Genomic DNA, 243,793 nt, shown 5'->3' with positions numbered 1-243,793 from the left:
GTCTTTAAAGTCTGCCACAGAGCCGTGACAAAAGCCTCCTAATCTCAGTGTTGTCTTTCAGCCCCTTTTTCTGCCTTCACATCCTGCCAAGTTTGTGTCTGCATGTGTGTTCGTGGAGAGTAAAAAGGGAAGAAACTAACAGTTAGGGCACTAGCGTGCATGTGTGTGTATTTTTAAAAGAGCAGTCAAATGGCAAAGCAAGATAGTGCGTGCTGGTGTGAAAATTTGTGTCTGAGTCCGTGTTTGTGTGTACGACAGGAAAGGAATCTTTCCATAGTTGTGCTGACATCACTTAAACATACATAGAGCAGTTGAAGGAGGCCCCTTTCCAAAGGCAACAGCCGACTTCACATGTGGGATGCCTGCGTGCATGTGTATGTTGAAGAATATATGAGTGGACTCGGTCACCAGTCCTCACCTGTTTCTCACTCCCTCATAAGCCCCCCATTCAGTTCTCTTCCGCCAAAATGCCACAGGAGTTCCTGTGGGTGTGTGTTTGTATGTGTATGTGCAACAGTTCCTCAATCTCATCCCCTTTAACCTCTACAAAAGAAGCAGTTGTGAATAGATGTATGTGCATGTGAGTGTGTGTATGTGTGTGCGTGCATACTTGAATTAATCATGTTTTGGGGGCATAAAACCATTTATACAGTCACACTGAAGGGGCTAATATCCCTTTATAACATATATCATTAGTGTAGGGCAGGTTGTGGTTTGGGTATGTCCTGAGGAAATGCACATAAGTCAGTGTAATGCCGTCTAAACTGATGGAAGCACGGTCGCATTCGTGTGTGTTTGCATGGTTGTGTGAGTATTTGTGTGCAAGTGACCTCTTGAGCGTCCCTTCCTCATCCTGCAGATCCCTATCTGTGGCAGCTGTGGTCCACAGACCTTCACACTCAGCAAAGGAATGCATAGCGGAGCCATCAAGCTATATAAAAGGCAGCGGTGGACTATAGCCCCATCTAAAGGCAGATCAATTTAATGTCAAGCCCACTGTTTACTAAATGAAATTCAGCTCTGCAGGTTGTTGGAAGAAATCTTTGCATTCAACTATGTTGATTATTCAACAACCTGCTCCACATTCTATGCAGTGAACTACAGTATAGAACAAATGACTCACACCATTATTTTCTGACTTTTTCAACTTGATGTGTCAAGCTAGGCAACAGCATTGCTAAAATGGTGGCTGTGAATCAAAAAAGATGTCGTATACATGAAAATAGATTAGATGATTCAAATAAAAAAAGTGAAGATGTAAAATGTATCTGCCTTAAACCCTCGATACTTTAGTACTTAAAGTGATGGCAATTTGCAACAAGTGAGATATGTCACTTGTGCTGCCGTATATGAATTATGCATATTAAGGATGGTGCTCTGTAATTGTCAGAAGTCTGAGGAAGAAGCTTGGGCTCAATATGTCAAACAGTAAACCCATCAAGGTGGTCAGTTGCAATTTACCTATTAAACATTATGTTACATTTAAAAGCATATCTCATCTTTATCACATGACGAAACAGCTGGAGGGAAGAACTCCCTTTTTAATTGGAAGAAACCTTCAGGGTGGTTCAGGGCCGAGGGAGGAGCAGCCATCTGTATGACTGTATGACTGGCTGGAGGATGCAGGGGGACAAATACAGCCATAGACAAAAGCTAATGATATGCAGTAACAGCATGTAAACACAAGGAAGTGAAGAAACGTTCAGTGTATCATGGGGAGTCCCCCAGCATCCTAAACCTTAAGCAACTAGGGGTGGTTCAGGGTCACTTGATCCAACTATAAGCTAAATAGGCTATCTGTCTCCTAAATGCAAACTGGTTGCTTCTACAGGAGAGGGGCCGAAAAGCTGAAGGCTCTCCTTCCTATTCTACTTTTAGAAAATCTAGGAACTACAAGTAAGCTTGCAGTCTGAAAGTGAAATGCTGTGTTGGTTTGATATCCTAAGATATGATAAGGCATAATCATTCAGGACTTTGTATGTGAGGAGGAGGAGTTTAAATTAAATTCTGTATTTAAGACAGAGCCAATAAAGAGAAGTGAATAAGTAAGATATTTGATCTTCAGTTCTAGTTTCTGTTAGGAGTTCTACTTCAGCAGTTTGTATTAGCTGAATGCCTTTTAGGGAGCTTTTAGAGCAGCCACGTAATAAGGAAATATAATAGTTGAGCCTAGAATAAGTTGCATGAACTAATTTTTCTGCATCACTCTGAGATATGATATTTTTTCCAATTTTAGACATATTGTGCAGATAAAGGAAAGCAGTACTACATATTTGTTTAATGTGTTCATTCAATGACATAGCTTGCTTGAAAATGACTCCAATATTCCTCATAGTGCTACTGGAGGCCAAGAGAAAGCTTTATGGGCCGAGTACAATATGTTTTTTCTGAATCTAGAAGTAACAGATCATCCAGGCTTAATACCTTTGTAACATGCCTGTAGTATTGATTAACTTGTGTCATCTGACGTCACATAAGTATTTGCATAACAATGAAAATGTATGCAGGGTTTTCTACTAATACTGCATAAAGGAAATATAAAAACATGAAACATATTGGTCCCAGCACCAAACCTAGTGGAACTCCGTGACTGTGCAAGGAAAGACAAGAAAGTGCAAAAAACCCCACTTTGTTTACATTTCAAAAAGTTGATTCTGTATACTTTTTGGGATTTTCTTACCTGGATGACTGAGTATGCATGAAAAAATTACAAGCTAACAAATAAATACAGTTTCAACCGGTGTAGCATATCCAAAAGTGTGTCCTCATCTCTGTAGTCAAATATTGTGATCAACAGTATGGAAAGCACTGCACTGAGGTGGAACATGATAAGCACAGATGAAACCACAGTGGGGGTTGCACTGCTCTAAAACAGTAAACTGTATATGAGGTAAATCAATTATGATCTATAAAAGTAAATGCAAAATTTGAATGATAAAACTTTGTCAATACTTGTTCACTTAAACACTTTCATTACATTTCTTTGGTTTTCAAATTACATCTTCAACACTAAAGGTGATTAGACTTTATATAGAAGCAAGTTCTCTGCACCTCACTAAGACAAATAATTCAAATGTGAAATCATTTAGCTCATGTCTTGTCTTGCCTACAGGGGATTACACTTACCACACCAAAGTTATAAGACTGAAATACTGAGTGACAAAGTGTGAAGTCTGGATCAGATTAAGTAAGAAGCTTCTCTTTTTCCCTCTCTCTCTCTCTCTCTCTCTCTCTCTCTCTCTCTCACACACACACACACACACAAACACACAAACACTCTATCCACACACACACAAACAGGAGAGTGAAGATAGAAAGACTGAGAGAGGGAGGGGTGGACAAGCTGTGGGAACATGCTGCTGAATAATTACCACTGACATCAGAATAGTTTTCTTTAGCTCTCTGAAGTGGCACAGCTCATTTGTACAGCCTGGAGCCATGTAGAGGTGTGTGTGAGTGCAACAGAGAAAGTCAAAGAGAGAGCAACTGAGAGAGAGAGAAAAAAAAGATTATACAAAACTTATAATAAACTGACACACATTAAACAGTATAACACTTATTGAAGTTTCTTTAGATTAATAGCACAAGAGTTCACCTGGTTTCTGTGTGTGTTTATTTGTGTGCGCCCATAAGGTAGTGATTATTTTGATTTAGTCTTCTAGCTGTCAATGTGTGACACCAAGACAGCTGAGCATGCCCTGGGGAGCCATTTCCCTCTAAGTGGACCTTAAAAAACAGGAAACGTCTTCAAATCCCACTGAAGCGAAGAAGAGGATCAGGGCTACTAACTCTATACAATTCTCTTACTTTACAAATGAGCACACACCCAAATGCAAGTGCCTGAACATAGCGTGCACAGACCCAGAACACACACACACACACACACACAGTCCCACCTGAGCCCTCCTGAATAGACACCATTCTCCACCCTGACAGCCGGGAACAATAGAGGTGAAAACGCAGCTTTTCAAAGACAGAATTGACCTGTCTGAACACATCAAGCGTCCTCGCCACCCGCTTCACTGCGTAAGCTTTTCCGTGCTGAGATGACTTCAGGTGATATCGTGTTTCTATACGGCTACACTTTTCTTCGCCTTCACTTGCATTTGCTTTGTAACAGATATAAGGTTTGTGTTTCCAATGTTACATCCAGCGGGCCAAGAAAGTGCTAAGAAACAACTGGAGAGAAGGGTCAATGTCCTGCCTAGTCTCGTGTAATTCAGTAAACCGAGGTATTCCTTCGTTAACAACATAATCCTTTTTTTATCTTTATAAAGTCAACAGGTGTTGGCACGGCAACAAAACGTCATGTCAGATTGTGCCTTTAGCTAAAAGCTTGTAAGACTTGGTGGGCTGAGGCCTTTCTCCACTGGATTACTCAGAGTTGTCATGAATATTCTGACCTTTGACTACAAACAAGTCATTAACATAAAAGTGTATCAGATTTCACCAGAACGCCAAAGTTTGGTGTGAGCTGAAACTCTGTCAAAAATAGAAAACAAAGAAACCATTTCAATCAGCAACAAGCCGCAGTGTTATTTTATCATCTGTTTATTGAATTTGTAGATTGAACACAATTTACCAAACTTAAATTTAGGGTTTGGTAATCGATGTACATAAGAACAAATCTTGGTTGTAAGCTAAATACATTTAATTTTGTCTGTGAATTCACAGGTGTGTGGGTAAAACCAACATATAAACAGGGTGGTGACTCATTTTAGCTAGGCGTACTTCATCTAGAGACCTCATGACAGTTTTCGTGTGTGTGTTTATTAAGGAGGTGGGTAGACCAGTGAGGACATAGAGTGCCTGGAGGAGGACGGTGGTCTAAAGATTGGAGACTTCCATCCAGAACTCTGGCCGAACGACGCGTCTGGGGTAAAAGGTCCTCCTTGAAAACGGCTGGGAGACAATAAGAGAGGCAAACTATTAACCTACTGCAACAACAACGAGGCATAATTAGATACGCTACAAGTTATTAAATGTAACCTTCTCTTTTTTTACGCTCTCATTGATGCAGTTTTCTTGTTGTGTTTTATGTGGGGCAGAATCAACACAAATTTCACAGTAGTGTGATTTCTACATGTCATGTTCCCTGGGTTTTGAGTTAATGTTTCTTCTGGATGCCCCATGTTTGAGTTGGTTTCAGCTGTGTGCTCACCTGTTACCGCTCCCCTCGTTATCTGGTGTGTCTATATATATTGTCTCTGTCTCCCTCCCTCTGTTTATTCATTATCCCTCATAGCTGTGTGTAGCTCTGCACAGTACCTCGGCACTCTGAGTTTGACAGTGACGCTGTATCTCCTAGTGATCCTTAGAGTTGTTCATTGGCTTGCTTATCTGTTTGTTCCTGTGTATTTTTAGACTATGAGAATTAAATGCTCATTTTGAGTTTACTCCTGCCTTTTTGTGTGTTCTGAAGTTGTGTCCACAAATAAACAGCTCACACAGTCATGACACTGCATGTTTTTCTTGAAACAAATGAACTGTTCAACAAAATGAAAAAAATCATACAAGTACGCAAATGATCAGTACCAGCAATAAACTTAGGAAAACCTGAGACATTTTGAAGTGTTTTTTAAACTAGCAGAAGATTATCAGACTTTTATTTCCCAAACTAATACACAAAAAACAAAACTAAACATCAGAAAGGCTCACATGATATAAAATCTACACAGAACAGTGGCCCCAGCTACGCAGGAGATTCAAACCACGAGCCTTCTTGCTGTGAGATAACAATGCTAATCACTGCATCACCATGCTGCCTATGATATTGTTTTGATGTATTTAATGAATTAAACTTGTTACCTCACTGTGGCTGAGCACGCGGCGTGACTGGCTGACATGTTTGGGTTGGACGATCTGCGAGGCATGGTGCCTGCACGTTACACAAGATAAAACCATAGTTAATCCTTAACACAAGTCGTGCAGATAAAAATGGCTCACAATGATTAAAAAAATTCCTAGGTCATTATAGGCTTATGTGTCTCTTGTTCCACCTCACGAGCTTACTGCATGTTTCATTTGGAAAACCATCAGAGATGGCAAGATAAACAGGTGAGTCATCTTCCACAGTAATTTGCATCAAACTTGCACAGATGTTGCTACCAACAAACCAGGCAAAACACCTAAAACTTGTGCACACGCCTCTGCTGCCGTTAGGTCTATAATTAATGACACAGCTCATCCTTATCTTGCAGTAACCATCAATCAAATCTTCTGTAAAAAATATTTTTAATAGCATAATCAATCCACTGATGGTTACAAAATGATCCTCTTGTATATTAGCATATTTCCTGAATTAAACTGCTATGTAGGTATAGTAGATATCTACAATGTCTAAAGTGATAAAGGAAGAGCAACTAAAGGACTGTCATCTTATTTATCTGCATTGGTTTATTTACTATAGGTGGTCAAATCATCAGTTTGCAATAAACATAAGTGCACAATGACAGCATTTCTAGCAAATGGAAATATCTGACACAGATGACACCTCTTCCATTAGTTAAAACCAAAACCAGTAGCTGCATAACAGGCAGTAGAAAGCACATACCAGTCCATCCATCTTGTGAAGCTCTGATAAATGAGCCAGAGTTAGGCTGAAAGACAGATTCACAGAGAAACAGCACAAATCATGATGTTTTATTTCCTTAATACTTTCAGTCATAATATACCAAAGCCTTAAAGTCAGTGTCAGGATGCTGTGTAATCTCGACAGAATCTCATTCATAACAATGATAGACAGCGAGCGAAGTAACTGGCACTTACTTTCCAGAACAGACTCCTTTGATCCACCTCCATGTTTTCAGTGCTGCCAGACAGGAAGGCACACTTCATTAGTTCTGTTGGCTTCAGCGTTTCTAACAGTGCACCGATACCTGAATGCTTTCGATTTTTCTTTAATAGGACAACATTTAAAGTTGTATTAGTATTTATTTTTTCAATAGTAAAACACGGACACATCCTTAGTGAGCAATGGACTTTGTAGATTAAAAAAAAACCATTCATGTACAAATGGAGCACTAATGAATACGAGAAAACGTGGTATAATGTAGTGAAATAAATCTGACCTTCTACGTTCTATCCGTATTTTAAGCAGTTTTTGATAATTTATTAAATACTTTATTAATTCTACACTAAACTGTAGAAGAAAAACTGTAAATGAGCTTCAAAAATTAGATTATTCACATTTTATTTTTACCAAAATCATGACTCTTATGTGTAGTTTACTGTACTTGTGATAGAAAACATAGATTATTTGAGTTGCGGGGATTTTCAAAATATAAATCATTCACTCTGTGATACTTTAAGCAAGATCAAAATAATTTGAGACCAAATTTATATTATAATGGCACCACTTCACCCGCGTTGCCACCCAGCAAAGCAGAAAGACATCTATCAGTGACTAAAGTGCCAGCGGCTGAATTGACCCTGCAGGAAATGACATTTATATCCGCTCTCCATCTTCTAAAGCCAATGTCTCAGTGGATAAAATAACAATAATACTATTAAATTCTGACACTCAATCAATCCTGTGTCAGTACTGTGTAGGAAACCCAGTACGTTTTCCTGATTAAACCCAAGCAAAGATCAGCTTATTCAGGTGTGTGGATAGCCGCAGGGCAGGGCAAAGCTCACGGCAACGAAAGCTAACATAAGACATCAGTAGTGAAGCCAGGATATAACTTGTTTGCGGTGTGAACTACCTCCTACTTTCTCTCTCTCTGAAGCCTGAGGTATAGTAAGAGAATAATATAGGCCAAAGAAGAAAAATTTGCAGCATGAGATAGAATGAAGAGAGTATTAATCAAAAATGAACAGAAGGAGAAGGTCAGCGCTATTAAGGAAAATTGTGAAATTGTAGACAGAGACTATACTCACACATTAGTAGCTGAAGAGTGTCGTGAGAGGGACACAGAGGAGTTATATGGTATCTGTAGGACTTAGATGAAAAAGAAGGAGCAAAATTTAAAGCGACTTAAAACATGCTGTATGCTATTAGTGACAGACAGTTATTTAGTTATTCATAAAATGAACTACTTAGATGGTTGTTTTACAGTCTAAAAGTAATAAGGTTACAAAAGTTTCTGGTCTTTGTGCAGGATCTTTTTGCAACTTGTAACTCATAGATTTAAACAAATATAATCTTTTATTATAATTAATTATAATAAAAGATGTTTTATCTGCTTCATTGATTGTAGCAATAACAAAGTGTATAAAATAAACAAACCACGTTTAGTGTAATAACTAAAAAAGTCACTTTGTTAGGTACACCATGCTGTTAATGATTGGACCCTCTTTTGCCTTCAGAACTGCCTTAATTCTTCATAACACACATTCAACAGGATGCTGGAAACATTCCTAAGAGATTTTGATTCACAATGAATATGACGACATCACACAGTTGTTGTAGATTTGTTAGCTGCAGATCCATGAGTTCCCACACTGTAAATATATAACACTATTTTTTCCCCCCTATTTGTATGTTTGTACAGTTCTTACTTGTGGATACTGTTCATATGTACATAGTGCTACAGAACTGTGTACCTCACCCCCCTTTCTTTTCCCACGTGTCTGCTCTGAATAGAAGACACGCTGTATCTCACTGTACATGTATATAGTGGCAATAAAAGGCATTGTAGTCTATTCAAATTGTCCCAAGAAATCCCCCCCGGACCATTACACCACCGCCAGCCTGAACTGTTGACACATGGAAGGGTAGATCCCTGCTTATGAGAAATTCTGACCCCTACCACTATTATTGTCCAGTTTTGGTGAGCCCATGGGAACTGTAAACTCACATTCCTATTCGTAACTGACAGGAGTGGAGTGTGGTGTTTAAGGTCAAATGTGTTATCCATTCAGAGATGTTCTTTTGCCGCCTTCCTATCAGCTCACAGCAGTCTGGCATTATCCTCTGACCTCAGATATCAGCAATAGAGGACTCCCACTCACTGTTTATTTTCTTTAACCATCTGACACCAACAACCACACCATGTTCAAAGTGATTTAAATCAATTTTCTTCCACATTCTGATGCTCACTTTGAACATCAGGTTGTCCCGTCCATGTGTACATGGCTAAATGCACTGAATTGCCGCCACATGACTAGCTGAGTAGATATTTATGTTAACAAGCACTTGAACAGGTGTATCTGTGAAGTTGACAGTGAGTGTACATATACAATTCTTGCATAGGACAGAATTAGTAATAAAAATTGTTAATGGTACACAGTATGTCTGGATATTTTTTCAGGTGCCACCGACAAACAGATCATTACAGCTGCCAATACAATTAGAGATAGTTTACCTGGTTTATGTCCATGTGGGGTTTGGGAACTATGGCTCATGTGGTGCCCAGATGACGCTTTGGTACTGAGTAACAGGAGTAATAAATAATGTTAATCGCTTACACAAAGCACACCTGCTGGACTGAAACCTACACTAAGATAGCTGGTAATTGCGTTTCTGCATGAAATCAGTCAAGTGGATTAAGACATAAGAGATGAATGTAACTGTAATATTTTTATAGATTATTCTATACAGACGTATATGTCGGTATTTTTATTGCTGAATTCATTTCAACATGCCCATTTAAACACTAAAGCATTACTATAGTTAAATCATAAATGTGCCAGGAGTGACACCTAGTGAACGGTGAGGTAGAACAACCAGTTGGCTGTAAAAGTCTTTAATCACTGATAGAAAACTAAACTGGCTTTTAACTGCCTCCACTAATCATTACTTACTATTTTTTAAATTTTATTTTACCTTCATATCATTACTATTGATGCAAAACCCTAAAATAAATGTATACCCCAATGTATAGCACAGGGAATTTTGCCAGACATTTGTTAATCAAAAGAAAACATAAAATAAGAATTAGGAGAGCAATAACTGGCTTTAGTAAGCAGAAACTGACAATTACACATTGGGTTAACTATCTATTCAGTGTTGTACCTCTGAAGCTTTAGTGCATTTTCCAGCTTAGCAATGTAGGCACTCTGTTCATTCAGCTTCCTGTTAATTGGGAAAAAAATAATAAGAAACCCTTCCAACTTTTCACAAACTGCAGCTTATTTCAAATCTAATTTAACTTACTTTGTCATCTGCTGCATTTCTTGCTTCATCCTCACTACTGCCTCCTCTAGCTTTTCATTCTGTAAGTGATTAATTGATAAGTTTGGTACACTAGGTGGCATAAGCATGTATCTGTTTCAGTTGCTGCTGTGGTCAGAGCTAGACAGCCAGTGTGGTTGATGAGTTAAATGTTGCAGAATGCTGGCTTCTTTTAGATAGAAAAGTACAATTTTAAGGCAAAGAAATAAAAAAAAAAAGAAAAAAAATCCTCTCACCTTTTGCTCGTAGTGAGTGAAGAGCCTCTTTTGATGTTTTTCCTGGTACTTTATAACCTGGGAAAACGCAGAATAAGTGCTGTTTGTGCAAGTTCTGCATTACACTATTGCATTTAAACCTCCATACATTTTTTGGACATATTTAAATGCTATACAGCGCAATTGTTTACAGGTCACTGGTGATATACAATCAGATTATAGGTGTTTATATGAAGCAAGAAAATGACTGAACTTGGCTGATTTCCGTTAAGTGCTTGGCTGCCACCACCTTGATGTTTGAGAAAAGGGCCTTCACACCAGGGCTGCTCTGAAACAAGCACATTTAACATAACTCTAATGACAGCAGAATATTAAACTTTTAATGGTCTGATTATTAATTTGGCTATCCCACCCCAACACCCACAGTTACCTGGGGATTTAATGAGAAAAGAGTGCTTACTTTGTCAGACAGTGGTGACAGTTGGCATTTAGCATTGCAGATTAAACAGCTGCCTGGTTGGCCTGAAAGAAAGATTATATTTAAACCAAAATTACAAAGTCAAGAATATAATGCTGGCTTGCAAGGATTGGAAGACATGGAAGGACTGAAAATTGACTTCGAGGGTTTCTGTTCGTGAAACAAAATCAGTTAAATGGCTTTGTCTAACCATGGGAGACAGACAAAGTCAGAGAAAGTCTGATTAAGGTGAGACCAATCATGAACAACTCCAGGGCTAATGAATAGTGGTTAAAGGACCTCCAGGAGTACCATCCATTGGTGAATGGTGTAATTTCGCTCTGAATTTTTGAATGAAACATATAATCACAGAGCATCACTGGTTTTCTTTATAATATAACAATCTCTAACACTGATATTTAATATATCTTAAACATGGATCTCTAGGGAGATCCTTTCCTTTAGAGACAACTTAGAAACATGCAACACTCAGTGAAAAGCTAAATAATCAGCTCTGCAATATCACTTAGAGCCCAACAGATGTCCCTGTCTAATCATGCTTTCATTTGCCTGGGGAGTAGGAAGGCTGTAGTGTAGACTTGATGCTTAAATATATGCATGTATTCCAAACAGTGTTTGTTTTGACTGTGTTTGCAACAAAAGTGTTTATTTACCTCTCTGATAACCTCTCTGATAACAGTCACTACAGATGACATGGCCACAGCTTGTGACCGCCAGTTTGCGGTCAGCACTTTGAGGAAGAAAGCAGGAATTGCAGCAAACCCAGGAAGCCATTTCAAAACCTGCAGGAAAACAAGATTAGGTGAGGAGGAGTTAATGAGCTAATTTAGCTAACTTTCTTTGCTAACTCAAGTTTATGAATTAGCAGATTTAGCTAAAGGTCTTCTAACTCTTATTTACACGTGTATTAAGATTGTTACTGATTATCTTCTACATATAGTTCGTTTTTACAGCCATATTTCATTAAGGTTTATTAGATAACTATATTTATTTGAAAACCTTGTGACTGCTAGTGAAGCTAAAGGCTAATTTAGCTTATGTTAGCTCTGTCCTACTCCTAGAGTCATTAATGGTTAATATATGTCCTCACTGCTTATAATAAAGGTAACTTTACCTTTTCGCTGATGGTCAGTTGTTGTTGAAGCTGTCTGTCCAACTTCTAACTTAAATTGCTGGAAACCTGTAAATAACTATTTAAGATTATGCCTGTTGGACATTTGAACACCAGGTAAGCTATGAGTGAAATGCATCATAATCACATGATGATTCTTATGCTATTAGCTTATATTTTCTAAAATCATAGTAGGTAATTATAACACATTCAGGGTTTGTGAACATTGTGTATATTTTCCTAATTGCTGGCTATGATTTTCACCTTATTTAGGGCAAAATTGCAGTAATATAAACTATTATATTGAGTAAATGTCACACAAATCAAAGACTACAATTACCTAATGCCTCAAACAATATTTTATTCAACAAAAAACATAATTTTGCAAGCACCGTTCCAAGTTTTTACACAATTTTTTCATATTTTAATTTGCAAAGGATACAGTTGTGCGCAGAAGTTTACATGCAGTCATGAATATCATGGTAACTTTGGACTTTTAATAATTTCTTTGAACTGTTCTTTTTCCAGAGTGAAAAGCACACATCTCTATATACTTTCTAGCTCTATGCACCCAAATCTTGGTTTTATTTATTTATTTAGGATTTTCTGGAATCCACGGCATCAAAAGAAAACATGAAGGCTCAAATATATGTCCACATTCACTTAAGTCCTTTAATAAGCGGTGCTAAATGTTTTTATGCTGTATTTTAACTTGACAAAACCAAGGTCAGTTAACTTTTGTGATCATGATTAACTACAACTGCTAGTTTCTCTTTTTTAGCATAAAAAAGATTTGATTGACACCACTGATTAGATTGACCAATACTCAGAGCAATGAGAAAGTCCAAGGAACTCAGATTTAAACAGGAGAATTGTAGATTTACACAAGTTGGGAAGATCTTTGGAAATGATTTCTAAACAACTGTAGTTTCCAAGATCATCAGTACAAACAATTGCACACATGTTATTTGGGTGTTTCACCACTTTTTCACTCTGACAGAAGACACAATATGTCATGAAAGGAAATTGGTTAGGTTGTTCAGGAACAACTGGGGGAATGAGGATCAAGCCTGCCACGAACTGGAAACTGCTGGAAGACTAGTGTCACTGTAAACAGTGAAGCGGGTTTTACATCGCCATGCATTGAGAGAATGCCAACCAGGAAAGAAGCTCTGAATATAAACTTTAATTTTGACTTAAAGTTGCAGCTACCCACATGGACATGCCTTCTGGTGAAATGTTTCATAGTCAGATGTGGCCAATAATGACAATAGATATATTCAGATGAGTATGGATGAAGCTTTCAAACCTAAGAACACTACCAGCTAACAAGCATGATGGTGGTAGCATCATGTTCTGGGTCTGTTTTGCTGTCAGTGGTACTGGTACATTGCACAAAGTCAAGGGTGGGCAACTCCAGGCCTCAAGGGGCAATGTCCTGCAGGTTTTTGATTTGCCCTTGATCCAACCCAGCTGATTTAAATGGCTAAATTACCTCTTCAACATGTCTTAAAGTTATCCAGAGGCCTGGTAATGAACTGAAATGAAAACTGGTAATGAAAATCATTTGATTCAGGTGTGTTGACCCAGGGTGATATCTAAAACCTGCAGGACACCAGCCGTTGAGGCGTGGAGTTGCCCAGCCCTGCACAAAGTGGATGAAATAATAAAGAAGGACTACCTCCAAATTCTTCAGCTTCACCTCAAATCAGCAACTAGATGGCTGAAATTTGGACACAGTTGGGTGTTAGAACAGGACACTGATCCCAAACACATTAAAACTGGTTTTGGAATTGATAAAGCAGGCTAATATTAGGTCTCTCGAATGGCCTTCCCAAAGCCCTGACCACAACATTATTGAAAATTTGTGAACTATGCCTAAAAGTTTAATCTTTGCCAAGAAAGCAGTCAGTTTACAAGAAGTCTACCAATTCTGCCAAGAAGAGTGGTAAAATATCCAGCCAAAATGATACCTTCATGGCTACAAAGAGCATCTAGTCAGCGTGCAAATATTATTAGGAGTGAATGTATATATTTGATCCAACATGTATATTTGTGACCCTGACTGTATTAAAGAAAATCCCAAATAGACCCAATTTTTGATTATAATCATTAAAAATGTGTGCTGTACATTCATTCCAACCAATAGTTCAAAGAAATCATTAAAACTCCAGATTACCACAACTTCATGCCCATGATGGATGTATGTACTTCTCACCACAACTGTATATACAATAGTCTTAAACACCATACTCTCGAGCATCGCACCAGCTGTTTGGTAAAAACTGGCCTTTTTATAAAGCGTTACAGCCCTAGAGCACTCAAACTTCACTGGTACAGGTATGTGAAATAAAAGTAAAAACAATGAGGCTGGTCAAAGCTCTTCATCAGACCAGTTTCTTCTCGATGAAGAAGTCTTTGAGTCTTTTCATCTGCCAGAAACCAACCACCAGCAGAATGGAGGTCTGCACTGTAGCCCACCACAACACTTTGCTGTTGGTGTTCTCACTGATCTGACGAAATACCTCCTCCTTCTCCTGAATGACAACAGGCAAGAAAATAAAAAAGAAAGAAAGAGAGAAGAATAGAATAGATAACCTGTTATATGATGTAATTTTACCATTTTACAATGAATTTATTCTCCTTTATTGGTAGCAGTGTAAAAAAGTACTGCAAGATTCTTGACGTAAAGTGAAGCTTTATCTAATATACAGGGATGTCCCTTTTCTCTGGTCTCGTTACTGTATTTCAGGTTTAAACGACTGTTAAGACAGTGCAGGAAAATATTTATTTACCCTCTGGAACTCCTGCTGCCTGGTAATGTGAATCATCTGCTCCGTCAGGTGTCTAAGACTGTTCTCCAGGGCCTCCATGCTGTCCTTGGTCCTATCAGTATTGTGGCCAACTGTGAACTCTCCCATTTGTACATCCAAATGTAGCTTCTGTATAGCAAAATTTTTTAAACAGAAGTTAATGTTAACTATTAGTCAGTGTTTAAACAGGGTGTCCATTTCTGTATTTTGCTCTGTTTTGAATAACATTTGTTCTGTGTGTCCACATTTCTCACCAGACGTTCACGGGCAAAGACAGAAAAACTTGTCGAGTTTGTTTTAAAGCAAAGAAGATGCTGACCAGAGGTGTGAGCTGTGAAGGTGAATTTCCCAAATTTCCCATAGCGCTTGGACAATACAATCTGAAAAGTAGGAAAGTTACTATTATTATTAGGCTGTGATAAGCACTTGTTTTTGTTTATTTGTTTCTTTTTAATTTCCAAAGATACATATTTTTAATGTAACATCACATGAAGACATTCAAGTGACCCTGGCTTTCTTATACCCCGTATCGTTTGAGTCCAGTACCTCACTGTTTGAATCTTTTACTGTCACAGTGAGGCCAAGTTGAGGTAATTTTGATAACGCGTTCATATCCCAAGGCTCCAAAAGAAAAAACCCTAAAGGTAAGAGACACACACATAAGTGCAAACAATATACACAAACAAAATTACACACACAGTAACTGCAAAGCCCCTTAGCAAACTTGCAAGATTCGTGACATATGCTTATGATAAGATTGATAATTTCCAGTTTGTTTATTCTGTGGTTATCAAAAATCACCGTAATCATTAAAAAGTCTTAAATAGTCTGCGATTAACATCAAGGAAAAAAGATCTGAGAAATGTTAAGTAATGTAAAGTATCGCAAAACACTGGCACACATCCTGCTCAGTAAATATGGAAAACTGCAGAGAGAATCACTGAACTACCGTGTGGTAAATAAGAACCAAATACAGTTTGTTCTAGTGACTCTCAGGTAGCTGTGTACCCAGGTGCTTTTTCATGAGGTTCTTTCATGAGGAGATCTTAAAAAGCACTCATTTTGATTTCCAACTGCATGAACCTTGCAGTTGGTGGAATGCTCTTTATATTTCTTTCTTTATTGTATTCATTTAACTACTGGATACACTGGAAGTGTTTCATTTAAAACAAGGCTTGAATAGCTTTTTATAGTTTTTGCACTTGCTCTAATTAGAAACATAATATTGTGCATGTGAAGCTACTGTGTGATTCAGAAATCACATGGTTTTTAACATTTGTAAATAATTACATTCACCCTCAATCACTGATTCCACTTTTATTGCTATGATTGGGTATCATAAATGATACTCAGGAGGACTTTTCCCCATCTAAAACACTCACCGGTCACTAGTGTGTCTTCAGGAATCTCCTCAATGATGCATTTCTCCTCCTGCACTCCAAGATGAAAAAACATGGCTGCAGCCAGCATCAGGTAACACTGAAGGAGAAAGCCAGTGCCTTGCAAACCCATTTTATGTTAACAGCAAACTATTAGATTACACTTAACAGTGACCTAATGCTTTGCCTGCAGTTCCAGTAGAGCCTTTATGTAGATCTGCAAATTCTAGCTCAAGTTTGAGGTATTTTCCATTTAATGATGCCCATATGTCAGAGTGTGAGAAACTCACAGGTGCTACTTTGTGTGACAAGTTATTCTGGTAATTTTGTAACTGGTTAACCTGGCAACCAATAGAAAAGCTGCAATGGCAAGCATGTACCTGATATAGGATATCTAGCAGTTTCTTCGTTTCACTGCAGATTATATTTATATTCTGACACTAACACGAGGTAGGAATAAGCATCATGAACTTTCGGACACATATAACAATTTGTAGTGTCACTTATAAAAAATGTTGTGTGTTTATCAAGGATGTACTTTACATTTACCTCAGTAAAATCCAAGAAGGTGCTTTCCAGCTTTTTTCTGTACTTTAGAGTACCAAAGGACAATTCTATGCAAAATATTAGCACATTGTAATATAGTAAGTTGATTGTTTGACAGTGTCCTATTGTGTAATCAGTGTAGGAAATGTAATCCAGCCCATTGCGTAAAATGCCATATGTTTACCTTAGATGAGGTCACATGCAGAGTAAACTCCCACACACACTGAATGAACCCATCTCATATTTAGCATCTGCAAAAGTTGTCATCCCTAAAGTAAGCAAAGAATCAGATTTCCTTCTCATCCCACACTCTGGTAGCTTTACAGGAAGCTTGAATAGTAAATCAGTACTTTTATCATACCAATAAAATAACCACAGGTTTTATACTGTGTCTGTTAAAAATAAAATTTCACAAACAAAGCAGTGATGTTTGTCATGACATTGCACCAAACTGGATGTTTACGTTACTCTTACTTCTAACACATACGTTAGTGAACCTACAATAGAAAAGCTAAAACAGAATCCCACATCTTTAGCTCAGTAATTTTCCTCTCCCTCGTCATTCCGAACGGAAGGACATCCCTCATGTACCAGATGTTTAGTTCTGATTGCTATTCAGTCTGTCATCATCTGTAGTTTCAGTGCTGGCTTGGTGGGAATATCTGTTTTACATATTTACGCTAATATCGTTTACTTAAAATTATGTCGTCTTCATCGTGCCCTGAAAGAAAAGGTCATTTTTCTATGTACATATATATTTTTGTGCAGTAGAATTTATGCTTTATAGCCTTTATGTGAAATTAATTTATTGCTATATTGCTATAGTTCTAAACATTTCATGAACTCTTTTAAATCACTGGAGATCACTTGTGTTCACTTTATGACCAACACTTCATTAGGGTGAATTCAGTCCAAAACTGTGTGAACTGAGGTCAGCTTGTCCTCTACACTCCATTGGATCCTGCAAACCCAACATCAGTAATATTACCTTAATGCATGCCTAATATTTAAAGGTGATAATCGACAGGCCATGACAGTTTTAATTAAACGACGCCACCATTTCTTTCTTGAGAAAACAGGAATCAAAGAGGAAACAGTATTGTAAGTTGTATTTACATTTTATTGACCTTTACAAAAAAAAATACACATATTTTTAGTGTTTTTGTATTTTACAAAGCAAGGTTTTCTGTTTTAACTCAGTAACGTAAAGGAATACAAATTATTTCAGATTTCATATGCTGTACACTACAGGTTAAAATCCTGTCAATAAATATATCCATTTTCTTTAGGAAAACAAGCGCAATGTTTCTTTAAACATTATGTTTTGAATTTAGGAAAGTGTATATGTCACCTCTGGGATCATATTACTTCTGGTTAAGGGGCTATTGAAGCACCGTATTTCCACCTTTTCTTAGTTTGATATAATTTGTATAATTTTGGATCTTATACCAGGATTTATTTCTAAATCCTCTAAATAAAAGCTACTGGGAGTTATAATCCACTTTGGGCAAACAAATATTTGTGATCTTCAGAAGTGTCAAAGCAAATCCAATTACAGTGCCAACATGTGTTTTCAGCTCATTTTCTAATTACAAAACAGCATTGATCTCTCCCCAGACAATTTTGATAATCTGCCAAAACTGAATTGGTGTCTAATAGCTATTTTGCCAAACTACACCTCTTTAGTGCTGTGAGATCTATCAATATGAATGGAAGATTAAGGATTTTTTTGAGGCACACTCTCCCAGTTGAACAGTCACATAATCGGTATGTATATTAGTGATTTCCACAGAAACATTTTGGCCAGGGAGAACCGATGGAAGCTGGTTTGTGATGGTTAAACTTCATGTGATTAAATCGCGGACCTTTTACTGTTGCTGTTGCGTCTTCGTCCTTTCCTCCCTTTTCTGGCTTTCCTCTCCTTCTTCTTTCTCCTCTCCTTCCTCTCTTTCTTTTCCCTCCTTTCCTGGCCTAGTCATAAACAGTTGTCTGGGAAACACTTCCGCTCTTCCTCCAGCAGGGGACAGGCTGCTCCGTTGTTGGCTGGGTGCATTATGATGTAGCGTGTGCGGTGCTGAACGCCTGACTCTCCACATTTGCCCTTGCACAAGCCCCAGGGAGACCACACTGACACTTCACAGTCCAGAGGGGTATCTGCAAAGAAGGGCGGGTAGCATATCAATCATATTAACAATCAGGTTTGCTAATTCATTGCTCTTAAGTCTTTGCACATGACTTTCATTTTAAAGATGAGTAATATGTCATAATCAGGAAAATCTTCTTTTCTTTTTGTAACACAAAATTATTAAAGGGTGTTGCCGTGTTTTGTGTGTAGGCCTTATGAACCCACATTTTCTCATTATAGACTCTTGGCAGTGGTTGTACTGCTGGAATTAATTTTCATTTTGTTTTACTTTCGTTTGTAGAGTAGGTTTTTGCTGATTGTGCTTACTTTTTTATTTTTGCCTCAGAGTAAACAGTGCTGCTACTTAATGACTCGTCTGCAACAGATCATGATTTAGCCCCTTATTAGGAGACACCTCAACTATAATAGAGGGTAAGGAAGCATCCTCTGACTTTCTGCTTTTTCAGCTAACCTAATAAAAATGTAATCCTTTTAAAGTCTTATCATCACATCATGTTTTAGGGTGCTTTCAGACTACTTGCTGATGTACCTCAGTCAAGCTCTTGGTGGGCTTCTATGCAGCTGATATGAATCGCAGTTGTCAGTTAAAGAGTAGAAAAGCAGAAGGATGGGAGGTTGTACGGAAGCTGCATTGATGGACATTTGGATATCAAGTGAAAGGCTGATAACTCCCTTTAAAATTTATGTTCAAGAATGACAAAGTGAAGGTTAATGTGACAAAAGGTTGCAGAAACGCAAAGATGATTTAACCTGATTTTCCATCAGTGTCTCACAGATCTAGAACAGGTGCTTACTGATCATTAAAGAAAAGTTTTGTTCAAGCTCTGGGGAGAATACACAAATATGATGGAGGGATAATGATAGGGGCAGGATAAACAGACACAAGGGTAAGATGGAGCATTGGGAACAGGGGGAGGAAACCCCAACAGATTGTTGGCCATTCTCTGTTGTTTGTTGATGGGTTGTCGGGGGAACGGTCTTGTAGTCTGTGATGCTGACTCAAACCCTTGCAGTTACCCTCAACCCTGCTTCTGATTAATGCTCTGTCAGCTCTTTTGCCAGGCCAACATGCTATCTATTACTTTTTCCCCCTTAAAAAAACTTTTCCTGGTCAAGTCATCTGTTTAGACTTTCCATGGTGAATTGTGCTTTTATAAAAGGCTGTTTTGCCCTCCCTATCACATACATCATTCACACAAAGTTACTTGTCTGCTGCATTGCTAACTTTTAGTTTGATACAGCTTTTCCATGTACATTTTCCAAGATGTCTTTGTATTCTTCCTTTCTGTACAGAAGAGTCTTAAATAGTCTTGGAACCCACATATATATAAAGTCCAGTGTTTATGTCCCACTTGGCATCATGACTAAAAATCTACTGTATATAATTTCTACATAGTTTTCATAAAGTACTCTTTGACATGGTCTGGTACCCTGACTCTGGCTTGGATTCTCTGGTCTTTGGTTGGAAACAATTTAGTTTGTGTGTGGCCTGTAATGTTTCCCAAATTCCCCAAAAATGAGCAAGTCCCTGCCTTATGTTAAAACCTTACATCTGAGTTTGACAAAGCATGTAGAATGCTGTATTCATTTTGTTATGTATATACTTTTAGTTTAGCCTTTAACTGCAAATATAACATATATATAGTACCAGTGGAATAAGAAAGACACTATAGAGTTGGTGTTCTTCTGAAGTCTGTCTTCGTCTCATATGTTTCCCTAATTCAGTTATGTATGCATTCAGGGTTTGTCACCAGAATTACTTGTAGCTGCCAAGACAGTATCTTGAATGAAACATAGATAAATATATGGGGATAAAAATATCCCTATAGGTGTGTTAACCAGGTCAGATTGAGAACCATTGAGGATTGGGATTAGTGTAAGGTTCTCTTTCAGTTGTCACTCAGTAGATTACTCAGTTTTCAGAGAACCGGGGTTACGCGAGTAATGGTTCATGCATGGGTCTGTGTTAAGACATACGGAGGACATGATGCCATTTAAACGACTGCTCCTAATTTTCCCATAAAAGTTTCTCAAAACATAGGACTCTAATGATTGCGAAACTGAGACAAAACTGAGATGTTAACTGCCACGTCCTTGAGTTCTATCTTTTGTTATTGTGCTCTGTACCATGCTTCAACATGCATGCGTCAAAGAAAATAAATGAATCATGTAAAAACAGAAATTCTTAATTTACTTGTTATTCAGACTTACTTATGAGCTTATCTTCAATCTCATTTCCTGTTGGCAGCTGGTTGGATTGAGTGGGCTCCATGGGCAGGCTGATGATCTGATTGGTCTTCTTTATTTTGGTCAGTGTGACCTTCGCAATGGGTGGCAGGTGCTTTAGGCGGGGGTAGAAGAAGGAATTGGCTGGGTGACTAGGGAAAGAGGAAGTGATCTGTGGGGAGGAAAATCGACAAGGAATATCTATCAAGATATGTGTTGTAACTAGCCTCTTCAGACTAATTTAGCTGCTGCATGGGCTTACAGTTGATACTAAAAGTTTAAATTACAGTTTAATAGAAAAGAAAGGTGGTATCACGCCAACAGCTGCCATATTCTTTTGATTTTTGCTGGAGGATTTAGGGAAGTATAAATGTCTTTAGGTGCTTCCTGGAGGCAGATAGTGCACACGGCTGTGTCGGTGGTGGCTTAATTACCTTTATCAACGTTACTAAACCCCAAATACTCTCATATAGTTTACTAGTTACACTTTAATTGATTTTCTCTTATGTCTCACTGAACTCAGCCTGGTGATGATTTCCATATAGTGCATTATAATATAAATTAAACTTTCTGACTTTTTCACAATTCGGTCATATTGTTGATGTTTTGTTTCCCTGTTTGTTCATCGTCTTTTTCAGTTTTTCTGTACCATTTTTACATTACTGTCTAACCAGGGAACTTAACATTTGTAGCTTATGCCAAAAGCCATCTTAAATATGAAAAAAAAAAAAGATGCTGGTATTGACCAGACCTAAATTATCCCTGGACCATTGTGCTTGCAGTGTACTGATGGATAAGACTTACACCATTTTAAAAATTATAATTATGTTTAAATTTACCTTAAATATAGCCTTATAGTTATGTCTCTATTCTTTTTGCTTTTTCTGGTTGAAATGTGCAGAAATAAATAGTCTAATGAGTGTAGTTTATTTTGTTAAAGCAGTGTTGTAATTTTTGGTCAAATTCAATAGCCGTAGAGTATCACTGTACATCACTTCAATACAGCATCTCTGTATGAGTCTAATCGAAAGACTAATGTTTTCATTACTAGCTGTTGACAATCAGGATTTCTAAATACCTGGGTTTACTACAGATTCATGCACCTGTGCTGCCCACCTGTGTGATTTTATCCTGTGGGATGGTCTCAAAGTTGGGAGACGAGAAGGTGAACCCGCTGTCAGTTCCTGCATCATATGGAAAAAGGTCCACTGACACATTTTCTTTCCAGTGGTCGCCATCACATAGGTCAATACTGTCCACACCCACAAACCAGTCCGGGCTTGGGACGATACGTACAATAAATGATAGCTGTGAATGGAGAAAGTAAAACATAAGAAGTGAGTTAAATTGTAGCCACAGGCAGAGATGAGAATAGAAAAGGAAAGAAAAATATGTGCGGAAAACATAATAAAATCCTTTCCAAACATCTTTCCAACATCTTCATTCTCAAACCTCCTTCAAGGACCACTAAATACTTCTAAATCATATATGATGTCTGTGTTTTACAATGATTTATTTTATTGTGCATTAATATGTTCTCTTTTAAGCATGACATAATAGAGATTCGTAGTCTTGTACCAGATCCTCCACTCTACAAGTGCACTTTTATTCCAGCATGGCTTACTTTTATTTTGGTGACCATCTTATGTTTCCAATTGGCTTTTTCCAAGCTTAACAAATTTTCATCAGATGTGCCAGAGGTTTTATTAGCTACCCAGAGACTCATCAGTGGGAAGTTTAACTGCAAACTTATGCAGAGTTTCACATAATTCGAAGAGACATTAATTAGACTTGTTACAGTTACAGAAGCTCGCTTTTTGGTGTAGCTTACGGAAAAAAAAACTGTCAGGAGCTTGTTTTATAGGAGCATTTTGTTGCTGCATCAGCCTAATTAAAGAAGCATAATGCAGTTTTTCTCACAGTATAACTTCATATTACGAGCAATGAGGCAGTAGTGTGGCAGGTTATTACTTGACTACAAAGACACTGAATGCAAATTTTAAAATGGTTGCAATTTTGATATATATTTACTTACAATCATTATATTTTTAAAGTTTTGGCTTTTACCATTGGTTATAATAAGAGACACAGTTGCAATGGAGCAACATAGCAACAAAACACCTTCAGTAGAAATAATGTCCATGTTTACAAGGCAAATTTCTTATTTGCACTCACATGACATGAAATTTAAATAACAGTGAAACATTGAAAATTTCACTGACACTGAAATATTTGTAACCTTTGCAAACTACAGTGGAAGTTATTGTTTAATCTGATGTGGTACTGATTCCTAGAATGATAATTTCCACTTTAAAACAGTTTATTTATATTATGGTCAAATTGTAAACCTGTTTGGTCTGGGTACCTATCTGTAAGGCTTTATTATTGGGCTAAACAGGAGCTATGATTCTAAGTGCTTATTTGGGAATTCTTCACACCACCTTATCTATGCTGGCCTGTCAGTGACAAGCCTTGCATGTACTTAATGCCCTGTTGAGAAACTTACAAAGGAGTGCCTGGCAAAGACCTCAAACTCAGTCTTCATCTGGCCTGTGCCGCCCACGACAGCGGGAGCGGAGAGGATCCCATAAACGCTCTGGATGCGTTCACCGGCCGTCTCGACTTCCTTCACAAGCGTCCAAGCCTCACCTTTCTCCGTGAACTCCCTCACTCCATTGCTGGCAAACTCATTACGTTGCCACATGTGGTAGTCAGAGCTGTGGGTCACCCCTAATGGAAAAGAAAGGATGAAAAATTGTTGTTTCAGCAGGTGTTAGTCTGAATAGTGAGCTCATATACAGTACATCTCGGCAAAGGGAAATTAAAGGAGTTCTGTGACTGTTTTCTAGTGTTTTTGGACTGAAGTGGGCAGATGTATAACATCCTACAGTGGGTAAAATGTGATACAAATAAAAAATAGGATTGTTTTTTAATAACTCTATAGTTACAGTTGGTGCATTCCTCTTCTGATTTATTCAAAAGACATTTTATGTAGTAGCTTTCTGTTTTTCAACCACCCAATAGATCTTGCCACATTGACCTGAAAATAATGAGACCAATAACTTGCCTTAGGTTAAGTGCACTTACCAATAACATTTGACCACTGTGCAGGAGGACGGTAGCGAGGATACTGCTTAGGAAAAGCTGCCTGGGTCCACTTGCCAGTAAATGTTAGACTATACTGGGCAGTTTCTGAAGCTGTGCACATGGGGATGTCAGTAGGGACAGGCATTGAATGAATTTCTTGGCCCAGAGTTAGCATCAAGACAATCAGGTGACAGAGTGCCTCAGAGAAGGGGAGAGTCATTTTTGTGGTGTCCATGATAAGAGTAGATCGGGGGAGAAGACCTGAATGAGGTGCATAAAAGAAAATGGTAAAGAAAGAAGACTAGTCAGTAATAATATAGAGCTGCAAAGAAGTACCTGCGCAATCACTACACAGTAAACACTATTTTGTACTTTCTTTTCTTTTATAAAGGTCTTATAACAGTGGCCTAACCATAAATATTGGTTTTCCAAATAAAAGCCTTCTCATTCTTTTTGATTCTTATAATCTTATATATTTAAGACAGATCAGCACCAAGAAAGCTGTGATGAGACACCATTAACATTGGGTTTAACAACTTCTTTATGTAAGGGAAATTTGTTTCTAGACCGTCTTTCCACTTTTTATACTTGTAAAGTTAGTTTAGCATTGTTAAAGTGGCAGAAGGAAATCTGACATTTATTAGGATATATACAGCAAAAGTGTAATCGCACTTGCAGTCTGCTAAACCATCCATCTCTGTATTATCTGCATTAAAGGTATTAAATAGAAGTAAGCTATTCTTCTTCTCCATTGGATATCTCATTGTTGCCTTCCTCCAGTCATGGCTGCATCTTCCCTGAACTCTGTCATTAAAGCTCCAGTGTGGGTCTTCTGATTTAGTCTTTCAGTTAGCAGTATCACTTTGATGCTCATATGTGTCACTGTTTAATGAAGAGTTCAAATGCTGCATCCCTGCTTCTCAGAGGGTATATAAATGAACAGCATTCGCATAGATTGCAACACATTTTTAGTATTTAACCCTGAGCAAGTAAGACACTTTATCTTGACACTGCCAGGTCTTTCAGAATTAGCAGCTTTTCCATTCTTTTAAAAATTTTTCTTAATTTAAATATTTAAAATTAAATTAAAAATGGCTATGTTTACATTTTTTATCACCTTTGCTTACTCTGAATATGTTGTCACTCAAATGTAATTGTTTAAAAGTCCTGTGTCTTAAAAACTGTTAGGAGCTTTTCTTGTAAGCTCTGTAGCTACCTATGGTTCAACTCTTACATCCATCAATTTGTGTAGATTAGTAGTCTAAGCAGTCTTTTAGCTGGAAGGTCATGCAGAAACAGGGTAAATGTGTGCTGTAGAAACTACTCACTGGGTTTGCTCAGGGTTCCAGATGAATGAAGGACTGCAGCTGAGTGGAGTAGAGGGCTGAAGGTGAGGAGAAGGGGAGAGGAGAGCTGTGGATGTGGCTGTCGGGACGAGTGACTGCAAAGTTCCAAGTCCTTTTCCGCCTATTTATGTGTTTTAGGAGTTTCACCCCTCGCTTTCCTCCCCTCCTTTCCCCTATTTCCCCCCCTCTTCCCCCTTGGGCTCCACTCCCCTCTCCAGCTTTCTCCACGCTTTCACTCAGTCTCTATCTTCATGCCAATGACTTCCCTGCCCCCTTCATGCCCTTTGACTTTGGCTCTCCCTCCTTCACCCGCCTCCTCCTCTCTCCCGTACTCTTTATAAGTATCCCATTAAATGAATAATGCGTTCAGCAGTTCTGCATGCACTGCCAGGGGTCCGATGCAGTCCATGGTTAGAGTGTCAGTTCACAGTTTGATACTATAGCTCTCTAGACCTACATATATGACTAATGAGGTTAATGGTGTACTTCTTAAATTCTCTAACGGTTTCTTGGTCACGTTTTTGAATTTCAGTTGAGCTACTAGATCCAGTCCCAGTGCTGCTTTTTAACTCATGTAGGAAGTTTTATTGCCTCTGTCATTGTCAATTTGCATACTTTCTTTGATGTGTTTTTCAGGGGCTTATAAAGTCAGTCAGCATTATTTTACTAAATGCAGAGGAACTACAGGGTTTCAGACACAACAAGATTGTGTTTTTGGTGGTTCTTGGTAAGTGACTGGCAAAGAACTTGCTGATCTAGTATAGTCAGTGGTTTAATAAGTTGTGCTCAAGTTGTACTTGTTGAGTAATGAGCTATGTTTTGTATTAAACTGTATAAATTGTATTGGGCTGTTGCAATTATTACCAAGATTGGTCACCTTTGTTCAGAGAGATACTCTTCCGAGCTAATGGGAATATTTCTGGAAGATTTTACATTAATTGTAGTAGTGTCATAATTCCTTGTTATTATTTTTTGAACACTTTTAGAACACCTCGCATGTTTTCTACAAAAAATATGATAAGCATTGAGTGTTTTTGATCAAACTTTGGCTTAGACTGGCTATAAATAACTAATGTTAAATATGCTTTAGTTCCACGCCTGTAGCAAACCAAAATAACAGTTGTAGTTTTCGCTCATTGTGTTAGTCTCCCAGTCAGCTTATAGAGCATACTTTAGTATTTGGATGCAAGAGACTTTTTACTTTTGTTTGGTCAAATATTTAGTCTAAACCAGATTTCTGAGGACATTTTGTTATGTCTCTGTGTGTGTGGGTGGAGATTGGGGGGTGTGGTACTTGACTTGCTGAACTTGGAGGTGACGGACCCACACACTCACGTGCAAACACAAAAATATGTTGGCATGCTGAATCAGCCCACATGTAATGATTTCCATATGGTCACGTTTCTTAAAAAAAAAAAAAAAACTCAACTAAAACACCTACACACATACAGACACTCACACACAGACCAGTTGCCCTCACTCAACCTCAATTTCCACTATTTAATTTTTGGCCTGTAGAATTCAGTCTGTTTTGACCCAGTAACATTTGAAAAGGAAAAGTTAACTCATTACCACCCCCATAACCCAAGCTGACAGTGGTGGAGTGTGCTCAGTTTTATCGTGTTTAGGGAGCCCATGGAACAAGACTTTCAGTCGCCCTCAAAGTAATTCTGGCAAAGCATCAAGTGACTCAGGATGGGGAAGAAGTGCTGCTGACTTAGCTGAGGATATAGTCAGGTAGTGGAAGTAACTCCTTGGAGATCTCCTCAATCCCACTGACACACTTTCTATAATGGAAGCAGCATGTGGAGACAAGGGGGATGACTGGCATAGTCACACAGTTCTTTGATGGTAGAGCCCCAGGAGAGTATGAGGTTCACCCTGAATTCTGAAAAGCTCTGGAGTTTGTTGGGAAGTCCTGGTTGGCAGATCTCTGTAGTGTTGCGTGGGGTGGTGGCGCTGGATTGGCAGACTGGGGGGATGGTTCCCTATAGAAGGTCGTAGTCGCAGAATAGTGGACCAGTTCTTTATCCTGTGGATAATATTCAAGGGTGTGTGTGAGGTTACCCAACCAGTTCTCAGGTGCTTTGGGAATTCGAAGAAGGCATTTGACCAAGTCCCTCAAGATATCGTATGAGGGGAACTACAGGAGTATGGCTAGTTGCTATGAGCCATTTGGTCCCTGTACAACTACAGCAAAAGCCAATGCATGTTGGATTTCTCCAGGGCTGCGCTTTGTCACCAACTCTGTTTATAATTCTTATGCACAGAACTGATTGCTGTAGCCAAGTGGTACAGGCTCTGTGCTTTGATGGTCTCAAGATATCGTCTTTGTTTTTTGTGGTTCTATTAATCTGTTGATGTGGTTTTGGTGGCTTCATCAGGTGATGGCCTCCAGTTTGAGTATCTCAGGGTTTATTCACAAGCGAGTGGAGGATGAGATTTACAGATGGATTAGTTAAATTGGATTATTATATTGTTTATTGTCCTTTTTGAAATTCCATTTGTGTTTTGTGGCAGCTGTCAGAGAAATATAAACTAAAACAATAAAGATGTCATAGTTACAGACATTACTGACATTAACAACAAGAAAGCACTGCAGAAATGTAGAGCTGTAGCTCAGGAGGTAAACAGGTCATCTACTAGATGGAAGGTTGGTGGTACACTCCCTGTCTGCTCCAGTCTGCATGCCAAAAGCCCTTAGGCAAGATACTACCTCAAAGTTGCTTTTATGAATGCATGTGAATATTAGATAGAAAGCACTTAGAGTATACAAAAAGTGCTTGTGTGATTGATGCAAGTTGTGTGAGTGCTCAGATCTCTAAAACCTTTTTAATAATGAAAGTATAAATAAAGGGCTTTTCAGAAAATGGTGGGCAAGGGATCTTGATATTTTTGCATTAGAGAGAAATGCAAACATTTCTCCAAGTTCAAGTTGTTTTTATAATGTTGTCTCTTCTGTTACTGTGGCACGCTGTGGACACACCCATTTCAGCTCTACTTTTTCATCATATAAGTCGACCCTGACTAGCTGGCCTTGATTTAGAAACACATAGGTCTGACTTGTAAGTCTGCTTATGCAGAAAAAAAAAATCAAGAATCAAGGAAAAAACCTTCAGAAAAGACCACAAGAGCCTCCAGCCAAAGTCGGTCGCATGTTAAGGATATAGGCACATATTGTGGTACGGAGGTGGGTGTATTCTATACATTTGTAAGACTCCAGGACTCTGAAGTTAAGCATAATATGGCAATTTTGAAGACCAAGTTCTTCTTAAATGAATTGAAGAATTAATAAAATAGACAGTGTAATTAACAGATTGTGGAAATTGGCAACTGGTAACAAAAAAATAGAACAATGTCATGTCCGAAGCTGTAAAGAGCTTAAGTTGGGAGTTTATTTACAGTCAGCTTATGAAAAAGGACAATTTACTATGTTAGAATTGTTGTTGATACTTTCACTTTGTCAAACGTAATTTTAAGGAATATTCATTAATATATTTTTCAATTAATGTTGCCGGGTTCTTAAAAAAAGCAATCTATATGAAACACTATAATGTTCTTCAGCAACTATGAATATGCAGTCTGTAAAAAGAAAGACTAGAATTATGTGTAATCAGGCTGTGCAATCCTCAGAGACATTACAAAAAGCCAATGACAAAAAGTCAGTGACTTAGTGACTGCACCATTGCAGTCATTGAGTCAACCACGAACTTCATTGTATACAGAATACAATGAAAAAAAAGAATCAAGGTGCTGGTCCAGTCAAAGTCCAGATGTCAACTTGAATGAAATGCTGTGGCAGGACTTTAAGAGAGCTGTGCATAAATGAATAACTGGAAACTTGAATGAACTGGAGCAATGCTGTAAAGAATAGTGGGCCAAAATTCCTCCATAATAATGTGACAGCCCAAAAGTTACTTCAAGTTATTGCTGCTAAAAGGTTTAATAGGCTTATTAAACCATTTAGCAGCTTAAATTTGCTTAAATCTAAGCACTATTTTAATAATTAAATCATTTGTGATTAATTATGAACCTGTCAGGCACTGTCCCAATTATTCTTGGAAGGACAGACACAATGATTGCACTACACTCACTAGAGTTGACAAATGGAGTGTGAATGTTTTGCTCTGGGAATTTATAGCACAACAGAGGGAAAACTGGATGATTTTTTTCTTTATTTTGCATGCCAAAAGTCAGATCATCCAGTACACTATTCACCCCTGGCTGCACCCAGTGGCCTACCTAGTGCTCATATCAGGTTGTGAAACAGATTCAGTCTTTTTATGACACAAACTTTGACGGTTAAGAAATATTATCCAAACTTGGTTTACAAGCTGGAATTTGTTTTGCTGCCAAGTAACATCACTGAACTTTCTAGCAGAAAGTAAGGAACAGAGTTGAACACATTGATTTCAGCAACTGGGTGAAGATATTGAAGGCCCCCTGAGGCAAACCATGAGGCAACCCAATGGACCGTACAGCCTGTAAACAAAATAACAGAGATGTTATTGTTTGGTCTGTCGCCAGGGTTGCTGTAGTGACACAATGTGAGGTCATTGTTTTGTCTTCCTGGCTTCATCTAAGAAATATCCGCAATCAGACATGCACACGTGGACACAAACAAATCTAGAGTCTCGTGTGTCAGGACACGCAGAGATGCATGTGTTGCTTCACATGAAAGCTTGCAATAAATAAAACAAGTCGCATCAGTCGTTCATTATAATTTGACCTGTTCCTTTTCGAGCTGAAACCTTTCCTCACCATATAACCTTTTTCACACTGTTCTCTTAACAAGCCTTCACTCAGCATGTCCCCAGGTCCTTGTTATTGCAATAATCGCTGTTGATTTCCAGGAATAATTTCCTCAGCTGTGTAGGAGCAATCTGTGCCTGTGCATTAATTTGCACATTATTGGATAAATTGCGCATATGTGTGTGTGTGTGTGTGTGCATGTGCGCGCCCCGTCTAATGGATGCAGCAGGTCAGCACAGAAAGAAGAGACAACAAGTTTGATCGTGGTATTTTGTATCTATGTAGCACATGGCTTGCTGACATATGGCTGCAGTACTATCAGAGTCCCAAATTTATTTACATGATGACACAAACATATAACCCAATTGTATGTCTGTCTGAAATTGCTACTTGTTTTAAATCACTGAGATCTAATTGGATCTTATAATTCTAAAAAAAAAAAAAGATTAATCGCATAAACCCTCTGACCTACCTTAACTCTGTAATGAATCATTCATGATTCCTACCGTTTGCCTCCACAGGAACAGAATATTATAACTGACTTTGTTGAATGTTTGTGCAATCAATCATCAGAACCCACCACATTCAGACAAGGCAATATTAGATGTCGAGACCAAAGCGATTTATATCTGAGAATTATGGATGAACAGCTCTGTTTAGAGTATTAGGTGACAGAAGAGTATTAAAACACAACACATATAAATTTACCACAAGGAACGCACAGCTGCTGAGCTTGCTGTTCTTGCTTCCTCTTACTCGATTTTGTGTCTTTTGTGGCAATTTTCTGAGCAGTTGGCACCTGGATTGCGTCGTCTAGGTTTTGTTGGAAGGCTTTTAAAAGCTTCACAGAGAACATTTGCACAAGGGTAACTTCAAATGGACATAAGGGTTCATGTAGAGGAGAGAAGCACTGTGGTTAGTGACTCATGTCATTTACTTCTTAGTTGCAATAACATTTGCTATTTCTATTTTTTGGCAAGCCTTTCTTTGCCTTCTTAGAGAGCTTGCGTTGTGCGAGTAACTGTTGCTAATGGTGGCTATAAGAACCTAAAGAGAATTATATTTGAAAAATTGCAAAAAACTGCATCAGATGGCCACTACTTTAAAATTCTTTAAAATGCCTCCATGACCTGAGTGCCAGATCCTGAAATTGTTGGTTGGCAAGCCCTCATTTCTTGAAGTACAGTATCCCTCATCAATAAATAAATCCCTCATAAATAAATACATGTATTGTCTTCTCTCATTCTTTGTCTTTTGTTCAACCATATCTGCCATAGGAGTAGGAGACACTTTTTTAAACTTTAAAAAACGCTAGGGCCCATGAAAAGGTCACAGTACTTTTTCTTGTGGGGACAATCAAAAATGAGCTCTCATTTGATTTTAATGAGGCTTGCTCACAGGTTAAAAGGCAACATTTATCATTAGTTTGAGTACTTAAATCTTTTTTTAATACGGAATGTTATTTACTGGCAAAAATATCTACAAACAAGGGACAAGGGTGGAAAATTAGCAACCACTATAAACTCTATAATCATTTTCATGCTCCATGTTGGTACTTAGATCAAAATCCTTTGCAGAACCCATGGCCATTACCGAATGCCGTTTCTGGTCTCTTGAGACCCTCTGATAGGCATTTACCCCAGCCACCTACAGTTGTTGCTTGTTTGTTGGTATTTCTGCATTCAGTTTTGCATTTAATAACTGAAAGGTGGGCTCCATTGGGTTCAAATCAGGTGATTGACTTGACTTGACCATTAAAGAATATTCTTACCTTGAGAAACTCTATGTTTGACACATTCCATTTCCATCATAGTCTTGAAAGCATCTTTTAGTTGTCGACCTAGACAATGATATACCTACCTCTTCGAGAGTGTTCTTTGTTAGATGTCAAGTTGTTTTTCTTAACCATAGAAAATAACAGTCATCATGCATTTCAGTTTCCTTCTGTGGTTTTTCAGGCCTGTTTGGTGTTGCCGAGCTAGCCACTGCGTTCTGTTAATACATTCATTTATTCACTTGAAATCAACTCAAGAACTTTTATGTACTTAATTTTTCATGGAATAAAAGCAGATGTCATCTCGCCATGAAACTGGATGTCCAATTAATTTTGATCCTTTATGGGTGTCTGTATATAAGAATGACTATTACTTCAGAAACAGTTATTACTTTTGTTAAAACCCTTGAACCAAAACTGGAAGTCTGCACTTCATTTGTATCTTAATTTATTTATCTAAACCTGCATACAATACAGTTACAAAAATTGTGCTATTGTTGAAAAAATGGTGGTCAAACCAATAAGGAGGTAGGAAGATTTATGTATCTGTTTCACTTTTTCTTCCTTTTTGTTTTTTGTTTTTGAGTAGGTCTTGGCTGATGTTTTAATATATCATTACATTTTGGTCTGTTTCGTGTCCTGTTGCCATTACGGAGTTACAGAGCTGGCCATTTAAAATGTTTTGAAAGAGTAATTCTAATTTTTATTACTGTTACTGCAGTTTTATGTCTTCATAGTCTTGTGTCTTTATTTGTCTTTCTCTGACTGTATTTCAATATTTTACCCTCCTGCTGGTTTTGTCTCTCTACCCGTTTGGAGCTTCTCATTCTCGTTTCCCTCTTTTCTCTCCCGCTGTCTCCTCTGACCCACTGAAGTAAGATCCCATCATGTTTTTCCCATCATGCTCTCCTCCCACCCTGTGGTGAGGCAGTGAACCCCCAGCCGGAGGTATAAAGGACATGATTTACAGGGCCCCTTTGCAGCAAAGAAAAAAAGACATAAAAAGAGAGATCAGTTTTCCAGCACAGTAGCCCTGTGCTTCAATGCAGGTTTCACTTGTCAATGTTTTTGGGGTCTTTTTGTTTTTTTAACTTGATACATGTCACTTCAACAACGACATGGTGTGGTCCAATTTTGTCATCCTGCAAAAGTGCCAAAATGCATTTCCACAGGAGAAGAAAACAATGTTAAAGCTGGTTTTGGTTTTCTCCATATGGGTTCTGTTGACATGTCTCGATGGGCGGCACAGAAAACCAAACGAGGGAGGAAGTGGGAACAACAGTTAAACATTAAGGCCCAGGGCTGTGCTATTGACACTCAGTAATGCTGTGGTTTAAAAGAAACCATGGGATGTGAAGTCCCAGTTAAATGAAGTCTGGCTTTTTTATCTTGTGTAGCAAAAACGTATACATACATAAATATATGTGCAGCCTTCTAAACGTTGAAGAAGAGATAAAAGGTGAATGACCTGATTTTTAATTTTTAAATAGATAGTGTCCTGGAAAGCTGTCTGCAAGGATATCATTAATGTGAATTAGCAGTGGAGCTGGGTTGCTTTTACTCTGAGATGACAAAATCAAAATAAAATGTGGACTTACATCACTGCCAGTGGAATTCTGTTTTGATGAGACAATACTGGCGTTGTAGTCAATATTTCTCAGAAGTAAGTACTAGATGTTTGGTAGTCTGGAATAGAGGAAAATTCTTTCTGAAAAACATCACATAGTGGCTGTTTTAGTTAATATTTTGAATTACTAATCCAAGATACCAGTTAACCCTGGAATGGTTTTTATTTTTTAGAACCTTGGAAGCATATCAAGATGTTTTTAACAAATAGAGGTAACACTGCACAGTCTTTCAGAATAAATGCTATCTTCTGAATTTGGTGTAGTTATACATTATAGTCAGTTATGAATTTGAAGCCAATCACTGATTCTGTTTAACAGTACAAACATCTAGTCTGGAAGTTGGAGCAGGAGATCTGTGGCTAGAAAGTCACGAATTAACATTCTGGACAGACTTAAGAAAAAAAAATCAACAAAAGTTTCTAATTCCTAAGCAACAAAGACATTTTAACCCCAGCTGGTCAGTTGGAGTAGGTCCATGGTCAATAGCAGAAGACTGTTTACCCTGGAAAGCTCAAAGCTGTAAATTTGTAGAAGTAAAAAGCCTTTAGTTGTCTCTCCAGACTCTTATGTGGTATAAATATCTAATTATTAAAGTGCTTGTTTAGTTCTACTGGGATGAGACTCTTACCACCAAATGCAAAAATTAGGTTCTGATATTTCACCACATGCCACAAAATCATAGCCTCACATCATTGCGGTATTTACGAACGCCTCATATCATATTTACTTAAAATCAAAACCAAACACCTGTCATGTGTGAACAGCAGCTGCAGTTGGAGCTGTTAACCTCAACACTGTGATTCTCACATTATGTGATTCAGGTGAGATCAGAAATGATTCATGTGGCTTTCCTTATGGATGTTTTTATTGTGACCAAGATCTCCAGTGTTATTTCAGTTCAAACCTGAAATGCTACAGATTGCTCCTACTGTAGTCTTCTGGCAATGCGAACTGTATGTCAATCTCGTGGTCCACTCTTTTCTGGCTGAGAACGTTGGTCTTGGATTTGTAAATGCTCATTCTCATTCTTGCCACTTCACACTCAGCTGTAAACCACATCAGTGCAAACTTAACCACTGCTGAACTACAGTTTGCAAATAAAAGGCCACCAAAGTGGAGACACTCTATAACCGGACTATCCCTAGATGTTTTATCCATAAAAACCATAAGCAGAATTGTTAAAAGGGACCACCACCCACAGGAGGATGGACCCATGTAGCCTCTGTGGGCTTAGCCCGACCAGGTCCCATGGGCTAAGTCCCAGCCACCAGACGCTTGCCCTAGAGCTTCTGTCGAAGGCCTACTTCAAGGGTAGGACCTCAGTAATCCTATCCCAGGCAGGCTACACTGGACACATGAGTTTTTACTCCATGTTGAATAAAAACATGGAGTAAATAGTTTCTCAAGTCTACTGGACATAGACTTGAGAAACTATGGCCATCTTTTATATAGCCAAGTGTGGCTTTTCCCCCCCAACAATACTGTATGTTGACACTTAAAGGCAGAGAGACAGCCAAAAATTTGGGTTGACTTCAAATTGAAAATGTATTTGTGTTTGGTATAGACTCTGATCAAATGATAAAATAGGAACAGTCTCGGCATGCGTAATACAGACAATAACACTGAGGTTCATACGTTTCTGGACAATGATAATTACTTTTAAGTCTTGCCTCTGTATACCACAGTGGATTTTATGACTGCCCAGTTCTGTAGAAAAAATCTTTTGGAAAAATGAAACCAAGATTAACTTGTACCAGAATGATGAGAAAGGTTTGGAATATGAAAGAAGCAACTTGATCCAAAGCATACCACATCATCTGTCAAACATGATCTAGGCTATGATGCGGCATGGGCATGTATGGCTGCAGTGGAACCAGATCACCAGTGTTTATTAATTATGTGACTGCTGATAGAAGGAGCAGGATAAATTCTGAAGTGCACAGGACTGTACTCAGTTTTTCTGCCAAATGCTGCAACAGAGGACCCTTTTGAAGTTAGATTGGATAATGACCCGAAGTGTACTGCAAAGGTAACTCAAGTGTCTCAAGGCAAAGAAATAGGATAGTCAGCATTGGCCAAGTTAGCCACCTGATCTCAACTCAAATGACCCTTCTTTACAGTTCATGAATACAAAATTGAAGATATAATGATTGACTCCAAAAGTGAGCAAATCTTAACTGCTAAAATATACAACAGAATTAAAACAATTGTACAATCTGGTACTAAAAAAACACTTTTGTTCTTTATTAAAGTTTAGCCCTCGATAGTAGCTATATGAAAGAGTGCTGGCTGATTTTTGTTTTATACTTCAACTACTTGGATACCAGTAAGGCTTCAGTATAGGAAATTCAGCTGCTTTGATTGACAGGTATGATGACACAGAGAGCTGTAAGCTGATCGGTTTGTGCTAGTCCTTACGTCTGCGATTCGAGTCACTCAGCTGAATGATGTTTGTGGTGTTTTGCCATTTGGAGCATTTTAAATGGAACTACTGGCAAATAATGTGGTTTGCTGTGTGATACAGACTCTCTGCAAATTCAAGTATTATATTAGCCTGCTATTAAGCACTAATTCACAGACATATGTTGGGAAGATTAGGGAGGTTACCATGCTCCTACGTAATCAGACACGCACTGTGTGCTGCTCAACATCTCATCTCTCTTGTCATTTGAAAAACAACAACACCCAGACAGATAGACATTCCTCATGAATAAAACCACTGTGAAGTTGTGACAGGCTGAGTCTATAAATTTTACTGCTGGAAACAAACCAGTATATCTGTGCTCCAGTGTCAAAACAAACCCCAAACACCCATAAAGGCTTTTACATATGGAAGCACAACAAGGAACAAAGTAATTACAGATCTAAGAAATGTTATGAGAAACTGAAAATATGCAATTAGACTAAACTAAAATAAAACAAATGATAAATAAACCTGAGTGAAAATGCTAATATAAAGGCAGGCAGGTAAAGCAAACAAAGGTGACCTTTGATTAAACTTACAGAAGAACAATAACAAAACACAGTGCCAGGTAACAGGAAATTCTAGCATGTCAAACAGAAAATAATCTAAAGCAATGACAAACTAATACAAAATTATAAGTGGACATGATTAGATATGGAGATGTTTAACTGTCCTAAATGTGTTTACATTCTAAATATATGCTACACTAGGAGTCTACAGCCAGCAGCAGAGTGAGGATAACATAATATATAGTCCATTCATCCAACCATTATTTTCATCTTTCAAAGATTTTGGTGGCAGCAGGCTAAAACAGATTAGATATATAGCTTCTATGATGAGTTCTGGGTCTGCCCCAAGGTCTCTTCCCTGGTGGTTGTGCCCAAAAACATGCAAAAAGAGGTGCCCAGAGTGCATCCTAACCAGACTACTGAGCCACCTAGACTGGCTCCTGTTGACACGAAGAAGCAGTGGCTCAACTGTGAGGATTTTGATGTGTCCAAGCTTCTCGTCCTATCTGTAAGGTTGAGCCCAACCATGCAAAGGCCAGCGATGGTAACTAATTTCAGCTGCTTGTATTTGAGACCTCACTTTTTTGGACATTACCCAGATCTCATGACCATGGGTGAGTGTTGGAACGTAGATGGATTGGTACATCAAAACTCCCCTTTTTGGCTAAGCTATTCCTTCACCTTGATAGTTCAATACAACATTGTTGCTGATAGTGCACTGATCTGTCAGTCCAACTCACGCTTTGCTCTCCCATTATGGGCTAAGAATATCCCAATACTTGAACTCCATCACTTGGGGGTGGCCTCTCTCTCCTGACCCAAAGGGAGCTTACATCCAACATAGAACTGTAGCCTCAAACTTTGCCATGCTCACTACCATTATAGCTGTTCCACAGTTGGGTCACGATTCAATGAATCCAACAGAATCATCTGTGAAAAGAAGGGATGCTGTTCTTAGGTTCACAAAACGGACACCTTCCTCGACAGTCTACACCTTGAAATCCTGTCCCTCGTCCCCCAAACAAGACTGGAGACGAGATTGGATCTTGTCTGTGATCCGATCCTGTTGGTATAATTGAAATCACGAGAGAAAATAGAATTTTGAACTGATGAGTGTGCTGTTTGGAAAACTAATGGTTCAGGTTTGTAACATTCATCTTGCATGAAAACAAGAATTTGTTTCAAAGCGATTAATTTCAGAAGCAGAAATGTCAACATCATGGTGCCACTGGAGTGCTATTAACAGTTAGTGTGCTTCCCAAAGTCAGATTGTTGACATTCATTTCCTGGCAATAGCGAAACTGAAGAGGTAAAATAAAATGTAGTTTATTAAACTTCCATGTCAAATAAAAAGGGTTACAGTTAATGTTGAACAGAGTAACTGACTGCACAATTCAGTAGGTAAAAAAAAAAAAAAACATTTTAAAACTGCCTTTTTCATAGCTTTAAAACATATTCTAGGTCATAAATTCTGGTTATGTAATTGAAGGGTTACAGTTGAAGCAAAATAATTGCAGGGCTTTCTCTGAACATGATGTGGTAAAACAATCAAGCTTTGTATGCACTGTGCAGAGGGACCTTGGCTAGAGTCTATCTCTACATGATGGTTAATTACCAGTTTGAGAATTTAGACTAATTATTTATGTAAATACCTGATAAAACAATGCAATGCAGAAGTTCATTTAAGGAATAGGAAGTTCTCTATATTTCAACAAGCCTCTATTTCAGCAAACTCTATATGTTTCAACAAGCCTGAATTATGTCAGCTTATCATACTGTAGTTCTGTTCTTTAATATAATGTACACCGAACACCCTCTCATGTCCTGGCTGAAGAAACTTTTATTCATGCCTTTAAGGCAGATGAGCTGTGTTGACATGCGCAGAGCCCCGCCTGCACATATGCCCACTGTCATCACAGTCATCCCACAGTTTGATAGCTCAAAGGCTTGCCATTTGTAAGCGTACAAGCTTCTAGTGGATGAGGCCCTAGCACTCTGAATTGTCACTACCACACTAGGTGGCAGACCCTGAGCAATCAAATTGAAGCATGAAGGTGCCACAGATCCGGGCACAGATGAAACACTGATACTCCCGCCTGAGAGAAAAGGTCCCTACGGAGAGGAAGCTGCCAAGGACTCACTGCTAGCAGACCGATTATCTCTGTATACGACGGCCTTGTGGGCCACCAAGGGGCCACTAGAATCAGAGAGAGATACTGCCGACACACTCTCTCTAGAACTGGAGATATCATTTCCACTGGGGGAAATGCACACAGGAGCACGTAAGGCCGTTGGTACACTATTGCGTCCATGTCCAAGGGTGCATCGTGGTCAATTACGGAGAAGAACAGGGGGCAGTGAGTGTTTACCCTGAAGGCAAAAAGATCTACTTGCACCTAGCCAAATAGATCGAAATCTGGGACACTATGAAAGGGTGAAACTTCCTTCCCCTCGCGCTCTGAGGGGTGCTAGTGCTGCCTTGGCACATTTCATGAAGGTCCGAGAAGCGAGAGACAACCCAAATGGCAGCACAAGGTATTCATAGGCTACGCCATCGAATGTAGTAAAACTACCTGTGGTTTGGGTGTATAGCCACCTGAAAATAAGCATCTGTTAGATCGATTGTTGTACTGGTTGGTCCAGATACACAGCCCTGTCCCTGTCTGGGACATCAGAGAGGGTCAGCCACAGGTGCCTCTGGGCCACTACTGTTGAAGCCATCCCTCTGCCTTGGGAGAGTGCTGTACAGTGGGACGCACAGTGGATGTAATCTGTGGTGACTCTGACCTCGTTAAGAAGAGATGCCAGACTCGAGACGAGAGGAGAGGGTCATGCCATGCGACAGCAGTCCGTCCCAGCACTTTCTCCACAAACGTCATCCGTCTTTCCAGGGTTGAGTGCTGGTGCTGGTGACAGAATGAACAGGCTTTGGGCTCTGTCAACGCTCTCCTAGCATGGACAATCCCCAGTAGACAGGGCAGGCATCGTGCTGGTCGCTGTTGGGCAAAGACAAACCGCATCCCCTAAGGACAGGGGCGAACAGAAGATTTCTGCTTTGCTCGCTTCAGTTTGGAGTCCATTTCAAAACGCAAAGCAAAACGCTGCACAGGAAAACTTGAAATTAGCGCTCTGTGGAGAGCCTACGCACCAAGTGTGCGGTGGAGGCTAACACCAACAAGGGCAGTTAAGCTAATTAACCCAACCCAGCAGAGGTGTTCTCAGCGAGGTGAAGAGCATAAGAACTGAGGGATGACTGTGATGACAGGGGATGTATGCGCAGGCAGGGCTGTGCGCATGTTATCACAGGTCATCCACCTTAAAGGCGTGAATAAAGGTTTCTTCAGCCAGGACACACGAGGATGTGATATACCATACTTGCGTGTTGCACAGAGTGAATCGACTGAAAGGAAACAGCCCTGATCCGTCAATGCACGGACTCCACTAGAACCTTGAACGTATGCTATGGTATTTGGCACCAAGATGTTAGCAACAAATTCTTTTGAGTCCTGTAAAATGTGAGATGAAGCCTCATGGGATTTGACTTGTTTCTCTGGGGAATTTAAATGCCAAGTCAACATCTAAAACTCGTTGTTGTGCTGCTTTAAACATATTTGTACAATGATTGCTTTGTGCCATGTTGCATTATCCTTTTGAAAGTGTACATGGTCTGATCTCAGAAGCTGAGAGAAGGAAAGTAGACACAACTAGATGCAAAATACAAGAGACAAACAACCATCAAAGTAAAACAGGAAGTAATAGATGACAGATACACACAAGCGAATCTGACATAGGGACAAAAACAAACACAGAGACAAGGGAACCGGATGGGAATACAAAAGGGAACTAACAAAGGTATAATCAGCAAAGCAGGCAGAGGACTAAATGCACAGTGAAATGCAAAAGAGACATAACTGAATGGGAAGACAAGAATAACTTGAGACAATGAAATGGGGAAACCAGACAACCATGGGTACAGAACACAGAGAGACTAGACAGACATGGGGACAGGAATGGAAAAAGAAAAATGGAGAAAAATACTACATAACCAAGACACATGGACTCAACTAGAAGATACATAATTAGATGGACTAGAACTGCGGTCCCCAACCCCCGGGCCTCGGACCGGTACCGGTCCGTGAGTCGTTTGGTACCGGGCCGCGAGAGTTGAGGCTCGGGTGTGAAATGTATTGTTTTCAGGGTTTTTATCAGTTTTCAGCGTTATTTTGTTATCATTTTTATCGTTAACTCGGTTTTCCTGGGTTTTTTCACGTGTGTTATGAATAAATCTTCTTTTTTTCGGTACCGGTACTAGTTTTATTTTGTTGTATTTATCCACGACACCTTAAAGGCCGGTCCGTGAAAATATTGTCGGGCATAAACCGGTCCGTGGCGCAAAAAAGGTTGGGGACCGCTGGACTAGAATACAAACTGAGCGCTGGAGGATATAGTAATGACAAAGGAAAATAGTATTGTGGTAGGAAGGAACTGGCACTTGGCAGGAAACTGTGTTTTTATTTACAGTGATTCATGTACACAAAGCTTTTCAGCTGCCCCCTCCAACTCACACATACCACACAGCTTTCTCCTTTGGAGTTAGGGGGCTACTGAAATAGGGAAGGCGTAATTGGTGTGATGGCTGACAGCTGTGCCAGCCAGCCTCCCCTGGCACCGGCCCCTGAACCCACTGCTCCACCCCTCCTTCTACAACCACAAACCACACCCTGCCACAAGCATTCTTACTAATATTAGAAAAGAGACAAGCTAGGACAGAAGTGATCCTCAAAAAAACAATCATCAAAAACTAAATAATAGCAAGAGCTTCAGTTCTCTTTCAAACCTCACTCGGTATGGGAAGCACACTCTGGCATGACCAATCCAAGAGTGACCAATCCATTTATGACCAATCAGAGGGCACTTCCAATAGTGAGATACCCAGTGAGGTTGTCAGAGAACCTGAGTTACGCATGTAACCAAATGTTTTGGTATCACTCTGTCCCAGCCATCACGATTTTGCCTTGCCAAACGCCTTCAAATCCTTACACTTTCCCATTTTTTCTGCTTCTTTAACCTTTGAGGAAAATGTTCACTTGCTTCCTAATATAGCCTACCTGCTAACAGGTACCATGATGAAGAGATAATCCGTGTTATTCATTTCAGTTGTCAGTGGTCATAATGCTATTCCTGATCGATCTATATTATGTGCAATTCTAATTTATTGTTAATCAGCCGCCTCCAGCCCAGCACTTAATTGGACAAACTGGTAAGCTGTTTATAGCTGGACAGTCAAATTACAAAGCTGTTCACATTTACATATTTTGCAGTCTGTGTTGTGAGACAAATTATTAAATGAAACAGTAAAGCAAATATGGCCGATTATGATTGCACTAATACTGTGCCATCATCTTTAAGCCGTACTTTTTTAAAGATTCGGGCACTGAACCTTTTTTCGGTGAGGTGCTTACCATTGTGTCACCTCGCTAAACACTTAATGGTTAGTGAGATGACCAGATGTACCTAAATGACCCCAATACCATCAGTTTTGCGATGATGATGATGATAAAAAAAACCCCAATACTATGGGTATGAAATGCAATGCTTATATTTTAGGAAAAAAATACTTTTACATTAGGTCAGTTAGGCAGTATTTGGACTACTGTCTTTCGTAGAGTTTTCTCAGATTTATAATTTTCCCAATAAATTGCTTCTATGAACCAATCAAAGTGAAATCATACCAAACTAAGATGCACCTCCATAGTTTACTTTGGACTTACCATATAACGACATCACTCTTTGCAGATTAATGTTTAAAACATATAAATGTAAATTACTACCCACATCACAAATTACATTAGATATATGTAAATATAACCTTTGACTAGCTCCTGGAAAGAGCTCACTGCTCTGTAGGACACTCACACACACATATACAGTGATGGTGGATCGCTCTATTTTTCCTCTTGCTCTACAGATGGATGCTGTCTTATGCTGTCATGTTCTCATGTAACTGTATTGTAAAACCATTAGGGGTTACAGGTGAAAGCTTTTGCAGAACAACAGGGGGAAGACAGAGGCTTTAAGTTTGTCGTCCACATCGATAATCAAACAGCTTTTTTGATTAATGTATGCCTGATAGAGTCATGGTCATCTGTTATATAACATCATTAACATAGTGACATAACAGACTAGTTTTTGTTGGGGGGGTTTTCACATTTGCAGCAGGTATTAAATGAACACTCACTCTGCTGCTTTCACATGCTGGCTTTGTGTTGATGCTTGACTGTGGGCATGCCTAATGGGCCTAGAGATAACAATGATATAAAAACAAACACAGCTTTCTCACTGCAACAGTCAATTTTGATGTCAAATGACAAAATATACCAGTAACCACATCCCTTTCTCATAGACTCTGTATGGGATATTTTCATCATGCAATTTAAATAAATGTGATTTGATTTGTTGGCATCTGTACGGGTGATTGTAGTATTGAACTCTTCACTGCAAGCACCACAAACAAAGTGAAGCAAAGCATTCCCAATTCAGTTTGGCAGGCCACAAAGTCTCCATATTCAAAGTAAATAAAAAAAGTATTGGATGAAAAAAAACAAATTTCCAGCCATGTGAATGAATGCAGATGGCATTTCTCTGCATGAAAAAATAAGTTTATTTACTATGTCAGCCTTTAAAAGTATCTTTTTTTTCTTTAGCCTTTCACACTGTGGAGAGTATGCCATCTATAGGGGACCATCATAGTCTTCTGTCCTGTAGCTAATTAAGTTATCCCAGGTAGGGTCACCCATGCTGGAAAGAGTTAAAGAGTAGAGGATAGACCCAGAATGGCCCCTAGTCCTCCAGTTTAGAGGTTGGTTTAGAGTTAGCATCGCTGTCCTGTAAAAAAAATCCCCTTGCTACAGAAATGTCAAGATGGGAAAATGGGTGTCTGAATTTTATAAACTGCTAAAAGAATATAAATCATTCAGACAGTCAAGTTTTGACTGAATGACTGACTGACTGAAGAGTTTATAGGTGGTACCCACTTAATTTCTATCTTTGTGTCTATTTATACACATGACATTTAACATCATTGCTCTGAAAACAGCTTTGAAGGCAGGATAATCACTCTAAAAGCCACAGCGAAGGAGACAGATGTAAAAATGTAATAATGTAATAATTGTGCCAGTTAACTTATGTTAAATTAGAGTAACCGGTGAACTAACTGTTGCTTTTTTTGTTTCTAATTAGGTTTGTGTTTGTTCCCCTGTTTTTAATAGACTTGATAACAAAGCCAGAGATATGCGCTGAACACTGGTGTCTAAGCTCTCCCGACAAAATGTGATATTGAAGACACCTACAAAAACTGAGAAATCAGTCCAAGTAAGATCCTGTATTATGTACTTTGACTTGTTATTGTTGGAAGCTCTTTCAGTGACAATGAAGAGCAGAAACCTATTGGGCAGAAGTCTATCCAACTGTCAGGCTTTACAGATGAGTTACTAATAGTTGGGAAATAAAGAGACAAGGAAGGATATTAAAGTATCACTGAAGTAAAAACAAAACCTCAAAACCTTAAGTCCCAGAAGACATATCATCATGCAGAAAAAATTCTTAAGATGTTGTTTTTCTTTTAAGGAGGTGAAAATGTGTGAAATAATTTCGCTGGTTACCAAAGTGGTTTTAAAAACAAGCGATGACATTGTGAAATACGGATAATATCATCTCAGGATTATCAAGCTGACATTACTTGAAAATTGCTTAAACAAACCAGCTTGCTTCAGCAAACTACCTTGTCCCCTGCCAGGTTTTGCTTCAGTAGCTTTCTGCACAATAAGGTTTAAAGCCTCCATTCTGCACTGAAGGACTTATTATAATAGATTGATTTTGCAGCACAGCAGAAAGAGAAAAGCAATTCTTATTTCATGGTGAGGCCTTTTTTGGGTAATGGAATGGGTTCTGCAGACACAAAGGTCATATCACTCCCTCAGCATGTTGGAGGATGATGTCAGCTTTAAAGTCAAGGTGAAAATGAAACAAAAGCCAAATGTGAATATAGGAGATTTCCACACAACCGTACTGTTGTGTAACTGCATTTGGACAGTGATTCTTTGTTCCCAATCCCTTGGTGTCAGTTGAAACTTTGGCTAGTTCTTGCTGTAAATCAAACCCTGATTGACAGGCTGTAATAATAATAAGTCCAACGTCTGCAAAACGTTGCACATCGCTGATTTTTATTGCAAACATAGTGACAGGACTGCACTTATGAATATTGAACAGGATGAATAAAAATGCAAGAACACATTCAGAAACCTTTTGGTGAAGATGTGGTTTGATGTTAGACCAGATGTCTGCAGAAAGAAGAGTAGACCTTCTGCTTTTGTTATTATGCAAAAGGAGAATTTCTCTGCAGAAAAAGTGCAGAACTACTGACTCACACTTGTGCAGTCTTGTAAAAATACAGACATTTCTTCGTGGTATTATTGAAGAACAGTACACAAGAGATTTTAATGCACACGACATACAAATGCACACAGCAAAAGTGACATAGTAGAAGCTCTCACACACACTCACTCACCTTATTCCCTTTCAGTAAGTCAGCCAGAGGGATCATCTAGTACCTCTGGTCTTCCTCTCTGTTCAGGGATTTACTGTCCCTCTCTGAGGAATCGTTAAGTAATGCTGCTTCACTGCCCAGAACTCCTGTGATTCTCAAGAAAACCTATCAGGAGCACCTGCTGTTTCCATGAACCGTGCTAACCAAAATGAACCTAGGTAAAACCTATGATCCCTCACTCACCTAATCACCTCATAAATTCCCCTTTGCCATGGTAGCTTTTGACAGGTGAGGGAGGTTTTTGGTTCATACATGGATTATTGCAATTCAATATCACAGTCACCAAAACTGCAGAGTGCGGTTCATAAAAAGGGATTGTGTTGGTGACATTTCTCAAGACATTCAATAGGATGTTGTATGAGGTGCAAATGGACAGTCATTTGAAACAATGGGCCATACTTTTACTGTACTTTTTTGTAACATTTGTCATTATTGTCATTCGTCATCAGCAAGTTTTAAGTCAAAGCAAAGATTGCATTTCTTTATTTATTTTCTGTGACTTTGTTTGGTTGGTTTCTGAAGACTTAGAGGTAGAAAGCTTTATGCTCTTAAGTGTTTTATGGAATGGAGATTCAAATTTGAGGGAAGAACCTTATTGGAATAATGAAGTAGCAACTAGAAATAAGAACCGAAGTAGTTCAGTTCCTTGGAATTGTTAGTCTGCTTGCCTATCAATCCCTATCCCGCTTATCCGTTCCACTTGAAGTTGCGCTACAATCAATTGATTTCATTTTGTATGTCGGAGGAGGAAAATAGTATAGTAGTAGTTTTCACCGTGGATATGGACACTATTTTTATTTTTATTCCACAAAAGGAAGTCCAAACTGCATCCAGGACAGAAACGGCTGCATTATGCTGCTAACACAACTTCGGCTCTTTGCAAGAACCTGCACAGAAGGCACGTTAACACTGAATGTTAATCCCAGCCTAGAAGCCAGACCCAGAATTTCAGCAGGTAACAAACTGAAGGGCAGCCGGGCTGCAGCCTCCATTTCTACCTTTGTATACTGACGGTTTTGTATACCGTCAGTATACAAAAAACATTAAACTGGCAGGTTTTAGTGTTTCTGTTTTAGTTTAGAATCTGTTTATCATGCTTCCCTTTGTTTCCTTTGCTAGATAGCACTGTTCTCATAGTCAAGATTATTTTTTCTTCTGTGTATTTCTGTATTTTGCTAGTTCCTTACTGTCTATAGCTCTGCTTGTGACCCTGTGGTAGGTTGTCTGTACTTTTCCCTTTGCCTGCACCTCATTTGCTTTGTTCACCTATCAAACTACTTCCACATGTAGACCCAACCTGGAAACTAGGATTAAAGATTTTGATGAATCTGGACTTAAACTGCGTCTCATGTGTCCTGCGTATGCGTCCTTCTCCTTTGCCTAATCTGTTCCTTGTTGATGTAATGGTTAATGATTTTAAACCATTAGACTATGTTTCGGTCCAGATGGTTGCACTAAGACCCCAAATGACTAAAGTTTGCACAGATTTGAATTGAAACTCTTTGCAGAGTTGTACAGTAATGGTGTTGTCCTTTGTATTTCTGATGTCAAGTATGTAGTATAAAAAATTACAGTAGATTAACAGGATAACTGTGAATTACAAAGTAAGACCCAAAACTAGTCCAGATTGTGTATAATCACAGTTCTGAGCGCATGCTTGTCCAGTCTTGAGTTCCTCATCTTAAATTCAGTATGCCACTAAGTGAGCTAACAATCTCAGCTGTAATGGGTACAACATTACCACAGTTAGTTCTGACCTATTTCTTCCATGACCACGTATTTCTCAGACAACCTTGTGGCAGAAAACCAAGAGTCTTCATTTGTATTGACATTAGCGGAAAAAAAGACGTAAAAAGCTGTCAACTTTATACATGTCTTCAGTGCTAATAGGCTAAATTTAATGTGCACACTTTTTGCCTTCAAACTACATGTAAAATATAGGACAATTTATAGTATATTTAATATTTTGTATCCCATAATTTATTGGTTTCTCCATCAGTAAAGTTTTTAATTCTGAGGCTGTTTGTGACTTTGACACTTATCCATACTTACCAAAATTCATCCAGATGTCTGAATTATATGCGCATTATGTAATTTGAAATTACCTCTCTCATATATCTGTCAAATGTTACAGTGAGATAAGATGGTATGTGTTTTAAGTGAGATTACTGTAACACCTTAATCTCTTTCTTCCTACCTCTGACATCTTGACAGAGTCACAGAGTCTCCACTTTGTTTTCATAGGTGTGAGCAGTTACTGCACAATATTCAGTGTTAATAGCCTTGCCAGAAGGTGTCTCTCAGGTTTCTGTTCTAATGAAATAATGATGACAGATGAGAGAAGTGCTCACCAGAACTCTGACAGATGAGGGGGGTGACTGTGAGGAAGCCTGCCCACCTATGTTTGTGGGCTTTTGTCTCTCTTTCACTCCTGTCTGTGTGGGCCATGCTGGGAGGTTAATGAAGACAGAAACAAACTGCTCAAATTTAGGTGTATAAATAATTACTGTGTGCTTAGTTTGACTTTGCTGTAGGGATGTAGTTTGAATCTGAAGAGTGATTAAAATAACTTGTTTATCTGTTCACTGGAGGGCTTGTTATCTGTATAGTTGGAGGCATTTGAGAGTACCTAAGTATGTAAAAGACAACTGTGGCTCTGAGTCTCACTAAAACTGAGCAGTTTTTAAGCTGACAAATAGATACAAACTTCAGGTTGGAGATGTTTACATGTCAGTGGCATACTTTGAGTTTTTGATTCATAAACCTAACTCAGCCTATTTCAGGACTGGAATGAAATCCTGTCTGTATTTAGATGTAAAAATCCCTTCCTATGGATAGAATACAAGAACAGACTTCCTTCAAGACTGAGAGTACAAAAGCTATTTTGCAGTAAAGTTACAAACAATTGTAGCCTTCGTCCATTAAAGCCAGAGGTCTAACACACCTAAAAAGCTGGAAAAAAATAGCCATCTGGCACGCAGAGCAGCCATGAAGTTTGAAACGTTACCATGCAACAAGTCTGTTTATCAGCTGCGCACAAATTCAACTCTTTCTTCTCTGTAGTTAAAACACTCTGAGGTTTAACTACATGCAGCAATTGTACTGCTTGATGATAAAACCTAAAGCTCCTTATTTCAGCTTTGTGAATTATACAAATGAGAACAAGAGCTTTTTTGTCATGAATGAACATGAATGATATAAAAGCATCAACTCAGATTTTCTCATTTTTGCTTTTTTCATCTGTCAATTAATTTAAAAACTTTTAAACTGTGCCTTGTCTGTTTGACCTGTAGAAATGAAACTAAAAGGTGCTTTTTAGAAAATGTCTTGCCTTAAGTAAAATTTGTGACATGGAAAAAGTTCCCAATCATGGATGTGATCTTATTCTTTGAATTTATTCAAGTAGTACTCAGTGGTGATCTCAATAATGTCTTGTGTGGACCTGCACAACCTGAATTCAAAGTACAAATCCAAACCAGAAGGATAACAATCTACTCATATGTTCTCCTATGGGAATATTTTGATCTGAATAAGCTTCAGGTTATGTGGTTCAGATTGTTATATTGTCCCATCTCTGAATAAAGGGACATTATTGGCCTTTTTGCAGTTGGTTTAATTTCCCCCACTGAGTTTGATCACAGTCATTGCAGTTCATGTGAAAGTCCAGCAGGTGGTCGCTCCAACTGGTCTTTACTAACATTGGTCTTAACTGCTAAACTGCTCTTTAAGGTGAATTTTGAGAATCGAGTTTAGTTGCACCAGCCATACAACAAAGAGATAAAAATGGCATCAACAAAGTGTTGTTGTCATGTCAGTATGGACCAAAGTTATTTCACCACCTTGTTGAATCCACAGTCACTAAGGTGAGGATTATATTCTGCTGCCTGCACGGATAGGTGCAGACATCACTACTCAGGCTTGGATCTGTGCAAATAATCACATGCTAATATTTATTCATTTTGTATTCCTGTTGGTTTGTTCTTAATATTCCTGTTTATAATATTTACAACAATCTGCCTTGGCCTCTATGACATTAAACATCTTCCTGGATCAACATTTGGAAAACATGATGTTGTTGATTTTTGAAGGAATGAAGCACTGCCCCATTATTGGCAGTGCTTCAGTGTATCTGTTGCTCTTCACTGACTAGAAGAACAAGAAGACTCAAGATTTGTTTAAATGTTGGGCACTCCTGCTGTTGGTTAAATGTTTCTTGGAAATATGCTGCTTTTGGATTAACAGCGTGCCTTTTGTGGGTTTTTCTCTGGAAAAATGACAGGGTCGAGGTCTATAAAAACAATATTCTGTTTTTGTGGCTTAAGCAAATAGCATCTTGTATGTGGTAACCAATTTATGAATGGAGATTATTTGTCTTTTATTATGTTTTTGTGGATTATAACTGATCTTCACAGTTTAAAATGAGGCCACTCAAAATAGGCAGAATTTGGGTTGTCAGAGCAGACATGTTTAGTGAGCGGAAATTTGAATGGCCCTTACATTAAGCCTGCTTGAATTGTTTCCATTTACCGTTTCTTAACTCGCAAACGTGTTTTGGAATGAATAGAAACTTGCACTAAATCTGTCAGCTAGCACATGTAGTTTGCCAATTACAGCGGTTCATCTACTCTGCAAGTAGTAATGGTATTACATTACCAAAAACACACAAATCAGTTTTGCTGTAACACTTTCTAGTGTGATTGTGATCTAATACTGAAGTTTGAAAGGACATAACAACGGAATAAATGTGTTAGGGTTTCAAGATGTAGTTTTTGAGAAAGTTACCGGCAGTGAAACTAGTCAACAGACTTTGAAGCACATAAAGAACTTCATCGAGCATGTATGCAGTCTTACCAGTGTGTGTTTTTTTCTATGTATATGTTTATATGGACCACATGGCAACTGTCAAGTGTCAGCTCCTCCCACCTCAGACACGAGTGGGAAGAAAAAAAACCCAAAACCCCAGGAACTTGGCAGTAGAAAGTGGGTCACCACCTTCACAGGTTTCTTTCACGTTGAGGGAAAATGTTAAAACGTGACTTAGAGTCCCTGTGAAAAATGTAAACTGGATGGTTGAAAAAAAAGCTTTATTGTTCTCCTAAAATATTAAATCAGAAAGGTTATTCACGGTCATCTCCATGTTTATTCTATTTGTATCTAGAGCTGCCTTTCTCATAATCTTCGTCCACTCATTTAAATCCTGTGGTTTCTCCAGCAGTGCATGCTCTATCCAACGGTCTGTTTATTTTTTATACTGCACAGGGTCTTCCAACATTGTATGGGCCTAACAAAACCCAATAGACCAGAGATAACAATATAATCTACTTTAACAGACACATTTGAGGAATTAGAGCCAGTCTTTGTGCCTCATTAAAACATCAGATTTTCATTGAGGCACATCTGAGGCAAAAAAGTAAAAATCAACAAAGGCCTGCATGCTTGGTGTTAAGGGGAGTGATTGTTGTAAAAATGTATAAAATGCTACAAATTGCAGACTTATTGGAATTAAATCCTTTTCTACTGGCCACCTACGAAATGATGACCTGCCAAAGCAGCCAATGGAGTTGGCATCTTTCAGGCACCAGCTAGCATTTACAAGCACGTGGCTGGTGTTTATTAACCACCAGACATTTTTCTTGGCAGGGTTGAAGGACCCTATGAAACACTGTGTGTACCCAGTGGACACTGAAACCCACCACTGAAACAAATTCTAATGGAAATCTTACACTTTGTGGGGAACTCATCTCAGCATGATGCCTCACCTTCTCAGTGTTAGGGCTGCCACTGTATTCCACTATACTTCTGCACATAATAATCCTCTGTCAGGCTTTATTTGGACTGTGACCAGCCGAGGGGAGAGGAGGGCAGAGTAGAAAACAGAAGGGAGAATATTGTCAGGAGGAGAAACCACAGAGAGGTGAGAGGAGATGTAAGAGGAAAGGTGAGAAGAGCAGAGAGACAGGAATAGGAGATGCAGAGAGGAAGTGTGAAAACCACCCGATTTATTCCTTTTCCATCATCAACCAATTCATCTGTTAAAGCCTGGCACAAGCTTTGTTAAATTCACAAATTCTTTCTGCAGTGAGCGTTCAAATCTGACACAACAATGAATTAACATTTCATCAAGTAGTCAGACTGTGTAGTCTATAATCAAAGCTGGTTTTTCCTTGTACTGACTGCAGCTGACTAAATTGATACCAGATGCATATAGTAGGCTGTGGATGCTCTAAAATATCCTCCAATGTAATTTTCCTTAATGCGTCATTATTAAGGTCAGTTATATTCGGCGCACAAAACGGGAAATTAAATAGAACCAGAGACATTTTAAGACAGAGATACTCAAAGAACGTGAAATCAAGGGAGAATCCAGTAGCAGCAAAATTGATAGAGACAAAATTTTCAGGTAAAAAAGAAGAATGAAGCCTCTGAGGCTGAAAAACAAAGCCAGTGTATCCCCCCAAAGACCCCCAAATACTCCTGTGTTAAAATTCTTAACTTTATAGCATTAAAAAAGTAAGTTTTGCAGGAAAGAGTTTCTCCTTTCGACTGATTGTTGTGTGCTAGATCCCAACTAATTTGATTCACTAAACTGAATCTATGCTGTCTTTGTGCTGTTGGTTCAGTCCATGTGATCCGATCTATCAAAAGCTGATAGAAGGCAGCTAAAAGTTTGCATTTTGATCAGATCTTAATGGATTTAAAAGACTATTTGGTGGTGTAAAAATAACAAAAACAAAAAAATGTAAGTGTCGTTGACCAAAAAAAAAGAGACCAAATTGTAGTTACTGATGAAAACACTACTCAAGTTATATTACTGTTCAGTCTTGTTGAAGTCTTTAATAAAATTAGAAATAAATAAACTATTAAAACTGTTTAAAGTTCAAATTTCGAGCGAGACCAAGGGTTCTTCTGGTGCAGAAACAGACGTGAGCTTTAGCTTCTCTTTGCTTTTGTCTGCACCGATCCCTGTTTTGCCCTTAGCTTACCCTCAATCTCTCCATCATGCTCTCTTTTTTCTTCTTTATTTCTTCCTCCTTCTCTGGTTCATCCATTCGGGGTTACAACCACTGGAACAGGCTCCTCAGCAGCTGGAAACTCAAGATGGTTTAATCTAAACCTCAGGAAGCAGGATGGGAACCAGATGCAATAAAGGAAGAAAAAAAAGAAAGAAAGAAAACAAACATAGGGCACGTTTAACTGGGCTAGCATGGGGATCTCCAAAGGGCACTGTGCAAAGGGGAAGAGGAGTTTTCATGAGACTGCATAAAACTTTTTGTCAGGAAAAAAAAAAAGGGTGCATAAACCTCAAGACCATCAACAGGCTGTAATTCAATAGTTGGAGACATTAAACCATCAGTAAGCTCAAAGCAGTCACATCTTCCATTGTGAAGCTTGTAGATTTAAGAGATGATGGCTTGTTTTAAGTAATGGAAAAGTTTGGAAAAAGATTGGTTAGTGACTAACCCTGTCTAAGGAGCTTGGAAAGAAAGCGACTAGACTTCCTTAAGTTTCATGAAGACGTTTCTCCTCTCATCCAAGAGGCTTCTTCAGTTCTTTAGGTTTCGTTAAGATGCTCTGAGAACTGAAGAAGTCCAGTCGTTTTCTTTCCAAGCTCCTTGGACTATCATGACCTAATATTAAGGTACTCTTAAGATAACAAGGAATCTGTGTTACACCATTATATTCAGTTGTTTCCGGGTTAAATCTCTTGCTTTATCACGCAAAGAGAACAAAACCTAAAATAAACCCACACAAAAACCCCAACTCTTTAAAATTGATGATACATTTATAATAATACCTAATAAAAATGTTATAACTTGACTATTTGTATTGTATTTTTCCTTTCTGTGTAACATCATCACTGCAGCCTCTGATGCATATCTGTCTGCCTTGGAGAGGGAAACCTCCTCTCTTATTCTTCCTGTGGTTTCTTCCATTTGTTTCTTCCATTTGGGGGCTTTATTTATCTAAAGTAACAATCTAGAGTAAAGCGGAGTTCCCAAAATTATTTCCTTAGAGAGCTAATTTGACAAAATGAAAGTCACTGAGGCGTACTCCTGTTTCATATTACTAGTTACACATCTTATCAAAGCAGTCAAACCTAGCTCCAAACCAAACAGCCGCACAAGCTCATTTTCTGTACTAACAGTTATCACATATCAGTAACCAAAACAAATTTAACTTCCCATTAGTAACTTCTTCATGTTTTCATTTGAGTGTCAAGCCCAAAAGAGGTGTCTCAATATCTACTATCAGGGTTGTATTTGTTAATTACTCTATTTTAAGCTTTCTTTGTTTTTTACCCTTAATTATTATCCTTTATATTTCTCATTAAGGTATGGGATTTGTGCGTTTGTGTCCTCCCTACACAAGAGAGTGTGCCCGTCTGCTAGGTTTACTTAAAAGTCACCCTCAAAGCTTAAAACTTAACAGCTGCTCCACAGTAGCTGATCATGATGGAGCTAAAATATTTACCTAATGGCAGATTATTCTGTATTTTAATATCTTTAAGATGTCTTTAATGTTTTTTCTAATCATATATATTTAATATTAGCTAGCTCTGTCGAAGTCCTGTTGTTCAGCACCCAACATAAAATGTCACCAGGGCTCTATTTTGCAGGTATTCTGGTGCATTATTTAAAATAACCGTAGACTCTGTGAAAGATGGACACTGTTTGTGTTTTTGAACTTTCAAGTTCTGTTTATTATTAAATGTTACGGTTTAAATTTCCACCTTTCTGTATTCCATCAGTGTTTTCAATACATACTGCAAAAGCTACTCCAGAGTTTCTGAAGGCGAAGAAAAAGGATATTGTACAACGGCAAAGGCAGTCACCTACCTCTGCAGAATAGAGCATGCTTTTACTAAATACAAAACTGAAGGAGAGACCCACAAAAAAGCAGCAACTGAACGTGGCTGCAGTAAACGCCCAGCAGAGCTGGTGATGTCCTTGATTTCTAAACTTCAGGTGATCGCAGGTACTAAAAATAGTCAATATATTTCACATTATGTTAGTTTGTCCAGTTAATTTAAGCCTCTAAATAGACTATGTATAAATGTGACTGGAACTCATGTATAGCCAATACTATGCGTTTATGACGTTTGCACATCACTCACATAGTGAGTGTCTGATTTGGACTGCACTGTGGTGGTGTACAGAGGTAAGATTACAAAAATTATGCCAGTGTTCAGAAAAGTATATGGACCTAACTTTACGTCTATCCGCCTCATAGCTGATAGATTTCTATTCTTTGTTGAACTGCATGATGGTTATTATTATTCATTATTATTATTATTCATTCATTATTCATTGAGGATCTGTAGTTTGTACAATATTTGCAAAGACATCTGACTTCCTGTTTGCTCACTCAAAAGTCCAGTGTTATGGATGACATTTTATTGATTTTGAGAGTTTTAAGTAATTATTTTGATGCCCTGTTCTTCTATCTGCTGTTCACTCTTGAACACTGTAAAATATAATTCATAAACAATTCTCAAATGATTGCACACTATTACCTAATATTCCGCACCAGGCTTTTTGCTTGAGCAGCCAATAACTGCTGTGCTTGGCTGAGCAGTCCAGCAAGAAATATTGACACCCACACATATAATGTGACACAGGTGCGTGGTATAAGTCTGGAATAAGATGCAAAGATGAACATAAATTTGGTGTGAATACATTTAACACATGCAGGTAGCAGAGCAGATTCAGATGTTACATCTGGCTTGGATGTTTTTCCTCTTACAGTGACTGTTTCAGTTGTGCTGGTGACATCTAGTGGAATAAAGTAGGATATATATTCAAGGTTGAATAATTTCAAATGAATCATATTGATTAAGTAAAATGATCAGAGTGTGTTGTGCTTAATTATAAAAAGAGAAACCTATCTAATGTGCCACCTTTGAGCAGTGGAGTAGTAAATGTGACACCAGTTTTAAGTACTTGTCATGTTTAGTAGAAGAGCATAAAGGAAGATTTTTTTGTGCTTTCCTGTCCTGGATAATATTATGTAATAATAATTAAGCTTGTTTATCCCTTTAATTCTTATACGGTCGACTATTGCAATGTTTTTTTATTGGCCTCCTTAAAAAGACCATCAGACAATTAGTTACTTCAAAATGCTGCTGCCTGAATTTCAAAAACACCAGGAAGAGCGATCATATCGTTTGATTGTCACCTATCTCCATTTGCTTCTAGTAAGCTATAGAATTGTATTCACTCAAGTCTTTAAATGGCTTGAGCATTTAATATATAGATGTTTGATACCAACCTGGTTTTTAATGCTGTGTCCCATTTACCTTGGAAGTCTGATTTTAGAGTTGGGAGTCACTTCACTACCCAGTTGAGCGCGTTGAAGGCGTAAAGTCGGAAAAGGAAGAAAAAATAGGGATTGTTTTGCTCTTTAGCCATTCATGCATGTCTAGCAGTACACCGTGATGCTTGTTTTTTGGGGGGATAAAGCTCAGTCCTTCCTCTCCATCTATTTTATTTAGGAAACTCACAATTACACTTGTCAGTACAGATTGCTTATGCTTTACAGTGGCATTTACATTTGCATTCACTGCCACCGTCTTAGATTCTTAAGTTGCTGTTGGTTGGACAGCTTCAATTTTACAAGTTGGAAATCCCAGTTGAGAACTTGGACTAGGAGAGCTGGTCACCTCGTGGTGTATAGATTTGAAACTTAACAGGGAGATAACAAATTTAGCCACTATGCTGCCCATTGCTGGACTAACTACCCTACCTTACGATTATCAAACTATTAAAACAGTTACTTATCATGTTGTATCAACCACTCAATTCTTTAGTTGAACTTAATAATTTTAAGAATGAGCTTCAACCATCAAATTGTGGTGTGTGTTCCAGAAACATTCAGTAATAGTTTTTTTCTTTGGTAAATTTACCAAAATTCATACTTACTTTAAATCAGAAATTCTCTCATACTCTTGTACATACCCATAGAAATCAAACAAATTGCCATTAAGGAAACAACCATCACCTTTCCACAGTTTATTTCTTTTAAAATAATTCATACAAATGCATACAGTCACAAACGTATCTTTGTCAGGTTGTCAGTTTTGACCAAAAATAATGATATTTACTGTAGAATATAGATTATGTATACTGTATATTGCTACGCCTACTACTTTACCATAAAGGGGACCAAGGTAGGCAACAGTGGACTGTGTGTTACTACCAGGGATGGAAATTCAAGGAGCACCTCGACAATTAAAAAGCTAATCTGATGTGGCGCCCATCATTTTAATGATGCTTGCAGTTTGTTTTAGAAAAAAACAAGCAGAAGACGTTCGTCCACGGAAAAAGAATGGCATCTGTTGAGGAAAGTTTAAGATTCAAGTTCAAAACAGTTCAGCATGATGTTGAGGATTTTGGGGCTCTAGCCTGGCAGTACCTTCAGTATGAGGCGCCCCTTTCAGATATCGCTGGCAAAATTTCCATCCCTGATTGCTACGCTTACTACCTAACCATGAAGAAGACCAGGTAGGCAACAGTAAACTGTTTTTTTACTACTCAGCTGCTGGTAGGAGGGGATCAGAAAGCACCTTCACTCAGGTGGCTGGTTAACATCAGCACGCGAGTTTTACGCTTACATGACACTGTACCCTTCTTGTTTTGTGGGAATGTAACCTGTAAGAGCTTTAATTTCTGAGAGTTTGCTAGGCTAAGTTTGAAATCAGTTTCAATTTCAGGTGTTTATAGTTTGTATTAAGTATTTTGTTAATGGCAGTCTTTGTAACGATGCTTTGTGGAGAGCACAAGCCACCACCCCTCCTCCCAGTGCTGCTTTTTTAGACACAGATACAACCAACTCACATTGACACAGGCAGGCAGAACACCATATGTACACATAGACACGGAGGCCACAGAGAATGGCTAAACGGTATACTCAAGGAAGGACCCATCTTGAAATGTTAAAGGGATAGTAGTCTGGATAAATGAGATTTTTATTTTTATTTACCGACTTTGCTTTGTATTTTAAAATGTCCTAAACAGGATGAAAATTACATTTCATTCAAGTTCATGTGCCTGACTGATTCTTGTCTGTCAGTAAACGTTAACTTTGCTTAACTAGATGTGACATCTGGGAGTGAGCTCAGAGCTTCAAATGGAAAGTTGAGTGTTTTGCAACTCTACAGGCTGATTGGAGAGATCTATATCTGCAAGGGCAACTTCAGTAATATACTGACTTTGCAGCATGGTGACCCATGACTCAGTGATTCATCAAACTGTTCATGCTCCATGACCTGCACATTTACTGAGTGTGGTAGGGGTACTGTTGTATCATTGGACAGGACAAGATAAAAATCCTTGTTTCTCAAAGTGCGGTCTGCTACAAGCTCTCAGTGCATCATTTTGTCGACATGTATATTGACAGAGACAAAGTGAGAAGTTCCCAGCCTTGGCATACCATTTTACCGCTTTCTTGCAGCCTTTCCTCCCGCAACCCTCTTGATTTGGGTCCAGCATTTAGACAAGTCCCAAGAGCAAAGTCACATGCCCCTTAAACATAACTAACAAAAGCAAACATTAGTTCAACTTTAGCTCTTGTTAAAGTTCTTTTTCTAATGTAGCGGGACACGAAAAGGCAAGCAGGTAGAAAAACAAAAGCACTAAGTGGCATAAAAAAGAATTTATAAAAAAAAAAAAAAAAAATACCAAAAAGAAACAAAAAAATGACTAATATACCAACTGCGGAAACTTACTTTCCTGAGATGGTGTGCAAAAAGCTGCCTCTTTTTGGGGGGCTTGCTAATTTGGGGACATGAAAATAAAAAAACGGATATTGTATTCTCCAACTGGTTCAGCTACATAGAGAGATCACCTTTGCTTTTGTTAAGACTCGAATACAAATATCAGTATCTTCTTGCTTAAGTCTAAAAACTGTACACAGACAGGTTACATTCATTTTATAACCTACTAACTTTGCTTGTACATCAAACTAAGGAAAAGACACAGAAAAGAGAGAAAGACATAAACCCCGCCTCTCTAACTTTGGACACACTACAGTCTAAGACAGAGGAATTTGATCCTATTTTTTCCCAAATCAACAGATAGTTATTGTTATGTTGTTGTTTTTTTTATTTACTTCTGGCACAGAATCTGAAGATCCTCCAGCGATCGGAAGACCAACTTGTGGTTGGGGCAGCAGACAGCTGTCGTGCTCTTTAATTCATCACCACCTTCCTTGTCTTCCTCTTTGGAGTGTGAACCGGCTGTTGGAAACCAGTTGCCAGAGAGTTCTTGAATTGATTGTAATTGGGACGTCAACCGGTCAATCTGACACCAAACCTGATAACACCTTGTCACTAGGGAACTTTTCGCAATGACACCGGTTGCTGTGCCAACCACCACCAGTCACCAGACAACACGGGAAAGCGTGTGTTTTGTGTTTGCGGAGGGGCTACAGCTGGTCATTTGGATGCTGCTCTCTGTCGCCCTCTGGTGGCTTCACTGTGTTCTGTCCGGGAGACGGGGCGTGAGGAGGGTGTGTGACGGCGGGCGGAAGGGTGTGCGCGATTGGCACGGCGCTCGGTACAATGCCTTCAACAGGGGGAGGGAGGCCGCCAGATGGCAAGTTCACTACTCCTGGGGGATACCTGGAGGTGACAGAGATGGGGAGAGAATAAAATCTGAGGAGAAAAAAAGAACTGAGTCATCTTAAATGCAGTGAAACTATGATTAAAGACATTTTTGTAAATTCACTTATGCAACCTTAATAACTCATAGGGTAGTGTCTTAGAAAGGATTCACACCTTGACCCCATGACAGTAATAACCCACACCTTGGGTCATATGACCTTCAATGACTCACATGATTACAGGGTGGGGTGGGGGCTGTTCATTTCAAGCTTTCAAGCACTCAACAAAAACAAAGCTAAACACTAAACATCTTAGAATGGATAAAAACAGGAATCGCATAAATGATAAAAGAGTGACATAACCATGTCACATGTTAAACATTAAAGACCACTTAAAAACCCCATGGCCAACAGAAATCCAGAAAACTAGCAAAACAACACTGACACTACTTCCGATTATGACAGCATGTTTGATTATTATGTGTCGCTGTTGAATATTTAGATTTGCTGTACGTACAGAAATTTGGCCTCCATTTTTTGTGGTTTGCAGAAATCTAATTTGAATATAAACTAATAATTATAAGTGGGATATTTATTACCTTCTTCACATCACCAAACAGTGCTTTGCGTAGTAGATGCAGTGCAGTGTTTGGTAAGCTGAACTGTGTTGCTATTTCAGGATGTGATACACCCTGCAAGCACTTTTCAATACCCCAGCAGCCAGTGTTTTGTTGTGCTGACATTGCCTGGCTGAATTCCTCATGGCAGGCAGCGACGCTGTCTACCCATCAGTATAATTATAGACTGCCGTGCCACCTCTCTTATCGTGTGTAGTCAGAGCTGTCATCACATCTGCGAGCACTAACAGACTGGAAGTCAACAGGGCAGCAGCATGCTCCTTTAAAGCTTGAGTATATTTGAAAGACCAACACAAACATCAACTGATGATTGTAGCTCTTTCACCCTGAAACCTTAAGGGTTAGGGTTTCCATATAGTTGGAAAATATGTAGTAATAATACCAAAAGAAGGAACAACTAAAAACCCAGTCAAGTAATTGCTGGTTGTTACCTGTATGCCCCATTGAGCTCAGGGTGGACGGTAGCTGGGTCAACACCTGCCCAGTGGTTGTTTTGGGTGAGGAACTCTTTATTGACGCAGTTCTTTAGACTGTCTGGGATGCGGCCTAAAAAAAAAGAAGAAAAAATAGGATAGAAGAAAAGGAAAGAAGGCCCTTAAAATTCCTCAACAAGAAGCATGGAATTCCTTAAAATACCACTTTTTGGACGTTTTTCATCAGAAGTCATGCTGTCTGCTAAAGTTTGTGTTTCTGTGACCGTGTGTGTGCACTACCTGTCACAGCCCTTCGGATCTCCCTGGCTGCTTCCTCTCGCATTTCCAGTGATGCCTGTTCGCTGTACCAGGCGGCGTGTGGTGTGCAAATCAGATTGGGGGCATCTTTGAGCGGACCCTGACTGAAACTGACAAATACACAAGCAGAGCAATCACTCTGAGCTGCAGCAAAATGATTTTGTGCACCACTTAGTGATACTCATAAAAAGGCTTTTGTTTTGTTTTGATTGATGACCTATGCTGTGGCACAAATGTCATTGAATACCATGATAATAAACATAAAATTAGGAAACATTTTTGTAAACTGCCCCTAATTATTCATGGCAGAGATTAAGTAAGATGCTGCAAATATTCAACAATGATTTTGCTCCATAAGATATGATACCATCATGCAGATTTGTCAGCTGCCAGTCCATGATGCAAATCTCCCATTCTATCACATCTCTAAGGTGCAATATTGGATGAACATCTGCTGACTATGGAGGCTATTTGAGGACATGAACTGATCGCTATGTTCAAAAAAACAGTTTGACATTATGTGAGTTTCGTGACATGGTGTGTTATGCTGCTGGAAGCAGTCATCAGAAAATGGGTACACTGTGGTCATAATAGGATAGAGAGGGTAGGCAACAATGCTCAGCTAGGTTATGGCTTTCAAATGATGCTCACTTGACAGCAAGGGCCTAAAGTGTGCCGAGAAAATATTCCCCACGCCAATACAGGGTAGGGCGGATCCATGCTTTCAGAGCCTGACCCTTCCATCTAAAGACTGCAGCAGAAATTGAGACTCATCAGACCGGGCAATCTTCTATTATCCAATTTTGGTGAACCGTTGTGAGTTTTAGCCTCAGTGTCCTGTTCCTCTTCTGCTACTGTAGGCCATCTGATTCAAGTTTCAATGGGTTGTGCATTCAGAGATGTTCTTCTGCATACCTTGGTTGCACTGAGTGGTTAGTTGAGATTACTGTTATCTTGCTATCAGCTCAAAGCAGTCTGGCCATTGACCTCTGACCTCTGGCATCAACAAAGCATTTTCTCGCAGAGAACTACCACTTAATAGATTTTTTTCTCTTTTTCTATTTTCTGTAAACCTTACAGATGGTTGTGTGAAATCCCAGCGGATCAGCAGTTTCTGAAATACCAGCACCAAAACTATGCCGTGTTCAAAATCAGTTAAATCATCTTTCTTTAACATTCTGATGGTTGCCTTGACTGAGTTGCTGCCATACGATTAGCCGATTAGATATTTGCATTAATCAGCAGTTGAATACATACCTAATAAAGTGGCCAGTAGCATTGATGCAACTCATGAATTCATTAACGATAAAGTCAAATATAGCTAGCAGTTAGCTCTAAAACAGGAGCTTACCTGAAAGGCTCTGACTCGTGAACATCCAGGGCAGCTCCACGTATCCTTCCCTCCTTCAAGGCCTGAGCCAGAGCCTTCTCATCCACCAGTCCCCCCCTTGCTGTGTTCACCAGAAACGCCCCCTGACGCATCTTTAACACACACAGACACACACACACAGTCAGTGATATATGTTCAGTTGAGCTTTACAGCACATTTACATTTTAAGACCGGTGCCCCTGTACATAAAGACTCGGTGATATTAAATATGAAACAAATCCCTTTCGGTAAAGCTAATAAAAAAGAAATCACATTTTCTGCTCACAGTGCAGAATTTCCAGTAATATTTTATGGGCCTACACTGAGCAATTGTCTTTTCACTTATCCTCTCCCAGTTAGGGTAGAAGTGTTTAAAGCTAAAATCCTTTAAGGAGAAAAGCCAATATGTGATAGTCCTTCAGACGTGGTGCAGAGAGTACAGAACCTCATTACTCTGTAAAATGGTGGGCTTCCCTGGGTATACGCCTCTTTAATGTTTATGGCTATGGGACTCAGTAGTTGACGTGAGGATAAAGAAATCATTTATGCTTCCGTGTACCTGCTCAGTGTTGCGTGTGCTGGGTGATGAGTGTGAATGCCCCTCTTTACCTGTTTGATAGTGAAGTCGTTGATCAGGTGGTGGTTGTGTTCGTTGAGGCTGCAGTGCAGAGACACACAGTCAGAGTGGAAGAGCAGATCCTGAGGAGGAGAAAAAAGGAGCCACTAAATCCCAATCCCAACAGAAATGTTGAACCAGGTCCAGACGACAGTTACTGTTACTTAGCACGAGGTGGCGTCCCTCCTTTTCCACACACAGTGGTCACAGCACCATTGCAATAAATGCGTATTTGTCACGGCGGATTGTGGAGAAAGCATTTTTGTCAGCAAAGAGAAATGGAGACAAAGGATTTGTTTCCCTGTAAAAAGAGGATTTAGTCTGAATCCATTTAAATGCTGTGCTAGTGATGAGCTCTTATTGGTTAAATACGAGCTGAGTGGAAATTGTTTTTGGCACACACGCAGGTGAGCACTGCTGTGTGACAGGTGCTTTGCTGATATTTGTGCAAAGCAATAAGTATTCATTCTTGACACAGGTGCATTTTGCTCTGCTTCTCCTCATTTTCTGTCATGCGTATACTGTGACAGCAATAGTTTCACATTAATTTAAACACTGGCTTTCTACCAATTTTTTGCACTGTTGGGTCTCTATGTTGTCAACAATAGCCTTAATACGGTCAGAGCTGGGCTCAGGGGTCGTGCTCACATGTTAATTAGGGGCAGGCAGTCAGAATAAAGCTTATATCATACAAAGCATGAACTGAGGAGATACACCAAAGCCCAGTATAAGTATAGGTAAGCATAAGTAAATAGGTGAAAAGAGGCTGATGTTTAAAACATAAAATGGTTTCACAAGTGTGTGTTTTACCTGTAGTGTGGTGACCCTTTGTAATCCCAGGGATCTTTCTACACCGTCAGCCAAATAAGGGTCATAGAAAATCACACTGAAGCCAAAGGCCTTGGCTCGCAGGGCTACAGCCTGGCCCACTCGACCTAGAAACACAGGAATACCCGCAGGCGTGGAATTACATTAACATCACTACTCATGCAGGGGCACTAGAAAAACTGCAAACATATAGATATATAAAACCATTTGAATGTGCTATTAAAAAGAAGCCACAATAGAATATATCCACGTGCATCTAATATTCCGCTTTTTGTCTTTTGCTAACACAAATTACATACTGCGATTCTCTGACGTTTGCTCATTATTACTGGAAAAACCTTTTAGAAGGTACATGGAAGAGATTTGCATTGCTTCTGGTTAATCCGCTTACATTTTATTGACAGTAACCCCTTGGGAAGCCAATTTAGCTGAGCTAAAGACAAAACTTCCCAAAATCAAACTAGAAACGACAGAACAAATGTTCGATCACTGGAAATTTAAAAACAAACAGACAGCACAGCATTCTGACCAGCTGACCAAACATTGTACCTGCGTGTTAGTATTATCACTGTGAGCACCTCAGCATGCTGACCTCGGTGTGTATTGCTGAGCTCTGCTGCACATATGTTCGTCTTTGTGTTGTTACTCACCGAGCCCTATGAGTCCCAGGGTCTCTCCTCTGATCCTCGCCGCTCCCGATGCCACCTCACGGATCTGTTCCACGCTCTGAACACGGGTCCCCTCCCGCAGAGCCTGGCGCGAATACCAATTAGTTATTACACGCATATACAAGGCAGAGCACACAAACGTTACAGTTTAACATGATCCAGCCATACATCATAATATCTGGACTTAATGACCAAAGTCTAAGTCGTTTCAGGTGATAAGTCTAAATAATGATTTGAGGAACAAATCATTTTACTGTACCTTCTACATCTTACATCAACGTCTTTCAAATACAGCCACATTCTAAAGAAAATGAATGAACGTTTCAATTTTTCTGATTAGTAACTGTCGAAACTAAAATTGTGATAACCGAATGCACACCACTAACCAAGACATTTAATATAAGTCGCTTAAATCCATTTAATTTGAGACTCTTTTATCAGCCACACGGAGCTACAAACCTGATGCAGCCAGGTGGTGCGTCGGTACAAGGTGAGGATGTGACACAGCGTGGAATCTGCCGTTTCCTCCACGGAGGCGGCTGGCATATTACATACAGCTATGCCTGTTGGACCAGAAAGCAGATAAGGATTGGTAACAGCTTTTAAAAACCATTTTGAGAGAGAAATGAAGTTTGGTGAAAGCTATTTTTGTGGGGAAGTACGAGCTGTAGGTGTCAGCAGTTTTTTTTCCCCCCGTCAAAATACAAAACTACTCGACACTTTAAAATGGCAGAGGCTCTCGGTAGAAGAAGATAAGGGAAGTTAGTAAAGTTCAGGCTGTTGCAGGAGCAAACTGAGTTTTTAAAAAGTTCTCCTTTTTTCTATTACAGATTTTTTGCAAACAATGCAACAGGAACTGGTAGCTAGGAAGTTTAAAATTTGTTAATGTTTAGGTCATATGCATTTACACAGCTTGCAGTTGACTTTTTCGTGTTTCGTATATTAAATTACTTAAAAAAATATATATATTTAAAGGGGCCCTATTATTCCAATTTCCAAAATGTCTTTACAGATTTGGCTCACTTCTCACGCTCTTTACGCCAGGATTCTTGTGATTGGCTGTTCCGCAAGAACAAAAGGTTTAAACAGCAGGTGGGTGTTACATCTGTGTTTATAGCCAGCTCTGTTCCCAAAGCATGCAAAAAAAAAACTGCTTTAAATGCTTTGTTTGTCTTTTTTATTTTAAATTTTGGACACATTAAAAGTTAACATCCATCATTGCAAGAGTAAATTTACAATAGAAAGTAAGGAACAGCATAAGTGTGATGAAATTTGTGCTTAATTTTGGAAAAAGCATCTCTTTACTAAATGAAGCCACTTCCCCCCCTTACATAGGAAGGACAGTCGGTCATACCAAAGACTGGATCGGTGTTTATTGAATAATAAAATCATACGCCAATGCTCATCTTAAGTATTTTAAAACATAAAATATAATAAGAAGCTGAACAAGTAAAACAGGTTTGGCAACAACAAAGTCGAACTTGGCTGTTGCAACAATACAGTAGACCAAATTGTCAGAGACGCTAAATTTCTTGTTAGATTACTAACAGGAAAATTAAAATCTGTGCCAGTTCTGCCTGTGTCTTTAAGACAGAGCACTGAAACAGCTGGGAAGCACAATTTTGCTATTATGCAAATGTGTGCACGTATGTGTGCATGTTCCTACCGAGTTCTCCAGCAGATTTAATATCAATGTTGTCGTAACCGCTGCCGATTCGGACGATGATACGCAGAGCTTTAAACTTCTCCAGGTCTTCTCTCATTAGAGTGATAGTGTGGTACATCAGCGCTCCTACAGCTTCATTTAGGACCTGGAAACACACACAACACAACACACAGAGCAAGTTAACATATAGGAAGAAATTATTTTTTTATAGCCATGTACTAATCTGCTTGTAAGTCATTAGTAGTCAATTTTTCTCAGAATTGTAGTGAAATCATTTCTTCTGATGTTGTCCACATACCCTGTTTTTCCTTAAGAATTACACTTCATTGATATTTTGCCTTTTGAAGTAAGATTAAGATAAATTAAGATAAGGTGTCTGCATCTAACTGAACTGTCTAATATTAGAATGAATATGATTCACACTGAATTCTCAGTGACTTTTAATCATTTCTAGCTTATTGTCTGACAATAACCTTAATGGCTCAGAAGCAGATAATAAGATTATCATATAGAATTGAATACATTACAGAGCTGACACCTTTTAATTGGTTCTCAAGTAATCGTGTGATCTTTCTGTAATGTTGCCAGCCCCCTGGTTCATATGTGCGAGAGGATGAAAATGACATGCGGTTCAATTACAGTAAAGAAGCCCTTTTAATTACACAATGAGGTGGCTGCTTATTAGAGAACCAGAGACAGAGAGCAAGAGAAAGAAAGCGAGGGAGGGAGCGCCATCTGTTTCTCCCACACTGTGGCCTACTGAGCGCGCTCACAGAGAGGGTGCGCCTGGCAGACACCCAGTACACGACATAACCCTGCCAGACATACAAACCCATTTACAATCCGTAGTGACTGTGGCAGAATCTGACCCACATTCAAGTTTGTACTCTTGATTTTTGGTATCCCTTTTGTTTTAACATCATCTCTTTAACTTTAGACTCTTCTTTTAGGTTAAACGTTTCTCATTGAGGTTAGGGTCTCTACTCTGTGTTGGCCAGTCCATGTGTGAAATAATGTCTCATGCTTCCTGAATCACTCTTTCTCAGTCTGAGTCTGGTGAATCCTGCCTTTGTCATCCTGATGGAAAAACCTGGTCATTCGGTATATTCAGCTGATTTTTTTTGAGCACATAGCATTTCTGAATGTAGACCTGACCAACTGAAGGAAGCCCAGACATAACACTGCCCCAACAGGCTTGTATGGTAGGCACTGGGCATGATGGGTAAATCACTTCATCCACATCTCTTCATTCCCATCACCCTGAAACAGGGTAAATCTTGGCTTCTCAAGTCTCGTGAACTTTTTCCATCGCTACAAACTTTATCCTTCAGGACAAAAATAAGCCTTTTTTTCCGATTACCCTCACTTTTTAAAGACTGTGTAGCTGTTTAGTCATAATCTCTTGAGTTCTTTTGACATCGTGTGTGTATTCTTACCTGTTTGCTTAGCTAAATCCAGATGGTGACTTTTTTGGGCTAGGCAGTATTATATTTTAAAACTTTAAATTAAATCTTCTTTTTGGTGCCATTCCTTTACCGCTTCATATCTCTTTAAGCATTCTAAGCCTATTAGATATGGCAGCATCATTAAGTCAGGAAAGCAGGAAAAGAGAGTTTTAAATCACTGGTTTCTGAATTGGTTGACGTTGCTTTCATTATTCCTTTACCCCATGGTGACTAGTTTCATGTCAGCTACTTGGTTATCTTTCTGTTTAATCCATATATGCAAAATTAGTAAAAGCAAACGCTTTACTTTGCCTGATTTTTTTTTCTCTGCTTAGCTGAAACACAAAAAAAGTCCAGATAGAATGTAATTATGGCATTTTATGTATACGTGTTACTTCAAGTATCTTACCTTCTCGTGGATCTCCTGTGTGGACTGAGCGTCACAGAACGCTACGGTTGCTACATCTTTTAGGATGGGCATCTCCACAGTGCAGTCTCGCCCGTCCAGCAGCGCCACCAGGGGGCGCGGATGCATGGGCCCGTTCATAATGGGGGGCCTGATGCCTAAAAACACAAGAAGTGAGGGACAAAGAGTCAGATCGGCAGAACAAAAGAAGACAGGGAAGACATGGGTGGAAAAGTAGGCTGTGGTGCTGAAACACCTTCACAAGTGTAAATCTCCTACAAAAGGAATCGGGACACTTGTTCTGTACTTCATCACAACCTCCAGCGCTCACTTTTGCATGCAGGAAATTTTAAAGTGAAAATAAGGATGAGGTCTCAGGCACACAGGAGGCCGCTGCTGTATCTGCATCCCATAATGTTTCTGTTCTGAGGTGGTGGTTGCCATGCCAACAGTGACAATAGGCGCGGAGGAAAAAAACCTGTTTCTCAGAGCAGCTGTCTGCCTGTTGCGGAGCTAATTCCTCTTGTGTGAGGTCATGTTTCACAGCTGTTTTTCTCCTCATAACTTTGAAATATTTCACAGTTTTTGCTTAATTACTGCTGACTTTCTGATTAAATTTGCTGACTTTATGAAACAGGCGGTAATTTAGAAGATGGATGAGGTGGGTCTTGTAGCTATTCTAGTAGAAAATAGCGTTGAAAAGGCAAATCTTGCTGTATGAATTTAGTGTTATTAATAATGAGAAAAACAACAGCCTGTGATAATGAAGAATAAGCTTTTTATTCCAGCCTGTTCACAAGTCTTTATATACTGAACATAAATGCTCATCCCCATGGACTCAGAGTGCATCTTGGGAGCTGCTTACTTGGAAAAAATGGGGCGGTGTTGACACGAAAATAACTAGGCATGCAGCCCGAAGCACTAGATTATATCTCAGTTGTTTATTGTGCAGCATATTTTGGATGAAACCAAGTGTCTCTTTATAAATATACAAGAAAAATGCAAATAGAAAAACATCGAAACATCGCTGAAAGGGGTAAACGTGCAGGTGGGTAAGGAAGTGCAGCAGTTCGCAAGGGATAGAGATGTTTGCCACGCGAGACGGCTAGTCTCTGAAATCCGACTGAAATCTGTCAATAACCGAATTACAGCGAGCTCCTCCTGCACCCCTGCCACAGGGTGTTTTATTAAATCATATCTAAAGATTAAACTATTACCCTGAGAGTGCTGCTGGGCTGTACAGGAGGAAAAATGGCATTTAACAATGAAGATATGCCAAATGACCCCACTAGTGGGCCTTTGTTGAAGTTATAACAAGAACAGGGGGTCGATGGGAGGTGGATTTATTAGGTTTCCTTGAATATTCCCTCCCGCTGCATTTTCCTGCATCATTTCCTTCCCTTTCCCTCTCCACATAACTGATGGAATAATTATTCCAGATGACTGGAGGCCTTACAGACTGAGACAGAAGACATCTGAGGGACATAGGGATGCAGATTCTGAAGAAAGTCCTGGCAGTGTGTGTGTGTGTGTAATTGGGATTTTTTTGACATGTAAAGTTTTGACAGCCCTCTGAAACACTGCAGATGAAATAAGTGCAGAGTTATGCCTGTTTTTGCTGATGCTGACAAACCCATCATTCATCGCTGACTTTTCCCCCATCTGAGATGTGCAGTCTGACATCTCGAATAAGCAGCCTCCTCTGTCAGTTCACTCAAAATATTCCACTCAAAACTCAAAGGATACACAATTGACCTTCCCCGGGTTTTAGCGTGTTTTCCATTTGCATTGCCCAACATCGTGCAAAAGAAGCCAAGTCATTAAACCAGTCATTTAAATTAAAAGAAATCAAGATTCTAGGGTCTACGCAATACTTTGCATGCCAAGAATCCCTGAGAACCGTACTTGTGGACAGAAGTTTGGCAGCTCCAATCTTATGAATTAGTTTGAGAAATCTGAAAACAATAATACCCTCCCCCTAGCAGCTACAGCTTCAATGAGAACCCAGTTAAAGCTCATTGTAATTGTGGATTTTGCTGCTGTTTACCTGTTTTCTTGCGTTTCTCTACTTCAAACAGTCAGCTCATGTTTTTGAGATTATTGAAGACAGAAGCATGGGGGGAAAAAAGAAGCAGAATGAATGCAACTTTCAGAATGACTGAAACGTAAAGGGACTTTCCAATTTATTAAACCTTTTGACTAATGCAACATGTTTTTTGAGGTCGCATCCTGTTGTTGGAGAAGTCGGTGTCCCAACCTTTCCTGCAGTGGATTGATTTCTTCCCGTGTGACTGTTTTATGTCGCTGCAGAACAGTTCAGAGAGACACCTCTGCTCTTTGATTTGTAGTGATGTCTGAGCCTGACCTTTAGCACTGATGTTTTGATTATTTAATCTTTGTTGGCTTTCTGTCAACACTGGAAATTTGCATTTAACATTAATTACATTTGGCCAGGAACTGGTTGCCGCTTTGATCTTTTTTTTTCCATTTGCTTCACTACAAGATGAGGACTGTGTTGTATTTGTAACCACTAGGAGTAAATAAGTGTAACTGTATAATTAAGAGAAAAGGGGCAGACTGGGGGAAAACATCCAATTAACTTCTATTTATAAAAGTATGTATGATGATGGATGATGATTTTTTTTCTCATGTGAAAGGCCCATCGTGGGAAGTAAATAGGTTATTAAGGTTGAAACTCTGTGACTTTCTCCCCCACATACTTGCAGCAGTTTTCACTGGTGTGCATGCATGAGGAAGTAATGTATGCAGCATTACATTGCATTTCAGCTTGTACGTCTCATTAGGCTGCAGCCATTAGAGTTCTGCTGTGACACGAAATAAGCTTTCAGTCTGTATTTAGAAAACCGATACAAGGGGTCTGCGTTCAGTTTGTGTCTCGTTTGTTCCGTCTACCGTTAACTGAGCAACTTTCCCTTTGTTTAAAGCAGCATAGTCGCGTGGTTATTTTTAAACTAGCACGCTATAAGCACATGACAAAATACATTTGCTGTCGGGAATTTAACACCAAGAGTCGAGCACCAACAGTTGTGTTCAAAGACGTTTCAGTTTTGGTTTCATGTGGTATAAAGCTGTAGTGCAGCCACAACAGAAGCTCAGCTACTTGTACGTGACCTAAAACTTGGTTTCTACCTCAGTTTTGCCCACAGCATGTTGTCCTGGTTTAATATGGGCATTTCCTTCATACTTTCACTGGTAAAAAAGAAAAGCAAGTGCACTCAGAAGCTGCACGGAGACAAAGAATAGCTCCCAACATCGCGCGGCCCATCACTCGACTTCTGCATTGTCTCTTAAATCTGCATTGTCAGATTACAGCATGAAACTTGATCTGATGAAGCAGTCCAATGAGGTGAAACTCAGACCTTGCACACAGTGCCTTATGTGGCCTGCTAAAACATTAGCTATCCCTAATAGGATTTGCCTGGAGGCCGTTGCACTTACACATCAATATAAAATCTATGGTGCATAGCTTAGAAAATGGAATACAGCGGCAGCGAAAAGAAATACGGCACCGCGCTGCTCAGTTTTTGGCACTGACATGGAAAATGTAGTAGTAACTGAGCAGACAGGATTTTCATGAAATCTTGTCATTCCGGTATTATTTTTATGGCGGGGGGGTTACAGAGATTCCAGACATTTCTCCAGCACACACTTGGTCAGACTGAGGGAGGAAATAGCTCTCATTCCAGCACCATGAATGACCTTGGGAGTACCAGCACTTCAGCCTGCTGAGTAGTACTAGGTAATAAAACACTGCTTTATTCACTCCCTCTGTCTCTTCCCCCACACTCACAAACCACAGCAGTGCCCTGTAAATATTAATCCTCCAACTCAAATGGTCATTATTTCTTGGTCTTTTTTTTATTACTGGTATTTTTCTCTCTCTCCCGTCACTTTAAACACTCATTAAATCCTTCATTATATTAAATAATTGGCCAGACTTTCAGTTCCCTAACTGTAAACCCTTATCCATCTCCTTTCCCTCTCTCGTTATATGAAATACTCCAGTAATCTCTCACTCTGTCTTTCTTTACCTCTCCCATAGCCCCGGGGCTTGGTGACTGCTGGGAGCTTTCACAGTGCAAACAGGCCTCTTGACAGCCAACGGGGCCAGAGCTTCAGCTCGGCTCGTGCTTTTCCATCCAGCATTTCCGAACAAGTACGCTTTAATTCAGATGCACAAGCATGAACAGTAGACATTTTGAGCAAACGCAGCAAAGCAGTGGTAGTGATTTGCAACTTAGGAAAAATGAAAACAAAGAAAGTTTTGTTCATTGTTCACTATAATACAATAACCATCTGTACAGTAACAGTCGAGCCTGGGGAGGGGGGGGCAAGATCAAATGACATCATAGATATGAAAATAGGCTCCATCCCAAAGTAGCAAAATGATGGTAATGCCATTTGATTGACATTTAAAAATTGAAAAAGCATCTGCCAGTGACTGCTGGGACTGCAGCCTGAGAGCCAGTGGGAAAGCCCTGCGGCCTGCCTGCATCCAGCTGTCGTTGACCAGCTCTCAGGAACAGCTGGATTTTTGTCCCCGAGGAGGGAGACCGTGTTTTCACACTGTCAGTCAACAAAGACAATTAAAAAGATCAGCTAATTTCATGCGTTTTAAACGTACAGGTCAACTGGACGTCGGCCAGCCTCGATGCAGAATGATCTGCCAAAACAAGCTGCAGCGGACCTGATTTTTCCCACAAGAACAGGCACTCTAGTAACAAGGGTAAACAGCTCCAAAGCATCTATAGGCCTTCCTCTGTGTTCTACTATTAGTCAGCTGAAAAAAGGTCATAACTATTGTTACAGTTTATCTATTAAGCTATAAGCTAAGAATTTGATAGTTCCCGTTTTCTTCATTTCAATATTTAAAAAAAAATCTTCACATTCCTTTTCCTTGTTTGACTACAGTCAGCTCCAGCAGATCAAGTGTTTTTATTTTTCACTGTGCGAGAGAGAAAAAGGAAAGGAAGAAAAGCGGGGACGACGTTGCTGTCGGCACCTGTGATCGCTCAAGTCGCCTGCAGCCGTAGAAACCAATCATCGAGCCACAGCATGGCTGATTTATAATGTTACTGGCTCTTGTGGCGTGCAGCAACCACAAGAGCCCCCGTATCCTCCTTCTCACCCCTTCAGTGTTCATCTCAACATCTCTTCATCTGTTGCCTCATTTTCAGATCTCCATCTCTCATTTCAGTCTCACTTCCCCAGGCTTTCTTCATCTCCCTTGCCGTTTTTCTTTTTTTCTCCCGCTCTGCACAACTCCCTAGCAATTCGTAAAGGCGTGCTTTGTATAATAGTTGTATTTATATTGCTAAAAAGCGCCTGAATATCCAGGAACAAAGTGTTCAGGGGTGGCTTGATGTTTCTGTCTTTCGTCTTTCTCTCCCTACCCCCACTTCAATTCCCAGGAAGGAAAAATGAGAAGACAGACATATCCATCACCACTGGTCCTCCTTCTTTCATGGACTCACACACATACACAGTAACACAGGTATTACACTCTTGCCTCGTCAATCAATGCTTTTGGACACGACTAATATACAGTGATGTATGATACACACAGGTGCTTACACATAGAAACGATCACCACGCAGGGCTCTCATTTGCAGGTATGGTGTCAGCAAAGCAGTTCAGGTTTGTCAGCTCTTTGTTCTCATAATGAAAGACACCAACAGCAAAACAGACAAGGACACACAATAACATTTGACAGCAACTCAGTAATGGCAACCAGTTCAAAGTTTGATGAGGCTATGGTTCCGGTTGTGCTATGAGTTCAGGAGAAGTATGAGGAAAAGGCAGAGGTTATGATTTAGCCCTGCACTTCAAATACTGCACAGAGTAGCTTAATAGATCAAACAAATTTTAATTATTAAAAATAATTTAGTATTGTAAGCTATTTCTGCTGGAAAATATTTATTTTACAATTGTGAAGTCAATTATTTTCAATTTGACATGACTCAACTCAAGTGTTCAATTTCCAGATTGCCACGAATGTCACAAGTACCCACTGCTAGTTTGCAGGAATTCATAAACTGTTTATAAGTACTGGCTTAAACAGTATTTGCACTAGAGGAAAAAAATACATTTATACGGCTGTAACTGGATTATTGTATGGCTGCTGGCCTGTTACATTGGATTAATTGTTACTATACATTTAAAAAAAAAAATCACAATCACTTTGAAGTTTCAATTGGATTGGGGTCAGTTTGGATACTCTGGTGTAAATACCTCCCCGTAATGGATTATTAAGGCTATGAAGCATTTACTGCATTTAGATTACGGGTTTCCAAGTTGAAGTGCGGGGACCCGCAGGGGGGCCTTTGAGTGGTTTCAAGGGTATTCCCAGCAAAAGGAAAAAAGGGTTTAATTTCACACATTGCACCATTTATTTGAGCTGAGCTAAAATGACTGCTTAAAGTGCTGTTTGGTAGTTTTAAAAAGGCTGCTAAAGCCATTCTACAGGTATCATCTTAAAAGTTATTTAATCTGCAGGTTTTACCCCAAACAGACTCACTTGACAGTGTTGACATATAAATTAATAACAAGTATGCACGGACTCATCATAATGCAAAGCTGCTAATTACCTATCATAGCTGAATTATAGCCTACCTGCTAACTGTTGTTTTGGGGTGGTAAATTGTAGGTCTGTTGGTTTTTTGTTGTGTTTTGTTTTTTCTGTACTCGTCTTTTGATCTTACCATTTTGTCTCAGTCACATTTGCCCCTTTGAACAGCCCTTCTCAATAAAAAACGAACGTGTCAAATGCAAATAGCAAGTATTACATAAGGCTAAACTTCACTGAATAAAAGAGTGAGATCTTTTAGTACTGGCTGGCACATCTTTCACTATTGCTTCCCATTTTAGTTCAGTCATTTTTCTGTAAGCATTTGACATAATAGACCAAACCTCTTAATGGCTCTTAGTGCCACTGTCTCTTTGCTGAGCACTTTATAGATTTCTAAGTGCTGTAAATTACACCTGAGGAGATTCCTGCCTTTTATATGGCAGTAGTGCAGTATAAAAAAAATCAGTATTTGTTTTTGTAAGTGTGTGAAATGGTATTGGAGCCCTTATTTCACATTCCAACATAGATGTGTAGTGACTTGTAATCTAATAGCCGTTTCAGATTACTCTGGATTTCTCTAAACTAACAACATGCCACCACATGAGCGGTTTCCCTCGATTTTTGCCTTTGACATTAGGCGTCTCTCAGTGGGAAACTGCCTGGAACTATAACAGTCGTGTTTACAGTGTAACGGCCTCATAGGATGCGTTTTCCAAAATTAGATTTTTTGTGTTTTACCAGCAGATCTGGTTTAACAGGGTTTTAGAGGGGTGTCACTCATCTAGCCCTTCATAATCAGATCAGACACCATACAACACAGAGATCAGAGGCTCCCCTGCCTTCAGAAAGATGAATCACTAAATCTCTCAATCACCTGAAACCGCAAGCTGATTTTACAGCACCCTTTAAAGGTTCAGCACTCGTCACCGTGCACTGAAACAGACCCCACGACCCGATCAGTGTCACGATTATTGACTGGTGGAGATTTGTGCATGAGCGTCTTGAAAAGGACAAACCTTGCCGAGCCGGAATTCACAGTCATTCAGTCCTGTGACCTTGGATTCTCAAGCTGCCGGCGTGGATGTGGAGAACATATCTGCCCAAAGCGAGGGGCGATAAAAAAAAGGTGGGGGGGTAGTAAGATAATAGCTGTAACTTTAATCTTTGATGTCATCAGGAAATAGAGCCCGCAGCCTCTTGATGACATCACATAATGTCTGCTTTCTTTGGAGAAGAAATGGGTTCACAAATGCAGATTTAGCTGATATAATAACTCGATAACACGGGGAATGATCGTTTATCTTCACACCCTCATCCTCCTGCTCGACACCCGACCCCCTCTTCCTCCCCTCCCCTCCCACCCCTTTCTTATTCCTAGCAGCCCTACCTTGATCCCATTTTCTAGAACAGTCTTTTGCAGCCCCTATCATAAGGTGCATCTATTACCTGTGAATCCGGCTGGGGGCATGCATGTTTATACTTGAATATGTGTGTCACTTTAGTTCCCCTTTATGTGTGTGAGTGTGTAAGTGTGCTTGCACGTAAATTGCGCGCACACTTCAGTGAAGGCAACCACTTTCCATTAAAAGAAGCACAATGAAAGGCAAATATGTGTCATGTCCTTGCTAGCCCTCGAAGGAGAGGGAGATCTATTTCTGTCACCGCAAACGGAGGTGTTCAAGCAGCTTTCAATAGCAGAGATTTGCCTCTTCGTGCACACACACTCACTCACGCACAAACACACACACACACACACACACACACACACACAGAGCTTTAGAGAAAAGACTAACCATTCTTGTGTGATGAGAGCGGCTGAGCGATTAAGGAAAAACAAAAGATAACAGTGTGAGTGAATTAAGAAGAGAAGGAGGAGGAGGAGGAGACGGAAAAAGGGAGAGGAAGAGAGAGAAGGGGGAGGGGAGAAGGAGGCAGAATAATCTACACTGAGTTCACAAATATTGGCACACACACACACTCATACACACACACACACACACACAGTGATATGCAGTTCCCACATAAAAGCAGAGTGCTGGTTGTTTACCTAAAGGCATGCCTTTGTTGAGGAGATGTGAGCTTCCCATGGTGTGTTCCCCAGCCGGCCAGCACACAACAGAAACCTACAGTCTTCACACAGCAGACATGAACAGGAATCCAGTCAGCATATGGCGGCTGTGGCCAGCTACCTCGCTTCCCTTAGTCCTTCTCCCAGCCCCTTAGTGACAAGCATACACATGTGCTCCCCCTCTTTCCTCTCTCTCTCTCTCTCCCCTCCCTTCCGTCCCCTTCGCTCGCCTGCTCTCTCTATCTCTTACCCCTCCCTCCCCGCTGTCTTTAGGTACCTCCCTCCCCTTCCTTTCTCACTTTCTAATACACAAAATCTCTCTGTCTTTCCAGCTCTCTGTCACCAAGAAAAGAAGCACACACAGTTTGCAAGAGCTGCTGCGTTTATGAGAGCGGGAGAGTGCGAAAGAGATGGCGGCGGGGTGGTGGGGTGGGGGGTACATAGCATAGAAAAAAGAGAGAGAGAGAGACAGGGAGAGCAGGAATGGGGAGGAGCTAACGCGGGCCAAAATTCATCTTTTGTTTCCTGAAAGACGACAGGGAGGAGGAAAGACGAAAGAAAGAAGAGTTATGCAATTACAAGGCTGCAGCAAGAGAGGAAAAACTAGTTCTCTGTGATAAAAACGAAACTATAACAAAACTTAATTAGAATAATGAGGGGACAAGTTGTAACACTGCAACCAATGTGTGCCCTTAGTAACACCCATTTAATCACCATCTTTGGTTTATAAGTTTACTCTTGCATTGTGTTTGTTTGAGAGCATTCAAACTGTTTATTTTTGCGAGTGATTGGTCATATTTTTGTTTTAACCCACTTCCATAAGTAATGCACACTTTCTATATGGGTAAATACACTGTGCTTATGCCATGCATGAATACAGGTTCATGTTTTTATATTTTAAGGAAGTTACTTGAGGAAGTCAGTGCTGTTAGTCTACCCCGCCTTAAGTAAGCGTATGAAATGTGCTGATCGTGCTACAGTTCCTTGTTATATAAGTTTAGCTTGTTGTGCTTGGCTAAATATTTAATCTGTGACAATGATTTCCTCCAGAAAAAGAACTTAAATTTTATAAGTTAAAAGTTCTTATTACTGCATTAAGGTGTTTCTTTATTAAATCATCCATCTATTTAAAAAAAAAAATATAACTTGTGAGTAAAAATGTTGGTGGTTCTTTCTAATTATCTTGTTTATGTGCGGTACTGGCCACTTTATTAGGTGCACCTTCCTACTACCTGGTTGACGGTCTTCCTGCCTTCAGAACTGCCTTTTTTTATGGCCTAGATTAAAAAGATGCTTAAATCCATATTACTTTGCTGGTTGAACTTTCTTAAAGCAAAGTTGCTCTACTGAATTGCCAATATACTCCCCCGCACCATTACACCACCACTGCTAGCCTGAACCGTTGATATAAGGCAGGATGGATCCATGCTTTCATGTTATTTACAGCAGACTCACCAGATCAGAGCTGCATTTGTCCAATTTTAGTGAGCCTGTGTGAAGTGTAGCTTCAGTTTTCTGATCTTTGCTGACAGCAGTAGTACCTGGTATGGTCTTCTGCTGCTGTAGCCCCTCTGTTTTAAGGTTCAAAGATGCTCTTCTGCATACCTTGGTTATAATAGGTGATTATTTGAGTTCTTGTTGCCTACTTTCTCTGACTTCTGTCATCAACAAGGCATTTTCAGCCAGAGAACTGCCACTCAGTCGATATTTTTTTCTTTTTTGGACCATTCTCTGTAAACCCTACAGCTGGTTATGTGAGAAAATCCCAGAATATCAGCAATTTATGTAACAGTCAGACCAATCTTTGTGGTACTAACAACTAGGCCACATTCAAAGCCACTTAAAAATCACCTTTCTTCCTCATTCTGATGCTCGCTTTTAACTCAGGTCTATATACCTAAATGCACTGAGTTGCTGTTGCGTGAAATATTTGTATTAGCAGCTGAATAGATGTACCTAACAAAGTGGGCAGCGAGTATATATGTCCTCGTCATTTTTATCATGTTATTTTCTATTGATTCCTTTTGCGCATAAAAACTTATCCCTGAAAGTAGAACATTATCAGAAAGAGAAATCTTATCAGTGATGTATGGGCGTTGTGTCCTTCATGCTCTATTGTTACCTTATAATACTTCATAGGTGTGTCCAAAAATGCAAGCAACAGCTAGCGTGTCATCAAATTAGTCTCCAACTTTCCATCTGGGTGCTTTGGTCTGGTCACCGACAGTAAATACCTGTCCAGACTGACTGCAATGGTGGCTTTAGAGCTTCTGTCATCTACACATTAGCCACTTGATAACGGCTGTGATATAAGCGGCCTCAGACGCCCCTCTAACTGCCAGCGCCTAACCTAGTTTAACAGCAATGATGGTTACATCACACGCTCACTGTTGGTAAATGTCACAGACAGCCAGTGGGCGAGTTGTTCAAATCCAAAAAGAGGCAGAGGGTTAGGGAAACTGTTGTTTTCAACACCAGCATTTCCTCCCATCATTCCTTTCATGCACTGTTGAATTGTTTTAAACAAAATTAAAAATGAGCAGTACCCTCCTCCCCTCCCTTTTTTTCCCCTTTATTTACACAGTGAAGTAGACCATACATGGCTCTGGGCCACTGCCTCTTTTTTTTAATAAAATAACCGAACTGGAGTTTTTTCTGGCTCTGATTCAAAGAATTGTGATGGAAATTACGTCCACTCAAAATTTTCCAAGAGTAAACACAGTAAAAGGAAAAAACCACAGTTTAGACAAGACAACGCTCGTTCATCTGTCAAACAAAAAACAGGTCAAAGGGAACGAGCTGCAGATTGCCTCATATTTGCAAATATGCAGAATTTACGTATATATGAGTAGCCTTGACATACTGAACCAGAGACCTGTCAACCGTGACAATTGATGTACTAAAACACGTTATTTTTGGCTGTTTTGGGCCCTCCTGGCTTTTTCCACAACATTAGATGCGCCCTTTCATGCTTATTTCACACTGCAGCACCGAACGGTGGCTAGGTATGGCATTTCCAATTTGTTTCTGAGCAACAGTGGAGTGAGGAAGCGGTAAAACCCCTGAATGTTTGTCTTGTAAAGCTTGACTTGAAATAATCTTTTGTATCGCAGCCAGTAGCGGCAGCCGGCGGGAACAGACCTGAGACGCTCCCCGGCTTTCTAACTTAAAAAACAAGGTTTTCCACCTCCGCACTGTAAACATGTCTAACTAAATTTGTCTCTGATCAAATTTGAGACGAGAAAAAGCCCACGAACTGACGTATAAATTAGGTGCAAATCGCAGCAGCTACTTTAAAAATTTGCTGTGGGATTAGGAGGTTTGTGAGATTTGCTCCACGCTGCAGAATGTGTCAGCCACTTGCTGTTTCAAGAAGAAGCACTCGAGCTGTCTCATATTTTAATATCATAACCGTGATATATTGAACTCAACAAATTATGCCAGTTTAGTAGCTAAACTGATTAGTAATTGAGAAATGTCTCTCTGACACATCACACATACACATCGCGCAATGCCAGTTGCATGTAGCCTATTAAAAGGAATGTGTTAGGTGCTCGGGGTCTCAGACCAAATGCAAACTGACAACCCGGTGTCGACTAGAGAAGCAACAGACGTGTTTATCTTGTTTCTGAGGCCGACGGCGACTTCAGCTGACATACGAGAGACAAATATTCCCCAGGAGATGGAAGAAATATGAAGCATATTTGGTGCTTCTAAATAAGGACAGAGAAAGACGACACTGCGGGGATATCTGAACTGTTCAAACTCCACAGGGAGCAAGGAGGAAAAAATAAAGGGGGTGGAGGGGTAGTAGAGAGATACAAGGGGAAAAAAGAAAAAATAGATTAAAAGAGATTGAATATTTAATGATTTTCACGAGGGAAAAGGTGAAACAGAAGAGGGAAAGAACTGGGGATAGACTTCCTTTGGTTTTTCCTGTTCATCCTCTCTCTCTAACTGCCTTCACCTCGCCTGCATCTGCCCTCCTTATCTGACTGTGATGTTTTTTATCATCTTTCACTCCCAGTTTCTATCTTGATCTTATTCACACTCCATCAACCCCCACAACACACTCCACCCCTACCCCGTTCCTCATTCCTGCATTTCTCTCTCTCTCTTTTTCCCACTCTCAGGCATTCTCACCATACATCTCCACCCTCCCACTCCTTCTTTTCTCTCTATAGTCACTGCAGCGTGTCTAATGGTTCGGCTCCTTCTCAGCAGATCCACCACGCACAGGCCAGGCGAGCAGCCGCCCTGACTGACGCCTCCCAACCACTGGCCTTATCAAGACTGACAGCGAACTAGACCCAGAGCTATCACTAACACACACACATGATCACTCGCACTAACAATTGCAAAGATACACGCCTGCACATCCACAAAGACACAAGCATAATAAATGCACACTCATGCAAGACAAACGTACTGACACTGAGAGGCAGGTACATGGAAATAATATTTCTGCAGCACACACAAACGACACTTAAATGCATTCACGCGGACAACAACTAAACATAAGGCAGCTGCATCGCATCGAAGCAAACATGCAGACGCAGGCACATACAGACACACGCATGGGCAACAAATTGGATTTATGGATGCTGACAGTGAGCTGCAGAACAATGTGGATGCCACTACAGAAGAGAGTAGATACTGCAGAAACAATCTAATCTACTGTAGGCGGAGATGGGTACCGCAGGCGTGAAGAATCCAGCCAACATGTGGAAGACAAGGAGGGGAACGGGGGGGCGAGATGAGTGAAAAGAGGCAGACTAGGTGGGACCAACGGGAGAGATGAAGGGAGGATCAGAATGCTAGAAAGGAAAAGGAAGGGGGGAGAGGAAGTTGAGGAGTGCAAAAGGATGGGCACAGTAAGAAAAGAATAAAGGAAGTAGTCAAGTAGTCTCTTTGATTCTGGCCTGCAACTTGTGCTGTGTTCTCTTCCTGTTTCATTCAAGGAGTAGAGAAGAACCTATTTAAACCTCAACAACAGTATAAGAGTGTGAGGTTAAAAATGAGAAATGTTCCAATATCTGCTCAGCATAATAAAAATCATTTCTTACTGGTTGAGCTGCTTTCTTGAGCTGTTTAATGACCTTTGAAATAGTGGAAATGGACTTTTTTAGATGTTGTCATTATGCTAAACAGAAGACCAAAACTTAAAGATTAGAGCCATGAATCTGGGCTCAAACAAGGCTGTGTGAGAGTGGTTACAAACTGGATACTGTGACGCTCTAGGGGCTGGGACACCGATCATGTTATGCCTTGATCATATACAAGCACAGACAGCTCGAGACACAACGGCCGAGCAGTCATTCCTGTTATACTTCTTGAAGTCTGCCGCCTGGAGCGCATGGGTAGTTGGTGCATTGTTATGTAAATCCTCTGCGGACATCTGCAGAGACCCTCGCTGTCACCGTTTACATCTCTCGGACAAAAGTGCTTTCAAGTGGATGTAGAAATAATAATTGGGCATTGGATGATTTAAGACATTAAAAAAAAACCCTGTAAGCTGCCAAAAAAAGATATAAGAGAAGAAAGCCTGTTCTCTAAAAAGAACATGGCAGCATGCCTCGGGTTTGCAAAGTGTACTGAACAATGTCCTTTGGACAGACAAGACTAAGGCTATAATTGACTATGATTCACAGCACCTTGTTTGGCAAAGAACAAACAGAGCATATTAGCACAAACACCTTATACCAGCTGTCAAGCACGGTGGTGGACGGGTGATGATTTGGGCTTGCTTTGCAGCCACAGGACCTGGAACTTTGCAGTCAGAGAGTCAACCGTGAACTCCTCTGAATACCAAAGTGTTCTAAAGCCAAATGTGAGGTTGTCAGTCCAACAGCTAAAGCTCGGCCCAAATCGGATCATGCAACAGGTCAGTAATCCCGAACACAGCAGCAAATCTACAACACAATGGTTAAAAAAAGAAAATAATCAAGGTGTTACAACCCGATTGAAGTGCTGTGGCAGGACCACAAAAGAGCCGTGCATTAACAAATACCTGCAAACCTCAATGAATTTATTTAAGCAGTAATGTGAAGAAGAGTGAGACAAAATTCCTCCACATCAGTGTGAGAGACTGATAAAGCCATACAGAAAATAAATACTTAATTATGCAAGCTGTTGAGACTAAGTAAGTTTTTAGTTTTTCACAGGAGTGCTGAGATACCTGTGAAAACTTTATTTTTCACCTGATTATTTAATTTTTCCGTATTATAAATGGTGATCTATTGGATTTTGTTTAGATTTTTACCTTATTAGGCTCCTTTCCTTTGTGTAATTTGTTATATTGTATGTAATTCATTGAGATTTTCTACTTTATTTAAGCTATTTTGTTATAGGTTGTGTTGAATGTTTTAGCTACAGTAACACTGGGGTTTTGCAACTTTTGCATGAAGTGTCCTATCTTAGATTATTAATATTAATTTTGGGGGCTCACAGTGGTTTTGGCTCTTAATACCTCGCATCCTTCACTGATCATATGCGCTGAGGAGTGCATAGCCCTCTGAACACTTTAGTTTAAAGACTCGCTCTCTCATCGTTTCCCTATTTATGGTTTATAAGGATGTTTTAGATGTTGTATTTGTCATAAGATGAGAGCTGATGCTCAGACTTCTTTCTATATAACCAGCAGCAACATGTAAAAACCCTTCTGGGCAGAATTCATCTTCATCGAAGCAGTAATCCCCACATCTCTGCAAACATCTTACTTACTAAACAACAGCCCTTTCACAGAAAAATAAACAAATTCTTACATTCACACACAACCAAGCCTTCATACTGTTAAGTACACAGAGGAAGGGGGAGGTGGGGGTTGTTTCACCCTTATTAGCTTGGCACAGAGTTATCTCTTCAGACCTTAAACACACTACAGAACAGCCGCTGTTATCACACAAACCCGCACACACATACATAGACACACACACAGAGAAAATTACACACAGGAAGTCTGTGATATGGGGCCAAAAATACATCACAAACCTTGCATCACCTTCCTCTCAGTGTGTCCACTCTTCCACTGTGTCCCAAAGCTGGGTGGAGGTGTGTGTGTGTGTGCGTATGGGAGGTGTAGCATGCAGTAGATAATGGGCCAATTGTAAGTGATTAGAGTTGGAGCCAACCAATCAGCACAGCCTGGTACTGGACTGTGGCCAATGGCAAGATGTTCAGCGCAGCTGGGGGAGGGCCCTCTCGCTCAAACACAGGAAAAGAGATGTGGCCAAGCCTTTTTACAGTACCTCCTATGATTCAAGGCATGTGTGTAAATATGTTTTTATAATTTTGTTTAATTTTTTTTTTCAAATTGATTACATACAATTTACTTTTAGATGGACGTCCTTAAACAAAACCCAGAGTTGGTTTCCAAACAGACTAATTTGAATAAAATGAATAACTAACAGCTTTTTCTCCATCAGTGTCATTTTTTTACACTATGCCACAAACAATTTTTCATCTTTATCCTTTTTTATCTCTTTCTGCCTTTTCTGTAAATGTAGCAATGTGTTATTAATGTTTAAATATGAGTCACTCCTGTGCACCACATATAACTCGTTGTAACTGTCTTTAACACCAGCATTTACCGTAGTGTATAATTTTCCAGACTCCAGCTCATCATCTTGAATTTGTTATTTTGTCCTGCAAACTTCAAAATATCCTTTACGCTGTGAAACAATGAAAGCAGCCAAATTCTGGCATTTGGAAAGATAAAAATGTTGTTTTCAGACTGATACGTCATCCTGATTATCGTAGGAGTAGCAAATTTTCTGTTCTTCCACCAGCTTCAATAATTGTTTAAGCATTATGCAGTTATACAAGAACTCTGGGTCAGGCTTTTTGTCCACAGCTTTGTGCTTCAGCTCTGAGCTTTTCTAGACTTTTACAAAGTCTGCATGTGTCCCATGAGAGATAGCTCATGTAATTATGCAGTAAATTCCCAGTAAACCATGGGGCATCAAGAGTCTGCCTTCTTGCACGCTCTACCCAGGCAGCTGCCTCACCTGCACACCTGAGGAATATTTACAGCCGTCCTGTTGAGGGCAACATGTAAGTAAGAGAACTGCTCCTGCCTGGTTGATGCATGTAAATGGCTTCCCCTGTACCAAAGAGGCACAAGGGTAAAGTCTAGAAATGTTCATGGATGCAGTGCATGTGTGAAAGCAGCTTAAGTGTCTCCAGTGTCATCCATTCGTTCTGCTTTTGGTAGCCCAAAATCTTGTTTTTTCTCTTATCCCTGTTGGTTTTCATTTAACTACATTTCCACTGTATATAAATAAATCTGATGAGTGACTAAAAAGGATCAAACTCAGCTCTGCTTGAAAGGGATGATTCAATAAAACAAGCCTAGAGAAACCAATAAACACAATAAGAGGTTATTAAATCACGCATTATTATTTTTATTTGGATGGAAGATTTTGTGACAGGTGTTCATGTAAAATATGATTTTAATACAGCGCGGTGTTTACATCAATGCTTGCATGCATCATCTGTTAGTCTTCCTCAACAGCTTTGTTATGACTTTGGCTAGTGTTCCCACGTGCCACTAATTTTTCCATTAATTTTTTAAGAGTTTCTTTATTTGAAGCATTTTTCTTTATCTGGGCTTTTAAACCATTTAAAAACTAAGCTCCATGTAAATATAACCTCTATTTATTTACTGATTTTATTACAGAAATATCTCATAGTAAAGTTGGGTGCTTATGGTTGTTAAAGCTATTTTTCTCTATTATTGGTCATGACATTCAAGGCTGTGAAATGACGAACTATGCCATTTTTTTACATTATTCTCACAAGTCTCAACAATTAGAGGACAATAATAATAATGATGATGGCTGGGCTCTTTTGGCTGCTCCCTTATTTACCCAAGGGGCTCTACAGCGGATGGAGCTACATGTTTGATTTGGCACATTTTTTACCCCGGATGCCCTTCTGAATGCTCCCCTCCTATTTATCCAGGCTTGTCTCAACAACTATTGGCCAATTCCTCTTACCACAATCATTTCTAAATACTTTGAAAGATGGCTGTGCAATCACATAAAGCTATGCGTCACAGCGGAGGTAGATTTTAACACCAACTGCTCTCAGACTGTCAGCCTGGGCAGGCAAACATTCTCCATCCTCACTCTGACCACGGAGTTCCCCAAGGCTATGTGCCGAGACCCTTCCTGTATGCTCTGGACAGACATGACCATCAGTGCATCCACAACTCGAATACCACTGTTAAGTTTGCAGATGATACGACAGTCATTGCACTCAATTTGACATAACAATATGATGTCGTGTGTGTGTGTGTTTTAATAACACACACACCAAAGAGATGATTATAGACTCCCGAACCAAAAAGAAAACCACACACACACCGCTACACATCCATAGAGAGAGTCTACTGCGCACCACACTGCCACCAACACTGCAGCTTTTATAGCACAGTAGAGAGCATCCTCACAGCTTGGTGTGGTAGCTGTACCAAAGCTGACAAAAGGCCCTCCAGCATATTGTGGAAAGATTGTGGGCACAGAGCTACCATATCTGGATCATCTTTACACCACTTGCTGTGTAAAGAAGGCCACAAAGACTCTCCAGACCTCCATTTGTTCAAGCCTCTCCCATCAGGCAGGGACTTCAGAGGTGTACAAACACACAAATAGGCTGAAACACAGCTTCCTCCCAAAAGCTGTAACACTGCTAAACTCGAGCTGTCAGTAATTGTGTAGCCCTACTGTGCAATATTCTTCTGCTACATTCTACATGTGTGCACCCCTCAAATATATATCCGTATATTTATGTAAATTTTAATATTTAATTACCTCTGCCAAGAAGGTTATGTTGAGCAATTAAAGTCTTAATGTAAAAATCTGTCATGCTATGCTTACTGATTATTTCTTCCATCCCACACACATCCTTACATACAGAAAAACAAAATCACCTTTCACTACTTAACAGGACAAACTGGAATGGATTAAAACAGTGCAGCGCTCATCCCGGATGTCGCCACCTTTCTGTACTTCTTCCTGGAGGTGTATTAGTCTTTTTTTGTCCCATTTCATTTCTCAGAGTTGCAAATCTGAAAGTACTGGTGGAACTTGCACCTGTTTAAATGTCTTATGTCCTTACTGTTTACATCCTAACAACCACACATATATTACACTATCCTTTTGTATGCATGTGTATGTTCATGTATTTTATTTTTTTTAATTTTTTTTTACTTAGACAGAAATACCACCAAAATAATGTTTTATACCCAAGTTTGAGCCAACACACTGGACTTCTCTGAAAAGTGAGGAATTAATCAAACTACAAAAATGTTTCTGTTTAGGAATGCAAGCAAATAACTGTAAGGTATAAATACTTTTCTATTATCCTACCTTTTTGTAAAACACGAAATCTGAAACTACATAGATAACATAAATATTTATATTTTTGAATGAAAAATATTGATATATTTTAATATTGGATTTACCATTACAGAAGCATAACAGTTATTTTGCTCTTACGGTGTGCTGTGTGCTGTGTGTAAATGTTGTGCACAGGGTTAGGGAGGGAGTATAACTGTCATTTCGTTATGTTTGCATAGTAAGTGCTGAATCCTGAACGTCTTCAGAGGCAGTACTTACACCGTCCCACCAGATGGCGATAGTGAGCGCTGAGCCCATTCTGAGCTGATAGAAAAAAAACACAAACAACCACAAGAAAACCACAAAACCAAGATGGCGGTGCAGGAGACAGCATCTCAACTGTCCATGGCTCTCAAAGTCCAAGAATATCCCACCCTGAAGGTAAACACAAACGCAAACTGGTGTATATTGATAGCCCAATGAGTATGCTGTTGCAAAAATATGCAATGCGTGCTGTGCCACTCGGAAAAAATCGGAATTAGTCGTTCATTAGATAGCGAGTGAACTCGTCAGGGAGGCTAACGCTAGCTGAATTAGCTTAGCCAGCCATCTAGGGTCCGTAAAGTGCTTGTTTTTAAGAGCGGATGTAAAAATATGAGTGGTCCCCTAAATGATATAAGCTGGGGGTTAGTTGGTTAGCTTCCTGCTGGGTTAATTCCTTTTATAATGGAAGCTTGGTCCGTCAGAGGCCCAAAAGCTGATAGCTTGACTTTTTGTTGGGTTTGGCCTGATTATCCTTTTAACCATGGCTCGTGAGCTCACCTAAGTACCTACCCTACCACCTACCTACCTAACGGTGCATCACCTTAAAGATGGCTGGCTTGTGGGAAGCATGTTGTTTTGTGTAGTGTATGTGTGCGAGTGTACAGCTTGTCTCCTGCGCTGACCTGGACATTTAAAAAGGACATTGGGATAGGAGGTTTAAGGGTTACAGTTTATATGGTTACATGGAAGCAGCATGGTTACTCGCCCCCAGTCAGAGAAGTGACATGCAAACGTGATTGGCCTGCTAACTCGGCCGTTAGCTCAGCTGCGGTGCTAAAACAAGTATTTGCGGTGTTTAACGAGCAGCCTGCCCAATGCATAACGTCAAAGCAAGCGAAATCCGGGCTGGTTCGGAGATAGGTGGGTTTAAAGCTTTCGGGGGAGGAGGAAGATCCCGTAACCCGGTGCTGTCAGGCGGAGAAGCAGCACTGTGAGTTAGCGCAGTGTCATCAGATTGCTGCTGCTGCCTCTCTGTACTTCAAAATGGCCAGTGAGAGAAATCACAGCCTGCCGCCGCCGCACACACGCACGGTTTTCCTCCATTCCATATAACGCTGCTGCTGCTGCGACACCGCTGCTAAAAGACAAGTCCGGGCTGCTTCCTGTGATCAGGAGAGCGTCGTCATATAAAGACAGCAGGGCTGTGAGTACCGGCGCATTCACTGCTTTTGTGTGGTAACTAATTGCGTAATGTTGCATGATGGATAGAGGCATTTCGTGCTGCAGCTCATGTTAAAATGCATCTGTGCTGAGCATGCATGGCTTTGGTTTGGGGATGTCTCTGGCTGCTATGGTTGGATGCTGCAGTGAGATGATGGGCACCATTTTAAGACAGGAGTGATGGTTGTAATTGGCATCAAATGGGAGTCTACAGCTGCAGGACAGCAGTGTTGATTACATTTGGAGCTGTATTGAGCAGAATTTTATCATTATAATAATGCCTGTCCCAGAAACTGAAGAAGCTTCTAATCTGTATTTCTACATTACTAAGCATATATAAAGATCTTACAATTAAGACACAAAGGCGTTAAAATGTTGGGAGCAAAATGCAGTCAAATGATGATTAAATCACTTGTGCCTTGTATTGATTATTACTGTGATTGTTATTAATATGTAATGTTTGCTGTTTGAAATGGGCTTCCTGTTCTCTTCCAAGGATTCACTTAAAACAATTATGAATGATAACCACCATACTCCTATACTGTAAGGCTTTTACTGTGATAACAGTCTGCTTTGTGTTCATGGCTGAATTACATGTTCACTCTTGACTAAATCAAGGTCATATCATAAAGGGTTCCACTAATCTTAGCAATGTATAACAGCTGGTAGCCAGTCAAATTCAGAAAGGGGATATTTCAGTTTTCCCAACCTGCAGCTAAATTTTTTTTGGAATGCTACATCTCTTAAATGCAGACATGGGCCTTATGGATTATTTAAGAATATGTGTTATTTATTTATTTCATAAAAATGTATCTGAAAAGCTGTTAACAAGTAAAAGACTTTATGGCTAAATTATAGAGGAGAACGTGTGCTTCCATGTGTGGTCACCACCCTCAAAGCCTTCGTTTTTGAGCCAGGCAAAGCCCTGGGTTAGCACAGTCTGTGCCAGCAGGGATGTCATTGACATGACCCATCTACAGAAAAATTTGTTTATAAAAGTATATAAAAAATCAGAGTTATCTGAGTCTGTTTGAGTTGCCACGAGGATGAGTCTGCCACAGAAAAATTATCTAATCATTTTCAAGCAGCTTTTTTAAAAAATGAGCACCGAGTTTTGTAAAAGTTAATTAGAGGATACCAATCTACCATTTAGCTACTATATTACTATGTTACCACAGCCTGCTACATGTGTTTTCCTCAGAAGAAAATCAAAAACATTGACATGTTCAATAAGTGTTGTGAATTGAGGAGAATAGGCATTTGTGTCTGTCAGCTGGCCAATAACAGCAGGAAAATTAATAGATTTATATTAAAAATGTAACACAGACATATTGAAATGACTCTGACGTAATGCAAACTGATTATGCTTACATGTGTAGTCACTCTCTAAGGACCCTCTCTGAGCCAGGAAAAACCCTTTACCTATATTATAAATATACTTCGGCTCTTCCTTACATCTTGCTAAAATCATCATCATCTGTGTTGAAAACCTTGAGTTATGAGTACCGGTAGTTATTTGTTGATCTGGGCAACCAGAATATTTGCTGGTCAATAAGTAAGTATTAACGTTGTCTGTGGCAAATCCTGACTCTAATGTAGTCGTCACTGAAGTATATTAGGGAGTGGAGGCTGACATAAAGGTAATGTTTAATCTCTGTTATATTCTGATGGGAGCCGTTAGTGTAATACGAAAAAAGGACATCCAATAATTTTTTGGAGTACATACCAATATGTGGTAAAGTAAGCTATCTGAGAAATGCGGCCCATTTGGGCTTTGCATTTGGTGCTGCATTTTCCAGTTTGTGCCCCCCAATTCCTTCCTCGCCATCTTAGTAATCTGTGACATAAACTTGGCTCTGTATTAAAAGAAACGCTCCTTTGAATCAGTCAAAGCACTTCTTTTGTTGATGCAGCATGTCAGCAGAGGGAATATCAAGAATCACATGAAACTAGTTAAGTACTTTTATTGTTGTGCAAAGAAAATAAGTACATAATTTAACAAAGCAGGTTTCTCTGAAAAGGATGTGGTTTCAAATGCTTTTTTTTTTTTTTTAGCTTTTTCAAGCTGAGTTTTCAGAAGAAGTTTACAGACTCTGGCTGCACTCCAGTGTGTGCCAACTGGTGAGGGGAAATGGTGTTTTTTTCCCCTTCTCTTTGTGGTCTGGATGAAGTTCTTGAATCTGTTGTGACAGCTTACTTGCTGTTCTAAAATTGAATGACCATAGATTGATATGGAAGTTGTATTTAAAGTGAACTGAGGGAGAAAGTAACATTTTTACACAAATCTGCTTGCAGTTTTTCAGTTTAAGTATTAGGAAATGTTTAAGCAGGAGTTTAGCATTATGTTTTTGGTCTTCATTCCAGATGAAACGGCATAAATTAGAGAACAGAACATCTCAAATTAAGGATAACGATGGCCAAATGTTCTGTATCAAGGATAAGAAACACTGGGTGAAAGAAAAAGTAAAGCTTTAGTATTTAAACAGTTTTCTACCATATTGTCTTGAGGTAATTCACATATTGAACTATAATTGTAGCTTATAAAATTACACTAAGATGCATTAATCCCCTTGAATGAATGTCTGAAATAGAACATTTATGATGTCTACAGGTGCCATACGAGACTCTGAACAAACGCTTTAGAGCGGCTCAGAAGAACATCGACAGGGAGACGAGTCACGTCACAATGGTAGTTGCAGAGCTGGAGAAAACGCTGAGCAGCTTCCCCGTGGTTGACTCTGTGGTGTCCCTGCTGGATGGAGTGGTGGAGAAACTCAGTGCCCTGAAGAGGAAGGTAAGGGATAGAGGCATACACATTTTCCAAGTGTAACAGTCAAGTCCTTCCAGACTGGTAAGAGTGCCAAGTTTCCTTTTAGTTTTAGGGAGGGAGTTTGAAGCTCTTAAAGATGATGGTTTTGAAGGCAGAAAAGTCGATATTTTCCGCCACCTTTTATGACAACACTTGATTTTATGAACACGCATAGCTGTGCAGATGCTCTTTTCATCCCTAGCAGAGTAAATCTCTGATGTCGCTGACTCTCTGCGGTTGCTTGTTTTCTGTTCCACTGAAGCTGACCACACAATAGAGGTTCTGTCAGTTTCAACTTTAGCCTTTTCTCTGGAAGCAGTCTGAAGCACTGCTTTTATACAAAAAGGCAATTACAGAGATAATCAGGCCCAACAGTAAGATGGCTTTCGAGTGCAACTGTGCAGCTGTATATAGTTTTATCATAATAGTCATCCCTGTGTATGTTGTCATTGCTACACTTACAGGCCTGTGTTTTAAAATGTTTCTGGCATTATTTAAAATCTCACTTCTGGAAAGAGAGAAAACAGTTTCCAGAAGGCCAGAGGAATCTCAATTTTACTTGGCAGGCGTTTGAACGCGATTGAGGGAGAAAATAACTTGATGTTTTTTGTAAAGAGATAAAGTGCACGCCTTAAAAAAGGTACTTCAATCATGCAGCTACATTTTGGTCAAGCTCTGTGGGCCTTTCTAAGTTACTCGAACCCCTCTGCACACCATCATTATGCCTAACATGTAAAATAGTGTGAAGAGGTAAAGCAGAAGCAACCACCTACATCTTGGTAACCTGGAGTAGAAAAGCTGTTATACATCTATTCATCACATGTATCTTCTTTACAAACAAAATCTTGCTTCACGTAGAGCCGACCATGGAAAGCCACAGTAATCACTGTTTTAGCAAAAGCACCTCATTAGGTGGATTGCATTTGTTTGCCAAGGAATGCTCCAAGGGTGGCTCGTGTGTTGAGCTGTCAAATCACACTTTTGCTTTAAAAAATTTTTTTTTCTACCTTTATGTCGACATTCTAAGCAGATACAAAAGGTTCATTTTGGGTGGGGGAAGGGGGGGTACTTTCATTGTGTATCAGATTGTCATATTAGACACTGCACTGATTTGGCATCTGAAATCTGAGAAGTCAAAAATAAAACTTGCTTTGTTCCATTTTAACCAGGAAAACAATGCTTATCTAAATTGGTGTTATACAATTTTATATTTGTTTCTTTTTAAATTTACTCTAAAAGTACAAGATGTGCTGAAAAGCAAGCCTAGGATTGTAATTATGTGCTGAACGATCACAGAGTCCTTACTGCATGTAACAGTGGAAAGAAATTACTCCTTTGTGGTTGTGATCCATAATTTACATCCTGCCATGTCTGTGAAGCAGGAAGCAGCAGTTTTGTTCCAACAAAACTTGAGCAGCGTTCAAGGTTTCTGACTTCTTGGTTTCAGTGTTCAGGGTTTGTTCCTGTTCTAAAGTCAACCATGTTACATGTCATAAACATAATTCATTTTAATTATCCTTCTTAGAGAAACAATTAACAGGAAGCATTTTGTAGCTCTCGTGATTGTGTTTGTGTCCCGTAGGCTGCAGAGTCCATTCAAGCAGAAGACGAGAGTGCCAAGCTGTGTAAGCGTCGCATCGAGCACTTAAAGGAGCACAGCAGCGACCAGCCAGCTTCAGTTAACCTGTGGAAGAAGAAACGGATGGACCGCATGATGGTGGAGCATCTGCTGCGCTGTGGCTACTACAACACAGCTGTGAAACTGGCCAGACAGAGCGGTATAGAGGTAATTACAGGGCTCCTACAGTTCATGTACAGAAAGAGGCAAAAGTTTTGGGGTTTCTGTATTTCTTCATAAATGTGACCTGAAATATTTTTTTTGAAAAAGAGAACCTAATTAAAGAAATTGTTCTATGATTTACATTTATTTACTGAGGGTTTGATCCAGTATGATGTATCTGCAAGGGGAAAAGGTATTAACCTTTACTTTCAGTATGTAGTGCAGGAATAATTGCAACTTAACTTCTGCGATAAGTTCTGCACGTCAGTTTAAAGGACTTTTAACCAGTTCCTTATATACAAAATGTTTAACTCCAAGAAGGATTTCCCTGATACAGACCAGCTGGTTGGTCAGTGGCAGGCCCTGTTCAGATCTGTGGCAGATCCCTGCTGGATCTCCATCTGCTCCTTGGCTGTTAGGAGATTTAGTGAATACAGCCCTGACTCTTAAAGCAGAATTCATGGTACTGTCCTTGTGTTTCTGTGGATAGGCTTTTGGCTATTGAGAGTGAAGGATTATGGATGTTCTGTCTTTGCACATGTCCTTGCATATGGTCATTCAAAACAACAGCAGCATGTGGCACTACAGTGGTGATGATGGGCAAAGGTAGAGTTAAAGGGAGCAAGAGTGGAATTCAGCAGCAGCTTGAAGTACAGACTGTGGCTACACTGGACAGCTTTCATTGTTTTTAACACTCTGTTTCTTTGCACCATAAAAGGGTCTTTGTTATAATTTAGACTTGCAGTTGAAGGTAAACCAAAAAGACCAACAACAGCACGTACACGAACAAGACAACTTTCCCCACTGCCCTCTGTTCATAATAAACAGCTACAACATGTAGAGGACACCCCTAAGTTGGAACGTGGTTTTACATAAATAATGGATAAACATTAGTTTGTTTATCCAACAGGAAGAGCAGTGATAATGGGACCTCATATTTAATTGTATCTGCAGCGATATTGATTTATTTGTTGATAGGAAATCTAAAATGTGGGTAGTTTTAATGAGAGCCAAATGGCCAAAAGGGAGCCTGCATCAGAGTACTGTTTCTGTAATGTGGAATCACCAAAAGATTAAATGCACAGTGTTTTAAACAAACACTGTGAAGTTCATTTGTCTGTGGATAATACTGCTGAAAAACATGGAAATAAATTGTGCTGTCAGTTAAAACTGTCTATTTACAAACATCTCCTGCCCAAACACACCAAAAGCATTACAGTGCTTCTTTTTTTCTGCAAAATTCAATTGAATGCAGCCCACATAATCACAGTTTCTGCTGGAAGAACAACTACTTGAAGCACAGACATCACTTTGCTATGAATGGTGTGATTTCATGACCCAATGCATGAAATCTACACGGTATTTTGAAAACCACATCACCAAACTAGTTGTAATTAGTGATTACTCTACAGGACAGGAAGTCCCCCATCCATGCCTGTCTCTAAAACCTTTTCCCCTCACTTATTTTACAGTTTAATATTTATAATAATTTTTCTTTTCATCTAAGATTTGTGTGATTTTTGGCTGGGACTTGAATGGCCCCCAGCTGGATACAGAAATTCTGAGTGGCTTCATCGTTTTGAACTGCTTGCTTCAGGTCCTTTCAGAGCATTTGTTTTGGATTTGCTCAGCACATGTTGCAAAACATTACCTTTACTCTTTTTAATCCTTCTTTTGTAGAATGACATGTGCTGAGCATTGCTGTCTTGCTGCACGACCCAGTTTTCTTTTTCTTTTTTTTACAGACACATCCTGACATTTTAGAATTTTGTGGTATAATTCAAATTAATCGCCCCACTAAGGACAAGACAAGGCCTACAAACCATGACTCTAACAGTACAGTGCGTTTCAGATGGGATGAGATTCAGATGCTGGAATGCTGTCTTTTTATTTCTTCAAATGTAGTGCTTATGATTTACACCAAAACGTTCCAGTGTCTTTTCTCTAACAAACAGCAGATGAGCAGCTGTTTTCTTTTGGAAGAGCAGTGGCATTCTCCATTCAACCGTGACATGGATAACATTGTTGTTCAGTGTTCTGCTGATGGTGGGCTCAAAAACATGAACGTTAGCCAGTGTGAGAGGTCTTTAGTTTCTGAGAAGCACGTTACCCGGGGTTACTTTGTCACCTCAGGTACTATTACACATTTTGCTCTCTGAGGAATATTTGTTAGTCAAGTATCCCCAGGGAGGGTAACAATGGTCCCTCATAGCTGTTTGTCAGTTTGTTAGTTTAAAAAGAAAAATCTTCTCGTTCACACATACCTTTCACATACAGAAATACCCTGCATTTTTCTGTTACCACACTGTCTCTGTTGTGTTTTTAGGATCTGGTGAACATTGAGATGTTCCTCACAGCTAAGGAGGTGGAGGAGTCTCTGGAGAGGCAGGAGACAGCCACTTGCCTGGCCTGGTGCCATGACAACAAGTCCCGCCTCCGCAAGATGAAGGTAGAATAATTAATGATGTTTCAAGGCATTGTTATTATATATAGCAGGGAAGTAAGAACACGCTGAAGAACTATCTTAGCATCTGATCTGGCTTTTAATACTAGCTTTGATACCAATAAGATCTATAAATCTGTGAACCCTGAAAAAAACCCTGCTATCAGTTTTTTACATTGCATAGTTTTGGCTCTAATAAACAACAGTCAGCAGTGTAACAGGTTTTTGTGTGAAAAATTAAGTCTTGATTGCTTTTCTTGTAGTTTTTGCTCTGCTGAGAATCCCAGCAAGTGCCCATTTTAATCCTAAGATTATTTTATTAGACAGGGTCTGAGTCCTCAGTAGAATTCAGACGAGAGTCAATAATCTGACTTGTTGGCTGTTAATTATTTATATGGACGTGGCTTTGTTTTTCTTTCTCGTGAGAACATTAGTAAAATTTGGTTTAGTTTAGCTTTAGCTTTTTGCCAGTTGGGCAATATGTAAATCAGAAAAATTATAGTTCCAGTTGGTAACAGATGTGGATTTTTCCCCTGCTCAGTCCATTTAGATGGTAAAATATTAACAGGTCATTTTGCTGTTTGTTCTGTCTCAATTTCCATGGACATTATTAATTAACCATGGGGGTGTTGCCTCATTTTTTTTAAACTCGATGCCTCCTCTTCCATCTTTCCTTTCTCTGGCAGAGTTGTCTTGAGTTCAGTCTGAGAATCCAGGAGTTCATTGAGCTCATCAGACAAAACAAACGCATGGATGCAGTGCGGTACTTAAATCACACACACACACACAAATAATTTTTTCACCTGAAGCCTTTTACTTGTGTATTTCCACATTTGCAGCATGTGCGTTACTGAGATTGTGAGTCTCTCTGTGTGTATTAGACATGCCAGAAAGCACTTCAGCCAAGCAGAGGGTGGACAGTTGGATGAGGTTCGGCAGGTGATGGGCATGCTGGCCTTTCCATCAGATACACACATCTCTCCATACAAGGTAAGATTAGTGGTCTTTATCAGTGTGAATGTCTACAAGGATATCATTTTATTTGATCAGAAGTCGTTACACAGCAGTGGTTTGTGCTTTGGCTCAATAAAAAGGTCATATTTTCAGTCAGGCTAATAATGTTGACCTGGTCGTTTTTGTTTTGTTTCTGTGTGCAAATATAGATAATTTATGCTTTCTAAAGAAAACTGATATGTTTAGAAATGCTATGTTGAAAATCTCTTGCTCTGTTTAGAAAAAAAAAAAAAAAAGCACTTGGGAAAATTTTGACAAAAACTTTAAATTCCATGTGTCTGTCCTCATGGAAATATTGGTACCACTTTGGGCAGAGCTGTGAACAAACCACCCTGACTTCTCATGTGTTGAAGTAAAGAGAAAGCGCTACAGACACAGACCAGCCACCAGAGGGCCTCCGTTGTCTTTTACAAAAATAAACTCAATTCCTTCTTTGTGCAGCTTTAGACTTCAGGCTTTCAGTGGCACTGCTATTTTTAATTTTCCACTCCAACATCCTCTGAATTGTACTATGGCACACTGTCACCAGGGCTTTTTCTCAAAAAGCCTTTGGCTTTTTTTTTTTTTCGCTTTTAGGCAAGCCAGACTACTGTAGTGTTTGTGCCAGCTGCTTGTGCCAGAGTTACAGAAACAGCCTCTCTTCCCTGCCAGTATGCTATTAAAGTAGCTGTCATTATTATCATAGTGTTTTTCCTCAATGTCATGATTACTTATGATCATAATAAAAGTAATCATAAATATAATCATGCTCAATAAAAATACTGCCAGGGGTAATTAAAAAGGATTAAACTGTAATTAATTTAGACAACTCAGTTACATTACTGATAGGATTACAGCCTAGAGTCTCAGCTGTTCTCGGAAAAAGCATTAATCACAATTCACTTGAAATCAACATCGCTGATTAAAGACCAAGTCAGCGTCTAAGACTTTCATTGGGGCTTCTTTGTTTTCTTTTTGTAGGTGGCCCAGCAAAGAGAGCATTACTGTAATAGACTCTGGAGGAAGTAAAAGTGTGTAATAGTGTTGCTTTTATTATTATAATTATTGTTGTTGTTGTTATAAAAGCAGCTTAGAAACAGCGCCAAGAAGATAAATGTGATAAATATGTGTGGAATCTTATGCCCCCCCCCAAAATATGGTCAATGATGTTCCAGCCTTGTGAATCAATTTGCTGCGTTGCCACCAAAAATACAGCACAAAAAGCTCAGACAGTGGCTGCAGTGCACATGTTTCATTGTTTTACACATTGAAATTTCAGCTCTTTGTATGTTATAACTTTGCTCTCCTGGAATGGAGAGGACAACAAACCTCTGCTTGACCATAAATTTCGTTTTATACGTGAAGTCTAAGGTGCACCCTGTGGTGTCCCAACATTACTAACCAGACAGGGTGCCCCCTAGCTGGAGGTCGTGGGGGGCAGGGTTGTTTGATGGCTGAGGATGTGTTAAGATTGGTGCTGTGTGAGCAGTGTGAAGACAAGCATCAGGGGGTCCAGTATATTTCCATGCAGCTCAACAACATCAACTTGCCTATTGGTCTGATGCTAATTATGTTGCGCCGCAGAAAGATACTGAACCCTCTGCATTCAAATACCCAGTCGAAATATGTATTGGTGAGACAGAGGCTATCTGAAAGAAAAGCAGGGTTCAAATTCAATAATGATATTTACTTTGAAAATTGGGAAAATAACTTGGACTTCCAAGATTGATCGCCTAAGATGATGACTTCAAACCAGGGGAATTTGACTCAAGCTTTAAACAGGCAAAGGTGTGGAATAGCCTGCTGCATCTTTTTTTTTTTTTCACTTTTATTTTTGGGGTGTTTTTGAATGGAGCCATTTGTGGGTTAATAATTTTCAGTTCCATTAAAAAAGCCTTTTGTTTATAAAAAAGTGTTTCTTTTCTGGTTTGTGTGTTATTTCTTTTTAGCTAGCTTCCAGTTTTGTTTTAGGCTTTTGCTCAGTTATTGAGTGTTAATTATCTACATGTTTAAGCAAAAAAAAAAAAAAATACAACAAAGTTATGAAAAAAAATCTATAAAAAAGAGCAAGTCGATATCTATCAAAGCAGATGATCTAAAGTGGGTACTATTTTAAAAAAATTAAAACTACTGGTGTATCTAGTAGGTGTATCTGGGGCGATCGTGGCTCAAGACTTGGGTGTTCGTCTTGTAATGGGAAGGTTGCCGGTTCGAGCCCCGGCTCGGACAGTCTCGGTCGTTGTGTCCTTGGGCAAGACACTTCACCTACCACCTACTGGTGTTGGCCAGAGGGGCCGATGGCACGATATGGCAGCCTCGCCTCTGTCAGTCTGCCCCAGGGCAGCTGTGGCTACAACTGTAGCTTGCCTTCACCGGGGTATGAATGTGAGAGTGAATGAATAGTGGTATTGTAAAGCGCTTTGAGGGGTCCCAAAAAGCGCTATATAAATGCAATCCATTATTATTACTAGCAGTATCGTTTTGATCTTTTCTATTAGGCAGCTAAATGTACTTTATTGTATAATGAGCTGTTGTGACTTGCAGGACTTGTGGTCTGAAAAATCGTTTCATTTACCATTAACAGCACATGAACTAATGATTATAGTGTCACACTGAAGAGTTGAGCTTTCAGTTCGTTATTCAGGTTATACAGGTTACAGTGGTGAATGACACAACCATCTCCCGCAACTTCACTGTCATGTTAAGGACAAGTTGTCACTCTACACATGATACATGAAGGTTGGAAAACCTAATGGTCCTTCTGTCTCATGTTTCTCTACCTGTTGGCTCGCTGGGTTGCCACAGCAGTAACCTGGCTAACCTAAATGTTGGAAAATGTGGACTGGTTAGAGACTGATCTAGGAGAGTAAAATAGATGCATATCACAAGAACATCACAAATAAACATAACTGTGAAACTAAATACAAACAGTGATGAGTTGCGATCTATTTGTGTAAACAAAACTCAGCATTGTCTCCTGTTTAACCCACATTGACGTGGAATACCCAATGCTCATTCAAATGTAGCTTCATTGTGTTTTAAGCTGATTTCACCATGTGCAGACCAAAGACAAATTTATGCTTTTTATACACAAAAGTAGACATTTTTGTTTAATTCAGACTTTTTTTTTTTTATATTGTACAAATTATAAAAGCCCCCTGTGCAAAATTTCTGATAATGGATTTTAAAGACTTGATTATTTATTTATTAATTTTTCAGAAATGCAGTTGTAAAAAAAAAAATCTTCCTTTTATTTTCTCTTTTTCTTTCTGATCTATCAGGATCTGTTGGATCCAGCCCGCTGGAAGATGCTGATCCAGCAGTTCCGATATGACAACTACAGACTGCATCAGCTGGGAAACAACTCTGTCTTCACCATCACCCTGCAGGCTGGTCTGTCTGCCATCAAGACACCGTATCCTTCCAGTGTGTGGTTACTCTTAACCCTGTCATTTCAGCTCCTTAAACTATATGAAGATGGATAGTGTTTTTGTTCTAAGGAGGGTCTATTCTGTGAGTTATTCCCTAAACAGCATTAATCCTTAACTCCCATTTCCAAAACAGTCAGTGCTACAAGGAGGATGGCACCTCTAAAAACCCAGACTGCCCAGTGTGCAGTAAATCTCTTAACAAGTTGGCTCAGCCTCTACCCATGGCCCACTGCGCCAATTCCAGACTAGTCTGTAAAATCTCTGGAGAGGTCATGAATGAAAACAACCCTCCCATGATGCTGCCTAATGGATATGTTTACGGCTACAATGTGAGTAAACTGCATGATGCCAGCTGGGACTGTATAAAGGTGCTTCCATCCATGTTGAAGCAATTTAAAATGCAGTCTTAAGGGATGATTTTTATTAAACACTCTTTGATATTTCATTATTATCTCTTGCAGTCTCTTCTGTCCATTCGCCAAGATGACAAAGTGGTGTGTCCCAGAACCAAAGAAGTCTTCAACTTCTCTCAGGCGGAGAAGGTGTACATCATGTGATTGCTCGGATGACGCTTCTGAGTATCAACCACATCAGATACGGCCCGTCGCCCATCACCTGTGACCCGGCCTGCTCAGAGCCACCTGTGGAGCTGTGATCCAGTGCCCTTCTTGCTCCCACAGACAAAACCTACAATGGGTTTGTCCATGGAGACTCCACCACCCCAACCCATCCCTCTACATGATCAGCTCAAGTTAGCCCATCCAGACCCCGTGCCCCCCACCCCTCCATTTTATCTGACAAACTGGGCTCTTCTCCTTTAAGACTCTGTTTTAGATGTGGCTAGAAGTTGTTTAATCTGATCCATTCAAGCACATGGACTGTCAGCATTGTCATTATCTTACAGGCCTTCACACTGAAGATTAGAGAGTAGAGAAAAAGACTGAAGAGTGGAAAAACTGCTAGATAGATGTTTGATTTTACTACAACGAATAAAATCCTGTTGAGGTTACTTTTGACTTTTTTCCTTTTACAAATGCTGTTTGTTACTGAAAATAACGTGGCAGAAACGTGTTAACTCGCTGATTTAACCATTAACACAAGATTTGAGCCTTTTTTTTGTGAACATACATTCCTAGTCACATCTCCTCCTGTGGTGCATGCTGTCTGCATCATTTGTCTTCTAGCCATGTTTTTGTGGGTTGTTAGGGAATATTTTGAAATGCTTCCTTTAAACTACCCAACTAGATTAATTACATTTATCTCCCTCACGATTGAAACTGGAGGATGTTTTGGGCTACAAAAGGCTTCAGTTTTAATGTAAATATTAGGTAGGATCTTCATTTATAAATTCAGGAGTTTTAGAGAAATGTAATTTTAAAAAAACAAAATATTTGCCATCTGCACAGATTGCTGTATAAATTTGAGTGTTTTCTCGGGTGTTATAAACCTGATGTAGCCTTCGATATCCTCAAGTTAAGCAGTTTTTGCCTATAATTTCTCATATATGGAGAAGTTCGTAGTTTCAGAGACAGTAATATAAATTAATCGGTACTTTCTCCTGTAAAGAAATTTACTAAATTTTCCAACAAGAAAACCATCTCTGATGTTTTTTGCTTCCAAGTGAAAAAAACAAAACAAAACAGTCTTCCCATTTTTGGTGTTACAGGTTTAGTGTTGACGCTTTATTTCAGTTTGTTTGAAATTTTGCCTTTAAAAAAAGACATGCTGGATGATTTTTAGTCAACTGGACGTTGCTCACAGTCTGAATTTCATAACTATTTTCCCAATGAAGCCTCGATAATAAAGAGAAGGACAATGGCGATGCGTTACCAGTCTTGTACTCTATGTTGAAGCTGCTTGCAGCACCATTATAACAGGCTTTACGACCATGAGCTGCATTTCATTTCATATTCATGCACATGCCTTTACTGAAGGTAAAGACTGTCTTTCCTTACAAAGTCAAGAGGAGGAGAGGAGTCACATTCAACCTTTATGGCTTTCAAACGTACTATAGAAGGACTGTGATATAAAATAATATGGAGAAATGGAAGACCTAAAGGTCAAACTGAAAATCAAGCCTGAACACCCTTAGTAATCGAAGAATCCAGGGTAACATCATCAGTTTTGTGGTCAGTCCTTTCTTCCATCTGTTGTTTTATCAGCAAACCAAAAGTCGCCTCGTTTGTGTTCATCTATGGTTTGGCGCTGTATCTGTGCAGACACAGACTGTCCTGTGTGTGTTTGTGTTGGTAGAGTAGAAATGGGGATTGTTTCATGAGCAATATGCCTCATAAAGGTTTCAGTAAACTTTGATTTTGGTGTTTCTTTGTTTGCTGTCTGCTCTGAAATCTGCATTACCATAAGCTGTTGGTAGGTGTGGTTATTCTCTGCACATGGTAATTAAATCAAGTGCTGTGTCTTTCACCTGAAACTACATCTCCATAGCCTGACGACGTCAGGATTCGAGGGAGGGGAGTTGGTCTTTGTGTTTGATCACTTGGCAGGAAAGATAAGAGGAAAAAATAGGCAGTATAATTGGCTTATCTGTCATTGCTGTTTCTAACAACCAAAACCTACAACTTCTGCAGAAAACACAGCCACTGACAGTGTTTTCTTCTCCAGATTAATAACAGGCATATATATATATAGAGAGAGAGATGCAATCCAGTATTTTTCTCATTTGCTGCTTAATCTGTAAATTAGTGAAAAATACTGTCTGCTACAATTTCCCACACTACTTGGGAGCCTGTTCAGTTTCAGTTTCTTACCTTGAGAAAACCAAATATAAAAATTTTAATTTCATTAGCAAATCTTCCAATGCCATATTTCCAAGAGATGGAAAAGGGAATAAGTGTGAATGGATAAATCCTATTTTTCATCAGATTTATTGGGTTATAGCCTCAGACTCTGTTTAAAATAATGAGAATAACGTTATTCATCATTTTTAAGAGGTGATATGCAATACATAACAAGGTTTCCCACCTCCATGTTTTAAGGTCAAAGTTTTTGAGATCGATGTGGTTTGCTCATACGTGAGAAAGAGGTAGCATGGTCAAAACTATTCATTGTCGTTAAGTGTTTTTAAATCATGGTTTCTTAATGTATTTTCAGTCTTTTTCATGTCTCTTTTTCTAGAAAAGAAACAATAGTGGACCGGAAAAGGCGGTGCTAATAGTCAGCCTAGCGTGTCGTCACAGCGCGTACGATATAAATACAGCTGCGTTCTCCCCCACCTCCATCTTGAGATCAGAGCATTGTTGAGGGTGTTTGGGTGTAATTGATTCGCCATTTTTCAAAAATGACCGACCAGCTTTGTAAACTTTTCGTCGGTGGGCTCAACGTGGACACCGACGACGATGGCCTGCGCAAGCATTTTGAGCAGTACGGCACGCTCACTGACTGCGTTGTCGTCGTGAACAAGCAGCTCCAGCGATCCCGCTGCTTCGGCTTTGTAACCTACTCCACGCCGGAGGAGGCCGACGCGGCAATGGCGGCTAGGCCGCACACCGTCGACGGCAACGCGGTCGAAGTGAAGCGAGCCGTGGCAAGAGAAGACGCAAACAAGCCCGAGGCCCTCGCTAAGGTGAAGAAAATCTTCGTTGGCGGTCTAAAAGACGACATCGAAGAGCAGCATCTCACCGAATACTTCTCCCAGTACGGGCAGGTCGAGAAGTCCGAAGTGATCTCAGAGAAGGAGACCGGAAAGAAAAGGGGCTTCGGCTTTGTGTACTTCACCGATCACGACGCGGCCGATAAGGCCGTTGTCGTGAAATTTCACACCGTCAAAGGACACAAAGTTGAGGTAAAGAAAGCCCTGACCAAACAGGAGATGCAGGCAGCCAACAGAACCTCTATGACGCCGAGAGGTAGAGGCGGTAGAGGCATGAGAGGAAATCAAAATGGCTACGGCGGCAGGGATTATGGCGGAAACTACAACTACGGTAATGGCGGAGGCTACAACTGTGGCGGCTACGGAGGTTACGGCAGCGGACCATATGGGGGTGGCTATGGCGATCAGGGAAGTGGCTATGGCGGTGGCAACGGCTACAATGAGTTTGGCAGCGGCTATGGCCAGCATCCTTCTGGCTATGGCCCCATGAAAGGGCCACCTTTCGGCGGCCAGAGGAGCGCAGCTCCCTACACCAGAGGCGGCGGCGGTGGCGGCTACCCAAGGGGGGCTACGGCGGCGGCGGCGGCTATTAAATGAAACTGCATGACGGAAAGCAACCCCCACCATTTTCCCACAAATTGCCCTCTCCCCTCAGCCCGGAATTGGACGCCAAAAGTCAAAGCCAGTAACGGGGCGTCTGCCGTGAAATCCAACCATGGCAGAGATACGGACACAAAGACCCCCCAAATCATTACGAAGACCTCCAAACCCAAACAGGTAGGAAGGTCACTTCCCAGAACACCTGATTATAACGAGAAGCGGTTGTTGCCGTTCAACTAGGACACATTAAGACGAAGAATAACATCGCTTTTTATTATGTACTAGTTGTCGTCTAGAGTTGAATTTATTTTTTATTTGCGTTCACTCGTTGTTTTTGGATTTTTTCGATGTAGGATTGTTTTGCTGACAAGTTCTGATTTATTTTTAATATTTGCATTTTAAAGCAGTTCGTTTTCGATTTTGTTTTTTCTGCAGAAAACTTAGTGTGACTTTTCAATGTATGAGGATGAGAAAGCATGTTCATGGTTTTTCATAGCTATGTCATTATTGATAACAGACATATGTATTATTTACTTATTGGGTCATTCAGCAAAGGCGGGACGGGATGCAGGACCACTGTTTCCTTCTCCCTTATTGTACCAAACCTCTCAGCCAGTCTCAGTCTAAATATTGTTCATGTTTCCTTTACCTGTAGCAATATCTAATGTATATTGTATACTTTCATGTCTGGAGAACAAAACCTACTGTTAAAAAAACAATTTGCTATGCTCATGTATGTTCATTTTAAATAAAACGTTATACCACTTAGCTTAGTTATTTTACTTATTTAACCAGGCTTCCTCAAGTTCATCCACAGGTATATAAGTGGCATCACCTTGTTGCTCTTTAGTTACATGGCATCATTCCCACAGTTTATTCCCTTACACTCAGGTGGGTGAAATGGTTAATGGTTGTAGTCTACCCACAGCCAATGCATGTAGGCTTTGTAGGGTGTGACGTTGTTTTAAAATTATGTGGTTTTTAGATATTGCTAATAACTCTTTATTTTTCTTCTGAATACATATATTTATGTGGACATGAGGGCTCTGATATTTATCTTTGATTATTCCTACATTTAGGTGTTCTTACTCTTATTCCAGTAGGCTATCCCAGCCAAAATAGCCGTAGCAGTTTGTTTGTAGGCTACATCAGGACCCTGTTGATTACCTGGGGTCGATTGTGATAGGAGTCTGAAATATCTCTTTAGGATATCCACATCCAGCAAACTAGGTATGTAAATCAACCTGTCTTCACTCTGTGTTGGTCATTGTATGGCATATCTTTGAGATGGTGCACACGTGTGCCATTATTTAATTTATCAGCGTCTTATATAGCTAATCTTAAAATAAAAAGGGAGGGGTGGGTGGGTTACTTAATTTTTATTTTTTGATGGGGGTTGGAAGGGGGCCCAAGTATTGTTCCATAATTAAATGAAATAATGGAACAAGTAAATTGGAGTCTCCTCCAGAAAAGCTTTGCTCAGTGCACAATCTCACCCTGCTTTTTTTCTCATCTCCTCCAGGTTGCTTCTGTAACCTGGGCACGAGGACGGTAACCCCCGAAACGATGGGGGTGTGTCTCTCCACGCTGACAGGGGGGACCAAAGAGTGGTTGTGCCTTCTTCCCCCACAGGTGAAGTCAGTTTTCAGAGGATTCCCCCGGTGTGGTCAAAGGCAGAATGTTAATGTGAACTGTTACTGGGTTTCCAGTGACTTATGCAGCACCCCAGTGCTACCAGTGTAGACTTTTTATGTATTTGTAAAAAAAAAAAAAAGTACTGAATCACAAATCAGGGTTTTCTAGCCTTTTTGGTCTGGGACACCTAAAATAAAGTGTTTTCTACTTAGTCTTCATTAGTGTGTTCTCTTTGGTTTTTATTGAGCTTTTACAGTTTTGACCTTCATCTATTTAACTTGGGTTTAATACCAGAATGAGTCCTTCTATGAAAGGACAACTTGGCATTGAGTCGAAGTGCCCAAATAAAATTGAAGTAAAGTCTGAGAATTTTCTAGTTAATTCCTCATCTTGGTTGGAAACCACTGATGTTCATAGGGAATGTGCATTTTGGCACCGTTTCTAAAGTGTTTAACATTTGAAGCTGCTAATTTTTAAGCTTTTTAAAATGCGTTTCAATTCTCTCAAATGCTTTGTGGGGTTTTTGCAGAAGGGAAACTGTTCAAGTGGCTCTCGTAGTTCTGGTTTTACTTGTTTTGCAAGACCAGTAAAAATCTAGTGGATCTTGGTAAACAACACGGTTGACCTACATTTGTTTACAGACTCCCTACACGTTTAATTTTTTTTCTGACTTGCACATAAGTAATTAAAATTATACACTTGTTGGATTTTAATGTGGTAATGGATAGTTGTAAAATTAAAACATGCCAGGTTAGTAAACGGAAGGGGTCGGGAATTTATAAAAAAAAAAGAAAAAAAAAAAAAAAGAAACAATATGGGAGATGGTGGCAGACCCCACTGCAGCTCAGTTCTCTTACATAAATTATTAAAATGTTCAACAGCTGCAAAGTGGACTAACTGTTAAAGTGGCCTCCACATTTGACAATGAACATTAGTCATATATAATTGAACAGAGGTGAGATAATGCCACTTGGTATCCGTTAAAAGCCATAATGGACTCAGAATTTGCATAAACAAACACTGGAAACCAAACTAGTCATCTACACAAAGTAGACTGTATGAGGTTAATGATCACCTATTTGGTTTTTCCAGCACTGCTTTAAGTCTGCTGACCACTGTCTAAAAGTAAATCTCTTGGTCTTTGTGGTTCTTGAAGCAGTTTCCTCAGATTAATTGAAAGATCATTTTTAAAACTTTATAAACAGAGCACTTTAATGATAAAATGCAAGACAATACTTGATGTCTTGGCTTTAATAAGCACTAGAAAATCTCAGTACAAGACATGACTAAAACTCCCAATCTTAAGTCTTTGTTAGGGTTTAAATAATAAAAAGGAAAACTAATCAAAGGTTTTGTGCTGATTTAAAAAGTACTGCTTGATGTGGTCATGAGTGTAAATTATGCTTTTGTTCTCTTACCTTTTTTATAGGATGATGGTGCTTGGCGAATTCTATTCACCCTGTAGCAAAAGGAAACTTATGTTGGCCTTTCTTTTTATGAATTCACAATAAATCAATATATTTTTGTATATCAAGATGTCTGTTATGTTGCTTTTTTTAAACTAAGGGCAGTCTGATTGCTTGTTTTCAATCTCTTGGGTGGAGGGTTTGCAGAGGTGGGGAGACCAGTGATGTAAAGCTGATAAATTTGCTTGTTTAAGGGGAATTGTATAAAACATGAGTGCCCCTCGTTACTGTCCCTCCCATGTGTCCCATTATACAGCTTGGATTTCATGGTTTTTACATATGCATAGCACATACTGTGGCAGTTTTGAAGGTGCCTTGTGGAGGTCTGCCCATCACACCACTCTTATTTGGTCTCCTTCCACTTTGGTTGTGCCTGCACATCGCTATATGTTTTGACTAAATAACTAGTTGAAATAATAGTTCAATAGTGGCAATATAGTAATAAGAATCCCTTGGTGGTACCTTTTAACTAAATATATTTTAACTTGGCTACAGTTGGTGTTTCGCAATATGTTTGCAAAACACAGTGTGTATGTGTTATAATGAATAAATTATGTCCCATTACAGTTACCACTAGTGAAAATTGACATAGAATTTAATTTGCATAATTTACATTTCAGATCTGCACAACCACTAACACTGAAGTTTAAATGGCTTGCAAAACAATCTCCACAATGTGCCCTTTCAGAATGTCATTTTTGTAAATCAGAAATTAGGTGGATCAAAATAAGAAGCTGAATTTCACAGGAAAAATGCTTTTCGTGTGTCAGAGTATGTGATTAATGGGAGTTATTCGCTTCTGTCGGGCTCAAATCATGTTCCAGGAACATTGGGGGAGGGGCGCTGAGAAGTTTCATTTATTGTGAATCGACTGCCTCCAGCTCACCTAAATTATTAAGGCTGTAGGCGACTTCAGATTTTCTCTGATCAGAATAGTTAAACAGCGAAATGACTGCATTTTACAGCTGTAATTGCTGGAAATAGGCTAAAACAGCCAGTTGTGCAGCGCTAATATGCACTTATGAGTTTCGTTCATATGAGGGTTGAAAGTGGTTCACGTACACACTTGGAAAAAATATATTTTGTCCCAGTGGATCTAAAGTGTGACACAAAAATAAAACACGGATTTACGTTTTATGTGTTTCTACAGCAAAGTATACGGCCGGTAATATAAGTAAAATGAATTTCTCGGGGGGTTAGCTTTTTTACTGTATTCGAAGAAAAACAAAGGTCGAAATTCACGCGGTCCTTTTTCGGGAAATTAAGATTTCCGATGGGACTTGAAGGCAACAGGACAGTGACGCGGATCGCGCGCCGAATGTGAGGGGATGATTGTTTTTAAGGTGACCAATCAGCGAGAGGAACGTCTTACGAAGACATGAGTGAAACGACCCGCCCTTACGTCTGTTCATTGAAGAAGAGGGACGGTCTGAGCTGCGCACCATCCTCCGGAGAAACCATGACATCCAAACTTTGTAAGCTTTTTGTCGGGGGATTGAACGTGGAGACCACCGATGAAGGCCTCCGCAAGTACTTCGAGCAGTATGGCACCCTTAGCGACTGCGTGGTGGTCATGAACCAACAGCTCGGACGTTCCCGCTGTTTCGGTTTCATCACCTACTCCACGCCGGAGGAGGCCGACGCAGCAATGGCCGCTAAGCCACATGTCGTCGAAGGCAACAACGTGGAGGTGAAAAGGGCCATAGCGCGAGAGGATGCCAACAACCCGGACATACTCGCCAATGTAAAGAAAATCTTCGTTGGCGGCGTGAAAGACCACATCGTTGAGGAGAACCTGACCGAGTACTTCTCGCAATTCGGCGCGGTGGAGAAGGCCGAGATCATCTCCGACAAGCAAACCGGCAGGAAGAGAGGCTTCGGCTTTGTCTTCTTCGAGGATACCGACTCCGCCACCAAAGCAGTCCTGACCAAATACCACACCATCAACGGGAACAAGGTGGAGGTGAAAAAGGCTCTAACCAAGCAGGAAATGTCCGCCAGCGGCCGGGGAGGAAGGGGTCGAGGGAGAGGGATGCAGAGTTACGGCGGCGGAAGAGGAGGCGGCGGCGGCAGCTACGGAGGAGGCTACGGCGGTAGTTACGGAGGTGGCTACGGTTACGGCGGGGGCTATAACGGGGGAGATGGCTACGGAGGCTACGGGGGATACGACGAATACGACAGCCAGATGGGTGGTGGGTACAGCAATGGGGACTTTGGGGACGGCTATGGACAGCAGCACTCCAGTTATGGAGCAATGAAGGGGGGCAACTATTCTTCTTACCGGAGCGGGGCTCCTTATAACAGGGGTGGTGCATTTGGCAGTGGCTACTAATGGCGCCCTCAAACGATGAGAGATTCATTTCTAATTGAAATGGACTTGATTTACAAACACACACATGAGCTACACATGTCCAGGTAGGGGGTGAGAGGTGGTCTTCGAGTTCAATTAAAAAGAAGCGGCGCCCATCACCCAGCCTGTTTCTGGATCCCATCCACCCCCCACCAGGACCTCCCTTCTGTCCTCTTATTCCACACGTTATGGACTTTAATACTAAGAATTGTGAATTATTGAACTGTATTTTGTTATGTTGAATTCTTTAAGTATAATTTTTGTCAGTCACTGCTTCAAATGAGGAAAAAAAATCGATTGTTTGGTTTGCAGATCCGTCAGTTTTGCCTGTTTTCACATCATGAACTCAGGGTTTTAGGTAAAGTTTGTGGCAGTGTGCGGCAGCATGGGACTGGATTTCTTCAGCTTCTTGACCCTAAAACTTTTTTTCTTTGCTCTCTTTTGTTTATTGTTTTGAGAAATGTCAGGGACTGTTTTCACTGTACTCTTGCCCCACTTTCCCGTCCCAGTTTTCTTTTTGTTTTCTATTTTTGTTTTTTGTTTTGCCTAGATTAAAATCTTTTGAAATTCATGTGTTCAGCTCACCCCCTATGTTTTATTCTGCTTTTATTAAAGTTTTTAATGTTTTAAAAATCTATCTAATCTCGCAGTCTTAATTCAGATCAACAGAAAGTGCTTTTAAACCCCCCAGTTTGGGAACAATGATTTTATTTCCTCTTTAAATCATTATTTAAACTCTCCTCCTTAAATTGAGTTCGGGAAGCGACCACTAGGAGGTAGTATTGCCTGGAAATCATGGATTTCTGCTACATCGGCCATTTTATCCTTGTGAGGCTCAGTTTGGAGGTGGTGAATCACCAAAGCAGTATTTGTTATTCCTATACAACCTTTTAAAATATATATATATATAGAACGAACATCCTGATTTTGATTAACTGCTTATTTTTTCATTTCTATTTTTTTAATTTAAAGACTTACCGGTTGTCTTATTTTTTTCCTCCATACTGATCTACAGGAACACATCGATGACAGGTTTTTCCACAATATCAGGCTCCTAAAACCCTCACAGATTCAGCCAGCTGATAAATATTTTCACCTGGGAGCAACCAGTATTTAGTGTCCATTAAACAAAGGGGAGAGGTGTTAGGTATTGGCAGATATAAATGAACGTAACCGGCCATGGTACTAAAATGTGTACCAAATCCGCTTGTGTAAGGGCTGGATGTCATCAGCAACACCTACATGACCTACAAGATTTTATGGAGGAAAGTAGGTGCACTGGCACAGGAAGAATAAAGAGAGCTCTCACTCTGAACCTGTTTCTGGTTTGGAAAATCTCCAAATACTGGGTGTTTTTATATGAAAGTATTTTTCTTTTTAACAGTGAGTGTTATAACCTGATGTTGTTACAGCTGTACACTGCATTTTATCACTCCTTTCATGCCTGTTTTTTTATAAAGCACGTTTAGTAGCATACATTAATTGTTTGACTGAATTATTTTGGCTTTAGATTAAATGGAATGAGAGTTGGAAGAGACCTTGAGCGAACTTAAAACTGAATGCTGGTCTTCTATTATCAGTTTTGTACATGGGAACGCTCACAAACCTGACCTAAGAGGACTGGAGATGAGTATGTGCATTTCCAGGAAGGAAAGAGGAAATCAGAAATAAATGCAGAGAACAGGCCTGGAAAACCCATGATTTTCACATTTCTGTGCAGCCTTGCCTTGTATCCTGTTACAAATATATTTAATGAAAAGTTACACTTGACGAAAGGTTTGAGCATTATTTTAATTTGTAATGCTTGTTTTGCAAAGTATTTTGAGCATAATCTTGCTAAATATAATGCTTTATTTAAACCAGATTAACAGATCCTAATAAAAATATGTAAAATAAAAAACAAAGGAGCAAAAATGATCCCCTGGAGTGTCGAGACTTAAGCACGTGCAGCAGAGAAAGACAAAGTGCCGCTGACACCTTCTCTCTTTGTTATTTAACCACATGTATTGTGCACAAGCGTAGACTCTAAATGAATATTAATGTGAAGCACCTCTCACAAGCCAAACATACCAGGCCAAGCTTTGCTTTTCCAGTGTATTTCAGCCTGCCTATGTTCAACATGCTTCCCAGTGTTTACTCCCTGTAAACTGTATGACAACCTCCCTTCAAGGCCACCTTACAGGGATCTAGATACAGCTTCCCCGAAGGTCACACAGAGTTCAGTTCTTCAGGCACAAGGTTGCAGGGTTCACTCACTCAGGCACACAATAATTTCTTTTTTGTTTTTCACAAGTTACATATAGGATTTTAAGTCACCTTCAATTCATATAGAGTGAGATTAGCAATATTAAATCAGGCTAACTGAGACGGTTCCGGTGTATAACTTTAGAGTTCGTGAGAGGAGTGCTGTTGACACTAACCCGTTCAGTGTTTTACAACAGCAGTAAAATCTCTGACTCACAGGAAGCCAGAATAAAGCTCTGATCACTGGACACATGTGATCCACTGGCTGTGAATGTAAAATACTAAGTCAAACAGTGGGTGGAGCCAGAAAGATTTATTATAGAGACAACCATTATTTACACTACATGCAGAACTTGATATGTCATTTTTTTACTAGTCCAAAGAGTTATTTTTTGAGCCACTTCTATCATTTGCTGAATCCCTCGTGAATAGCGCATAAAGGTGCTGATACATAGCCTATAAGCGTTTTATTTTAACATCAACTGATAGAAAGTTATTTTTTGTTATTTCTGATGAAAACTAAATGCATGTTTGTGCTGTTAAAATAGAAACAATTAACTTATAGAAATAGTTCTACATATCCCTTTTGCTCAGGAGTTACTGAATGTAAATGTGCAAAGCCTCTGGCCAGTTATTATACATATAATTATTATTTTAACTTTCACCAGGGACTGGGATATAAATACTACACAAACAATACAGAATCATCATTCTAATCCTATAAAAGTGAATTCAAAAGCTTGCTGACTTATGTTTGAAACCTCACAATAAAGGGTAGGAATTTTGCTTCGTGGTATTTGCAATCACTGAATGCTCCCATAGATTTTAAAATGGGACTTTTTCAGTGGTACATCTGGTCAGAAGGGTGACCAGATGTGACTATTTGTATTTGACTCCTTAGTAAGCATTTTATGATACGCTAATAGATGAAATGCAGACCACCAGTTGGTAAACAACCCTCCAGTAAGCAATTTTGGATTGCACAATCTTGCTATTTAATAAAACCTAAATATTCATAATGTGGGAGTATTTAAGATGATTTATAAGTCATCTAATTTCTTTTACTTTGGCAGTCTTTCCATTGCAGAGATTTAAAGACTAACAGCTCTTGCAATACAACTAAAATAACAAAAAAAAAGAAGCTTTATTTTATGTCTACAACGTTGCTGCATTTCCCTGTTATCTTAAGTAGCTGGTAACCCCTCCTTTATACCAGGTGATGGATTTCACATTTCTTGTTAGAGCTGAAACAGTGATTTGATTAGCCAGATGATGGAAAATCAATTGTACTCATCCAGTCCTGCAAATGCAGAAGCATTTATTGACTGTGCTGCCTTTCTAATGCAAATGGACACACAACAGGCATCTGAACGCATTTTCTTTTTAGTTAATCTGAATATCTGAATTATAGTCATCCAGCTAATTTAAATTAAAATCAGTTGTGTTTTTAAGATAAGAGAAATTCAAGTTTATCATGGGAGGCACATTTAGTAATTTCAGGGAAATGTTGATCCCTGATCCTGTTTTCACTGGAAATGAAAACAAAAAACAAAAGACTAATGATGCAAAGAAAGAAAGAACGATGACAACAAACGAACCAAAAGCGACTCATAATAACTCTTATGAAATTGTGGTCTTGTTGATCATTCTTGTCATTACTTATTATTTTTCAAAGGTTGGCTTACTGTGTTTTAATATAACTATTAAAAAAATGTGTATAAAAATGAAGGGAGTGAGTCACCACATAAAACCATCTGTGTATGCCACTCTAGCGGAGTGACTCATCTTTCTAATAGACGATCTGCGTGCAGCCGGCCGCTCGGCGCTCATGCCCGCTGTGTTCTCTGACTCCGGGAGGATGGACGGTGTGTCGTTGGGGTGAGTTGGCTCATCGGTGGGGATTAGGTTTTCTAAACCTATATTCAGGCTGCTTCTGCATCTGTTGGATGACATTTGAACCTACGCGATGTAGTGGCCAGAAATCCAACACGGACAGCTCGAGAGCTCGCTCACAGCACGCGAACTCGGGGCTAGCTGTGTTGACTAGTTAGCGTCCGTTAGTCAGCTAGCATCACTGGCTGCTCAGCTGATGGCAGCCAACCAAACCAGACTATAGATAGTTGACTGAATGTGGGTTGGTTTGTAATTATTTTTAAAGTAGCTTAGAATACGATTTCACTTGATATTCATGGCTGTCATAAGGTTATGCTGGTTAGCAATGCTAGGAGCTAGCTAACTTAACCCACAACAAACTTAAAATGAATTGAACAGCTTCCTGTTGATTTGGTTTTTTTGGACACATGAAGACGAGCTTACCGTAAGCTGTTAAACACAAACGAGTTACCGGGCAGCTACTGTGACTTTTCAGAGCAGCATCATAAATTCTTCGAAGTGCTTGATTATCTGTGGGTGAAGAGACTGCTTGTTTTGAGAGTTAAGATAGCACATCGTACAGTACATGCACGGTGGAGACAGCCAGGCACTGTTTAAACAAACAGTGTCGGACAGAAAAACCGCTATCAGATGGGCTTTCAGCTCGCTGCAGGTCACATTTGCTTGTAAATTAATATCTTAAGGTTTGGGCTGAAGCTTCAGGTCTGTATGCTCTCCCCCACTTTTCTTTGTAAACATGTGAGGGCTTCCTTTTCTGTGCAGTCCCCGTGTAAAAGAAGTTACCAGTAATATGCACATGCCATCTGTGTGGCAGATGTTTGTTAATCTTCCACAGCAAATAGGCACTAATTGCTTGGCTCGTTAAAAGAAATGAAACCCTATATATTGTGGCTGTTTTTAGTCTTTTCAAAGGATGCACTGACCATAAAATGTATCCAGGTTTAATCCTTAATAAAGGATAGGGTCAAAGAACACCTTTCTTCCAATCATCTCGAATAGAGCAGGTATCCTCAGTAAAATAGACATGCTTAAATGGTTATTTGGTACCTTTAGATTAACATGAAGATGACATCCATCAGTTTAATGGATCAGCTTTGAGTATACAGATACTCATTTTTTTGTAGTTTGCTTCCAAGAAGCCAGACTCTGTTGTTGTTGTTGTTTTGATTGTCTTGAGAAATCCAAACTTTCTACTTAACACTAACCAGTTAACCATTCAAGGATAGAAAGGCACCTAACTCAAGGATGAGCCAGTGTTGTATCTACACAAAGACCTGACACAGGATCTGAGAGATGATCTGTCTACTGTTTGCTGAAGCCTCATCAGAAATGGCCTCATTGGATAGGTGGCTGTTAAAAAGCCATTCTTAAGGAAGGGAAATGAGGAGATAAGGCTGAGCGATGCCAAATTACATAAGAACTGGACTGTAGCAAGAAGTTTTATGGAGTGATGAAGCCGTATAAAATTATTTTTGGTTCAGATCATCCGTATGTACAGAGGAGGTGAGGGGAGATGTACAACAGTGAGTGTCTACAGTCATCTGTAAAACATGGTAGAGGCTTTGTTATGGTTGCCTTTTCCCTTAAACTGCTCCCCACAAAATCCGTTTTTAAAGCAATTTAGAGATTAACCATGAAGTAGCTTGTCCTAACTGCTAGGTCATCATCAATATCCGCTGATCCAGACGCTGCCTCTTATGTCTTACCAGTCTGGTGGCCACACCGGCCTCACCGCGTCCACCCTGTACCACCGATTCAGAAGAGGACACGGTGAATGGAGGGATGCACACCTTCAACCAGACGCACATGAGGAAAGCGTTTCAGTTGATGAACGACCTGAGGAGGTGCGTTGCTCAAATTGTGGTTTCTACCGTTTCGTTTTAACTTGAGAACGAAGAGGCCGTATTGAGTTTTGTAAGCCAGAAAGGACATGCAAGTCTTCGCTTGTTCACCTGGCTTGTCTGAAAATGTCAGTGCAGCAGTACATTACTTCTGCCTGAACTGAACTGTTGCATTTTTAAAGAAGAGACTTCAACTGCAAATCACTGTCAAACAGATACTGGTAAACCTCTTCTGTTTGGTGGGGGTGTTTTATTCTTCACATGCATGACAAAAACGACTGCGGGCTTGTTAATTGTGAAATGTGAACCTCCACACAACTGGCCCAGATTCATGTATTTTACTGTGATATTTCATCAACTGGTGATGAATACCAGATTTTTTTTGCTCAATTTTTCAGCCTTTATCGAAAAATGAGTTAAATTCTCTTTGATTCAGTGCCTCAATTTCATAGTGTTACTGCCACATGTCTGTTTAAATTTACTTTCTAATAAGCGTCTTGTTTGTAGGTGTGTAACATTAGGAAATTGAGTGTTTCTGCACAAAAATAATGAAGAATCTGAAAATTGTAAATGATAAAATCAGATGTCTAGTTATGGACATCGTCTCGTACATAACGCTGTCTGTTTGTCCTTCCTCCAGTAAAAAGATGCTGTGTGACGTCCAGCTGGTAGCCGGGAGCGTCGAAGTGCCAGCTCACAGGGTGGTCTTGGCGTCCTGTAGCCCTTACTTCTGTGCCATGTTCACAGGTACACGCACACTATTTTTGTGCATTGTGTATGATGCTGCACACAGTTGTGTGTATGCTTAGCTGTGTGTGTCTATGTGTGCGCAGGTGATATGAGTGAGAGTAAAGCTTACCAGGTGGAGATCAGAGAGGTGGACGGTCAGACTCTGAGAAAACTGGTCGACTATATTTACACAGCAGAGATCGAGGTCACAGAGGACAACGTCCAGGTGAGAATACTGCATTTCATTCCCATTTCTCCTCTTATGGTGGCTTGTGTGTTCATTTGAAGAATGCTTGTGCTTTAAAATGACTGTTGTATGTCAGCAGCAATAACATACTCACCTTTGCTAATAACGGCTATCCATCTAGCCCTGTAAGCTGGTCGTCTCCTCTGTTTAATGGTTAACAATGGAGAAGTAAACATGGAGCTGCCTGGGGAGCTGCATATTAAAACATCATGTTGTCACACTTTCTTTTTTCACACTTGTTTAACAAGTTAGATAATTATATCAAAGTGGCGCTGCTGCTGCTCCAAGCAAAACGATCGCAGCATTAGTCTGGCTCTTACAAAACATCCTTTGTTTTAAGAAGGAAATTTGTAACTTGTAACTTGCTGCCCTTTTCTTTATCCTGCCCTTTGTTTTTGTTCACCAGTTTAAGCACAAGAAAGAATAACTGCATATTAATCCTGTTTAGGGTGGATAAAGGCTTTTAATTTTTTTAAGCACTGCTGCTAAACTATAAACTAAAAACATATTTTGAACTGTTCTTCTTGGGGAAAGTGCCTCTATTTACCTGTTTTAAGACCTAAATTAATTTTAATAAAAGTGTGTTGCTCACAAAAGCATTTTAATGATGTTATTGTTTTTGTTTATCATCATAAATGTGTTTCAGACATATAGCTGCATAATACCTGAAGAGGATTGTCATTATTTTAAGTCTTTCCCTTTTATCAGGAGGCTCCGATTGGCCGTGTTTGAGGAGCAGATGTTTACTACAGAGGACAAACACAGAGCTTTCTGTGGTTTTTGCTGTGAAAGCACAGCACTGAGGCTTTGGTTTGCTCGGTGGCATTAACCTGTGGTAGCTGCATGGCTTCTCTCACAGCTCAGCTTGATCCAGCTGCAGGCAAGGGGCTTCCTCTGATTATTAGTGCAGGAAGTGTGCATGGAGAGAGGCAGGAAATCCTCCAACTGTTAGCAGCGTGCCTTGCTGATTGGCTCTCAATTTTTGTGTTTGTATGTGTGTGTTTTGACAAAAAAAATTCTGTAAAAAGTTGGATTTTGACTCTTTTTTTTTTCTTGAAGGTCAGTGTTTCTCTGTACTAAAAATGTTTTTGTTTTGCTTGCAGCCGTGTGTGTGTGTGTGTGTGTGTTGGTGTGTCACAGCTGCTGTAAACAGAGTTTCACTGGGCCTGATGCTCTGTTTTAGAAGATGCAAGGCTTCGGGGCAGCTGTGCACAGGAAACAGAGGACACAGTGACAGTACTCATTCAGTGGATGAGTGTGTGTGTGTGTGTGTCTGAAGAAACGGTGAGGTGTTGAGGCAGGCAGACACTGACCTACTTAAACTAATGAGTAGCTTTGTTAGCATCAGTCTCTCAGCAGTACCCTAGATGCTTGTCACAAATGTTGAAATGGACAAAAAGCGGCACCGGTTTTAAAAACAAAGCCGTAGCCAAAAAAATGAGGGCTGGTCTAGAAAAAAGTTTCAAGTGGCCAGGGTGGGTACTGATCGAGCAGTAAGTGTTAGTTGCCAGTTGAATGTGTGCAGACTCTTATTTGGTGTGCTTATTAATCATTGTTCTGCTTGTGCTAACACTTTAGAGAGAGCTAGTATATATTTTTCAGGTATCTTTATGTCACAGTGATGAGTTTAGCATAATATCTGGTGTTCTAACAATGTGTCGGGAGGGAAATACAATCAGAATACAAACAAAAGCTGCAGAACGTGGACTGGAGCCAGATTTTTCAGATAACTCTTTATTTAGGACTCTATTTATATTTTGTTGACTAAAAAGCTCTCTTCTAGTTACCTTTATTTGAGCTGCGATTAACAGGGACTCAGTTTGGGATGCCAAGGAGAGTGAAAGCGCTCTGCTGTAAAGGATAAGGACTTGCTTAAAAGAGAGGCAGATTTACAGTGAAAATGAAGGCTAAGCTTTACAATTTCTCCCTAATTGCTGTAAGTTACAGAGTCTTCTTTAGTGGAAAGAGGTACACATAACTAACTGAAAATGAGTTACTGCACACCCATTTTTACCTACCAAACAGAAGCAGGTTCAACAGGTTTTATATAACAAAATCAATTTCAGGTACTTGAATAATTTTTCCAGTGTTCCTAACTTCAGCAGATAATAGAACATCAATCTCTTTCTTGTAACGGTTTTAAACCTTGCTCATACTGAGGCTGCCGTCTTAGTCCCGGCTCTGAGCTCTGGATAGCTTTAGCTTTTTTAGCCTTTGTTAGCCTCAGTTAAATGTCCGTGTTCAGCAAGGTGAAGGTGATTTTAAGTGTCTGATTAGGTTTGTTGTTTCAAGTGTTTTTGGGGTCATCTCCATGCGGTGTTGTGTCTTCACGCCCAGTGAGAAGCTTTCATGTTAACATGTTAGCTCGTGGCTGTCAGTGTGTATGTGTTGTAATCGGACTGGCTTGTAATCATATGAGGTCGACTCTGGTCAGGACCAAGGACAATGGCTATTGGCTGATTATGGTCCTGGGCTGGAATTTTTTCTTTTTGTTGCTGGTAAAGAAAATAGAAGTATGAGGAATTGCAGAAAATTGTTAAATCCATGATGTTTGTGTTTATAAACTTTAAGTGGCAAGCATAGCTGACATGTTTGTGAGCTCGGACCTTTGGTTTTAGAGGCTCTTGCACCAAGTTGAAAGTCTTGCAGGAAATGGTTTAGTAGCTCCTCATTCAAAGTAGAGATCAAAACCAAATGTGAGTTTCTCTACTTTAAGGAGCTTGGAAAGAAAAGCGTCTGGACTTTTTTAAGTTGCTTGAAGACGTTTCACCTCTCATCCGAGAAGCTTCTTCAGTTCTGTCCAATCCTTAAAGTTAATCCTACTGATAAACGTACTGGGTACCAGTTTGCTTCCTAACCTGAATGATGAGTTGATTGAGTTTGTTTGATTAGCTCACTGAATAACAGACCTACAGTGCTGATGAAGTCTTGAGTTGTTTACACAGGGAATGGCTGTGCAGGTAAACTGCTAACTCAACATTTTGTGACTTTTTTTTTTTTTTAAATATTAGGTACTGTTGCCTGCAGCCAGCCTCCTCCAGCTGATGGATGTGCGTCAGGTTTGTTGCGAATTCCTGCAATCTCAGCTTCATCCCACCAACTGCTTAGGCATCAGAGCCTTTGCTGACCTGCATACATGCACACAGCTTCTCAACCAAGCCCATGCTTACGCTGGTAAGATTTTTTTTTTTTTTTCTTTCCCTATTCACACCACAAATCTCACATCATCTGTCACTTCGTCAGTTGGCTGGTTTATGAGGTGTTTAAAATCTGATACGAGTCTAGGGAATATATTAGGTGTCTTGGACAGCAGAGAGATTATTTTGGGGGGAAAACAAACATGTTTTCATTTGAGCTTTGCTTGCTGGGACAATGTTTAATGTGTGCTGTGGCTAACCGTGGATGTTTGTGTCTCTCAGAGCAGCATTTCACTGATGTGGTGCAGGGCGAGGAGTTTCTGAGCCTTTCTCTGCAGCAGGTGTGCAGCCTAATCTCCAGCGACAAACTCACCGTGTCAACAGAGGAAAAGGTCAGGCGTCACCATAAAGATACATATTTTTATTTATTTAATTTTAAAGATGCTTGAGTGAAAATTAAATCCATAACAGATTTTCACTTCAGTGATCACAAAATCTCTGAAGTAAAGCAGACTTCAGAAAAATGGACAGTAAAGCCAATTAAAATAAGAGTCATCCCACACTTGCTGTGTATGATGGGCTGAATCTGACAGCAGACATATATTCCTGGGGATGGCACATCTGTCTGCAGTTAACCTGTCAAACAGCAAGAGTTTGATGTAACAGCTGTGTGACATGCTGCTGTCAGAGCACTGACAGCAAAGGTTGATTCAAACACAAACACAGGGAGTTGGACGCTGTCACGCTAACCATGAAGCGCCAAACAAACTGCATCAGCAGACACAGTCCGTTACCTCTGATTTACCTGCTACAGCTGTTTTGTGAGTGGATTAAATGAAGTGAGTGGATTAACTTCTTGAGGTCATTTTTGTGTATTGTCTCAATTTGACTTTGTTCTTCCATCATGTGAGTGTTCATGCATCATTGAAACAGGATTCCCCCTCCATTAACCTCTTAGGTGAGAGGAGGAGAACACAAATTACATAGTTTTTATTGCTTTACATACTCCATTGTGCAAAAGTCTTGCATCACCCCTCATTTGGATTCATCACTTCATCAAAACCGTTGCCACTGGTTTTCAGTCCAACTTCTCTTCCTTAAGAATGGCTTCTTAACAGCCACCCTTCCCCTCACACCATTTCTGACGAGGCTTTAACAAACAAATGGCTCAACAAAAGGGCCACTTGGGTTTTTGCTGGATTTTGTCCCATTTCTTAAGGATGTGACTTTCAGATAGTGATTTATTTGCTGGTAGTTCTCAGCTGCCAGTTGCCCATTTTTGCTACTTGACTAGTTTCCTCTAATCTTGGAAGTGCATACTGCCACAATATATTAAGTTTTTACCTAATAGCACTTTAGTATTTACCTTATTGGTGCAAAACCACCATTTTTATGCCCGTCAAGCTGTTATCTTTGGTGTTTTTCATAGATTCAGTTAAAGAAATGGGAACAAATTGTGTTTGCATTTCTGACGGGCTGCTAGTAACGAAGTGTGTAAAGATTCCATTTAACACAGTTTTTTTGTTAAGTTGTCTGTTATGTTTAGACAAACACTGGTGCATCCCTTGATGAGCCTTTTTATGGTTGAATGATTCATCGGCCAGTGTTAAATAAAAAACAATGAAAATGATCGGCTACAAAAACTGGACTGGAAAAGGGTGAAAAAGCAGCCAGTGTCAAAACTTTGAAAGATATTCAGAAAGTCTGGAGAACTGTTGCTTAAGACCGTTTTATATTTTGTTTTAGGAACGGTGGCTCAAAACCTTTGTACAGTACTGGTACTGGTTGTGTTCTAGTTGAAATAAATGGCAGCAGGAGTCTCTGCATTTTTACTGACAGTGCCTGTCTGAGGACATTCAACGTGCTTTTAGCATCTGCCTTGTAAAACATTGCCACTTTTATTTCTGAAACAAGATGTTTTTAATCCTGGAAGATAAGAGTCTGGAAAGGTTTTGAACAATTGTCCTTTTAATCTCAACTACCATCGCTGGTGTCCTTTGTGCACAATGTGGGAGGCACTCAGTCCCCCCTTTGCTCTTGTGGAGCTGCCCTACAGGCTATCAAGAGATAAATGGGACTGAAGTAGCACAATGAATATGAAATGGCAGATAACTTGGGGGGTGTGGCATGAAACTAGTGTCTGCAGCCTCTGTTCTGTTGATTGCTCCTGGGAGCGATCAGTCTTGAAACTTCATAGCGTCTACAAAAGAGGAAAGTCGTTGGGATTATGAGGTGTGTCGTGTATTTATACACTGTTGGTCTCACTGTGTCAGTCTCAGCCTGCACATTTCTAACATCCAGCAGCTTCCAAGAAAAATCAGTCACCATACTTACACACACTTAACGCCATTCAACGAGGGGATGGGATACAATTGGGCTTGTGTCAACAGGTTTTGTTCCCAGTTTTTAACGTTTTGATCCCAAAACTTTTCAAGCTTTCACACCCCCAAAAAATGTGGAGTACTGATGTAGATAAGCACTTGTACAGACAAAGTGGGGCCAAACAAAGTAACTGAGAGTCTCTGTAATAAACTGCTGTGGTCTCTTCTACCTCGGAGCAGTTTCACCATATCCTTCATATTTTTCCTTGTTCTTAGGTGTTCGAGGCAATGATATCGTGGATCAAACATGATAAACCAGCTCGTCTGGAATACATGCCCAAACTAATGGAGCATGTGAGACTTCCACTGCTTTCCAGAGATTACCTGGTACAGGTAAAACGAATTCTGTTTAAACATTATCGGTCTTTGACCAACAGGTGACATGGGTTAATCATGGCTTTCAGTCACCCGTGCCATCAGATATAATTGAATATTCAAAAGAACTCTGCTTTGTCAAACCTAAGACTGCTATCGCTCATTATGTGATCTAATAATCTCCTCTGGCCAACCCACAACTTTGACCATCACACTAGTCTATCAAGCATTTCCTTCATTATGTTGTCCTTGATTTGATTTTTACTGATTTGCTTGTTTAGTTTCTCAATCCGCTTTACATTGGGGGTTTGAGAGCCCCACTGCTGATGTGATATAGAATAAATTCAGCTCATAGCTTTGTTTGCCGTACCTTGATGGCTCGTCCCAATTGGGAATCACTGCTCTACTAAGATATTAGACTAGTTTCTGGCCTTTAGGCTGGATAACAAAGTCAGATCTAGCTACCTCACTCCCACAGCTACAAGTGGTTTTCATCACAGTATGTTAAGAAGAGTTGATGTTGAAATAAACCACTGTTTGTTCATTATTGTGCAGTACATTAGTCATCATGTTTGTGGGCCAGCTTGCCATAATTAGTGTGCCTACATGCAAATATTTCAACAGCACTGATTTTTGCTTAAGTCACACACAAGAAACCGGTTTCCCACGTAATTTTTTTCCCCTCTCCTCCCACCTGTAGTGTTCATGTCTCTGCCACTGTTGTGCAATACATTTTAAACAGGTATTGCAACAACAGAGGGGCTTGATGAAAAGATGAGTTATTATATTTAGAAATGCCTTCAGAGACTGAAAGGCCTGAGTACTCAAGAAAAATCTACTGTGCATCTTTGTCTTGAATGAAATCTGATCCCTGTTTCAGATTGTAGAGGAAGAAGCTTTGATAAAGAACAACAACACTTGTAAAGATTTCCTCATAGAAGCAATGAAGTATCACCTGTTGCCTGCTGACCAGCGTCACCTCATAAAGACTGATAGGACACGACCACGAACTCCGATCAGCATCCCAAAGGTACACGCAGAAATGTGCCAAAGCTGAAGGTTTCTAACATAAAATACACACATGTGCACTTGTATTTTCTTACTGTGGGTCTGTGTGGACGTGCAGGTGATGATTGTAGTGGGTGGTCAGGCTCCCAAAGCCATCCGCAGCGTGGAGTGTTACGACTTCCAGGAAGATCGTTGGTACCAAGTGGCCGACCTGCCTTCTAGACGCTGCCGGGCAGGTTAGTTCATTACTTGGTGCGTCTAGTGACATCTGTAAACAGTGGGTTGAATAATACTGCTGCATAATGCACTTTTGATGGAAAAATACAAATAATGGCTGCATTTGAATCAGTTTTGGGGACTGCCTGCACTGTTCCCAGGGAATTGTGTACCGTCCAAACCTTATTTCTCACCTCTTATTTCTACATTTGTTTGCGGTGTGTTGGATGCCGTGTAGTATGTTGACAGGAATATATGGTCTTATATACAAGTTTAAAATGTATATTATACAGGATCAATAAGGAATTTACTGATACTACTCATATTACTCATATTTCCTTATTTATCCACTTCTTAAGGTTTACATTTATATTTTTGCAATGCTGGTGGCTTGTGCTGCATTCATGTTCAATGACTGATCTATATACGTGTAAGTCTGTACCAGTCTTGCTTTTTATCCAGATTACTCAAGCCTACATATGGACCAAAACTACTGACTCTGTAGTAGGAGATAAAACAGCCCCCAAAAGCTCTGTAGACTTATTATGGTTTTAGTTCCTGCACTGCAAAAGCATTGAAAAAAGGAGGAACAACCTCCAACAATCAGTAGAACAATGCAGCAGACCAGCTATGGTCTAGTCCTGTATAGGGTATGAATGAGGTTCAACAAGGTTGTAAGAAAGACCATTAAAGATGGAAGGATTCAGGAGAAACTTTGTTTAGATATACTGATCTAAAATAGCCATCAAAGGTTTAAATGTGTCTACTTTAGTCAAGATTCCTCTTAAAAGTACCTAATGTCAGCTGATAATAGTTTAATAAGAATTTACAATTATAATTAGTTTATATTTGATATGTTATTCAGGCTGGTACCATTAAATCCTGAAATTGGTCTGAATGAAACATGCACACAATTTGATTTTCATAAACCAAAATGTCAGAAACACACATTCTCGTTGTTTCTTAAAGCATTTATGGTTTTGGAAACCTGCGTTTAAATTTTACAAACTATGATCTCATCCTCAAATTCTTTGTCTTGTTTCCCAGGTGTGGTTTCCATGGTGGGCCGAGTGTTTGCGGTCGGAGGTTTCAACAGTTCGCTGCGGGAGCGTACGGTGGACGTGTATGACGGCACAAGAGACCAGTGGAGTGCGGTGTCGAGCATGCAGGAGAGACGCAGCACGCTGGGAGCCGCTGTGCTGGGCGATTTACTGTATGCTGTGGGAGGCTTTAATGGAAGCATAGGTACACATAATGCATATAGCTATTAATAGCAGTGGGTTTATACATAATGTGCCTGTTGGTAACACAAATAAACACATTTTTAACTTTAGTAAACTTCAGTCAGAATAGATAAAATTTGTCACATTATTGCAGTTTGAGTTTGAGAGCTATCATACATCCAGTTGCTGCTCACAGAGGGATCTCATTGCACTGCCTTCAATTAATATAAAAATACTGATTATGAACTGTTTATACTGAAGGAAATTAAGGCAATATTTTCATTTTAGAAAAGTTGTTTTTCCTCATCAGGCTTGGTATCATCATGTGACTGTTCTTTCTCCTCATTTGATACATTTGCTTGTAGTGGCACAGCCCTCTTATGCTCTATTAAATCCCATTAAAACACGGGAGGCAGGAGATCCATTTTCTTCTCACAACACATCTACCAGCTGGGTGTAGAACGCTCACAGACTGATGTGATAACACACTCGGTAACCCTTTACCGCAAACCTTTGCTTCCAGTCTTTCCCATTTCTACATCTCTCCCTTCTTTCTTTGCATCTATGTCTCAGGTTTGTCAACAGTCGAGGTTTACAACTATAAAACCAACGAGTGGACGTACGTCGCCTCCATGAACACCAGACGCAGCAGCGTGGGTGTAGGGGTGGTTGATGGTAAGAATGACTTGTGTGTTAACTACCTTGCGTGCCATCAGAATGAAAATCCAAGCTTTAAATATGTATATGTGGTGTTTTTAACCTGTTTGTGTTTATCTGTAGGTAAACTGTACGCAGTAGGGGGTTATGATGGAGCATCACGCCAGTGTCTCAGTACAGTGGAAGAATATGACCCAGTCTCTAATCAGTGGTGCTATGTAGCTGAGATGAGCACACGGCGAAGTGGAGCAGGTACATCCACCCACTGTATCCTGCCTACTGTACATCCACACAGGGAGCAGCATCACAGCTCAACCCTTAGTATTCAGGAAAAGTAGAAATTTTGCACTGGTGGGATCAAAGTGAATCCTCAAGTACTCTGACCATAATGTGTTGTGTAATATCAGTGTTAGAAGCGTCTAATCATCACTATCTATGATGGCGAATTAGCCTTTTTCTACCATTTAACCTGTAGAAACAGCACCCCCTGGTGGACTCTAACTGCTTTTGTAAAAACAATTAAACAAAATCAGAACTTTTTTTTGTTAAAGCTCTTCATTTGTGGTGAATTTGTATTATATTTGGGTTTTGGAGAATTTCACTGTCACAATCTCCTGATATTTATTTATTTTATTTATTTATTTTTGTCCAGGTGTGGGTGTGTTGGGTGGTCAGCTGTATGCAGCAGGAGGCCACGACGGTCCTCTGGTGAGAAAGAGTGTGGAGGTGTACGACCCACAGACCAACACCTGGAGGCTTGTCTGCGACATGAACATGTGTCGACGAAACGCAGGTCAGATTGCGGTCACACGTTCACAGCATCTATCGATCTATTTATCGTACACTCTGGCTGATTAAAGTTTTATGTCTCCCTCTGAAAAGCTGATGACTGCCTGTCTTTTTGATCCTTGAGTTATTTAAATTGTTACTAATAAATAACTATTCAGCTACAAATATTTACAATATTTTTTTTGCATAATGCTCAGATTGGCTTTAAGGAGACGTTTGTTTAATCTACTGGCCTATGTTTTAAACGATATTAGATCTGTAAGAGATGACCAAAAACCTTTATTCTCCTGTATTGCTAATAAAACATACGTAAACGTGATGTATGCTGATTATTTTGTAATTTGGGTCCTTTGATGATAAATGAGGCAAAATTCCCGTGCTGATCCCCCCCCCAGGTGTTTGTGCCATTAACGGGCTGCTGTATGTGATCGGTGGAGATGACGGGTCCTGCAACCTGTCCTCTGTAGAGTTTTACAACCCAGCCACAGACAAGTGGAGCCTCATTCCCACCAACATGAGCAATGGACGAAGTTATGCTGGTAGGTCTCCTTGTAGGCAGTATTTCTACAGTACCGAGAGAAATGAACGTGACAGGCTGAACGCGTACTACCTGTTTGTAAATCTGCTTTTTCTGATTGGTCGTCCCGTTCTCGTTGTTTCAGGAGTCGCAGTGATTGACAAGCTGTTATGACGGCATCGGTTCCACATCGGCGAACTGAAGCTCAGCAAGCAATCAGGAAAGCGGAACAAACACGAGACGCCCTCAGTCCTCAGCTAACACAATCAGAAATGATCTCAATCGCTCTCTTTTTTTTTAAGGGGGGGTACATCTGTTTTGTTTTTGTTTTTTTTTCTTGTCATTTCAATTCAAGCTGTGTCAGATCCTGTTTGAGGGCAGTGTTGCACTGGATAAGAAGCAGCAGCCACAGGAGAGTGGGCTTTTTCAAATGCTAAGCACATAACCAGCAGCTGTATCAGCTGTAATAAGACTCACAGGAAGGAAGTGATCCTAGTGGACCAAATGGAGACGTGCTGGTTTTTTTTGGAGAATTTCCTGGAGAATTAAAGCTTCGAAACATCAGCTGAGGAAGGAAAAAAAACTTGACTCGATGGACTGCACAAAGGTTTCAGACTGCTCACAACATCATTGAGGCAATAATCTCAACACTCCAACGCTGGCCTGGGATTGGCTGCTGCAGGAACATCATTCACAAGATTATTGTAATCTGAGTGAGCAGTTGAGACCTTTCTTCTTCTTTTTTTTCTCTTTTTTTTTAAATTATAGGACTCACCCAGCAACTCTGCTCAACTTATCCTGAGGAGTTGAGCTGATTCGCCTCCAGGAATCCTGGACCTAGAGAGCTGCACAGATGGTGTAAAGAATGTATAAAATATGCAAATTAAGAGTGATATTTAATATTTTAGGGGCTCTGACCTAGGCCGGTTGATGGGACTTTGATGCTGTTGTCAACACACTACTGAAGCACTGATCACTTGCACTGACTGACGCAGAGCGGCGGAGCGGACACACCGACCTCTCTCTGACTGACCAACGAACTTGATTGCTGACCTGCTGTCAGACAGACGGCCGCTCAGCTGTTTCTGTTTCTGATCACACTCACAGGAGCTTTTACATTCACTTCTTAAAGGCCAATAATTGTAAAAAAAACAAAAATGGTGCCAGTTTGAATCATAATCCAAAAAATGCTGGAGATGTTTTTACCGCTTAAGTAAATTAAGAATCGAGCGTGTCAAAATGCACTGTAGTAATTCAGCTGTAATGTGTAAAACATGCAGATTTAACATTTTATTTATTATTATTATTTTTTTGATTGAATTTTATCACACAGCATTTATCCACATCCAAGTCTTAGCCTGATAATGTCACTTTGTGCCCCCATCTGGATGATGGTGGGTGTCTTTTAGATGTAGATGACTGACTGGTGCCATGGCTTTTGATCTGAAGAGAGTTTTATAAAAAAAAAATGTTTTTATGTAACGTCGACTTTTGTAATTTCTGTTTTTGATTTCCCTAAAATCATGACATAATGGACTAATTTGGTTAACCTTTTAAAGCAGTCTCACAGAGAACTATAAATACTACATAGTTCTTAAAATTTCAGACTTGGAGTGACTTGAATTTGCTCGAGATATATAAAGAGATCACTGTGAATATTCCAGTTTGGGGTAGTGATCTGAAGAGCTAGAGTTCAGCATCAGGACAGCCTTTATACTGAAACTAAAGCACCCAAGAGCCCGCTTTAACCGCTACACTGTGTAGTATCGCAAGTGGCTCGAGCCACGTGGTGCATTTAGGAGTCCATGTCTCCTCAGTGAGGTTAGAGGCTCTTTATTCGTTCATGTCCTCTGCTGTGTTTGAAAGTTTCCTACGTTATAGATGCTCAAAGCTGATTAGGTGAAATGTGTGTATATGTATTATTATTATTATTATTATTTTTCAGGGCACTACTTTAAAGCACAGATTGCACTCTGAGTTTTAGACACTTAAATAAAATGGTTGAAACTTTAGAGAGATGCACTTGGGAGCAATAAGAGGTGATTTCAGAGCCTCCCATCAGCACTTGAACACATCACCAAGTATTTTTGTTTTCTTAGATCTTTTCTTCACCTACAAAAATAAAAGATAAATAAAACCTACCCACACTCACCGGCATCTGTCTCGAGCAAATTTAAGTGTTTTGGGGAATTTTTTGTTGTTGTTGTTGTTAAACAAAGCTATGATAACAATATGCAGTTTCATGTAGATGGCAAATTAAACCCATTTGGTCATGATTATGGTGATTTTATCGAAGCTTCAGGTTATAATGATGTTCTTACAGCAGATGTTATATTTTTTAATATAAACTGTGGATGTTTTGACTGAAACGGCTGCTGTTGTGAGTTTATTAACCGTTCAATGTGTTTATGAAATTAATTAGAGCTAATGTGCAAAAGGAGCTTAAAACTGACTCTGTGTGGAAATTTAAGGATGTTTTGTATGAAGTGGACTTCCTCCCCCCCCCCAGAGCTGAAAGGAGTGAATAACATAAAACAGGAAATCTCCTTCAGCAGAGAGTTTGACTCACGGCACCTGTGTCCATTTTAGTTTGCCTTCTATGGAAAGTAGTAAGCTGCTGGTATCGAGTGAGCAGCTGCACAGTGGTGGTTTTTAATCAGCCCAAATACATAACATTTATTGCCACAGTAGATCATGTCCTGTCTGTCACACCAACCCTCTGCACACCTCCTTCTCTAACAGCTATGAATCTTTTCTGAGAACTTCCTCCTTCCTGGCTCCATGTTTAACATCCTTAGTCCAATATGTCCACGTTCCTTCATCTGCACGTGTCCAAGCATTCCAGCCTTGCATCACTAAGTTTGTCTCCAAACCGCTCAACCTTCTTCTGCTGGCTCCCCCCACCTCTCCAGGCTCTCTACTCTCACAACAGGTCACAGTTGTCATCTACAAAACTCATAGGCCAGGGAGACTCCATGATCCCACCCCAACCTTGAACCCGTCTGTCACTACTCCCGCACCACTCACCACTATCTCATTGTCTTCTTAAATCTCCTGCACCACGCTCTCATATTCTCTGCCACTCCAGGCTTTCTAAGAGCTTCTATTTGCAAACTTATACGCTTTTGTCTAGATCCACAAAGACACTGTGCAACTCCTTCTGGCCTTCTCTATATGTCTCCATCGTTACATCTCTTTGTGCTCTTTGCATGATGCCATGCTGCTGCTTCCTCCTGACAAAGCAGCATATAAAACAAAACCATGATCTATTTTAAGGGAAATTATTTCCTTTTATAAAGAAGCAAACCTTTAAGGAGAATGTTTGGAAAAAAAGACATTCTTAATGCCTTAATTTTTAAAAGATGTGTGTTTTAAAAGCAGTTGAATGAGTTTGGATGAAAAAGAAAAGGGTCCAAATACTCCGTGTGGGCGTGGTCTTGGTTCTGTTGACAGGTGCAACTAGCCTAATTAGCTGCGGTGCCAAATGTAGCAGTTGCTATTAACAGTTAGCCATTGATCTATTTTAATAATAAATCCTTTTTCTTAATTGTATTATCAGGAAACAGGTGTGCCGCAAGAGGAGCCTAGCGGGAGGTGAGTTTGAATTAATTTTCGTCACTGTCATTTGTTTCCCTCTCTACCATGCTTTTAACTTTAAATGATCACACCAGGTGGAATACAGAGAGAGGCTGTATTGTTGCATATTGGAATAAATTAACGGACTTGTTAAGTACTCGTTTTAGTACGTTTGTAAGCCAAACCTGCTAAGCTAGCGCTAATGCCGGTGTTCTGGGAATCCATCCTACCCGTTGTTTCTGCGCATGCGCACAACACGAAATTAAGTGGCAAACCGTCCTGCATTTGTGAATATTAGCTAGAAAGATACTCTGACGGGTAAAATGAAGTGCCAAACCATCCTACCTTTGTGAATGTGACCTACAAGCATACTTTAACAGCTAAAATAAAGTGGCAAATCGTCCTACCTTGTTAATAAGAGCTAGAAAGATACTCTGATGGGTAAAATGAAGTGCCAAACCATCCTACCTTTGTCAATGTGACCTACAAGCATACTTTAACGGGTAAAATTAAGTGGCAAACTGTCCTGGCTTTATGAATATGAGCTATAAGCATACTCTGATGGGCAAAGTTAAGTGGTAAACCGTCATACATACTTAAATTTGTGCTGGAATTACAGAAATGTGCATAAACTACTTACGGTAGGACGGTTTATCAGAACACCTGGTTCAGGACAAACCGGTTAAACTTATATATCACGGCGTTTTTACAATTGGAGGACAATTTAAGCTTAAAAATGTTTAAAATTATATGACATGTCGCTTAATGTTATAACCCAGTTATGTATAAATCAAATATTAATTAAGCAAAGAATTACATTTGTTGATTTGTTGACGTACCTTTGATCATCAAAGGTACATTTTTCAAATAGATGCGAGCTATGGAATCTCATGGACTGTGAAACTTGTTGCGTAATTGCTGTACTTTTAAAATATGTTTTAAAAACAGTAATGGTTGACAGTGTGAGACGTCTCAACTAAATTAAAAAAATCTTATAGAACTGTTATGTTTGACAGTTATGTTATGTAGCTTGGTTAACTAGAAGTTGGAAAAAGGGGAAAAACTTTATGTTTGGGATAGTCTCGAGAAACCCCGTTTTTCAACAACTAGGCTTACAGTCTTTAACATAGTTTAAGTTTGTATAGCATATGTGCTTTCTCAAGCACTTTTCTCGAAAGCACTTACTTCTAGCTTCCACTAGAGGTCACTGATTACTAATCTGTTGTAGTTCACCTAATCAGGTTAAAAGGTTTCAGGTTGGTCAGATTTTTGAGTCATCGGCTCGTTTTACCATGGTGGTCCTTCAGTGATCCTTCTTCCACATCACACTTGGAGACTGGTACCCAATTTCGGGTGGGGGTGATGATCTCTCCCCCTGACTTGGCGTCCTGGCTCCCCCTTGCCGTAGCATGTGCATTGTACCTCGTCAGTCTCTAGCCCAGTGTTGCCAACTTAGCGACTTTGTCGCTATATTTAGCGAGTTTTCAGACCCCCTAGCGACTTTTTTTCTTAAAAAAGTCGCTAAAAAAAGACGTGAAAGCGCGTATCGCTTTTACTCTCAACAAGCAGCAGGTGTTGTAACACAGTCAGTTCTTCTTTTACTCTTTTACTCTTATGCTGTTTTGTGGATCACAAGGTTTAAAACTACTTATAAACACACACACACAAAGTAACTCCACCAGAGTGCCTATTTTGGGTCACTCTTGCCAGTCCAAGCCCGGGTAAAGGAGCAGGGTTGGAATTATGACATTAAAAAAAACAATAATTGCTAAAAGAAATTTAATTTGTAGTTCTAAATAAACTCTAAATGCATTTAGGACGTTTTTTACTCACTTTATGTCTCTTCCACGATGTTATTTCTCTCTCCAACAACATAGGTTACAATTATATTAGCATGACCAATTATGCAAATTGGGTGATGACGTCATTTAGCGACTTCTAGCGACTTTTAGGACAGCCAATAGCGATTTTCCTTACTGAGGAGTTGGCAACACTGCTCTAGCCGTGAGAGCAGTCCCTTCTTCCGAACACTCAGCTACTAGTTGTTTTGCCATCAACTGTGGATGTTGGTTATCGAAGATTCCATAGGTCTAAGGTTATAAGATTCCCTTACTGGATATAGAATCGAACGGGTGGGAATCGAACTTGCAACTCCTGCTCCAAAGGAGCGTGGTCTTACAACTACGCTATCTATCTAGTTAGCTATTTGTCGATATATAGAGCATAGAACTACTTTTATGGGCACTACAGCCTGCAATTGGAGAGCATCACACATAATATTGATGACATTAGAGACAAGTGACATTATGTCTATGCATCTGTTTACGCTATAAATCATATTTGTGTGATAAGATAAATTAAATACTTATAATTACTTAAAGTAATTAAAAAATTAGCATAGATTGATGAAAAATGGCTGCAGAGCTGGTTACATTCTAATTTAACCTAGTACAAAACGAGTCTATAACCTGGATGGGTTTTAATGCTTAAAGTAGTACTGGGTTAAATCAGTCATCTTAAGGATTTGTTTGTTTAAAATGGACATAACAGTTATTTATTATTCAGGGCAAGTTTGCAGGGGACATCCTGGTCCCAGTATATTTCATTTAAAAAATAAAACAGTCGGGAGAAGTGGTGTGGCAAGCTTGTAAATTTTATTTTCATGTGTAAATGTTTGTTACTGACTGTATTTTCTCATTTTTGTCAATGAAGGAACAACTGAAAAAGCATTCACAAAGTAAGAAAACAGTTACAGATACATACGATATATTCATGTGTTAAAACGGCGTCACGTGTAGGTCGACTGGAGGAAACGGGAGGGAGCGTCTTATGCCGCATCCCTCCTGAAATCTCGACTGAAGGAATTTATAGCAAAATCCCATCTCAAGGATGTCCTGAGGTTTTCTTTTTGACTTCAGACTGTTTGTAGTTAAAGGAAAAACATAATTTCTGTATTTTAAACTAACTTCTGGACAACTTTTATTTAAATCACTTTAAATAATCAGTTAGTAAAAATGTGTCTTTCTAATCTCTAAAATATCTCCAGGAGGACCTAGGAGACGTCTTTGAAGATGAGTTTTGCTCTGAATTCCTGGTGTGTGAAACAACCATGCACGTCAGATGGGTAAGTGTGAGATGAAGCATACTGTACACCGACAGAATACATTTACATTTGTGAATTTTACCACTCTGCTACAGGCACAATGAAAAACAAGTCGACAGAAATAAAAGCCCTTCATATATTGACGGTGGATCATTTTTCTTCACTTTTTTGATGACGATAAAAACTGGAATGTTTTCAGATGATACATCTGTCATTGGCTTTTCAATCCCTGCTAGTTTCACAGACTTATTGATACGTTGGATTTCAGCAGTGCCGACGTGACACAGAGGTAAAAACACACTGTCCAACCCCGAAAACATCGTACCTCAAATGTTCACACGGGATCAAACCTACAATGCTTTTTTGTGTTACAGAGACCTCCACACAAACATATTATTGCTGCTTCTTCATGGCACAAATAATGGAAACAATGTGATTTTTTTTTTCATATGATTATGTTCTTGTTTGCCATGCAAGCTCACTACAGTACAGCTTCTATATTAGCTTATATTACACAGAGCAACAAAGTAATTCAGAAAACAGAGCAGGTTCATGTGCGTCTCGCCACACGCAGTGCCAGACTAACGTCTACAGCTGGTTTTACAGTTAGTGAGTACATACAAAAGGATTATTATTGTCGTTACCACACAAAATAATGGTTATGATACTACAAGCAGTTTTCATAATATTAATAATAATAATAATAATAATAAAAAACACATTCTCAGGGCATCACAAATAATAATAAACCAAAGGGGGCCAAAGTTAATGTTTGAAATAATTTAAACATTTCATTGACATTCATTCCTTCGGGTATTTCTTTTTCTTTTTTTTTTTAAATGTACAGTATAATTTCTGTATAGAAGTAGTGCTTCATTTCTAGAAATACAAATGGAAAAAAAATTATAAAACACAAAAGGGCTGCATTCTGTGAATGCTGTGCAAATAACATCTTTTTACATCAAACTTTTTAACTTCAACTGTCCCAACTTATCACACTCCTAATAATCTTCACACAACACAAAAAGTTCACCTCATTCATAGCTTTGAATGCCCACCGACAGACAGACTGCAGCCAACTCTGAACCAGGCGGAGAATTGTACATCAGCTTTGTCCTGTGCGCCTAAAACAAACGAGTAACCATGCAAGTGCAGATCGAAAAAAAACGACAAACAGCTGACTGACGAGGTCGCAGCTTAAAACCAAAATTCAGTGACTGTTGGAAACTTTTGTCCCACATTTTAAAGCACGCTGTGATGCCTCAACTCTTACTGGAAACAATAAAAGAAGAGCTCCAACCAGACTTTGTTCCCCTCACCTGCCCTATTTTGACCTGCCAGCAGGAAATCAAACTGCAGACCGGACAGAGGTCAGAGGCACACCTAAAGACCGTTCACTCGTAAAAATAACCTCAGCTCTCTCAGTATTGAGGACATCATGCTAACATACAAATGATCTGCTCAGCTTCAATCAAATTTCAATTAAAACCTCCAGATTAGTCACGAGACTACTAATGCCCGCTGCCAACATGCTTTTGGATTCTCAGATGAAAAACAACACAGACCTATCTATCACCCGTAATTCCTCAGGAACTACAATGTGGCAAACTGAACAGGAGATCGATGAAAAACAAGGAGCCAAGTCACAGTTTTTCTCAGAGTTCTGCAACAGTCCTTTGCATCACTGATTAAGCTGAGAAGAACTGTTTCCTGTGAGCATCTTCTGTTTAATGAGGCCTTAGGAGCTGTCGAAATTAAGAGCACAAGACAAAGCAGCATTTCTTTTTTTCTTTTTGCAAGATGCACGAAACTAAGCTCAGAGTTCCTCTGCACAGGAGGAAAAAAAAAGGTGCACACATCGCTGTATTCTGAAATGCAAACAAAAAGTAGAAGAAAACGCCTAAGAATAGAAAATAATGAAAAGAATTAATACTTTTGTTGGAATACAACTTGTACAGTGTAACTAATTGCACGTGTACGTCATCTTTTTAAAACAAAGTGGTTTTGAAATCTTGTGGATGAATATTTAAAATCAGTCAGAAGGTGAGGCATCCAGGATGTAAGGATGTTAAATTATTATTATTAAAATGACCACTTTGCAACAAGTGAAAGAGGTTGAAGCACAGTGTGAGACGTTTCAGATGAATTGGAAGTGTGTTGAGTGAAGAGTGTCTAAAATGCCAGTCCTCGAGCTGTCCGATGAGATTCCTCAGAAACACAAAGATCGACAACAGTAAAGTTCTTGAAATCAAAAAGTCAAAATGTTTTTGCCTTTTTCTTCCTGGTCAGAAAACCAGGAGGTGAGAGACGAGTGCAGAGTCTTGAGTCAAATTGGTGAGATGATGATGATGATGATGATGATGATGATACACACAGTGATTAGTTTCTCTTTGTGTCTTTTTTTTTTAACTGCTGTTTGTTTTCAGATGATATGCAGTCAGACTGAGGCAGCGGGAATCAAATGCGGATGATGGAAGCTGCTTTAAGTTTGACCAGCGGCCGTGCTGCATTCACATCAGGGGGAAAAAGTTGTAATAACACACGTTTAACTTTAAAATGCTCAACTAAAACCTAGGTTTCAGATATTTGGCAAAGCACCTCGGTTTGGCCACACATTAGATGACGGCTTTACAGTGAAACTTTTCCAGTGTTTGTCCTCACTCACTTGCAGGCATTTGGCAGATTGGATCACTAACAAGTTTAAAAAAAACATTTGAGATGTCATTCCATTTTTTTAATTTAAGGAAATGACACTTGAAGCCGTCCTAAAATATTCTTCTGTTTGATATGTGGCAGAGTCAGTTATGTGTTTCTCTTTGTGACCTCTGCTTTTTGAATAATTTGGGTGTTTCCGTGCCATTTTCATTTCTGTGAGGCTATTTGTAGCTTAGCTACACCGATATGTCGTATTTACGATTTCGGTGGCACTTTTGATTTTTTTTTTTTTTACTTTTTAATAAAAGCAGTCAGAGCTGACTTAATTTCCCCATGATGTGGCTGCAGGGTACCAATAGGAGGTCATTAGTTGTGTGTTTGACTGTTGGCTGCAGTCTTTGTTAAACTCTCCAGGCGTGATGACAGGCTAGACGTCCTGGGCGTAGCGTTGCTGCAGTGATGACAGCTGATGTGTGCGGGGATAGCGGATATTTGAGGAAGGGGTCTAGATGGATTTGGAGGAATCTTGCTTGCTGATGAGGACCTCCAGCAGGCGGAGTTTGGCCTTGATCCTCTTGTACTCTCTGTACGCCTCCAGCATCGGCACCCGGTCCTCCTTCTGAACATTTCTAAAAGGGGAATCAGAGAAGAAAGAGTTGTGAGGTTTCTGCACTGGTCTGAAATTTCTAATTATTTTTATGTTTTTATTTTTCCCTTAATCAGCTCTCAGTACTTTTGCAGCTTCCACCTAAAACATTGACTTTTTATTAGTTTAATTTCCCTGCTGTTCCCTTCAGTTTGCTGATCGCTTTCAGCCGTGTCGGACCTGTCAAGTTACTGCTGAGACATGGTGAACCCGATCCAGCTGCTCCTTCATTTTAGCCAATTTGTTTTTGGCAGGAATGCAGTGTGTTTATTGCCAAGCAGGTGAAACTTCAATAAGGATATTTTTCTTTACTAAAAACTGATCTTGGAGCAACTTCTGCTCTTTCTAGTCAGTGGATCACTTGTAACTGTACCGACAGTGAGAGGATGTGACATCTTGAACATGTCATGAAGGTAAAATTATTTTGCCTTGCTATATGGTCCTCACAACCCGCCTGGCTTTCATTTTCACAGCTTGGTCAAATTACCTGCCACACAGGCTGTGAGACTATTTTTGCTGATCTATCCAGACAGACAAAGCTCTAACACAAAGACTTGCCTGTCAGAAGGTGTGGTATTTATTTTTTCACAATAGAGAAGCTGTGAGAGACCAGAAAAGTGCTGCATGGAATACAGAAAAGGGAGTCTGTCACAAATAAATGTATACATCCTACATAAAGGTTGTCCTGATTCGCTGAATAAACAATGTCTGCTGAGTTTAAAAAGACAAGGCTGAAATCACTGAACATATGTGATGTAGCTGGACTTCATTCCTTAAATAAACGTGCATGTGTGGGTGCACGTGTCCCACCTACCTTCCATTATGCTGATAGAAATCTTCTTCAAACTCTCTGATGGTCTTCCTCAGTTTCTTCTTCTCTGCTCTGGCCTTCCACAGCTGTTCCAGCAGCTCTGGCCTGGAGGATGATGGGATAGAAGAGGATGCTGTAACCACATGTAACACTACAGTGGTGTGGAGACATCAGATAGCTTTATTCTCAGCAACATTTGCTCTCTTTAACACTAATAATCACTTAGCTTATAAACCAGAAATTAAAACTTGAATTCAGAGAGAGAAGGTGATCAGTGTGAGCAGGAAGTGAACTAAACAGGAGTCACAACCTATAAGAAACACATCACACTTGGACTTAGGAACCTGAGCTGATCAGAGGTGTGAGTGTATGTATGTTAATGCCAGGCATTATCCTGTGACACGTTAAACAGATTACACCTCAGCTGCTGAAACCTGCGTGAAAACTGTGTCACACTTCCTGCTTGTATCTGCACAGTCAGCAAAGCAGAAGAATATGTGAACTACATTTCCTCTCCAGGGTTTACTAAATGAACACAGCAGGCTACACTTTTCCTGTCTTTGAGATTAATGCAGAGGCTCAGTGAACTTGGAGCTACACTGAGAGGAACAACTGCAGACCTTTACATTTGCAACAAATATATATTCAAATTCACAATATCACCCAAATTCAGTATTTCTAAAATGATAAGTAGCTGAGCAAAATTTCAGCTTAACAACACATCAGTTTTTAGGCCCTAATGTTGCATGAATGCTTGTATCTATGAATGCGTCTGTGTGTGTTTTGTTCTCACATGGATGAGGCGTTCGAGCTGGACAGACGCAGGTCGAGCGCCAGCCTCCCCGACCCCTCCTCCATCTTGTCTCTCATTGAACAGTCGCTCTGTCTGTCAGACTGGTTCTGGCTGCTCACGGGCCCGTCACTCGAGGTCATTGGATCGATGGCCATGATAACCTCGGGGCTCTGCATCTCACCACCGCTGCTCTCTCCCTCTTCCTCCTCCTCCTCCTCTTCTTCTTCCTCCTCATCCCTCTCCTCTTCTCCTCCACCTTTCTGCTCTTGCTCCTCCTCCTCTTCCTCTTTAATTTCCTCCCAAAAGTGAGCAGTTTCACCCTCAATGATTGGCTGCAGGATTTTACTCCGCCTCTTACTAGATGGAGATACCTAGAGGAGGGAAAGGAAGGTTGATGCAGTTGATCCGTTCTTAGCTGCTGCAGGAGTGCTGCTAACTTTGTGTCTCTGGTGGAGATTGTGAACTTACTGCAACAGGTGTAATGCTGACTCTGGTGAGCATCTGTTTGACCAGCCTGTAGCGGTCGTACAGAGGTTTCACGACCAGCCGCTCCTCTCTGGTCACCTAGAAGGACAGGAGAAGCGACAGAGCTGGTTAGAACAGGGTTCTTTTTTTGCTTTTTAAGGCAAAGACAAATCTTTGCAGAATTAAGGTTTTTGGACGTACCGGTCGACCGTGCAGCCCTTCGTAGTGCAGCAGATTCTTCTGCAGGACAGTCTTCTCACAGGTTAATTGTTCTTTTGTCATCTTCTACAGAGATGCACAGACATTTAACACTCAATAGTGTCTTTCCTGGTTTTAACATTACTAGTCATCAAATGTGAGGAAGGAAAAAAAAAGATTGACTAGTTTAAAATACAGAGATGCAGAAATAATGTAGGTGTGTAGTTAAAGACATATAAGAATTTTGTGCTGAAATGTAGGGCCCCGTGTATAATGTTGTGCTCACAATCAGAGCACAGGCTAGCGTCCACATGCCGAGGTGAGGTGACGTGTCACGCGCTTGTGGGTCAGTTTATTCTGAAACAGCTTTCATACATTTGCTAATTTTCTACATCAAAGTGCTGCAGAATCTTTTGCGTAGTCACTGCTTACTTTCTGTCTTGCTTGTTTACTTGCTTGTAACTTCCTGTCGCAGTGCATCCGTCTGTTAGAGCCCTGTTAGTGGCTGATGGCTTTGCAACACCTCTGAACCAGCAGGTAACCGCCATTGTATGTTAATAAAAAAGTAATACATTTAACTAACTAGTATTTAAACTGGTGTTTCACAGTGACAGGAGAAGTTCACAATCAAAACTATTTAAATTACCCTTAAAGTTATAGTCAAACAATATACTAGCAGTTTGTAAATTGTAGTCAATATAAATTTTGTGCATATCCATCAAAAATATTTCTTCTCCTCTTCCTGTAGAACTTAAAAACATGAATTGAAATGTAAAAATAAAGTTTGTTTTCAATAAAACTGGACATGTTTAGTTCTGCTAGGTATGTAAACCTACACCAGACCTTTCCATTGGTGTTCGGTTGCTAATAGTGATATTACTGGCTGTGTGTCTGGATGCCAACTTTGTATCTGCCATTCTGAAGTTTATTTCACATCCTACATATTCCATTATTTTCACATCCTGCTCAGGTGAAGGAGCCAGGGGGGTGAGAGAAAACTGTCCTCTAGACCTCTGAATTGTATTTTCTAAACACCCATATTTGTTTAGCTTTATCAGATCTGAAGGATTTCATAAACCCCAAAAAACTCTATAGGTTATATTCTGTTCTTTTTCCCCATCTTGACAACTATATATTTGATTCACATCCTTTTTATTTGGCATGTCGCTGGAGCCCTGAATAAGTGCAGTGCTCTGCTGGAAAATATCTGGTCCTTACCTTGATATCATCAGGCCAGCCGTCCTCCTCCCTCTTCTCTTTGACTCTGCATTGGATGAGCTCCAGTGTTTCCTCCCTTGTAGGCCGCGGGCCTTTGAGCTCCCCCGCTGCGTCATGAGCACTGTGATCCAGTGTGGATCCAAAGCTCTTGGGCAAGGTGTTACTCCGGGGCCGAGTCTGAGGGCCGAGCTCGGTCTCTGCACGGTGTTTGGCATCTGGGGAAGGATGAACACATGAGGTTGAGGAGAGAGGAAAGAAATAAGGGCAGGGATAGAGAGAGAGGGAGAGAAGTAGAAAACAGAGAAAGTCAGTTAAGGCATGCAGGAATTTATCTGTCCTGATTATAATTAACCCATCAGAAATAAGGAGAAAGAAGACAGTGTGACAACTCACAAACACACCACCACACAAAATAAAAAGCCAAAGACAGAGAGCAAACTTTTTCCAGACTATTTTTTGTAACACTGCCAGACAGTAAAATCACTAAATTCAAAAGCCCCCGATGGCTGTAAAGGTGAAACACTTCTGGACCTTCAGTACCGAAGCATTTTTTTTAAAAGAACTGATACCAGCAGTTAGACATGTTTTTTTGCAGTTTGCCAACATTTTTTAACATGTCAGAGACCCAAAATGTCTGGCAAAAAAGAGAGCTTGTTTTGTATTTTGAAATCAGAACCATAAATACGTAATTTCATCATGATGCTTCACACTTCTCACCATCTCTCCATTAATTATCCCATGCCAACAAGCTGTTTCAGCAGACACCGAAACAAGGAAGCAAGATGCTCTCACAAAGCCGCCTCGCTGTGACTGTCAGTAGTGTTTGAGATGTCTACTTACTGAGGGGTTTGTACTTACTGAGGTGAAACGGTCTAGAGCTGAGTAGGCCTGAGTAGGGGTGGAGCGGGGGGGTGAGTATGTGATGGGGAGGTGAGCAGATAGAGGAGGAGGAGGAGGAGGAAGGGGAGGAGGGAGCATGGTGGCATCTGTGTGAATGGATCAAAGCCTGGTGCCTCAACGTGCTTCTGGGCAAAAGGTGGTGCTGGCGTCCTGGTTGGCCGATCAGTCAATCAATCAATCAATGAGTCGTTGGGCAGTAGGAGGAGGAAGGAGGAAAGTGAAGAGCGGATGCTCACATTATTGATTTCAGTTTTGATTTGAAACAGTGACAAATGTTTTGGCCGCTGTGTTACTCCATAAAGGAGAGCCGGCACCTCACAAGAAGGAGGTGGACGGGCGTCCTGCGGGGTTCGTTCAGTGTGGTGAAACATCGGGAGGAGAAACATCCGCCGGCAGAAAAGAATTTCTATACATTTTATATTTTAATATCTGATTTTTGACATGCTGACTGGCAGCCAAACCAAAAGCTTCTGCAACCACAGTTTGGGATTTCTGACCATATATTTTCAAATACTTGCTTTATGGTGTTTTCCGCTGCTTCACCTGACTGAACTCACCCTGCAGGTAATGAATGTGGGTTCACAAGGACGCACCAGCACACTGTAGGGTGGGAGCCACGCATGTGAGAGCCACGTTGACCCTGAGCACGTGCATATATGTCTGTGTATGTCTGTCAGACCAGCATACATGCCATGTTGTCACAAAAGGTCAAAGGTTGGAAGTGGGGTCAAAATGTCCAGCACAGAACAGGATGGCATACAGACACTCTAACCCCGTCAAGCACACATGAATGCATGCCGACAGCAAAAAGTAGTTGTACCTTTAATCTGCCTGCGGATCTTGGTCAAGTCAGTCATCCATTTGAGGACCTTGGGGTTAGCTGCCTTGTCTGCATGAGAAGGCTGCAGAGAGAAGAGGGGGGACACACAGAGACCAAGAGTTGGCATTTCACAGAAAACATCAACAACAGCCAAGACAAAAATACAAAATTACATTTTCAGGATGTGTGAGAGTGTAAGCAATTAAACAATGTGTTGGTATTTCTGATGCAGAGAAAGGGAGAAGGCAGAGGAAGATGACTGTTTGCTATAACAGCCTGAAAAAGCAATAATTGACTGGCTCCTGCAGTTTTTTTCTTCTTCTTCTTTTTTTATTATTACCTAAAAAAAACATTAAAGTTCTGATTTTACCTTGTAGTTTCTCTCCTTCTCAAACTGCTCTTCAAACTGTTTGATTTTCTTCTTCAGATGCTGAAGCTTTTTGGTGAGCTGGTGCATCACCGAATCTCCTCCTCTCATCGCCTCTTTGGAACCAAATGATGCTCGCCTGGGCCTGAGGAAGCACAGGTATAAATAGTAAATGGACTGGTACTTGATGGCGCTTTTTGACTCCAGCTCAGCCCTTAAAGGGCTTTTTACTACAAGCCACTTTCACACACACATTCATACATAAGCACCTTTTAACTTTCACAAACACACGCACACAGTGACCAATCCATCGGGGGTAATTTGGGGTTCTTGCCCAGCGACACTTCAACATGTGGACTGCATGAGCAGAGCTACCTTCTGATTGGTAGACAACATGTTCAACTCTAGCCCCTGAGCCACAGCGACCCCCCCAGCATGACAGAACTACCAAAAAAAAAGCTAAAAAAGAAAAGGAAAAAAAGAAAAACAACCCAAAAAAACCCCTTCAAGTCTCAGACCAAAGATAATGCTTTGTGGTGTCATTATAAACATTAAACCCTCCCAAAAAAACAGTCTTACAGTGAATAAGCTACACATCATACCTATGTACTTTGGTGGGTGAAGTGGCATCCAGATCCTGCTGGAGGAATCTCTGGGCACCGTGCACACCAAAATCGAGAAAGCGTCGTGCCAGCAGGTGAGGGTGGGAGCGGGAAGAGGAAGGGGAGTCATTCTGCCCTCCCTCTCCCTGTTCCTCTTCACCACCCTCCTCCAGGGGGAGCAGAGGGAGAGGAACCATGCGACCGGCCAACGGGGAGAGCTGTGCCTCTCCGCTCTCGTTGTCATCCTGCCAGGATTTAAAAGCTGGGACGGGGTCTGGAGAAGAAGGAAAGAAATAAAGAGAGAAGTCAAGCCAAGTAAAAAGAGGACAAGGAAGGGAGAGGCCAGATGATTAATCCCTCTCTAACAAGTGCATGAGAGAGAGAGAGAGAGGGGTGTTATACATATCATGATGGACGGATATGTACAGCAACAACTTTATTTATTTTTTTACTTCCATACCTGCTGACTCACTCTAAGCCTGATTACCGGTGTATTTACTGTCAGTGCTATGCTGCCAAGTTGAGTCGAGGAGGAAGAGAGAGTGTAGGAGGGGTCGTGACCAATAAGAGCAGCAGAATCAGAGTGTAAAGTAAAAAAATAAGAGGGAAGAGTGAAGAAAGAAAAAACAAGTCCGCCTGCTATCTCATGAAATCTGATGGAAGGAAGAATGTTACAGGGAGGGATTTATCACGATCAGCGTCACCACACGCACATTTGAAAAGCCGAGACTATTTTAATTATATTTTAATATAGTTTCTTTTATTGTTGTCACCTGTGACCACCATTAAAAACAATAACAAGGACGGGTGAAAGGAGGGAGGGGTAGACTGGTGAATGGGCGCTTATGAAATTACTTACCTTGGCCTTCCTTTTGCAGATGCATCAATGAGAAGTCGATGGGAGGGAGGTGGAGATGGGAGGGGGGTGACGCTGTTTGGATGGACGGAGGAGAAGTAGAAGAACGAGGAGGAAGAGGGACAGGGAGAGAGATAGCACAGAAGAGGAGCAGTGAGGTCATTCATAACTTCACTCACCAGCATTCATCCAATGTGTGTTGTGTTTAATTGCAAACAAATGCCACCAACGTCAGTTTTTCATCACTTATATGAGATAATTTATCAAACTGAGCAGGTTTGAATTCAGATCTCAGCGACGTATTTAAGCTTAGAGTAAAAATATTCCATAATTTTTATATTTAAGGAAGAGTAATTCATACAACAATCTAAATGAAATGAAATGTTCCCATTATGTCACTTTTATTAGATAAAAATAAATTAATTTAAAGTTTTAAAGGTCTGTCCCTCTGCATAACTTCTATTTCACCAATACCACTTTAATTTTCTGTGAATATTTATGCTGCACCGAGCAAGCTGGAATTCCCAGGATATGATGGAACTCACCTTCCCATTGGTTGTCGGGAAAAAGCTGGAGGTGGGAGGAGTCTGGTTGGCATGGTGACAGGTGGTTCCAGTTGGGCTCGCTGGTGTTGGCGTTGTGATCACAGCAACATGAACTGGAGTCCTGGAGGAATTAAAAAAAAAAATCAATAAGAGATGGAAGAAATAAGGAAAATGGACCAAATAACTGAAGTTAAGTTGGCAAGTGTGTTTTTCAGACCAGCACCTTTGTAACCAATTTCACCTAGCAACTTCCCGCAACCACTTGCCAACAAATCAGGGAATAAACATTTTCCCCCAGCATGTGGTGGTTTCCATGGGGTCACTGACTGCTCTGTAGGCCGGTGTAATTAAGGCCTTAACAGATACTTAAAAGCTTTACTGTGAAGGTCAAACCCAACGGATGACATAAACAATGGCTATAGCCATTGTTTATATACAGTCTATGAAAGGTGTACATTTCCACATCCTGTCACTTACACAGCTTATGGTGACAGTGTGCTCCATCGTCACAAGAGGCTGATTGTCCTGCCTGAAAATGAAGATTAGAAACAAAAATAAAATTAGATAAACACTCAAAATTAAACCATAAAGGAGATAAACACATTAACACTCCACGAGGGGATGTACGTTTTCAGTACTCTTTGGTCCAAGAACAAGAAGTACTAATATGTTACCGCTGTACAGACTCATCTGGATAAATGTACTTTCCAATCATACCACTGTCACCATATTTAGTCTTCCTGAAACCTTGCCTGGATAACAGCTGACGAAGAGTCACACCACAGTCACACAACGAAATAAATCTTTCCGCTGCATGAATAATTCGACGATGAAAAAACTCACACAAAGCTGTAACCAAAATCAGTGCTTTGTGTAGTCAGTATTTTGCCCCTCTTGTTATCTTTTGCCTGTTTTAAATAAATAGGTGTGAAACAGCATTTGTCAGTTTTAACACTGCATGCCACATTGATGGTGGTGTACTCACTACAGCTGTTAACAACAAGCTGGGGGTGTAATATCATCATACGACATGTGAAACTACACACACAAGAAGGAGCATAAGTGAATAAGTGTTGGGATTGAGAGAGACTGGGATAAAGATGCATTTCAGATGCAGCATAAAATGTGAGCTCTGGTTGAAACAGCGTGTCAAAGCAATTTGCAGCAGGCAAGTGGCTGATCAGCACAGCAACACTGCTGCCTCTCGTTTGCTTTGTATCGAAACTGAACTCTGAGGGTAAATCCAGGCAGCTGGTGTTTGTGAAGTAAACAGCTCACCTGGCAGTGTTTAAGTTGTTCTTTGCATCTGTGACAGACTCTGCATCCAGGTCCATTCCTGAGCTCTCCTCCAGGGTGGGGACAGAGTCCAGTGAATTCTGGGGAAAAAAATACAAGACAGCAAGATTTTTTGTTTAACTTAAACAGGAATAAGCAGAGCAAGAGACAGGAATGGGCAAGAACACAAACTGAGTTACACACTGGAGTCTAACATAAATAAGTAAAACACTAATGATCCAGAATACAGTGAGATAATCATACATGCATTAAATAAAGCTCTTTCACCTTAAATAGTTAATAATTTAAGGCTCCTTAATGCCAAAATTAGAGGTTAAGTGCCTCTGCTCATCGTCAACAACTCTGTAAACCTTGAAAAAGTTACTGGAGTTCTTGAAGTTTGTGAGGCTTTTCAGTCCTGAAAACAAAAGGTGGAGAGTTCCACGTATTTAACATGGGGGTTGTTCTCTTTGGAGGTGGTTTGGAGAGTGGCTGACCCACTATTAATCATGTGCTTTAATCACGTCATGGGCATTATCACGAGCCAAGGTGGGAAAAAAGGTGTGGCTTAATACCATCACAGAAGTTAAGGGTGAAACTACTGTGAAACCTTGCCCCACCCTATCATGTGACCTGCTGACTCACATTTGAGGTAAGTTGTGAGTGAGATTTGAAAAACCTGGGAAGGGTTCTCAAAACTCTATTGAAGGTTGGCTTTTGGCTCAGCTAAACACGTTTTTTAGGGTTTTCCACTAGCTGGTAATAACGGGTACCAGGTACTTCTTTAGTACCTACTCAGCTGGGCTTCTGAGCGGTCTGAGGCGATCCGAAAATGTGACATTAACAGACCGCATGGCACCGATTGGCTAGTCAGTGGCATCACTTGTTGAGTCATGAGAGTGACATGCATTTTTGTGTCAGAAACAAAAGACGTCACAGGACGTTGCTATAACAACCTCATGCACATAAGTTGGTACTCAATTGTAATGGAAAACGACTGAAACCAAATAGAGTCAAGTCAAGCTGAGTAGGCACTACAGGAAAAGAGCTGAAAAGCTACCATCTCTGTTCATAGATTTTTTTCCATTTAGTCCTCTTTCAAGCCATCTGTCTTTTCAGTCCAGAATGTGAACATTAGCATTGTTGAAAAAGAGTTTGGGAGTTTTGGATGAGAATGAAATGTCTTCGCAAGCTTGAAGACGTCCAGATGCCTTCTTTTTCCCCCTCAAGTTCCTAAGTCTAGCATCACCTGAATGACTGAGAACCTATACAGACAACTCTGTAAGAGCACAAAAGTCCTCATCATAACTTTGGAATGAATGAACCATAGAGAAGACATTTCAAAGTGTGTATATTATGTGGACATACACATATTGAACTTATTGTTAATAGCACATGGCACAACTATACAACTTTTTAAACATAAAGCCAGTGTAAATACATGCATGCATGTCTGTGATGATGTAGTACAGTGGAGCAGCTGTCATTCTTTGGCTCTTGGCTGATCTATTTAAGGACTTGGATCAAGATCATTGTTTCAGTGACAGCTTCTCCTCCAGCCGTGGGTCTCATCTCCCTGCCTACCATGTTGTCTCCTCCTCACCTCTCCATCTGGAAGCTAAAATGGTTCTTGGGATAAAAGCCAGTAAGGCTGAATGGGGGGCACTAGTTACGGAGTTTTGATTTCCAATGAGACAGCTTCACTAAAAATGTATGTGATGTGCACAGGAATACAAAGATGTGCCTAAAACTAAATATTGAAAATAAAGAGAAACATTACTACCCTTCAGAATACTTACGTGAAATGCACAGAGACACACTTAAATTTGAAACATTTCCTGTATGTGTTAAACAGATAATGCATCTCAAAGCATCATTATCTGAACAATAATTTTATCAGTTCTTATCTATTCTTACCAAAATGTGAAGAAAGCAAGGTCAAGAATTTGCAAAGCCCTTGAAAGTAGCTCCTTGTTTTATAATATAGCATTCTGGCGTGTGATAGGTATAAAAAGTGGGAAATGTGTTCGCCAAACCTTGAGAAAGAAACTACTCGGCACTTTTTCCAAGTACAAAATGACCTTATTAACATTTAGTTATGACTAAATGTGTCTGCGTGTTTGTATTTGTTAAACAACCCTCTTGTTTCTCGCTTTCCCAGTAAATTTCCAGCTATTGCAGCAATCAGAGCAGAACAAAGATGGGACTGTGCTGATAATATCAAACAGATTTTGCCTTGGAATGAAGCGACACACTGAGATGGGAAGGAGGTTAGCTATGGCAAGCATGCTCTGAGCCCACACAGCAGCTTGCTACGATTTTCTTTTGTGTCTTATCATCTGATGTCACTTTCTGTTTGAGCACAGGGGAGCTGCTGTTCTGCCAATGTTACAGTAACAGGCAGCGTGAGCAACTAAAATAAAGATTCCCTTTCTGGTTATCACGTCATGACGTCCCCCCACTGACCTGCGCTTCTCGCTGATTTTGTTGGATGTGCTGCTCAGGCTGTGTGAGTGGGGTCTCCCCTTCTGTGTCGCAGGGACTGTCTTCAGGGTCAGTTTGTTGCTCCTTGTCTCCATCACAGCCCTGGTCTGCAGGCTCACTGGGACTCTCCCTAACATATCACAATGGAAAGATTAATAAAGCAATGCAATTACCCACATTTAAATATAAATTCATAACTTGTCTCCAGGGGAATGCTATGCAAAGTAGCATAATGCTAAAGTAACCTACAGTACAACTGCTTTAAACGTGTTTATCTGTAACGCGAACCATCTGGCTGGCTTTGTGCCTTTGTACACGAGATTTGCTATCTCGGATATGCTTCTTTAGAGTCATCTGATGCCACTTTAAAACCGCGAGCAATCATGTTTGTACCAACAGGTGCAACTACAAAGTGCAACAGACATTTAATTCATGCGTGCATAGAACTAATCTTTGTGGTTTCAGGTCTGCATGTGTTGCACTCTCACCCCTGGCTGTCGTAGCTGCTGAGGTCTTGGTCGATGGAGTTTTTCAGATCAAAGAAGTGCTGCTCCACTGCAGCCCTGATGGTCCGCTGAATAATACTGGGAAACAAAGCAGAAATACAAGTTAAAATGATGTTTAACACTAACCACTGGCCAAAGAGTTTAGACTACCTTTAAAGAGGATAAGCTGAGTTTCAAAGGTTTACATAACTAATTTGCATGAGATCCAGTGACCATGTTTTTTCCTGTTTATTCAGTGCAACAACTCCACAGAAAAACAAAAATCGATAAACTGAAAATAAAAATATCCACCTGAAGTATCCACATTAAACGAGCCACAGCAATAATCCAAACACCCAAGATGCTGGGCATGTTTCTCTGACTTATATCGAGTAGAGAAAAAGTCTGTGACGTCAATAACTGTTTTGATAACCAAAACGAAAATACTTCAGCCATGTTGCAAATAGTCAAAGCTGGAGACTGATAAGTTCCATCTGTCATCCACCTGACAGAAACATGCACACTATTTAGGCTTGTGTATGTATTTTTGTCTGAACTGCACTACAACACGATATATCAAAAACCTACAAAGATAAAAACTGATTTGCAGATTGTAACAACTACCCAACACTATAGCACTACCATTACTATTTTTTTAATCCTTCAATTAAGCATGTTTTTTTTTTTTAAGTGATTAGTATACATGCTTTAAAAACGCTCTCATAATGCCTAAAACTGTTGCCATCAACATGACATCCTTAGTTCAGTTATACTGACGAGGTTAGAGGGCTGTTTTTCCAGATTTAATTAAGATGTTTGTTTTTAGCACTACCTCTGTGTCTGGAACCTCTGCTGATCAATTAACAGATAAATGGCACATTTATATGTTCATCTTTGTTGAAAGACAAGAAAATATATAGTAATTAGGTACATATAAGAGACATTTAGTGAAGTTTAACAGTGAATAATATTCATCATTTTCACTCAGTGCTTTCTTTCCCCTTCTGAGCTATTTAACAAGTCCTTATTAAGCCAATGGTGCGGCCCCGGTCTAAAAGGATTAATATGGAGCCAGGGAGAAGAGAGGAGAGGATGTTAGAGCCTATAAAAGGTAACATCAGCAGTCACACGCTGACCTTTTCTGCACCGACATGCAGCGCCTGATCCACAGGCTCTACTGAGATTCCATCTATCTGGCTTCAATTACTGGACCATGTTTGTTTGATCATAATGTATTCCTCCCTCATTTACTCTGGCTTCATGCAGTCTGTGAGTTTTGTCACTGTTCCAGCTTAGACAGCGGCAGAGTCTAAGTTGAATGGGAAAAGACCCAACTCCCCCATACCAACTGTTCACTCACTTCATCTGCTTTCATCACGTCTTATTCCAACTTTTCCTCTATTTTTTATATTTCTATCATATAACTTCTACTCCTTAAGCTGATCCTCAAAGTAAATGTCCAGACAGTGACAGCAAGTTGTCTCAGGTACTGTAGATACGCATGAATTTAACACATCGAGTACTTGATGCTTGAAAAATAGCTGTAGGGGATTTTCTGCTATGTCCATTTAAGGCAGAAACTCAAAGCTACTGAGCTGAGGTAAATGAAATGTAGGTGTCAATATATGAACACACACACTCAAACTTCCCCTCCACCTCCAGGAAGCTCTACAATAATAACTACACTGCACATCACACACAAACAGCCACTTCCAGAAATAAACACATAAGCAGTAAAAGATGATGCACTTGCACTCTTTCCTACTTACATAGACACAGAAAGAAGCACTTACACTCACACATCGTCCAAATTTTTACCTCCCAACAGAGAAGAGGCCTTTCAAACACATCCTGGTAACCATTAATGCAGCCAAAGCCTTGCATTTATAACGCACTGCTGGAAACGCGCTCGAGTGACTCCTCACAACTCACTAGATCTCAGAGGGAAACTCGGTGGGACCTGCAGGTTCCCTCTTTTTAAATTTAAGGGAAACTTTTTTATTGGCATGTGCGTTATAAAAATAGATTAAACTGCTTTTTTAAAATCTCCACAGCAAAAAACTGTTTCCCCATCTCCATCATCATGTCTCTTCTTCTTTTTTTTTAAAACCATCTTTACTATTTTCTGTTAAATTGGTGGGCAGCTGAACATGTGACAATTTAAACTCCTTTGACTGCTGATTGTAGTGAATTCCAGCTTTATGTTTAATTCCTCATTATGTAAGTCTTGAAATAAGTAAACCCACATTAAAGCGCTGCACAAAGAGAAATAATCGTATTCTGCTTCCATGCTGAGCAGCGTCGAAGAGGAGGCGTGACAGTCATGTGATTGCAGAGTTCGTGTCCTTGAGACCGTCAGAGTGCCATGCCATGCAAAATGCTTTACTTTAGCTTCCTAATCAAAACACAAGGCCGGCTCTCCTCCTTCCTGCTCGTCTCTTCCTCTAAACCTTGTACATTTTTTAAACTCACTTGTCTCAGCATTGGCTGCACATCAATCTCGATTTCTATTATTTTATTCGCCTCTTGAGAAAATGCTATTTGACTGCCTCATCACGCTTAACATATAATATGGCTCTGTCTTTCTCTTATTGATTATTTGCAGTTTCATTAATATTATATTCTAACATGAAATGCCTTTGTGGGATATAATATTAAGAATTATTGAGTACGTATTTTATTACAGCTTATGATGTTTATGGTAAGTTGTTGTGAATGCTGTAATGCGTACGTGAGCGTGAGTTTATGTCATGTATGCCCTTGTGAGTGTGTGTGTGAATATGTGGAGACTTACTCAGCAGAGTCAGCAGGCAGGATGGATATAGGGGAGAGGTGGGAGCTGTAGAGCCAGAGAGAGGAAAAGGACAACAAGGTTAGAACATCACGCACTCCTCGACTCCTGTCCCACACTGACCTTGGAGGAGGTGGGCGTCGAGCCGCAAGAGTCAAAACAGGGAAGAAGAATGCTAGCAATGATGTTAACAATGAGTATGTCTGTGTATTCTACACATGCATTAGTGAGACAGAGCAGAGATCAAGCAGTGAGGTAGTAGAGGTGAAATCAATGAAAAACATGTAAAAATTAGCACAGTGATGTCTCAGATGCCCTGAAATGACAATTTCAGCAAATGTATCACGCATGCACACGCGCACAGTTTTAGTCAGTGGCGCCACTCTGGGTGGGCAGATTGTTATTTAGGCTACAGAGCTCTGCTTGACCCTGCTGATCAGATAGACGGCTGTGTATGTAATGTCATACTTGTTCTTCCATAAGCAGGGAAGTGTGTGTGTGTGTGTGTGTGTGTGTGTGCGTGTTTGTGTACACGGCATGAAACAAGAAGTTGGTTGTGATGTGTCCCGTCACTTGATTCACAAACACACCCACTGACAGGCACGCCAGGATTTATATAACACCCCCACCCACCCACACACACACACACACACATACCTAAGACGTGTCGGTGCTCTTGGACTTAATCGAACGACCTTCTGCTGTGTGTGTGTGTGTGTGTGTGTGTGTCAGACAAGGGGTCAAGCTCAACTCATTAGAAAAACAACAGCTGACGTTATGCAAGCCTTTCATGTGTATATGTGTGCTGGGTCTCTCTCTCACGCACGCACGCACTTCTAACGCTACAAGAAGTGCTCAGGTTGATCGATAATGACTGAATTATTAATGGCAGATAGGAAACCATAATGCCCTCTCTTTATTCTTCTCCTTCTTGCTACTTTTCCTCTCTTTTCTTTCTCTGGGGTGTTTGTCTTCCATTAGCTATGTTTTAAATCAAATCTGCTTCCGTTTATCACTCTGTCGTTTCTTTTCATTCATGCTCATTCAACCCCAAAAAGCCTTTTTAGTATCATCACTGCATTTCTTGAGCTCTCCTTTTTCTTCCGCTTTGCTTCTTTTTTTCCATCTTACTGACTATGAAGGCAGCAAACATCCGACATTCCCTTCCTGAGAATGTAGCCTTGATCATGAGTGAGTGTGAAGGCAGGACAGACAAAAAGGAAGGCGCTTGTATTGCAGAGATCTAACAATGAGTCAACCAGAACACACACACACACACACACACACACACACAAAATACTAATGACAATGTTTGATTAAGTATACACACTCTTATGCACACACTTTTCATAAACTCAAACATCCATTGTGTGATTCTCCAACGCGACTCCAACTGAACTGTGTTTACATCAGCCCATTCGTCATGTGAATCCCTCCTCTTCTTGTTTTTCCTGTTAGTCAACATGGAGAACTGCCCTTTGAACAGAATTGCATCCTGCAGGCTCCCTACAGCAACAAGTATCCATTCAACATACTGATATAATCTGACAGCAGGCTCTGCTGCTGAGTTGTACCCTAAAGGGAGACACTGGGTGGCTGAATCTTTGACAACAGAGCCTAGATGGGGCCTTTAAGGACGTTACGTAACTGCCATGGGCCCTAGGTACAAAATATCTCATCGTGCACCATTAAACCCCAAAGAATTCCATGAAAACTTTTATTGGTGCCTTAAGGGTGTCCCCTGGTCTTCTTGTTGTCCCTATTGGAGAAAGGAAACTTTACTATCAGCATCAGATGAGCCCTGACAGCAGCTAACCTCCAGTAGTTTAACCTCTCACCTAGTAATGTGAAACTGTACCACAAGATATGTCAGCACAATGAAACATGTTCTCTCTGTAGTAGTTCTTATGCCAGACATCCTTCCTGTTCAACCACTGAGGGATTTGTCTCTCCTTCCGGGATCAGGCTTGAAAGCTTTGGCCTGGTAGATGCATGTGTAACCCACTACACCATGGTGCCACTTTAATTTAGTACATTTAAAATTCAGATGAAACGCAACTGCATGTAAAATTGATATGGATTCAACCCAACCTTAATAAAACTATCTTCTTTAGCGTTGACAGAGTGTCCTCAAACCACGTTAGCAATAATAAAACTTGATAAACTTGAACTTGATGTGCTGTCGTTTAGGCCCTAAAACTAGCTAGTGTGCCAAGACTGTAGTAGCTGGCCTACGATGGCTCAGCTTTGCTTCATGTAGTTGGATTAGAGCAGCTCCTAAAGCCTCAACGGCAGACACACATAAGCCCTTAATAACATTTTAAGGAACCACACCTTTTACGGCTATTTGTTGGCTTCAATACTCTAAACCCTTTGTTAGTGACCAAAGTATAAATAGTTCAACTTTCATTTAGTCTCTACATATATGATGACCACTAAACTTTGCCTTATAGTTCAAACAGATTATGACTGATTTTTTTGATTTTACTAACTGCATTATTATCTACGTCTTAAAGGTACAGAGACGAGCACGTCAGAGTAAAAGGGATGCTTGCCAGAATCACTCAGATCACGTCAGGTTAATCTGCTGCCTCCTACCTGGATCCCTCTGCTAGAAAAATCTCTCCTGCAGCAGGGTCAGTGGACACAGTCCAACTTACACACCACCACAATTAGCACTCTTGTGTAAACTTTGTAGTCTTGGATATAGTAATCATCACAACTCAGCTCTTAACTTGATATAAATAAATATCAATAAATCAATATAAATATAAAAACTATCATGTAAGTTTGGCCATTTTTCTTGAGTTGTATTACATGGGTTTCCATTTGTGAAGAGCAAAATTTAAACATTCAAAACATATTTACTGCTGATTTACCACCAAAGGATTATCTCAGTCAGCGCTGCCACGGTCTAAACACGACTGTTATTTCCATCTGTGTTGAAAGCTATCCTTCCATTTGCTGCTGTGCATGCTGCTGAGGTAATTCAATCATTATTCAACAAAGCTGTTTTTTTTTTTTTTCAAATGTCCTATTGGCTTTCAGTAATGGAGAAAAACTTGTAAGATTTAATATTATCTCGCAATCACACATTTTATACTTGCAGCAGGGGACGTGACCTTCAGGTATTAGGAGATAAAATCATTAAGAAATGTGGCTGAAATGTGCAGTATTTACTGGACTCTATTTTGAGTTTGTGCAATTATCTTAAGTCTAAAACATTATAGTACCCTGTGTGTATCACAAATTTAGGACACCAGTATCGGTTTCGCACAGATAAGAGCATGAAACGCAGAGGTGAACCACTGTGCTGTGTATCAGCGCCATCCAGTCAGCTGACTGGTGACTAAACGGCTAAAACATCTCGGAAAGATTGTGGGTTACTGCAAAATAGAGCAGAGGGACTTTGTATTATCAGTGATGACACTAAAGAATAAAATAACTAATCAATTACCCACTTGTATTATTTTCAATGGTTCTTCTGATGCAAAGGCAAGAATATACGAGTGTGTGTGCGCGTAAGGTAAGTTAGAGTGAGATGTGATTTTAAAGAGGTGCTGTTGTCAGCAAACCTGACTCGGCTCTGCTCTGGCTGGGAGGTAATAGTGACTGCAGCATATATATATATATATATAGATATATAAACCAGCATGTTCAACAAAACATAGCTCACTGCTTTAGCTCATTACCCACTTCGGACATAAATACACCTTGCCTGCATAAGCCTTTCCTTCCTTAGCACAACCTGAAACACACAGAAACACACACTCACTTGCCCACTCTTCTTCATAAGCATCATCTTACATCTCATAAACAGCTCTCCTGGCTGTGTCTGAAACTGTAAACATTTATAGTCCTTCATGGAAGCGCCAAAAATCCGTCACAGATGTTTGTATTCAAACAGATCACAACCTAAACACAGACCAGGTCAAAGATGTAACATCTGTTTGTTTCACTGCCTCCATGGTGCTCATTTGTTTGCTTCCATCATTTGCTTTACACAGCTCAGATTCATTCATTTTCTCTTAATTGTCCCGCGGCAGTTTGGCCATCAGAGAATATTGATTTGATTTTGGTTAAGGTGGCTCAACAAATCCTCCTCATTTCTCTTGCAGAGTCATGATGAACTGATGCAACATTGTTAAGAGCTTGCACATTTACAGATACCCTCACTGTTTTATTTTAAGTTCAACTTTGCATTATGTTTTTTTAACATGTTGATGGTTTAATTCACATTCTTTCTATGTCAGAAAAAGCCTAAAATGAATCAATTATTATTTTCTTGCTAAATGAATTTGCTTGTAAAATGTGAGGTAACAGCATTAAAAAGAAAAGAAAAACGATGGCTGTAATTCCACTGAGCTCAAGGTCACATCTTCTAATTGCTAATCATTAGCTGAACAGCATCAAAATCCTTACATCTGAGCAGAAGGAAACAGAGGTTTGGCATTTGGCACATCAGGACTTGTTTTACTTTAATCAGTTAGCAAAATTTCTGTTGATAAACTTCCACACGCCTAATTACTCCCTACTAACTTGCCTTTTCTTTCCTTCTATGGTGCAAAAAGTGCTGACACACTGTCATCCTGCACTCTTGTGTTATTTATATTCAGATTACATAACTTAAAAAAAATCTGCTGTCAAGTATATACTTATAACCCCTTTCTCCTCTCTTCCTCTGGACTCCTATACAGCTCCCTCTCTCCTCTTTCATCTCTCTGGTAAATAAACACTGAGCAACAAGCACAAATCATCTTCCTTTCCCTCCATTTTTCCATGTACAATGATGTTTTAAATTCCTAACATTTCCACCAATTCATACCTAAATCAAAACTTCAACTATTCTTCCAGCTGCTTCTTACAGTCATTTTCCCTCAAACAATCCACTTTTCCCCACCTCTTCTCTTTATTCACTTCATCAATCATCCAACCACATATTTGCTTTCTCCTTCATCCATCTATTCATCCATGAAATCTTTCATTCCAGTCAGACTACAGGAGTTACATAACCCCTGATGTTTACCTCTGCAGCAGAATGTCACAGGCCATTCTCATTTTCCCAGCTGTGTTTCCTCTCACTGTGATCTACTCTTTTTGTTTAGCTTTGGGGTTTTTATGCCACTGGATCAAGCCTGCAGGCGGTTCAGTTTCTGTCAGTTTCTCTGTTGAGTATCTTCTTTCTTGTCTTTCCACTGTACTCAGCAAGCCAACCTGTAGGTTACTGAAGTCCAGTCTGAGAAGCGAGCTTGACTTTTAGCCAAACTCTGCACGATCTCTGTGTTTCTCTTCTTTTTGCCTGTTAACCAATTGACACATCTCCTGTAGCAGCAGTATCCAGCTGTTAAGCTTGTTCTTCCTGAACTCTCAGTTTTTCCTTCCTTCTTCGAGTACCTGGCAGGTCTGTAGATCAACCTTGTATTCAGAGGTTATCCCAGTTGAGCACTTTGAGGTGTCAGCGTCAGTACAAGCAGGTCTAGCAACAGAGCCAGGGTGTCAGCGGGGTGCATGCTGTAGCGTCCTCTAAAACGGTGTGTGTTTTGAATTTATGAACAAGTGTGGATGTGTGTGTGTGTGAGTGTGTGTGAGTGAGTGAGGGTGCCTCACTCTGCACTCTGTCTGCAAAAGTGCTGCAGTAAATATCCAGAGCTCTGCTCAAATATATGAGCTTCTGATGTAACCAGGCAACAACCCCAGGAGGACCAATGGGATGGGAGGGGCTGAATTTGGGAGCCAATTGTAAAGAGGGAACAGGGAGGGAAAGCTATGTGGGCCAATCTTAAGGCAGAAACTGGGTAGAGGGTTGATTTTTTTGTCCACTCAGTGTCGACTATGAACTCAGCAGTTTACAGTCAGCCCAGTGGGCTGTGTAATGGCGCGCACGCACAGACAAGATGCACACAAACAGATGCCTGTGTCTTTTAAAACACCCTGTATGAGCTTTTTCCAAAGGAGAAGAATTAAAACATTTAGAAAATATAGACTAAAAAGGCACAGAAACAGTGTAAGAAAGAAAAGGGCGTGAAGGAACAAAGAGGCAAAAATATTTATACCAGTGAAAGAAGGAAGAGGTTAAAAAAAAAAAGGGAGGACGAGTATGAAACAAATGGACTAAAGGTGAAGACTCCTATCAGTGTGCTGACATTGGCTATTCATCGACTACAAATATCCCTGATAATCATGACTCAGACAAAGCAAGTAAAACTGAATGGGAACCGTCTCGATCAGAAATCCTAAAGAAACATCTGTGGGTAATCTATAATTACCATGGTTGTATATATTAAGTTATTAAGCTTTTTTAAAAGATGTATATTCAAGTTTTAGAGAGCTTTAGAGTCTCGTAGTAAGAGCAGAGAAGAAAAACAATAGACTAAAACCATTATAGCCCCTGAGATTTAGAGGCACAGTGCTCACTAAGCATGACCTCAGCAGAAAGACAAGAATCATGAATCATCCTGAGCAAACATTTGAATAATGAAACCACATTACGACATAAGCTGCTGGGTAAAAGGCAATACTAAATACAAGACTAGCTACATATTTTACAAGAAAGAAAACCAAATGCTGATTTTGTCTTTAAGCAAAACGTACCTACAAAAGTAACTACACTTAAAAAATAAGCATTTTCCATTTGGGAGCTTCAGTGTGACTATGAACACAGTGTGTTTATATCAGACAGTGTGCGTCTGTTCTTCTGTTCTGGACAAACTGTAAGGTGAAGCTTCTGGAAGTTTCCATAAAGAACTGTGAAAGTTAAAAGTTGATAATTTTACAGCTGCCCAAGCAAAATTTAACCCTCACATACAACAACTAGAAGAAGTTTGGTCTAAGTTCTTGTTTTCCTGTATTGTTTTTTTTTAAAAGGAAGAAACTTGTATAGATTTCCAGTGAATAAATATTTACTATAAATTTTCTCCTTTCCAAAGTAAGCACCAACAGTTGGCAACAAGTCCTGATGTTTTTTCACTTTTTGGTAGCCAGTTTCAATATATTAGATCTTTATTGACACTTGGTGTTCTGTGTTTATGATTCAACTGATCTTTCAATTAGTTAGCACAACTTCAGTGATTATAGTTTGGATACATTCTTTAAAAACTTGACTTTAAACTTTAAATTTGACGACTGGGTATTATTATATATAACTGTAACCGCCATCAATTTGAAGACCATGGACTTGCAGATTATTAACAGACTACAAAAACTTAAAAAAACCAAACAAATAAATGCAACTTCTGCAAGTGGTCAACTACTGACTGTATATATGAAACGTCCTTTTTCATGACCATCATAGATAAGAAATCCGCTCAGTGGTGTACAAATCCTGCTAGTTCCAAACTTCCTAAAGGATCCAACTTTAGATTCTGTTATTTCCATCTGGGATACACCTGTCTACACACAACGTTCCAGGAATTTCTCAAGGGAAGAAACAGACGAGGAGAATGTGTAAATGTTATGAAGCGTTCTTCTTGAATCATTAACACTACTTTGACTTTCAGCCTGCCTGGTATTACCGCTGACTTTGGTGACGTCTAAACTAAAACTTTATCTTCCATTTATAACATACAGACACAACAGGGGCAGCATGTTGACAAAGAGGCTTCAGTGCCAATCAGAATAACTGTTTTATCTATTGTGATTTAGAAACGTGAGCACTCTTTGGAAAGGCTGATAGAACAGCTGTCCCTGAACTGTGGATGAGCACTGATAGCACATGTCAGTGAGTGGTACAATCTGGGTCAGCTGGTATATTATTGTGCCTGAAGCTAGTGCCAAGGCCACAGTCTAGAAATAAAGGGCAAAAGGACCAGGAGACCTGTTTGAACATTATTAATGGGTTCAGTGGGTTGTACTGACAACAATTCACCAAGCCATAAGAAACCAGTCCCATCAACTTAATGTAGTGATATAGAAACATATAATTAAAGCCAGAAACACACTGCTGCTGAAATGCATGTGTCAAAACAGCAGCTTCTAATGTTTTCTATGTATAATTAGAAACCCTGCTGTGGCTAGTCGCACAATGATGTCCACGACATTTCACACTACTGCAATAACCCTTTTTCCCCCTCTTCACCTACACTTATAAACTTGGTAAGATGTGGCTCTGCAGACTGGCTCCACAACTAAGAAATCAAAGTTTAAATGGTGGATCCACATGGGATTTACAGCCATGTATGTTATTTTGTTGTCCCACACAGACAGGTTGTTTAGCGTGGTCCGAGTCACACTTGGCCCTTATTTGTGTCACTTGATGCACGTCATATGCCATGTTGCAGTGCTGCTGTAGCTGTGTGTTTTCTCCTTTAGGTGTTTGATAAGGGAGTCAAGCTGAAGGCTTGTGTTATCGTTTCCAGCGCACTCTAATCTCTGTTCCATGAGTGTCACAGTGAAATAGATGCATGGAGACTAGAGTTGACAACAGCTGTGCAACAGCTTTCTGTCATTAAATTAACTGCAATGACAGTTTTGTTTAACTCTATTTGATTGTGTTGTAGATTTTTATTTATGTTTCCTATTACTTTTCCACTGCCTTGACCCTCTGATCCAGCACCCTCCATGTTCCAGACCTCTTTGTTACAATAATCCTCTCATGCTGAAGAAAATACACTATGACAGTGTTGACTGGTGCTGCGTATCCTTTGAAATGTTTTGATTATGTACTGATCCATCACTTCCTGTGTGCATGAAACTGCTTTTGCTATAGAAACATACATCACAATTTAAAAATGCTACAAAAAAAAGAGAGAAAGAAAAAGAAGAATGTTAACAATGGAACAAACTCAAAAAGAATCTAAAACCAACTTGGTTTGTTTGTATATCTACCTTTTTTATTTTGGTGTCAGCTATAGAAAATAAAGCAAACATGACCTATCCATTAAGTAGGTTGAAACGCCAAAAACAAAAAGCTGATATCCCTGTACTGACCTATATACAGTCCATGTACAGGTCACGCAGAGATCTTATAGCCAACATATTCGAGTCATGGTTATGTTAAGCATGGGGCAGGGTGCAAGTAAGGAAAACCAAATGGAGAACAGCATCAACACATGTCAATACGTACTGAAGGATCGTTATTTATAAAATTTATGGAAGCAGACTGCAGAGCAGAGACAGCCTAGAACAGGTTTACCTTATCAATTTGTACCAGAAAGCAGCAAAGCCCTGGAAAGCAGAGCTAATTATGTGTTGGATTTGAACACAAAAATCCGGCAATTATTTTTTTCGCTTTTGAAAAACAAGACAGGGTTGTTTGAATTGGGACATTTTCTCTCCTCTCCTTTTTTTACATGATGGGTTTCTTTCAGCATTTGTGATAGATGGTGCTATCACAAGCTTTCAGCTCTGGATGAGGATATAAAACTAACCATGGTTTCTGTCTCCTTTCTGTTCCTCGTGTGTAGAGAGTTTAAAGGCCCTTTTACGCCGTGTAAACTCGAGGGAAGAATTGTAAGAGACCTGTGGTACAATTTGTGCCTGTTAATCCAAAACAGTGGCTATGAATTACACCTGATAAGGACTCCAGCGGTCAGTCTGGAGATCATTTTGGACCAGTGCAATATGGCATAAAATGATACAGAATACACAACCAAGCTTTCAAGATCCAATTCACACAGGTAAAAAAGTGACTGTTTGTCTCGATGTATGCTCAATCATCCAGGTAAGGAAATCCCAAAAAGCTGATTCTGTTCATCTGAACGATGGGTTTTCAGTTCAGAAACATTTCATCACTCATCCAAGTGACTTCTTCAGTCTCAGCTGACTGCAGGTTTCCCAAACATATAAACAGTTCCTTTGCATATTGTCCGAAACTAGGACCAGACTAACACAGATCAGTTTCATGATTATTAATATCCAAATTGTCGTGACCATTGACAATTTGGTCAAAGCCAGTGTAGGTGACCCAGAAGGGACGAGGTCAGACATATCGGTGTCAATTTATGGGTGTGCACATGAAAATTGTTGGCACAAATGGACAGAACAAGGCGCTCCAGCCTGGTATGGTGTCCTAGTGAGATATACGAATCATTTCCACAGTCACACAAAATAATCTCATGCGTGATTTTTAAGTACACGGATGGTAAACTGCTTCACGAAGAGCTACACAGGTCAGTCACGCTAGACTGGTACCTAGCGTGACTGACCTGTGTAGGGTCTAAAAAGTAAAAAATTGAGGCCGACTTGTCTTCAAAGATAAAATTGAAGACAAACGTTTGCTAATGTTTTTAAAATCTACTGTCTGGCTGACATTTTTCCTCCTGAGGTCTAGTATTGCATTATCACTCAGATTGAAAATCAATAAATCGTTCACAAGTAGGGACATTTTCCAGTTCTTATCTCGCTGTGGCGCTTTTAGCTGTCTGAATCTCCATTCCCTCCATTAATCCATCGCTCTCCTCCTGCCCTTAGCCTACTCTGCTGGGTCAGACGTGCTTTCTAAGGGTGATGCTTCTCATGCTGCCAGGGTATTTCAGTGATGCCATGAAAAATACTTTCCACACACGGAGAGAGACCATAAGCATGGGCAGAGAGGGAGGGAAGTAGTGATGGGGTAAGGAGAGAGATCAGAAGAGAAATGCCAGGGAATATATATAGATCTGAAATGAGTAGAGGCTGTCGGAATCTAAGGTGTGTGTGTGCGTTAGCTGTCAAAGTCTATTAAGAGGGCACAGCAACAGCCACAGAGGACAGCCTTCCCTGTCTGTCAAGTCTAGACAAACAACTGAGCCACTGTTAACGCTGAATCACTAGACGGGAACTTACCTTTTTAGAGGCTTGTCAAAGCATATGGCATATACATATATGGAACGGCAAGCTCAACTCAAAAAAAGTTTTGAGTACAAAAAACAGCCCCAACCTGATTTTCAACAAAAAATTTCTGTGTATTTTAACAGAAAATTAGACAAGTCTCCAAATCTGTTGTTAAAACTTCATGTAGTTCTATAGAAATGATACTGTTTATTGTCCACATCTCATAGTGTTCTACCTAGCAGTGCTTATCCTTAAATGGTTTAGGGAGTAAGGTTTGTAGTGGGATCACTGGTGTAATTATGTGGCAATGATAAATAGTTAAAATGGCTCATGGATCTGTCAGGAAGATCCCTTGGCAGAACTTTGCTAAGGCCCCAGAGAGGTCAGGACTGGCTCTGGATCAAGCACGCTGTTGAAATTAATAGACTCGACTGTAAGTGCAGTAAGTGTTTCCAGCTTGCTTCCAAAAATGTGGTAGTTATAATTGTAGAAAACTTGAAAAGAAAACAAAAAACAAACCCATCCAATCATAACCAGTACCATCCTTAATGCTCAAATTCTAAACATTTATGCATTTAATTTAACAAGCTTGTGAAAATGTCAACTCTGAATACACAAAAAATAAATGTTTTTTTCACATGATCAGACTCGAGAGGACTAAATAGGACTAGGAATTAAAAAACAAAACAAAAAAAACAATCTCTAAATCTGTACATTATTGAAATGGCTCTGTGGAATACCCTGGATGCTCCATGGTCTACAAATACCACAGTAATCCCCCCAGACCAGACAAGAGGTTAGTCAAGGTCAAAGGGATGATGGCTGCAGGCTAGCCACGGCTAACCGAGATTTAATACCAACTAAAATCAATCCCATGTGACTTAAGGATCAAAACCATCTGATGTGCATTGTTTAATTTAAATAATTTACTGCATATAATCCCCCCTTCGTTTTCATTGGCAGTCTGTGCACCGTTGTACAATAGCTGCAACCTTAAATCTTCCTCTAATAAAGCTCACACAAATATAAACACAGTCACGGAAAACATTTTGTATTGAACCACAAACAAAACATTAACTGCTAAACCACTCAAATACCAAAGATACACACACTCATACTCCAACTTGATCCCTGCTGTCATCACTGACCTTTTATACTATAACACGGTTAAATATGTGTACAGTGGGCTAAAATGGGACCACGGCACAAACAAGATATCATCCAGTTAACTTTAGAAGCATACACTGATCTAAATACATTAGATATAGTCTAGGCCCATGCAATGCAACTGCAAAAACACTAAATTGTCTATATTAGTACACATCAAAAGGGTCTGACTGAGATAGTCAGAACATAAAACAGACTGCTTTCCTGTGTGGAGAAAACTAGAAGTAACTAATCTGTAGGTGTTACGATCCAGATGCTACAAATGTGCCATACGGGGCGACTGTGGCTCAGGGGGTTGGGAAGGGCACCTGTAACCGGAAGGTCGCCGGTTCGATCCCCGGCCTCTCTGTCCTGGTCGTTGTGTCCTTGGGCAAGACACTTTACCCTACCGCCTACTGGTGTTGGCCAGAGGGGCCGATTGCGCGATATGGCAGCCTCGCTTCTGTCAGCCTGCCCAGGGCAGCTGTGGCTACAACCGTAGCTTGCCTCCACCAGTGTGTGAATGTGAGCGTGAATGAATAATGTCATTGTAAAGCGCTTTGGGTGCCTTGAAAAGCGCTATATAAATCCAATGCATTATTATTATTATTATAAAAGATGCCCATTTCTGCTAATATATAAATAAAAGAGGAACTGAGATTTCACATGAAAGAAGCTATTTTCCACATGTAGGCCTGCAGGTGTGCCTTGAAAGTTTGGCTTGTCTTTTGGTGCGCCTTGGGATTAAAATGTTTGTCTTTTTAAAAATCACTGTTTCTAGGGCATCATAAAATGAAATGAATCAATGAGTGAATGAGCTATTGTTCCTACACTGAGAGTCCATTACAGACCAAACAACATCTCTCTTAATCAGACTGAGACGAGCAGCTGATAAAGTGACCACACTGCTGGTTGGCCTGAAGGCATGTCGAAAAATAACACAGAACTGGAACGTCTTGGTTTTTAATCCAAGACATGTCATATCCTTTATCACATGTCATATGCTCTGCCTAGTATGACTCTGACACATCATGTGATCTAATAACAAAGACAGAGATGTGTGACCGCACCTGGCTGCGGGGTTGTCGTCAGTGTGTGTGCGTTGCGGTGAGTCGGAGGCAGGGCCATCCTCCCCGTCCTGAGGCAGCTCTTCACATTCTGCCTCACACTTCTCATCATCCAACAGCTCTGTGATCTGCAGACAGAAATATAAAAGGATGTAAATGAGGAACACTACAAACACTAAAACGATTAGATTTAAAAACAGGATTACATTACGGAACAACAAAGGTTACATCAGAGTTAACCACAGTCCACCTGTACTTGTGCAGGTGTAGCATAACCGGAAATGTTTACCAAAGCAGTTTCTTAAAAGGTAATGCGATGCATGTTTATTTTGCAATAAAGATTTCGGGTAGCAACGTGAAACATCACTTTATTTATCTGTATCTCATGCTGAGTGCTAATATACACGCTATACAAAGAAGAGGGCCAACTTCACTGTTAGGTTTAAAGTTATAACATGTAAACATATCCTATATTTTTATTTTTCTGTGACTTTCAGTGTCTAAAAATTGCAGAAATCAAATCACTTTATATAAAGCTGCATATACTCTGTGGTTGCAAGACAGAACCAAGATGTTGCAGTTAGTTTCATAAGATATCCAAATATAGATGACACTAATGAGTAACACATTGACAGCACAGATGTAGTCTTCAGCGGGGAGGTAAAAAAACATTTCTTTGAAGGACAGATGGAGGGGGTGACGAGTGGACAAGAGAAACGAGAAGGAGGGAGAAGGACGGGAACGAGGGTTTAAATTCGGGCTTGAGGATGTATCATTTTCTTGTTGACGTAGCAATGTCCCGATGCATGATAGTCACATTCCAAAACTGTAATAAGGAGAAACCAAACCACCAGTATGCAGCACGTGGAGCTTTGCTGTTTGATATAAAATAAAAATTAATTAAAAATTAACAAGTGAATGCATTTTGCTTTTAAATGGCAGATACTCAACCTTATTTAAATGTCAAAATACATCCACAGCTGTAAACACACTGAGCACATAGTTGACATGTATGATACATGTGGGTCTGTGTGTGTGTGTGTATACTCTGCAAATATAGAAAGGTCACAGAAATGGGTCAAAAACTGATGATTAATATAGAAAAATAACCACCAAAAGACATTTTATTTAATTGCGGATGTTTCTAGATGTTAACTCAACCATATCACACAAACTCTGTGAAAACCTGAACACACACACCAGAATGAAAAATCACCGTCTTGTTTTTCCTTTGACTCACACAGAGCACATGTCCTATGTAGGTGCAGGAAAATCCTTTGATTGGCCTGCACGAGCCACATACGCAAAGCTTTAACGGAGAAGAAAACAGGGTGATGGAAAAAGACGAGCTGATGCTGCGTGTTTCTAGTGCAACCTAAACTCGACAACAAACTATTGAGTTTCTTTTGCCGTAGCTCCAGTTTTAAGGCTGAGATAATGTAAGAAGGTGTGAATACGATGAGGAAAAGGTCAAGCGAGCGAGCCGAAGGGAAAGAAGACGAGAGTGATAATGAATCTGCCAGCAAAAAGAAAGAAAGGGAGATGGGAAGGAGATGGATGTAGGAGAGAAGGTGGGAGGGGGAATAAATATGTTGACAGAAATAACTCATCATCATTCTGGTAGGTGACAGCATGTGAACAAGCTGTACTTTATGCTCCAGCTCAAGGATTTCTTTTGTTGATTTAGTAAAATATGACTTTTATAAACAGATATTTTTTCCTGTGTAAAATCATCAGCTGGTTCTTCAGGCTACACCTTACGCTCACATTGGATTAGACACAAGTCTGACCTCAACTACAAAAAACCCAGAAAGAAACGTGGATTAAAAGGTTAAACCAGATTCACTGTCATGAGGTAACAACATCACCCTGTTTGCCCTTTCCTGTGCCTCTCCCCTTTGGTCTTCTCAGCATCTGCTGCTGTCACTGCACTGTCACTATGGAAACACCTCTGTTAAAAAAAAGCCCTGATTGGCTGTTGGGAAATTCTTGCATCGTCACATGTGCAGACCTAGGAGGATGACTCACAAGATTCCCTGAAGTAAGAGAGAGTGTGTGTGTGTCTGTGTGTGTGTGTGTGTAAGTGAGACCAAGTGCAGAACGTAGACTTTTAGACAGCTTCAGTCTCAGTTTTTATGACAGAGCTTCAATTAAGAAGTGAAAATATCCTTTATGCCAGCATGCAGTTAAGCTGAGCTACGGGGTGATATTTATCTTTACGTGTAGGTGTGTGTGAAATACTGATTAAATTATATGGAAGCCTGACACATAATTATTAATCTCCTGAACCTCTAAAGCATCCTTTGCTATTAACACATAAAAAAAAATACAAGTGCACTCTCATGCTAATGTTTCACAGGAGCTGGAAAAATAAGCAGCAGCTCATGGTGATGTTAAGAGAGGACTCTGTTCATTTCTGCCTTCACATAATCATACTTGGACTTTTCTAGAAGCGACCCTGAATTGGATAAGTGGAAGAGAATGGATGGATGGAAACCATGCTACCATCGGAAAATATTGTTTTGATTTATTAAAACTCCAATTTTAGATGTTTATATATGAATGCAGAAAATTCATCTCTAATCTTAGACATTTAAAAATAAGAACACAAGTTTCCTTGCTTGCTTCTTTCAGCTGCTTTTCATTAAAATGTCTCTGCTGAACCGGACATACAAATAATTATCAACCAGAGAGCTGAAACAATAAATATAGAAACTGTCATTTAGCAAACACCTTCCTGATGTTAAAATCCAGATCAGAATGTTTTGAGTGTAAAATAATTTCAGATTACATGATTGGCACAAACAGATACAAACGCACACAGCAGGAAATCACAGAAAGACTGGTTAAACATTAAAATAAAATTATGCAAAACTCATCAAAAATTCTTTGCAGGGAAAATTAATATTGAATTCAGTGAACATGAACTGGGATCAAAGATTTAACAGAAGCGTATTCTATCGAGGCTGCTGGTCGGTGACATGGAAAAATTGGTGTGGATATGGTTTAAATACAAAAGCCCCTGTGTATCCACATTAGCGGCTGACATAATGAACAATGAATCTTGATTGTATAACTTCCCCCTGGGCTAGATGTGTTCATTCAAATGGTATAAACGGAGTTATGAATATGGTCAACAATGTGCTGAGTAAGTTATCAGAAAGCCTTTGAGGTGACGTAACAATATTAGAGGATAAGAGATGTTAAATCCCCCTGTCAAGTTGACCTTGCTTGGTCATTCATTGGGTTGGTTATACAGTTATAACCCCCCCATTTAGGGCTGTGGAAATCTTTAATCAGGCTAACTTATCAAATTAATGTTTAAAAACAGAAGATGCAGTGCTTTTAGACATCAAGTCCCAGTGACGATAGACAAGTGCGTCTCTGTATGGTGTGTGTGTGGTCGAGTGGGTGAAAAGACGGGAGAGAACACCCTAGAACAAAAGGTCACGACATTGGCCCTTATTTAGCGGTCTAGTCCAGAGTTTCAGGATGGAGAACAAGGAACAAGCTGCACTGACATCATTAGCTTGGCTGTCAAACTGTTTGTGGGCCAAGAACACAGAACAATCACAGAACAACTGATTGGGATGGGCATTACTGATCTCAAACTGTGGCCTACATTTGTGGTTTCCAGGCGGTCATTTGTAGGCTCAGAGCGGTTGTTACTCTTTGAGACTAAAGAGAACAAAAACGACAAACAGTTCTTTCTCATTTTCAGATTTATCTACTGCGGAGAGGAAGCTGAACTGTGAAGTGGACTTTTTTTTAAGGTGCTGGAAGTGTAAAGGTCCAAACTGTTCAACTGAATCTCCTCTCAGTGCTTTATTGCTCATTCTTGCTTGCAAGACTGCACTGTTTACTTCCAGCAGTACCACTGGAGAACAGCCCTCTGGCCTAATGTTCCTGCAGTGAGTGGGCAGTGTGATCTAGATCTTAGTCAAAGTAAATAAATCAAGAATGTAGCTGTGTATTTATAAGACGTTATTGAAAAATCCGTAGATCTTTGTGTGTTCATACAATATATCTCTCCACAGCTATTATACATCTCCTCTGCTGTCCAACTAGGCCAACAGATCCTCCTTAAATAACTCCACATTCCAACTTAAATAGGCTACCACTCAATAATTTATCACTCGTGTCAGAGGTCCAAGCAAGTGTGTCTCCTCCATCCTAAGCAGGCTGTTCACTGCTGCTGAACACCCTGATATTTATAAATTTACTACATCCACCCAGTTGGAGTTACTGTTCACAGTTCTGACCGCACCTGTGCTTTCATTAAGGCAGTAATTAAGTAGACAGCCAAGTGTTTCATACATGGAACACATAATCCTAGTTCATCTAGGTTTTAAAATTATAACCTCCTTTCATTCACTCACTGATATAACAACTAGAGATGGACCGATCCGATATTACGTATCGGTATCGGTCCGATACTGACATAAATTACTGGATCGGATATCGGTGAGAAATTAAAAATGTAATCCGATACATTAAATATTAAAAAAAACACCTCACAAAACTTGCGACAGGGTGTAACTCGGCTCATAACCGTAGCACGTCGGAGCAGTATGCCTCACTGATAGAGCGGCTGTGTGTATTTGTAGCCTCGCTACCAAACCAGCGTTTCATCTCCGAGAAAGTTATCCCAGAGAGAAGTAAAGCAAGTGTGTAAGTTCATCTCTGAATGTTTGTAAAGCGTTCCCATGTTAAGCTTAACAACCGATATATGGAGCGACTGCCTCTCTCTCTCCCTCACCTTCCTGCCGCTACTTCAATCGTGAAACTGCTTAACGATCAGCTGATCGGCTTTTCTGTCGCGAGTCCGTCTCTCTTCTTTGTTTTTGGCCCACTTTGCACCAGAAAGAGGAAACCAGCGGCTGAACAACAGCAGCACGTTTAAACTTGATAAGCTGCTGTTAGAATTTTTATTTAATATTACTTTCTACACCAGGATCCTTTTAGCTGACGGCTGGTAACTGTGCAGGGGCGGATCTAGCAAAGTTTAGCCAGGGGGGCCGATAGGGCATGAACAGGGAAAAGGGGGCACAAAGACATACTTTTCTTTCTTATTCTCATTTAAAATGTCTAGCTTTTAATAAATAATTATGTGAATCTTACACCCAAAGTTTTAATCTGATGTAAAATGTATAGAAGTCCATTACTGTATATAGTAACTGTTAAGTCTAATATACCCTAGTAAGCTATAGTACTTTTTCCTTTGGGAAGGTACCATCTGTGCAGTCTGCAATTCTGTTGAAGAAAGATGATGAATCTATTTAATTATTCTTGAAAAATAATTTATTTCTGTGCTTTTTTTTTCACCCTGCATCAAATTAAAGTTGATTACATCGATTAAGCATCATGAGGTGGAGGGTGGGGGGTGGTTCCCTATTTTTTTTTGCTGGGAGTTTGCAACCCTATTAGTTAGGTTGCTTAATATTTCTGCTAAGTACTCTTTAAAATACCAGAATAGGGAGGATGGAGTAGGTTTAAGTTTATTAGATTGATCAGTGTTGCTGAACTATAAAATATTTTGGGTGCAGTGTATTTTTTACATACAGGTATAACAGAATAGCTTTAGTGTTATTGTTTATTTAAACTTGAGTATGAACTTATACAAAATGCAGCAAGATATTAAAAAAACAGTTTTATTGATTAAAAAACACACTATATCGGATTCATATCGGTATCGGCAGATATCCAAATTTATGATATCGGTATCGGTATCGGACATAAAAAAGTGGTATCGTGCCATCTCTAATAACAACTGCATGTATATACATTGCAGCTGCACTACACTGCAGCTATTGATTATTTTAGTAATAGAGTAATTTTTTCAATTCCATTTTACTTATACAGCGCTAAAGCACAACAACAGTCACCTCAAGGAGCTTTATATTGTAAGGTAGACCCTACAATAATACATACAGAGAAAAACCCAACAATCATATGACCCCCTATGAGCAAGCACTTTGGCGACAGTGGGAAGGAGAAACTCCCTTTTTAACAGGAAGAAACCTCCGACAGAACCAGGCTCAGGGAGGGACGGCCATCAATTGATGGATAATCTATTGATTAATCCATCAATTAATCGAGTAATCAGATAAGAAATACTTTTGTCTTAATAATGAGCAATAACAAATATTCTAAAGAGAAAAAAAAACAACACAGGTCTTTCACAATGAACTGCTCATTGGTTTACAGTTTAGATATTGCAAGGTTTTAAAGTTTAAGTGCACACTGTTAAAAAACTAAACCCTTTGTGTGTACATGCCATATTGAAATGTTGTTGTTTTTTTTAAAGAAAACATTTTCTCAAATGTATAAATATATAAATAACCTCAGTACAGTTAAAGTCAAATAAAATAAGATATATACGGAATCTAAACTGAGGCATAAAAAAATTTACTTTAATCAACCTCCCAGGAAGACTTTCTGACATTAATAAAAGTTTTTGTACTGCTGAAAACAGACGTTATTATGATGTAGACATTAATTATAATAATATGATAACTGAGTGTCCGACCTAACAGAGTCTTACTCGCTCATGAATTATTATTTAATAGAGTATTTTATATTATTTCTTTATTTCTCTATTTCTGAAAAAGGTTATTAAAACCCCTGAAATATACATGGTCTAGTACACCCAACGCCCCCCTTTAGACTCACCCCTGTTTGCTACAGGTATCGCTCCAATGTAAAATAGGACGGCTGCTTTCAGCCTTCAGAAAGCTGTATAGTTTAACCAGTCTGGTATCAGACTAAGTTAACAGTTCATCTGCGCATTTTAATACACGTTACTGCAGATTTTTTGCTGTCTTAAACAAACAGCGGTGGATGGAGCGGCTTCAGAGTTCAGTTTTCTTCATGTCAGCGTTTGTTGGAGTCTGCCAGCTTTTTCCCCAGTAAAGGTTTAAATGGTGATCACAGGAACAGCTCTGCTGTTTTTGACGTAAGGAACACTGAGCTCACCGTCTCGGTAATGGCTCCGCCTCTTTTCTTTTTGCTGTGTGTAAACAAACTTTGGCTCCACGTTAAACGGTGCCAGCGTCATCATCACTGCTGCTGCTGTGACATCAGTGTTTTTGTTTAAAACTGTGTGGGCTTAATGTTGTTAAACTTTTTATTCACACGCTGCTCCTAAATCTGTTTGTACTGCAGGTCTGTTTGAAGTCGCAAATATGGGCGAAGTACTTGCATTCCTATGGTGACAACGGTGCAGAAGCGAATTTTTTGTAAGCGAATTCTTCGAATTACTCCATGAATCGTTGCAGCCCTGCATTAAACAGTGCAAAATGACACCTGGTGCATGAAAGGGTCATACGGCAACGCAACAGGGAGCAGAAAAGTAATAACAGAAACAATTACCCACATACTAAGTCTTCTCTCAAGCTGCCTAACAAATGCATTATAAAACTTCTGTTGCTGAAGCCTTAACTTATGTCCACTTTGGGCACAGGGGATGTACAAAGGGATCTGAGGTCTTATTGAGACATGAAACAGAACAATTATGTAACAAGAAACGAGCTCAAGAGCAAAAGGTCTGAGGTTCAATACTCAAATTAACTTCAAGCCTACAAGCCTCATTTAATCTGCAGAAATATCAACTGTGGCCTTGAGATCACAGGTATTATTATTAAGATGGGACAGTGTGCACACTTTTTATGTTTGTAATATTGGTAGTGCAGTGTCGCTGTCTGTCTAAAAGCTATGAGTCAGAACAGAGCAGCATTTTAGTGCCACAGGATTGTGGTTGATTAGAGCAATAATATATTTTCAAGCTGGTGTGTATCCAAAGAAAATGTGGGCTAAGGAATCAAAACACACTATCAGACAGTCCAGCCAAGCCAAGCTAAGCTACACCAAAAATGTCACAAGCCATCTCAGTAGAGAACCCAGAATATTTTTCTTTCATATTCCAAGTAGAAACCCTGAAACTAAGAAGTGTGAATCAAAAAACAAACCTGTTAGTATCCTCGCAACAGCAACAAGCATCAGCGTACTCTTGTTGTCACCCAAGCAGTAATTCAACTGACTCCGATCGTGCGATAAACAAGCTAAAATCCATCTTTATATTCATCTTTGTCAGACCTATTCCTGCCTTGTTGTGATCCAAAGGTGAGCACAAACACACTATAAAAAAAACACCTACCTTCCACCTTTCTCCACTCATTATCTATCATGCACTTCTCTGTTAAGCTGCTTTTACAATGTCTCTCCATTTCTTAGGATGAACTGGTTCATTTTATGTGTGCTAGCTAAGCTCGACGAAGCATTTTCAACTTACTCTTTAGTTTGTAACCAGGCTTGATTCAAGGTCTCCTGTGTGAAAGCAGGTGTGTGTGGGAGATAATCCCCTTCATGAGAGTCATCCCCAGTGTAGAGCAGAGACTGGAGGTGTGAGTTACATGGTTACATCATCGCCGGCTTCTTTTCCTATCCTCCTCCCCTGTCTCACCACCTCTACCTCCCTCCCTTTCTCCTTCCCTTCAGTTATTCCTCTTTTGTCTCTGCACTCTTGTCATTTCTCCCCTATCTTTCTGACTGCTTTCTCTCCCCCTCCTTCTTCAAACCACCCACTTTTTTGCCCTCTCTATTACATAAGACACATGGATCAGTGCACAGATATGTCTTTACAGATTTGCTTCTCTGTCTTCTAATTCTTCATCTGCTCTCACCTCCTCCATTATGTCTCTTGGAAATATTATAGTCTCATTCATCTGACAAATCAGACAATAAAACCGAGGTCAACAGCTAACAGAGGGAATGATATGAAGTAGTTGCTTGAAAGAACTTGTGCTTTATGTTGTTTTTTGTTTAGAGCGCAATTACAATCTAATTAGCTGTCTTTCACAAGGCAAAGCCTTTGAAGAGGTTAAACCTTTTCCTTGAATAAAAGGAAGGATTTGGCAGATAATAACTCCAAGGACTCAATATTACGAGGCAAGTGGAAGCAAAGTCTGCAGTGGTTCGGTTAAGAGCACACTAAAATAGAGGCAAAAACTGTGTGAAGCGAAGAATAAAAGATAAGGAGAGGGGAGCAAACAAAGCAAGCAGCTGAAAGGTTTTGAATAGGTGACACAATGTAGATATATAGCAAAGTTTCTCTTTTTCTTTTTGTGGTCATACTTTTACAATGACAGGCTGCCCTTTCACTCCAACATTTTTAGGTTATCTTTAAAGACTCCCTGCTGTGGCAAACAACGTACTCTTAAATTAAAGTAGCACAGCATTTGAGATACTGATCAAGGGTTGCCTCTTTATTGTTGCATTTTTGTTATCACACAAAAGCACAAGGGCACTGTAAAGTTAAAAGTTAACTACGCCTTTCTTTGTACTGTGCACGACAGCAAAGAGAACGAGCTGTTAGAAAGCGGAGGAAAATGTTTGGTTTAAGCTCAGGTGTTTCTATAAAACTACATTCTTGTAGCTCTGTGTAAAGTATGCAGGGGTGTGCCTTTGTCCTTGGGCGGGAACACCTAGATCATTCTGAGAAAAATTTTGTTTACAGAAAAATGCTGCATTGTTTTCCTTAAACACCACTGCTTACATTTCAACAGGAAGTGTTATTTACATTTCATTACAACAAAACTTCAGCCTGATCTTCTAGCTAATTAATAACTCCAGTTAGAGATTATGTAATTTTGTTACAAGGAAAGATTTTTGTACATAACAGGTTTGAATCAGTTAACGTGATGTCTTCTAGATTTCTAATAACAACATCGTCACTGGAGTCAAAATAAAGCAGAATTGTTGTTCTCACGTTAACCTTTAAAATTGATCATTTATTACATCTAACCTACTGCTGCTGATGCCAACAACAAATTTTAATAATTTATAAAAATGAAGAACTCAGCGCAAGACAGAACGTGCTTGTTAGTCCAAAACAAATTCTTTGAGAAGGAAAAAAAAAAGATGGAACAATCACTTCAAGCCTTTTTAATTTCTTTTATGCTGTTGGGTGACATTTATAAATTTCATCTTTCGCTTTTCATAAGATTTGACTGCTATCTCTGTGAGTCAGCGCTGAAAAAATTTCCCCTTTGACCCTGGCACGGTTAAATGCCACATTCTACAGCCAAATGCCACCAGAGAGGACGAAGAAAACACAAAGAGGAGGAAGACAAAGAGGAATCTAACAGCTTTTGTGAAAGGGCGCTTTTGTTCATATGTAACAACTGAGGCCAATAAATTTACTTTTTCACAAAAGTTTTATTTTCCGCAAACAACTTGGCAAGAAATTTTAAATTTGTCTTGTTTTTCCATTTTATTGTTTTGTACTTTGTTTTTATTTGCAGATTTCTAGTTATTATATCAGATTAAAAGGCATTTACCATCACTCTCTAGATTTAGAGACTGTGTTTATTTGAGGATAAAAGGAAAGCTACAAAGACCCCTATGGGAGAATGACCGGGGTGAACAAAAAATAGATAAAGAAGACTTTATTGATCCCAGGGGGAAAATAATCTGTTACAGCAGGAGGGAAGACAAGTGTGGGCTAGAAAGACCAAAAGCTGCATTAACGAGTAAGCTCAAAAATAGACGACCTCTCTGTGGACTGTGATAAAATGTTTTGCCATGACAGCAGAAAATATATTTACTATATCTTCACCATTCACAGTCATTAATAAACTCAAAAGCATTTGCGAAATCAAGTGTAGAAAGTGTGCTATGCTAATTATCGTCATATTATTGGACACTGACTTCCAGTACGCAAGGCAGAAACAACCATATTGAGAGGTGTGGTATAAAAGAGATGGGTCGAACCTGTTCATTGATGGAGCTGTAGTCATTGGTGGTGGAGACATCATCGTCCTCTGAGTCAAACAGGCCCTCCTGATTGTCCAGCAGCTCTGCCAGGACTCTGCTGACAGACTCCTGGTCCCGAAGGTCCTCTCCTTCTGTTGACAGACTGCAGATGGAAAATGACAGAAAAGTTTGAGTTGGCTGCACACTGCTTCCCACGAGAATAATACTTAGTGTAAAATAATAAACACCCCTCTTTTTTAAACTTCTGTGTGTAAGCGTGTTCCTGCAAGTGCCAAAAATAAAAAAATTGGTTCACTCTTTTAAAAAAAATAGATATTCAGCTGTCACTCTATTCTGTGGCTTCATTAAATGTGATGTGGTCTATGGCTTCAAGAGTTTCCTTCCACTGATTTTACAGCTTTATGATAATCTGATAATTTGCACTTGATTAATCATTTCCACTGAAGATGTAACAATGAAGCTTTTGAATACAGTACTGAATATATACTAGTGACATATCCACACCATCCTCATTAAGTTAAAAGTAAACATCTGTAAGATGGAGATGGTAGCTGTGTACAATAATCAAAATTATGATTTGAAATTCTTAAATAACTGCAGAAGAATCTTACTGGAAGATGTCGGGTCCAAAGACGGCGGCCAGCGCTCCAACGTTCCAGCTCTTTTGCTGAAGTGACGCCACGCTAGCCAGGAAGCGGCACAGGAAGCGCAACAGACCGTAGTTCAACTGGGGAAGGTCCTGAAGCAGATACTTCAAATTTCTACACAGCTCTTCTTCATTGTCGTAATCTAGCAATGTGAAGACAAAAAAACGGATATCATTACTTAAGCCAATATACATTCATTTCTTTGCTTAATCACTTCCCCGTCACTGGGGCTGGAGCTCTTATTAGGCGAGAGGCAGGGGACACCCTGGACACCTCAACAGGTCATCACAAGGCTAAGAGTATTTACACCTATGGCCAATTTAGAATGATCAAAAAACGTCTTCATAGCAAGCAGGTCGTGCTTGCTATGAAGAAGCACAGCTAGCGAGAGCTCGACCCCACAGACAGGATCTCTTATGTAATTATTTTATTTTTAGTTGAAAAGGGTGCAACTCTTATTTCAGAATCATTATTAGAACTTCTGTTGTAGTCTGTGTTGCTTCTGGAGCTTGTTCTCATAACTAATGATAATGTGGGGTGAATTATGGGTTATCGGGTCCTTCTTGGTCCTTCACAGATAGCCTTAAAAAAAAATCTTATCAAGAGAAACTGCACACACAGATAACATTATGCTCCGTTTAGTTTCACCTCTGGGAGAGGTGAAACTAGGTGAAACAGAGGGTGACAGAGAGGAAAATGTGCAAAAAAGGCAATCCTTTTTCAAGTGCAGTGGTGCCATTACAGAATATAATAGACTGAGAAATAAATGGCATGACATGGAGTCTCGACAAACACCCAACCAGTCTTCTACTATAATCTGGATGACAGCAACCGGAACAACCATCATCGTGACAAGGGGATTAGAGCAGATTATCTGTGATAAAAACAGAGGGGAAAGAGGACAGGCCAAAGAGCTGAAACAAAAAAGGGAAATGAAACCCATGCCTTTCAATCACATTTTTTACCCAAATACACAAAAATCCCTCAAAAAGGAAGAATTAATAACCACTGAAAGACAGCAGTTCTCACAGGGACATTGTTAACACAACCTTAGATTTTGAATTTGAGAAGAGTGTGGACAAGCAGGGGCACAAAGAATGAAGAAAGGAAAAGATAAAGGCTGCGCATCAGTGTAGCAGATATGCAAACATACAGATAATTCAGGTTCTCGTTATGAAAGAGTTTGTTTCAGCCAGTTTTCCTTTCATGTAGTGATCAGACCACCGTACTGTGTACTCACAGCTTATATAACCAGCATCAGCCTACATGGGCACAGCCTTAACAGCTTAAAACAAAATCAACTTGGATGAAGACCCAGAAATGATGCAGAAGAGTGTGTGCTTGTGCATGTTTTTAGAACAGCTATGGTCAACACTCTTTTCATAGGAAGTACATTTACAGACTGTGCAGAACAAACTCAAAGCTCCAAACTGGATTTTAGGAGGACAGGGTGAAAAAGGAGGTTAACTGCATTGTACTGGATAAAAACAGACTGTGGGTGAGTGAAGAAGAAATTCATAAAATGGCATGAAAAGAGGAAACACAGCCACGGTCACACACCTTGATAGAGCTGTAGTATACGTCCCTGTATAGCCGTTGGGATAACGGGCTCAGGAAGCTCCTGCAGGAACAGTCGGAGCAAACTGACCGCTGACGCCAGATCGGCCTCCTTCTCTAGCTTCACCTCCTCACCACTGTCATAGCGCTGACGCAACCAATCCACTCGCTCTGCATTGCCATTAACCAGGAAGAGCCCCTCCAAGTCCAGGTGACCTAAAGACACAAACAGCAGCCGTTATGAATATGTTAATTATCAACTCAAACTACTTCAAAACCATTCATGTTAATATACAGTTCAAGTTTCAGTATTTGACTAACTTGGTTTGCTTATTCATTTTTATCGTGATTTTTTAAAATTATATTTATTATATAACAATCAAACCTTTCTCATATTTGCATAATTGTTAAGACAACCTCATCAAAGCCCTATTGTGAATAACAAACGGGTGTTTTCATGCTTTAGTCTTTAGAGGGCTTGGCAGTAGCTAGGGTGTGGCACACTTTTTTGCAGCTAAAGGTTTGTCAAATTAAGTCCTCTTGTAGAGGTGATCAGGAAGGTATGCCAGGCATTAAAGTAGTTTTGCAATTTATAATACATACTAGGTGACACTCTGGCTTTCTGTAGTTTGGTTTGCTTGCTTTGGATTATTTGCATGTAAGTAAATTTTTTAGTAGTTGATATCAAAAGCAGAGAGAAACAGAGACACTGGATCCAATCAACAATCCCATTCACAAGCTCATGTCTGTCAGAGAGCTCTTTAACAAAATCAGGCATTACAGAGTCCAAAACCGATAGTGTAATCACATGCTTATTGTCACCTTGTAAAGTGTAACAACTAGGTTTAGCACCAGGAATACTATTATATTGTCATTGGTGTTTTAAAACAGTGAAGATTTTTATGCTTTTTTTCCCCCCACTGCTTGGTCATGTTAGATTTTCCAAATAAGGACCTGAAAATTACCAACCTGTAAGGGAAGTAAAAACTAACCGAGTACTGTAATTTTGCTGATGCACAATGATTCAGATCCTTCACTGTTAAACAACTTACAAAAGAAAGTACAGTGATGTGTGTGTGTGTGTGTGTGTGTGTGTGTGTGTGTGTGTGTGTGTGTGTGTGCGCAAAGACATTTGGTTATGTGGATTCTTCCCTTATCTATCAGAAAAAGCATGACCATACTGTAATGTCATTCGCATGTGAGGCAGCATCACAGAGTGTTTGTGACAGAAAAGCTAAACCAATCTGCAAATCTTGTCAAGGCTTTTTAGACGACATTTTTAGAATAACCAACATTTTTCCCCCTTGTTTACCAAACATATCAGTTGATCTTGTAAAACGATATCCTGATGTTATGCACTGCAATGTCACATGAATCTGCTGCAAAAGATTTTTGGTTCTTTTTCTGGATGTGTAACTACTACTTGGCTGCAGCTACCTGACCAACCACTTGTAAGTTGTTGAAGTAGCTTGTAAGTTGTAAGTTGTTTATACAAATTTGCCCAAAAATGTACTGAAACATATACAGCAATACGATGCATGTCATTTCACAGTCTTTCCTTTTCTTTTCAAGACGGCAACAGACTGAAAGGGAAAAGAGAGTAGACTTTACTAGACTCTACCTGTAAGAACAAAAGAAAAGGGGAATATTTGATAAAGGCATTAAAAGCAAAGCTCCAAAGAAATACATTGACTGCATGCATTTTCACCTGAAAACATCTTTTTAGTGGTGAGTGTTCTAGATCTGATGACTTATCGCTATCACAAATGTGCAAAAATGATCTGTTTTTGACAATACAACAAATATATGGTGTGGAAAAAAAAATCTATCTGTGTAGGGCTAAACTGATTTTCTTCTCATTATCAGCAAGTATTGACACATACTATCAATTGGGACCTAACAGTAAAGTAAATATTAGTGTGAATGTTATTTTAAAGGGGCAGATTTAAAGACAACAGGAAATGGTTAAAACTATATTTAAGTGGTAATGGTTTGATGTGTGGATTACATTTGATTATAGCCTCACTCTCCAGTTTCTTATCCGTTAACAAGCAAGATAACCAGGTCCAAATGATGACAGGAATCCTGTGGGACCTGCTCCCTTTTATATCTCCACAAAGCAGTCTAGATGAAGAACACCAGAGGTACACAGAGTGACAGCAGAGTTACACTAAAATAAAATAAAACGGTCTCTCTGTCTTTGCTGATCCATTAAAACACTGGGCATTTGCTCAGACATGCCTCTAATGTCTTCAGCTTTTGGCCACTGTCTTCTTTCAAAATGACATCTCACGTCATTTTCCTGCTTCAACTACTACCAGGCATCCCAGAGAGACTGAGGCCTTTTCACTGTCTTAGTAACTTCCTGACAGGCAGCACCGCTCTAATTAATGCACCAGCAGAGACCCTGGAGACTTATTACATAACCTCATGTGGTCAGAGAGCCCCCAAGTTACACAAATCACCAACCTGCTTCACTTGAAACAATTTGAAGTGGTACTTCATTTCAGTAGTGTTTAAAAAAAAAGTTCAGTGACAACTCCAGTGCTTTTGGGGATCCAGAAAAAGCGTATGTATTCAACACTTATTTACTTTAACGTGAAAATGTACCTAGTGTGTCCAGCGTCCCATTGACCTGCCCTGTAAGATTTATATCAAAGATGAATCCTATTTAAATGATCAGGATGCTTCCTGATAATCATTTTTTATTACTTTAAACCATTTATTGCCTTCTCAGGCAATTCCTTCATTTTATGTGGGATATATTTACAGCTGTGGAATTGCTTTTCAATCTCTAATGATACAAAGTACATCAACTGATCTTTACATGCTCTGCAATTTTTATCTCGTGAAGAAATTTTGCACACAGTAAGGGTAACGAGATACAAGTGTCTAACTGATATAACAAGGGTTAAACCAACAACATATCTTTAGCCTAAATACGACTGTCTGGCTTTAAAGAGCTATAAAACAAGTACTGATAGTGTAATCTAATCAGCACCAATATACAAGCCCAATTCAGATATGGTTAGTTTAAAAAACCCAACAAAACTTGGATCTGGTGAAAGAGTCAGGCATTTTACTTCTCATCTTTCAGACTGAGCTGTCTTAACTGCCAACTTCCTTTTTGTAAGAACATGACAGAAGACTGAAGTTACTGTTCTGTGACGCTCATACAGAAATGTTCTAGGGGGCTGTAGGAAAATCCAGGGCGAGCGCTTGGTAGGTTACTCTCTTCACTCTCTTCTGTTTTCACAAGTGAGGCTGAAGTTGACAGAAGTGTTATGTAACAGAAGGAAGCCAGCCGTGGAGCTGTCTGCCAGGGCCTTCAGAATTTATCTTATCAAAAACTGGATCCCACTAACAACATATTTTGGTTTTATCATGATGTAAGATGCTGTAGCTCAACAAAAGCAGGACTGAAACATCAGAGGCGTAATCTGATTTAGCTGAGCATCCAACATTTTGTACTGAGAAATTGTTTAAATTTTTGGCTCGACGTGTTTAGTTAAATAAGCAGAATTACATAAAGGTGCAACCCCTCGAGTCAAACTACAGCTAAAACGAAATAAAAGGATTTTGACCTCAGCTGCAGAGTTATTTCTACATTAAGTAAACTAACATTAGTGGTAATTACGTAAGATTATGTAATGCCTGTATCCTGCTACAAATTAAACGTTCCATGTAAATATGACTCATAAGTTTAACTGAGGGAGATGCAGCAGATCCTTACCAAAAAGAAATGAAGTGAAAGATCTGCTTCAGCCACATGCAACATTTAAGGCACCTCTTAAAATTTAATCACAAAAGACGTAGAGAGGAGCTTTAGCCCTACATGAAGCTCTCTGCTTCTTTTGTATACACTGAAGGTCCTTTGGCTATTTTAAGTTCATTTAAGAATTAAGCTACTTTCAGTAATATTGATAATCATTTAGACTATTTCGCTCTGATTTAATTTCAATAATTACTTCCTCCAAATCTTTTCCCTATTACTGGGCTATGTACCAGAGGCCTTTAAGGTGACAGTGATTAAACCATTACTTAAAAAGCTGTCACTTGACCCAGCTGTCTTAGCTAACTATAGGCCAATCGCCAATCTTCTTTTTATCCCCAAAACTCTAGAAAGAGTAGTTTTAAAACAGCTAACAGATCATCTGCAGAAGAACTGTTTATTTGAAGAGGTTTCAGAGCTCATCACAGCACAGAAACAGAAGTAGTGAAGGTCACAAATGATCTTCTTATGGCCTCTGACAGTGGACTCATCTCTGTGCTTGTCCTGCTAGACCTCAGTGCAGCACTTGATACTGCTGACCATAATATTTCATTACAGCATTTAGAGCGTGTTAAAGGTACTGCGCTGCAGTGATTTGAGTCTCTCTAATAAACTTCAATTTGTTAATGTTAATGGGGAGTCTTCTTCACACACTAATGTTAATTATGGAGTTCCATAGGTTTCTGTGCTAGGACCAGTTCTGTTTACTTTATACATGTAGAGTATACACTTTCCCTGCTATGCAGATGATACCAAGCTCTATCTTTCCATGAAGCCAGATGACACACTAATCAGTTAAACTGCACAAAACTGCAAGTTTTATTAAAGACATAAAGACTTGGATGACCTCCAATTTCCTGCTTCTAAATTCAGATAAAAGTGATATTATTGTACTTGTCTCTACAAATCTTAGAAATATGGTATCTAACCAGATACTTAACTCTGGATGGCATTACCTTAGCCTCCAGTAACACTGTGAGGAATCTTGGACCCGTTTTTGACCAGGATATGCATTTCAATGTGCATATTAAACAAATATGTAGGACTGAATTAAACTGAACTGAATTGTGTCTCAATCACTCACCGTGCTCCTCAATGTAGTCGACAATATCTTTTACTAGTGCAGGAACCTCATGGCCGCTGATTGTGTGTGTGTGTGTCACATCCTCCAGAGGAACACCAAAAACCCGTGTGGTGCTGGCTGAGCTCCCGCCCTCGTTGCCTGGCAACGGAGACACGCTCTTCCTCATGGCCCCCTGCTCCTCCTCCTCCTCCTCACCACAACCCCGCCAAGACCTCACGTCTTATAAAGGAAGAAATGGGTGAGATTAGACATAATGTGAGAGAAAGACAGAATGCAGCCTGGCTTAGAAAAAAAAAAAAAAAACACCTTCGTCCTTGATCATGTGGGCTTATAGATACCAAGAGTAATTATTTAGAGGCGCCAGTAAACAGTCATGGAGGACATACAGGACTGACTGGCTTTACGAACTGTTAAATGCCAGTGAGTGGGAGGGGGCAGGGCCACAGCTACCTGCAAGGGCATTTTGTAAAAAGAGGGTAGGTGGGGGAGAAGGACATCTTATGTCTGTTTTGTTTACAGTCTTCCAAAGACTGCATAATCAATTTACCAATAAATAAAGAAACAATCATTTTTGAGAAGCTTTACCCTGCAAATATTCAGATTCCAATTTCCTTTGACTAAAATGTGTAGTCAATAATCAAAATAGCTACTGACTAATTGTCTGGTTTTCAGTTTGTAATACTGTACCAGTGTTTTTATCCTATAAGAAATGTTGCATGACAAATCGCTTCGTTTGCTTCCTGCAGTCTTATATTACGTCTTCTGTCGTCCTCTGTAGCTTCTTTAGAGGTGATGACATTCAGGATGGGATGAAAATCAATGCAAAATAAGCAAATGAAAAGTCTGTTATTGACGTTGGTTGTTTGGTGAGTAATCTAAATGCAAACATCGACAGATGGTGTCCAGTCCACTCATCACTGGGGGAGGAACATCAGTTTATCAGAAATGTAATCTCAATTTGTTCCAGTGAAACTAATCTTACAGTATTATGTAACTAATGATAGCGGTCTTTTAAATGTAAGCAAGTAATCTGGCCTTATTTACAATAATGACATACAATGCAATATAAACATAAATGACATACAATATAAGTACATATTTTAATAGTTTCAAACATCAATGTTAAAACATTTTGATTTTCAGATGAAAATAGAAAAATATCAGCACTAATAATTTAAAATATTACAAAGAATGCATTGAACGTATGTAGATAAAGCTACATATATTCAGTGTGCTTCTCTTTTACTCTCTTGATATCCAGTTTGTTTTACAATATCAAGAACTACTATGTTTAAGCCTACTTTAACAGTTTGTTTGAATTATTACGTGAATACCTTAATAACATGTACCAATGACTGCTTATTTTACAGCCCCTGGCAGAGTTCATCAGCTGTAGGTAATTAATTCTTGGCTGTAGGATGATGTGCTCTTTGTATCCTCAAATCTGGGCTCTTTATGGCACCAAGAATCATAAAGGTAATAAAATGAAATCTAAGAAATAGTTTATAAGGAAGTGTGACAATGAGACATTATGATAAACTCGCTTTGGCAAGTTTACCACAATGTTGACTGTATTACATAAGTTCCAAACTGCTTAAAAAAAAAACTAACGTGCATATGTGCGTCTTATCTGTGATCATGGCTTAGAAATGCACCGAGTCTATTTTCCCCTTCAATTACGCATGTGGCTCGGTAAGTGTTGTGTGTTTGTGTGCACTCACCGTGTAGCAGTGAAAGTGTGTTCTATCCTCTCCTCCCCTGGCCAGTAAACCACTGAACCATCTATGGCTGCTTCAGGTTGTGGCAAAAGATGAGCCGGTAGTTCCTCATTGACAGACCGCTAATCCCTCGAACAGGATTCCCTTCTAGCTACACTGAGAAGAGAACCAGGAAAAGAAAAAAGATGGAGGGGAAAAGAAAAGGAGATGATGGCAGAAGAAAGACAGGATAAGGGTGGAGACAAAAAAGATGGAACGTTTTAATTAACCAATCACTGGTGTGTTGAAAAACATAATTAGTTACTTTCTGTAGTAACAATGGGTTTTATGTGGGCTATAGTTTTCCACTTCCAGTTTCTATTCTCAAGGTTTTATTCATACATTGCATGTTCATGGTTATTTAGTGATGAAAGATCCATTGGGCCCAATACCAAAACTGGAATCACAGCAAACCCACAACAGCAAGTTTCAGTTTCCCCTTCTCTCCTTCTAGTTTTTCTATGCTCCATGCCCATTTTCTTTTCATCTTTCTTCATTAAAATCCTTTCTTTCCTGTTTCTTCACTCCCCATTCTGTTTTTCTCCTCTCCTTGCTCGCTAATAAAATCTTCAAGGTTTGAGATATCAGGCTGTCTAAAAGTCAGCTGGAGAGCTGAATACAATAATTAAACCAATAAAGATTGTTCTGGAAAGCTGTGCTATAGTGTCTTACAGGCCTGTGCCTGCCCATATGCACAAAGAGTCCCATTTAATCTGTCTATGTTAGGTGTGTTCCTATTGACTTCCTGCCCCTTTACAGTGTGCATATATGTCTCAATACCGCCATTGTATGAATGTGAACTATTATTTGCCCAGAAAGGACATGGCTGCATGTTCGAATACGTGCAAAGTGAGTTCCAGCTGATGAGTGTACGTGTCTGAAAGTGCATTAGGAGGAAAATTGTACTTTTGCTTAACTGGTCAGTATGGAAATACGTACCACAAACTGTATTTTATGTTGATGAAGCAAAGGAAAGCCAGGTACAGTCATTTAGGCTCCAGGCTCAACGCAACAGTGTACAAATGCACTTTTCCATTTGACTCCTTTCTTCCCTATCTTTCCCTTTATTCACTTTTTGGCTGTGTGTTACACAACCCACCTGGCCTACTTGGATTTAACAGTTCTACATTAAGAGAAGCGCAGTAGTAGAGATAAACAGGAACAGAAATTGGCACGACAGGAAAATACTGACAGGTAAAAGATTTGCCTCTCTTTGCAAAAAAAGTAAAATTTCAAAATTACAACAGTACCTAAATCTCCTAAGCAGTCATCTGGATCATGTAAGTAAGACCATCAAATGCAGCCAGTTACAAACCTTTTTAAGAGCCTTGGCAACAACCATATGGAAATAAAGCCCTGTGCCACGTTATGAAAGCTATAAACTCTGAAAGCTGCAATCTCAAATCAGGAAAACCGTGAAAAAAGTCCAGGGCACTGACTTAAGCACTAACAATAAAATGAGCTCTTTGCCATTTTTGGTTAATATAAAACCTAAATCAACCATCAGTTTACTTGGAATCGTATTTCTGGGTTTTGTGGGACTCAGCTGAAACATATTTTGCATATTATAATTCTCAGGCACAGCCATGTTTCCTTGTTATACACAATGTGTGATTACATGTGCTATGTTGTGATGAAGAAAAGAGCTGCAATAAATATAGAAACAACTGTTTTCAGGTTTGGTTTTTAAGGCAGCACACATAATTATTGTCTCCTGTGCCATATGGTCTGTTTGGGGACTAAAGTTTTACTTACTCTCCTATCTGCTATTTTGTTTGAGTACCAGTGTTCCCATCTTACTGAACTGTTGTCTGCAAAAACTAAGAGAGTGGTATTTAATATCATAGCTTTCCCGATGACTACATAGCATATTTTACTTAAGTTCATCAAACTGACTTTTCAGTATCCTTGTGTTTGCCCACAGTTATTACTAATAAAGAGATTCTTCAGCCTCCGGTTTTTCTAAGGCCAACTGAACTGGCATTGCTAAGCCTCTTTAAAAGCCAGAGAAAATCCCACTGTTGCAGCTAAAACTCTTGTACTGGGTCAGAGCCCACACGCCACACGGCCTTGTTCTCGGAAAACTAAGTCATTATGCAAGCCCTAACTACTGTTTCTGAATATTGTTAGATGATTATTAATTCACCAGGCTGAAAGCTTTAATAGCAGAACACAAAAGCCTGACATTAACAGGCAGGTTCAAACCACTTGAGCATTGTCAGACAGAGGAACAGACAGATGAGGACAATCTCTAATCAAGAGATTAGACAACCAACTAAACCAAAGCCTTACCTGCTATGAAAATTTACTTTAAAAGATCTCTGCAGTGTTTGGTCAGCAATAGAACTGCTTGTATGCTTCTGTCTGATTGTCTTAAACCCCTATACATTTTACAATGTCCTTCTAAACAATAAGGGGCATTGTTGAACGTGATAAATTTTGCTTGAGGAAAGAAAAATAAACCTGAATAAGAATGAGGAAGGAAGGTGTTCAAAGAAAAAGACACACACCCAGAAAGGTGTACACAGAGACACACGGCTAAACAATAAGACGGTAAAAAGCCATGAGCTCACACATTTCAATTGGGAGGGACCGTGTGGTCCAATAAAGAACCGGAATGCATATCATTTGGGAACAGGCAAATTCTTATTGTTTCCCTCGCAACAGCTGCGACAGATGATGAAATGACTGGAATCATTTGTTTCACATTTGCTTATTAGATGCCAAAACATCATACTGTTTTGGCATCTAATAAACATTCAGGCGTATGGCTCTGCTAGTCTTCTGGCATTTTCCAATTGTACTTTATAGTCTCACTAGAATAAACACGGTCAGTTGATGTGCTAAAGAAAGCACAGAAGATAAGCTAAATTAACTGTTTCACCCTCTGAAAGTCAAACACTGCTAATGAAAAGACTTGGTTAATGTTTGACTATGAGGATTTCTGGTTTTTGAGCTTAAGGTGCAGAAGGGACAGAAACAAATTTGAAATGAATCACTTATGATCAGAACTTTCAAAGTAAAATACAAGTTTGCAGAAACTGAGTTAAGGTGGCAAGATTTTTTTTCCAGGGAATATATTCACAACTAATCATGTGATTTGAGTCAGTTCAACTACACCTGCCGGGAGAATCAGATTCTGGATCGTGACTCTATCCAATAAGCTTGCCATGTGACTTGTATCACATTTCAGTATGGCAGCACCTGTGTTCACATAGATATGAAACCTGAACAGAAAGATCAGAGGTTCCACAATATGACTATAAACAATATTAATGAAAGATAACATAACCACATTGTTCACTGACATGGTCCAAGTGATAACAGCAGCAAAAAAAAAAGAAAAGAAAAAACTATGAGAACAAAAGACTTGTTAAGTTGAACCTCTGATGTGCAAAACAGTGTCTTTTCCATTAAAACAGAGTCCATGACCACAATGGAAATAAAATATTCACAGGGCATTATAAATAAATCAGCAAATTCTCCCCAACGCACACCATGGTGTGAAATCTACTGAAAAAAAGAGATCAAAGTGGTTCAATTCTGCAGTCTGTGATCAGTTGCCAAACTATCATGGTCAAACTAAATGAGGGAAGTACAAAGTGACAAAAAGAAGGTTGGAGGAAGTAGCTGGGCCAGGAATTCTCTTCATAAGAACAAACCCAGAAACTGCTCCTGTTTCCTGCATTTCAGTAGTTCTGCTTTTCGTTCTCAATTATGTACTGTCTTAAATTTCTGAGCTTAAAAAAATATTTGCATATTTGAATTCGTGTAATAGTTTATTGGAACTTGGGTGTCTACGTGACTCATCTGCCTCACAAATCTATTCCGAATTTCTTGAACCTTGCCCCTGAACAATTCTTGCCAAGTATATTACTTAAACACATTAAAGAAAAAAAACAACTAATGAAACTAAAGTAAAAACTAAAGTAAAAAACTGAAGTAAAAATTTTGATACAATAAAAACCCAGTCTTAAAACTTAGTGAAACATAAGACCTAAGACGTAACATAAGACCTAAGGCGATAGAACGATAACGATATGTATTGCGAAATAACTTTTTCTTGATAGAAAAATTAAACTATTGCGATAGGCCTCATCTCTCTTGTCCTCTTAAAAAAAAAAAAAAAAGAACAGCCAATCCAAATTAAGTAGCGCAGAGCCGAACCAATCACAGCCGCAGCGTCACGTCACGTGACTTGTTACGTACAGCACAAGTGCCAAGGCGCACATGTGTATTTGTTTGGGAAGCAGCCAGCCGGGCTGCCCAGGTAATGGAGGAAATGAGTGTGCCGACTAGAGAAAAATCAACCGAGAGCGTGAGCGAAGGTTACCGAAGAAAAAACAGATGATGGTTCCAATGCCGGAGAGAATGTCGAACGGAAAGGCCATAGAAGTTCCGTAGTGTGAAGGTTTTTCGGCTATTTCAAGTCTGACAAAAAACAGAGTAGCGCGCACTGTAAATTGTGCCGAAAGTCTGGAAATACAATAAACCGGTGCATGCTCAATCTCTGACTGAAAGCGCTAATTCGTCATTCGGCTTTTGTCAGACTAAAGTAACTGTTAAAACTGTTTGAAAAGCTAAGCTATACAACAAGGAGAGATTGAGAATTTCCTCTTAGTTCTCAGTTTATTTGATATCGACAAAAGTTAGTCAATTTTGTCTGTTCTTCTGTAAAACAAACTAAGATTTATTTTTAGAATTAATATTTTGTTTCTAAGTGGAATTGACAATTTAGTGGTCTGTTTTGTTTGTTCTATTTTGAAACTTAAACGCTTTAGCGGCTGCCCTTTGTGTAGTTTGCAATATTTGCCTTTATTTATCTGAAAAAGTCTCATGTTCCTTAAGTACATCTACCCTGTTGAACTTATTATGGGAAATAAATATTTAAATCAAAACAAGCTGCTGATTATTTCACATTTTACTTGTGAGCAACGGCACATTTAAATCTTACAAATATAGTTATTTGGCTTATATTGTGATGTATATCGTTATCGCCTGAAATGAAAAAAACATATCGTGATATGAAAAAATCTTATATCGCCCAGCTCTAATACATACAAAGAAAAAAAATCTTCAAGAAAGAGATTTTCATTCTCTTTCCTGAAAGTCTTAAAAGGTAAAACGTGAGAAGAAACATGAATCCCCTTAACTTTATCAACTTTTATGGTCTGCCATAAAACCATTATTATGGCCTCATATTTCCACACGCACCTACTGTGTTAGGTGTATTGGACTCAAGTCATTTGTTACATGTATCCATTGGTTGTTAAGTCTTTACTTAAGTCGATAATGTTGGAATGACCCACACCAACCCCACCCCCAATAAAAGGTCTGTCACTGAAGTACTGAAGATGACACGTCACTTTAAGCACTCATCAAATGTTTCAGGCATTGGTATTTATCATTCAGGGTGTGTATACTTAAACATTAAACATTTTCTGTGCCACCTGATTTGCAATCTGAGTTACTGAGCACAAAGTGGTGGCTTTTAAATTGAGACTTACTCATTTACTCAGATACCACTTACAACATGTCACCTCAGAGAAATGGTGTTAATTTTCTACTACCTTGAGCCCAGTTAGCCATTCGTAATGTTTAACTAATTTAAAAGAACCTGAATAACACGAAGCATATCAAAAACCTGCTAAGCACAGCTAGTGATTATGTTGATCCCAGCAGCTAAGGTGTTTTTACATACACAGCTGTATCAGTCTCAGTATGCAAAACATTAACAGATAGGGGTTCGAAAAATAAAGTTTGCAGATGAAAGCCCGTAAAAGAAAGTACGAACACAAAGACAGGAAATACAACATCTATTAAAACATTTATAAATCAAAAACATATAGGTGGTGTGAAAGCTGACCTAAAACCTGTCTGTGCACATTTTAAGCTGTCTGGTATTAGTGCCAAGTCTTTTCATTTGCCTTGTAGCACTAAGCCACCCTAATGATACACCCTGTCCCAGCAAAAGGATGTTGTTGTAATGTTGTAATAACTTCCTTGTTTTCTTCTTCTTGTATCTGTACATTTTAGTGACATGCTGTTAGCAGGTAATGTTCACTATCTGCATGAATGGCAACAACAGAGAGCAGGAATTTTGGTGAAAAATAAATACTCTGTCATTTAGATTCTCGCTGCAAGAATTACAAGTTTGATACTTATTTTTTTTATTTTTTTTATTTTCCATTTGTAGAATTTAAGAAAAAATATTAAGTAATTTAAAAAAAATATATACACAGATAGCACTATCTTTTGTGTTAAAAAGCCTAAAGGTTGAATAACATCTAATGTTATTACATAAACTGTTCATGGCAAGTGTATAAAGCAACAGAATAGAAGGATTATATATAAATAGATGTAAATATAAATAAATACATTTTCCTACTAAGACTCAAGTAGATACTACAGCTCTATCTAGCTTAATCTGTAGATTAGTTTTAGAGTTGAAGAGTATTATTTAGCATTCAGTCATTTATTAGTACAAAATCAAATATTTTGTGGATAGTTAACATTTTTAATTTTAGGTTACAGTTTTATTTTATTTTACAATTTTGAAATTCTAGTCTATTTCTTGGAGGCAGACAGCAGCAGGTCAAGTCAGGCTCAGAGTCTAAGATACAGACAGATGGGGGAATACAGAAGGAGTAGAGTTATAGAGAATAAAAGAGCATCATAAAGAGAATGGCTAAACAGATTGGCTGAAAGAATAAGAATAGGAAAAGCAAAGGGGAAAAATTGAGTAGTGTATCCACACAAAGACGGCACATCATTTTTACAATTTGTTTGTGTTTTATTTTTCTTATGCCTAATGAGGAAAACTGGCAATTACCTTGCTCAATCAGAATCCTGTTTGTGTGCAGAAACACTAATGAAGTCACAGAAGAAAGGGCAAGTGAGGTAAGGAGAAGATCAGGAGAAAAAAAAGGCAGTAAAGCTGGTGTTTGCCCTTGAATCATCATCAGCAGCTCACTGCTCTAGCCTAGTTTAGCTGCTCCTTCTGTGATAAATTAATAAGCACATGTCTTTGGGGGATATCTTCTTTTCAGGCCTCTCTTTCCCTCAAGAAACATTCACAATCTTCCTGTTAATTATTTTGAAGATGCAGGGGTCATCTAATAAAAATAACCATTTCAAGATATATTTCTATACCATTTCATGTCAAATGAAAAGCAAATTGTACTTTAAAAACTAGTTCAATTGGCTGTCAAATGTTGGTTAGCTTGATTTTCTTTGAAGCTAGAGAATCTGATGAATATGACAGATCAAGGGGGTGAACAGAGCTAAATCTTGTTTCATGTACTCCAACAAATCCAGCCTATGCAGCACGCGTCATATCATTCTGGACAGTCATTTAGAAGATGCAACCTACAGACATTTTTGGAAACTGTAACAGATATTGTCTGCTACTTTATACTGATATTTTATGGATAAACAACCAACTGATTTATGAAGGCCTTTGAATTAATTTGTCTTAAAATTTCATCCGACTTATGTGCCTTTCAAGGGAAACAGTAAAAAAAAAACAACCTTTCTTAGCTTCCCAGAAGGGCTTTGACATTGAAAAACGCTCTAACGCCTACAGTGGAAACACAAGTGCAGCTCTGTGCAGCCAAATGTGGGAGTGGAGGGAAAGCAGCATTTTGTTTGGGACATTTGCATAAAGTTTGATTGGTTGCCATCTGGGTAAACAGACATACAGAATTTATTTTTTTAACACTTTACCAATAACCCAAATCGGATTTTTCTTCAACTAAAGAAATGGTTAAGGTCATATTTTATTAAATATAACCATCTTAAAAAAGGTAACTTGCACACGAACTGTGCAATCTCCCAGAGAAGTCTATTATACAGTATACATACTGTATATTACTGTCTAAGCATTGGCTATATACTGTAGCTTTACTGTCGTGAATTATACCATGTCTGGATGACAGTAGGCCATTACTTGAACATTCAGCAATGTTACATAAAAGATAAAAGTGACTTTTGATAGTGTATTATCAACTTTTAGTGCAGCCTCTTTATCACGCCAATCCCGATAGAGCAATTATGTAGTTGAAGATTTTTTTGTTTAGAGGCCTTATATCATAAACGAATTATTATTTTCCTCAGGCCTTCAGAGGTGAAAACCGTGCTTTAAATTGTCCCCCTGGAGCTAACACTAATATATCCTTAAAAAACTAAGTAATAATAAACCAGTGGTTTTTGATCAAACGATAGCATCTACAGCAACAAAGTAATTACCCTCTATCAAGAAAAATTATGCAAAAGATTATGAACAAGAACATTAATTACTGTAAAATTGGGGTTTTAATTCAACAGACTGATTTCAAACTGGTACTGTTAAGTAACTGCAGTTGTCATTTTAACATTCAGGTGTGGTTCACACAAAATTCAGCAGGTGTATAATCTATGGATAGGTTTTGTATGGTGATATATATTTCATGTCTTGTATGCATATTATTTTGGTTATTTATTTTGATGGTACTGATATCTATTAAATACATAGTAAATACAATTGCTATGTCTTTCTTTTTTCTTAGTTGCCATGGTGACAAAATATGCACCACTGGTGTGAAGTACACTTCCTACTGAAATACACGACTTACACATTTGAAAGTAAATGTTTTGTTTCCACAGCTTTCATATACCTCAACACATTCATTTCAGTTCACCATCAAAGCATCACAGATTAGGTGGTAGCCCGACCTTAGCAGAGCTTGGAGGAGCTACTGGGCCCAGCTTGCTTTGAGGCAATGACGTTGAGCTTTATTGATTTAGCATCGATCTGTATCACCTCTTTCTCTCACTCGTTCTCACATTGATGGAAATTTCCAAATGTCTGCACTCCAACTTTGGGCCAGTATTCTGCCGGTATTTTACTTCACTGTTGCCTTTGTACATCGTGTATGTCTGGCATCTCTGTGAAAGCAGTGACGGTGCAATGGGAAAGTCAAACTCAAACAATGAGGAAATCCCAAGCCTGTTGTCCAGTACCACAGAATGAACATTCTTTGCATTACTATACAAAGACTGCATGAGGCTCAATTAACACAGAACTAATAGCCTACACAGGATAGTACAAGTCTTGTCATTCCCATCTGTGTGTGAGCTCCTGTGTGTAAACAATAGATCAAAACACCAGCTGTGAGCATAAGCTGACAAATGAACAGGCTGAAGAGCATTTAAACAGTGACCAAGCAAAATCTGATACGAGTTCAAGCTATAGTTTCACAGAGAATAGAGGAAGTGACATTTTAATTATAGCTTTTGCTGCTGTCTTTTACTTCCTTTAACTGCATCTTTTTATATTTTTAACTTGTTTTAAGTGAACAAATCTACATGGTGGTAAGTAGTTAGGCTAATTAAGAAGGATATTTTAGCCATTACGTTTAGGCAGTTTTGCATTCTCACCAAAAAGGGCAGAGAAATGAGCTTAGATCAATGAGGATTTGCTTCTCAATAATTGCTCTGTAGCCACAAGTCAATGCTTGTTCTCCACATGCATCGAACACACAAAAGAGTCGATTTTCTCTTCAAGATGCACTTGCTAAATTTTGTTTGCCATTTTTTACTATGATAAGAAGAGAGGTATAATAGATAATTAAAGTCAATGCAAATGACCAAAAATGTAATTGAAAAAGCACCATTTTTTTACCCAACTCATTCCACGTGTGGAAAAAGGAACAGCATGTACAAAGTATCCAGAGTAATGATGTAATTTTCTTTTTGTAAGTAGAAACCCATCTGGGAAAACTGAAACACACAACAGAATCTAGAAAGACTGTGCACTTATTAAAGTGTAATGTAAACAAAATATTAAGGATGGGAAACAATTCATATTATTGTTTGCAGACTTCAAGGGAACTGTTTCATGATATTATAATCACTTAGTTGTTGTTGTTCAACCTAATGATTCTGATACTTAAAAACTAACATAAATAATTATTAAAATGTAGTTTCCCATGCATGTCTAGTTTTATATAATGCATGGCCTTTGTGTACAACTTTAAACAGTTCTAATGTGTTTGCTATGATTTTTATAAATGTTTAAAAATATTTCCTTAATTTTACTGATTTATATGAACAGTAATAGAGAGTATCCATCATATTCATGTAACATTGTAACATAAACCCCTAATGTGCCCAGATGAAAATAAACCAAAGTACATCCCATTAAATGAGTTTCTGTGCAAAAGCCAATGCTGAACAAGTGAGCACAGCTGATCCCAGATCTAAGTAAGAAATGACTTGACCTGAAATGGCTCCAGAGCAGTGTTGAGAGGTTTTAATAGCTGAGTTTGCTGCCAGCAAACTAACTTTACCCTTCAATCCAAGCCAAACAGCACTACTGCCAAATCAAGACAGGAAAACTCACCTCTGAGGTCAAGGTCAAATTAATGTATTAGCCATTTGCAAAGCCTCGCCCTACCTGTAACAAGTATAATTCAAGAGGTTTGAAAGCATGCAGTAACAGCTGACTGACTGTTGGCTTTACTGACTGCAATTTGCCTTAAACAGGACTTAAAACAAGGGTGAATTCAAGTTTTGTTTTTACTGATCACCCACCCCAGTTGTGATAGTATATGTGAAATATGTGTGAAGTCACTTACATACATTATAAAGAAAAAATAATCAACAAAAGTGAGTCACTATTTCTTTCTACTAATAAAAAACAAGGAAACTTGGGCAACTAAACCAATTCAGTCTTTAGTTTCCAGTAGCTGTTTTATATATATATATATATATATATATATATATATTTATAATTATGCAAACCAAAACTGAAAATAGATATAGAAACCAATACGCTTAGAGATATTTAGCGACTGGGGCTTTCCAAAGCAGGAAGAAAACCACAGACTTAATATACAAAGGTCTGCAAATATTGTAGAAAATAGTGCTAAGAGTTACACATATATTTTATGGTCATTGTCATTCTGTATTTCCAGTCATATGACCTTGCTCACCATGCAATCTCTGTGGTTGCTCGACACTCAGCAGATGCTGTACGGCTAGGGCACTGCCCTTAAACCTACTGAGAACACGGTGTCAGCCCCAGATTACTTAACCCTAACCAGCTGCTCAGTACAGGATTTCTCCATCTGCCTAATTGAATACTGTAGCCCTCTGCTTTTCAAATGAACTCCAAACTAAAATTAAGAACTGCTTTCATCAAATAACTACAGCAAATAGAAACAAGATCAAAACCAGTGAGAAGTATACTGTTTATCTACTAACATACTAAACAAAGTGAATTATTTTAAACGTATAAATGTAATTATCAATTTCTGATGTGGAATTTTCAAACATTGTAAATACAAATTATCAAAAGATTGTAACCACTCTCTATTGGACTATTGTTGCTGCCCAAACAGTTCTGACCCACAAAGCCTGGAGGCTGCAAGGCCTTTTAAGGTATTTCGCACTCAGACATGAGCAAAAAGATCCATCAAGTCTTTCAAAGTGTAATAAGGGTTTTGGTTTACTTCCCCCCCCCCAAACTCCATCTCTCTTTTTCATAGTTTTTCCCTTCATGGTACTCATCACTGATCTTTTAAAGATGATCAGTCAGATCTTTACACAAGACTGATTCTCTAGCACTCTCCATAGATCAGTTTATACGTGGGACATTTAGTTTATACCAGACCTAAGTGCTATCTATCCCCCTTACCACTCTCCTTGCTGACCACTTCTGCAAAGTATTATTTCATACCACAAGGAGCTTGATAACTTACATACTTTTTAGAAGTAGTCACAAACTGTACTTTCACGTGACTTCCTGATTTCATAATTACCCGACACAGCGATTTTTACTGAGGAAGCTGTCATTGAGGAAACAGTGATAGCTCCATGTTTGAGAGCACTTAGCAATTACATCAAAAGGATCATACTAGTCATATCTGTTGGTGGAAGTCCTAAAGCATGTACGCGTTTGGCATTTATCAAACCAAAGGGTGATTTTCATCATTTGTACAGTTAAAGTTCTGATATTCTTTGTTATTCAAGGTAAATGACAAAATATGGGGAAAAAAGCTTCTATGAGGTTTTTTTTTTTTTTCTCATGTAGAAGCTTTTGTTTCTTCAGCCACCCAGTGAACCATCTCCATTTACACAGTCTTTGAGCCAGGTCAGTGACACACAGCATGACACTGCCTTTGGGCAGTTTTGGTTTAATTTACAACAGAAGGCAGTGCTTTGGATTTCCTCAGCTTGTAGCTACATACTTTGATATTGTTACTCCTTTTCATGGGAGTTTGTTGTTTTCCATCACTGAGTACTTAGTCTTGTGCTTACACATGACATACAAACATACAAATGGTGTTTTCACCAATTCTACTAGTTATAAGTTATGGAGCATATTTGATATACAAGTGCTAACATAAACCTAATGAGATTTAACTTTGTAACTTTCTGGTAGTATTGCTCCAGCTTTAGCAAACTTTGGGGCATATTTAGTTTGGCTTGAGGCCCTATCCACAGCATCTTAAAAAAAAAAAAAAAAACATTCAATGACCTGGCAACAATAGTTTCACACTCCAGGCAGCTGTGTGATTTTGACACTGCTGTGTGTGCGTGTGTTTTTCCTTCCATATAAAAACTATGGGTCGTCTTACATGTATGTCTTATCTGACACTGTAGGAGGCTGGAGAGTTCTGACTCTGTTGGTATGTGCATACGTGAGAGACTCCATATAAAGGGCTGCAGGTTCAGTTTAAGTACACTTAATGTGAATTGAAAAAAAAAAAAAGTAAATTCCTTATGCATCTTAATGACCTCCATATTCACAATTATCCAAAATAGCTGGGAATCTGTATGGAATATTGGAGCATTAATAGCTAGTTACATTTAGTTAATAGGTGACTAGAGGTAAAATAATTACTCTAATTATTAAATTTCCAGCTGTTAACATCTAGGCATCTCATGAAAAAAAATACTAACTTATCCAATTATTCTTGAATGTGGCATATGGATCCCCTACTCAACCCAGTGAGCTACGCCAGCACCCAGTCACTACTCATTTTTTATTAGTGGATGACAACTTGAGTATTTGAAAATCATACCGATTCCTGTCACAATATGAGAAATTACTGCTTTTTCTCCCGTATTTAGGGCTTAATATGTTACACTCCACTCTAAGAGTCTCTAAGAGTAAGAGCCATTGTCACCATTTTTGGAAAATTTACAGTTTCATCCATCCATCTTACCCAACTTACGGCTGGAACAGTTCTCTCAGTTTTCATGTAGTGAGAGGTAAAGTACTCCCTAGACAGGCTGCCAGTCTGTTGTAGGGCTAGCATAAATGGAAAGTCATCCCTTCACACTCACATACACACCTATAGCCAATTTCGAATCACCAGTTAACCTAACATGCATGTATATACACTGTGGGAAAAAAGTGCATATACATTGAAAAAAATCACTGGAGGAGTAATAAAAATTTAAAATAGATTTTAACTACAGTTAAACATTGAGTTAAAGCTAATGCAGCCCATTTCAAAACCAATCACAATAAAATCATACTGATCAGTTTTTATTAGAGAGAGGTTTGCGCTCCCATTATCCAGTCCATTTACACCAACAACTCCAGAACTCAACTCTAGAATGACCATAAAGCTGAATCAACACTTTGCGTAAACAGTTTCATCAAACATGGAGCATTATAACCTTTATTAAGGTAGACTTTATTGGAGGACTGTTGTATAAGACCACTTTAGATTGTAAAGTACTGTCAGATTAAATCCAAGGTGTTTTTACAGCAGCTGACTTTACAACTACTTTTCATTTTTTCCACTGACCTGTATAGATCCACCTGTTGTTTCTTAGACATTAGAGTTTTGGTAACAGGTTATACTGTACTGAGAAGGCCTAAGACTAAAGTAGATAAAAACAATTCTTATTTTATATCTGAAGAGCTCAACACAATATAGAAATAAATCAGAGGTTGCTTCTGTATTAAATTACTGCCAGGACAGTTTTGTGACATAAATAACATATAATCTAATTTTTTTTAAGCTTTTTGTTAATAAACTAGTATCAAAAACAAAGATGTTGTCTGGACAGCTCTTAACATAACTGTTAGAAGTCTTTCAGCCTTTTGTAACAATCCTGGTATATATTTACCCATTATAAAACTGATAAAATTGACTCATGAAGACCAATGCAAATGTTCTGTTGATATATTAGTATATCTCTAGTTATCAAAATGCCATCCCCATCATTTGGTTAGCTGATGATGTCAGAGAACAACTTAATTACATATTTTTTAAATTTAAATTTCATAAAAAGCTTTTCATAGCATACTTTGAAATCTAGTTAACTTGTTTTGTCTGACAAACAACAGAAATGTATCATTTACTACCAAAGTAAAACAGAGCTTTTTATTACAAAAAGCTCGAAGCCTGGTGTTTATGACTGTAAATTACCCAGTGGTGAGCAAAGGTACCAATCTTCATAAATGCTGTACCAGTTAAAAGATATAACGCCCACCGTGTCTTTTCAAATAGCTTATATTATTATTTATCTTATTACTGCCATGGATACTGCTGAAACGCATGAGAAGGGGGCTTTTATCACTGTACAGTCTTCTTACTCACAGTTCCTGTCCTATGAATCATACACATTAATAAGGACAGCCATTACAAATCTGCAAGTAGCTCTCTTCAACTGGGAACAATCATAGGACACAAGTTGTCAAACAAACTATTTAATTAATAACTTCATATTTACACAATTATGCCACTTAACAGCATACTGGGTAATTCCTCAAGGCTAACAGACTGTTTATCCTGACAAGTCCAAATGGAGTTTGTATCAAAGCTTTACAACAAAGACTTGCCATATATTGACTTTATTTAAAAACAGGGGCAAAGGTAGCATTGCAGCAAACATTTTATTTTGAAGTTATTATGTACCATTTAAACACAATTTTAAGACAGTTGTGCCCAACTGCTGATATTCGAGTCCCTGTTGACTGCCTATCAACTCAAAGCAGCTTTCTTCTCTGGCCTCTGGCACAAACAAGGTTTTTTATCCAAAGATTTTTTGCTCACTGGATATTTTCCCTTTTCCAGACCAGACTCAACTTCAAACTAGATTGTGAGAGTACTTGTTTTACTTATGCATAGTACAGAGAGGTGTGTAAGAAAATACTCAGAATAGCCCATCTGGCACCAACAGTCATACCATGTTCAAAGTTATTGAAACCACTTTTCTTCCTCATTCTGATGCTAAGTTTAAACTTCAGGGGGTTGACTTGACAAAGTCTGCATGCCTGAATCCATTGAGCTGCTGTCATGTGACTTGCTAATTAGGTATTTGTGGATGAGCACTTGAAGAGGTATAACTAATAATTGTGAATGTATATTATTTAGGTGCGCTGTAGTTTGAAATGCATTCAAACTAAAAGGGTTTAACAGAATTAACTCCTACAAGTCATGAAGTGAAAAAATTATTCTGAACCTATATGGTAGGCACAGAAATAATATTACTAACAACATAGCTTGATATACTGATAAATTCCTCTTAACTAATGCCTTATTTATGACCTAAATTGGCCAAATATTTATGAATAATTATGAATTACAGTCTAGTTTTCATACACATGGAAGTTGTTTAACTTATGCACACTATACAGCGTATGAAGACCAATCCGTCATGCTTCTTGACATGTTGCCGGATGCCATTATGCAATCACCAAGACTTCAAAGTGCTCAGAAATAAACGTCAGCCTCTCATTTGAATGTAACGCCATTGCTGAAGCAATTATTGCACATATACATATCCTCATCTGGATCAGCACAGCTTCATATCAAATCATGTGAACCTAAACACTGGCGAACATTCCAGCACACACAGTTAAATGCATCCGAGCAGGAAGCATCTGTGTCAGTGATGAAGCTTTCCAGAGATAAACAGAACAGAAAATGAAACCACCATCTACAACTCGGGAGAACGCGAATTCCAGGAACACAGATTTCAAAACGGTTTCCGTATAATTCTGTACAAAAAACCCGTCATAACCGGGTGATTTTAAACTATCCTACTGCGTCTCATATTCTTCATGCACAACCAATATCACACAACTCCATAATTTATATATATTATCAAATGTACACAAAACTTTAAAAAAAAAAAACCCGCATTGAGTATTTTTTTTCTTGCGGCACTGATAAAAACCTTAAACACTCAATTATTTAAGAGTTTCTTTTTCTGTCTCCGAGTTAGCTTGCCGTGCCTGCGGAGGAGCCACAGATGTGATGGAACTGCTATTCGGTGCTATCCGTTAGCCGCTAGCTCACAGTGACCACAAATGTAGTCGCAAACGGTTTTAAGCCCGGCTGTGCGCTTTAATATTAGCCTCTACGTAAAGACACATGTAGAGCAGATATATCCTATCAGGTATACATGAGAAAAAATGATATAAACACATAATAGAAATGGTCAGACAGAGTTAGCTTAGCAGGCTAGCATTAGTTAGCGTTTAAGATGCTGAGAGAACCAGAAGAAGAGCTGTTAGCAAGGAAAGCTAATCAGACGCTCCGGGGTACCTTACCAGGTCAAAACAAACAGGAAAGCGGAGCGAGATGCATTAATTTCTTGTTTCGTTTTTGAAGCCGACGTCTGGTGAGACGGTAACTTTGACGAGATCAAAGCAAATAATGTAGAAATATCGTCGGGAACATTGCAAAGACACTCGAAATTAATGTGGTTCCTGTTTTTTGCTCAGACTGGCTCGGATGCCCGTTCGCAGGTCGTTGCTTGGAGAGACTCGCACACATACACACACACACCCTCCAGGGACGAACCTGCCAAATACTGGCCCCGCCTCTTTTACTGTGAGCGCAGCAGGAGACAGCTGCCAAATACTGACCCCGCCTTGCAGACAGCTGTAGACAGGCAGAGACGGCTTAAAACGCATCTGTGGCTGATTTTTTTTTTATCTACTTATAACAGTAATAATCCAGTGTCTATTCCAAGTATGTGTTTTATATATATATATAGTTGCTAGGTAAATAATAGGTGATGGGAAATAGGAAATAGGTGCAGCGATTTACTCACAAATGTGTAAACGTAAAAGTAAGTACAGTATGTAAGGCAAAAACACACTTGGGCTTATATCTCTTCAGGAGGCACCTTGCTAGCGCAAAAAACATTTTATTCGTGGCAAACTGTGTAATGTTTCACTTTTTTTTTTTTTTTTTTTATAACCAAATGTGTTTTTACAACATTCTGCTAGTAACAAAGTGACTAAAAATACATTTAAAATTTGGTTTTGGCTATGTTACACTATTGTGCAAGACTGGTTCTTCCCCTGAGTTGTGTGGCTTTTTTATGCTTGAATGGCTTCACAAACAGTAGAAAATGTAAAAAGGCTCTGGTACAAGGAATGGACTGAAAATTAAAGAAAAAGCAGCCAATGTCTAAGAAAAATTGTAAAAGAATTTCAGAAAGCCTGGAGAACTGCTTTTAAAATATTACATGGAAGTCTGGCTCCTTGGAAGCAAAATATAAAGAAAGGAGTGGCATTAGACTTTTGCACAGTGCTGTAAGTTCAGTCTAATAATCTCTTTTTTATATTTTAGAAATAATAACGTACTATTGCTATTGTATGCTTGATAATACAAAGATTCTTTACACTTTTGCCACCTCATATTACACATTTTATTCAACAGCAATGCTTTACATCCATGTACCAAGAGATGGAAAGTATCAACATGTATACAGCCCCCATCAACACAGCGGTTTCTATTATTACTTGCATGTTAGATATGTGTTTGTTTGTTTTTTGTTTTTGTACATTGCTTCTTACAAATAAAACTAATGAATAAATGTATAAACTAAAACCTTTAACTACATATACTTTATTAAACACCCCTTTGTTCATATGCTGGCAGAATAATAAACCTGAGCCTTTACAACAAAGTCCACCCCATAAACTATATGTGTAACAATTGTAACCTTAAGGTCCACAGGTGTGCTTTTTTTTTTCTCGAGCTTTTATCTTCAATTTGCTGCCTTTCGGCAGATAGAGTTTGTGCAGTTACATAAAGATAGTTGCAAGTTAATTAATCATTAAATGAATAGTTTATGTGCCTAAACATAAAACACTGAAGTAATAGAGATAACATATTCCTGTATGAAAACGTAACCACTTTTAGAGATTAAAGTGAATAAAAGAGCATGACACGTATTTGATATCCAGCCAGCCTATACTGCACCTAGTGACATGATAAATACATGTACTATATTAGTTATGCATTATATTACTTAACATGAATGTATTTTATGTATAAATACAGTGGAGCAAAGTCACTTTCAGGATATTAAATGTGACCATATGGGTATTTACCGCCACCTGGTGGAATATGTTGTAAGAAAAAAAGGTTTCTTTGTTGTTTCAGTTGAACTATAATTCAATAGTTTAACTAAATGAATTAAATACAAACACAAACTGACACAAGCTCTATAGACACTCTATAGACACTTTATTGCTGTGTTTATTGTTTAACAATCTAAGGAAGGTCTAACAGTGAGCTTGGTGGGCTATTTCAAACACACACCCTCCAAGAATCTGTTACCAAACCAAGATTTAAATAGCAAAAAACAGCTATAATGCAGTAATACAATATACATGATGCTATAAAGTCTTAAGTTGAATTTATTCTTTATTCTCAGTAACGTATAGGCTATATGTTTCCACTTACAAAATGCTTCTTTTTATATATATATATATATAATGCACATTATTCAAAAGGTAAAGGAAATGTGGTGTTTTTGTATATAGCTTGTCCACAACATACAAAAAAATAACTCAAATGAAAGAGTTGGTTAGGTGATCTACTGAAGTCATCCATATAGGACTACAGGAAAAAGCAAACAAATGAAAAAATAAAAAAAAGCCCATAATGGCCATACAGCTTAAATTGTTGTGAGTGTTGTCTTCTGTGTGGGCAGTAATTGTAATTCAGACTCTTGGAAGATTCAGCCAAATCGTCCTTAGCAAAGCATTACTTTTCCAACGCCTTTCTAACGTCAAAAATAACACAAACTCCATCATAAATGACAATTCTGATAACAACCAACATTTCTACTATATGTATATATATATATATATATATATATACATATATATATATATATATATATATAAATCATACAACAAAAAAGAAGACATACAAAAGAAAATATTTTCTATGTAACCAAATCCTGATATATTTCATTCTTTTGTGCCATTGAGCTTCATTATTGTCCATAAGCTAACAAAAACACACCAGGAAACCAGACTATTTCACTGGGCAGAGTTTGTAACTATTGATAATGTCACTGTAATTTATTTTTGCTTTACTGTTGTAGGTGCAGTAAAGCCCAGAGCACATTTTACTTCTGTCTGACAAATATTTACCAAAATTACTCTAATTATTATTATTTTACATTTTCAGCAGGCGTTAAAGAGTTTAAATAGGTTTGAAAAATCAAGATGTTGTCGACTGGTGCTATCGCAGGACTGACTCATCTTTTTAAGGATGCCACGATATGTAGGTCAATTAAAAAAATCTTTCAGCCAGTGTGAAAATATGGAAACATATAGTCATTCGTCATAAACCGCTAGGATTCTTATATTCTTAGTGTACTTAGTAATGACCTATTTGGACAATTTCCAATAAACAGACTGTAGCAGTGATGGCACAGATGACCTGTTTTACTTTTTAATATTTATTGAATCTGCACTCTGCAGGTTAAGTATGAGAACAGTTTGCAAAAAATTTATTCAGTTGTCCCTCTGAAGATGAATTTTTATTAAGATGGAAATGGTTAAAACACTCACAGATGCGTACACACACACACACACACACACACACACACACACACACACACTGACTGTCGGACCTCCATAATCTGTCTGAATAAAAACAACTTCTGTATAAAATATAATCACACACTGACTGACTCTCCTCTACAGATACAGAGAATCTAATTTATGGAGAACCTTTATCCCGTTATTTCAACTGCGCCCTCGTAGCTAAACCTTATACGCTGATTATATAAATATACCTGTCATACTGAATAGTATACGGAAAAGTGGAAACTGCAATGATTAAACACCAATACACTGTATTTTTAAGAGAAATATTTGTCTTTCCTCAGAATTTCTTTTTCTTACACATTTTTCACCAAAGCCAAAACAAAACAGAAGCCCCTTTGAATAACAACCAAACAACCCTACAACTGTTTGAACACAGATGGCGTTGTCCACATTTTGACAAATATAACTACAGTGGCAAAGACTGGAGTGGTGAGTGACTGTAACTACACTGATGGCCAACTAAAGCGAGCCCACCAGCCTATGTACAAATTGTAGATATCTCTTGATGCGCTTGACAGATCTCAGGCAGAAGAAGTAGAAGTACAGCTTCAATGCAGATTACATCTTGTACTTCACAAAAGTAGTCCTGGTGGAGTTGGTGTCCTTTATTTGTCTCACACGATCCTTGTGTTGAGAGCGATGGTTTTAAGCTTCATACACCCTGTGGAAAACAAACATATATCTCTTACGAGATTTGCTCCTTTGGTTGGAAACAATATAGGTTTTTTTTCAGCCTCCTACAAAAGGTGTCCCTGTTTGAGTAGCGATCAAATGTTTACACGTAGTATGAACATGACTTTAATGCTTCTGTAACCAACAGTCCCTTAGAAATGCTGTTTTTGAAAAAATACGTCCAGATGACTTTTGTCTGAGACCTGACTCTGACCTCTGAAGTTAAAAAGACTAGTGTCAACAAAACAAATCAATAAAGCATCAGGATAAAGGATATGGTTTCAGCCCAGAGTCAGGGATAAAACTTGAAAAACTTTATGTGCACATGTTTATGAGTGGTTTATGCATTTCTTCTTAATGAAATGACAAAGAAGATATAACATGGTAATTTTTAAGAGATAATGCTTTATTAGGTACACCTGTTTAAGTGATTGTTAATGCATATCTAATAATATCTAATCAGCCAATCACATGGCAGCAATTCACTTAATTTAGGCATGTAGATGTGTCCAAAATGACCTTATAATGCAAACTGAGCATTAAAAAAGGGGAGATAATTGTTAGTGCTGGTGCGGGGTGGTTTAACTATCTCAGAAACTGCTGATCTACTGGGATTTTCCCACAAAACCATCTCAGGGTCTATAGAGGCTAATCCAAAGGGAGAAAACATTCAGTAACAGTTCTCTGGGCAAAACTGCCTTGTCAGAGAAGAATGGCCAGACTGCTTTTAGATGATAGCAATGCAGCAGTAAGTCAAATAACCATGAGTTACATCAAATGTGGTTTTTGAAGTTTTGTAAACATTTGACAATATATATAAATTATGGAGCTGTGCAATATTGCAAATACACGAAATGCTCTTTAGATTCTTACTTTTATTTACATTAACAAATCTCTAAAAGTGGTTAAGTTTCCATAACAGCTTATGTTATCTCTGTTACTTCAGTGTTTTATGTTTAGGTACATAAACTGGTACATTTATGTAACTGCACAAACTTTATCTCCCATGAAAGGCAGCAAATTGGACATAAAAGCTCCAAAAAAAGTACACTTGTGGACCTTAACTGTTGCACATATAGTTTATGGGTTTGACTAAGCTAACTCTGTCTGACTCTATGTGTTTATATCGTTTTTTCTCATGTAAACCTGACAGACGACCACTAGATGTCAGTAGAATGCAGATCACGCTCAATTCTGTTTTGTTATGCCTACCAACTCAAGAGTAAAATCCTTGCTAGGGTGGCCTCCGTAGGACAAACAATTCTAGCTGCTGTTTATCTGTAGTGAGCGTAGGCTGTCAGTCCGCTTTTACCTCAGCTGACAACATGGATCTAACATTTTTGAACTGGGACTCTTAGCGACACTTCCTTCTGTTTATCAGAGACAAACAGAAGGAAGTGTGATTTTCAGGACACTCGAGCCTAACATTAGCTGGCATAATTTTAGCTTATACCCAGCTGTTGTTGCTTTTTTAGTCAGGTTGTTATCATCTGTCCGGGGATGGGAGGGTCACATGTCTACTCTGCTACCATAAGTAATTGTGACAGTATTTGGAATAAATAAATGTGTTCATGCACGGTTTTGTTCAGATGCAGGACGAGGATGACATTTTATCTAGACTTATTTTTAAGTTTGTGAAAATGTTTAGATGTTTCGGTTTGTGAAAATCGATTTGCTGAAATATATAATTACACATTAAATAACCTGAAAACACGACTGACTGTACTTTTAACTAACATCACCTGAATTTTTTTTTTATTTTTTATTTTTTGGTGTTAGGCTATTACCTGTGCTTGTCCTTCCAGATGCGGAACCATTTGACCAGGTTCTTAGTGCTCTGAAGTTTGGGATGAAGACAGTACTCCTGCCCCTTGAACCGAGACACATTCTCCATTGTCACACTGAGAACAGGAGCCGAGAAGAAGCAAAGGTTAAATACTGATTTAAAAAAAACCAAAAAACATGACATGTAGGTTTTCCAGTCTGTATCAAGTACACATGTACTCTTAAAGTAACACTCTTATTTATTCTAATAAAAATTAAAAAAGATTTTTAAAATGTGCAAAAAGTTATTTTTGCACCTGTGACTGCCAACTATTCAGTAAGATCGCTTTTGACATTTCAACGACTACATCACTTATGAAAAAAAATAATATGGTGGCCCTAAAAAGCCAAGCACTTACCAGAATCTGACTGCTATCATATCATGACAACAAAAATGGCTAGTGAGTAAAATAAGAAAATTTCAGAATAAATGTTTTCCGTTTGACTTGGAGGGTTAAGTTCAGCTTACGAACTCAAGGCACAACTTCACTGGAGTAAAAACACTGTTGTGAGCAAGTCAAACCATCTGAAAGCCAGTCTGAGTCTGCTGAATAGAGACTGGTTAAGTAGTAAGACATCTGACATGTTTTTGCCCCAAATTTTAGTGGCTATTCTAAGCTGCCTCCAATAACATTTCCACAGCTGAATGCCCTCCGAATTCAAAAGATCCGCTTGCACAGCTTTGCCAGCTTTTTTGGCAATGAAGCAATATTATGGAGCTGCCACTTAAAAATGTGACATCTAAGCTCATTGAATCAGTTCATCTGTCTGTAATGCTCTGCTTTTGGCAACGACAGAGACAGACTGCCTGTATGTGGCGTATTCAGACGAAAGAAGTGAGTGTGGTAAATATAAAAAACAAAAGACCCACCATGCTAGGGGGCCTCAACATCCAGTGACACACTCAAAGGCTCACCAAACCATGAATGCTAAATGACTTGACTGCAAAGGAACTTGACTTTTGATACGAAGGCTGTATTCAGTGGTTATAAAGATTAGATTAAAGAGTTTTGCCTCTATTTTCCTGCCCATTTGGTTGTCCCTTTGTTTCACAATTGATGCCTTAGTTAGATAGCTCTATGTGTGCTTTCTTGTGGAAGAACTGAGTTCTGAGTGTGTTTGATGGATAGAACATGAAACTTCCTGTGTATATTGCATTTAACCTAATTTCCGTGATCGTTTGAGCTTTGGTTCCGACTCATTATCATTCACCTAGGTAGCCGAAGCACAGCCACTGACTTTGAAAACTTCCCTGAGTTATAAGGACATTAAAAAAAGGAAGGTGAACATGAAAGAAGTCCAGGGAAAAGACAGAAAATTGAGAGGACAGGTAGGAATAGGGAGAATGATATTTGGGGCTCCTAGGTTGTGGATGTTTGTGGTTAGGAGTGGCTGCTCAGAATGCCAAACTAAGCGCTGTAAGCCAAATGACCAAAGAGGGGACTCTCTTGCTCATTTCTCTCCCACTCTCTTTCTTTCTGTTGCTTTCCGGAGCCTGCTGAGACTCATTTTTCACCAGGCACTAACGGCTGGTGGGCCCCATCTCATGCTAATAGAGCAACCTTGAATGATGACTGTGTGGCGGGTAACACCCTCACAGAAAAACAGACCTGTGAGGTGATGCAGACCAAATACAATATAATGCTTCTGAGAGGTTTGTTTTTTTGGAATGCACACACAATTTATTTCTTGACTCACTTGATGCGTGACTATACATATCCCTCCGCTTTGCAGCTGTATTCCTCCGCCAGCCAGTCACGTTGCAGTTTATGTATAAAATATGTAAGGTAGGAGTCATGAATTCAAATAGCCCTTTTCAGCCTTAATCATGAGTAATGAAGTTTACAGAGTGTTAAATTTATTAGTATTTACAGTGCAAATTCTTGAGTTAAGCCCCAAAATGTTTTTTGTGAGGTTAGAGTGACCTTAACCTCTGATCCTCAAAATGTAATCATCTAAGCAAACATTTGGCTTTGCTTCTCTTAAGGCGTTCAAGAGCAATCACATTCATAAAAATATAACGTTGGGATAGATGGAGACAACATCTAACAGCTATTTTGTAACTATTCAGCACTTGAAAGTTGAAATTTTCAAATGAAATTTGAAACACTGATTAACACACTAAAATTTTCAAATATTATCATTTACTTGCTGTACTCAACAACAACCAATTACCATAAAGTACTGATTTCGGAAGGGCATCTGTAACAACATTAATGAATGATTTTAATAGTATAAATGTACTTGGAGCTTAAATAAATTATTAATGATAAAACAAAAACGGAACAACAGCAAACTTAAAACTTAATAATCAATTGTACTTAATTAAAATTGCTATAAAAGCAGCAAATTGTGACATAAGAGGACCTAGTTTTCTGTTAAAAATCGACTGAAACGATAAACTGACTTAAATGGTTGGATATTATCTCAAACCTTTTGTAAAAGGTAGAAAACACTTTGAGCATAAAAATCTGTCCACACATCACACAACCTGCGCGTCCTCTGTGTTATACTGTAATGTGGCAGCAGGTGGCAGCAGAGATTGTGCATTGAACACCAAGCAGAGTCCCAGGAGGCTGACATAACATCCCCATCTGCTGTGCCTTCATTTAGCTTTGAAGCAAAAACTTAAAAAAATGAAACGCACACAGCGTTTTATAGTTTTTCTTGGCTTGTGTGGGGCTTCATTCACATCAGCTGAAATCATGTAGTACAGACTGTGTGCATAATATGAATGTATTTATAAATTTCAGGTGAGAGTGTCTGTCTTAAAGCACTACGGGTTACTTCTTTTGAAATATAATTTATAGGAGAAGAATCCATTAACAATGGTGAAGTTCATGGTGCATTCCTCAGGAGCTCAAAATGAGCATATTAGCTGTATGTGTGCTTGAACTTTGACCTGAAAGGTTAAATGTCTGATGGCAGAGAGAGGCAGAAGGATCAAGTACTGATCTGTGATTTAGCCCATTTTTTATTGTTTAAGTAGAAATAGTCTTTTGAACACACAAGCATTACATTATTCTTACATTAACTAGACTTTAATAGATTAATAGAATAGATAGATTGATGGACTGCATCATTATGTGATGCTTACTTCTCACACTGCCCATGATGTCTGAATTTACAAATAAAAGTCTGGAAATGTTCATGCTTGAGTAATTGAACATAGTGGAATGTTCTGGAAATCGCTGCTTTCTTCCTCCCCTCCTTTTCAAGTAATAAATCATCCTCACCTCCTGTCTACAGGGAGTAATTAAATTATCAGTTTATCACGCTGTAAATCTTTCAGAGTGTTTTAGGCACCAACGAAAGGGTGTTCTCAAAATGTGCGCGCGGCTGCTGAATGTGTTTACAGTATGTTGGAGTATCATTATGGTTCAGGAACGGCTTTAAATATGCTGGTAATCTGCTAACTGTATGATTTGTATTCAAAGCATGTGCAGAGTACATGCTGGAAGAAAAGGGGGATGAATAACCAGAGGAAAGGGGGGAAAAAAGGGAACACAGGTAAGCAGGTAGGAAAATGTCAAGGGATTAGGAAAAAGAAGAACGTAAAGTAGGAATAAGAACTGAGGAAAAAAGCAGAGAGAGAAACGAGAAAAGGCAGAAATGACATATGGAGAGTGACACACTGAAAGAGAATCAAAGTCTGACTCACAATATCATCTTCTCCTGGCAGAACGGGTGTTTGGGTTTGATCTCCAGCTTCTGTACATCCTTGTATCGGATCTTGGGTCCTTTTCTGGTGCACCTGCACTTGTAAGCTGTTGAGAAATATAATGCACACATTAGACTGCTAAGACACAAATCTAATAAACTTGTCATGCAAGCTCAATTACTTCCAGTGAGACTGACAGATATTTAACTGACAGGGAAGTTAATTCTTTGCGATCTGACAGCAAACTGGCGTGGAATCACAACGAAGTACTCCCGCTTTATCTCTGAATTATAATTCAAATGACAAGTGGGTGTTATCTGTTTCTATATTTATATCTGGAAACACACAGCTGAAATTCCATGCTTTTACTTGAGTCACAGTCAAATTAAAGGCACATTAAAATAGAAATATAATTTGGCATGCAGTTAGACCCCTTTTTATATTAAGCATGACTAAAATGGAAACATTTGAGTAGATGGGGAAATTGGCTTGAATTCCACACTGTACGAGTTTTATTCTATTGCTGATTGTTCACTGCAAATCAGCAAAATTAAAGATGCTGCTTTTATCCCATTAAGCTCAGACGATGCATGGGTTCCTAAAGGTCTTAATGCCTTGCACGAAGAACTTGAGACTTCAGCTATCCGGCATTTAACTCACTATCATGTTGCTTCTCTATCAGACACTAATTTTATAAAATTCCTGCACTACAAGCACTAAGGGAGAGACTATGCACCTCTAATTCAAGCTACATGTCGTCTTACTTCTGAAGCATAGATAAATATTTAACAATGTCCGTCCATCATCTTCTGATCAACTTAAAATGATGCCTGTTCAGGGCAAGTTTTCTAGCTGTAGCACTGAATATATTACACAGAGGAAATTAGTTTTGCTGGGCTGTATATTTGTGATGGGAGGTGATGACCTGGATAGTCCAAGGTTTCCCTCATCCATCATCTGCTATCTGTCCAGACCGCCAGGCACTAAATCTGTCACAAGCCCCCACAGTGGAGGGCGACTGAGCACCAACATATCAGACAACAAAGGCCAATAAAAATGGGCAAACACTGGTGTTACTATATTGTCAAAGGCAAACAGCTTCACCACTTTACACACACCGAACTGAAGGAGATGCCTGTTGAACCTGTTCTCAAATGATGCATTTGTTTACTTTCATATATATATGGTGGTACTATATTGTATTATTCCTGGCAAATACAGACATAAAGTTTTCCCACAAAGTTTGACAGCTGCAGACACGAAAGGAGAATGAAACTATGATACAGAAAGAAAAATGTATTTTAAATAATTGTTATGTAAAAACTGAAATTGGAAAATGTTACTGTTAATTTAGTTACATATGGTGGCTTCGCTTGTCTTGCCAGACACTGTGTGTCCCAGAGGGCTGTTCAGGGTGCAAGGATGCTTGCCAACATAAGGCTCATCATAACAGCAGATTTCTTTCACCAGTGGTATTCATTATTACAGTTCAGCTCCAAGATCTCAGTGTTTATGGATACTAGGAAACAAACAAAGTGCCTAATTGAGTGCACACTACTGGTAACACATTGTTTATGCCAACCTAAATTCATTTTTGGAGCACAGGCATGCAAGCAAACGTACCACTGAGTCCCTTCAGCAATGTTGACTTCAGCTGTTGACTCTTGTTTCAAACAAACTCTGCACAGCATGAGTTGATTCCTCTATCTTTCCCTTCACGAACACAACACAACACACCAGGCGTTTGCTTTCACCTTCCACCTATTTTCCACCTACCGATAATTGTTCAGTTATCACAGCTTAAGCGCCACACAGCCCATTTTGAACAATGACAAACTTTAACTAAGATAAACAGGAAAAAAGTGTTTACCTTCTGCGCTCAGGCAGCATAAGGCCACCATTAACAAAAGCAGCACCGTCGTGCACCCACGCATGTCTTCACAAGTTCAAAAAGATTTTTTTTTAAAAGAAGTTCCTCAAAACCCGAGCCTTCCAAAGGAGTAAATACTGAAATATCAACAAAAAGTCTTTCGATATGTAGATAACATCCACTACTGGGAGGCAGACGTGAAGAGCAATGGGGTTTTCAGCTTTTTGGGGTCCCTTTGGAGCGCTGATTGTGCAACTCCGTCTGTGCGTCTCGAGCGCTTGGATGAATCTCCAATCACTCGTTTAGGTCTCTCTCCCCCTCGCTTGATGTGGAGAGGCAGGCAGCAGCTCTTTTAAAAGCTGCCCGCTATCCCATTCTCATTAATATGCACGACCAGACAGCGAATCAAACACTTGTTGTGTCCTGCGAGGGAGAAGTGGAGAACGTGGAAAGGGAGGGAGGGCAGGAAAAAAACAAAAATGCACGTATTGTTCACCAAAATCTGGATGGATGACGTCTGCTGGTCTGTTCGTCTGTTGTCCTGATTTCAGGCTGACAGACAGAAAACTTGGTGGGATGAAGAAAAACGCCACAATGACAGCAATAACAACAGAGCCAAGACAAAGGAAAAGTTCCTCCTCACTGACAGGACAGTGAAATTGAAGGCTGACGTGTACGAAAATACGTTACCTAACACACATTGTGGGTCAGTGAAGGCAACATTTAAGGATCAGAGACTTAAATTGAAGAAAAAAAAAAATCCGTGTGGTTGGCTAAAAACCGACAGGTAAAAATCACATGTTTAAGAATATATATGCTCAAAAGATTCAATTCATTTGCTGATAGAAGACTGCGATCTTTAGTTAAAAGCAGTTTTTTTAGGCATACACGCACATTGAAATGGTGGAGTATATTATTTTTCTCATTATTTTTTCCTCAATCAGATATAACCTATAACATAATAAATACTTATCAGTTTAGATAAAACGACCTTTTAAGATTCCCCTTGCCTAACGTCAGCATCTAGAAAGAAAAATGGAGTGATTAGTTTCAAAAGCCATTGTCACGAAAACGTAATGAAAGTCTTACAACCTCACGTTTGATCACATTTGCCACTTTCTAAAAGTCTAATTATTTTTAGAAGTTTGTGTCACTGTCTTTCTTTCGCTTTTTTGGATGTCACTCAGTGAAATTCAAAGCTGATATTGTTTCTGTGAATGCTTTTTGGGCTTATTCTGTTCCCTGCATATGAATAAATGCACTCATTGTATCTGGGGACGCCATCAGGCTGAACCTTTGGCCTGTAAGAGATAGCCCTGAGAAGAAGGTCTGACCCCTCCCACCTGGAACACACTAACCACAGGATTAAACCACATTCATCACCATCCAGCGTAATAAGATTTGTGTGTGTGTGTTTCCCATACTCACTCCCCACTTGTGCTTGTGTTCACCTCTTTGCCCCTTGCACTGATGCAATCAGATTCTGTCATAACTCAAACCAGCAGCCATGAACTGTCTGTCCTCACCATGTACCTGTGTGCGTGCATTTGTTCATGTCTGCATGACCATATTTGAGGGTGTGTATCTACACGAGTTCTCGCAGCATGTACATCTGTCACATGCTGCAGGATTACACGTGCGCACCGCCAAAACAGTGTGCAAATCAGCTGTGAACCTGTCTTAATATTACCACCTCTTTGCCAATTTCTTCTTTGTTCCCTTCATGAACAGCAGCGGGACAAGATGCCAGCTATCATTTTCAGTGGACTGTGACAGATTAGGATGTACATGACCCCTACAGGACATTGCTGCTGTGTGAATCCATCCCGTCTTTTTGATCTCAGGATGAAAGACAACGGTCAGCTGTCTGTTTCAGTCTTCAGCTGTAATGACTGAAAATAACTTGGACATGAGTTGTCTTCATCCATTAGATCATTGTAGCTACAAGAAAGAAAGAAAGGAAGTGAAGGCAGCAGTTAAAAATACAGGAGGACTTTAGCCAAACTGAATCTGTCTTGAAAAGAAAATAACATCATTTGTCAGCATTAATAAGCTGACGTTGATGATGCTTTGGAGAAACATTTTTTGAAGTTTAGCTAATGATTACTAACCAGAACATAATTAAAAACACTGACAATATATCAACATTTGATCTTTGTATTCACATAAAATGAACACTGGCAGCATTGGCAATGAAGCAGAGAGCATAGTAATAGAAAATGTAATTAGCGGACTAAATTTTCCACAGATGCTACATAGCAGTTGGCTCAAAAAAACAAAACAAAAACAGTAATAAACTATGGGAAGCCTTCAAGCAGTTGTTGCCAACCTTTCTTCTGTCTGGTGTAGCTCCACAGCACTATCAGAAGAACACGACATAGCACGTCCACATCAGTGCAATTCACACTCTAAACAGAAAAGCCCCTGCTGGACACAGTTGCCGTTAAATTAGTTAAAAAACAAGACTAAACTTGTGAAAAAAACCCATAATAATTCAACGTTTATATGTTGTATTTCTTCTCATATCAAGGAGGAAAACATATATTAGGCAACATAGGAAGTTTAGCTGATTGCATCAACTGTTTTCTTTAAGACAGCAAAAAAATCATCTGTCATTTTAGAAGTAAACACTTCATATTCTGACATCTTTTCTCAGCATAGAGAAAACGTCTCTTCACTTGATCAAGTAAGACAGCTGTTTTCTGAAAGTGGCTGTCAAAATACTCCAGCTTCACTGCCTGCCTGCAGCTGTGGCCCTCTCTTCAGTTCTTTGGACTGGACTGAAGGACTACATGTAGCCTGTACTGCTTGCTAGATTGTAAACATTTGTCTGTGATACTAAGTTACACTGTGTCCATTGGTTTTTAATGAACCTGGCAGCGCTGTAAACGCAGACCTAATCCGCAGGAAAACTGTAAAGTTTACCCCCAAATTAAACATAGCAGAAGGTGGATAAAGTGTAGAAGCTGTTTAGTTTGGAATGATGTGTAGTTAAAGAGGGAGAAGGAGAGAAAGTGGTAGACAGAGACAGACACAGAATATGTTTATGTTGTTGGGAGCCAGATTGAGGGTCTCAGTTAAATGCAGGCTTCTGTCTGTAACCAAAAAGCACAGAAACTTTTCAGGTTCAGCACATCTGCCTGTGTATTAGCTGTTAAGCTCTACAGCTGTTTAAAAACTTGAGAACATGTGTTTTAAACTGTACAGGTTTTTTTATTTTATTTTTTTTTAGTTTGCTGTCATAAGCTGTTGTGCTTGCTATAGAATGGTGGACATGTACCTGTATAACTGTGGTGAGAGCTTCACTCATATTGCAATAAGTCTGATCAGTTCCTGGTGAGAGCGGGGCTCCACCAGGGCTGCTGTTTGTCACCAATTCGATTCATAACTTTTATGCACAGAGATTTTAGGCTCAGCCAAGCAGCTGAAGATTTCTGGTTTTGTGGCCTCAGGATCATCTCTCTGCTTTTGATGATGTGGTTCTTGTGGCTTCATCAGCAGGTGTCCTCCAGCTCACTGTGGGGTGGTTTGCAGGCAAGCAAGAAGCAGTAGGAATGAAAACTGGCAGCTCAGAGTCTCAGGGCATGCTTCTCAGCTGGAAAAAGATGGAAGGCCCCTCTGGGTCATCTATGGCCATGAGGTGTGGGTAGTGACCGAAAGAATGAGATCACGGATACAAGCTTCCCCTGAAGGGTTGGACTCTCCCTTAGGCCTGGATTTTTCTCTCAGGTTTATGAACATGCTGGTTAACGAACACAAATGAGAGCGTGTATCTGTTTTGGACAGAAATGTGAAAACATACATCTCTTTTACTACTATAAGAAAAGCACCTCCTTGCTGTTTCAGGCACAAAACAATCTGGCAGATTTCTCCTTAAATGAATAACAAAAAAATGCATCATAGCTGTGAAAAGTGGTACTTTTAGTTTTTAGTTTTAATTGCAGTACGGACATGTGGGACACTACATACACGCACATAGTAAGTGAGTAATTAATAACAACTGCCAGGATGCTCTGTTTTGCCATCTCGCTGCAACAGATTATTTGCAAGATTGTGAATAAATCAGTGAAACCAGAATGTTCCTGTATGTATTTTACCATTGTTGGGCTTGTGGGCATTAAAATGTGTGTCTAGCGCTGTCTGTGTTTAAGGAACTGAGCTTCCAGCAGACAGGCAGCAAAACGGACAGAAAGGTATGCATAAAGGTTTGTTCAGACAGGCAGGTATGAGAAGACAATTCCTCAATTCACCCCCTGGTTGGGGTGAGGTACAAGGTGAGGCTAACTGCCCTGAGCAGAGAGGTAATTGGTGTTTAAACTGTCATGTTAACACGGCATGATTTTCATTACCTTACACCCGTCGGGGTGTAAGGTAAGGTGGTGGCTATATTTCATGTCCAAACTATCTCACCCTTGCCTCTCTAACTCAGCCTGAGCTGTTCCTCTGATGTTCTCTTTTTCAAATCTCTCCATCCTGCTTAAAATCTCCAACTCTTCCACCTCCAGTTCAACTGCTTGTCCTTTTGGTAGTGCTGTCATCTCCAAGAAACTATATTGAATCCCAGAAATCTATTTTTTTCTCTCACTTCTTTAATCCTGTTAATTGTTAACTTGGGCTGAATTCACCTCAGCATTTGTGCTTGTAACATATGCATTTCTGTAGAGTCTATTAATTACCCTCGAAATTCTAAATAAATTTTATATTGAAATACTTGTAAAACCCAGGTATGAATTCATCACAGTACAGAAACAGCATTAGTGAAGGTAACAAATGATCTTCTTATGGCCTCTGACAGTTAGACCTCAGTACAGCATTCAATACTGCTGACCATAACATTTTATTACAGATAGAGCACTTTGCTCTCAGATGGCTGGCTTTTTTGTGGTTCCTGGGATATTTAGAAATAGTATGGCAGCAGACCCTTCAGCTTTCAGGCCCCTCTTCTGGGGAACCAGGTCCCAGCTTGGATTAATGAGACAGACACCCTCTCTACTTTTCAGATTATGCTTAAAACTCTCTTTTTTGATAAAGCTTCTAGATAGAGCTGGATCAGGTGACCCTAAACCCTTCTTTAGTTACACTGCAGTAAACTACTGGGGCCTTCCCATGATGCATGGTGCTTCTTCTTCACTCACTTCATTTTGCTGTCTCTGTTTATACACCACTCTGTATTTTATCATTGGTTATTAATAACCTCTGTATTAAAAGGTTCCCCCACCCCTTCCCACTGTTGCCAAGTATTTAGTCAAACTGGGTTCCTTAATTGTTTATAATATAGGGTCTTTACCTTACAATACAAAGCACCATGAGGTGACTGTGATTTGGTGCTATATAAATAAAATTTAACTGAATCAAAATACTGGCCCAAGTGAAAAAATTCCCCTAATCTTTGATAAATAAAGGATTATGTTCTTATCTTTATCTGAAGGGGTCAAGTTGCTTCCAACTGGCTGCTCAGTGTCCACATGGCTTTAAAGCCAGTCACGTGAATGTGTATGAGAGATTTCACATTATCCTTTGGAGTAAAACAACCACAGCAACAAAACAAACTAATGTAAAGCGCAGCCCATTCACCGACTGTCTCCTTAATATAATGTGGAAGTCATAAGTGAATCTGCACTCTTTGAGGCTTGACCTAAAATAGCCCGAGCTTATTCAATAACTCTAACACTGCAGACATTTCCAAAAAATTCTCAAACTGAATTATTGCTTTTGTAGAGTTTGTCCTTCCTTATACAGTCCTAAGCTTAAGTGAATTTTATGAATAGCTTATGCTTCAATGACATAAAATGACCTGCTGAGACATGAAAAGAACAGAGGCAAGACAAGCACACCATCTGTTTCAGGTTGTTTGAATTTGCATGGCTTTTACAAGAGAAGCCTTCCATGAATATAAAAGTCTGTAAATACTTTTAGGGGCTGGGAGAGCATCTATGCAGGTGTGTACTGTCTTTCCATAAAAGTGCACTCGGGATTGCTTAAATTAATGTCACTTGGCACATAAACAGACTAGGCCATTAGTGCATAGCAGAGAGACAGAAAGACTGCTCATCTGTTTTGACATATTTCTGCAGAGAAGTATGTGAGTACTGCAGTGAAGTCTTTCGCCTGAAGCCACAATGGTGAGGGTACGTGAGAGGTCACAGTGGGAAGCGTAAGTAAGTATTTTAGTAGAAATTCTGTATTACAAAGACAGACTAATAACTACAAAAATAAGTAGTAGAATAAAGAAAAATAGAACTATCTGACAGTAAAGATAATGCAAAACTGGTGTGTAGGCTAAATATGTATTGTCCCCAGTGACAGGAATGGTAGGTCAGTGGGAAAACTCAACCAAACTGTCATGCACTTGCTCGAACTTCTATTCAATTCACCATGAAAAAAGCACATGTTCTTTCCCAGGACACGTCCTATTTTGAGGTATTTAATGACACTGGTCATGGCTTATGTTGGTGTTACATCATATTAAGGTCAGTTCTAAAACATCACTCACATTGTACTTACATGGGTCGCAGACATTTCATTTCCTGACATCCTGCCCGTTCTTATGGAAAGGATGTATATGGACATATTTTTTTCCCTTTTTTTTCTTTTTACAAACTTGACATTGAATTTAATGCATTTTAGTTAGCAGATTTTTTTTCCATCTTGCACCAGCTATCCTTTTGACACTCCTCAGAGTAGAGATGTTGCCATAGCAACCAAAAAAATCACGGGCAATATAAAAGATGGATGTAGCTACGGTGATAACACCCATTGGTATCTGAAGTCCTGTTTTGAAGCCTCCACATGGGCATTTTTGCTGTCACCATCTTTCTGTTTTAAAACGGATTTTGACTGCATCTGACTGTGAATCTTCATGCTCACTGGTCAACATAATATGACCAAGATTTATAAAATTGACTTATTTTTTTATTCAAATTAGTGACAGAGTCCATAAACTCGATAGTAAAGTGCTTACAGAGTTCAAGTCAGCAGGCCATTTTCCTATAGACTTCTATGGAACCAGAAGCCACAGGTATCACCCCCTGTTGGCCATTAAAAACAATGCAAATACTTGCATGTTGGCTTCACATTTAACAGCTACGTCCATCCTTATTTTTTTATATTGTACTAATCATACTGATAATATACTGATTATATAATATTATACTGACTACTTTTACAAAAACGAAACAAAAATACAACTGATGTGTAAAAGCAATCCATCCAGCCATCCATTCATCCAGGGCTGATTATCTGGGTCTGGATAGCAATTTTTACATGCCCAAAACATCATGCAAGACTTTAACGGTCTCCGGCGTCAGGGGCAAAATGACCAATGCCATAACTAACCTTTCTATTAAAAATGTACATTGACATAGATGCACAGATACAAAAGCAGACCAATTAAAAATTGGGCGAATGTAAAAAAACCCCCCCAATAAACAAACAAAAATCAATTACATTTTGAAGCTATTTTGAAAACTCAGATATGATATTTATCCTCTAGCCAGTAAAAATTAAAACCTATATGCTGAATTGCAATATCTCTACATAACCAGTACAAAACCCAGTGACATCAAATCTAGACTTTGAGATCAAAGTTAGGTTTTACACTAATCGTAACCCAGTTTTATTGATGAAGTCTGTGATCTCAGCCTTCATAGATTCAGTCTGAAACTCCATTGGATGAGGTTTCACAAAATGTTTGGCCCAAGATGTTTATGTTGGTGGATGAGCAGAGATCAGGAAGGCTAGTATCCATACTTTAGTGATGAACAGCAAATTTAAACCCAATAATTAGGTTTCAGTAATACATTCTCTTTGGTCACAAAATCCCTTTTTCCTGTTTGACCCACACATGTTTCAGTAAATCACATTTGTATGCCACTACTCAAGTCAATGAGTTTGTGTACATGTTCAATGTCTATACCTGACAGCCATCAGTTGTAAAGTCAGATTTCTAACTAGGGAAAACCTACATTCACTCACTCACTCACTCACACGCAGTAATAACAAATGGAGGAGGCTACTGCTGGGTAATGTGATTTGGTATTTCTAACACAGTCATTATAACATGCCAAGCACTAATAATTCATCTCTTGGCTTGCTGCTTGATGTTTTCCAGGTTTCTGTCATAACTTTGTAAACTTTCAAGACTTCCACCAAAAACAGATAAATAAATCTAAGGAACAAATCATAAACCCCTAGATAAAATAAAAACAGAAAAATTATTTACCCTGAGCGAGGCAGCGGGGTTATATTTCATTAAGCTGACAAAGCTCAGCCTTCATAAACCAGCGTAAGCTGAATCTGTAGTTCTAATGTAATATAATCACGGGAACTGAAACTAGCTTTAAGTACAGTATCTTAGAGCGGTCTAACAAATAAATCCAGTCTCAGTGTGAGACTGAGTTAAACAGATACACAAGAAGAAGATAAATATATTCATACCAATTATATTATTCCCAAATATAGCAATATGACTTTGCTGCTTTAAAAGACAAAACAAAACAAACAACAACAAAACTAATTAAAGCTAATTGTAGATGTAGTTCACCCCACCGCCCCACTTGCTTTTCCTGCTGAGGCAGGAATATATTCCTTAGTATGGCTCAAGATCAAAAATTGCAACATCCTATAATCTCCATTATGCAACTCTGTAACACTTTTAGATACAAAATATCTTGTTTCCTCTTCCCCCCGCTCTTTTTTTTCCAATTTGTAAACCAGGTTTTCTGTTAAAATGGATATTAATAAAGTCTAACCTCATTCTCTCCTAATCTCTGGCTCATTTAGAGCCACAGGGTAGACACCTGTTTTCACAGCGCTGCCACGGACAACTAAAGTAATCATGCATAAAATCTGCAGAATTTCTCCTCGAATCTAAGCCGCGGGAATGATTAATCTTAGCGCAACCAGCCTTGGTGTGATAATATGATATAAATCTGAAGGTCTAATCTTGTAAAACAACTCAATGCAAAGTGTAACTACACAGCGCCAGTACTGATATGAATGTGACAGGATTGCAGCCAAAGGAGAAAATACAATCAGTGTTTGTGAAAATGTCCAGTCGACAAAAAACCATCATGACTCATCTTGAAGTTGGAACTAAACTCGACTTTACATCAAGCGGAGGGAGCATGAAACTTTACTTCATCGTGTTACCAAACAGTGTATCTGCTTTATTTGGTTCTGCTGACAGTGTCGCCTCACTGTCTACTCGCCTGGTGTTGAGAAACAGGCAGTCTGGGTCTAAAGACAAGCAAATTGTCTGAAACAATAACTTCTCAGCTGACAACATGTTATTTAACCTAAAAGAATCTGAAATCCTTGGATACCTCAGAGCTGAAAATATCTGAGGACTTCGAACAATTTACACAAAAAAAATGTACCCAAATTAAAGGTGAAGAATAAAAAAATGAAACATAGATTATTGAAATGGATCTAATTCATCATATATAATAAGAAATGACTCTTCCATTTGTTTCCCGGTAAATCCTTCTTGGAAAATTACTTGCTGAAAATAGAAAAACTCTGTAATTATCAGAATGAAATGAAGAGTGTGCCTATCTTGCAAAAGAGTTTCAAGACTGGTTAAATAAAGGTTTTTCAATATATATCCTTAGATTCATTGTATAAAAATCCATTAATCTATACCTTTAATCCACTTATAATATAATATATATCTGTTTACTTCACGTCTTGTCTTGTTCATGACTACCTTTTTTCTCGTGTTCCTTTCTCTCTCTCCCATTTCCAAGTCAGATAGACGGTTCAGTAAACAGATGTGGGAGAGATGTTATCCACGTGTTCCCTGTGCAACGGGAAACCTGTGCTGTCCTAACATGAACCACTTTGTTCGTCAAAACACCTGGTCAGGAGGTTTCATGTTTAAAAATCTATTAAAAATTTGTTTTGAATGAAGAATAACTTCAATACACCATCTTGTTTAATGCGGATAAGACAGAACATGTTTGAATTTAACCACAAGATTTTGTGGACAAAGCTGAACGAGAAGATGGCTGACGTACAAAAGAGAGGTGGAGAGGTGAGATATTGTTTGTATGTTAAATAAACGCTTTGATTTGTCTGTCTTCACAAAAAAGACATAAGTATGTGTTCTTTGACATATTCAGGTTGCACCTGGAATGCTTTTTTAAAATGTAAATTGTCTAGTGAATGAAGGAAAGCTGGAAAGAAGAGCATAAACTCAGTGTACTTTATAACCTTTGTGCAGCTAGTCAGTAAGAGCACGGCTCAAAGTAGCAGTGACGGTGTTAAACAGCCCCTGCCCCAAGTCTTATCTTGGAAAAATGTGGTCAGAGTTTCCAAAGGTATTCAGCCATTGGACAAGCATGTGGTACCCCTTTTATAAGAAATTTAATGAAAGGTTAGTGGCTGGTTAGTGAGGAAATTGCTTTTCTGTTTTGTTAAGTTTCTCCTTTGAGCGATCCATTTCACACCTGTCTCACATCTGGTAATCGAGTCATCAAGTACGAAGAATATCCAGACTTCAGGTTGCAGAAGTTCTTTTCCAAACTGTCATGGCCAGTATGGTGAAGATTAGGCCACCTGTGTTACCTGCTCCTAGTAATCATTTGCTTTTGCTCCCTCGCGCCCTCTTCGATACTCATAGTTGCCTACTCACGTACCTCCTGGAAAACCTTGCTTTCCTGGAAACCAACTCACCTGCTGCATGTGGAAATATCAGGTTCATCATACCAGCTCCAACACTAGCTCTCTATAACCTGTCAAAGGAAGGACTCACCTGGTCACCTGCCTGCCTGCTCTTGGCATCAACTCCTGGAATTCCACAAGCTGCCCACCAACTCGCTCCAAGATTCTTAACCCTGCACACAAATAAGACTGTTGAGAACCATCACGATTCTTCTTACAATTCATACTCACCTCTTGGGCAATTGCTAACTCCATATTTTCCCCTCTGACAGAGCTCAGGAGTGTGAAGCTGCAGTGCTGCTGACACCCTTCCTATAAAATCCCTTCACTATTCTATCTTTGTCAGTAAACACAAAAAACCTGCCAAATGTGCCCCGAGTCTGCTCATTGAGCCTGTATTTTGCAAAAACATGACAATCTAGGGTTTATGTTAGTGGCCTTTAACACGCCTCATGGTGATATACAACTGTGACATTATTTGAGTTACAGTCGTTCTTGAATAATCTGCTTGATGAGTGGATAGAAGAAAAAAAATTGATAAGGCACATGATCAATAGTGGCTCAACGACCCTCTTAAGGGACAACTCCTACTCGGGCTTAAAATCTGGGATTCTCCAATGTATTGGTTTTAGAGCTGAAGAAACTTCTTGGATGAGAGTTGAAATGTTTTCAAGTAACTCAAACTGTCTTTTCTTTCCAAGCTCTTTAAAGACAAGCTAATTTGTTATAGTCAAATGAATCCATGCGTTACGTTCCCTTAAAAGGGTCCAGGCGATGAGGGGGGAAGTAACAAAAAGTGTCCGGGTCAGGAAAAGGAAACAGAGGCAAAATGGTTAAATCAAAGAGTTTTATTACAGTTTCAATTAAAACTAACTAAAAGAGACAGACAAGCCGCTATCACCATTTAAAGGAACAAACAAAACTCCAGCGTTGGTCAATAAAGTACAAAGTAAGTCAAAAACAGTGCAGCTCACTAGCTGCAAACACCACAAACACTCAGCTCACTAGCTATAACCACACTAATGGCACTCTGGCCCAGAGGTCACCTTTCCCTGTGCTTAAATACTTTTAATTACTGACGAGAGTCAGCTGCACAAAAGAAAAAAAGGTGGCAGCTAAGGCAGGAGAGATGGTCGGTCACGGCCACACAGACAACTTCTGGAGGAGGCCCTGCTAGGGCTGTAACACCATGTCCAGGATAAAAATTGTGGAGCAATTTGTTTTTATTCCATGAAAAGCCAAGAATGTGAAGAATGATGATAATGTGCAAACTGTGGCCAGGCCTGAAACAGCTGCTGATAACAAGACATGGACTCTGTGCAAGTATCTGCAAAGACAACATACTAACACATAGCCAGAACTCATAGTGATGCTAAGGCTGAGTGTATGTTGACCTCAGGAAAGCAGCCACAGCCTTTAACAGGTAATGATGAGTAGTGATAAGTCAGGCGTGTGGAAATTCTGTTAGTGTCTGTTTACATTGTAGAATCACAAAGTGCTATTTGGCTGATTTTCACCAGTTTTCCTGTTGATTTTGTGTTCATACAAGATAGAAAGGTCTTCTGTGTGTTTAGTTTGCTGGAAGGGATGTTGTTTTCTGAAGAGGTAGTTTTAAGTTTGTGCTAACTTCAGGTATAGATCTTTGTATAATAAGGCCAACAAACATGTCTCCCTAACCACTGGAAATTCCTGCTGATAACTAAACAGTGGAGAAGCTGCACAGTGAAAATGATATCAGAATTATCTGAAGAGATGCAGACTGGAACTACCCGGATCATGCTGGTAGATATAGAGAGGAACAAATCAAAGAAATAAAAATGTAACTGGCTGAAACCTGTGGGGAAGCAGCAGCAATTATCTAGGTTGTATGTGTCTCGAGATTATCAACACTTCTTCCAGAGATAAAACACACACACACACACACCTGAAGATGCCTGCATGTGGCCAGCACAGTGTGCAGTCCAGTTCCTCTTTAAATAAACAGCAGTTAGTGTCTGATGCTAATGTAGTTATTGAGATGCAATTTTGCTAATGTCCTCTGAAATGAAGAAATGTAAATACTTTGTGAAACCACAACAGGTTTATTGCACCTCCTCCCTTGTATTTAATTGACCCTGTTTGGCTCGTCATGTCACGTTCGTACACGAGAACATTAAAGCAATAAGTGACCCGTGGTTTTTATTATCCTCCACCAGGTCTCCGCAGGAAGGTGCATCAACATCATTAGAAAAATATGAAAGCATGCAAATGTCATTTTCTAACCCCAGTACTGAGATGTGTACAAATTCAGTTGCTTAAAATTACACTCATTTGGGAAAAACTTGTGGATAATGCTCCATGTATAACAACAGAAACTAAGGCTGAAAGTAATAAATCTTCACAGTTGTTTTACTCTTTTGTCCTCTCTCCAACATGCATATATTCATGTAAAAACACCCCAGCATACAAATTGCAGTAGATCAGTATCAGTGCTTATTTTTCTATCTGACTTGAAAATTATTTTATCTGTTCTGTGATAATGGGGGTTTATGGTGGCTCAAGTCCATCATTATTGTCTCCAATTTTTTGAATTAGATCCATCAGCAGAGAGCTGTGGCGCTCCTTTTTTTAGGCTTTCTTGTTTTGAATCGCAGCTGTGTCTATGTCTTGTCGTGATTCACAATGATTATTGATGATTAGAAAGTAATTTTGGTGAGGTAATCCCAGCTATGTAAAAAAATCAAACAAAATTACTTCAAAATTTCTCTGACTCAGGAAATAATAATATCCAGGTGCTCATTACACAGTGTACCTCACAGAAAAACAGCTGTGTTAGCTTCCCGTGTGAAAGCTGGAGGTCACATCATTCCCAAGCTCCTCTGAGTTTGTGTCCAGTTTTTTCCCCCCAAGAACTAATCAAAAAAGTCCACGAACATATCAGCCAAGGAAACACCTACACGGCTGGGTTGGGTCTTTTGTCTTCTGCCAAAGAAAGGATAAGCAGTGAAACACCTTATGAAATACATCATAAAAATAGACATCATGATAAAAAGAAAAAAAATCTAATGGAATACTAAGAATTTAACAGTCACTATGAAACTCCTTAATTAATAAGCCCTTGTTTGTACCCAAAGGAGAAAGAAAACACTAGGCAAATTTCACTATTACTCAGTTTGACCCACTTTTGCCTTCAGAACAGCTTTAAATCTTTGTGGCATAGATTCAGCAAGAGATTTTGGTCCATAGCATCACACAATTACTGCAGATTTGTTGGCTCCACATCCAATATGTGACCCTCCCATCCCAGAGGTGCTCTATTGGATTGAGATCTGGTGACTGTGGAAGCCATTTGAGTACACTAAACTCATTGTCGTGTTCATAAAACCAGTATGAGATGATCTCATACTGTTTTATGATATGGCACGTTGTCCTGCTGGAAGCAGTCATCAGATGATTGGTACACTCTAGTCATAAAGCAAAGATACATCAATAATACAGGAAGGTTGGTGCATTTAAATGATCACCAGGTGATTCTAAGGGGCCTAAAGTGTGCTAAGAAAATATGGCTCACACCAGCATGTCACACAGTGTTTCTTCTCATCTTGTCCAATTTGGTGAGTTATAGCCTCAGTTACTTGTTCTTAGCTGACAGCAATGACACCCGATGTGGTCTTCTGCTGTTTTGTCTGCTTCAAGGTTCAACATGTGTGTTCAGAGATGCTCTTCTGCATTTCTTAGTGGTAATGAACGGTTACTTAAGTTACTGTTGCCTTCAGCTTAAAGCAGTCTTGCCATTCTCCTCTGACACAGTGAGTTGGACATTTTCTCTCTTTTTGACCATTCTTTGTAAACCCTAGAGGTGGTTGTGTGATAAAATCCCAGTAGTTCAGCAGTTTCTGAAGTACTCAGACTGCCTGGCAAAAGGAACCATATCACATTCAAAGTCACTTAAATTACCTCCATACACTAAATCACCTGGTGTATTTTGCCACATTTTGCTTGTTTCTACCCAATAGCAATCTTATTTAAAATGTATATATTTTTATGATGACCACAATGAAGCCCAAAAGCTGAAATGCATTGCTTAAGTGTAAGTGAAAGGTGAAGTTTTTTTCCCCTTTTCCTCTCCATGTACCTGTAAAGTAGGAGAATTTGTGGCATAAATCTCTCCTCAGGTTCTCAAAAGTTCCAGTTTCTTTCAAAACTCCCCAAACAACATAATCTCTCTATTGCTTCTCAAGGAATAAAATGGTGTTTTGCAATGAGGAACTTTTTCAATCAGATCATACTATATCATTTTGTAATATGAGGAATAGTTACCCCCTCAACTTATTATCAAGTAATCCAGAGAAACGAATATCCTCCAGTGTTTTAGCACCATGTAACTATGCTGGAATAAAACTGAGAGTGTAAGCCTTGGTGTGTCTGGGACTTTGTTTAAAATGACCTCTCAGTGACAAAGAAAGCAGAATTTCATGCTTGTAGCCAAACATGCCAGAGTCTCTTGTTACCTTTGGAAGAGCTTAAATGTCATACGTCAGAAGCTAATGCTTTGAGATCAAGCTCAAACATTTCTTCTGTTAAAAATGCTTCCAGGAAGTTCAGCTGAATATCAAACTGTGTCAGTGAATGGTTATAGTCTGAGAATATTAAAGGGGAAAAAAAAGAAGAAATAAAAGTGTGATTGTCAGTGGTGGAGGCAGACAGTTCTTACAGGGGTGGCCAGACTGAGGGCATTTACTATACTGAGACAGAAATAATGTCAATCTAATTTAGTTTTTGGTCATTTGCATTGTCTGCTGATACAAACACAGCTGTCATGTAGATGTACATCACTACAGCTTTTTAAATGTAGCATTAAGTAGTTAAAAAAAATCTGGACGGTTGCTGTATTTCCATCCATTCACCCAGTCTCTTCCACGTATCCTTATCAGGGTCAAAGGGCGATGGAGCCTATTCCAGCTACCATAGGGCGAGAACCCAGGACAGGTTGCCAGTCCATCACAGGGCCAACACAGACAGACAAACAACCATCTGGTTGCTGTATTTATTGTATTTTAATTCTTGATAATTACATTTTAAATGGATGTATGTGCTGTTAAAATGTGTTGGTATGTGAAGTAAAGCTGTAAAAGTGATTCTATGAAATGGGCTCACTAGCTGTGTTGACACGTTAGTATCCTCCCATTGTTGATCTTGATCTTAGCTGTCAGTGATCATTCTTGCCTTGGTGAAGAGTGGTTTCCCCAGGAAGTCACTGATTTTTACATGTAAACAATCCTGCGTACAGCCTCTTTTTTAAGGATTAATCTGATTACCTAGCAACTATTACCACAAGAGCAAATAAGTCTAGTGAGGTGTATTTAAAGTTTTATAAGAAAATTGTGCTCAACTTAAAATCTGACTCCTTTTGGTTGCAAATAACTCACAGTAGCTCATAGTTATGCTATAAATAACATAGTGTCATCTCAGAAATGATATCTGCAACAATTTGTTATATTCCTGATATTTAAAAAACAAAGATAAGTGCTTTGTCAGGACTTAGTTATCCCTTCTGAAAACTAATACCCAAAAAAGTAAATCCAGTTGCCCCAGATGCACAGACATATACTGTATGTTAAGTGAAAACATGATAAAAAACATATCTTCTTAACCAACAAATTCTGCAGTGATTTATTTATTTTGGCCTGTGATTCTTGCTATTTGAGAACATGCTGGTGGTACAACAGGTGAACAACACTGGCAGATTTATTTTCATTCTAGGCTGTACATTAAGGCCGAGACCATGATGTAGGTCACCATGCTAATGCTGGCACGAAATGAGGTGGGACACTCTTGGAAACGTGACCAGACTCCTGAATAATTCACATGCCATGTAAAGGGACACCACAGACCTCACACAAAGAAAACCCACTTGCTCTGGAGCTTAAGGACATACATTGTGGTGTTGGTAAAGCTGAAGAAAGAAAATGAGCTGAATGCCTTGAAGGCATGGATACAGTTACCCACGTTAGAACATTAAGATGTGATTGTCATGTATTTTCTGAAAATAGGCATTTATTTAATTTGAAATTTTAATGACGAACAAATAATAGAAAACGATGAACTATGTAACAATGGAATGAAATAATGTGTCCATTAATGGGAATCTGTTCATGTTAAGCAACATGAACTTTAAAATCTAAAATGAAGCTTCTTTATAAATGAGTAAACTTTAGACAAAAGATACAAAAAAAATCTTTCATATCTTTGTAATAATATTTTAGTAATCAGTAAAAACTATCCAGATATCCACACAAAAGGGTTGCACATAATGACCTGGGCCTTAGCCCTACACGCAGCGACCATTCTTGCATTTTCTGGTCACTTTGAAAAAAATGCTTATTCCCTGACTGCTTGGTGAGTGGTTGCTGGTTGTTACTGGGTGGTTCACCAAAAATCTCCTTGTGATTGCTTATGGGAGCAGATTGTATTAGTCGATTGTAGTTGTATGTAAAACACCGACTCCGAAAACGGAGAACGTTCGCCTTCAGTGTAAAACCTGTGCCTTACTCTCGAAAGTTATGTTTCAAAAGGCTCAGCTTTTACTTTGAAGACCAACGGTCACCGTTTCCAGTTTGTGTTGCACTCTTCACAGTAGTTGGTGAGACAGCAAGACCGTGTCCTCCATACAAACTACAGGTGATTTCGGGGCTAGCAACCAGAACAATTAAAAGGAGGTTTTCAGTGTAACAAAGTGTACCTCACTGCAACTAATTTTACCCAGCAACAACAAGGATCCTCCAGCAACCACTGGTCGGGGAGTACACTTTTATTTTTAATTTTTTTGACCAGTGTTTAGGGGACTGAGTGGCTGCCAGCAACCACTTGTACCCAGTTGGGGAATACTCCCTTTTCCCTAGCAACAGGTAGTTGACAGGCAGTTGCCAGCCAATCTCTAGCCCAGTGCCACTGGGGGCTCAGTTGGCAACTTTAACAAACAGACAGAGGAATATGGGTCCTACACAGAAAGTCATGTCCACTGAGGGAAAAACGGCACAATATGAAGCTGAGGGCTGAAACATGAACTTTATCTGGCTACAAATATCACATCTCATTCAGTCAGATGATTGTTTTAGCTCTCTATGTCCAATCAGCTGTTAGCTTTTCTTTTAGTAAGCTGCTGTGATTAACTCTTTAAACTATCCACATTCCATTATAATAAATGCTGAATGAAGTCAAAATGTAGCTTAATTAACATCTGGATATTTGGACTGGACTTCAGTTCATTTGATGCTTAAGTTTTTTCAGTGTGGCAGCTTTTAAAAACTTACTTCTGGGTCTTCTTACACTGTAGTCAGTTCAGCTCACCACACTGCAGCTTTCTCTGTATTTTTTCACTTGGAGAATTCACAAGGAGGCACTTTGATGTGGTACAAAGTCTACTGAGGCCATGAACTGTTTTCTTCTCCTGTCTGGATGGGACCTAACTGTGCCAAGTCTCTATACGACAAAACTTTCTTTATGTGATTTCCTAACATCTTCCAAATCTGCCTCAGAAAATATCTGATCCTGTTACGAATGCTTGCGTTCTGTGGCTTAGCTGCATGCTACTGCGTTTGCATTTTGTACATCAACAATGAATAATTTCTGTTTGTTCTAGTTAAATCTGATCATAGTGATCTTAAGGTGCATGCATCACACAATGATCTCACTCAGGACCTGTCAAACATGTGTAACTCACACATATATGCTTAGACAAAGCATGCAGGTAAGTTTACTCACTCATGGAGGGATACAAGTACACTGACACCTGAGCCTTCCTTTTAATGTGTTAAGCCACAGATAAGCTTCTTGTCTCTCCCAGAACTGAGTGATTCTCTCCGTCATCCAGCTTCTCGCGAATTCAACTCTGTACTTGGTGAAATGCCACAGACAACAAAAGAAAGCAATGTTGTTGCCTGCAGTGGCGGGTAGGATACACAGTTACAATATCTGCTTTTGTCTATATGACTGACTTAACTCCTTCCACTCACGCAACGCCATTAATAAACTGGTTCACACAGGCCAGTAAAGCAGGGCACACAAAGCAGGAGGTGGGTGGAGGGTCTAATTTCACTTTATGAAGAGACTACACTCACTTTAAATGGTGTCATTTGTTATTTCCTTTGTTGTTTTATTTATTTATGTATTTATTTATTTTTTGTTGAATTACCTGTTGCTGATCTTCAATTTGATTTCCTGAAATCCTCCAGTGTCTACATTAGGGACTTTATAGCAGAAGCTTTCAGGTTTTGTTTTAATTAAAATAAATAATGCAACACTTAAACATTAGATAATGAATCAAATATTAAAATATTCTTGATAGTCTTTTGATGGTGGATAATGCCCTGAAAGATATCCTCCCAGACCTGGATCAGGGCATCAGTGAGATTCTAGACATTTTGTGCTATTATTTGGCAGCATCAGATGAACCAATACATAACATCTCAGAGGTTCTCTCTTGGTTTCAAATCTGGAGAACGTGAGGACCAGTCACCCAGTGTCTACAAACCCTGACCAAATGAGAAATGAGGAAGTCAGGTGTGGCAGAGAAGTATGCAAGGGTGGTACCAGACATGCATGATGACAGCAAGGCAGTGGGGAGGTGTGTGGTTGGAGTGACAGATGGGTTTAATGTGGGGGTGGGACTACAACAGACATTGGTTCTGTGGACAGGTTCACACATCAGGTCAGGAACCAGGCTCCATGGGCTATCATGTTTGCAGAAGACAGTGTGATCTGTGATGAGAGTAGGGATCAGGTGGAAGACGGCCCAGAGAGGTGGAGGTATGCTGTGGAAAGAAGGGACATGAGAGTTTGCAGAACCACAACAGAATACATATGTGTAAATGAGAGGGAGACAGGTGTAACTATGAAGATCCGAGGAGGAGAGGTAGTGAAGGTGGATGACTTTAAACACCTGAAATCAATCATTCAGAGCAATGGACAGTGCACAAGAGAGGTAAAGGAGGAGGTGAAATGGTGAAGGCAAATGTCTTGGCTCTTTGTGACAGATGTATAGTAGCATGGGTAAAGGGGAAGGTTTACAAGATGGTAGTAAGAACTGCTATGATATGTGGTTTGGACATGGTAGCACTGACAAAAAGACAGAAGGTATAGCTGGAAATGCTTAGTTTCACTGGGAGTGACCAGAATGGAGAGGATTAGAAATGAGTACATCAGAATGACAGATCTGGTTAAGTGATTTGGAGATTAAAGGTTGAGATGTACATGTGCAATGGAGGGATATTGATTATAGAGCTGCCAAGCATGAGGGAAAGAGCAAGACCAAAGAGAAGGTTCATAGATGCAGTGAAGGAGGACATGCTGCAGGGTGGTGTGACAGATGAGGATGGTGGGATAGGATGAGATGAAGGCAGACAATGCGGTACAAATGTAAAAAGTTCTAAATCCTGTTTTGCATGATTCATGTTACATACTGAAATAATCAATAAAAATGACAAGCAGATGGGTTTTAAACTATGGTTTAACCTACTAGTTGCTTACAATTACATTTATGTACTTGTCCACTTGCAAAGCTTTGTATGCAAAAAGGTAAAGGTCAAGTTTTGATTTTATATTGTTTCAAGGGAAATTGCAATCTATGGCCTTTTCCATCAGGACTGAGCATCAGGTGGTTATTACAAAAGATGCAAAACTGCCACACACTCACTTCACACACATCACTCATTCACTGAAACAGAGAAATGCATGTGCACACACAGCCATGGACATGCATACAGCTCGCATACATACTTGACTTTTCTAGCAACCCCAATACCACTTGCTGTGCTGAGATTTTTACAAAACACAGCCACCTTTAGCCTAAGCGCAGTGTGTGAGAGTATGCATGTCAGCTGGCACACAAACCTGACCAGCATCCAAGCAACTGCTGCTGACCTGCGGTGGAAACTATTCGTGAGTGAAATGCCAAATTCTAACACACACACACACACACACACACACACACACACACACACACACACACACACACACACACACACACACTTTTAATCTAAGACATATAAGCAAAACTGCTTCTTAAGACTTCAAATGAGAAATGCTGTCATCAGCGCTCTGGCTTGGCTACAAACACCACAGCATCCAAATGGTTGCGTTCCTTCCGACACTATGCTTTAAGTGCAAATGCACACACACAGACCCTTGTCCCGAGACTGAGCCCTCTCAGCAGGGAACGGGGTAATTTTTTTCCCCAGTCTATAAAAGCAGCTTTGTGTCCAGACTATCTGTTAAAACACACTCACACGCACATACACACACCTAAAGATTGTGTCCACATTTTAAGGCAAGGGCGCACTCACACATCAACACAGAGACCAGCTGCTTTGTACCCTCATTATGTAGTTGTTAGGCTCAGGCTACTTGGGATTACAAACACGGGCCAGGCAGATGTCCACTGGCCTAATAGTGCTACCGGCAGTGACACACACACACAAATACACACACACACACACACCCCAAATGTACTGACACTCTTTTCCCTCTGTCCTGTTTGCTCTTTAACCACATCATTTGGCCTTGTTTCTAATATCTGCAACCAGGTCGATTTTCCCAGGTAAATTCATGAATTGTGGCTGATAGATAGGCTGCATTACAGGCTACACTTTTAGTGAAGAGTGAAACTGTTTTTCATAAAACAACAGCAGGAAGAAATGTGTAGTTGTTGACAACAATTACTGTAAAATAAAATAAATCAGTGATTGACAGACATGAGAGAAAAATAAATTAAGATTCAGCTCCCTCGCAGAGATCGAGTGTGCGTGCAAAATGTGTATGCTTTGTGCACATTCAGTCTCTGGTTGATTTCCACAAGGAAGTCCAGCTGTTACCGTTATTTATTCCCAAACCTTAATTTTTACTTTGCAAATGTCCCTGCAGTAACGCTAAAAAATCTAGAAATGACTGAAAAAATATTGCTCAAATTGAAGCATGTTAAACTGAATAGGATGGATTGCCAGTTCTGTGCCATCCAGAGAAAACGCTTGTCACTTGTGTACGCTTCTGCACATTGACACGCGGCCTCTGAAATCCAAGGTTTTGAGGAGATGTAAACAGACATTGATTTACTCCAGGCAGCGTGAATTATGTTGAAAATGCATCCAAGCGAGTTGGAAATTTTTCAACACTAGGGACAAATTTACGCTTATCCCACCACTGGTTGGCTTCACTTCACAGATGTAAAAAAAAGAAGAAAAAAGAGACGATGAATAAAAAGAACATGTGTAGAAAAACACAAGAAACAGCAGAGAAGAAGTGGATACCACGGCAGGGTTTAACATCAGGGAAATTATATTGTAGAAGGCAAACCAAGATTGAGTGAATAAAATTAATCAAAGAACATCACTAGTGTTTTTACTGAAAATGTGTCAAGGTTGCATTATTTTCACTGTCTTGTAAGATAAAAGATTTTCATGTGGGTAAAATGTCACCTGATGTTACCACGCCTTTGCTGAACCCATATATGAACCCACGAGCTGCAAAGAATACCGATGGATGTCAGCCCCACTGGAGATTGTTAAGAATAAGTTGCATCACTGCACATTTGATGAGCAAGAGTAGCAACAATAATGCAGCGTTTTCTTCCATCGCTGACGTTCACAATCACGTTTGTTCATGAGTCATTAGAGGGCAAAGAAAACTACAAAGAGGACTGAAGAATGGGAAGGAAGCACCAAACATTCATCTTCTGTGTGGAGTCAGTGCTCTGTTATTTCTTCTATGGAATAGCTATAATGGTTGAATATGAATCTCTAAATCTGCGTCACTCGGATGCTTTCATGTGGCATCAGGCAGACTGGAAAATAACGCAAAGTTGAACAAAGCGTCTTTTTATTTCCACCCGTGACAACTGTTCATAACGACTGACGTATGTCAGGATTGTCTCACACCCACTCGGCACGCATAGTTTTTCAGGGCACACTTTTAGCTGCTCACTGCGTGGGTTTTTATTTCCACTGGAGTCATTCGCAATCTTATCTTTGCTATCGTCTTTGCAACACATTTGTATGCACACTCGAGGAACTGACACGTCAGGAAGCTGAGGAACTCGACCCACATGAACATGCGGCTCTGAGTAATTCAGGCAAAATCCTGCAAGCATTCTTGTATGTAGTTGTATAGCAGGGCGGGAGTCCATGACATCAATATCGAAATTATGAAAAATTGCAAAAACACCTCCTGTGTCATAATGGCATCCTGCTCTGACCAGATACAACTGCAGGTGTATCTGCCTATCATGTACTGAGATACAACCCCTTAAAGGGTTTGAGGCTAAGGTCAAAGTAAATAGAGTTTTGATGCTTGTGGATGCAGTCATACATCATGGTTTCCTCTTTGGTGTTATACTGCGCACCATACCTCTGCTCTATGCGATCTCTGTGTTTGATCCATCTACTGTACATGGTGGTTTCAAAAACCATGAATTCTAACAGAAGGCACCTTAGATGCATCACTACTTAATTTCAAAGACACCCCAACCGCCTGTGGGGAGACGAAGCAAGGTGAATGAAGACTGCAAACACTGGGGAGACGACAGCACGATCCATCCTGGGCTGCTGTCCCATGAAAGGGCACCACGGGCTGCTGCTGGAGCCAGACAAGACCTAATGTGCTTTTCTGAGGCATCTGTGAAAGCAGAAGCATGGACAGACTGTGACAATGACATTACACTGTTTATACACTATGCACTGGTGTAATCATTTAATATTGTGACACAAAAAATTCTATTGTATTTTTTTTTTTATATTTTAAAGGATTATTTCTTATTAATAAGCCATACTAGTAGATGTTTTTAATTCATTTGCCAAAGTAAATTTCTGCTTACTGCTGGTCAAATTCCACATTGTTCTCCTGAGAATGGAGCCAATTCACAGTAACACCTCCAACAATCTAAAAAGGGAACCTATTATCTCGACCTCTTCTATTGACAACACAATGAAAATTGCCAGTAAAAACATTTACCCCACGGCATTACATATTTGGATTGCTCCATAGGACCCCATTTATTCTGGACTGTCATGTGAGCATCCAAGCATGCATCCATGGATGCATCTATCCATCCGTCGCCTATCTAGGTCCTAGATGGGGGCAGCAGTCGAAGCTGAGATGCTCAGACTTCCCTTACTTTAGCCACCTCCTCCAGCTATTCCAGGGGCACTTCAAGGTGTTCCCAAGGCAACAGAGAAGTATAACCTCTGACCAAGGGCCTCCTCCTTGTTGAAAATACCCCAAACACGGCAAGGCATCTTACTTAAATGCTAGAACTACCTCAGAAAGCTCCACTTTCGGCTGTGACCAAATGAAACACAAACAAACGGAATAAGAATCAGTTCTTAATTTAGTGTTGATTTCCCGCATGATGAAGAAAAGGAAAAATGAAAAAAAACTTAGAAGAGGTGTCACTTGGGAGGCAGTTAATAGTTTAATTTCTTCAAATAAAACAAAGTAGGCACACACACACACACACACACACACACACACACACTCTTGCATCTGTGACATATCCTTGTTTAGCATGGTTATCTTTACAGTGACAGTAACAACACCTGTGGGCCCGTTTTGCCCACAGTCTCCTCACATTTATTTGACTTGTCGAGAGACCCAAACTCTACCGCACTATCCTGCAAGCTGAAAAGTGACGCTAAAGAGGTGCTCAGTCTGTCACAGTCTGACGCCCATGGATCCTGACCAAGCATCAGTGTGTGATGAGCTGGGAGTCAGAAGAGGTTGTTAAAACTATCGGGAGAGTCCAGGACAGCCTGGCTCCAGATGCCAAAACTGAAAACTGACACAAACCCAAACAGAAATCTGAGATCCCATTAGCAGCAACTTTACTGTGGAGCGTTTAGGGTGAGTCAAAACAATACAGCTTAGCTGGCTTATCTGGTGCCAGCTTCAGGCGTAAAATATAGCAGCAGTAGATGGAAGACAGCAACTGGAAGTCAAAGTTGCTACATATATAAAGTGCCATGTAGCACATTTGCTGTCTTAATGAACAGCTATTTTTGGTAATAGTTCTTATAATTTTGGCCAACTGCATTTTAACCAGCACCAGCTAATTTGCAAAAACTGAAAAAAAAGTCCTTAATAAGGAAGAAAGCTGATTTGCTGAGGGGCAACTTCTAGACACAGATTAACAGCCACATGATGTCTTAGTTGATATCTATGGCAGCAGAATGGTATTTTAAAAACAAGCCACTACATTTATGCATCCAACCAAAAAACGTTTGAACAATATTGATTTTTATTTACTTACTTTTTAAATGGAATTACCTTACAATACAAAAAATACAGTATTACCCCATAAACAAGATGTGCATGGTGGACATCATGTGCACGCTATGCATACTTGCATTCTGCACATTTACAAATTATGGTTTGCACTTATAGTCTTTAAACTCAATGCAATAAAAAAAAATTAAACAGAAAAAAAACTTGAGAAAATTTTCATTCAAAAGTTGTCCTGTGCCCAGAGGAGAAAAATAAAAGAAGGATTTATGAGCGCACTGTACATTCCCTGAATAGTGATTTGCAGATATCAGTCTTTTCCTCTCAAGTAATCCTCTTAGTGACGAGATCTGAGGTTTCATTTCCCATCAGAGAGACGGGGGAAAACATGCACAAATTCAAAATTACATACACGGTGTACGTCACAGCCTGAGCTCTTATGTCAGCTGGTGTATGCCTGGAGAATATGGCACTTTGTGCAACTATTTCAGAGCATTTCACTGTTTGATGGTAGTGCAATAAAATGTTTCAGCTGTTTGGACTGATTTAGAACTTGTTAGCTATGAATACTTCTTCCTCATATCTTCAGTGTATTGTTTATGGTACCACAGTTTTTCATTGAAAATAAGAGGACAATCACTTTTATGTATACTGTATTATGTTTAGTGCTGAATGATGTTTTCCCTAAAACAAAATCTCCATGGGGACAAATTCAAGCAAAAAATGAAAATGTTTCTAAATGCCAAAAGTTTTATTTAAAAGAAATACAAATAAATGTATAAATATGAGCACCAAGATTCAGCCCATAGGTTCACACAGATGCCCTCAGTCAGTAATCAGTGAGCTGCAACTACAACAGACACATGCAAGCAGTACAATGGGACATTAACAGTAAAGTATATCTTCAATAATGTTGTCAAATGTTGCTTCCACAGCTTGATAACTACACACAGATCTCTGAAACCAGACTGCCTGTTGTGAAGATCTCCTTAGTTAAATGCAATTCGTTATCAAAGAAAAACCCCCCAAAAACAATCATGCCTAAACCAAGACACTCCTTAAGTTAGAATGTCATCATTATGAAGACATGTCCTAACTGGACAAAAAATGCCCCCACACAGCAGCCTACGTGTTCTTCAGGACTTAGTTCAACTGAGCTGAGCAAGGTGTTTTCACATGCTCTGTTAGTCTTTCAGGCAGGTGCATGGGTGTTGATAACTTCTCCAAAATCTTTTACTTTGAAAGTTGTGCAATTCATGTTGTAAGCTCAAATTTGCTGAATCACTTTCATATAATCAGTATTAGAGATATAAAGCAGAAAACGCTGAAAACATAAGTCCAATAACTGGCTTTAACACACATTTGTAGTCAGGTTGATAATACAGTTGACTTTCATACTTTAAATCTGAACAGCCAAATATTAATCCAAAAAAGTCCATCACACATTTTATGGAAATTAAAGACAGTGTTTTCACAGCATCTCCCACACAAATGCTAACTAAGATGTGGTTGGCAGTGGAAAATTCCCACCCAGCAGTTAGCGTGTCTGTGACGAAATTAAGTTAATTACAGTTCCACTTTGCAGGAATTCTTTGTTTGTCTCATGTAAGTGGAGAGTAAGAACATTTTAGTGAGGCATAAACACCTGTGCAAGATACAAGAGCCTGAGTGCAACATGCAATTTAACGTCTGTAAAATATTTAATAATCACAGGTATGTTTTTGAATGCTAGTGCAAAACATGCATTTGTGCATTTCTATATATCATTATGTTAAGCTAAAAGAAGAATGGGAATCAGTGACTCACTGACTTACAAGTAAACATGTATTTGACTGTAAAATAATGGTAAACACATCTGACATTTAAGTCGCTGTGGTGAAAACACTATAAAAGCCATTTCCATTTAAGGTCCTTTACTAGTCCTTGCACTCATCTGAATCAAATAAATCTGAATAGATCAGCTCTATTGGGTTAACAAATGCCAAAGGGTATCTTCTAACTGCCTGTTGCTGAAACAACTTGACATGCACGCACATGCTTGTGTGCAAGGAGTTATTTACTAAGATTTCTAAACAAAAAGCCCATGCTTCAGGAAATAATTATGCAACGTGCCAATTTCTAGGGCAGTATTCCTGAAAAGACTGAAGAATCTTACATGACGCACACTCATACGGCGTATCATTACCATAGTATCTCTATAAGCATTTGTCAACACCAGATACTTTGTATGCCAGAGAGGTCTTCTGAGTCATTTACTTTGTTATAGTGAATTCATGCAGTGTGTGTGGAGCACAGATCTATTAATCTGCTCCAGGCAGAATAAAGATAAGGTATTTACTTATAGTGCAGTAAAGGTCACTTACAGTAGGCAGCAAAATAGATAAGTGAAAACTGTGTTTTTGCAAGTCTAGAGACTCTTTTTCCTTTTACTCTCAGAGCCATTTAGGTGTTTCATTGTCAGTGTTTCCTTGTCAGTGTTTCCCACATGATTTCAGAAAATATCCTGGCATTTCAAAAAAAATTGGCCATTATCATAATGATGTGTGTTCCACTGCGTTCCACAGAAAATTCAAAACTTAAATTTTTTACCCACTTAAGCATGGTTGCACAAGGTTTTACAGGACAGAATAAAAATCATCTATTCTTATTAGGTCTTAAAATGACTGGAGGTAAATATATCCTCAGATGAACAACAAAATGACAGAGTGTTTGTCAAGTTATTTATTTTCAGTCATGTTAAGCAGCTGGGTTTGAAACAAGTTTTAGAAATATCTCAGGGGAAATTAAAGCAAATTGGAGGCACCTGTGCTTCATTTGGATTGCATCTTCAAAAAGATTTTTCAGAGTGAAAATCTGTTATAGTATTTTAAATGAAGTAAATTAAATTTAAATAGTGCACAAATCTGGTTCACATATTCGCACGCAAACAGTATATTAGTAGCATTTCTAGCATAAAGAGTCTTATCGCCTTTCCTCCAGCAGAAAGTAGATCAGGGCCATCCTTTCTTCACGTGCATCCACATTTATTAACTTCTCTTCAGTCCCAGGAGATCTCAGCTTTGTGTGCACGATCATCAAGCTCACATGTTCATGCCTGCACACACTGCTTATAGATTATTGCCTGAAAACGTGTAAATTATCTCTAAGCACACCCCACGCAGGCTCACGTGCACTGTGCTGAGCCTGTCCTCATCTTTACCCCCTCCAGCTAATTCAGCAACTATAGTGGAAACACCACAAATTTTTTCTCATGCTGTTTCGCAGTCTGCTCAGACCTTCACCTCCTCCTTGGTAGTGTCTTTTCTACAAATGTTTTCTCTTTTAGTGATTCACCTTCTCATTCCATGTCAGGATGTCTTGCCAACAATCAGAGTGGTAAAAGGAAACAGTTCTCCAAACTGTCTACCAAAGCATTCGTTATCACATTGGGAATGTTTTCATAAACTTGAAGCTTGTCATTGGTTTAGCTACCTTTTTTTTGCTTTAGTTATTTCAAAATCAGGTATTTTGGACCATAAACTGTGTTTTTGTGGAAAACAAAAGTGCTGAGATTCATTTCACAGACGTCATTCAAGAAAAAATTTGTCTTTTTTTAGATTTTTAATTTATATTTGATAAATTGCACAATATTGTTAAATATGTTGAGATAAATATTGCATTCAGGCAGACGATTGGTTAAAGTGGTGTATTTGTTCATACAATGGGCTGGTCAAATTGGGATTTTTCCCACACCACAATTGCTAGGTGTTACAATGAATGGTCTTAAAAAAAGGGAAGATATCCAAGCACAAGTTCTTGATGCACGCTCAATCATCCAAGTAAGTAAATCTCCAAAGGTTGATTCTGTTCATCTGGACGTAACGTTTTCACTGGGAGAAACGTTTCGTCACAAGAAGTCAGTTGGATGAGTGATGAAATGTTTCTCCCACTGAAAACGCTACGTCCAGATGAACAGAATCAATTTTTGGAGATCCAAGCACAAGGTCAGATGAAACTAACAGGAGTGCCTCAAGTTGATAGGAAGGCAACAGTAGTTCAAATAATAATACTCTTCAAATAAGAAGAGTGTCTCTGGCTGTACAACACGCTGAAACTTGAAGCAGATGGTCCACAGCAGTAGAAGACCACACATGGTGCCACTCCTCCCTGCTAAGAACAAGAAACTGAAACTACATTTCACATAGGTTCACCAAAAGCTGTGTAATGCCGTGGGGGATATTTTCTTGGGACACTTTGGGCCCCTTAGCACCAACTGCAAAATTTAAATGCCACAGCCTACAAGAGCATTGCTCCAAACCACATTCATCCCTTTATGACCACAGTGCATCCATCTTCTGATGGCTGGAGAACTCCCAAATCAAATCTCCAGTAGCTGGATGATACATCATGTCAATATGGACTAAAGTCACTGAGGAATATCAGCATCTTGTTGAATTTATGCCAAGAAGAATTGAGGCCATTCTGGAGGCAACAAGGTAGTAGGAAGGTGTACCTAATAAAATGACAGACTCATATAGGAGTTCTGACTCCTTTAAAGGAAGGGCAATGATGGAAAGAAGAGCGTGAATATCAAAGTTTTCTGGTTACGTCTGGTCACATACATTTGTGATTCCTAGACATGCACTAAGTGGCCTACCCCCCCCCAAAAAAGCAAAAAATAGCAGACACCGGCTGTAAAAGAATGAGTTTTTTTGTTTTTTGCTTTAATCAAAGCCAGATTCTGTTTAATTATTGTCCGGTTTGCCTGAAAGCTGATAGGAGGAATCTTTGAAAAACATCTTGTAAAGCTTGATTGTTTATCGACGTCAATTGGTTAAGAAAGTGATCTAATCCAAAAGAACGCACAGAATCAATTGCAATTCTCCGTCAGTCTGTCATGTCCAGTTTGGGAGAAAAAAGGAAACATTTAAGCTCATTGCCTTGTTGTAGATTAAACAGAGGTGTTAAATCGAAGGCAATTTTTAAGAGTTTCTTTGGTCCAAATAAATAAAAAAATAAAAATGTGGAAAAAACCCCCCTGAACAAATGATCTTGGAAACCTAATCGTCCGACTTCAAAGCATCTAGACCTTAATTACTTCGTTCATTTAAAGCTACACTGGGCCCAGCATCAGTTTGTATTCCCATCGGCTCATGTGAAGCATCCTTTTAAAACAAAGGACTGTCAGTTTGCTGAGATCTTGTAGAGCTTGCCCTCTTACTTAGCCAACAAAGTACTTTGATGTATAGTTGTAGGGAAGATATGAGTCTAGTTAATTAGTATCCCAAGCTACCACGCAATGCTCAGCTGTAACCTTGAATTAACATTTCCTCTGATAATGATTAAATAGTCAGTAAATGAGCAATGATGCAAAGACACTCCGAACAAAAATCAAAGTAAAACATTTAATTGAGGACAGAGGCAATTAATACCAAACTACACAAAAATAATATTGTAAAGATGATATTCAAAGACTGTAAGTGAAAGATTCCAGTACCTGGTTATAAACTAAAGGAAACATGTAGTGTCTAAATGGCTGGATTTCCCCGCATCCATCACAGTAATGTCTACATCCAAATCAAGTCAAAAAAATTTGCTTAATTTTCTACCAGTTAAAATCAAATTACAGGGAGTCAAAAAAACAAAAACAACAAAAAATGCCTTCTGCTGGGAAAACAGACTTTCGTTTAATATATATGAAAATCTGAGGTAGACAGAAAATGCACTAAGAGGTGAAAAGGGACTTCTGGTTGTCTAGATGTATTTGCTTTGGCTACATTGAAGACGATTAAAAACTACAAGAAAGAATAAACCGGAAATATGCCGATCATCAGCCAGCCAGAAAGAAAAATCACAGACAAGTGGAGAATATGAATGAGAGTGAAAACAAAGACAGCTATTTTTCCATCTTTTACCTATGTGTCTCACGCACACAAACCGTAACAGCAGACAGGTTTGTTTTGTTGTGGAAACAAAATAGCTTATCAAAGGTATATGCAGCACACATAATCACACACAAACAACTCAGAAATAAAGTGAACCCCATCTCAAGTCTTTGGTGCCCTTTCAAGACCTACAGCACTGTGCAAAAGTCTTGAGTCACACCCTCATTCCTTTATATTTTGGCTGGAAAATAAGAAATATATGCAGTGATTTACTGAAATCCTCAAACATGAAAATACACAACACAAAAGTAAAATAAGAGTTTGTACATTCTAATAAGCTTGAAAAATAAAAATTTGTATAAATACCTTTGTTCTTCAACATAGAATCTCTGACAAGCTTTCTTTTAACTTCTTTAAGTGATTAAAGAAACTAAATCAGTCATTTCACCAGGAATAGCTCTCCAGACAGTTAAAGCTCACTTAAAGCCATTTCTTCTTTTGCCCTCTTTCTGTCCAGTTTCTTCTTCAAGGACAAATTGCACAAGCTTTTTATTTTATAGCTTCGCCAAAAGAATGCAGGCAGGTTAGCGACCCAAAGTGCAGGATTCAAGACCCGGGGATAAAACAAAAGCCAGCCTTTGTTATTTAGATCAGCCAATATTAGAGTCCACAGTAATTTAAGACATGAACAGAAAGCCGGGGATTTACTCAAAAAAGGAAAGATGGAGGCAGAGACAACATATACACAAGAGATGACAAGAGAAAACGGAACAGCTGGGGAACACAGCTGAACAGAATCTAACTTAATAGACAGCGGAAGTAAAACTGAACGTGACATATATAGGACAAGGACCTAACAAAGTAAAACAGGAAGTAGCTAACACAGTGGCCAAAAGACATACTAACTTGACAGAACTGACCAGGGCTGTGTCCCAATTCAGGGTCTGCACGCTTGAAGTACGCATTTTAAGTGTGATTACGTCACCGCCACGCGACGACGGCTGTCCCAATCCAAAGTGTACTCCAAATGCATACTCCAAATGCGCCGTCGATTTCCCCAAATATCAAGCGTGGTCCGGCGCACGCTTCGTGGTCCCATATATCCCACAATTCATAGCGCCGCGGTGGGTGTGGATAATTTTGCCGCAAATACGGCAGAAGGGAGCGGTCAAAGAGTGAACTGTCAAAAGTAAGTACTGAATATGATGTCACTTATTTATGTGCGAATGTTTAATAACGAAGAACATTAAAACATTACTGTTGGCCACATGTCGGCAAAGTTGTGTGACATTAGTGATGTTTGTACTTTCAGCGTTAACTTGGTTTTAAAGCCTCTACTTCTAAATATTGTAACGTTCTCAAAAACCAGACGTTTTTGATCTCAGTTTGTCCGTTTATTAGCGGGCCGTTAACTCCGGGGGAAGAGCTCTCGTACAACCCCTCCCTCAGCCCCGTACAGTCACACACAACAACAAGGACCCCCCCCTGCCCCTTCCTGCACAACCAAACATGTAACTTAAAGAAACAACAGCGTGCAGAGAAAACCAACCTGACTGTAACACAACATTTAACCATCGTTACACTGCCCCCCCAGCAATAAGTTCCTCGTCCCCGAGGGAACAACACAGTCTCTGAGGCGGGGGGGTAGTCTGCGTTCCCTCCTTGACCTCCTGAGCCCCTGGGGGGTACACAGTGCTTCGGGGCTTTGAGGTGGAGAGCTCGAGGGAGGGGAACGCAGCTCCGGCCGGGGGTCCCTCTGTGCAGGGTCATGGGGGCTCTGTACACGTCCCTCAGGGAAGGAGGGGAGGGACTGTCCTCTATAGGGGGCCATCCGGTCTCTGTGCAGCGCCACTTTCCTCCCTCTAGGAGGCAACTGCACCCTGTAAACAACTTCCCCCACTTGCTCCAGGACGCTGCAGGGCCCCACCCAGCTGCTATCCAGTTTAGGACACCGTCCTTTCTTTCTCTTTGGGCTGTAGACCCACACCAGCTCCCCAGCACGGAAGTGCCTCCCCTTAGTGGT

The 243,793-nt window shown here is 39.4% G+C and overlaps 10 protein-coding genes across 18 annotated transcripts; 4 read left to right on the top strand and 6 right to left on the bottom strand.

The window, feature by feature from the left end:
* Positions 1-4,533: 4,533 nt before the first annotated feature.
* Positions 4,534-12,080, bottom strand: rnf212 (ring finger protein 212). 2 transcript variants are annotated; one of them, XM_003443390.4, is made up of 13 exons: positions 11,925-12,080; positions 11,464-11,592; positions 10,793-10,854; positions 10,586-10,660; positions 10,354-10,410; positions 10,100-10,158; positions 9,959-10,018; positions 9,309-9,373; positions 7,882-7,942; positions 6,769-6,811; positions 6,554-6,599; positions 5,809-5,878; positions 4,534-4,902 (listed from the first exon to the last, which is right to left on the bottom strand). In XM_003443390.4, the coding sequence occupies exons 2-13, from the start codon at positions 11,582-11,584 to the stop codon at positions 4,773-4,775; spliced, it is 849 nt and encodes a 282-aa protein (XP_003443438.2). In that variant the 5' UTR covers positions 11,585-11,592; positions 11,925-12,080; the 3' UTR covers positions 4,534-4,772. The 2 variants fall into 2 exon arrangements, with proteins under 2 accessions (XP_003443438.2, XP_013125764.1); XM_013270310.3 differs by lacking the exon at positions 11,925-12,080 and having other exon boundaries at positions 11,464-11,607.
* On the top strand, positions 11,555-100,918 carry maea (macrophage erythroblast attacher, E3 ubiquitin ligase). The gene is made up of 12 exons (XM_013270307.3): positions 11,555-11,612; positions 14,992-15,073; positions 15,310-15,378; positions 86,399-86,600; positions 90,256-90,438; positions 92,036-92,239; positions 94,560-94,682; positions 95,363-95,439; positions 95,558-95,666; positions 98,951-99,084; positions 99,234-99,429; positions 99,562-100,918. The coding sequence occupies exons 4-12, from the start codon at positions 86,532-86,534 to the stop codon at positions 99,655-99,657; spliced, it is 1,191 nt and encodes a 396-aa protein (XP_013125761.1). The 5' UTR covers positions 11,555-11,612; positions 14,992-15,073; positions 15,310-15,378; positions 86,399-86,531; the 3' UTR covers positions 99,658-100,918.
* On the bottom strand, positions 12,436-16,386 carry si:ch211-255i20.3 (transmembrane emp24 domain-containing protein 11). Its single transcript, XM_005467278.4, has 5 exons — positions 16,117-16,386; positions 15,281-15,372; positions 14,989-15,114; positions 14,717-14,863; positions 12,436-14,458 (listed from the first exon to the last, which is right to left on the bottom strand). Exons 1-5 carry the CDS (start codon positions 16,244-16,246, stop codon positions 14,309-14,311), a joined length of 645 nt encoding a protein of 214 aa, XP_005467335.1. The 5' UTR covers positions 16,247-16,386; the 3' UTR covers positions 12,436-14,308.
* On the bottom strand, positions 17,750-25,655 carry spon2b (spondin 2b, extracellular matrix protein). The gene is made up of 6 exons (XM_003443392.5): positions 25,447-25,655; positions 24,119-24,379; positions 23,538-23,761; positions 22,148-22,339; positions 21,017-21,203; positions 17,750-18,813 (listed from the first exon to the last, which is right to left on the bottom strand). The coding sequence occupies exons 2-6, from the start codon at positions 24,351-24,353 to the stop codon at positions 18,635-18,637; spliced, it is 1,017 nt and encodes a 338-aa protein (XP_003443440.2). The 5' UTR covers positions 24,354-24,379; positions 25,447-25,655; the 3' UTR covers positions 17,750-18,634.
* LOC100694320 (C-terminal-binding protein 1) lies at positions 56,191-82,904 on the bottom strand. Of its 4 annotated transcripts, none has more exons than XM_005467279.4 (11): positions 82,810-82,904; positions 67,166-67,320; positions 65,312-65,456; positions 64,105-64,208; positions 63,628-63,730; positions 62,960-63,084; positions 62,143-62,232; positions 61,516-61,646; positions 60,147-60,274; positions 59,865-59,979; positions 56,191-58,847 (listed from the first exon to the last, which is right to left on the bottom strand). In XM_005467279.4, the coding sequence occupies exons 1-11, from the start codon at positions 82,901-82,903 to the stop codon at positions 58,619-58,621; spliced, it is 1,419 nt and encodes a 472-aa protein (XP_005467336.3). In that variant the 5' UTR covers position 82,904; the 3' UTR covers positions 56,191-58,618. The 4 variants fall into 4 exon arrangements, with proteins under 4 accessions (XP_005467336.3, XP_005467337.2, XP_005467338.1 ...); XM_005467280.4 differs by having other exon boundaries at positions 56,191-58,814; positions 82,810-82,902; XM_005467281.4 differs by lacking the exon at positions 82,810-82,904 and adding an exon at positions 75,799-76,063.
* A 1,404-nt stretch (positions 100,919-102,322) lies between the features above and the next one.
* Positions 102,323-104,078, top strand: LOC100695023 (heterogeneous nuclear ribonucleoprotein A0). The gene is given in 2 exon segments (XM_019364187.1): positions 102,323-103,268; positions 103,271-104,078. Coding segments are annotated over 2 exon segments (903 nt in total). The 5' UTR covers positions 102,323-102,398; the 3' UTR covers positions 103,304-104,078.
* Positions 104,079-107,774: 3,696 nt separating this feature from the next.
* Positions 107,775-109,398, top strand: LOC100704680 (heterogeneous nuclear ribonucleoprotein A0). The gene has a single exon (XM_013270308.1). It carries the CDS (start codon positions 107,790-107,792, stop codon positions 108,741-108,743), a length of 954 nt encoding a protein of 317 aa, XP_013125762.1. The 5' UTR covers positions 107,775-107,789; the 3' UTR covers positions 108,744-109,398.
* A 3,351-nt stretch (positions 109,399-112,749) lies between these two features.
* Positions 112,750-128,327, top strand: klhl3 (kelch-like family member 3). Of its 2 annotated transcripts, XM_003443394.4 has the most exons (15): positions 112,750-112,883; positions 114,608-114,742; positions 115,380-115,486; positions 115,573-115,694; positions 118,727-118,889; positions 119,135-119,244; positions 121,450-121,566; positions 122,429-122,578; positions 122,675-122,792; positions 123,820-124,017; positions 124,569-124,670; positions 124,776-124,904; positions 125,305-125,445; positions 125,837-125,980; positions 126,104-128,327. In XM_003443394.4, the coding sequence occupies exons 1-15, from the start codon at positions 112,834-112,836 to the stop codon at positions 126,130-126,132; spliced, it is 1,815 nt and encodes a 604-aa protein (XP_003443442.1). In that variant the 5' UTR covers positions 112,750-112,833; the 3' UTR covers positions 126,133-128,327. The 2 variants fall into 2 exon arrangements, with proteins under 2 accessions (XP_003443442.1, XP_019219726.1); XM_019364181.2 differs by lacking the exon at positions 114,608-114,742 and having other exon boundaries at positions 112,768-112,883.
* A 3,842-nt stretch (positions 128,328-132,169) lies between these two features.
* fam13b (family with sequence similarity 13 member B) lies at positions 132,170-199,913 on the bottom strand. Of its 4 annotated transcripts, XM_005467272.4 has the most exons (24): positions 199,659-199,913; positions 183,065-183,217; positions 181,344-181,562; positions 176,491-176,703; positions 174,895-175,072; positions 174,281-174,425; positions 163,514-163,638; positions 150,552-150,596; positions 147,761-147,856; positions 147,255-147,402; positions 144,792-144,889; positions 143,991-144,042; positions 143,514-143,634; positions 142,972-143,043; positions 142,113-142,386; positions 141,514-141,655; positions 141,144-141,225; positions 140,282-140,473; positions 139,424-139,638; positions 138,209-138,292; positions 138,011-138,106; positions 137,543-137,913; positions 136,753-136,854; positions 132,170-135,921 (listed from the first exon to the last, which is right to left on the bottom strand). In XM_005467272.4, the coding sequence occupies exons 3-24, from the start codon at positions 181,507-181,509 to the stop codon at positions 135,798-135,800; spliced, it is 3,141 nt and encodes a 1,046-aa protein (XP_005467329.1). In that variant the 5' UTR covers positions 181,510-181,562; positions 183,065-183,217; positions 199,659-199,913; the 3' UTR covers positions 132,170-135,797. The 4 variants fall into 4 exon arrangements, with proteins under 4 accessions (XP_005467329.1, XP_019219720.1, XP_005467332.1 ...); XM_019364175.2 differs by lacking the exon at positions 150,552-150,596; XM_005467275.4 differs by lacking the exon at positions 140,282-140,473 and having other exon boundaries at positions 199,659-199,912.
* Positions 199,914-202,392: 2,479 nt separating this feature from the next.
* On the bottom strand, positions 202,393-211,395 carry cxcl14 (chemokine (C-X-C motif) ligand 14). Its single transcript, XM_003443396.5, has 4 exons — positions 210,998-211,395; positions 209,128-209,233; positions 205,430-205,543; positions 202,393-203,631 (listed from the first exon to the last, which is right to left on the bottom strand). The coding sequence occupies exons 1-4, from the start codon at positions 211,059-211,061 to the stop codon at positions 203,616-203,618; spliced, it is 300 nt and encodes a 99-aa protein (XP_003443444.2). The 5' UTR covers positions 211,062-211,395; the 3' UTR covers positions 202,393-203,615.
* Positions 211,396-243,793: the final 32,398 nt, after the last annotated feature.

The sequence above is a fragment of the Oreochromis niloticus genome, linkage group LG2, assembly GCF_001858045.2.
Source record: "Oreochromis niloticus isolate F11D_XX linkage group LG2, O_niloticus_UMD_NMBU, whole genome shotgun sequence".
NCBI lineage: Eukaryota > Metazoa > Chordata > Actinopteri > Cichliformes > Cichlidae > Oreochromis > Oreochromis niloticus.
The sequence above is the reverse complement of the archived record's forward strand: the minus strand, read 5'-3'. Positions and strand labels throughout refer to the sequence as shown.

Coding starts and splice junctions, on each gene's coding strand:
- LOC100694320 (XM_005467279.4), bottom strand. CDS start 82,903: ATGCTACACCTCCCATACGCACACACACACACACCTCCACCCAGCTTT. Junction 63,085..63,627: donor CCTGGGACTCATAGGGCTCG/GTGAGTAACAAC, acceptor CTGTGTTTCTAG/GTCGAGTGGGCCAGGCTGTA. Junction 61,647..62,142: donor ACGACTTCACTATCAAACAG/GTAAAGAGGGGC, acceptor TGTGTGTTAAAG/ATGCGTCAGGGGGCGTTTCT.
- cxcl14 (XM_003443396.5), bottom strand. CDS start 211,061: ATGCGTGGGTGCACGACGGTGCTGCTTTTGTTAATGGTGGCCTTATGC. Junction 209,234..210,997: donor ATGCTGCCTGAGCGCAGAAG/GTAAACACTTTT, acceptor ATTTCTCAACAG/CTTACAAGTGCAGGTGCACC. Junction 205,544..209,127: donor TGCCAGGAGAAGATGATATT/GTGAGTCAGACT, acceptor TCCTGTTCTCAG/TGTGACAATGGAGAATGTGT.
- LOC100704680 (XM_013270308.1), top strand. CDS start 107,790: ATGAGTGAAACGACCCGCCCTTACGTCTGTTCATTGAAGAAGAGGGAC.
- rnf212 (XM_003443390.4), bottom strand. CDS start 11,584: ATGGCTTCCTGGGTTTGCTGCAATTCCTGCTTTCTTCCTCAAAGTGCT. Junction 7,943..9,308: donor CCCACATGGACATAAACCAG/GTAAACTATCTC, acceptor TTTTCATCTAAG/TCCTACAGATACCATATAAC. Junction 4,903..5,808: donor GCGTGCTCAGCCACAGTGAG/GTAACAAGTTTA, acceptor ATTGTCTCCCAG/CCGTTTTCAAGGAGGACCTT.
- si:ch211-255i20.3 (XM_005467278.4), bottom strand. CDS start 16,246: ATGGGTTTGCAAGGCACTGGCTTTCTCCTTCAGTGTTACCTGATGCTG. Junction 15,115..15,280: donor TAAAAGATTCAAACAGTGAG/GTACTGGACTCA, acceptor CCTACTTTTCAG/ATTGTATTGTCCAAGCGCTA. Junction 14,459..14,716: donor GGCAGCAGGAGTTCCAGAGG/GTAAATAAATAT, acceptor GTTGTCATTCAG/GAGAAGGAGGAGGTATTTCG.
- fam13b (XM_005467272.4), bottom strand. CDS start 181,509: ATGAGGAAGAGCGTGTCTCCGTTGCCAGGCAACGAGGGCGGGAGCTCA. Junction 147,403..147,760: donor AGCAGCTACGACAGCCAGGG/GTGAGAGTGCAA, acceptor GTGATATGTTAG/GGAGAGTCCCAGTGAGCCTG. Junction 143,044..143,513: donor TCCCGACAACCAATGGGAAG/GTGAGTTCCATC, acceptor CCATCCAAACAG/CGTCACCCCCCTCCCATCTC.
- klhl3 (XM_003443394.4), top strand. CDS start 112,834: ATGCCCGCTGTGTTCTCTGACTCCGGGAGGATGGACGGTGTGTCGTTG. Junction 114,743..115,379: donor TTGATGAACGACCTGAGGAG/GTGCGTTGCTCA, acceptor TCCTTCCTCCAG/TAAAAAGATGCTGTGTGACG. Junction 122,579..122,674: donor CTCCGATCAGCATCCCAAAG/GTACACGCAGAA, acceptor GTGGACGTGCAG/GTGATGATTGTAGTGGGTGG.
- maea (XM_013270307.3), top strand. CDS start 86,532: ATGGCGGTGCAGGAGACAGCATCTCAACTGTCCATGGCTCTCAAAGTC. Junction 94,683..95,362: donor CCCGCCTCCGCAAGATGAAG/GTAGAATAATTA, acceptor TTTCTCTGGCAG/AGTTGTCTTGAGTTCAGTCT. Junction 95,667..98,950: donor CACACATCTCTCCATACAAG/GTAAGATTAGTG, acceptor CTGATCTATCAG/GATCTGTTGGATCCAGCCCG.
- spon2b (XM_003443392.5), bottom strand. CDS start 24,353: ATGGACACCACAAAAATGACTCTCCCCTTCTCTGAGGCACTCTGTCAC. Junction 21,204..22,147: donor CACAGGATAAAATCACACAG/GTGGGCAGCACA, acceptor TCCTCCCCACAG/ATCACTTCCTCTTTCCCTAG. Junction 18,814..21,016: donor GATTGAAGATAAGCTCATAA/GTAAGTCTGAAT, acceptor CCTTCTTTGCAG/ATACCCCTCTGGACTGTGAA.